Source organism: Mustelus asterias, chromosome 12, assembly GCF_964213995.1.
Source record: "Mustelus asterias chromosome 12, sMusAst1.hap1.1, whole genome shotgun sequence".
In the NCBI taxonomy this organism is placed as follows: domain Eukaryota; kingdom Metazoa; phylum Chordata; class Chondrichthyes; order Carcharhiniformes; family Triakidae; genus Mustelus; species Mustelus asterias.
In genome coordinates, this window is record NC_135812.1 from 10,482,227 (window position 1) to 10,770,584 (window position 288,358).

Consider the following 288,358-nt stretch of genomic DNA (forward strand, 5'->3'; position numbering starts at 1 on the left):
AGGTCCGATTTTTTCCCTGACAACCCTTTTGTTCCTAACGTATGAATAAAATGCCTTGGGATTCTCCTTAATCCTGTCTGCCAAGGACATTTCGTGACCCCTTTTTGCCCTTCTAATTCCTCGTTTGAGTTCTTTTCTACTTTCTTTGTATTCCTCCAGAGCTCCCTCCGTTTTTCGCTGCCTGGACCTAACGTACGCCTCTCTTTTCTTTTTGACCAATCCCTCAATTTCCCTGGTTATCCACGGTTCTCGAATCCTACCCTTCCTATCCTTTTTTACAGGCACATGCCTATCCTGCAGCCCTAACAACTGTTCCTTAAAAGACTCCCACATGCCAGATGTGGATTTACCCTCAAACAGCCTCTCCCAATCAACAGCTGCCAATTTCTGCCTAATCCCACTGAAGTTAGCCTTCCCCCAATCCAACACTTTACCCTTGGGACACCACTCATCCTTTTCCATCACTATCCTAAAGCTAACAGAATTGTGGTCACTATTTGCCACATGTTCCCCTACCGAAACTTTAAAGACCTGACCGGGCTCATTCCCCAGTACTAGGTCCAGTATAGCCCCCTCTCTAGTCGGGCTATCTACATATTGTTCCAAAGAACCCTCCTGTACGCATTTTACAAATTCCTCCCCATTCAGACTCCCAGCCCTATGCGATTTCCAGTCTATACCAGGGAAATTGAAGTCTCCCACTACAACAACCCTATTTTTCCTGCACCTATCCATTATCTCCTGACATATCCGTTCTTCCACTTCCCTTGGGCTGTTGGGGGGCCTGTAGTATACCCCCAACATATTGACTGCGCCCTTCCTGTTTCTGAGCTCCACCCACAGTGACTCGTTACACAACCTCCACACTATCCAAAACAATATACTTGTTTTGGAGGGGGACAACCACAGGTGACCCCTCCACGAATTGCTCACTCCCCTCCCCTCTCACACCTGTTGCCGAGCCCTTCCTATTACGAGAGACAGCCACTGGAATACTCTCTGGTACGTTACCCTTATGACCTTTACTCCTCCTAACTGTGACCCACGTGTCTTCCCCGAGGCCCCGGTGTAACTACTTGCCTATAACTCATGTCTATTTGTCTCTCATATTTGTTATCATATTTATTAGTTACAAGGAAGGCTTACATTAACACTGCGATGATGTTCCCCTTGTGAAATTCCCCTAGTCGCCACACTCCGGCGCCAGTTTGGGTCAATGCACCCTAACCAGCACGTCTTTCAGACTGTGGGAGGAAACCGGAGCACTGGGAGGAAACCCACGCAGACACGGGGAGAATGTGCAGACTCCACACAGACAGTGACCCAAGCCGGGAACTGAACCCAGGTTCCTGGCACTGAGGGGCAGCAGTGCTGACCACTGTGCCACCATGCCGCCCCTAGATCTGTAGAATGTATGAATTTTGACAATTACAACTTCTGTGACCACCTTCGGAAATAGAGTAAAGCAGTAAAAAAGAGAGAGGGCTGTTGCAAAAGAGGACATTTTAAAAATAGAATCAGATTGACTGTTCAATATCTCTGCCAACTTAACGCAGCTAAATGCGAAACAAAAAACGTGAAGAAACTAAATGGGCCAGTGTACGCATATGGAATTAATTAATTGGAGGTTCGCAGTGGGGTTGGGAAGTCTTTATTGTCATCTTCATTGCATTGTCCAGACAGTGCAGCGAGGCAATTAAAAAAATTAATGGAATGGTCGGATACAAGTGTTTCAGAACGAATTCAGAGAAAGGAGACAAGACTGATTCCAAAAATAGAGATGAGGTGTGCCATGAGGAAACATCTGAAAAATCTGAACTTTTCAACTTAAAGTGGTTAAGAGGAGATTGCAAATGATACAGGTAACTGGTTAAAGAGAGACAGCTGCAAAGTCAGAAGACACCCAATGGAAGCTGGTGACATAAAAAGAGGAAGCTCTCCTCTCACAAAAAGTCCAATAAACATTTACATGGCCAGTCAGGTGAATACAGGAAAAAAAGCATTGGTGTTTCCCCAACATACAACCAGACTGCGTGACAGGAGAGTTTCTGTACTAGGTAGGTATGAGGGGCGGCATGGGTAGCAGAGTGGTTAGCACTGCTGCCTCACAGCGCCAGGGACCCGGGTTCAATTCCGGCCTTGGGTCACTGCCCGAGCGGAATTTGCATGTTCTCCTTGTGTCTACGTGGGTTTCCTCCGGCTGCTCCGGTTTCCTCCCACTGTCCAAAGATGTGCAGATTAGGTGGATTGGCCATACTAAATTGCCCCAAGATGTGTAGGTTAAATGGGTTTGCCACGGTAAATGTGTGGGGTTATGGGGAATAGGGTCAGTGAGAGGGCCTGGGTGACATGCTCTATCAGAGAGTCGGTGCAGACTCAATGGGCTGAAGCTGCGCTGTAGGGATTCTATGATCCTGGATGGTCCAGATGACAATCTCAACTCTGGCTTTTCTTCCATGTCAGTCCAACGACCAACAGTAAATATTTGGACAACGCTTTGATATACATGATCAGCTGGTCAGGGGGAAACCAGTCAATTATTATTTGAATATTTTATCCATGATCCAGTTAACGGCAAGAGCTCTGACACTGACACTCTTATTTATTTGGCAAAAATAAGCATAACCGGAGACACCCCAAAGCACTTCAGTCAATCGCGGGTGGGATTCTCCAGGCTCACTTGCCCTGCCTCAGCTGCCAGCCAGAACAGAGAATTTGACCCTCAACCAAAATTCCATTCACCGCAGCAGCACCAGAGAATCCCGGACGTGGTTGGGAGTTTTCCAGCGTAAATATTTTTCCTTTCAAAATAAAAATGTAGTTGATGTTGTAGTAAACATAGTTTCTTCTGAGCTTTGCGAAATGAAAGTTTAAGATTGGGGAAAGAAGCCAAGAAAGACAAAAACAAAAGCAGCCAGAGAAAGCAAAGAAGAATTGGTTCAATTTGAGCAGTTTAGTGGTTTGGAGCAAATTGGCAAAGTAACTCAAGTCCAATATCAGCTACAGGAGAAGACAAAGCCAAGCGTTGAATGGAGCATTTTGCTTGAGGGAGGTGGAAGCAGTTCACTGCAGAGGATGATTTAACACTGACAAGGTAGTGTGAATAATCCTGGAGTCATGAGGTTGTAAGTCTTAATATTAATACCAAAATGTTAAGGATGGCATTTGACTACCAGTGATTCTGTTGCCACAAAGCTGAATGGTTAAAAAGAAAATAGAAAGACCTGTATTCACCACCACAGGATGTCTCAAAGCACTGGGGCTTTGATTCGTATGCTTAAGGCCTGGAATGGATTTTGAACCCACAACCTTTAGAACCAGAGGTGAGAATGCAACCAAGTGAGTCAGACCCGACTCAAATATTGGGCATTCCTCAGAGATATAAGTGCTGAATGAACCCATGATATATAAGCTGGACTCTGCTTGCTGAGTCTGTAATTTGAATTAGATCACGTAAGATCAACCTAGTTGCTGTTATGCTGTTGAAACGGCAAAACAAATGTTCTTTACTACGTAACTATTCGAAAAGGCTCTCATGTATACAAGAAAAAGGAAATTATCACAGGGTTTACGAGTACCAATATAAAAATTTAACCAGTATGGTGGCACAGTGTTTAGCACTGCTGCCTCACAGCGTCAGGGACCCGGATTCAATTCTGACCTTAGCTGACTGTGTGGAGTTTCCCCGTGTCTGCGTAGATTTTGTCAGGGTGCTCTGGTTTCCTCCCACAGTCCAAAGATGTGTGGGTTAGGTTGATTGGACGTGCTAGGGGAACTATGTGGGGTTATGGGGATAGGGCCTGGGTGGGATTATTGTCAAATGTAGGCTAGATGAACCAAATGGTCTCCTTTTGCACTGTACGGATTCTATGATCTGTGCCCACTCTCGGCTCCATTTTAAATTGCCGCAGTCTATTGCTTTACATCATTTTGTTAAAACTACATTAGATATGATTATGAAATGTCATTCATTCTCCCAGAGTCTCAGAATATTACATTATTAATGCATAAGTGAGGCAAACATTATTTATTTGTTTCTCGAAATATCACCTAACTTGCATAGTGTGTGATAGGATTGATGTTCAACTTGCATAGAAACTTATTCCACCAATTCTGCAACTTATATACAGTACACACTGATGCCAGAATGCATCAGTGGTGGAAGGAGTGAATGTTTCAGTTGGTGGCTTGGGTGGAAATCAAGCAGGTTGCTTTGCCTCGGATGGTGCCAAGATTCAAGTGTTGTTGGAGTTGCACAAGTGGACAGTTTTCATCACACTCCCGACTTGTGCCTTGTAGATGATGGACAGGCTTTGGAGAGTCAGGTGGCAACATATTGTCTGCATAATTCGCAGCCTCTGACCTGCTCTTGTAGCCACACAGCTGGTCCAGTTCAGTTTCTGGTCAATGATAACCATCAAGTTGTTGAGTGAGAGATTCAGTGATGGTACTGCCATTAAATGTCAAGGGATGATGGTCACCGCCTGGCACTTGTGTGTGGTGCAAACGTTACTTGCTATTTATCAGCCCAGGTCATGTTGTCCAGATATTGCTGCATAATGGCACCAAAAACTTCGGTATCTAAGGAGTTATGAATGGCGTTGAAGATTTCTGAGCAGTGAACATCCCCACTTGCAACCTTGTGATGCAGAGGTCATTGATAAAGTTGTTGAAAGCGGCTGGGGCGACGCTGCAGCAATGTCCTGGGACTGAGATGATTGGAGTTCAACAACCATAGCCAATTTCTTTCTGCCACTGACTTTTACCCACTGACTTCAATTTTCTTAGATTGTGGTTGAATATAATTCTGCTGCTTCTGAAGGCTCACAGCATCTCACGGATGCCCAGTTTTGAGTGCCTAGTCTGTTATTCTATCCCATTTATCATAGAATCCCTACAGTGCAGAAGGAGGCCATTCAACCCATCGAGTCTGCACCGACAACAATCCCACCCAGGCCCTACCCCCATCACCCCACATATTTGCCCTACGCATCCCAGGACACTAAGGGGCAATTTAGCATGGCCAATCAACCTACAGAATCATACCATACAAGCAATGTCCCAGACACCACCATCCCAGGCTATTAAGCAGTGGTAGTGCTTATGCTCAGTGTGAAGAGAGGGCTTTGCGGTGATCATTTCTACTTATTCCTTCAGGGAAAGATGTTTTGTGACAGGTAGATTGGTGAGGGGAAGCTCTGGAAGATTTCTCCCTCTTGCTGCTTCCTTCACCACCTGCTGGCAGATGTTCAGGACTCAGTCAGCTCGGTCAGTAATGGTGCTGCCATGTCACACTTGATGATAGATATTGAAGTCCCCTAACCACGTTCAGTGCTTTCTCCAAGTGGTGTTCAACATGGAAGAATACCAGTAGGTAGAAATCAGCAGGAGGCTTTCTTGCCTACGTGTGACCTAATGCTGTAAGACTTCATGGGGTCTGGAAACAATGGTAAAGACTCCTAGGGTAACTCCCTCCTGACTAAAAACCACTGCGCCGCAGCCTCTGCTGTGCCTGTGCTACCGGTGGCACAGGTCATAGCCTGGGATGGTGATGTCTGGGACATTGCTTGTATGGTATGATTCCGTAGGTATGACTATTTCAGGCTGCAGTTTGATTAGTCTGTGGGACAGATCTCCCAATATTGGTAACAAATCCCCAGATGGTCATTAGGCTGGCTTTGCTGGGTTGTCAGGACTATGCGCGCCATTGTTATCTATAGTACCAAAATCAATGCCAGGTCATCCATCTGGTTTTGTTCCTTTTGACTTCTTTTTAACAGTTTTGTACAACTGGGTTAACACATAAGAATCAACCACATTGCCGTGGATCTAGAATCACATGCAAGCCAGTTCCGGAAAGAAGAACAGATTTCTTTCTCGAAAGGAAATTAGTGAACCAGATGGGATTTTACAACAATCAATGATAGCTCCATGGCACCATTTTAGCATAAGTCTCACAACACCAGGTTAAAGTCCAACAGGTTTATTTGGTAGCAAAAGCCACTAGCTTTCGGAACGCTGCTCCTTCGTCAGGTAAGTGGGAGTTCTGTTCACAAACAAGGCATATAAAGACACAAACTCAATTTACAAAATAATGTAATTTACAAAATGTAACCCTGTGGGTTTCCTCCAGTTGCTCCGGTTTCCTCCCACAGTCTGAAAGACGTGGATTGAGCATGGTAAATTCTCCCTCAGTGTACCTGAACAGGCACCGGAATAGAACATAGAACAGTACAGTACAGGCCCTTCGGCCCACAATGTTGTGCCGAACGTTTTCCGAAACCAAGATCAAGCTATCCCACTCCCTATCATTCTAGTGTGCTCCATGTGCCTATCCAATAACCGCTTGAAAGTTCCTAAAGTGTCTGACTCCACTATCACAGCAGGCAGTCCATTCAACACCCCAACCACTCTCTGAGTAAAGAACTTACCTCGTACATCCCTCCTATATCTTCCACCACAAACCTTATAGTTATGCCCCCTAGTGACAGCTACATCTACCCGAGGAAATAGTCTCTGAACGTCCACTCTATCTATCCCCCTCATCATCTTATAAACCTCTATTAAGTCGCCTCTCAACCTCCTCCGCTCTAAAGAGAAAAGCCCTAACTCCCTCAACCTTTCCTCATAAGACCTACCCTCCAAACCAGGCAGAATCCTGGTAAATCTCCTTTGCACTCTTTCCAGAGCTTCCACATCCTTCTTATAGTGAGGTGACCAGAACTGCACACAATATTCCAAATGTGGTCTCACCAAGGTCCTGTACAGTTGCAGCATAACCCCACGGCTCTTAAACTCCAACCCCCTGTTAATAAAAGCTAACACACTATAGGCCTTCTTCACAGCTCTATCCACTTGAGCCTGTTAATAAAAGCTAACACACTATAGGCCTTCTTCACAGCTCTATCCACTTGAGTGGCAACCTTCAGAGATCTGTGGATATGAACCCCAAGATCTCTCTGTTCCTCCACATTCCTCAGAACCCTACCTTTGACCCTGTAATCCGCATTCAAATTTGTCCTACCAAAATGAATCACCTCGCACTTATCAGGGTTAAACTCCATCTGCCATTTTTCGGCCCAGCTCTGCTTCCTATCAATGTCTCTTTGCAGCCTACAACAGCCCTCCACCTCATCTACTACTCCACCAATCTTGGTGTCATCAGCAAATTTACTGATCCACCCTTCAGCCCTCTCCTCCAAGTCATTAATAAAAATCACAAATAGCAGAGGACCCAGCACTGATCCTTGTGGTACACCACTGGTAACTGGTCTCCAGTCTGAAAATTTTCCATCCACCACCACCCTCTGTCTTCTATGAGATATGATGTGGAGATGCCGGCGTTGGACTGGGGTAAACACAGTAAGAAGTTTAACAACACCAGGTTAAAGTCCAACAGGTTTATTTGGTAGCAAAAGCCACACAAGCTTTCGGAGCTCTAAGCCCCTTCTTCAGGTGAGTGGGAATTCTGTTCACAAACAGAGCATATAAAGACACAGACTCAATTTACATGAATAATGGTTGGAATGCGAATACTTACAACTAATCAAGTCTTTAAGAAACAAAACAATGTGAGTGGAGAGAGCATCAAGACAGGCTAAAAAGATGTGTATTGTCTCCAGACAAGACAGCCAGTGAAACTCTGCAGGTCTAGGCAACTGTGGGGGTTACAAATAGTGTGACATGAACCCAATATCCCAGTTGAGGCCGTCCTCGTGTGTGCGGAACTTGGCTATCAGTTTCTGCTCAGCGACTCTGCGCTGTCGCGAAGGCCGTCTTGGAGAACGCTTACCCGAATATCAGAGGCCGAATGCCCGTGACCGCTGAAGTGCTCCCCAACAGGAAGAGAACAGTCTTGCCTGGTGATTGTCGAGCGGTGTTCATTCATCCGTTGTCGCAGCGTCTGCATAGTTTCCCCAATGTACCATGCCTCGGGACATCCTTTTTTGCAGCGTATCAGGTAGACAACGTTGGCCGAATTGCAAGAGTATGTACCGTGTACCTGGTGGATGGTGTTCTCACGTGAGATTATGGCATCTGTGTCGATGATCCGGCACGTCTTGCAGAGGTTGCTGTGGCAGGGTTGTGTGGTGTCATGGTCACTGTTCTCCTGAAGGCTGGGTAGTTTGCTGCGGACAATGGTCTGTTTGAGGTTGTGCGGTTGTTTGAAGGCAAGAAGTGGGGGTGTGGTTATTCTATGAGATAGCCAGTTACTTATCCAATCGGCCAAATTTCCCTCTATCCCACACCTCCTTACTTTCTTCATGAGCCGACCATGGGGGACCTTATCAAACGCCTTACTAAAATCCATGTATATGACATCAACTGCTCTACCTTCATCGACACACTTAGTTACCTCCTCAAAAAATTCAATCAAATTCAATTCAATCAAAAAATTCAATCAAAAAGACTTACCCTTCACGAATCCGTGTTGACTATCCCGGATTAGGCTGCACCTTTCTAAATGGTCGTAAATCCCATCCCTCAGGTCCTTTTCCATTAACTTACCGACCACCCAAGAAAGACTAACCGGCCTATAATTACCAGGGTCATTCCTATTTCCTTTCTTGAACAAGGGATGTGGTGACTAGGTGAATTTCACAGTAATTTCATTGCAGTGTTAATGTAAGCCTACCTGTGACACTAATAAATGAACTTAAACCTTCCATGACAATATTAGGTGGACAGAATCACCGTAACCCTCTCTGCACTCACATTGTCTGTACCTTTAGGACTTGATTACCTGTAAAGACTCGCATTCCAATTATTATTTTGTAAGTTGAGTCTGTGTCTTTATATGCCCTGTTTGTGAACAGAACTCCCACTTATCTGACGAAAGAGCAGCGCTCCAAAAGCTAGTGGCTTTTGCTACCAAATAAATCTGTTGGACTTTAACCTGGTGTTGTGAGACTTCTTACTGTGTTCACCCCAGTCCAACGCCGGCATCTCCACATCATGACTACCATTTTAGAGTAAGAAGTTTAACAACACCAGGTTAAAGTCCAACAGGTTTATTTGGTAGCAAAAGCCACACAAGCTTTCGAGGCTCTGAGCCCCTTCTTCAGGTGAGTGGGAATTCTGTTCACAAACAGAACTTATAAGACACAGACTCAATTTACATGAATAATGGTTGGAATGCGAATACTTACAACTAATCCAGTCTTTAAGAAACAAAACAATGGGAGTGGAGAGAGCATCAAGACAGGCTAAAAAGATGTGTATTGTCTCCAGACAAGACAGCCAGTGAAACTCTGCAGGTCCACGCAACTGTGGGAGTTACAAATAGTGTGACATAAATTCTGATTCTAGGATCGCATGATAAAGACTCAGGAGGAAAAAAGCAGAAATATTTATGTGAAATAGTGTGACATAAACCCAATATCCCGGTTGAGGCCGTCCTTGTCCTCAACCGGGATATTGGGTTTATGTCACACTATTTCACATAAATATTTCTGCTTTTTTCCTCCTGAGTCTTTATCATGCGATCCTAGAATCAGAATTTATGTCACACTATTTGTAACTCCCACAGTTGCGTGGACCTGCAGAGTTTCACTGGCTGTCTTGTCTGGAGACAATACACATCTTTTTAGCCTGTCTTGATGCTCTCTCCACTCCCATTGTTTTGTTTCTTAAAGACTGGATTAGTTGTAAGTATTCGCATTCCAACCATTATTCATGTAAATTGAGTCTGTGTCTTATAAGTTCTGTTTGTGAACAGAATTCCCACTCACCTGAAGAAGGGGCTCAGAGCCTCGAAAGCTTGTGTGGCTTTTGCTACCAAATAAACCTGTTGGACTTTAACCTGGTGTTGTTAAACTTCTTACTGTGTTTACCCCAGTCCAACGCCGGCATCTCCACATCATGACTACCATTTTAGAGACCAGCTTCCAATTCAATTTTTAAAATCAATTAATGGAATTTAAATTCCACCAGTGGCTGCATTCCCAGATTATTAGTCTGGGCCTCTGGAATACCAGTCCAGTGACATTGCCGTTACGCCACCCACTGGTGCACGCTGGCACAGTGGTTAGCACTGCTGCCTCACAGCGCCCAGGACCCAGGTTCGATTCCCTGCTTGGGTCATCGTCTATGTGGAGTCAGCACCTTCTCCCAGTGTCTACGTGGGTTTCCTCCGGTTGCTCCGGTTTCCTCCCACAGTCTGAAAGACGTGCTGGTTAGGTGGATTGAGCATGGTAAATTCTCCCTCAGTGTACCTGAACAGGCGCCGGAGTGTGGCGACTAGGGGATTTTCACAGTAACTTCATTGCAGTGTTAATGTAAGCCTACCTGTGACACTAATAAATAAACTTAAACCTTCCATGACAATATTAGGCGGACAGACTCACTGCAGTCAACTCCCTCTGAGGATGAATACCATCATTCCATTACATACTTCAACTAAAAGAAGAAAATATTATTCACAGGAGTTCCTGTGTCCAAAATAGATCTCTGTGCCTTCAGTCATTGGGTTTTGATGAAGTTACAGCCAGAAACTGAAGTGAACAGGACACTGACTGTCACGTGTCGCACCACTTTTTGAACTTCCTCAAGAGATTTCCAAAGTTGGCCGTGTTTAATTAGCTGAACATTCAAAAGAATCAGAAGTAATTTCTGCACATCTGCATACCTGGTTCTTCTCACATACTGTCATGTGTTGTCAGACCCATTACCAATGCAGCCAAGCTTACCTTCTTAACATTTTAAGAGCTTTTATTCTGTCACATTAATCCTTGAGCCATTATTCAATTAAAATGCTGTTGTTCATGTGGAAATTCCTTGCCAATATATTAGTTGTTCATCAAAAAAAAAAAAATCACACAAATGAAGAATTCACAAGGAAAAAGAAAATTTACATCCTAATGAGGACGACTTGGGAGTTCCTGATGTCCGCACTCAAGATGAAGGTAGGTTGGGTTTCATAACAATGTCAATTTGCTGAATTCCTGCAAGCAAGTGTTGGACCTGTTTTTGGCTGGAACAGAAGTCACCTCTTACAAAAGCTTTGTACTGGATTGGACTATTAGGGCCAGAATGATCTGCTGCACGAGGCTCAATTGCCGACAGTGGAGTAGGAGAAGATTTCTCAGATATTTTCCCATTAAATCTTTTAATTTGATTTTCTGCCCCAACCAAAAGAGCACATGGGTTTTGGATGGAGTGGACAGTGTACATAGTGTGAAAAATAGTATGATACACAAAGCCAAGTTTGTTATGGATGGAGAGAGATGTTGGGATAACATTTCCCCTTATCCCTCATGTCTCTGCTCAGAACAAGATGTACATTTTAGGAGTGTTTTAAACCCTTTTGAGTGCTGTGACTTGAAAGAACAGACACAAAGCCTTCTCCCCATACCCCTGCGCATTGTTTCTATTCAAGCAATCATCCAATTGCTTCTTGAATGCCTCGATTGAACCTGCCTCCACCACACTTCCAGGCAGTGCATTTCAGACCTGAACCGCTGGCTGTGTGAAAACGTTTTTTCTCACATCACATTTGCTTCTTTGCAAATCAATTTAAATATGTGCCCTCTCGTTCTACATCCTTTTACGAGCAGGAACAGTTTCTCCCTCTGATCTCCGTCCAGCCCCCTCACGATTTTGAATATCTCCTCTTAGCCTTCTCCTCTCCAAGGAGAACATTCCCAACCTCTCCAATCTACTCTAATAACTGAAGCTTCTCATCCCTGGAACCGTTCTTGTAAACCTCTTCTAGACTTTCTCCAATGCATTCACATCCTTCCAATAATATGGCACCCAGATTTGTACACGATATTCCAGCTGAGGTCTAGCTCGTGTCTTGTATAAGTTCAGCATAGCCTCCTTGCCCTTGTAATCCAAGCCCCTATTAATAAAGCCCAGAATGCTATATGCTTTATTAACTGCTCTCTCCATCTTTCCTGCCACCTTCAATGATCTATGCACATATACACCCATGTCCCTCGGCATCTGCACCCTCTTTAAAAACTTGACCTCTTATTTAACGTTCTCTCCATGTTCTGCCGACCAAAATGCACCACCTCACGCTTCTCATTGACCTTCATCTGCCACCTGTGTGCCCACTCCATTAAACTATGAACTTTTGAAGTTCCACACTGTCTCTTCAGTTTACAATAATTCCAAGTTATTGCGTCATCCACAAACTTTGAAATTGTCCCTTGCCCACCAAGATCTAGATCGGTAATATACATCAGTAAAAGCAAGGGTCCCATTACCAATCCCTGGAGACCACTACTACAAATCTTCCGCCAGCCCAAAAAAAATTGATCTTTATTCACTGCTTCCTATTATTCAGCCAATTTAGTATCCACATTGCTACTGTCGCTTTTATTCCATGAGCTATTTTCTTAAGTCTGTGTGGCATTGTATACAATGCCTCTGAAAGTCAATATTAACCACAAGTCAGTTTTGTCCATGTGACCACATGAACACAGTGGTTAGCGCTGCTGCCTCGCAGCTCCAGGTTCAACTCTGGCCTTGGGTGACTGTGTGGAGTTTGCACATTCTCCGTGTCTGTGTGGGTTTTCTCCGGGTGCTCAGGTTTCCTCCCACAGTCCAAAGATGTGCAGATTAAGTGGATTGGCCATGCTAAATTGTTACTTAGTGTGTCTCAAGATGTGAGAACTAGATGGATTAGCCATGTTAAATGTGTGGGGTTACAGGGATAGGGCAGGGAAGAGGGCCTGAGTAAGATACTCGGTCAGAGAATCAGTGCAGACTCAATGGGCTGAAAGGCCTCTTCTGCACTGTCGGGATTATATGATCAATACTTTTATTATCCAGACAGAAGATGCTATGTTGGAAGTTATTGCCTACCTGATTGGCACCTGAACCACAAACAATCACCCCCTCCATCACTTACCCACAACGGTAGCAGGATGTACCACCTACAAGATGCACTGCAGGAACTTACCAAGGTTCCTTAGACAGCACCTTCCAAACCTATGACTGCTACAGGTTAGATGGACATGGGACGTAGACACATGGGCACACCACCATTTGCAAGTCCTGACTTAAAAATATATCGCCATCCCTTCACTTCACTGGGTCAAAATCCTGGAACTTCCTCCTTAACAGTACTGTGGGTGTACCTACACCACTTGGACCGCAGTGGTTCAAGAAGACAACTCACCACCACTTTCCCTAGGACAATTAGGGATGGGCAATAAATGCTGGCCTGGCTGGCAATGTACACATCCCATGAATTAATTTTTAAAATGGAGGTTGCATAAATGGTGGCCAGTCACACCTGCTTGTGATAAACTGGTTTTGTCATAGTTCTTTTTGTCAGATCTGAAGTTTGCAGACACTCAAGTCTGGGGATCATCATATTTGAGTTTGTGTAATTATCCAGTCAACGGGAGCTGTAGGTTGCAGAAGCAATCTCACCGTTTGAATATCTTTTCAAGGCAGGGTACTCCACCCATAGACATTTACAGTTCAATGACTTTCCAGAGATAGGAGTTCATTCTTGCCTGTGCAGAAATTAATTACAAAATTCATCTAACCCCCCCCCCCCCGGATTCCATCTTGGGCCAAGGTAAATTCATGTTGTTCTTTCTATGTTCATATGATGCAAGTGCGACAGGCTGGATGGAACAGAGGGACCTTTTCTGTCCATCATTGTTGATCTGCATGTATTTGCAAACTTGGGGCTATACTTCCCACAACAGATATTTTAACTTCCAGCTTTATCCTCGTCACAAACCTAACAAAATGCTAGACTAAAAACACACTATCCTTTAGGTAATGAAGCAGGAAAATACTCTTTGGATAAAATTCTGGATTTCACCCTCCCTATTCACTTTCCCAATACAATGGATCAAAATGGTCACAAAGAATGTCTTTATAAAGCAACATTCCAAAGCACTTAATAGTCAATGGGTGCAGTCTTGTAAGTTGTCATTGTGATAAACGCAGCAGCCAATTTGCACATAGCACAGTCCCACAAACAGCAGCAAGATAAAGGAACAGTTTGTCTGTTTCTGTGCTCTTGGTTGTGGGTAAATATTGGTCAGAACACCAAACTCTCCAGCTCTTCCAGTGATGAGGATTTTTTTACATTAAAATGGCACGTCAGCTGATAATGAGGGGCATGGACAGAGTGGATAGTCAGAAGCTCTTTCCCAGGGTGGAAGATTCAATTACTAGGAGACATAGTTTTTAAGATGCGAGGGGCAAGGTTTAGAGGAGATGGACGGGGCAAGTTTTTTTTTTCCACACAGAGGGTGGTGGGTGCCTGGAACTCGCTGCTGGGGAAGGTAGTGGAAGCAGATATGAGAGTGGCTTTTAAGGGGCACCTGGACAAATACATGAATAGGTTGGAGAGAGGGATATGGTTCCTGAGGGGTAGGGGGTTTTGGTTCAGACAGGCAGCATGGTCGGTGCAAGCTTGGAGGGCTGAAGGGCCTGTTCCTGTGCTGTAATTTTCTTTGCTCTTTGAAACCGTGACCTCAGCTCAGTCTTAGGTGGGGCTCGAACCCACAGTCTTCTAGTGGAAGGACCAACTTGCACGAGAAGTTGATACAGATGGTCAACTGCACCACTCCTTGCACAAACAGCGAGAAAAATACGTAATGTGAAGGCATTTAGACTTGAAAGTGCGATTTCCCAAAGCATTTTCTGAATTGGGAAACACATATTTCCTTTAATTGAACAGAACGAAGGTGCAGTAAATTTACGCAGAACAGAGGACATGCCAAACAGGTTCACTGAAGGGTAGCCTTAACACATTAAACCATGAAGCATGTTACAAGCAACTCAACAATCCAACAACAGGGATCAATTGGAACAGAATAGAAGTCAATGAATAATTTTGTTGCACATTTAGGGTAGTAAAACCTCTCTAAATGCTGTTAAACAACATTTGACACCAAGCTAAAATAAAAACAGAAAATGCCAGCAAAGGTCAGCAGGTCTGGCAGGATGAGTTAACATTTTGAGTCCGTATAATGAGAAATAGAGTGTTAATGCTTTGAGTCAGACGGACTTGAAGCGTTGCTTTTCTCTCCACAGATGCTGCCAGACCTGAGTTTTGCAGCATTTTCTGTTTTTATTTCAGGTTTCCAGCATCCGCAGTATTTTATTTTTATTTGACACTAAATTACCTATGGCGAGATTAGGACAGGTGAGTGAAAACTTGGACAAAGAGGTCATTTTTAATGAATGTCTTAAAAGGAGAGTTGGAGAGATGGAAAGGCTTAAGGAACAGATGAATGCCGGAGCCTGCGTCCCAGGCAGCTGAAAGTACAATAGTCGAGTGACGGGAATTGGAGATGTACAAGGAGGTCAGAATTGGAAGAACGCAAAGATCTTAGGAGGGTTTTATGGCTAGGGAGTGAAAAGGCCAGGGAGGCCAAGGAGAAATTTCTTCACCCAGAGGGTGGTGAATGTGTGGAATTCACTACCACCGAATGTAGTTGAGGCCAAAACGTTGTCTGATTTCAAGAAGAAATTAGATATAGCTCTTGGGGCTAAAGGGATCAAGGGATATGGGAGAAGGGCGGGGGGAGATCAGGATATTCAATATCCTGAATCTCCACCCCCCAGTAGGCTCAAAGGGCCGAATGGCCCACTCCTGCTTTTAGTTTCTATATTATCCAGTGATATTCCTTCGGCTTGCGCTAGCGTCTTGCAAGTAGATATTCTAGAATGCCATGGAGAAACTGGCAATGGACAACAGTACAAGAATCGGACTGTCACTTCCGTCGACGTCCTTCTTACTGGCAGGAAAAGCATGGCAAAGGGGGAGGAAACTGGGTGAAATGATAGCAATAGACAAACTAATCTGTTGCATGTAACTTCCAAATTCCTTCAGCAACCTTCACAGGGCAGAAAGTGCCAATGCATTTTCATTAGTGACACAACAGCCGTGGCTAAAGGTGACAAATCAAATTCTATTACCTGGGATTCTAGACTTTTCTTTCCAAACTATTTTTATCATATTTAATGGTCCCATCCAACCTTCCAAGAAAACTGCAAACCAGTGGTCTTAATTATATGGAAGTCTAACAGTCCCCTTCACAAAGCGTTCATGATATAATATATTTTTGAAGTGTTGCACAAACACTAGATGTGCACTACATAGTTGTCTGTCACTCATGTGGTGCTACTGAAGTAATAAATTAAATTTCTGTGCCATACCTACGCTAGGGAGGTGTAGAAATGAGGTCATATTGTCAATAACACGTAATTTAGATTATATTCAGAACAGGGCATGGTGCTTACACTCAAGATCCCTGCGTCGTTTCGGAGTGGGTATAAATAGCTCCTCTGTAAAGCAGCTATCTAGAATTTGAACATCTGCACCAAGAACACTTCAGCAGCAAAGATCCTCTTGTAAAGGGCTGCCTTGGTAAGTACACTGTATTTTCTATTGCATTTTGCTTTTTCTATTATTTGAAATATTTTTCTCAGTTGCACCATTTCCTGGAGACTGCAGAGGGGGGCAAATTTGTCGAGACCAGCTAAATTGGATTTTTATGCCGTGCTTGCGAATATAAAATCCAAGACAGCAGCTGTAATTCTGCAGTTAACGATAAGATAAAACAACATTGTGCAGGATTTTTCTTTTTCCGTAGAACTGAATGTTCACTGCTTTTTTTAGAAAATGGTTTGAAAGGGGAATATTAATCTAAACAGAACTGATGCCGGCACTTTAGTGAAGGGTGAATATTTAATTAAGTAGTCTTTCTCAATCAATGTCATGGCAAAGCTTTTTGATCATATAATTCAATTTTTTTTTTAAATCAGATTTTTTAATGCAACAATAAGTTACAATTAAAACTAACATTATATTTTAAATCAATAATTTATTCATCAGGAATGTCCTATAATGGATGGATTAGGAGTAAAAACATAATCATAACACAACATACCAATTTGGCACAAATCTTTTGCTGCAACACTCTCTGTTGATTTATTCATTCCAGAGCATTGTGCATCTAGTTGTTGTTTCAAGGCAATAATAATGGACCATTCAGACATCTGGGTTCTTAAACAAATCCAGGCAAGAGGCGCTCTCCAACACCAGCGTGGAACGGTGCCACGAGTATTAGAATGCAGGGCATGTGCTTGAGATTCTCTGTGCAATTATCCTCTCAGCCAAGACATTTCATTGAATGGCTGAGATCGGGTACTTCCAGAGAGTATTTTATTTTGTGAAGAAGTAGCGGGGTGAAGTAAACCTGTTGCTTTGGGCAGCTCATTTCCTATTCTGGGTGCTTTGGATTTATCCACCTGCTAATCCCAGGAAAGCTGCATAGTGTAGGGGAAACGGCAGAGGTGATTTTTTGCTGTTTTTGTGGAGGACAAACCAACCAACGTGCAATTATCTTCTTTTATAGGAAAACAATGGACTATTTCACATTATCCAGTTGCTTCTTGGCCCTGTTGTCCATCCTACCTTCAAACACAGCGACCTGTCCTTCAACGTGCTCATGCAAACAAAATGACAGGTATGTAGACTGCTCAGGCAAAGGCTTAACAGAACTCCCGGAGAACATCCAGGACAACATAATATCCCTAAACATTTCCCACAACAGCATTAAAGATCTCGGTGACGTGCTGAAAAATTTCAACAACATGAGGTTCCTCGACATGTCCCACAACCTGCTCACTCACATGCCAACTGAGTTTCCACGGGCACTTTGGGAAATCTACGCTGTCAATAACAGAATCAAAGTACTGAAGAAAGAAGATACTGTCAGTCAGTGGAACCTGAAAAAACTGGATCTGTCTAACAACTTGATTGAGAGGGCTTTTCTAATTAACAACACATTAAGTAGCCTCAAATTCCTCAACTTTAGTGGGAATAGATTCTGGACAGTCCCAACCAACATGCCTTACAACTTGGTGACTTTAGATTTATCTCACAACAATTTGCACAGTATACTCCCCGATACTTTCCATCAAGACAGACTCTCAGAATTGTACCTGAACAACAACCGTTTCACATTTATTCCAAATGGAACTTTTGATCAACTCCATAGCTTGCAGCTGATTACACTGTATGGAAATTTTTGGGAATGCAACTCTCAGGACAGTCTATTTTATCTATTAACATGGATAAAGATGGCGACAGCAAATGTTGTTGAAAAACCATGTACTGAAGAAGCTCAATTCGTTCAGAAAACAGCTTCCATCTCTTACCCAAGCACAATGACGTCACCAAGTCACACTTCAGCTTTTACAGGTCATCAGACTGAAACAAGAATACTAAGTACTAGGCCCAGAGAGAGTGAAGCAAATACTTTCCAATCTTTAGTTGGTCAAGAAACTGGAACGTCATCCTTCTTACAGCTAGTCACCAATGCTAGTTTGAATTCACTCGAACCAAGCTCCGTTCGTGAACCTGACTCACAAATTACAACCCAAAACAGTTCCATTCAAACATTGGGTAGCATTGAAAGTTCAAGCAGTACCCCTAGTGTTACTACTAATACAACTGATGGGCCTTCATTATCTACAATGTCCACGACAACTCCTGAATCCACCTCCAAAAGCACAGTTTTAACCGAATCCACTACAATGACCAACAAATTGAATGGAACAGTGAATAGCCAAACCAGTGGATCAATGTCACGGTCAACATTTGAGTCAATGCCCACTAAAGGTCAGGAGCCAATTGCATCCACTACATTCTCAACAGTCTCTGAGCCTAATATCGTCACTGCAACCACTTCGCATGCTGCAATGAGAAGTATTTCAAATACCATCAAGATTATTCCTACCAGTCTGACTGCTGTGCCAAAGATCAATGGAATCTCTGGAACAACAAGAAGTGTGAAGCAAAATGTGACAACACCACAAAACACAAACTCAAAAGCACATGTGTGCACAGGGATAACTCTCTACATCATGGTTCTCACCATGCTGGTACCACTGGTTGTTTAGCCATCTAAACAAGGTTAACACTTATGGACACTCAGTTAACACCACTTTTGGTCAGTGAATCAGGTAGTTTGTAATTTTTTTAAAAAAAACAAGTCAAGAACAAAGGCCTCCTCTGATGGCTCGGTGAGCCATAAAGGGCAAATCCGATCTCTGTGATGTGTCAGACTAATTTAGTCAGGACTGGTTTGCCCAACTGGAGGGAAAGAAGGGAGAGAAAAGGTACCTTGGGCTTCCCAGTCCCAACAGTGACTCTAACTCCTGCTGGAAGGTGTGCACTTGTGAATGTCCGATCTGGACAGGAATAGGTTCAGATGTGAGCCACCACTGACCACGTTACCCCAACCCCACCAGCATAGCCTTTTAAAGCATTTGGGTCAAAGCTCACACATGAAGAACAACCACATGGACAAGGTGATGGAAAGCAGAATGGGCTACCACTGCACAGTACCCCCAATAGGTCACCACCATCATGAGGAAAGGGGAGAGGAATAAAAAAGTAAACTTCCACTACAAACCAATCCACCAGCAAGTAGCAGAAAGCACCCTTACTAACAAAGGTTATCAAACAAACTACCTACCCATCATGTTTCGAACATTTATTTTTATTTCAACATAAAGCAGTTGTGATACACATTCAGAATTCAAACATTTTCTGTGAAATCAAACTCATATGAATAGTTTAATAATTTTACAACTAAACTAGTTCTGTATTACCTGAAATGTCTAACTGGATTCTCTATCTGTAACATGAAATTCTGAGCATCTTCCTCCTGGTCTATGTGGATGCATGCAACCATTAAATTATTTGTTAAATAACAAGTTAATTGCAATGTAAAATAACTAAACGAAATAAAATGTTGAATCTTGCAAACACATTGAAGGCAGCCATTAAGATATATATTTATTTGAACACTCATTGTGCGCCACCTGTGAAAGATTTCTAGTGGAAGACTGCTGAGGGAAACCCTGCCAAATGCCAAGTTTTAATTCAGAAACTTTTAGCCTGGCAATATTTTGTTTGTTTTGGCAAAGTCTTCATTTAATTTCACAACTTGGAGCAAACCAATGTGCGAGAAAGTTTTCAACGATCCCTTGGTCACCCCTGTCAATCTCTCCACTCTGCATTGGCATCCAGGCCAAATAGTCTCATTCTGAAGCAATTTCAGACTTTATTTTCATATATCTTACAGGCACAAAATAAATGGAGGTTGTCACGATGCCTCGCATTTCTTATAGAATCCTACAGGTGCAGAAGGAGGCCATTCGGCCCATCGCATCTGCATCGACCACAATCCGACCCAGGCCCTATTTCCGTAACCCCATGCATTTACCCCTGACACTAAGGGGCAATTTAGAGTGGCCAATCCACTTAACCCGCACGCACATCTTTCGTACTGTGGGAGGAAACCGGGGCACCCAGAGGAAACCCACGCAGACACAGGGAGAACATGTAAACTCCACACAGACAGTGACCAAAGCCAGGAATCAAACCCAGGTCCCTGGTACTGAGAGGCAGCAGTGCTAACCACAGTGCCACCACGCTGCCCCTTGCGCCAAATATTAAGCATCTGTCTCATTAGTTTATCAATACCCTGGGGGGGTTACCATTGACTGGAAAGTAAACCGGGCCTGCGTATAGTGTGATAACAAGAGCAGATAAGAGGCTAGGAATTCTGCGGCAAGTAACACACCTCCCGACTCCCCCAAAGCTTGTCCATCATCTATAAGGCACGTGAGGAGTGCGCTGGAATAATCTCCATTTGTTCTGAAGAGTGCAACTCCAACTTCCTCAAGAAATCTGATGCCATTCAAGGCAAAGCAGCCCAATTGATTGGCACTCCATCCACCATCTTAAACATCCATTCCCTCCACCATGGATGCACAGTGGCAGCAGTGTGTACCATCTACAAGATGCACTGCAGCAATTTAATAAGGCTCCCTCGCCAGCACCTTCCAAACCCATGACCTCTACCACAGGGGAAGCAAATACATGGGAACACCATTTACAAGTTCCGCTCCATGCCACATACCATGACTTGAAAGTATATCGCTGATACACAAAATCATGACCTTCCCTCCCCACCAGCGGCAAGGATATAGCTACACCACATGACTGCAGCAGTTCACAAAGGCGGTTCACAGCCACATTTCTTGAGGGCAATTAGGGATGAGCAATAAATGCTGGCCCAGCCAGCAACACCTACATCCATGGATGCATTTGTTTATAAATTGCAATCTCCATTGTCGGAGGCATCAAGACATCATGGCCTTATCTGGTAAACAACATAGTTGACAACCCTGTGATTTTATGAAGGAGATCATCCTTTTGTTTCACCTTGATTTTTATCATCACATTTGAAATACACCTAGTGATTCGGGAAGCAAATTTAGCAACAAGACAGAACTCTGTTTCAATGCAGATTAAACCCGTTTAGCAAAGCCTCCAGTAAGCAGAAAATAAAATTGAAGGGCTTGGAAACAAAGTGAAATTCTTCCAGGATTTGATCTCACACCCATCTTCAAACATTTCTACCTGTAATCCATTTAAAAAAAAAACTTGAGTTCATGTTCATATACATAGGAAAACAAGTGAGAGGCAGCCAGCTATAATTCTGAGGAACACATGCAGCTTATCTCACTATGGACTTTTCATTCACCCATTCAACATCCTGAGAGAAATGTGTACATTAAAATAAATATACAGTCCTTAAAAATGATTGCTCTATGAATAATGGAAAGGGAAAGGCACTGATTTTGAAAAGTCCTGGCTGAATTATCACATACAAGCCTTAATAGCAGCTTTCCTTCTCAGAATGGGAAATTCCATCAGTCTAAACTTGACGGCAACAATGAAGATCTCAAAAATAATCCCCTTCTGCAAGCAGTGAACATTAATGCTGCAATACTACACTCTGCAACAAAAGAGCACTTCACTAATGGCTCACTGAGGGTCTCCTGCGGCAGAGAAACTGTAGTACAGCAACACTGTGCACTTCCAATTATAATTGTATGGATTAAAGGACGGCGCAGATGAAGACAGTTTTTTGGACCATTTATCGCCCAAAAAAATGAAGCTCGGTATTTTCCCATCACACCAGCTAGATATCACATCGCAGTAACCTGCCCTCAACCCCCTTTTCTGGCAATCCATCCCAGATATTGTTGATCCCCAAACCCTCAACTTGCCTCTCAACCTTGAACAGATCCCAACAATTTTACAAATTTATTTTTGGATTTTCAATCACTGTCCTGTTCAGTGTCTTGTGTATATTTTAAAAAGCATTTCAAAGTATCTATTCTCAAAGTTGAAGGCCCCCAGTTTATCCAGTTACTCCTCATAATTCATTCTTCCAATACTGAAGAGCATCATTGTTCCCCTAAAGTAAAGTAAAGTTTATTTATTAGTCACAAGTAAGGCTTACATTAACACTGTAATGAAGTTACTGTGGAATTCCCCTAGTTGCCACAGTTGCCTGTTCGGGTCAATGCATCTAACCAGCACGTCTTTCAGAATGTGGGAGGAAACCAGAGCACCCGGTGGAAACCCAGGGAGAACGTGCAAGCCCCACACAGAGTGATCCAAGCTGGGAATCGAACCTGGGTCCCTGGCACTGTGAAGCAGCAGTGCTAACCACTGTGCCACCGTGCTGTACTCAGACTGCGAGTGTTCAAACTGTGTCTTGCAAGCCCAAAAACCTTCACTGCAAGGCTTTCAATATTGCCTCAGCACGATAGCAAATGAGGACTTGAATCTGAATTTTTAAACATGAAGCCTGCTTGGGTTGGCAGGAGGTGGTTTACTGACAAATTTAAACAAGTTGATTTAGCATTAAGTTATTGCCTTGTATTGTTTTACGCATTTGCGATCTGCAGGCATTTCCCAGCTGAGACACAATTCCTGAATGCCCCAATATGAGATGTAGCCAATCAGAATCACAGATTGAGTACTTTTCAACATTCAGTCCTCCTTGGTTAATTGTGCTGCTTACCTACCCCCACTAGAAGCTTCAATCCTAAAGTTTCAGAAGATGCAACACCAACTTAAATGAAGGCAACAATTCAGCAATAAGATACATAGAGGGCAGCACGGTAGCAGAGTGATTAACACTGCTGCCTCACATCGCCAGGGACCTGGGTTCAATTCCTGATTTGAGTCACTGTCTGTGCGGAGTCTGCACATTCTCCCCATATCTGTGTGGGTTTCCTCCGGGTGCTCCAGTTTCCTCCCACACTCCAACAAAAGACTTGCTGGTTAGGTGCATTGGCCATGCTAAATTCACCCCAAGCGTACCCCAACAGGCGCCGGAGTGTGACGACTAGGGGATTTTCACAGTAACTTCATTGCAGTGTTACGGTAAGCCTACTTGTGACACTAATAAATACAAAAGAAATACCAGTTAAGTGCACATGCCAAAACAAAATGCAAATTTGAAACCTTAGGAAACACTTTTAAAAACGGTCAGCTACTCTTCACCTACTGGCTTTTGGAAGCTTTGAAATAATTTGTGAAATATTTTAGTTAGCACTATTGGGTAAAGCCATATGCTGGGGGTAGGGAATAGAATGAAATGAAGGCAGAGTCAGCCTAGGAGCTGACAGAGTTGAAAGAGGTTGAACTGGAAATGACGCAAGAATCCAACGTTGCTGCAATATATCTGGTCTTACACAGGAAACCCTAAATGCGTACTGTGCAAGAAAGGTGACACAACAGCAGAGTACTGAGGGGGTGCTGCAATGTCAGAGTTTCCATCTTGCGGGTGAAATGTTAAATGGAGGACCTTGCATTCCCTCTCGGTGGACACAGAGATCCCATGACACTATTTTGAAGAGCGCCAGAAGAGTTCACCCTCATGTTCTGGGCAATGCTTTCCTCTCAATGCAACACTGCTCAGAACATTCTCTGATGATCAGATTGCTGTTTTGTGGGAGGTTGCCATGCAAAAATTGGGTATCATATTTTCTATGTTACGACAGTACTGTGTTGTCTACCACACGTGCTTTGAGATGTCCTGAGGTTGTGAACCGTGCTTCTGTTGGCAGCAGTCAGATTCTACAGCATAAAGATACACCGTACCCAAAGAAAAGTCTGTTCAAACCCTGAAAAGGATATTCCCTGGCCCCTGGTTACAGTGCTGGTGAGATAGGGCAACAATCCAAGATGGCGAATTGAAACAAATAATTCAAAACCAGGTAATCTATCCCACTTTTAAAACTATGAAGGAATCAACACGGCATATAGTTCTGAGGCGGTCTCTGAATGATCGGCATATTGTACAAAGACTTCTTCATACCGACATTTAAAGGCATAAAATGTTGGTGTGCCCAATTTACTAACTCGCTTTCAAAGACTATCCCACATAGGATGGCAGATTGAGAGATTACACGCACACGATCCCCAGCTGCATGAAAAAATGCTTTATTGATCAAAATATTGAATTTAAAAACTACTTTTCTGCATTACAGCAGTTCAAAAGCACTTCACTGGCTGTCAAGTATTTGGGACATCCTGAGTTCTATCATAGAATCCCTACAGTGCAGGAGGAGGCCATTTGGCCCATTGAGTCTGCACCGACCACAATCCCACCCAGGCCCCATTCCCGTAACCCCACATATTTACCCTGCTAATCCCCGAACATGAGGGTCAATTTAGCATCGCCATTCAACCTAACCCGCACATTTTTGGAGTGTGGGAGGAAACCGGAGCACCCGGAGGAAACCCACGCAGGCACGGGGAGAACGTGCAAACTCCACACAGACAGTGACCCGAGGTGGGAATTGAACGTGGATCCCTGGCGCTGTGAGGCAGCAGTGCTAACCACTCTGCCCTACCCTAGGTGCTATATAAATCCAAGGCTTTTTTTTTTCTAATCGCATTGGAAAAGCCACGGTCAACAAAATCAGATTCCCTATTGTGTGTCAGAACAAAAAGACACCAAACTCTTCAAACATCCAAATACCTGTGTCGATCTGAGGTGTGGCGATCACACCTGCACTCGGCCACCTCCCATGGACTCAAATTCCATCTCTATTGTGGAGCATGCAAGTACAAATGCCAAGTACATGTCCAAAACACAGCATCAATATTACAATCTTCAGTTTCAAAGCATTTACATCATGGGTTGTACTGTTCAGCCTAGTAGACAAACTTGAGATTGTTTGTTGATATACAGATGCATGTGTGCACTATATTAATGTATACACTCTCTTTAAACAGAAATTATAGAAAACCCTGTGTAACAGCAACCAGGTGACTGTGTAAAATCAATTAGCATGTTCCATTTGATCATGCCCGTGATAACCACAGAACCAATTTGGGGCTTATTTTTGCTTTGAGTAGTTACGTCATCCAATGTCAATGTGCTGAATCACGTTAATGCCTCCAACTAGTTCATTTCTAAACACTTCAAAAGGGGATCATATCTAGAAATGATACTCATCCAATGGAATTACACAACTACCGAGTCACAACTGCACAGGGCCGACTTGTCCATTGGGTAAGTACCATGTTTTAAAAAAAACAATTCTGCAAATGCTGGACATGTGAAAACAACAGAAACGGCAGCAAAGGCCTCAGGTCAGGCAACATCTGTCCAAAACAACAGCCAGTGCTTGAGCCAGGCACCCTTTTCTCAAGACTGCGAGAGACTACAGGCTGGCAGCATTTAAACTAAAAACAACGGAAAGTGGGGACAAACACCAGAGACAGACAGGAAATAAAACCGAATGTCCTGTAAAGTATTTGGGCGAAAGACAAGAGGCGATTGAATGACAGACATAATGTTAGCAAGTGGCAAAAGGAGGGCAAATGAGGGAAGCCAAAATAGTTTAAAAGACAGCCAAGAGACTAAATGTAAGAATAGCTAAAGGGGGACAGGTAGAAAGCCCAACAAGGCAGAGAATGTGCTGGCTAGCATGGCATCCAGAAGTACCTCACCATACATTTAAAGAGCCAGTTTTGCTACAGTGTGCTGACCAGCAGTTCCACTGGTTAGAGCAGTCACTGAGATTTTGAAGCAGTAATAAGAACCAGAAGTCTACAACTGGTAAGCAGGACAACACATTGCTGTCCAATACAAAGATTACGCACAAAAAGCTACATTAATCACGCAACATTAACGCGTTGAAGAATAACTTGTGGCAGCTGCCACTGTACAATAACATGTTTAAGGCCAAATACAACAAATGCTAGAAGTGAAAAATTTGAAATTGAGCCAAGGAAAGGTGCGAATTAAGTGACAATCAGAAAGTGTTGTAAGTTCTCAGCATGCCAGTCAATATCCAAACAGCAAGGGAAGGATAAGGCTTGGGGTAAAAATTACGTTGGAACTCTAATTTTTCTCCCCAAAACATTCATTGTTCTCATTTTAAGACGGAGTGGGCTTACTGTACACTTACATCTGCAATTTTAGTTTTAAACCTCCATTTTAATTTTTAGATTGTGGGCCCAGCTTCAAAATTTCTATAGTGTACTGAAGAGTCTCAGTCGATCAACGTCCAAATAGTCAAACTCACCAGAGGGCACCAGAATCGATGCAAGCCGATATTTAAGGATTCCAGTGGCAGAACATCGTTAGAATTTTCACAGGCAGCAACATTCAGAGTCACCAAACTGCAAAACCTCCAAAAACAAGTAGATAACTAATTTGGTAACTAATTTGTTAGATTTTTGTAAATCTACATGGCACTGTGGCACAGTGGTTAGCACTGCTGCCTCACAGCGCCAGGGACCCGGGCTCGATTCCCAGCTTGGGCCACTGTCTGTGTGGAATTTGCACACTCTCTCCATTTGTGTGTGGGTTTTCTCCGGGTGCTCCAGTTTCCTCCCACAGCTCAAAGATTGCTGGTTAGGTGGATTGTCCGTGTTAAATTGCCCCTTAGTGTCAGGAGGACGCGCTAGGGTAAATGCATGGGGTTATGGGGATAGGGCCTGGGTGGGATTGTGGTCGGTGCAGACTCGATGGGCCGAATGGCCTCCTCCTGCACTGTAGGATTCTATGATTCTAATTCTATAAATTGAATCGTTTTGATGCTGGGTTCTTTTCAGGTTAATGACATATTCCCAATGTCACGGAAGTTCTGAAGCTTTATTTAACTATTTCAGAAGAGGTAAGTAAACCCATAGGGAAATGTCATTCTGATTCACAAGCTAATCACAAAGGTTTTTACATGGCAGAGTCAAAAAATGCACATTTCCCATGAACTGGATATAATTCAGCAACTAAAATAAAATTAGTTTATCAATTGGAAAGATGAATCACAATCCAGCTCTACTGTGCTCGAAGAAACAAGTACAAAATAGCTCAAGTGAAATTATTCTTAGGGCAGCCTTCTGAAGTGACCTCCATTAGAACAGCAATGGTGTAAGGCTCAAAGCCAGGTAATGAACGTCAGGCCCAGCATTACAATGTAGGGTATTTATTTAATGGAATCATCTTCTCTCTCTGTCAAGAGTTATGTTGGTTCCTGGAAGTGCATCTCATCTGTAGCAATATAGAAAACTTTTCTCCTAGAGGTCTATAAAATAATGAGGGGCATAGATCAACTAGGTAGTCAACTTCTTTTCCCAAAGGTAGGGGCGTCTAAAACTAGAGGGCATAGGTTTAAGGTGAGAGGGGAGAGATACAAAAGGGTCGAGGGGGACAAGTTTTTCAGAGGATGGTGACTGCCTGGAACGAGCTGCCAGAGGTAGTAGAAGCGGGTACAATTTTGTCTTTTAAAAAGCGTTTAGACAGTTACATGGGCAAGATGGGTATAGAGGGATATGGGCCAAATTCAGGCAATTGGGACTAGCTTAGGGATTTAAAAAAAGGGACAGCATGGGCAAGTTGGGCTGAAGGGCAGGTTTCCATGATGTAAACCTCTAGGACTCCTGTAATCTGCCCTTAGAGTGTTGCCCGACTAACCATTAGCAACGGTTCTATTTTCAGCTACCTATTTGAGAGATTAAAATGTTGTCTCAGACTGCACTATCACTTTGAGCAGATATTAATCATTTTACAGTTTACAAAAATATGTCGTGAATATATTATCACTTCCCTCAAATTGAGTTGAGATTGAGTTTGTGGTCTGACGCAAGCTGAAGGTATAGCTTATTCACAATTTGCACTGACTCGAAGATACCAAGGGTTAGAAGCTGTTAAGACGAAACTATTCAACTTTTAAAAAATCTAAACAAGGGAATACTGTTTGAGAGCAATTTAAAAAATTAAACATCAAAGCCCATTGTGAATTTGTCAGGGAATCATTATAAACCGTAACTGAAAATTAACTTTAAATCTGGCCTTTATCTTTTAAAAACACATCACTTGTCTTATATTCACAGCAGAAAATTGTGCCGATACTTGGATGTTTATTGACACTTTGAAAACTTACTTTTGGAAATTACCAAAACATTCCAGGGGTTGTGGTGTACTAAGAATTTGACACAAACATCAGAAAGCACCCTGGCCATCACACCAGAGACAATAAACCTGAGGTCACTGATACACCCGGTGCTTGCTGTGATACTAAGCCACTGCCTGCCCCTTTCACACCTTCAGTTGTTGCACTGGCACTGAGTTAAGACGTACTTGCACTGCTGGGCATGGCAATATAAAGTTTAAATTTAAAATTTACATCTTGTAAAATTACACTTAGCACATCAGATATACAAGTTTCAAGTATCATTTCAAAAGGTATCCACTGTAGACTATTTTTTTATACAGTGTATTTACAAGCACAAAGTGGATGACTTACTCCATTGTTTCCATAACTTAGACATAAATGGCCATCAAATACTTATTTTCAGGCATTCATTTTTAAAGAAATGTGATAAATGCTGATAAAATAAGTCCTGTAAAAATAAGTCCCTTCTGTACTCGCTATGAAGCCAACTGGTCAGAACAAGAAGCAAAGCTGCTGAAATAATGCAGCAACATTTCAGTATGAAATTACAGAGAACAAATCCTATCTGTACATAACTTCAGATGCACTTATCGTTCTAACATAGCAATAATTAATTAAATGAATCTTAGATTATCATGTTGATATACCTACATGTATAAATATGTTTTGCTGATTGAAATGCTAACTTTTTTTAAAAAAGTAATCAAATGTTTAAATTGTTCAACTTAAAATATGTCTTTCAACTCCAAAACAATGGTTAGAAAAAAGTTTTCAGAGTCAAGATCTGTGTTTACTTTGTGAGCAAATTTTCTGGAATGAGAGTTAGCAATTGTGGATTCTTTTCCGACACTTGTACCTGTCAGCATCAAGCAGTCTTACTTTGGATGCTGGATACACCACCAATTTCAATTAAATGTAACCAAAATTGTACAAGATACCCCACTACTGCACCAGTTTGGGATTGACATTCTCTTCATATCATCTTCAATGATCAACAGGTTTCAAGCTTGGTGCTGATTATGGACAGCTCCATGTAACAGATTCACACACATCAGACATACGGTCATGCTCTCAACACATTTCACCGCCGATGATTACAAGAGATGTAAACCAGTTCGGACTAAACTATGCTGAAATACACCATACCCAGTGCCAAGCTGTAATGTCCTTTCAATGGTAACATGAAAATGGCACAGCCCTAAAGGGAACCAATTAGATTGTTAGTCTGTACTAGATTGGTTCACTTAAGCCTCCCATCCATTGACACATCCCGCTGCCTCGGCAAAGCAGCCAGCATAATTAAGGACCTCACGCATCCCGGACATTCTCTCTTCCACCTTCTTCCGTCAGGAAAAAGATATAAAAGTCTGAGGTCACGTACCAACCGACTCAAGAACAGCTTCTTCCCTGCTGCCATCAGACTTTTGAATGGGCCTACCTAGCATTAAGTTGACCTTCCTCTACACTCTAGCTATGACTGTAACACTACATTCTGCACTCTCTCCTTTCCTTCTCTATGAACTGTATGCTTTGTCTGTATAGCGTGCAAGAAACAATACTTTTCACTGTACACTAATACAGGTGACAATAATAAATCAAAATCAAATCAAGTCAAGGGTGGTGTTATGGGTGCTGCAATTTGTCTCAGCCAAGCCAAGGAAAGGAACAATAGTTCAGGTTTCCATCAAGGTTTGCAATTCTTTCACTACTTGACCACTATGAAGGACTTGGACAGTGTGCTGTGCCAAAGATGGTTAGCTTCTCAGAGCAGCTCACACCAGATTGTGAATGGGTAGATGATTGGCAATTAAAATGTGAGATGAGAAGCTATGCTGGGCAGAGATGAAACAATGGTCCGTTAATGTGACTGCTTATGCTTGTTTGCACTCCCAACATTTTTCCACACAGAAAACAAAATCTCACTTCAGGGAGGGATCCGAATAATAGATAGAATTCCAGTGTTTTATCAAAATATTAACTCTTATAGACAATCAACAAAACTGGTCAATGATCACTTCAGGTGAGCAAATCATTACAATTCTTTATATTAAAAATAATGCTAAACTTTTGTATTTGAAAGGCAAAATTCTTGCCACCAAGAAAGAGATGCTTTGTCAATCCAAGATATCTCCAGGCTACATTAATGACATGACATCTGGTGATGTTGGAGGATTGGAGCCACCAAAGGTTGCAAAACCTCCAGGAGTGGCCTGGTATCGTGAGGAATGGTAAATTGATCACCTAGTTTAATCTAGGTGAAAATGCACAGCCCTAAAAGGGAACCAATTAGATTGTTAGTCTGTACTAGATTGGTTCACTTAAGCCTCCCATCGATTGACTCTGTCCACACTTCCCACTACCTTGGCAAAGCAGCCAGCATAATTAAGGACCCCACGCACCCCGGACATTCTCTCTTCCACTTTCTTCCGTCAGGAAAAAGATACAAAGGTCTGAGGTCACGTACCAACCGACTCAAGAACAGCTTCTTCCCTGCTGCCATCAGACTTTTGAATAGACCTACCCTATATTAAGTTGATCTTCCTCTACACCCTTGCATTCGTGTGCAAGCAACGCAGAAGAAAAATCATAGGAGCTTTAAAAAATGTTTTAATTTTCAGTTTTTTCTATTTTTCATTGATTAGTTGAAAGAATATTGGAAATAGTTGGTGGTCAGAATCTTGGGATGTAACCTTCAGGAGTTATTCCAAGCAAATTTCCGAACATTAGACAAATCCCACGGTAGTTCATTCACTGAAAAGTAGGAGTTTAACAGAAAACAAACCAAAATGAATCCTACCTTCTCGCTATGTAGTAGAACACTGGATTCCCTGTTTTTGATGTTCCAGCCTGGTAAAAGATGTTGAGTGTTTTTAAAGCCTTGAACTCCTCTTTTTCATGTACTTGATGCCTGGAAAGTTAAGGTGCCAGTAGGTTCAAGATTCCTGAGTTGCAAACATTCATTGTGCAAGAATGAAAAAACGAATTTCCCGTTGTGTTTCTAATGCCTCAACCAAGTTCTTGCTGCTGCAACTTCTGGCCAAGTCACTCTATAACTTACTCACAGTAACGCTGCAGAAAGAAAACTTGGCAGATAAATGCACCATCCTGTTTTTGACTAAGGCACAGAGTGTAGGAAGCTGCCAAACCAGATTACCTTAACTGGAACAGCATAACTGACTGCAGTGCCCATGGATTGGAGGGAAAAGGTGGGGAGCACAAGAGACACCTAATCATGATTGCGGACGTTAGCTGAGGATGAGGTCAAGCTGGCCTGTGATGATAGCACCCAATTTTCGTATAAAAGCCCCAGGCACTGAGGGAAGTTTGGTGCATTTGTGAAACCAGATTTCAACATCAGAAAATTCCAGAGGAAGATCCAAGGAACCCAGCAACAGAGGTGATGTTAATGTTATTTCAGAGTTTTTGTGGATGCAGGCAAACTCAAGTTCCAGCACACTTTCACAAATGAGAGAAAATATGATTGTACTCAAAGAGTTGGTTTGAAAGCAGACTTTAAGTTAGTCAGTCTTTATGTTAGTCAGTAATTCCACTGGCATTGATGGAAAAATGACACACAAATGAACATGAAAAAGTACATCATAATTAGAACAAATCAACATGGTTTTATGAAAGGAAAATTCATTTTGACAAATGCATTATTTTTGAAGGAAATAACTAGTTGCGCGTTTTATTTCTGAAAGGCATTCCACAAGGTGCCACACAAAAGGTTAATACACAGGATAGGGGCTCGTAGGATTGAGGAGTGACAAATTAGCATGGATAGAGGATTGGTTAATGGACAGGAATAAATGCGGCATTTTCAAGTCAGCAGGCTTGACTTGTAAAGTGTCACAAGGCTCAATGCCGGAGCCTCAGTTTTGTATACTCTACACTGATGACTTGGATAAAGAGCAAGAATAATGTATCTCTGGCCGTTATGGTGTTGCTAATAGAATTCAGACTGTGTTAGGAAAAATTGTCAGGATCCCGGACCAGAATCCCAAATTACATCAGGAAGCTAGACTAGACCCCAACAATTTTTTTATTTTGGCATAAATGTGAGGATAGGATGCACCTCTCCAGGACTAATTCCACTGACAAATTAGGGATCTTTAATCGTAAAACAAACTTTATTTAATAGCACAGTTTAACTATAATTGTGACCAATGAAGCAGCTTAACTTTGAACAATATTTAAACATGAAAAGAAACAACTTTGATTTCTAACTCATCACTGTTTCAGTTCTAAATAAGCAACATTCTTCTTACAGACTCAAAAACCATTTTAAATACAGTCAGCAACCATAAATATACTTGCTATAAGGAGTGTACATAGTCTCAAAGCTTCCAGAGGTTTTGATTTTCAGAGCAGGCTGCAGACTATTCGGGTTACACTGAGGAAAAATTTAGCACAGCCAATGCACCTAACCAGCACGTCTTTCAGACTGTGGGAGGGAACCGGAGCACCCGGAGGAAACCCATGCAGACATGTGGAGAACGTGCAAACTGCGCACAGTGACCCAAGCCGGGAATTGAACCCGGGTATCTGGCGCTGTGAGGTAGCAGTGCTAACCACTATGCCACCATGCCAGTGGCGGTGCCACTCTCCATTCCACTGTTGGTTCTTTTCTCTGTCAAGCAATTTACTCAGCAATGCAGGCAGGTACTATCATCTCAATACAACACAGTCTTACGTCTTGACAGTTCTTGCACAATCTTGGTTTGTCACTGGTGAAGGAAATGGTCACCATACTCTATTTGCTGGTACTTGTCATGTAATAGAGTTTCTTCTCTTTTGAGCATTTATATTCAGCATGTTTCCCATCAACCATGTTATCATGTGGATTCTTGTGCATTTCTATTAATGTAGCCATTTCAGCAAGCTTGTTCTGGCATGTAACCTCAGTTTTCCTTTCTGCCTAGATTGCTGCTTTGTCTAGTTCCCTCGAGGACATCTCCTTCAGCTGAGTGGCTTCATTTTCCAATCTCTACCTTTCATCTGCTGTAGCAACCAATCTTCTGCTTACACCAGATTTGTTCCTTATTCTGATGCATCTGCTTTCATAATCCATTCAGTTTATCCATTTGAGTTTCTTCCAAAGTGCACCCACCATTCCCTTCTAACAATATTTAATGATTATCTCTCCATTCTCATGCTTTGCACGTTTTCAACAATTTGTCCTTCTTGTCTTTTTTTTTATTAGACAGTTCTCCTCAATTGCTAACTTGTTCAACAGTTGTGTTCCCTCTTTGGGTTTGTCCATTGCTATGTCCTCCAAAGCACCCTCAAAACACCAGACACTTTTTGCCTCTCTGCAGAACGCCAATTTCTCCAGCCCCCTTGTGTTTTCCACACAACTGGTACTTCGATCATTCAATTGGATCTCTTGTCTAACTTCTTCTTCAACAGCATGGTGACTTTTGCAGTAGATGATACAGGATGCACTGCATGAGTGCCATGGGTCAAATCTTTGATGCATTTCACTCAGAGACGAGCAGTTCTCTCGCCAATCACGAAACTGATTGCATCCATTACCTGGGATTTCCTTGGCTCGAGTTCCATACTATGGCCACAATTGTTGAGTTCCGCTTGTGCTTTTTCACTCAATCCTTTGTACCCTTTATTCACATTTTCATGCTCCAACTCCAGTTCCTTCACCACTTGCTGGTGAACGTTATACTATTTCTTACTGGCCCTAATAAATTTCCTTGACGCCATGACAGTACAACTCAGACTTGAACTCTTCATTGAACATTCACTTCGGTAAGCAAGGGCTGGCATTATCTACATAATCAGCCCAACTCAGTTGTGACTGTCTCAATATGGTATGGATGCTTGGCATGCCAACTCAGGTCAGCACTTGTGTCTGGTTTTTATTCTATTTCTGATCCTTAGAGATTTCCAAAGGCAACTTAAGTGAAACTGCTTGAGCCTCTTGGCATGATGCTAATTTAGTCCAAATCCCCCATGTTCTAGAACTTGCAAGTTTGGTGGACAGATTTACTCCTATTTGTTCCCTGACTGCTGTTCAAAGCATGTTGAACTTGCTTTGGCATGTATCAATATAGACAGCGCAAACGTGTGCTGCCAAGGTAAGTGAATTAATCCACTGCTGGACAGCTTCTGGTCCTGGGGCTTAAACCTTGGGCACGAGATAGGACTTTCTTGGAGCAGGCTGCTTAATTACTTCAGTTTTCCTCATGCTAATTGTAAGGCAGAAGTGATCACATGCACTGGAGAACAAGTCCATGCTACATTGCATGCCCAGTTGTGAAACTGCAGCTAGTGCAGACATTATCAAACAGGAAATTGGAAACAGGACATTGAAGTACTTAACAAATGAGTCTTGCTAAAATTGTACGGGCTTGGTGACCAGACCAGGCATGGAATACAGAGTGCCATTTTGGACTGTATTTAAGGATAACCTCACATTGAAGGCATTGCAGCGAAGGTTCACTAAGTTGGTTCCTGAAACAAGGAGGTTGTCCTATGATTAATTGGGTCTACATCCTCTGGAGTTCAGAAAAATCTCATTTATTAGAATCTTATTTGAGCTTGAGACATTGTTTCCCCAAGTTGGGGAATCGAAAACAAGGGGGCACAGATTCAGTATAAAAAAGCCAGTCATTTAGGAGTGAGAAGAAATGTCTTCATTCACAAGGTTAAACATCTTTGGAATTCTTTACCCCAGTGGGTCATGGATGCTCCATTGTTGAGTATATAGACAGTAGGTGAGGGGTTAACTTGAACAGCACTAACATCTCCTCTCAACACCCGTCTGTAAACAGAAAGGTGTTTTGATTTGTGTCTCTCTTTAGAAGCAGTGACACATTTCCCAACCCCTCTGTTTTGGTGCAATCCAATTTCTATTAATAACTCCACAGCAGACTTGAGATAGAATGAACTCAAAGGGTTAATATATTTGCACACAATGAAATCAGAGGATTCATAACACCCCCCTCACCTTCAGATAGTGAAGAAAGGGATAGAAAATAATAAAGTTTTACACTACAGAGACCACAGAGAAAATAAATATTTTTTCATGTGGGTTCCAGAGTCCAGAATCTAAGCCCAATGAGGTTTGCCTTTATGGAGGCCAGTGCATTGAAAGCCCATGCTGGATAATTCATTTTTCCACTGGGGTTGGTTTCACACCATGAGATAAGCATGCTGAGATGATTCAGTATTGAAGGTGATGGTACAAAATATCTAGTAGCAGTGCAGATGGGAGCCAGATATTCCACCTGGGCAGAGCTCCTAGTTTGTGAAACTCCAGGTTAGATCACAAACAGCAGCCTGGGCTCTGCAGTTTAGCAAGGCCGTATCACTTTTTCAAGAGTAAGAGGCTGATGTCACATGACTCTCCCCTCTCCTCCAGATCTTTGACAAAGGACATGTATCCATTATCTCTGGATTCCAAAGATTGTTAAACGTCTCCACCGTGAGGAACTAAAAGGAAGTTACGGGGCCTTTGTCTTAGCAGACGATCCATCTTCCGTTGGCCACCTGGATTATTAAATGCAGATGGGCCTTTGTACAGTTCTCTCTGAATTTGTGCTGTGAAGTCCACAGTGATTGTTAGTAGCACCTCGGAGATACGGCATGCTTGCCTTCATCGGCCAGGGCATTGAGTTTAAAAATTGGCAAGTCATGTTGCAGCTTTATAGAACCTTAGTTAAGCCACACTTGGAATATAGTGTTCAATTCTGGTTGCCACACTACCAGAAGGATGTGGAGGCTTTGGAGAGGGTACAGAAAAGATTTACCAGATGTTGCCTGGCATGGAGGGCATTAGTTAGGAGGAGGGGTTGGAGAAGCTTGTTTTTTTCTCATTGGAACGACGGAGGTTGAGGGGGCGACCTGATAGAAGTCTACAAGATTATGAGGGGCATGGACAGAGTGGATAGTCAGAAGCTTTTTCCCAGCGTGGAAGAATCAATTACTAGGGGGCATAGGTTTAAGGTGCGAGGGGCAAGGTTTAAAGGAGATGTACGAGGCAAATTTTTTTTTACACAGAGGGTGGTGGGTGCCTGGAACTTGCTGCCGGGGGAGGTAGTGGAAGCAGATACGATAGTGACATTTAAGGGGCGTCTAGACAAATACATGAATAGGATGGGAATAGAGGGAGATGGTCTCCGGAAAGGTTGGGGTTTTAGTTCAGTCAGATAGCATGGTCGGTTCAGGCTCGGAGGACCGAAGGGCCTGTTCCTGTGCTGTAATTTTCTTTGTTCTTTGTATAACAAGGTGCAAATGTTCCTGAAACTACCAGGTAACTTCTTTTGTGAGGGAATCACAGGCAGACAAACGTTTAACCATTTGAAAGGTCTTTAAAATGTTAGAAATAGCCATGATGATATTTATATCTTAAAAAAATCCAACCCAACAGCTGCCTGGTTCAACCTTCTAAAGAGAGAGTGGTCCATCCTCAACAGGTTTAGGACTGGCCACAGCCCTTCCATGACCAACCTTCAAAGATGGGGCATTAGTGCCAGCTCCTATGTACCTGTGTGAGAGAGCAAACTATGCACATCAGAAGAGTGTGTCTAATCCACAGACTCAGTGAAGGCCTATCTGCACTTAACACAGCAGGACTGGAAGAAATAGCTCGGCTTAGGGACTTTGCATTTGCTAAATAAATAATTGATAAGAATACAGAGTTCCTCACATTGAGATAGACAAATATTTGGACTCTCGTAGAATTAAAGGATAAGTGGAATTAAAGCCCGCGATCAGTCATGATCACACTGAATGACAGAGCAGGCTTGGGGAATCACGCTGTCTTCTCCAGATTGCACGATGTAATGTTTTTAAATGACAACACCGTTGAAATAGAAAACTTCCCTCTTACAGTCTGAAAAATGAGTACGTGATTGCTTACCTTGTCATGAATTCTTCAAACTTGGAGCTGGTGAGGTTGAGGCTGGACCAGTGAGTGTCAGCGACAGGTTTGTGCTCAGGAGGCCCCAGGTAGGCTAACAAAGTAGCCATCTTGTCGAACGGCCTTCTCCCTACAGCTTTATGGTCCCTGAGAACATTAGAAATTAAATGCAGCTTTTGATAAGTTTTACAGTTTAAACCAGAGCAAACTGGAATGCCGTTTATTAAGAATGCAAGGATTAGAAACAGCTCCTGCAATATCACATCTTACGATATAGCAAATCATCATGCACAATGATGATTATGCGATGCACAGTACTGTCATTTCAATGAAACATGCCTCATAGAAGTCATAGAATCCTTACGGTGCAGGAGGCGGCAAGTCGGCTCATCGAGTCTGCACCGACAACAATCCCACCCAGGCCCCAGCCCCACAACCCCCATGTATTTACCCCACGAATCCCCCTCACATGGCCAATCCACCTAACCTGCACATCCTTGGAGTGTGGGAGGAAACCGGAGCACCCTGAGGAAACACATGCAGACATGGGGAGAATGTGCAAAATCCACACAGTGAGTAACCCAAGGCCGGAATTGAACCTGGGTCGCTGGCTCAGGACATAATCAAAAGAAACTGTGACCATTTTGAGATTAATAACTATTCTTTAAATATAAAATGCTTACATTTGTACATATTCTTACCAACTGCTAAAGTTGTAAATTCCAATGCCCAATTGCATGGATAATTCATTTTTCTGGCAGCTCGGTGGCACAGTGGCTAGCACTGCTGCCTCACAGCGCCAGGGACCCGGGATCGATTCCAAGCTTGGGTCACTGTCTGTGTGGAGTTTGCACATTCTTCCCGTGTCTGTGTAGGCTTCCTCCGGATGCTTTGGTTTCCTCCCACATTCTGAAAGATGTGCTGGTTAGGTACATTGACCTAAACCGGCGCCGGACTGTGGCGACTAGGGGAATTTCACAGTAACTTCATTGCAGTGTGAATGCAAGCCTTACTTGTGACTAATAAATAAAAACTTTATAATTGCAAATGTAAACTCATTGCTGTAACTTCACCTTTCCCCCTGCACAGTAGAGGAACTGCAGTGCCCCAGTATGTGAAAGAATTAGTTACAACTTGACAAGCTTAGATAGCCTGCGTCACTGGCTGGGCAGTCAGACACTATGTCCAGAAAAAACCTTCCAATGGGTTGGAGTGAGACAACAGTTTGGGGTGGGGAAGGAAAGAAAAAAATATTAAAATGTGTTGATACATATCGATATATATCAGCACACAAAAAATAGATAAGTGTGGACAAGTGTAGATGTTTATGATAGAATTGATTTAAAAAAAGGAGACAACATATGACTTGGGATTCAGTAACATCTGCATTCGCTAATCCAATTATTTCCCCTTTTTGCTAACCCCACATCACAGAGATGACACTTGGCTGTGAAACACCACAGGATATTAGTCTTTCAAATCATCTTTTACAACATCCAAAGGGAAACAAACAATTTAGTTGACTGCTTTTGTCAAAGTTTTTTATCTTGCACTCATCAGGACAACACAAGGATACCAATGTCAAGGGAAACTGCAACTTTATACTGAAGAGAAGAGGGTGCTGATTGGTTGGCAAATGGACTCCGATTGATAGAGGCATTGCTTTGGACAATGAACCAGTTGATGGTGACTGAGTTAATTGCCAAGCATTGATTGAAATTTAAACCAGGCAGCTTGACTGGTTGGACAATGCATTGCATTATGGAATGAACCAGCAAATGGCTATCATTTATTTGAAACATGTTCTGTCTGCAAAGGACAGCACCTTGTGCATTAATCAGTATATGTAGCTTCCAGTACATGCAAATACGCCGCACTACAAGCCCAAATGACAATCCTAACTTGGTTTTCAGTGCATTTTTAGCACACAAAGGATTATTTAGCAAATGTTGTTCAATCGCGGAATCATACCTAATGTTGGACACTGTGCTTTGCAAGCATGGGCTGATTGGGGATAGTCTGTACTTTCCCCAATATGAAATGTGGAAGGGACATGCTTGGTCAAAGGGAACTTAGTTTAGCCAACACTTGCAAGTAAACTTTCCAATCATATTTGGCTCGGCGCACAAAAAATTCACAGAAAGCAAATGATTAACAAGAGAAAATATAGTCTCTCACATACCTGTTACTGGAGAGGTACTGCCCAATTTTCTCCTGATTGTTCCACAGTAATCTGTGCAAAGCGAGAACATTCCCATCACTGATGAACGAAAGGCTGTGATTGACTGTGTCACTGGCTGGGCAGTCAGACGCTATGTCCAGAAAAAACCTTCCAAGGGGTTGGGGTGAGATGACAGTTTGGGGTGGGGAAGGAAAGAAGAAAATATAAAAATGTGTTAATACATAGATATATATTGAAACAAACATTACACTAAAACACACCCAAATGTGAAGACCAACATCATTGCATAATGAGCTCCCAGTTTCAGTCTGTGGGTGAGCAAAGATGTCACGTCACGTAGCAGGAAAAAGACCCATCAAATTATACCAAAACTTTGCTTCACATGAGTTACCCAATTTATTATCACTGCTCTGTTTGCTCTCCATTTATCTTCAATGTTTTTCTTTCCCACAGCAAGTTAAGGGGTAGAGATGGCAACTGTGGGAAGACGTCAACTTTCCTGGTAATCTCTCTCAAATGTCATTCCATCCAATTACTGATCTTGCCCTGTGGCTCTCAACAAATTCCAACTAATTTCAGCACCTTGCAGTAGGGGTTCGAAGTTTGCGCCTCCTTATTCTCTTACAGCCTGATATACATGCTGTTCGAAAGCAATTGGCAGATCTGCTATGTTTGCTTTAGGCACATTCCACGTGTAACAAGTTCTAAAATTACTGTATAACAAAGTAAATTAATTGAAACCTCCAACTTCACCTAATTCTCTTGTTTAAATAACTGAAGGTTTAAGGAAACAATATATAACATTGATTATAGAAAGATAATCAACAAAAGTTTCTTAATATAGAATACCATCTCGAATAAACACTTGGTTAGAACAGCAAGAAAAAGCTTGTTTCCCATTTGCTAATCACAAAGCATTTCCAGCACAGGAACAGTCCATTCTGCCTAACAGGTCCCTGGTGTTTTACTGCAAATTGAGCCTCCTCCCTCTTCATCCCACCCTACCAAAAGATCCTTGTATTCCTTTCTCTCTCTTACACTTGTCTAGTTTACCATCGAATCCATCAATGCTACTCAGCTACTCCATGTGATAGCAAGGGGCAGCACGGTGCCATAGTGGTTAGCACTGCTGCCTGGCTGCGCCAGGGACCCGGGTTTGACTCCTGGCTTGTGTCACTGTCTGTGTGGAGTTTGCACATTCTCCCCGTGTCTGCGTGGGTTTTCTCCGGGTGCTTTCGTTTCCTCCTGCATTCTGAAAGACGTGCTGGTTAGGTGCATTGATCCAAACAGGCGCCGGAGTGTGGCGACTAGGGGAATTTCACAGTAACTCCATTGCAGTGTTAATGTAAGCCTTACTTGTGACTAATAAATAATCCTTACTTTTAAAATTCTACATTCGTACTACACTCTGGTTTTTGATAAGATCATGGCTGACTGGATAGTGGGGTCTCAACTCCCCCTTCCTGCCTATCCCCAATGACATTTGGCTCCATTGTCAATCAAGAATCTATTCAACTCAATGGCCCAGTGTCCACTGGTGTGTGTGTGTGTGGGTGGTGGGGGGGACGACAAATGCTGTTAGACCTGCTGAGTTTATCCAGCATTTGATGTTTTTATTTCAGATTACAAACATCTGTAGGATTTTGCTTTTATTTGCTGAGTTCAGATTTCTCCCACAAGGGGAAACATCCTCTCAGCGTCCACCGTTAAGTCCCCTCAGGATCTTGTATGTTTCAACAAGATCGCCTCTCATTCTAATAAACTTCAATGGATCTGTCCAATCTGTCCAACCTTTCCTCATGAGATATACCCTTCATCCCAGGAATCAGTCAAGTGAACCTTCTCTGAAATATTTCTAATTAAATTATGTCCTTTCTAAAGTATGAAGGCCAACCCTGTACACAGTACTCCAGATGTGGTTTGACTAAGGCTTTGTCACAACACTTTCCTACTTTAATATTCAATTCCCCTTGTAATAAATACCAACATTCCATTTGCCTTCTTAATCACTTGCTATACTTGCATACCAACTTTTCGTGATTCATTGCATCAGGACAAGGTGGACTAAAGGGCCTGTTCCTGTGCTGTACTGTTCTTTAACACCCAGATCCTCTGTACAGCAGAGTTTGTCAATTTCTTTCCATTTAAATAACATGCTATTTTTCTATTCTTCTTGCCAACGTGGACAAGGTCACATTTCTCCACATCATACTCCATCTACCAATTTTTTGCCTATTCACCCAGCCTATCGCTCTTTGCAGACTCTATGTCCTCTTCGCAAGTTGCTCTCCCAACCATCTGTGTCAGCAGCAAATTTAGCAGCCGTACATTCGATCCTTCCAAAGTCATTGATATAGATGGCAAAGAGTTATGGAACTAGCAATTACCCCTGTGGCACTCACTAGTAGCAGCTTGCCAACCCGAAAATGACCCATTTACTCCTACTCTCTGCTTTCCGCTCGCTAACCAAGTCTATATCCATGCTAACATTTACCCCCTGCACTTTTGTGTAGTAACCTTTCACGTGGCACCTTATCAAATCCAAGTAAACCACATCTCAAGGTTCCCTTCATCAACATGGCTTGTTATTTAAATAATTCTAATAAAGGAATCGAACACGATTTCCCTTTCACAAAATCACTGACTTTGCCGGATTGTATTAAGATTTTCTAAGTGTCCTGCTACAACTTCCTTAATAATAGATTCCAGCATTTTACCCATGATAGATGTTAGGCTAGAATGCTCATTGCTTTCATCTTGTGGCAAGAAAAATCAACAGTTCTGGCACAGACAATGGAACGGCAATGGAGTTCATTCCGAGGTCAAAACTAAGAGCACTTCCTAAAAGAAACCCTTGAGTTTCAGTGTAATCACTAGAGCTCTGAATAAAAGGCAGGCAGCTAGCAAACACAGGAGAAGACTTTGTGCAGAGAATAAGTTAAGCAAGGGAAAAATGCCAAGCTTTCAAACACAACTTTGTAGCTGAGATTCACGAGGTCGTTCAACAGAGTGATAGATTTCTGAAAACTAAACTATTACAATTGTGGCGACAGGGCACAAATAATAGAAAAAATTAATGTTACGGCATTCACCTGGACAAAACAATACAACCTTCATTAAGCATTCCGTTTGTTCATAATGTGATGTGCACAAAAGTAATGATTTGACCCAGTTCTATGTAGCATCATATTCTTAAGCAGAAAAAAAACTTTAAAATATTTATAAACAAACACTCTTTCAGCAAGCTCAGGGATCCATTAATTACCTGCGGGCTGCATCAAAGTTGTTTTTAACAAAGTCATTGAATGGCCTCATATGTTCTTCTTTTGTAAACAGCACATGATTTGCAATACTTTGTAGAATCTGGGAAAGCAAAATTTGTACACAATGATTTCGGTTTATAAATGAAGCGGACAAACTCATCCCAATTTACCTCAGGTAGATACATCTAGTCACATGCTGGGATGAAGTCTAGCCTTAGAGCGATCTTGTGTTTAACCTTACTAGTAACAGCCTGCACTCCCAAAATTTAGTGTGGTATGGGGTCCATACATCTTAGCAATGCAATATTAACAGATATAATCAGGATCCTCACATTTCTTCTCATTTCACATTCTTCCTTAACCACCTTAAGAGAAATTTGCCATTTTTGCTGTAAGCTGAATAAGTAGAGAATGGGACAACTGTTTGTACACCTGTGTTTATCACTTTTTTAACCACCAAATATTATCGACACATTTGGTGATTATACTGTGTCTCATTACAGTCTTTGGGATCACTGTTTACAAGAGTGAACACACACACACACACCTGTCCACAAGGTAATTTCTGTGATAAGTACCAAAAGTGACAAGTAACTGAATGAATTATAGGCAGGAGTGGAAATAAAGCCACAAGCAGAATAATGTAGACAAACGAAAGACCATTTTTCCATTCCATGTTGGATAGATAAGTTGACTCTGATGAGTGAAGCTCCATCACAGCCATCACAGCCACAACTGATGCAGGCTTGGAGGACCCAAGGGTCTGTTCTTGTGCTGTAATTTTCTATTCTTTGATGCTGTTCTCCACCCTGGTGCATTTGTCCTATGGATTGGGATCTGAGGACAGCCATCAGAAGTGGGAACCATGGCTGATTTTTCTAGAGTTCTGACGAAAGGTCACTAACCTGAAACATTAGTTCAGTTTCACTTGCCAGCATTTTCTCTTTTAAAAAAAAAAAATCGCAGAATTTTAATTCCCTAGCTCGGGGCATTATGAACAATTGCCGTACCTTGATCTTTGCCCCAACTGATTTTGAAGCATTCAGCACACAACAAGTTGGGTCAAGAACCTTTTTTTATTCGCATGGCTCAGTTACCCACTGGAAGAAATCGCTTAGTTCTCTTGTTGGGTCCAGAAATGTTCACTTGCATGTTAAAACTCTTACCTTGGACATCAACTTTAATCCCCGCTCAATTCTAGGTGGAGGCTTTTTATCGAGGATCCCTGCTTCATAGGGAGACACTATGGCGGGATTGATGAACCTTAGGAACATAGCACTTCCCACCGCACCTATACTGTTCTGCGGAAAACGCTGGCTGACAACCTGCAGGGGAAAGAGAAGCAGATACAAGAGCAGTACGTTACGCAAAACTGCAATTTAAAATAACTCAAAAAGCTTTCTGAAGAGCTGGAAATTACAGGTATGAAAGGTTAACGCTCAGCTTGTTGGCTTGTACAGGTTAAGCCTATCATTCTCAAACTACATATGTATGTTATATATTAAAAAGTATATGATTAGAAGCAGCACAGATAAAAATTTAGATGATTCACAGGCCCCTCCACAACATAATGGTGGCTCGGGTGAGTGAGGGGGGTGCAGAAAATGCAGAACACCACACAATCACTTTCACAAATAGTCTTTAGAATCCGTTCAAGTGTGAGATAATTCAGAGGTAAAATATCAGGAGCATGAAACACTTCTCTTAAGAGTCAGGCCGCATCTGCAAGTGATCACATTTTTGTTCGTAATCTTGTCTAATGTTGAGAAAGATAGACACTGCTCATGATCACTGGGTGCCAATGCACTGGCAACACCATTCAAGAGTCTGGTTAAATTTCAGAATTACTTTTCCAGAAGGTCCGGAGAAGAGAACAAGAGTTGGACGGAAGGGAGGTGGGGTTAGAGCAGGGTGAAAACAAGGGAAAGGTGAAGTTGATAAGCAAAGACAGATGTTCGTCTTTAAAGTTAGAAGCTAACAAGATGGAAACTAACCAAGAACCTAAGGAAAAAAATCAACTAATTTCATCTCACAGCTTACTTAGCATTTTACATTGCTAGTAACCCTGCCATCAAAAATCCAGAAGATTCTCCAATTTAGTGGTAATGTGTTTGAACAATGTGCCTTGCACTGACATCGAGGGTTAACTCAAACATCAGCCACCTGAAACATCAATACCACCGGAAACATTCCCAGTAGCTGTGGAGGCTACATTAAAAAGAAAATTCTCCGTGCGGGCAAGAGATTTTGTTAGCGTTTTTCCCTTTTTGGAAGAGTTGGGGGTAAGGAAAAGAGAAGTTAAAATATTTCACACTGACAGTGCTCTTTTTTATTCATCTATGGGAAGTGGGCATCACTGGTTAGGCCAGCATTTATTACCCAACCCGTTGCCCTTGTGAAGGTGGTGGTGAGTTGCCTTCTTGAAATACTGCTGGTGTAGGTGCACCCCACAGAGCTGTCAGAAAGGCAGCTCCGAGATTTTGACCCAGCGACAGCGAAGGAACGGCAATAGATTTCCAAGCCAGGATGGTGAGTGACTTGGAGGGCACCTCTAGGTGGTGCTGTTCCCATGCATCTATTGCCCTTGTCCTAGATCATAGTGATCATGGGTTTGAAAGGTGCTGCCTAAGGAACCTTAGCGAGTTCCTGCAGTGCATCTTGTAAATGGTACTCATGGCTGCCACTGTTCATCGCTGGTGGAATTTTTGTAGAAAGAGTAGCAATCAAGCGGGCTGCTTTGTGCTGGATAGTATTGAAGCCGCACTCATCCAGGCAAATGGGAGAGTATTCCATTACACTCCTTACTCGTGCCTTGTAGACGGTGGACAGGCTTTGGGGTGTCAGGAGATAAGTTACTCCTTGCAGGATTCCTAGCCTTTGAACTGCTCTGATAGCCACAGTATTTATATGGGAGGACCAGTTCAGTTTCTGGTCAATGGTAACACCAGGATGTTGATCGTGGTGGTTTCAGCGATGGTAATGCCATTGAATGGTTAAATCTTCTCTTGCTGCAGATGGTCATTGCCTGACACTTGTGTAGCGCATACGTTACTCCATGAATATATGCTCTCACTGTCATCTTTATAGTTACATTCTATACATGTATTAATCAATACTTCTGTTAATCAATACTGACAACTGATTTAGCAAACTCTTAGAACAGCAACACTTTGAAATAATTCATACTACATGGAGTTAAATGTTTTAAAACTACAGGGCATCACCAAGCACACTGGCAATGCTGAGATACAGTATCTGTACCCCAACTAAGTTCATATTTGCTATTCTGTATGAAAATATGCAGTCACCTTCCCCTAAATCAGGGGAGGGAAGAGACCACAGCTCACTACTTGTATTTTGCAGCACACATGCATCAGGAGGATACTGGAACTATATTCCCTATAGAATCCCAATTGAGAGTTCTTTGGTGGCGGCAAGTCAATTTGGTGCAAAAGATCACGTTGTGTGGCACTCACCACCGTGCTATTTGGACTAGTTTCAGTTAAGATCTAGCAGCTCAACATTGGACATCCACAGGGCACTGTGGGCTATCAGCAGCAGCAGAAAGGTATTCAACTTTAATGTGTAACCTCATGGCCTGGCATATTCCTCACTCTACCATTACCATCAAGCCAAGGGATCAACTCTGGTTTAATGAAGAGTGCAGGAAGGCATGTCTGGAGTAACACAAGGAACAGCTAAAAATGAGATGTCAACTACAACGCAGGACTATATACATGCCAAGTAGTGATAGCAACATACCTTGGAGAGAGTTTCGCAATCCTACAACCAACAGATCAGACCATTTAACTTGAGCAGAAATTGTACTGGACCAGCCATATAAATACTGTGGCTACAAGAGCAGGTCAGAGGCTGTGAATTCTGAGGCAAGCAATTCACCATTTGACTCCCTCAAGCCCGTCAGCCAACTCCAAGGCACAACTCAGGAATGTGATTATTTTGAAAAATTCTTTCATGGGATGTTTCTGTCAAGGCCAGTATTTGTTGCCCATTCTGAATTGAGTTTGAACAAAGTTGTTTGCTAGGACATTTCACATGGCAGTTAAAAGTCAATCACATTGCTGTGGGTCTGGAGTCACATGCAAGCCAGACCAAATAAGGATGGCAGATTTCCTTCCTGAAAGGACATTAGTGAACCAGATAGGTTTTTACGAAAATCAATTCTAGTTTCATAGTCACAATTACTGAGACTAGCTTTCAATTCCAGATTTTTAATTAAATTTAAATTCCACCAGCTGACATGGTGGGATTTGAACCCTCGTTTTCAAAGCCTTAGCACAAGCCTCCGGACTACTTGTCCAGTGACATTACCAACGGAATACTCTTCAGGGTGCAGCCCCAACAACACAAGAAATTCCTAACTATCCAGGACAAAGGAACCTGCTTGATTGGCACCCCATCCACCACCTTAAATATTCACTTTCTTCACCCCTGATGCATAGTAGCAACAGCATGTACCATCTACAAGATGCACAGCAGCAACTCACCAAGGCTCCTTTGATAACACCTTCCAAATCCTCTATCACCTGAAAGGACAAGGACAGTGGATACATGGGAACACCACAACCTGCAAGTTCCTGACCAGTTCACATTCCATCCTGACTTGGGACTATGCCACCTATATTGCATGAAACAATTTTTAAATATGTAGCTATATTGCCACTAAGGACGCTCTGTGCACCCTTTTAGGTTATTGCTGCGAGTACTTTTCCAACTTTAATAACTCAATTCAAACAGTTACTGCCAAGGAATGGTTTTACTATTTACGATGTGGGGTGACCACATCTGTGAATTCCGAGTAACATTTCATGAAAATGGGGCTTCCTTATAATTTAAGGCTGGGACAAAGGCATTGTTTTGTCTCAGGCATGTTTGAGGGTAAAGAAAGGATGAGAAGCCAAAAAAATCCCAACAGTGTTTAATTTGCTCAATTATTTGCAGGTTTTTTAAAATTCTGGAGCAGAGAAGACAAATTACTCCTCTTAGTTTCCAAGCACACTCCAGGCAGCTGTCCAATGTAAACCAGGGACCAATTTTTCCATTTCTGAATATTCTCGCCTGGCTGATTAAATGTCAGTTAACACTATCAGATGGAAAGGAAAAAAAATAATGGTTCAAACCTTCCTCAATGTTGAACGGGAACAAATATCTGAAGTTGTAATGAGAACTGCCACTCAACTTCAGATATAGTCTTAAGATATTTTATGTTTATTCTCCATAACAAACTCAGTTACAGGAATGCTTTAATGCATTGACAGTGACAGCCAAGGCCTTGCTTTGTAATCCTCATGAAAGAGAATTAAAACGCAGAAAGCAATATTTAAAAACAACCAGATTCGACAGAACATCAAAATTTACCAATGTCATCCACACATCAAGTTGTCCAAATAACACAGTGGATAGAATTGGGGATCAGAACTCCCAAACTAGTAAAAATCCCAGATTCCTTGAAATAAATATGAAACTGCTTACTCAGCCACCATAAAGTACTTGCACTATACAAAGAATTAGGAAAATCAATCTAAGGTTTGTGAGAAATTTGTCTTGACTGTGAGAAAATGCAAGAGGGCAAGGGTAGGTCTGTGATGGCAGGAAAAGACCATTAATACATCAGATGGAAACCAAAATCATGGAGTATGCTTCAAAAAAAAAATTCTTCAAATGTCTTTCTCTCTCTCACCATCCACCCTGTCACACAAATGCAGATTCTCATTATTCTTCTGACAATTTTACTCAAGAATCTGAATTGACTTGTTTCTCCTTTAAGGCACATTGTATTTGACCCCAAGGTGAAGGGGTAATGTTACTGGACTAACAATTCAGTGGCCTGGAACAACTCAAGTTCAAATCTCACCATGGCAGCTGGGGGAGTTAAATTTCAATTAAATAAATCTGTTATAAAAATTTAGTCTCAGTCATGGTGACAGTGCGACTAATGGGTTGTTGATCATCTGGTTTACTAAAGTCCTTTAGGAAGGAAATCTGCTATCCTTACACAGTCTGACCAACGTACGACTCCAGACCCACAGCAATGTGATTGGTTCTTAATTGCTCTCTAAAAAGACCTAGCAAGCCAATCAATTGTATCAATCCACGACATTAAAGTCGAACAAGGATAACCGTGGGTGTAATTACATCACAAGGATTGCAATGGTTCAAGGTGGCTCACCATCACCTTCCCAAGGGTAGTTAGGAATGGCATTAAATGTTTGCCTTGCCAGCAATGTCCATATCCCATGTAATAAGAAAAGCCATTTTGTTTTTATATAAGATCGCTAATTGCAGTCAATGCTGACATTTGATCAACTTGCAAGAGTTGCAATTGAAATGACAGACCTTTTCTGTCAGATTCATCTCTTCCTCCAGAGACCAGTCCAATAAGCAGCAGCCAAAAGGGACACCAATGAACACTCGGATTAAGATAGTCGTTTTCCATTAAAGACCATTTCTATTTAACAAATTGCAGTTTTTCAATTGCCCAAAAGCAGGGTTTCCTCTGTGATATGACTTTAACGTTTGTCCACATTACAAGTTCCATACACATACAACTTCTGATTCCCCCATTTTGTGCCATTTTAGGACACACCATTCCCCCTGACAAGAGGCTGTGAAGAATACAAGCTCCCAAGTTTCTGTCAACGGCAGACTGTAGTCAGATGCTAGGAAAATTGCAGGAATGACACAAACGGATTCTGAATCACTCAGCAATCCTCACTTCATCCAACTGCCCAAATTATACCAGTAAAACATTATGGGGAGGATCATAGGTGTACATTTACATCCTGCAGCACTCAATAATAGAATCTGCTTGTCTGAGGCAACAAGTAAATAGTTTATTTGTATATGTCACAATCATGCATTTGCTTTTACAGTAGAGCTGTATCCTTTAGAAAAGCAACAGTTCAAAAGCAGTTCTTCACTTCTTAAAGTGAAAGACTTGGATAGGTTGATCCCCATCTACTTGCATGCGAGTACAAAGTCAATTCTATGCTGTAAAGACACGATTGACTACCAAGCTGAACTGCTGAAATTTCCCCCAATAATAACTAGCTTTAGAAACATTGAAAAGTTACTGTGCAGAAAGAGGTCATTCAGCTCATCGTGTCTGCACCGGCCATAAAAAAAAAACCAGCCACTCATTTCAAACATTTTCTCACACCTGGTCCGTAGCCTTACAAGTTATAGCTCTTCAGAGGCCGATCCAGGTACCTCGAAATGAGTTGAATGTTTCCGCCTCAATCACCAACTTAGGCAGTGAATTCCAGACACCCACCATCCTCTGGGTGAAAATTTTTTTTTCTCATGTCTCCTCTAATCTTTCTACTCATCACTTTAAATCTACACCCTCTGGTAACCGACTCCTCAGTTAGGGGAAACTAGTCTTTTCTATCTACCCTGTCAAGGTTCCTCATAATTTTGTACGCCTCAAATAGGTCACCCCTTAGCCCCCTCTATTCCAAGGAAAACAACCCTAACCTATTCAATCTCTCCTCAGAGCTGCAATTTTCAAGTCTTGGCAACATTCTTGTAAATCTCTTCTGTACTCTCTCCACAGCAATTATGTCCTTCCTGTAACGTGGTGACCAGAACTGCACACAAAACTCCAGCCGTGGCCTAATCAGTGTTTTATACTGTTGCGTCATTACATCCCCTGCTTTTGTATTCAATACCTCGTCGAATAAAGGAAATAATTTCATATGTTTTCTTGACCACCTTGTCCACCTGACCTGCCATCTTCAAGGACCTGTGAGCTCGCGCACTCCAAGGTTTCTCTTTTCTTCAACTCCTCTCAATACCTTCCAGTTTGTCGAGTATTCCCGTATTTGTTTGCCGTCCTCAGTGCATTACCTCACACATTTCCAGACAAAATTCCATTTGCCACTTCTCTACCTACTTAAACCATTGCTATCATTCTGGAGTCTTGGGCTATACAATCATTAGTTATGTCATAGCTTTCTGGTGTCGTCCATAGATTTGAGGCTTTGTTAGGAACAGAAGGTATTTATTGATAAGAGAAGCTTCGGTACAGGAAGTTTGCAGCTCTGGACTGCCCTGGAGGAATGCTCCCGTCCCTACATGCTTACAAACAACATGGCTTCTAGATGATTCTGCCTGAGAGAGGATTCCACCCTCTGGTATGATCACTCACTCTCAAGTTTCCAGTGGTCCCTCAAGGCAGGTGACTCGCTTCTGGTGTACTCCCTTAAAGAGACAGACACCACATACACAACACCTCCCTTTAACTTTCTTATACAATCTACAAAATTGACTTACTCAACCCACATTCTAAATAAACACTACACACACAAGTTAAGAAATTTGTAAAATCGATGGAACGATTGTTCAATGGAAGGATCTTGAGGCTTACATTTAACATAACAGTTCTTCTAGAAAGCTTCAGTTTTGCACAGTTCCAAATATAGTCTTACATGGGATTCTTCCCTACAGCCTTGCTGCTTTCCGAGTTCTGTCCTAGACTGTGCACTGACCAAGGACTCCATACTTTTCTCTGTGGACGGTGTCACTCTCCAATCCTTCATTGATCCTTTTCTGTCAAGCACCTTACTCTATAATGCATGAAGGTATCAGCATCACAATACAACACAGTCTTACACCTTGACAGTTCTTGCACACACTCCCTTTTAGGAAGGAAATGGTCGTGGTATTCTATTTCTGGTACTTAGGTTGCGCGATCAATTTTCTTCTCTTCCTCGCATTTCCATTTGGCATCTTTGACCATGTTATCATATTAGTTCTTGTGCGTTTCTACTTGAGACCATTGCAACAATCTCATTCTGGCATGTAACCTCAAATTTCCTTCTCTGGCTGAATTGTTGCTTTCTCTAGTTCCCTCTAGCATCTCCTTCAGCTGACTGGCTTAATTTACTGATCGCTACCTTTTGTCTTCTGTATCAACCAATCTTCTGCTTAGACCAGAGTTGTTCTTTATTCCATGCATCTGCTTTTACAATCCATTCAGTTTATCCATTTCTTAGTTTATTTTTTCAAGGTGAGTCCATCATTTTCTTCTAACATATGGGGACGATCTCTCTCTCCTTGTTTTGCATATTTTCAGAGAACTGACATATTCCTTTTGTTGTAGTTGCAACAAACTCTACTTCTACCTTCATTTCTTCTTTCTTCTTGACTGTTTTTATTAGACTTTCTCCTGAATTTCTAACTTGTTCAACAGTTTGTTCTCTCTTTGGGTTTGTCCATTGCTAAGTCCTCCTCGGGCACCCTCAAACAATGGACAGTTTCTACCTCTCTGGGGAATGCTAATTTCTTAAGCCCATTTGTGTTTTCCCAATGACTGGTAGTTCAATCATTGAATTAGATCTCTTAAGAATTCCCATTATGGCTCTGGTGAATGATGGTTCTGCTTCAAACAGCACAGTGACTCTTGCAGTGGACGATATAGGATATGCTACATGAGCGCTATGGATCAAATCTTTGATGCGTTTCACTCTGAGATGAGCAGCTCTCTCGCCAATCAAGAAACAGAGCATTCAGTACCTGGGACTTCCTTCACTCTTCGAGTTCCATGCTATGACCTCTTGTTGCTGAGTTCCACTTGCGCATTTACTTTCAATCCTTTTTACCTTTTGTTCACATCTTCATGCTCTAACTCAAGTTCCTTCACCACTTGCTGGTGAATGTTATACTATTTCTTACTGGCCCTAACAGATTTCCTAGCTACTTCCACCTTTTCCATAGTGCTTGTTTTTTGCTTTCTAGCTTTGATGTAGCTGGGCTACTTCTCATTTAGATTATGGGTCACAAACTTTTACCTCATTTTCTATTTGCTGTAGTTCTCAGTTAAGTTTATCCAACTCTTTTTTTCAATCTTCTTCTGCTGTGACTTGTCTTTAGACTGATTAAAGTTTTGTTTGCCTGTAATTTATTGCAAAAACTTTCAAGGAACTTCTCATTGCAATACATTACAATACATTACAAAAGAATGAGACGCAACTGAGTCTTGCTTTCAGCTCTTTGTTTAGTTCTTTGGGATCTTTCGGGGTCCACTTCCTGCAGCCGTCCTCCTTTTGGGGTCTTTCGTTGCCCTCCTTCTGGCTCTCCCTCTCTCTGGGATTTTTCATTTCCCTCCTCTCAGGCGACTTTTACTGCCTACTGAGTCTGGCGTTCGTTCTCTCTTGCTTGAGGGCTTATTACCTCCTCTGAGCTCCAGCGTTACCTCTTTCTTGAGATCTTAATTTCCTCCTTTGAAATCTTGAATTGCTTACGGCTCCCTTTTTTTTTTAGAAAAGAGTTGTCCTCTATCTGGGGTCTTCTCTGATTTTTCTGTCCTTTGTCCCTTCTTGTGGTTGTTTCATTAAATGTTGTACAACTTTAAATGCATTACCACTTTCAGACTGTCAGCTTTTTTTTTTAAGTGCCATAGCTGCTGTTTCTCTGTGCTTTTCCCCCATTTTGCAGTTTTGACAGAAACTACAGCTCCTCCTCCTTGGACCCTTCGTAAACTGCGAAATTTCTCTTTTTAGCTGACGGAAGATTTCTACAGTTTTTATTTCTTTTTGGCTGGCTGGGGAGCCCATTTTTCTCTCCCCCTTTTTGTCAGTTTCACCCACAGTCAGAGCTGTCCATTTCAGGACCATTATCTTCTTTTAACTTTCTAAACTTATTTTCTTTTTACTTTTTTTTAAAGCAGCTAAAGGACTTCTCATCTGAAAAAATTTCAGACCTTCCCCAGTGCAGGGATCTCTACCCCGATCACCCTGCAGATTCTGTTCAGATCGCCAGATCTGCAAATATCAGCTGTTCACTTTCAGAACCAGCTTTGCAATTCCCTAAGACTTTTCTCTCTTTACTCCTGAACTTGTTTAACTGCACCCATACATCATCTTTTTTAAAAATACTTTTTTTTCCTTTTAAAATCCGAAACACAGCTTTCCTCCAGCTGGGCACATCTCCCTTTCATTTCAAACTTCTATCCTTTTTATTTTTACTCAAGTTTCACTTCCTTGCTAATCTCCCTGCATTTTAATTTTTCTAGTATCTTTCCAAACTCCTCTACTCGCTGGCCACACTAGGTGCCATATTTCGTCTGCCCCACAGGATCTGATACAAGCTCAACAACTCTTGCAGAGTCACTTCGCTGAGTCTCTTTGCTCAAGGGGTATTTATTCCTCTTTTCCAACTCCAATTAAACCGGATATTCTCAGGTAGGCTGTGCCATCCGTTCAATTTCACCGCGTTGACAATGTGTTATGCCGTGGCCCTCTAGTGTCATCAATAGATTTGAGGCTTTGTTTGGAATAAGAGGCATTTATTTTTTATTCAATTATGGGACATGGGCATTGCTGGCTGGGCCAGCATTTATTGCCCATCCCTAGTTCCCGAGGGCAGTTAAGAGTCAATCACATTGCTGTGACTCTGGAGTCATATGTAGACCAGACCAGGTAAGGACGGCAGATTTCCTTCCCTAAAGGACATTACTGAACCAGATGGGTTTTTCCGACAATCAACAATAGTTTCATCGGAAGATTGTTAATTCCGGATATTTTTTATTGAATTCAAATTCCACCAACTTCCGTGACGGGATTCGAATCCTGGTCCCCAGAACATTAGCTGCATTTCTGGATTAATACTCTAGCGATAATACCATTCGGCCATCACCTTCCTTGATGCGAGAAACTTGGGTACAAGAGGTCTACAGTGCTCCAGCCCATACATGCTTACAACATGGCTTCTAGATGATTCTGCTCGAGAGGACTCCACCCTCTGGTGTGATCACTCACTCAGTTCCCTTTAGTCACTCAAATCAGGTGACTCACTTCTGCTGCTGTCTTAAAGAGACAGACACCCCATACACAACATTAGTATTTTATTTAGACCCAGTCATGTGTCAAATCACAAACTACACAATTACACACAAACTACACGTGGAGGAGATTTGTTCCAAAACAAATCTGAAAATTCAAACTTATTTAAAAAAATATTCTCAAATCTCAAAGCATCCCAAGTTAGAGCAAACCAAAGTTGACAGCACTCAATTGAATCCAACATCAGCCTCATCATTTGGCGCAAAGCTGAAACTTTAATGAGATCTGAAGAAGCTGCAACTGAGGTTCAAAAATTACACTGTGGAAACAATTATTTCAGAACTGCAAATGCTATTAAATAGCAAATGCAGTTATTTTAATATGTGTGGCACTGAAGTACTCTGCAAGTGCAGAGGTCTCCATTACAATCTCAAATTAAGAATATACATGACAATGAAGATATTTAAATACCGCCCAAACTCAAATGAACTTTAATCTAATGATGCAAAAACAGAAAATGACAAAGGGTCATCCAGACTCGAAACAATGGCTCTATTCTCTCTCCACAGATGCTGTCAGACCTGCTGAGATTTTCCAGCATTTTCTGTTTTTGTTTCAGATTCCAGCATCTGCAGTATTTTGCCTTTATCTTAAGACCATAAGACATAGGAGCGGAAGTAAGGCCATTCGGCCCATCGAGTCCACTCCACCATTCAATCATGGTTGATTTCAACTCCATTTACCCGCTCTCTCCCCATAGCCCTTAATTCCTCGAGAAATCAAGAATTTATCAATTTCTGTCTTGAAGACGCTCAACGTCTCGGCCTCCACAGCCCTCTGTGGCAATGAATTCCACAGACCTACCACTCTCTGGCTGAAGAAATTTCTCCTCATCTCTGTTCTAAAGTGACTCCCTTTTATTCTAAGGCTGTGCCCCCGCGTCCTAGTCTCCCCTGCTAATGGAAACAACTTCCCTACGTCCATCCTATCTAAGCCGTTCATTATCTTGTAAGTTTCTATTAGATCTCCCCTCAACCTCCTAAACTCCAATGAATATAATCCCACGATCCTCAGACGTTCATCGTATGTCAGGCCTACCATTCCTGGGATCATCCGTGTGAATCTCCGCTGGACCCGCTCCAGTGCCAGTATGTCCTTCCTGAGGTGTGGGGCCCAAAATTGCTCACAGTACTCCAAATGGGGCCTAACCAGTGCTTTATAAAGCCTCAGAAGTACATCCCTGCTTTTGTATTCCAAGCCTCTTGAGATAAATGACAACATTACATTTGCTTTCTTAATTACGGACTCAACCTGCAAGTTTACCTTTAGAGAATCCTGGACTAGGACTCCCAAGTCCCTTTGCACTTTAGCATTATGAATTTTGTCACCGTTTAGAAAATAGTCCATGCCTCTATTCTTTTTTCCAAAGTGCAAGACCTCGCACTTGCCCACGTTGAATTTCATCAGCCACTTCTTGGACCACTCTCCTAAACTGTCTAAATCTTTCTGCAGCCTCCCCACCTCCTCAATACTACCTGCCCCTCCACCTATCTTTGTATCATCGGCAAACTTGGCCAGAATGCTCCCAGTCCCGTCATCTAGATCGTTAATATATAAAGAGAACAGCTGTGGCCCCAACACTGAACCCTGCGGGACACCACTTGTCACCGGTTGCCATTCTGAGAAAGAACCTTTTATCCCAACTCTCTGCCTTCTGTCTGACAGCCAATCTTAGTGTTTAATCTAATGATATTCGTTTAGAATAGACAGTTTACTGCAGCCTCTACTCATAGAATCCCTGCAGTGCAGACGTAGGCCAGCGCTGACAACAATCCCACCCAGGCCCTTTCCCCTTAATCCCACGTATTTACCCCGCTAGCAGCCCCCTGATACAAAGGGGTAATTTATCGTGGCCAATCCACCTAACCTGCACATCTTTGGACTGTGGGAGGAAACCAGAGCACCCGGAGGAAACCCACACAGACACGGAGAAAATGTGCAAACCCCACGCAGACAGTCATCCAAGACAAACTCTCTTAGCTTTCCAGCACCATTTCTCAAATCATTGTGATTAAGATTCAATTCCCTTTAAAAACAGAAGATGCATTTTCTTTCTAAAGGGACACTTTTGAACGGCATAAACTTGTGAAAGAATGAAAGCTCATCTCAAGTTCATGACTTTCCTTGAAATATTTACAACAATGAAAGATGAGGGCAAGAGTGACAAGGGTTGGACAGAGAGAGCAATTCATAGCTCACTAAGAGGAGAGATGGGGAAAATGGAATAAAACATTCTCCATCATTTATAATCAATGCAATTATACGGTTAGAAAGTAGATAACCTATAGAAATTGTGTCGAGAAAGCATCCTAGAACACAAGTTATCATTCTTTATAGACAGCTCAATCAACAAGATGGGTTTTTTCATTTTACTTGAAGCTGAACCATATGTAATAAACAAAATGCAGGATATTATCTAACTTCTTTCAAGATTAAAATAACACCCTACTGGTCAAACAAAAAGATCAAACACAAAGTTTAAACCTCAAGACTGTTTTCTTTGGTATCTAAAGATGAACCACTTTTACAAGGTCATCTATTCAAAAAAAGTGAAACAGAGTAAGGGCTTTGGTCAATAAAGTACCTCAACTTAACATCTCATCAAGAAGAAAGCACCTCTGACAATGCAGCAGTCCTTCACAGTAACATTCAAATGTCACCACAGATTATGAAGATAACTGACACATTGACACTGACAAGTCGCTGACATCCATGATCTCTGGAGATTGACAGCTTGGAAGTGCATTGGAGGAGACAAGCAGAAATAAAAAGCACAGCTGGTTAAGACCCAGAGAAAACAAAGGCCAGCAAATTGTGCACCTCCTCTGGTGACCCATTGTCTTGCTCGGCAGTAGATGCATAGACACTGCCTGGTTGGAGTGAGATATCGGAGCTACACCCAGCAATGCTTAACACAGTAGACTACCATGGCACAAACCATCTTTTTACAAGATACAAGGCTGCCATGTGGTATGCCATGTGGCATGAAACCACAACACGTTGCTTCAATGCAATGGTACTACTAATTCAGTCAACAAGTGGGTGGAAAACCAGTTCCTGGAAATAGATAACCAAGTTGCTAAGTAATTCACAGATTCTTTTTATGCCAAGGCAGAAGAGGGGAAACACCAACTGTTCAATGCTCTTCTATAGATGATTTGCAGTTTCTAAGTCACTGTTCGACAGATACATTCTACTGCTTAGTGAAAATAACATGTAGTGGCATGTGTTGTGGGATCTCAATTCAAACTCTGGGCCTCACAATTCCCTGCTTGAGAAGAACAAGGCATATCCTCGGTCGCTGGGGTTTAGGAAGACCTGCTTGGTTATATTGCTCATTAGAAGCTACCGATACTGAACCCCAGGAAGTATTGAAGCCTAAAGGAGTAACCAAGGTACCTGGAGTAGCAAGGCAACCATAAACTCTCAAAGCATTTTGGTGATGCACTCCAATCTTTCATTGGGAATTCACACATGGTGGTGAATGTGGGGAAAAAAAAGATTGGATGAACATCAAATGTACCAACTGAAGAGAGCTGCAGAGAGATTCATGTTGATCAGTGAGATGAATGATGGATGAGATCTAATGCTGAACTCCAGACTGGTAATCTTCAGCAAATATGGACTCTATTGCTGACGGTGCAATGGTTACATAACACTTTTTTTTTAGATGAATCTGCAAAGTAATTGTGGAGGAATATGCAAACTGGGGTTAAACATTTATGGACTGGGTGCAGCGGCCATCTTGCTGGAGCTGTAATCCAGGGGCCTGGACTAATTATCTTGCAGCCACTAATAGTTGAAATTTTTTGTTATTTCTGCTCTGCGTTGATTTTAAGCCTATGGTGAATATTTTAAGGTCATTTTGTATTTCTTTACTTGGTTAGACATGGATTTTAACCCAGCTATGATTGCACTTTGATTAATTAATTAATTAAAGTCAGTAGCAACCCATTTTCCTGGACCTTGTTTGCTTTTCATACTGGCCAATACAGCTGGTGTTTAGACTATATCCTTTATTTTTCCACTTTCTCAAGCCAGACTATTAAAATAAGTTCAAAAACAGAAAATGCTGGAAAATCCCAGCAAGTCTGACAGCATCTGTGGAGACAGAATAGAGCCAATGTTTGGAGTCTGGATGACTCTGTGTCAGAGCTGAAGACAATAGAAAATAGGACGAGATTTACACTGCTAGGGTTAAAGTAAGTTGCTTTCTTCCATCAGAGATACTGTTCTACAGCATTCTGTGACCCTTGAACTACAGACCAAGTTGCTGAGCAATCATATCCGGTGTTGTCACCTGAAGCAGAAGATAAGTTTAATTTATGGACATAACACCTGATTAATGGGCAGGTGAGAATGCACCATCAGAAACTATATAAACAAACTAGATATTCCAGAGACTGCTTAGACTTGTGGTCTCTGAGAAGAACTGATAAGAGCTGTGATTAATTTAGGAAAGACTGTCTAGCCGGCTTTGAGGGACTAGAGTGGAGCCAGATATTCAGTTTAAAGGGATGTCACTTTGGAGATTCAGGCTGGGTAGAATCGCCAAACCACAGACAGCAGGAGGAAGGGCCAGAAAGAGAGTGACTGACTGCCCACCCATTGGGGTTACTCAGCGACCTGGCAACGTATGTACCAAGGGGGACGTGTGTAGCAATTTGGGGGAGCTGCCACGGAACAGACCAAATTGGGGGTTATTGTTTGTGTTTAAACTAACATCTGTCGGTCTTTTCTTCAGATATTTAGAAAGTGCTTTCGCCTTTCAATAAAGTCAGCTTTCTTCCTTGTTTTTATATACGTATATGCACATTAATATACAACTTTTTTATATATTCTATGAATTATAATAGTCATATTAGCATTTTATAATCAATATTCAATAGTCATAGTCACTCATTCCTATTACTTCCAGGGTATGGTTTTGAACCTGTGAGATTCTGAAAGACTCAAATCCCACCATGGCAGCTGAATAATTTAAATTTAGTTAATTAAATAAATCTGCAATGAAAAAAACTTGTATCGCTAATTGTGACCAATGGTGATCAGTCCTACCAGCTACCACAAAAAGCTATCTGGTTTGCTAATGTCCTCAAATCTGCCATCCTTACCTGGTCTGTTCTATACGTAATCTCAGATCCACAGCTATGTGGTAGACTCTTAACTGCCTTCTGAATGGCTTGCCAAACCTCTCAGTTATATAGAAATGGGCAATAAACACTGGCCTTGCCAGGAACGACCACATCACATGAACGAATAAACTAAAATCAGCCTATAATCGGGTTGGCTAAAGTTTAATTTCAAAACGCAGATTTGTAAATGTTAACGCCCAGTATCAGTTGTGAATTTACAACTCGACTACACGTATTCTATATAAAAGATCCTATGCAAAACATTATCTTTACCTTTCTCTTCCACCCTCTTTCCCAGGGTGGAAGTGTCAATTACAAGGGGGCACAGGTTCAAGGTGACGGGGGATAGTTTAAGGGAGATGTGGGGGGGGGGGGGTTCTTCACGCAGAGAGTGGTGGGTGCCTGGAACGCGCTGCCAGAGGAGGTGGTGGAAGCAGGCACATCAGCAACATTTAAGAGGCATCTGGATGGGTACATGAATAGGGAGGAAATAGACGGGTTTTTTTTAAAGTTTACTTAGGGCATCAAGGTCGACACAAGCTTGGAGGGCCGAAGGGCCTGTTCCTGTATTTTTCTTGGTTTTTTGTTTGTTCTAGATGCTGAGACCACTTTACATTCAGAATTTTCTGTCTGTGTGACCGGAAGTTACTGTTTAACATATAGAACTTTAGCCTGTGTGCATATTCGAGCATTCTTGCATAGAATTAGCCAAAATATTTAATTAAAACTCATACTTGTCCTGCCTGTTTTTGTACCTCAGTAACTAAGACAATTATGGGCACTCCGTATAGCCACATTAATATTGGATAGGTCAAATCACCCAATAGCCTGAAGGTACATTAACCATACTGATCAGCTGTATTACAGCATCACCCAAGATCCAAAAGATAAAATACCTTGTTATTTACAACTCTGCGGCAATCAAATCCTTTGGTATGAAGAGACAGGCATGTTGTGACAATGATTCTTTGAATATTTTGGAGAAACATGTGATTATCTCACATAAAATAACTATTTCATTTGGTCGAATCAACCTTCACAGAACATTAATTTTCCTTCTCCAAGTTAACCGTCAAGAAGCTTGAGCAAAGAAAAGATTCAAGAATTGGATAAAATAAATATTAAAGAACTTGAGGTGAACAAAGTTTGAAGAATGGGATGAGAGAGAAATTGATAAGAGTGCAGCTGGCTGGGTTTGGATATGCGAATTAGCTCAGAAGCAGGGTAAACAGATACTTACTGAAGTGAGGAACAATAGAGTATAAAATTTTAGGTGTTAAAACTACAGAAGACATAAGAATACAGTTCGTATTTGTGTGCTAAAAGCCTGGCTTCTAATGCGAGTCAGTTAGATAGGGAGAGGTCAAAGGGAAATATGGCATATCTGTCGTTGGGTAGCTCTGCACTGATCGGGAGAGGGGAGAGTAGAAAGAGGAGAAATAGCTGGTAAGCCGTTATAACCATAACCACGCCCGACTGGAAAGAAAAAACGCTCCAAAAAAGCAGAATTCTAGGCTAGAAGCTGATTTGAAAACCTCAGAAAAAAACTATGCTGAACTGAAGAAAGGCTCCCTAAACTTAAAAGATAACTCGCGGGTGGTAACTATTTGTTGGATTTAGCTCTCAGTCATACCGAATGAGATGTTTTGGTACAAGGGACATTTCTCAGAGTTCAAGAACGTGAATAGATGGAATGAGGTTAATTTAGAATATAGTGTGTGGCTGTAGCAATTAATGTAGTTAAGTGTAGCTTTGTTTTGTATTGTGTCTTTGTTATGTGTTTTTACTTAAGAAATATTCTTTTATTTGAAAGGTTAGAAGAGGACTGGACCTTTTCTTCACTGGTTTGCATGCCTTTTCTCACATTATACCAAATGAATAATGGAAGGCAGAAAAGAAATTGCACTTGGGACCACAACCAGATCAGACATGATCTTATTCAATGATGAAGCAGGCTCGAACGGCCCACACCTGCTCCTAAGTCCTATGTTTCTATGTCTGGCCTGGGTGTGATTCCAGTCCCAGAACTGCACAATTGACTTATAACTGCTCTCTGAAGTGTCCTATCAAACTGCTCCATTGTCTTAAACTGTTACAAAGAACTGTCATACTCTGAGGATTGTGTCCACCAACCAACATCCTAGATTCCATTGCCATTCCCAAGGATGCCCCAGTGGCAGAACAAACCAACCAGAGGTGAAAGAATAGTGATGTACAGTCAGAGAACGCAAAAAGTGACCATGGGAGTCCAGAACATTGACTTAACCCCCCACAATGCCCTGTGGCTGATTTCCACCTACAATACTCCCTTACCAGATAAAAATCAACCTCCTCCATGTTGGGCGGCACGGTAGAACAGTGGTTAGCACTGCTGCTTCACAGCTCCAGGGACCTGGGTTCATTTCCTGGCTTGGGTCACTGTCTGTGTGGAGTTTGCACATTCTCCTCGTGTCTGCGTGAGTTTCCTCCGGGTGCTCCGGTTTCCTCCCACAGTCCAAAGATGTGCGGGTTAGGTTTATTGGCCATGCTCAAATTGCCCCTTAGTGTCCTGGGATGCGTAGATTAGAGGGATTAGCGGGTAAAATATGTAGGGATATGGGGGTAGGGCCTGGGTGGGATTGTGGTCGGTGCAGACTCGATGGGCCGAATGGCCTCTTTCTGTACTGTAGGGTTTCTATGATTAAACACTACTTGAAGGAAGCACCAAGAGAACAGTATGTATCTTGAGTGGGATGGTTAATCTCCATCACCAAGTGGTCTGGCAGAATCGCCACAGACCAAGCGAATCCAAGTTCGAAAGGACACAGCTGCAAATGATAGGTTAATTTCCACCACCTAAGGAAATAACCAATTTGACTCATCCTCACTAATCTAAGTTAGAGTTGCACCTGCCCATGGCAAGATTGGCAAAAGTGACCAATGCTCAAGTCACACTGAAGACACATTCTATTATGTCACATTGTATTACCATCATATTAATTGGAATAGAATCAGAGCAGATCTAGCAACTCAAATCTGGACATTCATGAGGCACTATGAGCTGCAGCAACACCAGAACTGCACACGAAACATAAATCTGAAACCTTACAGTCCCGTATATCCCTCAACATTTCAGCACAACTAACTGAGATGAACAATTCCAATTACAGCATTCAGGAAGACATGACATAGCTGAAAGCGAGGTGCCATGCTGGCGAAGATCATGGCATAACTCATTCTAACAGCTTGCAATAAACAGAGCCAAGGAATCCCGCAACAAACAGATCGGTCAAAATTCTGCAGCCCCGCCACATCCAGTCATGAATAGTGGTGGACAAGGAAGCAACCACTAAGATGAAGAGCCTTCATGAGCATCTGCCACATTAATGATGCAGAGCCAGCACGTTAAGCGCAAAAGACAACCAGCAACTGCAAGAAATGCTAATTGGATAAATGTATCTTGGCCCCCTCCCGAGGTCACCATTATCATAAATATAAATCTCGAGTCAATTCGACTCGCTCCACATGACATCAAGAAATGGCAGACAGCACTGGACACAGCAAAGACTACTGGACACAACCAACTGTTGTGCTCAGGACTAACCACTCCCTTAGCCAAGCCATCTGAATACAGTTACTACAACTGGAACATACAACAATTTTGTGCAAAACTACCCAGGCACATTCTGTTCACAAAAAGCAAGACATGTTGAATCTGGTCAATTTTAATCCTATCAGCTTCATAGAATCCTAGAATCCCTACAGTGCAGAAAGCAGCTATTCGGCCCATCGAGTCTGCACTGACCACAATCCCACTTACCATTCCCCCATATATTTACCTTGCTAATCCCCGACACTAGGGTCAATTTAGCATGGCCAATCAACCTAACCCGCACATCTTTGGACTGTGGAAGGAAACCGGAGCACCCGGAGGAAACCCACGCAAACACATGGGTAGAATGTGCAAACTCCACACAGACAGTGACCCGAGGCCAGAATTGAACCCGGGTCCCTGGCGCTGTGAGGCAGCAGTGCTAACCACTGAGCCACCATGCTGGCCAAAGGTTACTCCCAGTCATGTAAATAATGGAATGAGTCACCATCAGCACTAGCACACAGCACTTAAATCATCAATAACCTGATCACCAATGCTCTGCTTGAATTTTATCAGGACCAACTACCTTGGGCCAAGTACTGACACACAGACTCAGATTCTAGAGTTACTGTTCCCAACTTGAAGGTATCATTCAATCCAGTGCAGTATCAAGTAACTCGAATAAAAGCAAAATCAACAGGTATGGGGGGAAACTCTCCAGTGGATGGGAGTCATACTTATCACCAAGGAAGATGGCTGTGCTTGGAGGCCAAATCAGCTCAGCCTTGGGATGTCGCAGCTGCACTTCTTCAACAGTGGCCAAGGAGCTCTTCATCCCAAGGTCAAAAACGAGGCTGTTCGCAGATGATTGCATAGAATTCCACCAGATTTATAATTTGAAAAATTGCCAAACAGTCCATGCACACAAGCAAAAAGAACCCTGACAACATCCAGGTTTGGTTTGTTAGGAGGCAAACCTCATTTGTGTTACACAGTGCCAAGTAATGACCACCTCCAAGAAGTGAACTAACCGCCTTCCCATCATATTCAATGACATTACCAAATGCCACAACACCACCCTGGAGGTGACCATTGACTAGAAACTCAACTGAACCAACACATAAATGTGACACAGCAAGTCAGAAGCTGGGTATTCTATGTTGAGTAGCTTACTTTCCAATTCCCGAAATCCCCTCTACCATCCAAAAGCCACAAGGCAGGAATATGATTGGGGGGGGCAGCTGCAACAACACAGGATGATCAACACTTCAATACAAAGCTAAATGGGAATGTAGGCAGTGAGACAGATATGGGCTGCAAAGGGGTATAGGAAGGTTAAGTGAATCGGCAATGAGGTGGTGATGGAGTATAATATGGGGAACTGAGAGGTTATTCACTTTTGTAGCAAAATATAGAAACGCAGAATTTTCTTTTTAAAAAAGGATGAAACTTCTAACGGTGTTCAGAGAGACTTGAGTGCACTTGTGCAAGGAACAAAACGTTAGCAATTCAGAAGGCAAAGGCATGTTGGCCTCCATGACAAGAAGATTAGAATCCAAGAATAAGGAAGCCTTGCTACAATTATATGAAAGGCTTTGTGAGAGCATACCTGGATCACTGTGCACAGTTATGACCTCCTTATTTAGAACATAGAAAAACTACAGCACAAACAGGCCCTTCAGCCCACAAGTTGCACCTGTCATGTCCCTACCTACCTAGTCTTATATATAGGCTTACCTATAACCCTCAATCCTATTAAGTTCCATGTACTCATCCAGAAGTCTCTTAAAAGACTCCATCGAGTTTGTCTCCACCACCACTGACGGCAGCCGATTCCACTCACCCACCACCCTGAGTGAAAAACTTACCCCTGACATCTCCTCTGCACCTACTCCCCAGCACCTTAAACCTGTGTCCTCTCGTAGAAGCCATTTCAGCCCTGGGAAAAAGCCTCAGAGAATCCACCCGATCTATACCTCTCAATATCTTGTACACCTCTATCAGGTCACCTCTCATCCTTCGTCTCTCCAAGGAGAAAAGACCGAGCTCCCTCAACCTATCCTCATAAGGCATGCCAACCAATCCAGGCAACATCCTTGTAAATATACTCTGCACCCTTTCAATAATTTCCACATCCCTCCTGTAATGAGGCGACCTGAACTGAGCACAGTACTCCAAGTGGGGTCTGACGAGGGTCTTATAAAGCTGCATCATTATCTCCCAACTCCTAAACTCAATCCCTTAATTGATGAAGGCAGCACACCATACACCTTCTTAACCACCTCCTCTACCTGCAAGGCCGATTTAAGAGTCCTATGGACCCGGACCCCAAGCTCATTCTGATCCTCTACACTGCTAAGAGTCTTACCCTTGATATTATACTCCTTCATCCCATTTGACCTGCCAAAATGGACCACTACACATTTATCCGGGTTGAAGTCTATCTGCCACTTCTCCACCCAGTCTTGCATCCTATCTATGTCACGCTGCAGCTTCTGACATCCCTCCAAACTATCCACAACACCACCAACCTTCGTGTCGTCGGCAAACTTACCAACTTAAGGAAGGATATACTTATACTAGAGGCAGTACAGTGAAGGTCCACCCGATTTGTTCTTAGGAGAGATTGAGCAAACTAGACCTGTATTGTCTAGGCTTTATAATAATGAGAGATGACCTCATTGAAGCCCACAAGATTCTGAAGGGAGTTGACAGGGTAGACAAATATCGTTCCTACTGGCTGGAGAATCTAGAACAGAGGAACAGTCTTAGGATAAGGGCCGAGTTGCTTCGGACTGAGATAAGGGGAAACCACAACATTCAGAAGTTTCTCAAGTCTTTGGAATTCTCTACCACAGAGGGTTGTGGATGTTCCATCATTGAGTATATTTAACGCCAAGATAGGCAAATGTTTGGTCTTTTATGAGAGATGGGAAGCGTGCAGGAAAACAGAGTTGAGGCAGATGGTCAGCCATGATCGAAGAAAGATGGAGCATGGTCAAGGAGCAGTTATGACCTACTGCTCCTATGGATGTTATGTTCAAAACAGTCCACCCAATCAACAACTGATGCACCAGCTTTAACATCCACATCCTCAATGGCATGTGTACCACTGACATGGTATATATCATCTACATGGTGTACTGTAGCATCTACCACCATCTGGACAAGCACAGGTAGCAAGTATACAAGGCCACTATCACCTGCAGGTTCCTGACCAAGTTACACACCAGTTTTGACACAAATTCCTACAACGGTCATTTGGCCAAAATACTGAAGTTTCCTATTTAAGAACACTGTTGGAGCAGCTTCTAAACACGGGCTGCAACAAGTCATCACAAGGGCTTCTCAAGCAATTACGAATGCATGATAAATTTGGTGCTGCCAGTGATGTTCTCCTGGTTCAGCAAATCACATTGAAAAAACATCCAGCTACTGTAGGCCTATTAAGCAACATTCCAACCTCTCGTTTTAGGCAAGACTATTTCTTCGAAAAAGCGTCACACCAAATACTTGTAAATGATGAGCTGTCAATTTGTTCTAATTATCCAAAACATGCAACCCATCCCTAACATTTCTCCGCAAACATTTGACTACGTGCAACATTCAGTATCTATAGCTGGATTGTGTGTCACAGTTGACCCAGAGCTACTTTTCGTCTGGCTTAAAGAACTGAAACTTTGACAATATATTATGTCACAATCAAGCTTAGTGACAGAATCTCCAGCCATGCCCAGAGACCAATTCCCATTCCATCAAACCACAGATTAATTGTAGCTGAAACATCAGCATTAACTGGACAATTGTAATGGCGTTCTGCTGTTTGGTACATGATACTACCACAGCAGCACCTACATACTGGAATGCTGAATGAAAAGTGAACCTATTTCATATCAGATAATTGTACGGCCAGATGCCATTTGTGGAACTTGTATATTGATACACAGCAGTGGCGGCTGTCACTGAGAGCAGGTTTTTGGCAGATGGAGTATGTATTTTCACCCTCATTTCTTCAAAGCTGTACCAAGTAGAATGAAACTTCATAGCTTTTGAGAACAGCCAACCTAAAAGGCTTTCTGGATCCTTCAGATTCAATGCACAATGATTCACTTACACATTTTGACAAGTTAAACGAGAATTGTTACGCCAGCTAATAATTTGAAGGATAAAGGCAATATAGTTACTCGTTTGCTCATAAATCCATGCAAGTTGTGGATAACTTAGAATAGCAAAAAGATCATCAAAATCCATACGCAGCATGATTTAAAAACCTGTACCTCGATGTACCCATACAGGTGAAGTCATTCTGAAAAAGTATCCCTACCCCAGGCTAGAATTCTTCACCCAACTTTATCAGCGCTCTCACTCAGGCTGTGTTTTGCCCAGCAAGTTTAATATTGTGTACACCAGCTAGTTTTCAATTAGTTCAAAGCTGTAATTCAGTCAGAAGGATCGAATGATGTCCAATTGCCGGTTTAGCTGAGGCCACTTATAATCTGAATTAAAGCCTCACAATGCACTGACTGCAATCTAACATTAACCTTACATGTAACCATCCGGTTGATCAAAGTTCTAAGGATGTAATGAATCATGAAACGCTGTTCATGTTTCATGTGTTCAAGCCTTAAAACAATTTGAGTTTCAAAATATACCATTGTAAACACAGGAGACACAAATCTCAGGCAGCACATCTTTAAACCATAAAATCAATTCAACCCACCTCTGAAACCCAAGTTATACTGTACACAGATTTAGAATCCAAATTTTTAAAAAATAGGGTTAATTGGAAGAAAGCTATTTTTGCCAGAATTAGTAGAATGATTCCGAAGTGAAGGTCAAAAAGGCTGAAGGCAAAGTGGGTTTTAGGGGGGGGGGGAAAAAAAGCACAAGGTTTTAAGAATTTGCTTTGAAAGAAAGGTTGATACAAAATTGCAAAAAAGGTCTCTGAACTTACTGATTTTTTCATGTTTTCCTTTTTTTCTTTTACTGTAGATTTAGTCAGTAGAGAGTGGCAAGTAGCCTACAGAACAGAGATGAGCACAAACAAGTCACAGTACCAACTTCACACAACAAAAACACATTGCTGGCTTCTACATACAACTGCACAAAAAAAATACAATGAATATTGAACTGTCAATTATAATTTAAAAATGTAAATGGGCACAATAGCTTGTGTTTTCAGCCGAGAGTGTAATATGGCAATCATTCTTAAACCTTCACCTTTAAAAAAAGATATTTAACACTACTCAAAGGGAGGTGCGCAGTATTTCTTCCATAGCCACTTTTCCAAAAGTTATAAAACTTTGCTTTCTTTCAATCAGTCTACTATTTCTGGCTAGATATTCAACAATCAAAATAAATTAATGCTTCAGATAGCATATGGATTAATTTGACATGACCGACACAAAGTGCTTTTCCCTATAAACGGCCTATTGTAGGATTTTGATGCAAATTTAAGGTTGGAAAGGAAGCTTGGAGTTTGGCCGCAACGAGTATCTGTGAGTACAGACATTGCTCACTATTTTGTGAATGGAGATATCGCAAGGCTGTGACAGATCAATGCGGCAGGACGCACAATCATCTTCTTTCCTCCTCCTCTTCAGAAGGGCACACTTAAACTTGATCAACACAAAGATGAAATCTGACCAATAATGAAGGCTTTTTAAACCTTCATCCAGATTCTTCGGTTTTCCGAAAGGGCAAAGCCGCATTTGATTCAGATTATTCTCTGCATTCTCGAACAGATATGCGTAATATCAGACAAGTGTAAATCTTCTAAATCCACTGTGACAGTCCATTCAGCTGTCAATGTGTACTCTTCCACTCCCCCCCCAACCCCCATCTCCAGAACTACGTACACAAACAGTATTTTCTTTACATGAGACAGGAAGGAGCATCCCATTCTCCAAAATGCATTTGGTTTTGCCATCCCAACACCATAAACAGAAGCATGCATCAGCAACAATGCAAACAAAGTTTTAGAAGCTTTCTAGTTAGTAGCATGCAAGGATTACTGAACAAGACTCAACAGTAGCATTTACACAAAACCAAGGAGAACAGAGATCATCCTTCAACAATCTCAAAACAGAAAGATACATTTGATCAAGAAAAGCTATTAGTTCCAAAATATTTGAAGCACGTGGTTCTATATTTAACAAATAGTAGAGATTGAAGAAAACTTCCGTCCACGTCACCCAACAAAGCCAACAGAGTCTGCACAACATTTTTTTAAAATTGCATCTCTCTTCCATTCCAAGGCAACGTTTATCTATGCCACCGAGAAAGTTTTCTTCTCGTTCACAAACATACAACAACCTGAAGAGGTAGAAAAGCGAACCCACCAAAGTTTTCCTTTCTTCTGCCCTGTGGCAATTCCATGGTCTCCATTTGGCAGCTCCTCATGACAATTCAATGTCTTTAGAAGTTCATGATTTTAGAGAAAGGTTTGGGGAAGGGGTGGAATCATCTTTACATCAACTTAAGCTCTGTGGATCCAGGGGGTTTACGCAACAATTTCAATACTACCATAAAACAGTTTCTGCAGAGTCAGTTGCACCTTGAATCCAGATTTGTACTGTTTAACTGACCAGAGAGAATTCCCCCGCCACTACCCTGTTAACACGCCATATTAAGAGCAACTCCAGTGTAATCGCAAATCGGATTCAAAACGCACGTTTTGGGCCACCTACCTAGAGTTGATTTAAAATGTTTTAAAAGAGTGCAAAAGGGCTAACTGCGCTGGCTAACATTTTCACAGCTCTTTGAGCAGGAAACCAGCAGTTCTAGGCATGTCTTATAAACAGGATGCTCTTGAAAATGATTCTGTGGCTGTATTGATCTCAGAAGAATGACACAAGAAAAGCCGGTGTTCTGAGGAAACAAACTTCCAGAGAGAGGGAAAGAGGGAGGGAACCTGGATCAAAAAGGATGCCTACCTAACATCAAAACTATTCCTTTTTTAACTTAGAATGTGGCCTGAAAGTTTTGATCTGATTACCAAAAACATCAACAGACCAGGAGAATTTGCCATCAGCTGCACAGTTAGGACAGAGTCAAGTGAAAAGCAATCAAGAAATGATCATGATTGATGACAGAGGTGAAAGGTGCAAATTTGTGACTGAAGTCCACTTGAAATCTTCTCTTCTCTGGGATTTGAATTCAGTGATAACCGAACCGATTAAACATTTGCCCTCATGTCTGCAACACTGCTGCAGAAATTACTTGCAAAGTTATGAAGCTCCCTACCTTCAGTCTTCAACACTAACTCTATCTCTATCAAAATGAAAAGGTGCCTTGTTCTGTTGTCTTTTCTGGGCTGTTCCTACTTTTCTAGATTCTCCCTTTCTTCACCTTCTCTCTCAAAAACCCACCTTTCTATCGTGTCCCTCAGCACTTGTGAACTCATGTTTTAAGTTGTAAAGTTGTTACACTATTACTCGGGCATGCAGAAAAATCCCATTGTTCAACAAAACCACAAAAGAAATCTATGCAGGTAGCACCAATGTGAATCCACAAATACAAAGAATTAAACACAACAAAACTGAAAGCCTATAATGGAAGTGGAAGGAGGAGCAAAACTGAACAAGATCATCCCATCATTTTAAATCTTTTAGGCCAGTTTCCTGCAAGTAACCTCAGCAGTTAATCAGAACACAGCATCTTGCTGCGTTTCCTTCATTCTGCAAATCAAATGCAACTTCCACAAAATCAAATAAATTGATGGAAATGGGGATAATCGGATTAGTGGCACAGATATATAGATGCACATGGTCTCCTGCTTCACACCAGAAAACAGTTCAGGAATTGTACCACCATCCCAACTCATTCAAATTCAAAGGTTAACTGAAACCAAGCACCTCCCAAAACTATACCACTGCAGGAGGAAGATAGATGGCATCAGGGTTGAATCAAATACTTCGAATCTAAAGATGATCTCAAAAAGACAATACACTACAACAATTTAGCAAAATAGTACTGGCTTGGGGTTGGGAGAGAAGTAAAGAAGAAAGGGAAAAGGGGGCCATCATGTAACAACCATGACACCAAAGGTCAGGAATGTCCTGATAAACTGGCGAATGAAGTTTCTCACCAGTTAGGAAAGCAAGGAGGTAACACTGAGTTTTTACAAGACCTTCGGTTACTTCCAAGTTCCTTCAGAGCACCCTGCAAATGCGCAATCTTGGACCACATAGGACATTGGCAGTGAGACACACGGGAATACCATCTGCAAGTTCCCCAAGTCACACAGCAACCCTGACCTGGAGTTATATCCTGTTCCTTCACTGCTGTTGGGTGAAAAACTTGGAACTCCCTTCCTGACAGCACTGTAGTTGCAACTTCACCGAGACAGACTACAGCAGTTCAAGAAGCAACCACCTTCTCGAGAGTAATTAGGGACCAGCAACAATTGCTGATTTTACAACTCACATCCCAGGCACAAAAAATGTTACAATTTTAGACGCCCATTATAGGAAGAACATAGAAATAATGATCAAGGCAGAGCGCGGATTCTGGGATGCTTACATGTCTTAGCAGTTTGCTTTTGTTTGATCCTAGAAGGTCAACAGGTGAATTGAGAAAACTTTTCAACAATATGAAGGATTATGACAAGATAAATAGGGATTTTGACAAGTTAAGTAACAATGGACTGTCAATGGGCCAGCAGGACAGTAATAAGCATTATAAACTTGAGTTATGTACTTAATATGAAGAAAATATATAGTGTGTTCTGGTTTACTTTGCTCGCAAGTGTCCCCTTTCTTGTTTAGGAAACTTGCACTACCATTGCTGATCTGCAGCCATGAAGCTGTCAGATTGCCATTAGAAACCCAACTGATGCCCTTGTTGCAAGGAAACCTTCTGTCCTCATTCAGTCTAGCCTGTATGTTTCTGCAGTTGCACACTAATGTAGTTGACTCAAAACCTCTGAGTTGGCCTAGCAAACCGTGCAGATGTGTCAAACCATTATCTGCAGCAGGTCAAAAAGGTGGCCCACCACATTCTTCTCAAGGGCAACCATGGATAGGCGAAGAATGTCCGCCTCATCAGTGGTGCACACTTTGCAACAGTGAAATAAGTACTTAAGCAGAAAAATAACTTTCTATCAGCAAACATTTTAATCCATTTCTCTCCTGATTATAACAATTATTTGTCTGTGCTTCCCAGTTGAAACTATTGACTTTTCTTAGGTTCTGGTCCACACTGCATTACTAACGCTCCATTATTAGGTAAATTCGCTTTACCATTTCCCAGTTATTTCAACCTAGCGAGGTAATAGTTACTCTTGCACTGCTGAGCTGGGACAATTCCTCATTAAATGGACAGCTGAGTAGTTTCCTGGATAAGACAATAAGCAATGTGATTGTCATCTTGAGCTATGAACAACAAGCACAAGATATGTTGAATTACTAATTTACAAAATTACCATAGAATCATATAGTGCAGAAGAGGCCCTTCTGCACCGACAAGCAAAAAACACCTCAACTCCCACCTTATCCCATCTACCAGCATTTGGCCCACAGCCTTGAATGTTATGATATGCCAAGTGCTCATCCAGGTACTTTTTAAAGGATGTGAGGCAACCCACCTCCGTCAGTCTTTCTGTGGAAGAAAATCATTGGGTTTTTTTTCCAATTCATTCATGGAATGTGGGCATCGCTGGCTAGGTCAGCATTTATTGCCCATCCCTTATTGCCCTTGAACCGAGTGCTCTGCTAGGCCACTTGAAAGGGGATTTTAAGAGTCAACCACATTGCTGTGGGTCTGAAATCACATGTAGGCCAGACAGTGTAAGGATGGCAGATTTCTTTCCCTGGAGGATACTAGTGAATGAGATATTTTTTTTAATGACAATCGACAATGGTTTCACAGTCATCATTAGACCATTAATTCCAGATTTTTTATTAAAAATCTGCCATGCTGGGATTTGGATCCAGGTCCCCAGAGCATTATCTTAGATCTCCGGATTACTGGTCCAATGATAATACCACCACGTCACTGCCTCTCCACATAGTGTTCCACTGAAAACATTTGTGTCTGCTCAGTGTATTCAAGTAAAACTGCATTGGCGTGTTTATAGACGAGTGAAAAAAATGATACCTCTTTCCAGTATTGTGGCAAAGAATCAACGGTGATATTCCGTAGGAGGAAAATGCTCTTCATTGCAAACTAGGCAGTCAAAATTCTAGCTATAACACCCTTTCCCCAAAATGTTCACTGCTGGATTACAAACAGGTGACACTGTTGATTTCACAAAAACATTTAAACCTCTTTTAGGTTCTTTCTAGAGGAAAACTATTCAACTCAGCTTTTGCCTGATTTCTCACTAACATCCAGTATGGAGTAATCACTGAGTTTAACATCTGAATAAAGTAATTCACACAATATTCCATATGATCCGTTTCGTTAAACTATCACTCATGTTAATAAAAAGTAATTTAGAACTCCTTTTACTTTATTTCTTTTAAAAGAGAAATACCCAACCATGAGATAAAATCTCCAAGTCGGACTTTAGTCAACAACATGTTTGCTTTATGCAAAATACACAAAATCAAAAATCACTGATGGAAAATTCCTGGTATTTCATTTTCTGGTAATTCATTTTACTTCCAGTTGATCTCTATATTTAATATTGATGGATTTCTTTCCAATCTAAAAGATTAATGTTTAAAATGAAAGGAAAGGGGCATGAGAAACAGAATTAGGGATCAAAGAGATGATTACTGTGTTACTATGACCATTATTGTAGTTTCAGCAGTAATTAATATGCATCATAAAACGACCTCCACTAGGATTCGCGCTCATGCACACATTGGAGTAATTATAGCCATTCTTTTGAAAAGATGTATTTATTTTTCCTCCATTTCTATGCTGAATAACAAATTTTACTGAAGCGAGAGTTTCATTTCAGTTTCAGAACCAGCTACAACACTTGCTGAGCGCGAGCTCAAAAGTAAATGCTGGTTCCATGAAACACGAACCACATTGACTAAACAAACACCCAGAACACAGTCAGTTGCGCTTTTTTTTATACCAGATATCTTGATGTCCAGTCATTGGCCTTTTATGTTAGACACAATAATACAACCGAGGAAAGCATAATAATGGATGATGTGATTTGGCAAAGCAGAGAATTATTAGGTAAGCACCTTACTCATAAGTTTTGCACAAAGACATGCAATTCACGACCAGGTTACGATTTTCTAACCTTGCAATGTGCAAACATATAGCAGATGTGCAGGTAACAAAATCTGGACAACTATAGCAAGGTCACAGTGAATCCCTTAATAGACGCAGTATAGATGTATAAACATTCAGCACACCTTTCATCTCAAACATTTTAGTATTGACAGATATAGAAACCATTGCTTATTACTTCTATCTGAAAATTCCTGTATGATATCCAGAAGTCTCTAGTAAGTTATTTAAGTCAATGCAAGTGTGTTTATCCAAATTAAGCCAAACATATAAGAGGCATTAGCATTATCTAACGAAAGAAAATGGCTCTTCTATACGGTTAACAGAAATATGTGTCAGTATTCACCTGATCAAAAGAAACTAGAATCAGCTCCCCAACAGAAGCATGCAGAAGAAACTAAGGAAAAAGTGATCTTGTTTACAAGCAGAGGGCAAAGTTAATGGTACACCTCCCAGATCCTTGTTGCACTAGAAGAAATCATGCGTCATCTCCAAGGTTTAATGGAAGAGATACTCCTTCCTACTGCACTCACGAGTCTGCTAACCCAGGGTTTGCCCAGGTTTCCTCTTTGCAAGATATATTTACTCCAGATATTTTGCAGAAGCTGAGGAGAGGTTCAGAAACTGAGAAAAAATTAAGCCACTTCCAAACATGTACAGGTTGCTGTGGAACAAGAATTTCAACCAAGTTCCCTGAATTGAATTAAAACTTACAGAAAACATTAAAACCCCAATGAAGGCAATTTGATGGTGCATGCTTCTTTAATTATTGCAATTATTCCACAGACTATTTCCCTTCACTTGGCTAGGATGCTTCCTGCCCATTTTCTTGGATCTGCCCTACAGCCTCAAAAGAATTGCAAGCAGGGCATCTTCCATAGCTGAGCCACAGAGAGCAGGAGAATCAGTGATATACAAATTAACAATGTAAACTGTGGGAGCTTTGTAAATATCACATCTGACCCCAGGCTTCAATGGAGGGTAGCAATGTTCCATTCAATCATACTGCAATCTCAGTTTCAAAGTGGGCACAAGTAGATCTTAGATGAGGACAGTATGTGCTTTGCATCTGAATCCCTGAAGGATGAGCAGTCGGCACACAATGACACAAAAATGGCCTCTTGGGTGACACACTCAATAGCGATGCAAAGTACTCATTAAGGATCTCACCCACTTCCTTTGGTTCTATGCATAATTTCCCTCCTTTGTCCTCGAGTGGACCAACTCTTTCTCTAGTTATCCGCTTGTTCCTAATATATGTATAAAATGCCTTGGCATTCTCCTTAATCCTGCCTGCCAAGGACATTATGACTCCTAACTCCCTGTTTGAGTTTTTTTCAACGTTCCCCATTTTCTTCAAGGGCTTCATCTGTTTTTAGTTGCCTAGACCTTATGTATGCATCCTTTTTCTTTTTTACTGGACTCTCAATTTCCCTTGTTATCCACGGTTCCCGAATCCTGCCTTTCCTGTCCTTCCTTCACAGCCACATGCCTGTCCTGCACTCCGGTCAACTGCTCCTTAAAAGACTCTCACATGCCAGATGTGGATTTACCTTCAAATAGTCTCTCTCAAACAACGGCCTCCAAAATCCTGCCTAATCCGGTTGCCGTTAGCCTTCCCCCAGTTTAGCCTTGGTCCCATGCTCATCCCCAGTTTTTACACCCAAGAAGTGAACTATGGAAGAGGTCTTAACCAGATAGTTCACAAGCACATCTATTCAAGGGTTTTAACAAAACACAGAAGAGTACAGCATAGGAACAGGCCCTTCGGCCCACAATGTTGTGCCGAACATGGCACCAAATTAAACTAATCCCTTCTGCCTGCCCTTGGTCCATATACCTCTATTCCTTGCATATTCATATGCTAATCTAAGAGCCCCTTAAACGCCCCGATCCTATCTGCCTCCACCACCACCCTGGTAGGGCGTTCCAGACACCTACGAATCTGTGTAAAAAAACCTGCCCCTCACATCTCTTTTGAATTTTCCCCTCTCACCTTAAGTTCAAGCCCCCTTGTATTCGACACTTCAACCCTGGGAAAAAGATTCTGACTGTCAATTCTATCTATGCCTCATAATTTTATAGACTTCTATCAGGTCTCCCCTCAGCCTCCAGCACTCCAGAGGAAACAACCCTAGTTTGTCCAGCTGCTCCTTATAGCATATACCCTCTAACCCAGGCAGCATCCTGGTAACCTCTTCTGCACCTTCTCCAAAGCCTCCACATCCTTTTGCAATGTGGCGACCAGAATTGAACGCAATACTCCAAGAGCAGCCCAACTAAAACTTTATAAAGCTGCAACATGACATTCTGATTTTTGTACTCAATCCCCCGATCAATAAAGGATGCCATACGCCATCTTTAACATCCTATCTACTTGTGTGGCTACTTTCAGGGAGCTATGGACTTGAACCCCAAGATCCCTCTGTACATCAATGCTGCTCAGGGTCCTGCCATTAATTGTATACTTACCCATAACATTTGATCACCCAAAGTGCAGCACCTCACACTTGCCTGGATTAAACTCCAGCTGCCATTCCTTTGCCCATATCTGCAACTGATCTATATCCCACTGTATCCTTTGACAACCTTCTACACTATCCACAACTCCACCTATCTTTGTGTCTTCTGTAAACTTACTAACCCACCCACCCACGTTTTCATCCAAGTCATTTATATATATCACAAACAGCAGAGTAAGAAAGAAGAAACTGTTTCCAGTGTTAGAAAGATCAGTAACCAGAAGACAAAATGAAAAGCTCACTGGCAAAGGACCCAGAAACAAGATAATAATTTTTTTTATGCAGCAAGCTGCAAGTGATCTAAAATGCACTTCCTGAAAGGTGCTGGAAGAAAATTCAATAATAATTTTCAGAGTGAAATTGAACAAACACCAGGCGGTAATTTGCAGGGCAATGGTGAAAAGAGCAAGGGATTCAATGACCTGACATGGGTCAGATGGCCTTGTGCCATAGGATGAGCATGTTTTTTTTTAAAAAAAGAATGGTTTTCATTTACTCATCTTAAAGGTAGATGCAGATGTTCCTATTAACTGTGGCTTTAATATGTTGCAGGAATCAAACTTCACAACAGATCCTTAGAAAAATATGACCAGTGATTCTTTAGTTCAGCTTCCTGTTCTCCTTCTCCTCTCTTCCTCTCAGTCTGCATCTCCCACTTGGGTCCCTTCTCCTTCATTATAAAACTTGCATTGTGTCGTTGCGCTACTTTAATTTCTATTTGTCAGTGTCTTTTTACTCCAGCAATAAGTCAATTCCTACAGCAGTAGTTGACTCATATTATATATATAAAGTTTCTATATGATAAATCTTGCACAGGCACACACTTCACCCCCACAAGCCTTGCTTCCTCCTATTAGTTTTTAACTGGTGCAGGTGTTTTAATATTTTTAGGGAAATTATGAAAATCAGCATTTTCAATTCAATTTAGTTATGTCAATTGTCAGTACAGAGTTGCACCCTAGTCACCAGGTGGCTCAGACTAACAAGTGCTTCTTCAAGTCTTTCACCCAACTTGGTGACCAATTGCCGCATTCTTTTAATCATAGAAATCATAGAAACCCTACAGTGCAGGAGGCCGCCATTCAGCCCATTGAGTCTGCACCGACAACAATCCCACCCAGGCACTATCCCCGGAACCCAGCATATTTTCCCCGCCAATCACTCTAACATACACATCCCGGGGCACTAAGGGGCAATTTAGCATGGCCAATGCACCTAACCCTCACATCTTTGGGAAACTGGAGCACCCGGAGGAAACCCACGCAGACACGGGGAGAACGTGCAAACTCCACACAGACAGTGACCCAAGCCGGGAATCGAACCCAGGTCCCTGGAACTGTGAGGCAGCAGTGCTAACCCACTGTGCCGCCGTAATATAAAAACTGATCATGGAAAATGCCATAAGAGTTTCCTAGTATTGTAAGATATTTGAGGAAACAAACATATCTAGCATCATTTGTGAACATTTGAATCACTCAATATGATCTGTTCCTACTTTGAAATATAGCCTAGAATAATTTGACAAACAGGGAATTATTTGGCTTTTATGTCAATGTCCAGTAAAATAACTCAATGTTATCAAAAAATAGAAATATCAGGTTGAAGGGTGGCAATGCCACCAGAAGCTGCAGTGAGAACCTGTTTAATGGTAAGGAAAATTAAACACTTAACAATACAGCTCATACTGTGACAAAATGGGTGCATTCAAATTTGCTGCAATGACCAGTGTTAATGCTTAAAAATAAGCAGAAATAGAAAAAAAAAATCACATCCTACTCTCCCATGTAACATAATTTACCCCAGAACTCTATAGTTTCTGCTTCAATGTCCCACCATGTCCTCTATCTAATCTTCCAACACTGATTCCAGTCACCAGCATTATCTTTGTAAGCTCCCCTTGCAATTCCCATTACCCGCATGACGGCATACCTGATACAAGCAATGGCAGACGCTTCGCAGCTGTGGGGGAAACTCAGATGAGGAATTAATAATTGCATGGAAAAATCTCTCTGTCATTTGCAGTAGATTCCGCTGATTTTCATCCAAGCTTTCTGATGATTCTAACCTGTGGAGCAGTATTTACATTACCATTCTTATTTAGATGCCAAGAAAACCCCCCACAAAACACACAGAAAAATGTTTAAACTAATTTTTGCACGTTCATGCATTAAGCATGGAAATATAAAATTTAAATTATGACATTGGTGGGTCTCTGCGTTCCACACCACAATGTCAGCCAGTCTCCATGTCTGGTTTCATTTACTTGCCATGTGTTATATCTGCAGGTGCCAGTGTGACAGAGACTTCTAATGTTAAGTGATCTAAATTAGCCAACACATTATTGTATCACCTCCAATATAAATACAAATAAATTGGATCCTCTCCAATCTGGAGGATATTGAGAAAATGGTCACCATACAGGTAGAGCATACCTCATAACAAGTTCAAAAAACTGAACCTCTTCATTGGGGCCTCATCAAATTTGGAGTCTATAAAAGGCTCAAAGGTTCAGAGCCAGTACATCTGCCTCACCCCATGTGACATTTCCCCAAACTATTCTACACCTCCAATCCAAGTGGCTTTCTTGCTGTTTCCATTATCCTCCACCCAAAGTACTTTCCCCATTTCCTTCCTCCAACTTTGTCCAATTATCCTCCCCAACCTCCAACCCTGCATTTATCCAAAGACTTCACTTGACCTTGACCCTCCGTCTGCAAAAATTAACAAAAACCTTTCCGCTCTCTTTCTCTCCTCACAGCTCACCACTCAATGTGCGATCCTCCCTTGCCCGATTAATCTGATCAGAGCTGGAACAATAGCAGGCTGCAATTATTAGCCTGCTTGTCACTGGGCCAAGGAGGGAGGGCATGCATCTCTACAGCTGACCAATAATGCTGTCTTAGATTCATGGATGGTGAAGGGGGGGTGGTGCACATAGCAGGATAATACTTTCACACAACAGGGACATGCAATTCCTATGTCCCTGTTATGTGAAAGTATTGTACAATCAAAAGATCTGGATATATTTATTTGTGATAAAACAGACATAACATTCTGTTACTTGAACATCCTCACAGACCAAGTCACTGACAAAAATGGCAGAAAGACAATCCTAACCTGGTAGGATCAACCTCAAAGCTAAGGTGCTGTTTCTCAGGGTCCTTAAGTACCGTTTTTAACAATGGCTCAAGCAGCTTCTGCAGGTATGTAGCACCATAGACCTAAAAGCAGCAAGAGAGCAAATGGGTAGTTTGCAATGTAGAAGTAACCATAAATAGCACACCCTCAACATAAACCTTCAAGGATCCAATTAAATACTTGTCAATAAAGATTTGTCAGTAAAGATGTACGATGAAAACTATGGCTCTTATGCTGTGAGGAGCAGCACATCATGGGCGGGACATAGTCATACTTGGCATTTACACCAGAGAGGCCAGCACAAAAACAGAAAGAAGAATGAACCCCCCAACTTAAAACAGTCTATATGATTTAAAAAAAAGAGAACCAGATCGAGGCTGTAGCCTGATCTCTGGTTTAAAAACACTTGCAAAATTGATCTTCCAATTTAAAGTTACTGTCCCCTACATTAATGCCATCTAAAATGTTAAGATAACAATGGCTCTACTTAACCCCAAACCTCCAATTAAAAGTACATAAACTTAAATTTCCCTCAAAGTGTTGGCTTTCTGACTAACTATTGTAATTGTCCACTGGAGCATGCCAATTAAGCTTGGCGTCCAACTCACAAACAAAGCGCAGCACATTTTAAGTGGAAATCATTTAACAGGCACAAGGACCTTAGAGCGAATCTTGAAATACTAAGCAATATTGCTCACCCAATGACCAGGTAATGGATGGATTCCCTACTTCTGCATTTGCCAGTACATACTTTTCAATCAATTCATGTTGATGAATGAGAGAATGTTGGCTGGCAAGCATTAAAGCAGGAAAAACCAGGGTAATATGTTTCCAGATAAATGGAATAAAAGGGAACAGTATCAACATTAATATGAAATAGGCTGAGATCGAGCGATGCATTATAAGGCAAGTAGAGACTTGATTTTTCAGCTGCTGATTTTTGATGAGGAGTTTAGAAATGACAAGGAACTTAAAGGTTTTATAGGTAGGCAGGGGAAGCTATATTAAATTTTGTTGATCTGAAAGTAGAGACAAAATAGGAAAGCATGAAAGATTTTTATATTTTGGAGAAGTTGAGTTCAAAGAGGTGTTGAAGGACAATGGAATTTGAGATGAAAGGGAAAAATTATATTTAAAGACATTTAATTGAGTTGTGGTGGTTCTGTGGGGCAAAAAGGCCTGGAGACCTGATCTGCGTGGGGAGGTAGTGTGAAAATTGTGAATTTGAAGCAGCCATCCAGTTTCGAGCCAGAAAAGTCTTTGTTTTCAGAAAGAAGTTTGGTATCCACACCTGAATGGACATGTTTGAAAAGTCATGTTGTATACTTTTATTAAAGTAACAATACTTTGTTTTGGTTTATAGTTAAAATCTATAAGGGAATTGTTGCCAAGAAGGTAGTCCACTTGTATGCTTTGACCATGTAGGCTTTGTTTAGGGGTTTTCTGTAAGACTGTTTTAACTGGGCAACTTTAACCTCATGTACTCGTGTTTTTTTTTTCTTTTTAATATTTTTTAAATAAAATCCTAAAGGTGTTACTGGAGTTCTATGCTTTTGGGATCAGTAGCTTTTCCTGTGCACTTCCAAAATACAAAAGATCTATAATCAGTAAGACATGGGATCTGGCTTGTTCAGCAAATGACACCTGCTGTGGTCGTAACACTGCTGAGATAGGGCCTGTGCAACTTCCAACTCTTAAAGGCCTAAGATAAAAATGATACACCATATCTGGGGGTCAATTCAATCTGCTTGAGCAGATTCTGGGGTCAATAAGGATTTAGCTTTTGTTACTAGAGAAGCTCCTTTGTAGGTTTGCTTGCAAATCCCTGGTTCCTCTGAACAAGCCAGCAAAGACTGTGTACCCTCAATTCTTTTTTTTTTGCAGGAAAGCAAATATGACAATCAACTGTAATGGATACACATCAATACTTGTAGATAATTAGTTGCCCAATCAGGAAAATTAGTAAAGCTTCACATACAATTCATCTCAAAAGTCCTTAACATGCATAAGTATGGCACAGATTTACCTTAAAACAGAAAGTCATTATTTTACTTGCAAGGCTGTTGCCTCTAAAGAGGGTTTGCATGGAATCTGCTAGCTCAACCTCTTTAGAGAACATGTTCCAAAGCAATTGATAGAGAAGATGACGCGAATCAAATAACGTCACCAGGACACGAGCAAGCTCATCCTGCAGGGGGAGGAAGAGAGGAAGAAAAACAAACATATCAAATTAATTACAGGGCTGCAACAAATAACTGAAGGTGGTGAATAAACTACTAGAAAGAACAGCGCAGGGTTAATAATGCATGATGCCAGTGAGAAGCAGCAAAGAATTAGGTTCGCACAGGACTCTTTAAAAAGCATTTCCTGTCTGATATTTTCAACCCCCACCTGCCCCCACCCCCGCATTACTAAAGTTTTGTTTCAGTTCTACACAGAAAGGATGGTCACTAGAGTCACTTTCCCACAAAAACTATGACCTATCAAATACAAAAAATTTCAAGCACAAAGGGGGAAACAGTGATTAACTGTTATGGGAGAAGTCTCAAACTTAAGCCATCAATAATTAGGTCGAGTTACTGTGCTCAATAAATCATGGAATCATAGAATCTTTACAGTGCAGGAGGAGGCCATCTGGCCCATCGAGTCTGCACCGACCACAATCCCGCCCAGGCCCTATTCCCGTAACCCCATAAAAGAGCAGGCTAAATTACAGAACAGTACTGGTGCTCTGATTTGAACATGGTAGCAAGAGCAGCAATTTCTCTCTTCCAAGGATAGCTTGAGCAGGTGGTGAACTTTTGACTTGTATCCCAGGGATGTTTTTTGCATCCAGAAACAGGTCAAATGGCACTGCTCATTTAGATAAAAGAGTACTTGGCCATTGACAGACCTGTGGAACCGTCAATTCAGCTCCTTGCCCTACCTCAAAGGCGAGGGATTTTATATATTTATACAAGGTTTTATACATCTGTGGACATTACTGGCATTTATTGACAATCCCTAATGAAGCACCCCGAGTGACATGCTTTGCCACTTCAAGGAGCAGTTAAGGGTTTGTGTGGGACTGGACTCGCATATATAAACATACAAGACCCAGTGAGGATTCTCAGACTATTGTGAATGAACTTGAAATGAACTTCTACAGGTTGAAATCCTAACTCCTTTTGGGCATTAACTGAAGCAATGATTGAAGAAACTCGATAATGAGCATTTACATGAGGAAAGAGAATCTATCCAGACCAAGAGTAACAGGCCTCTGAAATCAGTCGATGGATAAAATCATGAGTCCAGGCCCAAGTGCCTAAACTTAATCTCCCCCCCACCAATTGTGCAGCTTATTTACAAAGCTATGCACTCTAATTACATAATGCTTGTTGTATCACTGTAGAGGCCATTCCTTTCTCAAAAAGTTCAATCAGACCCCAATGAGATCCCAGTTAAGATTTTTTTCCCCCCCCGCCAAACCCAACTTTCTGCTAGTTTCTACTGGCAAGAATGTGTAAGAGTCAAGATATAGGTCTAGTGCTTAGCTCCGACCAAGTCATGCTACCTTTTTAGAACTGCTACCCAAACCTTAGCTACGTTAAGCTGCCAAAAGCAAATCACCACCACGAAAGAAATGACTAAAGGACTACTTAAAAACCGTTCTCTGCTCAAAGCAGCTGCAGAATTACTGCAATTGGATCAAGAGTGCATTTTGCTCATGTGCACATTTTAAGCTTTCCTACCTGTTGGTTGAGATTTGTGACTGGCCCAATGGAAGTCTGTGGTAAAAATGAAGAATTGCATTTTTTTGAGCTATATCCATGCAGTACTTTTCAAGAAATTGCAATTTGTAAAACTCAACTGTGGGAACGGTTTAATAGACGGCGTGCAGTCCAATTCCAGTTGGGAGGAAGGACAGAATCAGAGAAAATTCAACATCCCATCACTCTCCATAAAGTCCCCACATAATTAATTGTAAGATCTGACTTTTATTTCTCTGCGGAGAAGTGTGCGACCTTTACTCCCGCCTTCCCTCTAATGATCTGGGTAATTTAAGAACTTGCCCTGATTTGGGGGCAATAATGATGTGGGTGAGGATGATTGGGGAAGGGGTGGTGAAGAAAAACAGAGAAGAAATCACTTTGCCAAAACACCACCCTGTCACTCCGTGGTATGCCATTTTGTAGCACCATAATTCTACCTAGACCACTTAAATGCATCCCACTTGGGACAATACATTGCCGTGAGCTGTAGATTTGACCTGGGTTTAGTGACATATCCGACTGACCTGCAAGTAGAATATATTGAATGGAGAATTGCAATTCATCATCTTTTAAAATGACATTTACATGATAACAGGTAATACATATGTACCTTCTATTCTAGAAAGAGCTTCTATTTTAAAAATGTCCAGTACAATAAAAAAATGCTTATGTAGGGGACAGGTAGAAGAGGGGACATGATCATACTGAAAGGCAGCAGAGAAGGAGAGAGGCGAAACGGGAAGGAAGTAACTCAACACACCGGGGAATGGGCCAATAATAAACATGGAGAAAAAACGAACAAGAACCCATAGACCCAACTCAGCTTTGACAAAGGGTCATCTGGACTCAAAACGTCAGCTCTTTTCTCTCCTTACAGACGCTGCCAGACCTGCTGAGATTTTCCAGCATTTTCTCTTTTGGTTTCAGATTCCAGCATCCGCAATAATTTGCTTTTAAACAAGAACCCATGTTTCCTCGGGCCCATGTGGAAACTTTTCATGTGAATTAACTGAAGGTCATACCTACCGCAGCAAGACCTCCTTGAATGAAATTAGAATTCATAGAGTCATAGAAATCACAGTGCAGGAGGCGGCCATTTGGCCTATCGAGGCTGCACTGACAACAATCCCACCCAGGTCCCATCCCCATTACCCCACATATTTACCCTCCTAACCCCCTTGATGCTAAGGGGCAATTTATCATGGCCAATCAACCTAACCCGCACATCTTTGGACAGTGGTAGGAAACTGGAGCACCCGGAGAAAACCCACGCAGACACGGAATTCTGGTTTTTAGACTAACACTTTACCTAATGGTGCTGTGAACTATTCTTGTCACCTACATGCAACTAAGTTGACTGGAAATATATAAAAATAGCCATAGACTAAAACTGAGGACCACAAAGTAATTGACCTTCATCTGCATCAGTTTATCCAACTGGACAATTTTAACTGTTCTCTCACTCTCCACGTCCCTTCACCACTTGGTAGCATTTATTGGATAATAACATACTACCAGAAGAACGTTCTCAACACAGTGCAATTCTAGAAATCATCAGCTATATAATGGAATAGTTAAGCATCAAAGCCAAAGAATTTTAAGCTTTGTTGCCACCTACAGACAAAGTCATACATTGCATTGACATCATTTCACCAGCATCTACCATCCTGGTAGTTACCGAATATGGGAGAAGGGTTTTCCACAAATTTTGGCAGTGTCTTATCATTTCATTTACCACAGACCCAGACAGGATGCAAGGAAAACCTGCCAATGGTGAACTTTAGGAATCAGGTGCCAGCAGGCCACACCCCCATCCCCCCAGGTATCTATTCCTCTCAAGCCAGCTACACTTACCACGTCATACAAACATCAAATTACTCCTACAGCTTCCCAAAATATTTCCGAAATAAACACATCTAGTTTTAGTTTGAATGAATCAACACTGTTTCTACTGTTCCCTTAGGTAGTCTGTTAGCACTCACACTGAAATAATTATTTAGTTTTGAGTTTGTCCCCTTCAAGGAACTGGCAGTGTCTGCCAATTTTATTTTTCTGGGTAAGGTGGACCAGCTTGCCTTGGTTATCTAGTTGCTTAAGGAGCCTAAAATCAGCACTCAGCCTTGCGTCTTTCAAAAAAATGCCCAATTTCCATAATCACTCTTCATAATTCAATCTCTCCATCTTCTCGAGATATTCTGGTGCTCTCTTCTGTACTCTTGCATCAGCTGTGATATCCTTCTGTACTACAGCTACCCAGACCTGCACATGCATTCTTATTGCTGGCGCACCAATTATTTAGAACATTGCAGATGCCTTACTATCTTGGCTCAATGTTGACTTTGTAAGTCATCCAAGACCTGATGAAGTTTACTCACTGGGATTGGGAATCACTGCGACTGCTTCAACTCGTCAATAAACTATAGAATCCTGCAGTGCAGAAGGAGGCCATTCGGCCCTTCAAGTCTGCACCAAAATATCCCCAAGTTCTTCCTCACTTTATTTTCCTAAACAGCAAAAATCCCTTGCTGGATTATTTTGTCCTCACATTCCTTAAATGTTGAATTTCATCTGCCTATCTGCCCAATTCCTCCTCATAATCAAATCACCATGCAGCTTACCCAGTTTGGTCTAACACCTTCATGAGCTTTTTTATTTTCTGCAAATTTTCCACCGCACTGCCATTATTTATGAAGATATTAAACAAGTTGTCCCAAAATTGACCCAATGGAATCCTATGGTTCTCACTCTGCCAGGTTTATGATAATGCTCATATCAATACTCTAATAATCATTAGAAATGGTTGAAGTAAGTATATTCAAAGTAATTCATAGCGCTGTGTCAAAAAAAATAAGTCCAACTGCAGGATTAAGTGATTGAAGAATATGAGTACAAATCTCTCTGTTTGAATCCTTTCTTGGTCTTCTCATCCATGAACTGAGCTAGGTAATTCGTGAAGATGCTACACAGAGTCTAACTACATACATTTAATATTTTTTCACAAATTAGATCAGGCTTGCATGAGCTTAGGGGGTGGGGGGGGGGGGGGGGGGAGAGAGAGAGAGAGAGAGAGAGAGAGAGTCGAGTGGTGTAGAAATGAGAATTATCTTGCATTTGTCACTTCACCCGTCATTCACAGTTTACTCGACCACCCACCATTCCCAGGCAAGAGGATATTAGCATGAGAATCATGCTTCTAAGGTAGTTTCACCTTGCACACTCTTTGGAATACAAACACTAAAAAGTCCTTCAAGTAACCAAGTATTTCAAACATTATGTGCACCTGCTTAACGCAGGTGACATTGCCAGAATAAGTCCACTTACCCACTGAGAACAAGGCACCACGTTAGCTAGAGCCATTGCAATGGGCAGCTCTCCCTGATCTCCCATCATGGTGACCAACTCCACAAGTCTTTCAAACCGGTCGGCCAGGACAGTTTCTGCAAGTGTGTCAAACTCTGTTCCCTGTTGAAGAATTTTAGTTAGCACTTCCATGAATGTAGCTCTTGTTTGAAGATCTTTATGGTACCCCAAGCCTAAACACAGTAAAATGAAACAAATCCAATTAGGGTTTTGTTATGGTTGGGTGGGAAAGACATTGTTCTTGCCAAAGAGCATTCATTGATAATGGATTTTCTAAAAACAAATCTTCTCAATAAAAATTAGCATGATTCATAAAACCTCAACAATGCTGAAATCCAGCATAAACCCAATATAAACAATGCTACCTGAACACATCTTGGAAAAGACACCAACATTTGTAAACACTAAATTTGTCAACTTTGGAATCATATTTTGAGATTGTTTACCTCAAATTTTCGATTTAATTTCTGATTGAGACAGCGTGCAGAGGAAAAGTTTATTTATTAGTCACAAGTATGCTTACATTCACATTGCAATGAAATTACTGTGAAAATCCCCTAGTCGCCACACTCTGGCACCTGTTCGAGTACACAGAGGGAGAATTTAGCACGGCTAATTCACCTAACCTGCACAACTATAGGGTTCGTGGTGGGAGATATAGGAAGGATATCAGAGGTAGGTTCTTTACGCAGAGAGTGGTTGGGGTGTGGAATGGACTGCCTGCAGTGATAGTGGAGTCAGACACTTTAGGAACATTCAAGCGGTTATTGGATAGGCACATGGAGCACGCCAGGATGATAAGGAGTGGGATAGCTTGATCTTGGTTTCAGATAAAGCTCGGCACAACATCGTGGGCCGAAGGGCCTGTTCTGTGCTGTACTGTTCTATGTTCTATCTTTAGAGTGTGGGAGGAAACCGGAGCACCCAGAGGAAACCCACACAGACACGGGGAGAACGTTCAAACTCCACACAGACAGTGACCCAAGCCGGGAATCGAACCCAGGGTGTGAGGCAGCAGTGCTAGCCATTGTGCCACCGTGCCGCCCCACAGAGATGGCCTTCATTCTAATGCAAGCAGGGCAGTCCAACACAAACTAGAGCCTTGTTTGTTGAATCTGCACTCTTTCAATGATAGTAATTTGAATCTTTATATTTGAAAAAGGTTTAATTTCTACCCTTTGAATTCAGTAGTGATAACACAGCTGGTTTGCTAAGGCATGAGCTTGTATCTGGAATGCTAAGAACTTGAATAAGTTACTGCACTAAAAACTAAAGCAAAATACAAACATCTTTCAATTCTGCAAATTGTAATGATATTTTTTGCAATTCAGCAGTCAGAAGATTTGACTTGATGTGTTTTACATTTGAAAAACCAAGATAAGGAAGAGCAAAAATCAAGATAAGTAAGGAAGAATGGACTCCAATAGCCTATTTAGTTAAAAACATAAGGTTGCTCAATGTGGAAATTCAAGTCTTGCAAATCAGTACTGCCCGAGTTTTGATCCAATTGGTGGTGAGGTACCTGATCGCAAGAAAGGATATAAAGTAACCCAATCGCTGCCCAGTGGTCCTTGTTCAGATGTGCCTGCATGCCTGTTGATCAAGGACAGTATCTGAGGTACTTAATGCTACGAGAGCCCATCAGATGCAGACTCAGCAATGAAGAACAGCCATTTCAAAAAAGGCTGATGGTTGACTGATGCAAACCTTAGTTTGAAGCAGCATCTCTGAGTGCAGGGGAATGGCATTTGATCTTTACGCGAGGATTGCTACATGTTTAAGTTTATTTATTAGTGTCACAAGTAGGCTTACATTAACACTGCAATGAAGTTACTGTGAAAATCCTCTAGTTGCCACACTCTGTTCGGGTACACTGAGGGAGAATTTAACATGGCCAATGCACCTAACCAGCACATCTTTCAGACTGTGGGAGGAAACCGGAGCACTCGGAGAAGACCCACACAGACATGGAGAGAACATGCAGACTCCGCACAGACAGTGACCCGAGGTTGGGAATCGAACCCGGGTCCCTGGAGCTGTGAGGCAGCAGTGCTAACCCACTGTGCCACCGTGTGTGTCACAGGACTCAATCTAAAGGAGCTTGATTTATACTTGATTCAAGTATTTCCGTTCAAACCTGAATTTCAAAGCAACTATGTTCTGATCAGCCGCCCTTGAGGAATGGTGAATTATTTTCAATGATTTGCTCTGCTCACCTATGGAGTGCATAAGGCCACTATCTACATTTGCGTTGAGGAGGTTGGACATGGCAAGCACTGTGCAGTGCCTGAGCGACGCAAGACGGCGTGACATCCCTCGTTTTCGTCCACCTGTTTGTGCTGTTTCCTCCTCCACTTCACTGCAGTCATTTAGCAAATTCATGAAGAGGGTAAAATACCTGAGAGAGAGAGAGAGAGTGATTCCCTGAACATCAACATTCTCGAAAACTGGTTTTTTTAAAATCATTTATGTGGCAGCTGTGGAATTTTTGGACAAAGTTCAAATCAATGTAATTTAGCTTTGTTGAAGTGGACTTACTTCAGGAAGAGCTGCGACTTAGCCTCCATTAGTTCAACACCATCCCCCTCTTCTGGCTGTAAAGGTAGCCCAGCAAGCAAAGATACCACTGCCTCCATGCTCGCCTGGTCAAGGTCTCTGTGGAAGACACCATAAAAAAACATGGACGCAAACTCATTCTTCTAAACTTCACACAGCTCTTTGTTCTTTTTGTACTGTCAAGGCAAGTTGTTTCTTTAATGCCAATGCAAGTCAAGTTTATAATTGAAATGGTGAGTAGATTTCTTTTCCATGCAAAGTGTCTGCATCAATAAATCTTAAAGCACGTTTAGGTGGCATTTGATGGTAAATTAAAACCAATCTTCTCCATACTTTTTGGGGCGGGGGGGGGAATACAACATGCAACATAATGATAAAGCTCTTCTTCATAAAGTGATTTAACGATTTTGTCTCTTGTTTCATGCAGTGAAAATCAACCCACATTTAACCTACACAATTTTGAAAACCTTATCTACGAAAGAATACATTAATGGGGGGAGATGAAGAATTTAACCATGGTTAACTCTGGCATTTAGAACTCTTAAAGCAGGGGAAAAGAGACTCAGTTGAACCCATCATTTGGAGGTAGGGATCGAAGCAAGAAAGAGGGTGCGAGAAACAGTGAAAATAGGAGACAGAAAGAGGGGCACAGAAAACTTAAGAAAATCATAATTAAAAAATGAATTTGGATCTTTGAAATTTTGCTCCTTAACATATCTATCGAATCACTGAACCTATTGCAATATTTTGTGACCATCTGATGACAGGCAAATGAAACAATTTGGTACTTGGGTTATAACATTTTTTTTTAAAACACACATTTGACTTAAATAGAAGTAGAAGACAGTAGTTTAAAATTATTGAGCCTCAAGTGAGGAGAGAGGTTAGTTTTTTTTTTAACCCTCAATATTGTATCTGTGAACCAAACAAGGCAATTAATGTTATATTGAATTGCTTAAAATGCAACTGCGGGTGTGCCTACACCTCGGACTGCAGCGGTTCAAGAAGGCAGCTCACCACCATCTTTCAAAGGGCAGCCAGGGATGGGCAATTAATGCTGGCCTAGCCATCGATGCCCACATCCCATAAACAATTTTTTAAAAATCTAAATACATAACTGCTTTATAACACAATTGAAGGTTGCAATGGACAATTAGCAGACACATGTACTCCTGTGCCACATTGAGTCCAGAATGGTGGGGTCTGGAAGAGGATAGTAATTTGGTTGAGGGGGCAGCCATCAGGATTGACTGGTGGAGATGAAGCGTTTGGGAATGGACAGATAAGCTGCGATGCTTGATTACTTTTGGAACTTGGAGAACAGAAATAGGAGAAGGCCATTCAGTTATCACGAGTCTATTCTGCCATTCTGATCTGTATTTAAACAAATCATTTCCTTCAAAGTTTAAGTTGGTGAGATTGATGGTGAAGTGAATAGGCTATAAAAGTTAGAAGGATTTTACCTTTTTCTAGTCTTTATTAGATACTCTCAATAAATACATAGGATCACCTCAGGAATAGAGGACAATCACTTAAGCATTCAGAAATCATGGCCTGGGAATATTTGATCAAAAATAAAACTGCTTTACCTCGTTAAACATTTCACATCATCTACTGCAGCCTGGTTTGATGTTCCCATAACCCAATCAGTCAGGTACTCCACCATCTTGTTCCTGGAAGAAAAGTCAACTAAATATTATATTGCAACATGGATTCACAGCATCAATCTCCCTCAATTTCATATGTTGATGTGGTTGACTCTTAACTGTCCTCTGAACAAGGGCAATTAGAGATGGGCAATAAATGCTGGACAGCCAGTGACACCCATGTCCCACAAATGAATTTTAAAAAAACATTTACTGAAGGAGGAATCTCAACAATTATGATGACAGCTCAAATCCAATATCCTTACTTATAGCCTATGCCTCTGGATGTTATCATTCTTGGTCATCTTTTTATATCCACATTACAAGAAAATTTGCACTGAAATTCTCACCTAAATTTCATCTCTTGACAGAAGGAGAGATCATCTCGTCTCTCCATCATTACTTCCACCAGTTGACAGAGTTTAGTTTTGATCTGGATTGCATGGACTGTATTCCCAAGGACACGCACATACCTGCATCGAACAACACAAAAGGATGAGCCAACGTTCTGCAATTTGGACCCTATTTGTTGAATTTATCTTTTGTATCTACTTGGTATGTGAAGTTAGTGGAAGCTAATAAAGGAATGCCAGGCAATCAAAAGATTAGTTGGTCTATCATTCGGTATTGCGTATGGAATTGGTTCTCAAATTAACAGCAAAACAGTCTGAATCCACTATTCTTTAAAATCTAAAGCACATTAAGGCTATTATAGGTATGATTGCACTGGACATTGTGGTCAGAGCTTTCACTCTCCACCTCTGCTTCTCAGAGCAACATAGATTCACTCTTCTGGCCCAGGCGACTCATTAACTGAGGAATGCCAAACTATTTAACGCTTTGTGTATCTAATTTTATCCTATCCAATATTTCTGTCCCCACCCCACCTCCCCCCTCCACAATTGTGACATTAACTTCACTTCAACTTGTAAAGAATGATGCAAAGTACTTATTCTGCACCTCAATCATAAAGATGACTTCCTTTCTAGTCCCTAATCAGCCACACCATTCCTTTCACTATTCTTTTATGTGTTTTATATATTTTTTGAAATGGATTCTATTTTATGCTGCCCACTATTCTTTTTCATATCCTCTTTGCGCCCTGCATTCAGCCTGGCTTTCAAGGATATTTGATATTTGTTGGAGCTTTTTTGTTTTCTTTTAATCTCCATTTCATTTGCCATCCAGGGAACTCTAATTTTGGAGATTGCACCATTGTCTCTTAATGGGAATAATGTTTATATCCCATTGCTCATTAACTATTTTACTGAGCAATCTTTGTTTGCAGTCTAACTTGGCCCAATCCCATCTCAAACCACTGAAGATGTCCCTCTTCCAGTTGGCTGTCTTCACCTTTGAGACAATCCAATTGGCTTCACTGCTCCTGGTGAAGGGAAATGGGAAGCGAAGATAGAAGAAAGGGAAAGATTTCTGATTCCATTTGCCACTGTAAAAAATGAACAGTCAGGATTGGACTTTATGATACCATTCCACCTCAATTGCCCAACACTGATAGATGTATAATGGTTATTCGGACAAAATGGTCAGAAAGGGAATCTCATACCTAACTAAATTTAGCATCATGGTCTCAATGCTGGCCTGTCCCAGGTGCTCCGAACTGCCATCCGTGTGATTATCGAGTAGGTTCTTCATAATTGCTATAGTCTGTTCCACAAACGGTGTGTTTGTATCATTCAATAAAACCTGAACGAAAATACAGTTACACTTTAGGGAGCACCGCTTTGTTTAAAAGACAATGTAGTTGGGACGCTTCAGCCAAAAGCGACTGCAGTTCCCTTGGTGTTATAACCCAAAACGTTACTGAAAAACACTATTATGGTCAAATACAGAAAATAGTCAGCATTTGGCATAAAATACAAGACAGTTGTATCAATATATACTGAAACTGCTCTGCTGGAAAGCAATGCAATCAGATACTGTCATAAGATACTTTCACCAGTACAATTACTTCAAGAACTGAATTTACATGCAATACATCGCAACGATTGCAAGTTTGGGCAACATAGCAGAAACAGCTTTGTACACATTTTACTTCAATTGCTATTAAATAAAAAGAACCAGCAAATTCATTTACTTGGGACGCTCACCTGGCCTTGCAAGTCAAAAAACCTGCTGATGCAATTTTTCAACTTGTTGAAGAGCATTGGGTAAAGTACAGGGCTCAGTTCCAGTCCAACCAAGTCTTTAATGTTAGTCCTAATCTGAAGCCCTACTTTCTCATGATTGCACACCATCAGTGCGAGCAGCCGTTCCAAAAATTTGCTGACTGGAGTCTCTGCATTTACTTCAGTTGAGACCATAGATATCATGGAACCCTTCCTTTCAGTAATTGGTCCCATGGGAGGGCTGTATGTAACTGAGCCTGGGTTAATGCGATGCTGGAGACAGACACCTCCTATTGCACACAAGAAGCCTGTCATGTTAATCCACTCCTGTAGAGAATCGGTGTCCGACAGGTCTATCGAGCCACCCCCACTTACGTGAGACATCCGGCGCTTAACAATCGTCTTATGAAGGCTTTCTGTCACCTAAATGTGGAAGCATTCATCAGTACATATTATAGTAAATGAATTATTCAAAAGGCAAACAATTCTATATGTACAACAAAACCAATACTTCATTAAAAAAGTCTTCACCAAAACATAATAAGTTATGCAAGTCGCACAAAAAAAGTAGACAGCAGAATTGGAGGCAACTTGATGGAATGGATGGTAAATTGGTTGAGGTGCAGACATTGAGGTGGAAGGGCCATTCTCAGATTGTGGGGTACTGGCAAGTGGCGTTCAGGAATCAATGCTGGGGCCTCAGCTTTTCACTCTATTTCCAGATTCACATTACTTTTGTCAAGAGAATTAATTATTAAGTTTCTATATGATATTAAACATTCAAACAATGGATTGTGTAGAGAAGAATTTCCAAAAGGGCAGATTAAACGCATTAATGAGCAAAAACAGTTACAGTCGTGTTTGAAAGTGCAAAATACAGTTTGAATGCAAAAATGGCAGAATAATGAGACACTAATTATGCAAAATTATCAATGAAAGGATTTTGGGGTCCTGGCTTGAACACTCTCTCAGGTGCAGAAAGCCACAAGACCAATAGGATCTTGAGCTTTGTCACAAGTGTTAGGAAAATGCACACACACGCACATGCATACTGCTACAGCTCTTTAAAGATGGCTGTGTTCAGATTTGGGCACCTCACCTTAGTGTTAAAACCTGGAATGAAGGAAATTAACCATGACAAAATTGGGTAAACATAGGTTGTTTTCCCTAGGAATCAGGAGACTGACACATGATCTTCACAAGGAGTGAAAATATTGCAGGATGTGACAGAGAAGATGGCGAAAGACTTTCTAACAGATGTGGAAATCCAAAACAAGAGGATATTTTAGAATTAAACCAGTTAAAAGCAAATCTAAAATGCTTACCCACAGGTCATTAAAACGTGATACACAACGTTTTAATGGGGCACAGGTTCAGAATTAACCCGCATATTTAGACCAAGATAATTACTTGAAAAGTGCAAGTTTTAAAGTCCAAGAAGAAATTGGGATCAGAAAACTGATTTGATCACAAAACAGGAAATATTGAAAATGGGGGAATCAGGAAACGGAGATTGAAGAGGTAGAATACAGCAAGCTTGTCTGTTCCTATGCGTAACACTTTCCAGATCATCAACAAGGCTGTCACAGGAAGTAATGGAGAGATTTTGAGTGGATGACTACTATGGGGAATCATAGAATTCCTACAGTGCAGAAGAAGCAATTTGGCCCATCAAGTCTGCACCGACTCAGCATCTTTCCCAGAGCTATACCCAGCCTCACCACCCCCCGCCCCCCCCCCCAACCATCACCATGCATTTACCCCGCTAATCCTCCCCCCATAACCTACACATTTTGGGACAATTTAGCATGGCCAATCCACCTAGCCTGCACATCTTTGGACTGAAAGAGGAAATCGGAACACCCGAAGGAGGTCCATGCAGGTACAGGGGGAACATGCAAACTCCACACAGACCGACGGGTGGAATCAAACCCAGGTCCCTGGCGCTGAGAGAGAACAATTTAAGTCTCTGGAATGGGCACACTTGAATTATTTTCTCAAGCAACCTCATGTGGCTCAAAACCATTAGTCTCTATGGCGATGATGCAAATCTTGGGGCAGAACCAAATGCTCCCACCCTCCTCCCAAAGTTATAATATATTATCTTTGATGAACTAATATCACCTCAATCAAAATGTGCTCTAACTTTACTATCAATAATACATATTCTGCCATAAGTGCATGATGAAGTTTATAACTGGATCAGCACCCACTAAAAATTAACTGGTGTTTTGGCCATCGTTAACTATGTACAACTCATGATAGGCAGGTGCCCTCATTGACACCAGTTATTTAGAATGAGTGTTCAGTAGGCTTCAATGAACTTTTCATTATGTTTGTTATTGAGTGAAAGCCTTCACCAGTTGGTTTGTTAATACCTTTACAGCTTAATGTTAATCAAAAAAAGTTTAAAGTTTATTGATTAGCCACAAGTAGGCTTACATTAACACTGCAATCAAGTTACTGTGAAAATCCACTAGTCGCCACACTCCGGCGCCTGTTCAGGTACACTGAGGGAGAATTTAGCACGGCCAATGCACCCTAACCAGCACGTCTTTCAGACTGTGGGAGGAACCCAGAGCACCCGGAGGAAACCCACGCAGACACGGAGAGAACGTGCAGACTCCGCACAGTTACCCGAGGCTGGAATTGAACCCGGGTCCCTGGCGCTGTGAGGCAGCAGTGCGAACCACTGTGCCGCAGCAAAAGGATGAGCAGTAAAAAGTAAAATTTTAAGGTCAAAAGTCATTGTTGAAAGTGGGGGGGATATGATATTAAATTGCAACATAAAGATTAATGAAAACAGAAAATGCTGGAAAACTCAGCAGATCGTGGACGACACAATGGTTAGCACTGCTGCCTCAGAGCGCCAGGGACCCAGGTTTGTTTCTCATCTTAGGTGACTGTCTGTGTGGAGCTTGCACATTCTCCCCATGTCTGTGTGGGTTTCCTTCGGGTGCTCCAGTTTCCTCCCACAGCCAAAGATGTGAGGGTTAGGTGGATTGGCCACGGTAAGTGCGCAGGGTTACAGGGACATTTTCGCGCAGAGTCGGTGCTGAATTGATGGGCCAAATGGCCTCTTCTGCACTAACTGGATCATATGGTTCTATGGTCTGGCAGCATCTGTGGAGAGAGAAAGAGTTCATGTTTCAACTCTTCTAAAGAGCCATATGGACTCCAAACACTAACTGTTCCTCTCCCCACAGACGCTGCCAGACCTGCTTGAGATTTTCCCGTATTTTCTGATTTTATTTCAGATTTCCAGCATCCACAGTATTCTGTAAAGATTAATGCCATTGCCATTCTTTCTGTAACATATGATTGAGGCACCGAAGGTTATTTGTGGTGGAAGAATTGATTAACCTTTTTGACAGGTTCTCAAAACTGGTGAATTACTTATTATTTCTTCAATGAAAATGTGGCCTTGCAAGTAGAATATTTAAGCATAAGCAATAGGCCAACATCATGCTTCTGCGCACGTTACACAACATGTCCCTCCAGTTAGGGCCACACATCTAGAGTATCCGGAAACAACAGCTATTTTCAGTTCTGGTGCATTTTCTTATTGACTTGGGGAGGAAATCTCTGCCAGGGAGGGAACTTGTTTTGGCTTTTGGCATCAGCATCACCATTAAATATGTAAATTGCTGCAGATGAGAAATCTGAAATACAAACAGAAAATGCTGAAAATACCCAGGTGGTCAAGCAGGTCATCTGGAGAACGGGAATACGTTCCCTCTCCATGGATATAGTCAGACTGGCTGATTATTTCCAGCGTTTTCTGATAATATTCAAGTATCCATGGTTCTCTTTTCCATGTGCCACCATGGCTTAAACTTCACCAGAATAAGAGTATCTCCTACTGCCCAAACATGTTTCCATGCCAAACATCCCTACACCTGCTATGACCGAGATTGTTGGCAAATCATTGCTGGTTCCAATAACTATCCACTTGTACAACACTCCAAACTTGGATAATTGCAAAATACTGCGGTATTGGAACCTGAAACAAAGATTCTGTTAGTATACGGTACTGTTAGTATAAATCAAAGATACTGTTAGTATAAATCTCTGTTGTCTTTCCTCTCAGCTCTGACGAAGAGTCATCCAGACTCAAAATGTCGGCTCTATTCTCTCTCCACAGATGCTGTCAGACCTGCTGAGATTTTCCAGCATTTTTCTGCTTTTGCTCCAAACTTAGACTTACTTGTCCGTCCTCAATCTTAGTTTTAGGATAATTGAGAATTAACTTGGTAGCATGTTCCCACTTGGTATATGTGTCTTCCCAGGCCTAAAAAGGAAATAGCAACAAGTCTACGTAAGGAAAATGAACTGGTGTAAATGTGAAACATATGGCCCAATTGTCAAAATCCAAATTTGGCTCTCTCAGATAGGATAAAAATCACCGCTTGCTTACAAAAGAGCTGCTTTTGAAGTTATATTTACCAATTACAACTGAAGGCAACTTCTTACAAAATGCGAACAAAGAAAATTACAGCACAGGAATAGGCCCTTCGGCCCTCCAAGCCTGCAGTGACCATGCTGCCCGACTTAACTAAAACCCCCTATCCTTCTGGAAAGAACATAACCAAGGTGTTGGCATGGAAGCCAGGTGCGTTGTTAAAATCCAAGTTAAAAAATGCATACAACCCAAGAGTCATAAGTAATTAGGGGAAAGGTATCTATTTTCATGAAAGCTAACCTGTCACAATTTAGGACTATGGCTGCACTATACTGTCTTTCCAAACCTTAATCTCTAGCCTATGAATAATTACTTACGTTAACTCTTCTAAACATTTTAGTAACTAGGTTTTGAAATGCACACCTCCATTCCATTACATAAAAATTATAATTACTACTTTGAAAAGGTCTCAAGCTTTTTTTTTTCGACTTCAAGATTTTCATTAGTACTGCTGGAACCATTATGAGAAGGAGATGGGAATGGCTGGATAATAACTGGCTCTTCAATTCCACACTCTTCTCCCTCCTCCTTGCTGCAAAATGCCAAACCGTCTAAGTGACAATCCCCCACGAAGCTGCTATTGAGATTTAGAACTCAGCTGAGCAACAGCTTGCAGGTATAAACCCAGAATTTATTCCAAGGCAAAACAGCTCCAACATGGCTCGCACGGCATGGTTTCCATTCATCTCTGATCACAACAATGCACCAAGTACCTCAGCTTCCACTGAGTGATTCAGTACGAACACCATGTTCCACCAGGAAGTTCCTTTCTCCCTCATGTTTATCTGACCTCCCTACAATGTATCTATGTTATTTATTTAAAAATAAATTTATTTGTGTGTCACAAGTGGGCTTACATTAACATTGCAATGAAGTTACTGTGAAAATCCCCTACTCGTCACACTCCAGCGCCTGTTCGGGTAATACTGAGGGAGAATTTAACAGAATGCACCTAACCAGCGCGTCTTTCGGACTGTGGAAGGAAACCGGAGCACCCAGAGGAGACCCCCGCAGATATGGGGAGAACGTGCAGACTCCGCACAGACAGTGACTCAAGCCGGGAATCGAACCCAGGTCCCTGAACTGTGCCACCATGCCGCCTTCTATTCCTATTCTAAATATTCCTTGTAGCAGCAAGTTTTACACTCCAACCAATCTTCAAGTTTCACCTGAATTTGATCTACCAATAACTAGCTTACCTTTATGGCCCCTGACTTTAGCTTCCCTCACGTTTCGAAATCTCTTGTACATCTTTAACTATTCTACCAAACTCCTTCAAAATCTTAAAGACCAGTATCAGGTCAGAGCCCTACACTGTTTGGTCTTTCCCGCTGGTACATTCTCTCAGTTCAAGTATCATCTTTGTGAATCTATTTCTTGAAAAGGGACCCAAGTTTTAGGACAAAAGTGCATTTACATCACCTTAAACACCGCACAAGGCAAAATGGCCACTTTTGCTGAAATATGCACAACAGAAACTGGCATCTTGTCACTCCAACACCATGGAAAACAATTGAAAATTTACCTCGGTGTTCCCTGCTGTTGGATGCTCTATCCTCCGCAGTAACGCCATCACCCGTTTCTGAAGAGCTGTCCGCCCTATAGTTTAAAATCAATATGAATCAAGTAAACACTCAACATGGAAGAACGTTAATCACTAGCACAAGTTGGATCTGATTTAATGAGGATTTATGAAGCTGATTATTGCTATTTGAATAGCTGCAAGTTGCAAGTAAAAGTTTATTTACTAGTCACAAGTAGGCTTACTGCGTACGATGAAGTTACTGTGAAAATCCCCTAGTTGCCACACTCCGGCGCCTGTTCGGATATACTGAGGGAGAATTTAGCATGGCCAATTCACTTAACCAGCACGTCTTTGGACTGTGGGAGGAAACCCATGCAGACAACGGGAGAACGTGCAAAGTCCACACACAGACAGTGACCCAAGCCAGGAATCGAACCCGGGTCCCTGGCACTGTGAGACAGCAGTGCGAACCACTGTGTCATCGTGCCGTCCCCTGACAGGGCTGTGATGAGCATTTTTATTTAGGTTTTCATTTACAGACCACTTGCATTGGAAAAAGCATTTAAAAGATGCAGTGCAGCCAGTGGGAATATTTTCAAAAGCAACCGAGTATCAGATATGAGAAAATAATTTCAGAAATTGAGAAAATTTGATCAAAGTAAAAATAAGTTTATGACATTTTGTTTTTATTTCAGATTTCTAGCACAGTGTTTTGCTTTTAGTTTAGTGTGTTCTTTGAAGTTTATTAAAATAGAGTCCACAGCACAAAAAAAAACATCATTTGACTCTTCTCTCACCCCATCTTCATCTACCCACATCAGAAAATCCTATTCTATTCTCCCTCACATGTTTATCTAGCCTCCCTATAATGTATCTATGTTACTTGCTCTAACTATGTCCTGTTGCAAGCTTGACATCCTAACCAGTCTTCAAGTTTTGCCTCAGTTTGATCTATCAGTAACTAGCTTACCTTTATGCCCCTGGCTTTAGTTTCCCTCACATTTGGAAATCTCTCATCTTTACCCATTCTACCAAACTCTACCAAAGTAGTTCAGGTTACTTGGATTAGCCATGGTGAACGTGCAGGGTTACAGGGATAGGGCGGATGGGAGGGTCTGGGTGGGATGCTCTTTCAGAGAGTCGGTGCAGACTCAACGGGCCGAATGGCCTCTTTCTGCACTGTAGGGATTTTAAAAGTTCGATGTCAGGTTACCCTTCAGCCATCTCATCTCCACGAGAAACAGCCCCAAGCTGTTCAGCCTTTCCTGCTGTTATGTTCTCTCAGTTCTAGTGTCATTGCGAATGTTTTTTTATTGCAGGTTTTCCAATGCCTCTGTATCCTTTCCAGAATACAAAGAACAGAACTGTGCGCAGTTTGTCAACTGTAGTCTAGGCAAGACTCGACGCAAGTTCAACATGACCTCTCTGCCCAAATCTGTTCCTCTAGAAATGAACCCTGTGCTTACTTTGCTTTTCTTAACAAAATGCTTTTTGGCGCTGTGTTGATCTTTTTACCTAGATCCAGTTGCTCCTCTATCCCAGTAATAAGTCTCACAACACCAGATTAAAGTCCAACAGGTTTATTTGGTATCATGAGCTTTCGGAGCGCTGCCCCTTCACTCACCTGATGAAGGAGCAGCGCTTCGAAAGCTCGTGGTACCAAATAAACCTAAATACCATCCCCATATCATCCTCTATCGCAGGTTAGATCATAGCAGGAGTATATGACTCTATTTGTTCTCGCAGTGTACCACTTCTCTCCAAGTTTACTAACACTGTCTTATATTCTGCACAGTCTTCCTCAGTGTTTACGATACGCCACAATTAGTTTTCACTAATTTTGAACTTGCAGTTCCAATTCCCAAATCCAAATTGTTTATGTAATTTGTGGATAATAATAATCCCAGCATCAATACTTGCGGAACACCACTTTCTGTCAAATTGAGTACCCATTTTGCTCCCCATTTTCCATTCACTAACCAATTTTCGAACCATTTGGATTCTTGCTCCCAATTCCACAAGTTCTGACTTTTGCCATGAGTCTACCGTGCAGGGCCTTATCAAAGGCCTTTTGAAAATCTAAATACGTTACATCTATTACATTATCCTTGTCTAGTGTTCCTTAAAGACGGTTGGTCCTTTACTTTTGAAATTTGAGTATCATATTTTTATGTGTAACTACATATTTTTAGTTTAGTTTATTTTATTATTGTCACAAGTAGGCTGACATTAACACTGCAATGAAGTTACGTTCCAGCACCTGTTCGGGTACACAGAGGGAGAATTTAGCATGGCCGATGCACCTAACCAGCACGTCTTTTGGACTGTGGGAGGAAACCGGAGCACCCGGAGGAAACCCACGCAGACACGGGGAGAACATGCAAACTCCACACAGAAAGTGACCTAAGCCGGGAATCGAACCCGGGTCCCTGGTGCTGTGAGGCAGCAGTGCTAACCACTGTGCCATCCTGGCAGTGAAGGATTATTGGGCAGTGTAGAAGCACTTCACAATGTCCAAATGATTCTACACGTCACAAAATGTCATCTTAATTCTGACTGCATGGAATTAATACAATGCAAAATACAGCTTGCCATATGATGGTACACATCCCTCCAAGCTTGACCACGTCAAAACTTAGTCAATACTTAGGACAAGCCAATAAGCTGAATGTTAAATCTTAAATTATCCTAAAGTACAGCAAGCTGCTTCCATTCTGAACTATTCAAGTTAAGTGTTGGCCAAAAATTCCCATTCTTGCCTCTCGGCCCAAAATGTACTTTAAAAGCATTATTTTTTTAAGCAATACCAATCCTTTTAGCACTTCATGAAATATCAGAAAATCCAAGACTAGGCCACCGAAAGTACAAGATCTCGCTAAATTTTACATAATGTGGTCTGGACAGTAAGAGCAAGTTGAGCTGTAGATTGAGGTTTATTGACCAACACAAGATACATGAGCAATCACCTGTTGACATCATGTTGCTAACTGACGCAAACTCCATGAACGTATTATAATTTGGCAGGATGCTCTGAACAGGCACGTCATCGACACCACACCTAATATCAGCTTCCTCACAGAGGTGCCGAAAACATGACATGGACACAAGGACAGCTTCGATGTCCGGACTCCACAGGAACATGTAAAGTGCCACTTCCAGCTTTGTCTGTGCTTGTCGACAGATGGGGATCCCGCTGCCAAGTGTGGCATTCTCCTGCATTCAGAAATTCAATTCACACAAATAAATCAGCTGTCGGACCTACAGGAGGGTTGTAAGCATTTTTGTTTTAAAATGCCACCATTTTCTTTGAAGCATTTCAAGGCATCTATTACAAAATACCATAATATTGTTCACATTCCAATTAAATCATGATACATCAGTTTGCATCCCATATTACAAGGCAGATTATGGCACGAACAGAGCTACACAAGTGTATCCTTAGCCTCCTCAAATTGCAGAGAACATAACCTTTTTAAAAAAGTTTATTTATTAGTGTCACAAGTAAGGCTTACATTCACACCGCAATGAAGTTACTGTGGAATTCCCCTAGTCGCCACACTTCGGTGCCTGTTCGGGTCAATGTACCTAACCTGCACGTCTTTGGACTGTGGGAGGAAACCGGAGCATCCAGAGGAAACCCACGCAGACACGGGGAGAATGTGCAAACTCCTCACAGACAGTGACCCAAGCCGGGAATTGAACCCGGGTCCCTGGCGCTGAGAGGCAGCAGTGCTAACCATGGTGCCCAAGCTATTCAAAATACCTTCTCCACGTACCATGCACTTCAATCTAAACACGATACATAGATTTTGCAGTGGAGTGAGAAGTGCCTAAGGATTCTATTCTCAAAATGAGTGAAGTGTTTTGGTTCTTTTGGATCATTTATGAATACAATTCTGTAAATCATAGTGCGAACTGCACCTATCAAAATTCAGAATTTGTAAAAACTTCCTACTAGTAAACTTGTACAGTCAGGGTCTTAAACAGCAACGCTATCACATAAATGCTCATCATGCACATACCAAATCCCCCTCTGCACCCACAATACATTAAGTCTAACAACACCAGGTTAAAGTCCAACAGGTTTATTGGACTTCTTACTGTGTTTACCCCAGTCCAACGCCGGCATCTCCACATCATGCCCACAATACATCGCAGGATAAAACTTGGTGCAAGTGCATTTATTATTCATATGATAATGGTGAAAAATCAGAACCAGCATCACAACAGTGCGAAACATATTTCACTTCACGTATGTGGAATGCCTAAATGTGTGTTACCCATTGACACACACAAAACTGAAGGACTTCATAAAACAGTAAGAAGTGGAAAGGAAAAAGCATAATATATATCATACGTTGTTAAATGATTCAATGTCTGAATGTTAATTAGTTTGTTGCTCAGTCTATCCTACTAAAAACAGAGTCACTTCACATGAACAACCAGGAGCATTTCCACAAGTTGTTTGCATTATGGACTTAATTAATTAACTACTACATCCTAGAACTTTTAATAGAAAATAAACCACCGCTCTGCAAGGATACACGAACATTTGAGCATAAAACGCATCAGTGACAACTTAATTTCATAACAGTTTTATATTTCAACATTTTAACAATAATTTTCACAAACATTTGCAGATGAAACGTCTTTAAATTGGTCACCCAACAGTACATTGTATGTTGGATTAAATGAGGATCCCAACGAGAGTGCATTTCCAATCTGAAACAATATCAGGAACCTTGTCGATGTATGCAAGGAAATTGGAATGGAGGATGGGAGAGTTACTGGGGGAAGGGAGGACAAACCTATCCAGTTCACTTTGACAAATTACTCAGCAGTATTAGCCTCCTCTGCTTAACCATTTAATAGGACTGACAATGCCCCCCACAGATGTCTGTTCATAGGGTTGGCACTGACTTCAGTGGAATACATGGTTACGGAAGGAGTTTAGGAAAAAAAAAGGAAAAAAGGAAATCAGGATAGCTTGCAGCAACACCACGGGGATGTGGTGGTGTAGTGGTATTGTCACTAGACTATTAATGCGGAGACCCAGAGTAAGAACAGGGGACCTGGGTTCAAATCCCACCAGATGGTGAAATTTGTGTTCAATAAAAATCTGAAATTAAATGTCTAATGAAACCATTTTGGATTGTCATAAATACAAACCTATCCAGTTCACTAATGGGAAAGAAATCTGCCATCCTTACCACAGCAATGTGGTTGACACTCAATTGCCCTCTGAATTGGAAGATAGTTCAAGATGGGCAATAAATGCTGGCCCAGCCAGCAATGTCCATTTCCCATAAATGAATAAAAAAAACTGCAGCACTTAGTCACAAATGATGCAAATCCATTAGAACAAAGAACGACACAGCACTGGAACAGGCCCTTCAGCCCAAGCCTGCACCGATACTGGTTTCTATCCCCGTTTGCCTCCCGTCCATGCGTCTATCAAGATGCTCCTTGAAAGTTGCTAACGTGCTTGCTTCCACCACCTTCACTGGCAGTGAGTTCCTGGCACCCACCGCCCTGTGTCTGAACAAATTTCCCTTCACATCCCCTAAACTTTCCACCTCTCACCTTAAACCTGTGCCCTCTTCTAGTTGACCCTTCCACCCTGGGAAAAAGCCTGATTATCCACCCTATCTATGCCCCTCATAATTTTGTAGACTTCTATCAGGTCGCCCATCAGTCTCTGTCTTTCCAGTGAAAACAATCCGAGTTTATCCAACCTCTCCTCATATCTAAAAGCCTCCAGACTAGGCAACATCTTGGTAAGCCTTCTTTGCCCCCTCTCCAAAGCATCCACATCTTTCTGGTGGTATGACAACCAGAACTGCATGCAATATGCAGCCCAACTAAAGTTTTATACAACTCTAACATAACTTGCCAACTTTTATACTCTATGCCCCAGCTGATGAAGGCAACCATGCTGTAAGCCTTCTTGACCACCTTATCCACCTGTGTTGCCACTTTCAGGGATCCATGGACCAATACACCGAGATTCCTCCATACGTCAATGCTCCCAAGGGTTATGCCATTTACTGTATATTTCGAACCTGAATTTGATCCTCCAAAATGCATCACCTCACATTTGTTTGGATTAAACTCCATCTGCTATTTGAAACCAAAAGAGAAAACGCTGGAAAATCTCAGCAGGTCTGGCAGCATCTGTAAGGAGAGAAAAGAGCTGACTTTGAGTCCAGATGACCCTTTGTCAAAGCTGACAAAGGGTTTGGCAACGGGTCACCTGGACTCGAAATGTCTTTTCTCTCCTTTCAGATGCTGCCAGACCTGCTAAGATTTTCCAGCGTTTTCTCTCTTGGTTTCAGATTCCAGCATCCGCAGTAATTTGCTTTTATCTATCTGCTATTTCTCTGCCCAAGTCTGCAATCTATCTATAACCTGTATCCTTTGACAATCCTCGTCACATCTGCATCGTCGCCAATTTTTGTGTCATCCGCAAACTTACTAATCAGACCACCTACACTTTCCTCCAGATCATTTATATTTATTACAAACAAAGGTCCCAGCACTGAACCCCGTGGAACACCACTCGTTACTGACCTCCATTCTAAAAAGCACCCTTCCACCCCTACTCTCCATGACCAAGCTATGCCCATCTAGCCAGCACACCACGAATCCCATGAAACCTTTCGTACCAGCCTGCCACAGGATATAGATTGACTGCAGAGAAAAAGCAGATGGAGTTTAATCCAAACAAATGTGAGGTGATGCATTTTGGAAGACGGACTTTGCCAACTGCCTTACTAAAGGCCATGTAGACAACATTCACTGCCTTTCCCTCATCAATCATTCTGGTCACCTCCTCAAAAAACTCAATCAAGTTGGTGAGACATGACCTTCCCTGCACAAAACCATGCTGCCTGTCCATTCACTTCCAAATGCGAATAAATCCTGTCTCTCAGAATCTTCTCCAACAGATTCCCCACCACTGACGTCAGGCTCACCGGCCTGTAATTACCTGCATTACCTCCATTTCCCTTCTTAAACAAAGGAACAACATTGGCCATTCTCCAGTCCTCTGGAATCTCGTCTGTGGCCAAAGAGGATGCAAAGATATCTGTTAAGGCCCCAGCTAATTCCTCCTTTGCCTCCCACAGTGTCTTGGAATAGATCCCATCCAGCCCTGGGGACTTGTCCACCTTAATGCATTTTAAGACACCCAGCACATCCTCCTTCATTATATTGAGCTGCCCGAGAGTATTCACACACTCTTCCCTAATCTCAACATTCTGTCCCTCTCTTTGATGAATACAGATGTAAAATACTCATTCAGGATCTCACCCACTTCCTCTGGCTCCACATATAACCTCTCCTTTATCCTCGAGTGGGCCTACTCTTTCCCAGCTACCTTCTTGCTCCTAATACATGTATAAAATGCCTTGGGATTCTCCTTAACCCTGCTGGCCAAGGACATTTCATGACTCCTTCTCGCTCTCCTAACTCCCCGTTTGAGCTCCTTCCTACTTTCTCTATATTCTTCAAGGGCTTTGTCTGTTCTGTGTTACCTAGTATGCTTCCTTTTTTTCTCTTGACTAAGCTGCCAATTTGCCATCATCCAAGGTTCTTGAATCTTGCCATTCATGTCCTTCATTTTCACAGGAACATGCCTGTCCTGCACTCTAATCAACTGATCTTTAAAAGAATTCCACATGTCAGATGTGGATGTACCTTCAAACATATTCCCATCCATATTCTCCAATTCTTGCCTAATCCGGTTATAGTTGGCCTTCACCCAATTTAACACTTTCACCCAAGGACCACTTGTCTTTATCCATAAGTATCCGAAAACTTACAGAATTATGGTCACTATTCCCAAAATGCTCCCCCGCTGAAACTCTGATCACCTGGCCAGACTCATTCCCCAATACCAGGTCCAATATGGTACCCTCCCTCATTGGATTATGCGCATACTGTTTAAAAAAACCCACCCTGGACACAGCTCACAAATTGCTCCCCATCCAAACCCCCTAGGTGTAGACATTTGAAACAAGTAATCAAACAATATATTATAGTATAAAAACTGCTAAGTACTGAAAATAAAATATGCGGACACTTCAAACATCTTGGTTTTTATCTCTATTGATACAACAGTGAGTGTATTACAAAGAAATCATTGATCAGAAAATGCATCAAGTAAATGCAAAATGGGGACAAACTGCTTATCTAAATTTCTACCCAATAAGTACCGCAACTTTGACTCAAGTTAAAATGACAGAAAAGGGCATATAGCTTTCTCCTTAAAACCTTTTCACAACACAGTAACATAAATGAGAATTACAGGACTATATACGACCATAAAAAATCTTTCTGCATTGCTACAATACTAGATCTTTGTGCTCAATGTTATTTAACTATGTCAAAATGAAATAGTCATCCCCTTAAACTCCTTTCTCTATTTATCCTGTTCCCCAAAATTAAATTGAAGTCAGTTTGTGGTTTACCCTGGAAAGAAGTAACCTCTACCTTTCTACTCTCAACAATACTATGTCATTGAAGAGCAGCTTTAATATAGACACAATTTCCACACAATGCATAGCCAACCTTCATTGGGAAGTTAGGAGTGATGACCAAATGGTTGGTCAAATGGATAGGCTTAAGGAACTACTTAAAACAAAACAAAGAACAATAGAGGGGCATTGGGACTTGGGCCAAGTCACAGATGTACGGAAACAGGCCCTTCAGCCCAACTCGTCCATGTCAACCAGGTTTGCTAAACTGAACTAGTCCCATTTGCCAGCATTTGGCCCATATCCCTCCAAACCTTTCCTATCCATGCGCCTGTCCAAATGTCTTTTAAATGTTGTAATTATAGCCACCTCACTGCCCTCGTTAACAATATTCATCATGTGGAATGAACAACTTGCTTTGGAGTGGATTGGGGAAAGAGTGAAAGAGGAAGGAGAGAAAAATTAGGGGTGAAGGATGGGCAAGAATAAATCCTGCTCTGAAGTACCACGTTAACAGTGTGAAGTAATACACTAAAGCTATGCAAAATTGTGTGGCTAATGACATCCTGTCCCTCCAGCAAAGGAAGGATGTGCTGATATTGGTTTTGTATGCTAGGAACAAAGATTGCATATAAAGTAACCATCTTTCCACGACTCATACCATTCTAAAGAGTATTTCACACAATATTTTGAAGCTATTCCGGTAATATTTACACTGGAGGGGGAAAAATCAGAAGGCAATTTTTTTTTTTTAAAATAACGTTTTTAATCTTTAAGAAGTTCCACAGGGTAACTCTGAAGTCTGCTACTACCTTATTCTTCAGTAGAAACTTATTCCGACAGATTAGAATTTCCCGCAGCCACTTGAGAATCTCTGTGCTGTTCAGCATCTGATGAGCGATCAATTTCTTACAGATGAAAAATAGAACCTGAGAGCTGTCGGCACAAATGAAAAATGATTAAGAAACAAGATAAATTTTCAGTTAGGTTCTTGGTGGTTGTGGATGGGAAAACGACAGCTGTGCTAGAAGAGTAACAAATTTATGGACCGCACGGGGGTTGCTTTACATTATAATTTGACTACTTGACTGTTCGTTGCCATGTGAGAACACACAGGATACAGCAAGCATGCCATCCTCAAATTACATTATCTCATTCGCTCATTGTTCAATCCTAAGGCAAAAGTCTGGAATTGAATTGTGTTGAATTACTACCGCTGCTTCCTAAGGTCTAAACCTGCCTAAACCTGGAAAGCACACGAGAAACACTGCTCATTCTCTTTAGCTGTGCTGGAGTCAATGCTTTCTAAGTCTGAGAAAAAGTCAGAGAAAAAGTCAGCAACAGGGGCAAATTTCTACACCTTGCAAGACATGCCATGAATGGCTTATATATAACAATCATTATTCCAAATGTAAAAGACCAGAATTGGGACACTAGAATGCACTCTAAACAGAGATTTACCATATCCTACTTGATACATCCGGATTTGAAGATGTTTAAATTTGGAGACGTCACTTTACATTCAGTAACCTATCTCCCTTCTCCATCGATCACATTATTATTGAATCATATCGAATCTACTGTGCAGAAGGTGGCCATTTGGCCCATCGAGTCTGCACCAACCACAATCCCACCCAGGGCCTATCCCCGCAACCCCACATATTTACCCACTTAATCCCCCTGACCTTAAGGGGCAATTTATCACGGCCAATCAACCTCACCCACACATCATGTGGTGAAGAGCTTGCGTGCTCTGACAATCCCTTAAGTGAGGCAGTTGGGACCTCCTTGCTCCTGGTAGGGCTGATCAGAGCAGCAAGGTGAGGAAGGTGTCAAGCAAAAAATAATCCAAAAAGTCCTCAATGGCACATCAGGCAAGGAACATTGTACACCACATTGCTGTGAAGGCAGAAGGTGGCTGGGAGTCTGGTCATTGTGATTTGACAGGTCACTGAAATCTGATCGCAAACCAGTGTGGACAATGACGGCACCCAAGGTCCCCGTATTATACAAAGTCATGCACAGGCATCTACCAGAATCCATTTGCTAAGGCCTGTGACAATGGAGAACTGGTGACATGGCCTAGGCTGTGAACCTGGTAGTGCCTGTTCATGAGTCTGTACATAGGCAACAGATGTGTGAAGATTATTGGACATCTGTACAGGGAAACTGTCGAACAAATGTTGGTGTCCTTCTTGAAGCCAACTCTATTAGCAACTTCAGGTGGATTGAACACTGTATCCAGGTGGCAGAACACATTTACCCCCATCAGGTCCTGTTTTTTCAACTCTCGAATGGCCAACATTCCAGGGGAAGGCAAAGAAAATGTTTCAAAGACACTCTGAAGCTCTCCTTGAAGCGTGGCAATGTTGACAATGACTGGGAGGAGCTTGCTACTAATCGCTCAGAATTACGATACCCTACCCCAACATGCTGCACACCGAGTCACAACGGCTTAATGATGAAGCAGAGCAGTGGCAGAGAAGAAAAGAATAGGAAGCAAATCCAGATCCCACTGCCTCATGGAACATCTTCCCCCAGGTACCCAAAGCTGTGTGTGTGAATTGTCGACTGCTCCGTAACATGAAGACCCATGGTACGAACTTACAATCCTAAACTTGCCAATTTTCAAACTGATAGAGGCAATGACTCCAACATCCTATCCTAACCCCATATTATAGTGTATTTGTCAAGTCCCCAACTTTGTAAGAAGGCAGATTTTTAAACCAGTGATTCCAACTCCACAACGATTTCTCACTTTAGGCCTCAAAACAGGCAGATGCACTTAGTCGCTGTTAATGAACAAGTTCCAGCAAAGTAAGGTGAACACCATCCTTAACTTTCTGTTCTTTAATGTGAGCATGTTGAGGCAGTAAACAGCTTTCCACTTTCAGGTCATCTACCCAGGACTGAACAAGATGTCAATCACTGCTGGATTCGGCAGAGATGCTAACTGATGGGACTCTGAGCACAGGCAACTTTTGGATTTTTTGCACATACCACGCTGTCCACAAAGCTACACAAACCAGTTTGAAATATGAACAGTTTAGAGATTTTAACAAGGATTCTCATGTCAGGAATGGGTTAACAGACCTTCAAATTAAGTCCTAATTTGATGTCAATTATTCAATAGATTTATAAAGGGGCCACAGGTGGCACTGGGGGTGGTGGAGAATTGTGCGTGGAGTTGGATCAAAGAAGTGAAGGTATTTTACAAAGAAGCAGAACTCATGTCTCCTTTACTCGATGGGCTGAATGGCCTCCTTCTTCACTGTGAGGATTCTATGATTACTGTATAGCAACCGGGAGGCTCAAATGGTCTGGAGAAAGAACACACAAAGTACTTCTTCCAATCACCTTTCCTCTAATATAACCGAAAAGGAGGGGGAGGGTGTGTGTGTGTGTGCAAACACAGCAAAATGACAACTGTGTGCTAAATATTTGGCCAATAGTTTGAATTAAGTGATATCAATAGACTAAATGTGCAAAAGCGATCATTGTGCAACATTCCATCTAATTTCCATCCCATTACAAAAATAGAACCAGCGTGCTGTCGGAAGACTAAACATTTTTGTTCTTCTTAAATAGGTTACTTAATTAACCAGCAGAGAAAGCTAAACCATTTGTTTAGAATCATAGAATCCCTACAGTGCAGAAGGAGGCCATTTGACCACAATCCCACCAAGGCCCGATCCCCATAACCACATGCATTTACCCTGCTAGTCCCCCTGACACTAAGGGGCAGTTTTAGCATGGCCAACCTGCACCTAATCTTTGGAGTTTACAACTGAAAATTCAATGGAATCTGAGCTGAATGGCTAAGATCATCAAGACGTTATGAGAAGAAGCCCAGAGCAAGCTGGTAACAGGCATCGATTTTCTGTTAGTGCAGTTTTCCAATTGTGTTTCTATATTGTGATTTTCCATTTGGAGGTACATATTGTAAAAAATAACATGAGTGCCCATCATTCCACATGCATATCAAACTACAAGACGCCTCACAAAGATAGGTGCTTGATGGCTGGTGCAGACACAATGGGCCAAAGGGCCTCTGTCATTGCCAGAGGTATTTCCAAATATGCAAAACATTTGTCCTGAAGGACTACTACATTATACATGCAATAACCATGTGGGTAAAGGATCAGCACATTTGAAACATGATTAACATTTTCTACAGAAGACCTTCCCCCACCCGCCCCCCTCAACACTCACCTTATATCCCAGAAGGTTTCTATTGGTGCATCTGGGTTCCACAACTCTATATTTTCTGGTTGGTGAAGAACTAACAAGGCCTTGAAAGAAGAATGGCAGGAAAAGTTTTAATGTAAGAGCAGCCTTGGCCCGACACCGCAAAGAACTTCAGATCAAATCTTTCAGAGTCTCCCAGCCAACCATGCACTGATATCTTCACCCAGCACCAAAACCATTCACCCGCTAACATCTTGAGCTATCGGTTTGGTTAATCTCAGGTAAGTGCTGAGGTACGTTTTATGTCGTCAATCTGAGTAGCTTTTTGTTCCTTAAAATAAAAACTGTTAAAAATGCCTATAACACACCAAGGAAGATATAAGATGATGCAAGTGCAAAGTGGATCAATTGGTATCTATGAAGAAAGAACAACATTCTTGGCGCTCGCCAGAAGGGAGAACAGCAATAAGCCCATAATTTAGCAGCGCTGAGGGAAAGAATGCAAGTGTAAACAGATGCCACACAGGTGCACACCTTCCCAATGTCCTTACCTCCATGGCTTCCTGCGCTATCTCAGGCATGCTCATCTGTGGAACCAGCTGAACTAGACCAGTTATCAACTCCGCAGTGCTACTCTGAATTTCATGTCCCAGTTTCCCTGGATTCTGTGAGACGAGAGAGAGACAATATTTTAGAAAGCAGAAAGTTAAAAACGAGCCCAGTTGAAAGATTGTGTGGATTCCAACCTTTTGCATTTTGGGAATTGAAAACTTCCTTTCTAAAACAGGATAATGGCCCCGATATATTCTCCATTCAGATTACTTGCCAAAAAAAAAGTTTAACGTTATAATACAAAATATCTCCGTTTAGAAAAAGGTATCATCTTCAGCCTTAATTAATATTTTTGCAGAAAAAGTCATTGCCACAGTAAAGAGTTGTTAAAGATGAATTCTAGGGAATGTGAACTACTGTTCTGTGTTGTTTTGTGCCCTACAGGTTCAGCACTTTAAATCACAAGTTTATGATGCAAGAAAGAATGTCATAGCAAGTTTCACATTCAGGCGGAGTTATACTGGACTCAGTGGTTAGTGATACGAAGCACTTCTAATTGCGATGTCCTTTTATTCTGGATGTACAGTGAATAAAATTGAATCTCACCAACAGTCTCAGCATATTCAAATGTCAGTAATCAGATGTTAGCCCAACAAAAGAGCAGTACAGCAAGACCCCTACTGATCAACTGGAGGAGCTTGCTCCTGGGCACAGCTTTAAAATTTAAAGTTTATTTATTAGCGTCACAAGTAGGCTTACCTTAACACTGCAATGAAGTTACTGTGAAAATTCCCCTAGTCTCCACACTCCGGCGCTTGTTCGGGTACACCGAGGGAGAATTTAGCACCTAACCAACACGTCTTTCGGACTGTGGGAGGAAACCGGAGCACCCGGAGGAAACCCACGCAGACACGGGGAGAACGTGCAGACTCCCCACAGACAGTGACCCAAGCCGGGAATCGAACCCGGGTCCCTGGCGCTGTGAGGCAGCAACGCTAACCACTGTGCTGCCCCAGCTTCTATTAATCTACGCAGAAAGCACAACTTGCATCTAAATGTGAGATCCCTGCCCTGGTGCTTCTGAATCGTTGTCATCCTCTTATCAGAATGGATCAAAATCTCAGATGCCTTCACTCGGCAGAGAGCAGCGATTCAACACACACCTAAAGTGATGTGGTGTTTTTCTAACAATCATGCATGTTCTGTAGCACCTCCACTGATATCACTTGTTACTACCGAAGTCTACTCATCACACACTGATTGGGTGCCTGGCAATTCAAAACTTTCACAGTGCATTATTGGCCACTTGGATGGTAAGATTATCTCAAAGAATTCAAAGCCAGACTCAAGAGCTACATCAGCATTTATGAGCATCCATTGGCTCTGTCTACACTTCCCGCTGCCTCGGCAAAGCAGCCAGCATAATTAAGGACCCCACGCACCCCGGGCATTCTCTCTTCCACCCTCTTCCGTCGGGAAAAAGATACAAAAGTCTGAGGTCACGTACCAACCGACTCAAGAACAGCTTCTTCCCTGCTGCTGTCAGACTTTTGAATGGACCTACCTCGCACTAAGTTGATCTTTCTCTACACCCTAGCTATGACTGTAACACTACATTCTTCACTCTCGCATTTTCCTCTCTATGAACGGTATGCTTTGTCTGTATCACGCACAAAAAACAATACTTTTCATTGTATGCTAATACATGTGACAATAATAAATCAAAAGATCTTTCTTGCTGCGAGGAATATGGACCGAGTAAGGGCAGGTGGGTTTTTTTGTTTAGTCAGGGCATTATGACTGGCACGGGCTTGGAGGGCTGAAGGGCCTGTTACTGTGCTTCCTTTTCTTTGTTCTTTGAATAAAAATACTATCAAACGAATCATTAACCTTGACACTTTTTGTTTGAAGTCTTAAATCTGTTGGTCACAAAACAAAACTGCATTGGGCTTGCAATGCAAATGTTCTTCCAAACCGGGAGCCCCACATCGCTGACCAATACTTACATGTAACATGAGCTTTGGGTCTCCATGAATTAATTTCACAATGGCCAGCAATAAAAATTTATAACTCCGGGTTTCTGAGTCTGTTGGCTTTTCTTTAAATTTAAGGCTCGTCATTTTTTCCTTGAATGTAAGACTCTGAAATAAATTTATAAAACAAAAGGTGGACAATCATGAAGATCAGCAAGTTGACCCATTTCTTACAAATCAGTTAATCAAACGCCTTAAAATATTTGCTCTGGCTTTGAATGTACTGAATATCTGATCCATATGTTACGAGACCTGTGCGCACATATATTTATGCTTATCAAAACCACTAATTCAAAAACAATTATAAAACAACGAACAAGAGTGTGAAACATTAGTAAATGCATGGCAGAAAAGGAGCTGTTTAAATTTAATCAGATCTTTTTCAACAGTTAAGGTTTTATTCGAGAAGGTGGATGCATGCTACATATTCAGACCTAGATGGATTATGTTGTGTTTACTAATGTAACTAAGCACAGAAAAGGGAGCGATCTAATTGCTTTTCTGTGATAGTTACTATGAATCATACTTACAGCAACAGAAGCCCACTGCCATGCAAAACAGTGACTGGTTGGCATCTGATCATGTGAGCGACAGCAGCCAATAAGCACAGAAAATAAAGCAGAAGACAAAGCACCACCAATCAATGTCAGAGTAGCCATGTTAAACAGCTGCTACCTATCCGAACAGGTGACACTAAATATAACATTAACAAATGAGTTGTGAAATGAAAGACTTTGCAACACGTTTTACAACTGCAATACTTTCTCCACCCCCTCCCCCACCCCCAAACCCCCAATAAGCCAATCAGTAGTTTTGGTCAATATACTCCAATTCACCAACATAGTCCACTTCTTTTAGTTTCTTCGGAAAAAAAACTATGCAACTACAATACTTGGTCCATTTGACGTGACCTACTGCAATAAAGCAATATTAGGGCCCCAAGTTAATAATTTTCAATAAAAGCGGCAAACTAAAAGCTCAGAACGCAAAGCTACATAAATTTAGCTCTGGGTTCCCAACCTGCAATATTCCTTAACACCTACTTATAGGAAATGAATCACCTTGTCTCTATGTAATCTACAAAGCATCATCCCCTACAGCAGAATTCAGCACTTAGGCCATTGGAAATCTAAAATACCAGCGATAGACAAGTACAAAAATTTACCTGGTCCGTCCAGTTGTGCAGTGTCAATTCAACACCAATGTGCAAAATAGACTACAGTGTAAAACAAACACACACACAGCAAGTATCCAGTGTGAAAAAGATTTAAATATCAAACGTCTGTACTATAGCTGCTACAGGAGAAAGCTAAAAGTTGGCTGCCCAATTGTTTCTTTTTGGACTATTTTTCCAGTTAAAGAATTAGGCTGACAAAGACCGATGGATGTTAGAGACAAGATAAATAAAATAACTGCACCGAAAACAAGACAGACTTCAGAAAATTAAATATCTGGTTTCCATTTTGTTGGTGCCTCCGGCCTAGTAGAAATGTTTTGCTTCTCAGCTCGGGAGGTCAACAGGTAAAATGTATTTTATAGCGCTTCATCAGTCGCCTTTCCCATCTGGTTAAGGCCATCAGCAATGAGAAGCGATAGAATTCTATCCACACACTGTACAACTCAGTGCAGGGAAACGCTCATGGACTTGTGGCCATTTGCTTGCACAACAGCTTGGTTTAGAAAGCACTTTAGAGGATGTTTGGGATTAGGGCGCCTGCCTTCTCAGATGGGAAGGGCATACAGCTCTGGGGAGGAATCACCCCCACTTGTATGCAAGGCTGATGCTCTTTCAGCATTGTGCACTTCATGGATTATGGCAGGTTACTAGAAATATTGTACCTTCTGTACATAATGAAACTCAGACCTCGGCTATTTCCATTAAAACATCTTGGGCTTCCAACTTTTTTTTTTAAAAGAGGTTATTGAATATTCACCACTCTAGCCACATTGTCACAAAATGCTTAACTCTTGACTCTTCATAAGAAAGGGGATGCAGTGCATAAAAAATATGAAATTACAGCTCGACAAGTTTGTTCACTTATCTTAAACTTTTTTCCCCAAACTTGATTTCTAGTTTATTTATTCACGAGCTTTCATACTAAAAAGAACAAAGAGACCAACAGAATAAATACCATCTGTGCCACTACAGGGCAAGTATTTGTCTACCCCTATTGAAAAGTACCCTGTGGAGCCTGAACTAAGAATATTCCAGCCTCGGGTATTGCCCCTTTCCGAACCAAAGAACTTGTAAAACAGCCACAAGTATCTATATTCTGTATCTACATTCACTGTACGTAAAATTTCATTATTTACCAAACCAGTAACTCCAATTTTAGCAGTCAAAAGAATTGCTCAACTAATAAAATGCTCTCCGTGGTAAAAGTAGAAATCCCAGTGGTGACTGAAATCCCCGAATTATTTGGATTCTATTTTATTCTACCTGTTGCAAATTAATAAATATATTTGTATTTAAGGATGTATGGTTCAAAATAAAAATAATTGTGCTAGAAACTATATTTCCCAGACAAACAGTTATGGAAAAACTGCAGGAATGGCATGATGGAAACATTCAGCTGACACAACATGAAACTGCTAAACAGGCATACCGATGTCATACGCAGTTGAGCGTGTGTGCTGCAGCTCTGCATCACCCGATTCAGAGTTTCCGCTAACATGCCTCTGAGTTCTCCTGAGTAACAGTACACCGCATCGATCTTAGGCCACCAATCCACTGCAGACTGAAAACGTAATGGTGTAGAGACAGTGGTGAGGAAACAAGAGAGCAAACGGAGACATTCATTTTAACACAATACAACTGAATGCTGACCTTGCACCAATTGCTACAGAAATCTTCACAGTTGAAAACACCATTCCTTTACCGTCCAGAAAAGGGTGCATTAAGAATTTTTACACATATATAAAGATCGAAAGCTATTGCTTCCCTCCAAGCCTCTGCTGTCTGCACAGGACCATTTCATCCTCCCATCCTCATGACCTTTACAGAACTATTAGTGCCAAATTGCATGCGATTCTGTGCTGTCAACCTGTCCCTGCAAGGAACTGGGATGCGACTATGACACAGAAAATGAAAAAGTCAATATTAAATCAGGCTCAGGTTCAAGCTCCGATCCCAGAGTAAAAGGCCAGCCTTCGAACTGCTTTGTACTTTCCTACAGTGCTGTTAATCAGGTCCAAAGAACATTAGCCTCAGGTCTCTGCTTTTTCAATAATCCTCCAACCTGAACGCGAGTCATTTAACAATTTTAGTCCCAATTTGATTCAGAAATTGGGTATGATTGCAGTTTATTTGCAAAGAAATTCCAATTTGAAATCAGTTTATTCTTAAACTGGTTACATAATTGGACTCCACTGATGTGCACCAATTGTTTCCTCATGAGTTTCCTACTGGTTAAGACAGTGCAATTGTTTTGTTGATATTTTGACTTTCCTGTCATATGATAGAGGTTTTCAAAGTGCTACAAAAAGGTTAACAATAGACCGTGCATTTGCCCAAATTAATACATCTCTTAACAGGATGCAAGGACAGTGAGTAATCCCGTAATCCTGTTTTGAGCGGAGGGGGTGGGTGAAGGAAATTAGCGGAGGAAATGTGGATTGACTATTTGTTTATTCGGCGTCAGGAAGTAATCAAGCTCTATTCAAGCAGTGCTGATAGATGAAAAGTGTTTCCAGGGCTTAAATTATCCGAACTCAGAAACCACAGGAGAACCAGAAAAGAAGCACAATGGATAAAATAAACCACCACGGGAAAAACTGCCATGATTTAAACATGTCCTCGAGGCTTTTAAGTTCGGGGTACTAATGGAAAAAATTACATTTATTTTTAAAAATTGGCTGCATAATTAGTTCTCAAGTTATGTTTCGGGCAGGAGTAAAATTTTGGACTGACTGACGTTAAAAACGCTGCTGCCACCACTTGCACAACAGACTCGCAATGGATCCTATGGTTAAAGCAAAATATATCGATTCATGTTGTTTGTTGCGTGCAAAGTGGCTTCCACAATTCTTGCTTAGTCATTTGCAGGTTTTACACTGCAAATATTTGTGTTTCCATTTCCCCCCACCCTCCTGTGCCTGAAAAGTTGCGTTTGAGAAATGGATTTGTAAATGCATTGACACTCTGTGCACTCAGAATCCCTACAGTGCAGAAGGAGGCCATTCGGCCCATCGAGTCTGCACCGACCACAATCCCACCCAGGCCCTACCCCCACATATTTACCCGCTAATCCCTCTAACCTACGCATCTCAGGACTCTAAGGGGCAATTTTTAACCTGGCCAATCAACCTAACCCGCACATCTTTGGACTGTGGGAGGAAACCCACGCAGACACGAGGAGAATGTGCAAACTCCACACAGACAGTGACCCGAGCCGGGAATTGAACCCGGGACCCTGGAGCTGTGAAGCAGCAGTGCTAACCACTGTGCTACCGTGCCGCCCCTGTTGCAGTCAAGTGAATTATAATTAAAAATACAAGAGGCTAAGTACTGAAAGATCAAACCAAGCGCTGGAAACCAAGCGCTGGAAAGAGTGCAGAGGAGATTTACCAGGATGCTGCCTGGTTTGGAGGGTAGGTCATATGAGGAAAGGTTGAGGGAGCTGGGGCTGTTCTCTCTGGAGCGGAGGAGGCTGAGGGGAGACTTAATAGAGGTTTATAAAATGATGAGGGGGATAGATAGAGTGAACGTTCAAAGACTATTTCCTCGGGTGGATGGAGCTATTACAAGGGGGCATAACTATAGGGTTCCTGGTGGGAGATATAGGAAGGATATCAGAGGTAGGTTCTTTACGCAGAGAGGGTTGGGTGTGGAATGGACTGCCTGCAGTGATAGTGGAGTCAGACGCTTCAGGAACATTTAAGCGGTTATTGGATAGGCACATAGAGCACACCGGGATGATAGGGAGTGGGATAGCTTGATCTTGGTTTCAGATAAAGCTCGGCACAACATCGTGGGCCGAAGGGCCTGTTCTGTGCTGTACTGTTCTATGTTCAAACAGTTGAAAACATAGATCAGAACCACAAGTGTCTAAAAAAGGACAAAAAAAAGGATACATACTTTGGGTAGAACCCCCATTTCAGGAGTAGATTAACTGCAGGAGCCATTAAGCTGATAATTAAAATTGGGTCCACAGTAGGCCCAGAAGATGGTATTATGTAATTTTGCCAATGTCATCTCCAAAAAAATTACAACTTTGCTGTTTAAAAAAAAGGTTCATTCTTTCTCCAGTCCTCTTTTTGTAACTGAGTTTGTTTAGCCTGCTATTCAAGTTCTGCCTTATGTTGAGTCAATGTCATACTTGAGCCAACCACAAGAGGGTGCAGGTACGTCACCGGTCAACTTTCCTTGCGATATTCTTGAAGAAAGCTCATCCGATTTCCTATTGATTCTCTGGTACAATCCAATTACACAACTGGAATTCATTCCCCGCTCCTCCTGGAGTCAACGGCCCCCACCTCGGCAAATGCACATCTGACCGATTTCTACTGCTGTTGAATATTTCAGCATGTGGAGATGCCGGCGTTGGACTGGGGTAAACACAGCAAGAGTTTTAACGACACCAGGTTAAGGTCCAACAGGTTTATTTGGTAGCAAATGCCATTAGCTTTCGGAGCCCTGCTCCTTCGTCAGATGGACTGTTTGAGAGCAGATATCCACTCCGTCTGACGAAGGAGCAGGGCTCCGAAAGCTAGTGGCATTTGCTACCAAATAAACCTGTTGGACTTCAACCTGGTGTTGTTAAAACTCTTACTGTGAACATTTCAGCAACACGAAGATCTTCGACCTGAAATGTTAACCCTTTCTCTCTCTCTCTCTCTCTCTCCACAGACGCTGCCTGACCTGCTGGGTACTTCCAGCATTTTCCTCTTGATTTCAGATTTTCAGCATCCGCGGTATTTTGCTTCTGTGCCAGGCCAGGCATTATTGTACAGATGCTGGAACTTGGGTGACAAGAAGCAGCCTTCAAGGACCATGAATTAAATATGCCAATTTCTTTACCATACAACGTGTTGCCAAATTCCAATGAAAATTAAGTTTTGGCAGTCTTGCATTTCCAGATTTCCTTCACAGCCTACACCTACCCTGATGGTCTGCATTTAAGCAGCGCCAGTTAATATAACTGGTTTTAAGTTAGAGTGGGCAAGGAAATAAAATTCACCTGGATGTTGCCTGGGCTGGAGCATTCCAGCTATGTGAGGCTGGTTAGGCTGCAGTTGTTTTGCTTAGAGCAGGCAATGCTGAGGGGGGAACCTGATTCAGGTGTACAGAATTATAAGGGACACAGATACGGGAGATAGGAAGAAGCTATTCCCCATGGCAGAGGGGTCAATAACCAGGGGGTAGAGATTTAAGGTCGGGGGGAGGGAGATTCAGAGGGAATTTGAGGCAAGGCCTTTTCACCCAAAGGGTGGTGGGAATCTGGAACTCACTGCCAGCAAGGGTGGGAGAAGCAGGGACCCCCTCAACACTCAAGCATTTAGTTGAGCACTTGAAACGTCCTAGCCTACAAGGCTACAGACCAAGTGCTGGAAAATGGGATTAAAATAGATAGGTGCTTGATGGCCAGTACAAATATGATGGGCCAAAGGGCCTCCTTCTGTGCTGTAAAGCTCTGACTCTACGACAATGAGGAGGATACAGTAACTACCTTTAGGTTTAAAAGCTGTAACAGACAGTCACCATGAATTTCACCTTCTGTCCATTGCTAAGATCAATATAAACCCTTGGCTTTCCTCACTCCAGCAGCCACAGAGGCACACTTTTCTACTGCCCTGGAGTTGGAAGACAGCAGCAGGTGAAAGAAAGCACTGTCATCGTAAAACTGGCTCTGCCGTGTCTGACATGTCGAGCACCTTCGATATTCTCTGAAAAAAGCTTGCCTCCAATAACAACCACACCCCCCCACTTTAAATCAGGCCTATGACCTATTCTTGACAATTTCAAGTTATAATCGAATTTAAATGAAGGACGACTGGAAATGTAGCAGTGCCTAAAACAAATATTTAAACTAAGGAACTTCTAATTAAGGTTAAACTGTACTCGCATCACGGAGGGAAAGTACACAAGTTAAAACACGGTTCTCTGATCAATTCTTTTCAAAAGTAGCAGAGAGAATCAGATTCACTCTTTCACGTACACTTTCTTTTCAATAAACCTCTCTTTTTGGCACAGGTCAAGTAAACAATCTTAGAAAGATCAGTGGAATTATTCAAGTTGCAATCATGCTCAAAAAGAATGAATGAATCCTTCAAAGCCGCTTCCTTACCATGAGGTCATTTGTTTATCTTTTTAAGGTCAGTGAACATTTCCTTGGCAACATCTGAATCTCATTTCTAATCACTTGGACCAGGGATACTTTTGGACTGATTAAGAGTTTCAAAAGAGGAACAGGATCCCCGCAGGCTTAACGTAAAATCTGGACACGTAGAACTCTCAAGCTGAGGTAAGCTGACTAACACCAGGCAATAGTTGGAGGATATTCACCTTACACCCTGAACATTGAGATGCAGTTCAGAAAAGGTTCAGTCGACTAATACCAGGAATGGACAGGTTTGCCTTACGAGGAAAGGCTGGACAAGTTAGGGTTGCATCCATTAGAGTTTAGAAAGAGTAAGAGGCGACTTGGTCGAAATGTTTAAGATCCTGAGGGGTATCGACAGAGAGAATGTGGAGTAATGTTTCCCCTTGTCAGAGGATCTAGAACTCAGGGCCATTGTTTAAAAATAAGGGGTCACTCATTTCAGACAGAGGTGAGAAAAAAGTTTTCTCTGAGGGTTATGAGTTTCTTTAACTCTCTTCCTCCAGAGGTACTGGAAGCAGAATCTTGGAATATTTTTAAGACAGTCACCTTAATGGACTGCACGTAAAGCAGGTCTTCCAGTTGAACACACGCAGAGAAGGTGCTTCGCTCCCATATGGTGCAAGGCCCAGAGGGTCATTAAAGCAGTTTCATGATGGAAATCACTGACATTTTGTCAGTTGCTGACATTACCACTGCATTAAAGCAACGCCAAGGCAACGAAACCTTCAACTACAAGAAATTTTTTATGATTTGCGGCCTATCTAAAAATATCTGCTGAAGACGTCAGAAAGGTTTTCCGAGCCATTGACGATGATGACTGTGGGTTCATCAAAGAGGACAAAGTAAAGATTTTCCTGCAAAGATTCTCTGCTGGGGCCAGAATCCTGAGTGACAATGAAACCTGGACATTCATGGACAAAGAAGACAAAGTCGGTGATGGGAAATTGGGTACTAATGAATTTGTCGACCTGGTACTCTCATAGGACAAGTGTTACCTCCATCTGCATTTGAGTGCAAGGGTAACACTAAAAACAGGGCTAGGTAGATTCTTGATTGACGGGGGGGGGCTCATCGGGGCAGGCAAGAATGTGGGGTTACAGTTACAATCAGATCAGCCGTGATCTTATTGAATGGGGGTGCAGACTTGAGGGGCCGAGTGGTCTACTGACGTTCCCAATTCCGGGGGGGGGGGGGGGGAGAGAGGGGGGGGGAGCGAGAGAGAGAGAGAGGGGGGGAGGGGAGGGGGGAGGCCGAGAGAGGTGGGAGGCAGAGAGCGAGGGAGGCCGAGAGAGGTGGGAGGCCGAGAGAGGACCTTTGCTCAGTTTATGTGCTAACACATCGAAGTACCCCAACCAATATTAAAACAAACTGCCTCAAAGTGCAACACCAGAAATCTTCAGAATATGTACATATTTAAACTAAATTGGATTTATGATGCTTTAATAAAAGGCACAATGTATATAACAATCATTATCATCACCTTTGGCACAAGGCATTGAGATAGCATTCAGAGGTTTGTGAATTACATCAACAAGAACCGACCAAATCTCATTATTTGGCAGAATGAGCACCTCTGCATCAAGGAATACTTACGTTTGTAATAATTCTGTGCAGTGAGTTAACCAAGACATAATGAAAGGTTGGAGGGGAGGCTGATGCCAAACAGACCTGCCACAAGATAAATAAAGAACTTGATGTCAGCAACAAAGTGAAATCTAATCAACACATGCCAGATTGTTGTAAAATCTCAAGTGATTCACAAACTAGCCTGCCCACCATGCAACCTAATCCGGTCTACTTGTGACTTGCACACCTCATGGCTGGTTCTTAATGTTATCTGACCTGAAATTTGTAAATGAAATCACCGCAAATGCCCCCCCCCCCCCCCCCCCCCCCCCCCACCCCCACCACCTTGCTGTTGTCGGAGTTCAGAACAAATATGTAGCCTTGCTGATATCAATCACGTCCCAAGAACTATTTCAAAAAAAGATCTTTGAAATCACATTTACATAGAACAAGGGTTACTTTTCTGTGTCCATATCAGTGAGATTGTTCCTGCTTACGGGCAGCTTGGATGCCTTTGCCAGTATAAAACTGAGCATTATCTTTTACAAAAACAACGTAGGAATAGAATGCATCATGCCTGAATCACTGTTCACCCTTTCAAATCCTTTTTGGAGAATGGAGGAGTGAAATTAGAACTCCACTTCCCCTCGCTGTATCACCCTTGGTTTAATCGTAGCACTCAAGCCCAAATGTCAAAAGGTCTCTGGTTTACACTCATCTCCAAAGACTTGACACTTCAGGACAGTAATAAGCAGAGGTGAGCATAAAAGATCCAAAAGCACCTGTCAAAGAACAGAAACTCTCTCCCATGCCATGGCCAATATTTATTACTCAACCTTCAAAGAAAAGTGAAGTTCTCCCAATGCCATGGCCAATATTTATCACTCAACCATCATTGAAATAGATTATCCAGTCATGTACCCTCATAGCTCCAGGATAGTCCTTAAAAAATCAACAGAATTCCTGGCTGGACCACTGTTATTCTTGTGTGAAATCATGCGTCTCCCGCTTGATTACACTGACCAATGGGGCTCCTTTGCAGTTATAAAGCTCCTCTACAGAAATTTGAAGTGAAAAGCTTTTACAAGGACGTTGTTGGTCTGCTACTGTTGACACTGAGGTCGCCAGTTCAAACTCCAGCATGGTAAATGATTGCCATCAATCTTGAAATCTACGAGCTAATAATGGCTGTGGAAACTGCTGCATGATGACGGTCAACTTAGGCCACGTGAGTGGCCCTCCTTCATCTCTGGGCCACAAGATCGAAATCGGGCTTGCTTACTAATCATGACCTCGTGAATAAGATTAAATACATTTAATACACGCCAAATATTTCATAAGTTATAGAAAATGTTTCATCATTTATATATGAATAGAACCATAAACATCAAATGATCAAAATAAATATTTACACTTTGAACGCGGAGGAGCACACGGTTCTTACCGTCAGTGTTGTGAGCTGTCAGCAAACACCTCACTTCCCTTGCCCTTGCTTCATGTGCAAATCACTTCAGTCATACCAGTCGTAAAAAAAAAACTACACGGACGGGAATCAGCGGAATGCAGCAACTCTGCACATGGGCTACGCTCAACAAAATGTCTTGTCGGCCGCACTCAGAACCCAGATGGGTCACGTGTGGTCCCTGGGCCACAGGTTGCCCACCACTGAGATGTATAGCTGAAAAGTCCATCTCGCTCATCCTTCTGGAGATTCTGACACTATTACTCAATAGGGTGTGGTCACAACACTAAGCACATGCACTAATTTTAGTGCAGGCATTCAGAAAAGTGTACTAAATTAAATAGTATTTAATAAACACCAACTACTGATATGCATCAAAGGATGCAAAACATTGATTAAAAACACTTGCACACACTGCTTTCCACATTATCATTTTACTAAAAAGTTTCAAGTGTGCGTGTATAAGCTGTGAAAATGTCAATCTTTGCCAAACAACGCCATCAATTTCTCATTTTTCTTAATTTAGTCAAATGCAATCTGAGTTTCCAATTGGCCACATACAGCTAATGGCTAATGCATTGGACAACACCTATGATAGCCCATGCTGTGGTTAACTCGTGCCTTCTGCAGTGGCCGTGCAAGCTGTCCAGTTGCATAGAATTCACAGTACAGTAATAGGCCGTTTCCAGCGTATGCACCGCACGAACAACTCCTCCCACCTTCCTTTATCTCACCTAATCAACATATCCTTTGATTCATATGCTCATCTCGCTTCCCACTTCATCCACATTAATAACCTCTGCCATTCCATGCAGTAGCGAGTTTCACATTCTCAGCAGCTGCACAAACAACCCTTAGAGAGGCTATCACCTTCTCACGGCAACAACAGGCAGACAGTAAACAAGGTTAGCAGCAGCTGCCACATTCTATACTTTCTTTTTAAAGGTCCGATCTCAGCTGCTTCTCTTTACCAAGCTACTGGCATTCGTACCATTTGTTCAGGCATTTGAGACAAATGCATTGTTATCTATTGCTCCTAAATCCGAGTGAAGGAGCATGAAGGGGCAGAATGGTCTACTCTTATTCCAATTGCTCCTATGCAGGCATAAATCATCCCTCCATAATCCCCCAGTTGTAACACACGGAAGCAGTTCAAAGCTACATGCACATATCCAAGCTGACAGCAGTGAGCACAATGTCTCCACCATTAATGTTATTTATTAGTGTCACAAGTAAGCTTACAATAACACTGCAATGAAGTCACTGTGAAAATCCCCCAGTCGCCACACTCCAGTGCCTGTTTGGGTACACACAGAGAATTTAGCACAGCCAATGCACCTAACCAGCACGTCTTTCGGACTGTGGGAGGAAACCGGAGCACCCGGAGGAAACCCACGCAGACACGGGGCGAACATGCAAACTCCACACAGACAGTGACCCAAGCTGGGAATCAAACCTGGGTCCCTGGTGCTGTGAGGCAGCAGTGCTAACCACTGTGCAAACCTGTTGGACTTTAACCTGGTGTTGTTAGACTTCTTACTGTGTCCACCCAATGTGGCCAGTGGATAGCAACATAAACAGTTTGTTCCCATCATTCATTAGCAAGACAAATGCAGCATACAGCAGATTCTTCATGTTAGCCCTTCCCTATTCTTAATGCTGATTCATCACCCTTGTGACGTAACATTTATCTTTTTCCCAGTAGGTATTTATACTAAATGTCAACTATTATAACTTTGAACTTTTTTGTGTCGACCAGTCCTGAAACATGCTCACCTCAGAAATCACAAGAATTAAAATTAAACCTTCTTGAAGCAGAACGAAAGCATATTTAGATACCTTGAAATGATTATTGTTATGAGGGTTGATGCGAAAACAGGAAACAAAACAGTCTATCATGAGATCCACATCTGCACTCTGGCTGCCAGCACCTCTGGAGAAAGGCTTGCTAGGATTAAACAACAGGGTCTGTGAAATAACAACAGATCAAAGCAATTACTGAGACAAAGAACTATAGATATAACAATGTAATTATCAGATGAAGCTTACCCAAAAAAAGGTCACTTTTTTGATCAGTTTGAAAGCCCCCAGTAAAGCCAGTAAATGAGAAAGGAAATGCAGTGCCAAATCTTCGTCCATTTCTGTGCCACACTTGCCCTTTAAACACTGCCCATCAGTGCATACGATTCTGAAGTTTTCTATGCTTTCTTAATTTGGGTCAAATCTAAAGTTCCCAAATATTTTTTGAGTTTAACCCAAGCAACGTTGGAAGGAACAGCAAATAGTTACATATTTAACTGTCCTCAAAGAACTGAAAGGCATCATAGCCTGTATCCCCAACACCTGACCCCCATCAGCTACCTTACCTTGCATCACACAGTCAATTTAGGTCATTCTTGGCTAAAGGTGGAGGGAGATGATGCGCCCAGTGTTATACAAGAGAAGTAGCTGCGTGCGTCACTTCAGAACTAGAGCAAGCAGGCAATGACGTCTTTCGGGTTTTATTAGTTAAACTCTAATTTTAGATTTTCATTTTGCGTTTCAGTTAAAAAATCTGAAATCTTGGTTATATCTATTTATCCTATTATTAAACATACTGTACAATTAAATAGGTAGGGCACTTGTCACAGAGAAATGGGATGTACGAAAGTAGGGCGGGGAGCAGGCAATCTTCTAGAATTGAGGAGGTAGTAAAATAGATGTCAGGTGCTTTTCATCGCAAAGTCGCACACGGGCTTGAAGGAAGTTTTAAAGTTTATTTATTAGTGTCACAAGTAGGCTTACATTAACACCGCAATGAAGTTACTGTGAAAATTCCCTAGTCACCACACTCCGGCGCCTGTTCGGGTACACTGAGGGGGAATTTAGCACGGCCAATGCACCTAACCAGCACATCTTTCAGACTGTGGGAGGAAGCCGGAGCACCCGGAAGAAACCCACGCAGACACGGGGAGAATGTGCAGACCCCCCACAGTGACCCAAGCCGGGAATTGAACCCAGGTCAGTGGCGCTGTGAGACAGCAGTGCTAACCACTCTGCCACCTTAGTCACTATTTGTCTAAAGACAGTTCGCAGTAACTAGAGTGCCATTCACAGAAGTCTGGAAACAAACTCCCTGTCCACTCTACCTGTGAATGGTGGACTTGGACTTTTAAAAAATTAAAATACATATTTTACTAATTTATCCACAGTGACCAACTTATCAAGTTTAAGAAAATCTTTGTAGCACTATATCAGAACATATTGGAAGCTCGGGGAGGATTTGTTATGTGGCCTTTCAAATATTGTTTGGGGAGGGCAGAATCAAGGAAATTTGCTCAATCTCAGGACATGTCCAAGCAAAGGCGTCGGACATGCTGTGAAATATTGTAACTTATCTGGTAAATCACTGCTAACTACACAAATCCAACATTCCATTGTGTTTAAACTATCACAACACTGCCAACCAGTAATCTGTACCCTAATGCCTTGGTGAACAGTGAATTGAGACATTACGTCATCACCTGTCTGCACACAGGTGACATGAGGCTCATACAGTGACACCTCTTGGCTTCTGGTTTTCAGATGCCAGAATGCTTGAGGAATGTCATGCAAGCTACGTCCACTCTCAACGGATGCCTCATCTGGTCTCAATCCATGCTAATGATAGAGAATTATCATGTTAAAATCTAAGTTATACTTTTCTCCTCCTCTTCAGAGCCACTTGTATCATGTACCAATGTCCAGTCAAGAGGTAGGGGTGAAAGCACCGTTAATGCTTTCCCTTATCTAGTTACTTGGAACCGCTAAAAGCAGAATATTAATCTTAGATTAGATTTTTAAAATTCTCTAAATAAGCAAACACTCAAAACTTGCGATTGAGAACCTGTCATTCACTTTCATGATGCAGCATATTTATGCAGAAATGAGGGACCTATAATCTTGGCAGAATCTTGTGTAACAAAGTTGCCTCCTTCAATTTTCCCTCCCCAAATACATCACAGCCTTTTAAACCCAAGGTAAGTATCATCTAATCCCCATTTCTCAATTGGCGCTTCTTCAACAAATTATCTAGCAGAAATTCCATACCTTTAGGTCTACAACCATGGACTGAACCTGAAAGCAGATGACAGAGTTGTCTTCCCAGCTGATGTACGTGGAGGCCTTGCAAAGTTTAACACAGGCAATTGCAGCACTTTCCGTTAGCTGCCGACTGCCACCGTGACCAGCAAGGGCTTTTTTCAGGTTGTCCAGAAACAACTTCTGTGCAAAGATTAGGAAGACAGCAGTGAGACAATACAAAATGTTGACATGCTATTAATTTAACAAACCAACCTTCTTTGGCCTCGATTCAGACCCAGAGCAAAATCCATTAGCTGAGAAAAGTCGAACTAGCAACAAAGAGGGAAAGGCCAAACTAAAGCCAAGACATGTTGAAGGAAATCTGTAGTGTGGTTCTTTGGCTCCAAACCCAAGATCAGCCAGGTAAATTGGGCCACAGAGAGCACTGGAGGGAAGAAATGCCAAGCCATGTGTTTGGTGTTGGGGGAAAGAGGGAAAAGAACTAGATTAACATTCTTCTTTCTCCCGAACTGATTTACGTTAAACTCCATTTGAGAGGCGCACAACGCCAGTTGTGTTTGAGAGATTGTTTTCTGTTGGGAGTCAATCAGAAAAATTACACCCCCAGCCTAAAACGACATCCCACCCATAGCTCCCTTTTTTTTAAAAAAAATTATCCTAGAGTCGTTTCCTCCCATTTTACAACAGGCCAAATGTCAATTGCAGAGGTGGGCATTCGCGAACAGGATCCTGTCAGAGTTTCACACCACTTCTGCTTCCAAAGCTGGGGAGAGAGAGATGAGGGAGGATACCTGGTTCCATTCCTTCGCAAGAGCCGGGGTGTGGTGGAGGTTGGCGGTGGTGTAGTTTAGTGGGAATGAGAGGATATTCAGAATCTGTGATATTGCTAAATATTCCAACAAACCACAATGGAAGATTATTCCTGAGCTCGAGTGTTTTCACAGGGGCTGGTGATCATGTTCGTCACCGTTATGTAAGAAACTGCCAATGACTCAGCAAGCAACTGCTCTCTAGGTGTTTAGTCATTCTGCTAACAGCAATGATACAGAATACCTTTGCTGGTTAAAGGTCCAGTTTAAAACATGAAGTAAAATGCATGCAAGTGGCATTTTTTTTAAACATCCAAATGGTGGTGTGAGGAAGCAAGTTCCCTCAAGTCCTCAGAGTGACCCAGGGTGAGTCACTGGACATGCATCCCTTGTTTTTTTTTTAATTCAGTTGCGCAGGAAGTAACTGCACGGAACACTGGGTTGGACCCTTGCTTTTTCACCTGAGACCTGACTGGATTTGAATGAAAAATTTTCAAACAGTTGACGGACTTGTTTAATTCTCAACGAGTATATAGGATTGCAGCAACAAAAAAAAAAATCACAAACCTAATTTGGCATCAATTGTACAATTGCATTCAGAGAAACAAAAAAGCTGGATGGTATAGCTGAACTGTCACAACTGCGAAGCTGTAAATATACATTACTGGGTATCATTTTAAGAGCTCTAATCTGCCTTCTTTAAAAAGCATGATTTACAGTTTTTAAAAAATTGCAGCCCTCAATTAGCTTTAAGACAACACTGCCAAAAATAAAACAAGATTTCCTCAGTCAGTCAGTCTTTATTTATTCTTTCCTTCCCCTCGAGTGTTTATCCACATCTGTGGAACAAACAACCCACAGGCGGAACTCTACAGCTTTCCAAATGGGCGCTTAATGATGAAGAGTAGCTGGGGATGACTCACCCTCCAACATTTCCTTCTTTTTTATGTGAAGTACAAGGCCTGTGCTCAGCGTCTCCACAGCAATACAGTTTCAAACAGGAAATGCTGTGCGGCTTGTACAGTCAATGCTGCACTCATGCTCCACAACAACATACAGTTGGTTGTGTTTAGAAAATGATACAGGGGTGGGGGCAAGCGTGTACCTCCTCCCCCTTCCCAAAAATCTAAGCCTCAGTCCTCTGGGAGCCAGGCTTCAATGGATCAATTTGCACCCTGGTGCTCAATGCACAAAATTTGCTCATGTGGATGTGGAAGCTATTGTTTTATCTTGGGTCTGTGGGATGTACTAAATAAATTGCTTACAAATCCAGGAAGAGCTCCGCAATGGGTTTCCCCCCATGGATCACCGAGTTTATATGATCCGTACTGACCAACTAAGTCACGACTTCATTTAGCAACAGAACACCAGACAAATCAGAGTTGACCATCTTCAGTCTGGCAATGGTGACAAGGGCACTACAATTCTTTTCAACTGGAAAGTTAACTGGAATGCTGTTCTGCTTCGCTATCCAATGGTGTCCACTACAAGTTGCCCACACGGATGTCAAATGACAACAGGATCTTGGGGAGGCGATGGCCTAGTGGTATTATTGCTAGACTATTAATCCAGAAGCTCAGCTAATGTTCTGGGGACCCAGGTTCGAATCCCACCATATCAGATGGTGGAATTTGAATTCAATTTAAAAAAAATCTGGAATTAAGAATCGACTGGTGATCATGAAACCATTGTTGATTGTCGGAAAAAACTCATCTGATTCACTAATGTCCTTGAGGGAAGGAAATCTGCCATCCTTACCAGGTCTGGCCTACATGTGACTCCAGAGCCACAGCAATGTGGTTGACTCTCAACTGGCCTCCCAAGACAACTAGGGATGGGCAATAAATGCTGGCCGGCCAGCGACACCCACGTGCCACGAATGAATAACAAAAGTTGGCTTCTTTAGTTAAAAAGCTTTCTGGCACACACCAAGGCTCACAGACACGGCAACAGAGCAAAATCCAAGGGACTGCAATTGACAAAACAGTGCCAAGGTCTCCCAAATGGGGAAAAAAAATCTAAATTACCTTGTTCATTTTGCTTTCCTCAACAACTTCCTTTGAGATGTCCTGCAGAATATCAGGAGAGAGGATAAGGAGGATGATCTGCAAAGGCCAGACCGCTGCTTTCCGTTTGGCACTTTCAGCGAAGCTATCCACAAGGTCAAACAGCTTCTCCGAACAATCTTTTATTGGGGGTGGGGTTTACGTAAAAGGAAAAAAAAACAGAAAAAGATGTAAATGCATCAAAATGATACTAACTGTGCTGGGAGCAAACCTAGCCAGCCAAAGTAAAATAGCTTTAGTCTTTTTTTTTTGAATACATGAGAAAATTAGTCAATCACATAAACCCAGCGATAACTTTGAATTTACTGAAGAATACAGTGATTGCTCGATACAGGCAAGTAGAAACTTTCAGAGCATTACAATTTATTTGATTAAAAGCCAGTTATTCCACCCTGCTCCACATCCCATGGATATGTAACACCTGTTTAGGTCATAAGTGGTAAATGCTTTGGATGTACTGAAACCACATGAGACTGCGGAGGAAAATTTATACTCAAGGAGAATTGTTTTGGATGTCCAAGTTATGCAAGAACAGGTTCAGTGCCTCGAATGCACTTCCACCTTTGGCAGTAATCAGTGATACAAAACTCAAATGTTTTATTGAAGCAGGCACGTGGGATTCTCTTTCCATAATGAAGTGAACGAATGCAACGGTCCCATTGGATATTGAGCAAATTAGAGATTCCAATTTTAACATTCCTTTTGTTTTAAAGTTTATCGGGCGGCACGGTAACACAGTGGTTAGCACTGCTGCTTCACAGCTCCAGGGACCTGGGTTCGATTCCCGGCTCACTGTCTGTGTGGAGTTTGCACATTCTCCTCGTGTCTGCGTGGGTTTCCTCCGGGTGCTCCGGTTTCCTCCCACAGTCCAAAGATGTGCGGGTTAGGTTGATTGGCCATGCTAAAATTGCCCCTTAGTGTCCTGAGATGCGTAGGTTGGAGGGATTAGTGGGTAAATATGTAGGGATATGGGGGTAGGGCCTGGGTGGGATTGTGGTCGGTGCAGACTCGATGGGCCGAATGGCCTCTTTCTGTACTGTATGGTTTCTATGATTTCTATGATTTATTATTGTCACAAGTAGGCTGACATTAACACTGCAATGAAATTACTGAAAATCTCCTAGTCGCCACACTCCGGCGCCTGTTCGGGTACACAGAAGGAAAATTTTAGCCTGGCCAACACACCTAACCAGCACGTCTTTCAGACTGTGGGAGGAAACTAGAGCACCCGGAGGAAACCCCACACAGACACAGGGAGAACGTGCAGACTCCACACAGACAGTGACCCAAGCCGGGAATCAAACCCGGGTCCCTGGCGCTGTGAGGCAGCAGTGCCAACCACTGTGCCGCCCACTGTTTTGAGAACCACTTTTGGCAAGAGACTAAGTAAATGTATTTTCCTTCATTTTTATTAACTGTTTGTCAGCTATTTCCAGCTGTGAACAAACGCCCTGTAATACCACATACTGGTACCAAAAGCATCAGCCAAACAAGCATCAATGCACCCACTTATAGCCCTGCGTCAATTAGTACATTCGAAATGTAACCCATTGTTTGAAGCACATCTTCAGCCACTCTAAAATCCTTTTCCCTTTTTAAATGTGTTCTCAGGATGTGGGAGATGCTGGAAAAACCGCGCTCATTGCCCTGCCCTGAGGTGATGGCAGTTAGCCTTCTCTTTCAACTGCTGCATTCTCCCTGCTGCTGAATGCACACATGTTGTATTTGTCCTTCAGTTACTTTGATTTCACCATTTGTTTACCAGATAATCACAAAAATGTGAATTGATAATTTCCCAAGCACCTCCTTCGCCTTCCAGATTTTACAGGAATGAAGTTGAAGTCTGCCCACACTAGCCTGACTGGAATCACAAATTTCCATTCTTCTGGTTCACAGGGAACAGGATGAGGTTGCAAAAAAAAACCAAGTAAACACAACCACTACAATATCCAAGGGAGTATAAGTTTGAACATCTGCACGGTGGCACAGCGGTTAGCACTGCTGCCTCACAGCGCCAGGGACCCGGATTCGATTCCTGGCTTGGGTAGCTGTCTGTGCGGAGTCTGCACGTTCTCCCCATATCTGCGTGGGTTTCCTCCGGGTGCTCCTGTTTCCTCCCACAGTCTGAAAGACGTGCTGGTTGGGTGCATTGACCCGAACAGACACCGGAATGTGGCGACTGGGGGAATTTCACAGTAACTTCACTGCAGTGTTAATGTAAGCCTTACTTGTGACACTAATAAATAAACTTCAAACAGTATCCACCTCCCATCCTCTGCAGTAGCACAAGCCATTCTGTTAGATCATTCCAGCACTCAGGTCATTTTTAAGCACTGCTTACCTGCCAGGTCAGGCTGGGGTCTCTGATACAGCATGGTAAACTCATCCGGATAATTTTCCACCCAATTCCAAAATGCCTACAGGTTTTTTAAAAAAGATCAAATTTTGTAAATATTTGAACTTGAAACAAAATGCCTGAATTAGAAATTGCATTGTAGCACTAGAATTGGCGGACAACTAGTTTGCAATTCTGAAACCTTCACTTGTGCTGTAAAGATTGCTCGAAGAAACCAAATGTGCAATATTCTATCTATATTTAAGGAATGCTGCCTTTTGATAAATATGCAAACCTTTCAGCCCATTTGGACCAATATGATTGCTCCCACTGGAGATAGAGCCCAACACTGTTGCTCTCATTGGTCACTCAACATCAATGGGACATTGCACATAAACTCATCATGATGTAGATATTGAGACCACATGGTTCAAATCCCAGCCCTGGCTGATAGTCGAACGCAACAGATGTATCATTGGCAAGTTTAAACAAGGTTCAGTCGCATTGATCGCTGAACACTTCATGCACAAAGAGCACACCAATTAGAGGATGGTAATGAAGGGAAAAGGACATCAGGCTGGTGCACATACAGGTTTCCCCAAGAGGTGTTAAGGAGCTGACACACGGACCAGGTTTCTGCTGCCTATTCCAGGAACTTTAACAGAAAGATGCATAATGTCCATAGATGTGTAGGTTAAGTGGGTTAGCCACGGTAGATGTACAGGGTTACAGAGATAGGGCGTAGGGGAGAGCCTGGCTGGGATGCTCTATCAGAGAACCGGTACAAACTCGACGGCCTCTTTCTACACTGTTGGGGTTCTATGATTCTATAATGCCATCCGCAATCTCAGGATTCTCCAAAGGGCTGATCCTTCAATGAAGTATTTTTTTACTACATGTAGACACTATTGTAAATGTAAGAAACAGCAGCATTTTGCAAGGTCCCACAAACAGCAATGTAATAATGATAACCTCATTTTGTGACATTGGTTGAGGGATAAATATTGGCCAGGACACTTCCTTCAAAGTAGGCATTCAGAATCCTTTACCAGGTAGATGCCAATGTTGTAGCTGTACTGGAACAGTGCAATTCCACTCGATCCATGCTCACCTCCTGCAACTTGTGTTTAAAATCTGATCATAAAGCTTCCACAAACCTCTTATCTAACCAGAGACCACTTGGTGTATACTTCCTTGCAACTGTTACGTGTATTCTCAAAGTTTAGGGATGATGTGGAGTTGCCGGCATTGGGCTTGGGTGGGCACAGTAAGAAGTCGCACAACACCAGGTTAATGTCCAACAGGTTTCTTTGGTAATACGAGCTTTCGGAGCGTTGCCCCTTCATCAAGTGAGTGAAGAGTTCAGTTCACAAACAGGGCATATATAGTCACAAACTCAATTCCAAGGTAACGGTTGGAATGCGATCATTATCTTGTAATTGAGTTTGTGTCTGTATATTTTTATTAACAGGGGGTTGGAGTTTAAGAGCCGTGGGGTTATGCTGCAACTGTACAGGACCTTGGTGAGACCACATTTGGAATATTATGTGCAGTTCTGGTCACCTCACTATAAGAAGGATGTGGAAGCGCTGGAAAGAGTGCAGAGGAGATTTACCAGGATGCTGCCTGGTTTGGAGGGTAGGTCTTATGAGGAAAGGTTGAGGGAGCTAGGGCTGTTCTCTCTGGAGCGGAGGAGGCTGAGGGGAGACTTAATAGAGGTTTATAAAGTGATGAAGGGGATGGATAGAGTGAACGTTCAAAGACTATTTCCTCGGGTGGATGGAGCTATTACAAGGGGGCATAACTATAGGGTTCCTGGTGGGAGATATAGGAAGGATATCAGAGGTAGGTTCTTTACGCAGAGAGTGGTTGGGGTGTGGAATGGACTGCCTGCAGTGATAGTGGAGTCAGACGCTTTAGGAACATTTAAGCGGTTATTGGATAGGCACATGGAGCACACCAGGATGATAGGGAGTGGGATAGCTTGATCTTGGTTTCAGATAAAGCTCGGCACAACATCGTGGGCCGAAGGGCCTGTTCTGTGCTGTACCGTTCTATGTTCTATATGCCCTGTTGGTGAACCAAACTCTTCACTCACCTGAAGGAGGAGCAACGTTCCAAAAGCTCGTGCTACCAAATAAACCTGTTGGGCTTTAACCTGGTGTTGTGAGACTACTTAAAGTTTAGGGAAGCAGATAAGATTTAGAGTGTGTGTGTGTGTGTGTGTGTGTGTGTGTGTGTGTGTGTGTGTGTGTGTGTGGGGGGGGGGGGGGGGTAATTGAAGTATACTGTCGAGATAACCATTATTGTAGTTTAATGTTCTTCTCTACTGTTCAGTAAACGTTTTGTTATTTGAATAATTTACAAAACTGACCCTTTCCTCACCGGGTTTCATCTCTTTTGTCACACGTTTTCCAAATCACACAAATGAACCATTAAGAACTGGTGTTCCAAGTTTCACTTCTGAGATTTGGGATGCCCTCTTCCTGAGCATTAGTGGGTTCATAGCACAAGCATTCGAAAGGAAGGTGGATAAGTTCCAGCGGTGGCTAAAATCACAATAGACAAAGGGGGTAGGTGGAATATTGGGTGACGTGACCCATGGTCACTGTGATCTCATATAGGGAAATTTAATCTGAGCAATTCCAACCAAAGGTGATTTATGGCCTATTAATTAATGATAGTATTAGCACAATAGAGAAGGATGACCTAAATTCAGGTTGCAGAATCGGTGCGAGTTGAGATGAGTATTTATAAAGGCAAGAAGTCATTTGTGGGAGTGGTGTACAGGCCCCCCTAACAGTAACTACATGATAGCACAGATATAAATGAGGAAATAATGAGAGCATTATAGAAAGGTACATGGATAATAATGGTGGATTTTAATTTACATATAGACTGGAAAATCATGGTGGGCAAAGGTAGCCTATATGAGGAGTTCACAGAATATTTTCAGGATAGTTTCTTAAAACAGTCCCAACAAGATAGCAGGCCATATTCGACCTGTTAGGACAAGATAGGCTTAATTGATTACTTCATAGTGAAGGCACCCATCAATGGCAGCGATCAAAATATAATTGAATTTCACATTCAATTTGAGGGAGAGAAAAGTGGGTCCAAAACTAGTATTTTAACCTTAAATTAGGGCAATTATGTGGGTATCAAAGGAGAGCTAGCTAACTGGCAAATTAGGTCAAGGAATAGATCAAAAGAGATGCAGCGGCAGACATTTAAGAGGATTTTCCTCTAGATACATTCCAACGAGAAAGAAAAATTCCAAGGAGAGGACTCACCATCCATGGTTAACTGAAAAAGTTAAAGGTAATATCAAACTTTAGCAGAGCAGGTAGAGGTAGATAAGCAAGATTGGCGGGAATGGGGAGCTAGGGTTACAATCAGATCAGCCATGACCTTATGGAGTGGCAGAGCAGGCTCAGGGGGCCAAATGGCCTCCTCCTGCTTCTAGTTCACATTGAAATAGACTTGTAATTCCATGGAATCAGTAGCAGAAGAATGCATCTTGGAACTCTTCAATTGCTGTCTGCAGAGCAACCAGTCAAATGGCCTCCCTGCATCCATCAGATTGTCCACAAAATGACTAGTATTAAAATAGCAAAGTCACACTTACCTTTTCAAGACTGCTTATGACTGCCAACTGAGCTGCCTTTTTCAAAGATTTGAATTTAAAGACCGTCTCTGTAGCAAATAAGAGTGTTTCATTAGTTTTTTTTCCCCTCCTTGATCATTTGGAACTCACGCAATAGATATTTGGCAATGCACAGGGTTAAGATCAGGGAAGGCATGCACTAGTTTTGTTTAGGTGGAAGGAGCGTTCTGCACTTCTAAGTTTAAAACTTAAAGTCTATTTATTAGTCATAAGGCAGGCTTACATTAACACTGCAATGAAGTTACTGTGAAATTCCCCGAGTCGCCACACTCCGGCACCTGTTCAGGTCCATGCGCCTAACCAGCACATCTTTCGGACTGTGGGAGGAAACCGGAGCACCCGGAGGAAAGCCACGCAGACATGGGGAAAACGTACAAACTCCACACAGACAGTGACCCGAGCCGGGAATCGAACCTGGGTCCCTGGCACTGTGAGGCAGCGGTGCTAACCACTGTGCCAGATTTCCTTGGGATGTTCTCCTTGCCCCATCATTTTTGGCCATATTTTAACCCCAATTGGTGCATCTGACAGGCAACCTGTTTTCAGTTCTCAGTCATATCTTTTCAAGGGCCTCAGTTCCAGGGAGGCATCTAAATTGATGAGTCTTCCCCTTTGCAAGTATCCTTCTTAATAACACAGCTAACAGCAGAGCAAGCTGAAGAACTCGGAGCGAGTGTGGGTTAATCTCCAACCATTGGAACAATACACTACTGCACCACCATGCCACTGTAATACAATCTTTTGTTTTATTGAAAGGCACTGAAGCGCAAAAGACAGACAGGTGACATATGAAGGAAGACAGGTGACATATGAAGGAGCGGAACGGAGAGATATCACACATGCGCACAGGGGTGGCATGGCGACACGGGGGCAGCACAGTGGTTAGGGACCTGGATTCAATTCTGGCCTCAGGTGACTGTGGAGTTTGCACATTCTTCCAATATCTGCGTAGATTTCCTCCAGGTGCTCCAGTTTCCCCCCCACATTCCAAAGGTGTGTAGGTTAGGTTGATTGGCCATGCTAAATTGCCCCTTAATGTCAGGGGGATTAGCAGGGTAAATTCTTGGGGTTACAGGGATAGCGCCTGGATGGGATTGTTGTCGGTGTAGGCTCGATGGGCCAAATGGCCTCCTTCTGCACTGTAGGGATTCTATTATATGTTAGGTTAGCAAATAACACTGCCAACAGCTCGCGTTAACTGCAAGTTAATATTGCCACTTTCCTCTGTTACACACAGCTCAACCACAATCACCAAATGTTCCTTCCTTGCTCCCACCCTTAATAGCAAGCATCCTGTTCACAATTCCCCAATACATGCTTAGGATTTTGTAAAATTACTTAAGTTGTTGTACATGAACTGATATAGGAACACATAAGTCACTCATTTTTAAAAAACTAACCCCAGCTTAAAATCACTAACATTGATATTCAAATTTGTGCATTCCCCAAATGTGTATTTTAAAAAAAACAAGCAATATTGAGGCAAAGGGAACAAATTGCTACATTACCAGATACCAAGCCTCAGCACTATTGCACAAAAAGCTACCACTCCGCACCACACACTGAAATAGATGCCCCCACAAAATACTCCATGAACATGACCCTTTATTTCCCATATTGTACATCAGTGTAGTCAATACCATTAGGACTGCCAAATTAAATTCAACTGTGACACTGCTGAGAAGCTTCAAACTTAAATTCAAACTACACAAACACATTTCGCTGTTGTCACAAGCATGATCTCATCTGCTTGCTCAGAATCAAGCAAGAGGCAGGAAACTACAACATTCTGATCTCTATCCCACGGCCAGACTTTTGCCACAATCTCCTTTTATCGGTAAAGAGTTGCCTTCAGCATTGCAGAAACCCCACACCAACCCAATTTCAGAAATGCTCTCACTAGCCTCCCCGCCTCCATCTTTCACAAAACCAGGTACTCCGAATCCTCTATCAGATCAATATGCGCACACCCTCGTCCATTCTCAGCTAACCCCCATGTCCCAGCAATATCAATTTTGGGATCTGGGTCTGCAAATCCCCACCTACATTTGGGACGCGTTCTCCAATCTGACATCAAGGGTGTGCACCCAGCATTTTTCAGAAGTCTGGGTGACTAGTTCCGCCCCCCCCCCCCCTCCCTTCTGTTATTTTTCAGTCATTACAGTAAAACTATCTTCTAAACCAAGTTCACCTCATTACCTCAAATCCTGAATTGAAAACAAAACACACCTCTTGCTCATACCTTTGGCTTCCTATCTCACCCAAATTTTATTTCCAGCATTTACATTCATGAAGGACAGAAGCCTTTAGGCTTCATTTTCAAAATTTAAGAACATTGAGGCAAGAGGGGGGGGAAGTTTCGCCTTTCACAATGCAAAATTATTAAAAGCCTGTTGAAGACATCTGAATCCACTTTACCTTGCAACAATCGCTTGAGTCTTGCACAATCCACATTAATGTGCTGTATCAATTCGATGTCATTGACGTCTGTACTATCTTCCGAGCACATTGCCAGCTCTTGCAACCTGCAAACAAATCCAATGAGCAAATGAAAGATGTCAACCATTAGGAAGCTAAATCAACGGCAAACCCAGGTTTGCTTAAACATAGCAGCTAAACGCTGACTACGATACACGTCCAGCTTCTATGAAGATCAGCAATAGTACAATAATTGCTACAGAAGGTTTATGAAAAAGGTGCTATTGCAGGTTTATTCTGAAAATATAAACAAAAACACAGAGGCAAATATTGCCTACTGACACAATCAGTGGAATGAATTAGCTGCAAGTACGTATTTTAACTTTGATGTGGAGATGCCAGCGCTGGTGGGCACAGTACGAAGTCTCACAACACCGGGTTAAAGCCCACTCACCTGATGAAGGAGCAGCGCTCCAAAAGCTCATGATATCAAATAAACCTGTTGGACTTTAACCTAGTGTTGAGACTTCTTATTTACTTATTTTAACTTCACAACACAACAGATAGATTTCTCTTCAGATTTGGGGAAATTTGAAGCCTGAAAACAGGTGGAATTGTATGGAATGCCAAACGGGAACAAATTCACATTCACCTGCAACAGGTAAGATAGAGGAAACTTCTCAAAGACAAGAGTTTCGCATCAATCAGATGCAGTCATCCTGAATTTTCTCACACCAACAGAAGCAACTCTGGATCTCAAATGAAGTTAAATTAATGAGATTCAACCTTGAAAAACAAACAAGTTCACGCTGATTTGTTATGGTGACGAGCCAATGACAGGAAGAACTACTTAGTCTTCTGTGAGCTTAAAATCTCAACCTCAGATAGTCTTTTTTTGGGGTTCTTTAAAAGCTTTTGTAACTGATGAATTGTGTGTATCAAGCTGAATCATGTCACTGACTGCGCAACAGGACTGACTCAGAAGTGTTTTAGATTTTAAGCTGTATGCACCACCTTGATCCAAATCAACATGCCATCTGTTGTGGGTGCAGCAATATATCTTATGATTCAAAGCTGTTCGGTGCATTTCCTACAAAAGGGGGCAGTGACAAAATGAGGTGGTTCACAGCACCAGAGAATGCTCAAAATGAGTTGAAATATAGTCCTTGGTGGCATTTATATACTGCATTCCATCACTTAAGATCATCGCAGCTGGGAACAACATTGGAGTTATATTGCAAAATCTCAAAAATTCAGTACATTTGCTAACATTGCCCATTGAAATAGATCCCAATTCCTTGCGATGACATTTACTGCATTTTGCTTTTAGTTGCAGGTTAGAAATCAGAATTGTAATGAGCTTCACACAAGAAACAGTAAGTCACCGTAGACTCATAATTCTCAACAGGAAAAAGCTGTCTTGTCCATCTTACATTTGTAAAAGCAGTGATGTGGAGCGCGGTGAGCAGGGAACGAAGCAGCAGTTCAAACAATCAGTGGGGAGAAGAATAAAGGATATGGTCACTTTTTTTTTAAAAGAAAAACCCCCTCCGAATAAACTCAAAGTACCAAACAGCTACACAGTGGGAGTTATATTTCATCCACAAAGAAACCTGAAGAGCCCTCATGCTTTCAGAACTTGGAATTGAGAGGAATTATGAAACAAGAATTAGGCAAAGAAAGGAGGAGTTTCAATCATAGCCCAAAGTCTCTCAAATGGGATTTGAACCCACAACCTTTGGATGCAGAGGAAGAGAGTGTAATCAATGGAACCATGAATCTAAAAACTGCTGCTTTACAGCACACTACAGAAATACAGCTCAGAATGTCACTATCACCTCATGCACAGATTTAGAAGGCAGCCACCTTTTCAAATTCTATGCATACGTGGAGCCAACAAAACAGAAAAAAGGGTCAGCAGAAAGGGGGTGGCACGGCGGCACAGTGGTTAGCACTGCTGCTTCACAGCACCAGGGACCCACGTTCAATTCCATCCTTGGGTGATTGTATGGAGTGCACGTCCTCCCCGTGTCTGCGTGGGTTTCCTCCGGGTGCTCCTGTTTCCTCCCACACTCCAAAGATGTGCTGGTTAGGTGAATTGGCCATGCTAAATTGTCCTTTAGTGTCACAAAGAGGTGTAGGTTAGATGGATTAGCCATGGTAAATGAGTGGGGTTGGGGGGGGGGGGCTCTTTCGGAGAGTTGGTGCAGACCTGACGCGCCAAGCGGCCTCCTCCGCCACAGTAGGCATTCTATGAATTCTAAGACGAAATGTGCCGAAATGAAAACTTCATTTAAGACTGAAAAAATAATTAAAATGTACAATTTTTAATTTGTATTTCCTCTACAAAAAAAAACCACTAATCACAATTACTCATTCATCACCACTTTGAAAATCATTCATAAACCAGCTGCACCATACCCTACCTTCTCAAAGATGGCCTGGCCTCTCATCAAAACTTACAGATGTGCACGCCATGAAACAGAGTACCCAGGATTACACACAAAATGGAACCTTCATCCACTCGTGGGAATGTGTTATGACATGCCAAGAATCCCACAGCTGCTGCAACAAGGCTTAAAATATGTCAAACAGGAAAATAGGAGGTTAAGAGGTCAGCAATGTTAGTGCCAGGAGCCTGACCAAACTTGGGAGACCCACATCATGAAAGGATGCAGGATTTACCCAATAATTACTCAACTCTGAAAATCAATAAGCTTACGTCCAGAACTTAGAAGTGAATCTATAGGGGCCTATTTAAATGACGGCATCAAATAGAGTAGAAATGCCTTTCAAGGAAGCTTCCCTCTAATTGCCACTAAATATTTTGACTCATTAAAAGGTACTCTAATGCCCGCACGTAGTTTGTTTTATCTATTGTTTCCCTTTTCTTTCTCTTACTCAACCCAGCGGCACGGTAGCACAGTGGGTAGCACTGCTGCTTCACAGCTCCAGGGACCTGGGTTCGATTCCCGGCTTGGGTCACTGTCTGTTTGGAGTTTGCACATTCTCCTCGTGTCTGCGTGGGTTTCCTCCGGGTGCTCCGGTTTCCTCCCACAGTCCAAAGATGTGCGGGTTAGGTTGATTGGCCATGCTAAAATTGCCCTTAGTGTCCTGGGATGCGTAGGTTAGAGGGATTAGTGGGTAAAATATGTAGGGATATGGGGGTAGGGTCTGGGTGGGATTGTGGTCGGTGCAGACTCGATGGGCCGAATGGCCTCTTTCTGTGCTGTAGGGTTTCTAAGATTTCTAAGGCTCCCATTCCAATGAAATATGCATTTAGCCGTTCTGAGGTGCCCTTGCAAGATAAAGACAGTGAAAAAGACAGAAATTATTATTTCAAAGTTCATGCTTTACTGCTGGTGCTCACTTCTGTGGAGTGAAACACCACTAGAGATTCAGTGATCATGTGAAAATTGTGCTTCCAAGTTGCAATGCAACAGCGTGGACAATAAACACACATCAGAGGTTTGCTGAACTGCTGTCAATGTGTAATGAATATTACAAATTTATTCCTCATTTAATAGCAAGTATTGTCACATCTAACTATTAGAATTAACTTATTAAAAGTTAAAGTTAATTGATTATGTCACAAGTAGACTTACATTAACACCGCAATGAAGTTACTGTGAAAATCCCCTAGTCGCCACACTCCGGCACCTGTTCGGGTACACCGAGGGGGAATTTAGCATGGCCAATGCACCTAACCAGCACGTCTTTCAGACCGCATGTATTACCTGCCTATCCCATTGAAACTATGCAAATAATGTCAAAAACCATCTGCCCAAATCATACAGTTTTGCTCAATAACGTAATGGGGAAAAGTGGCTATGTACGAAGCTGCTGTGTTCAGTAAATAAGACAGAGGATCCACTAAGTCTAGTAAAGTGAAAAATAAATGTCTCTCAGTGATGCCAACAGGATAATTTTGAACAAAAGTCACAAGCCAGTCTCACATGAGGGAGCCATTTATGATTTCATTTTGCTTCTCCAAGTATTTGTAAATGTTTGTGTTGAGTTTTCAATTGAAATTGCTTCCTCCGGGAAAAAAAATGCCATATTTATTTTAACAGTATGCCCACACAAGGGGTCTGTTGGCTGTTCCCATCTATTCAAAGTCTTTGTCCACCACAAGCCCAGTGATTAGGTGTTTGAAGTGGTTAACATTTTGCTTGGGCATTAGTGAAATTTCTTGAGCAGAGCAGCAGGCAACCCAAATTTACACAAACTTAAACTTCAATATTAGATTGTTTGAATATTACAGACCTAGCAGAGAGAGCAGGCGTAGCACTCAATGTTCCTACAGCAAAATAATTCTTGTAATGGATTGTAATTGCTGTCAGCAATTTTAGAAACATTTTTTTTTATAAACATGTTACACCAAGTCAGATTGCCTGCCTGGCTTCTCACACAAACCAGATACTTGGATGAACATTACACAAATCAATATTAAAACACAACCATAAACTTTGCAATAATTGCACTATATTAAAGGTAATGGCGTGAGGTCATTTGTGCAACAGGAAATTAAACAACTTTTGTTTCTACTTTTTCCCCTGGGACATGGACAACACTTGCATCATCGGGCAATAAAGTCAACTAGATAGTCTGGGAGTTAAGTCATTTTTAGGTTAGACCAGATAATGGGTGACAAGCTTCCTTCCCAGAAGCATCTTAAATGAACCAACAAAATTTTCACAATAATAATTCTGCAAAATGTGTTTTATTTTCTGACAGTTTATTAAAATCGACTTCACAACACCGCCTTCTGACTCAGAGGCAACAGTGCCACCCACTGAGCCCCAGCTGATGCCAAGGCTACCATTCTTAATACAAAATGAAGCACAATACAAAACAAATACTTCATGGTTTACCTACCAATGCATACCTTTTCATTTCTGTTAATAATATATCCAAAAACACACACACCAGAAGTCGATCGAGTAGTTAGTACAAAGAACCGCCAGCAGATTTTACTACTTGATAAGCCAGGGACCACGGGCTAAATTCCAGCAGCCCTATCACTGACGATCAACTAACCAGCAAAAAGAAAATCCAGGAATCCAAACAAGAGATCTTTCGGTTTAATGGCTCAGTATGTGGAGATGCCGGCGTTGGACTGGGGTAAACACAGTATGAAGTCTAACAACACAAAGTTAAAGTCCAACAAGTTTATTTGGTAGCAAAAGCCACTAGCTTTCGAAGCGCTGCTCCTTCATCAGGCGAGTGGGATTTCAGTTACACATCTCATTTAACTTGCGTTTAACCCTCCCTCCACTCACATTGTCCGTACCTTTAAGACTTGATTACCTGTAAAGACTCACATTCCAACCATTATTTTGTAAATTGAGTTTGTGTCTTTGTATGCTCTGTTTGTGAACTGAAATCCCACTCACCTGATGAAGGAGCAGCGCTTCGAAAGCTAGTGGCTTTTGCTACCAAATAAACCTGTTGGACTTCAACCTGGTGTTGTCAGACTTCTTACAATGGCTCAGTATACAGGGTGTTTTCTTTCCCAACCAAGCTATCAAGGGAGTTAACTCAATAAAAGACAGGAGGAACCTTTAACAATCTTTAAGCAAGATTGTTTCAAGTTTACACTTAACAGTTAATCATATCACCAATAGGACAAAAATTCAATTTCTGACAACAACGTGACAAGGATCTCAGGTTCAAACTAATGGCTACCAAAACATCAATAATTATTCTAAAGTCCATTAATTCAGCATAAAAGTGATTAATGATACACAAGTGAACTTTCATTGGGTACACAAGTTATTTGCTCATCAGGAACGAATTGCATCCAATCATTTAATCGCATTCTTCTGCTTTCATTACTAGGACCTGAAACCAAGTAAATCACACTGACCTGGTGGAGACTCGGCTGAAGACAGCATTGAAGTTGTTACAGCTCAGGGAGAAGAGAACCCCAGAAGCAGAGTTGCGGAGTTGTGCTACCAGCTGGTTTCCCTCACGGGACATGTGGATAAATTGGCAAATTTCTGGCAGTAGCTGTTTTACAAGCATCGTCTCATCAAGCCGCATCGTATCCTTAGGTTGCTACAAAGGTTGAAGGTTACAAGCGCATCAATATCACAAATTGTATACACTGGGTATGTACACACAAGAACAAACTTGGAACAATACAAGGTTCAGGGTTGGGGGGAAACCAACTTAACTTTTAACAGTGGTATTAAAGGTCCAGGGTTGGGGGGGGGGGTGGTAGAAGCGTTAAGAGTTGAAGACTGAAAGACGTAAATTAGGATCAGAAAATCAGAGGGCTGGTATTTCCATGCTGCTTTGGTACATATCTGTGCAACCAGGAAAGCTGCTGACTGCTCAGAAATGCAGTGCATGGTACACCTCAGCATTAGGTGAAAAAACTTGGAAAAGAGAAAGGAAAGGAGATTTAAAGAACAGCTTTACAGAGAACAAGTCAATTATTAAGCAGCAAGCCAAATTAAGTACCCAGAATTTAGGATTGTCCAAAATTAAGCAAGATCTGTGGCAGTAGTAACTGTGAATGAAAACATCTAGGAGTTAAAAATTATAGCCAGGTACATTCTAATTGTCCAGTTTAGCAGGCCAAACAATATTAGTCAGTGCCAGACAACGCAAAGATTTCCTGCACACACTCAGAAACTGGGTCAAGCAAAAAAAATTAACATACACAAAGAAAAGGTGCAGTTAAAGACAACACTTGGCTTTACATCAGAGCAACAGCAAGCAAATTTCTTTTTGTTTTCAGAAAATCCTCTGCATTACATCCCAGAGGTGAAAAGGAACAGCAGACTGTATGGGATGTGGAATTAGAAGAGCTAAAACGGACTATGAAATATCTTTGGCAAACAGGAGAATCCCACGGTTTTTCATGCATATGTTAGGAGCAAGAGGGTAACAAGAGAAAGAGTAAGGCCTACTCAAGGACAATGGAGGGAAGTTATGCGTGGAACCACAGGAAGTGGGTGAGATCCTTAATGAGCACTTTGTATCAGTATTCACAGAGGAGAAAGACATGATGGATGTTGAGGTCAGGGATAGGTGTGTGAATGCTCTAAAGAATGTCAATATATCAAAGGAGGAAATGTTGAGTATCCTAAATTGCATTAAGGTAGACAAATCCCCGAGGCCTGATGGGATCTATTCTAGGTTACTGCGGGGGGCAACAGGATAAATAGCTGGGGCCTTAACAGATACCTTCACATCCAATTTGACCACAGGCGAAGTTCCAGGGGACTGGAGAATAGGCAATGTTGTTCCCTTGTTTAAGAAAGGAAGCTGGGATTATCCAGGAAATTATAGGCCCGTGAGCCTGACATCAGTGGTAGGGAAGCTTTTGGAGAAGATACTGAGGGACCGGATATATGCACATTTGGAAGAAAATGGACTACTTAGTGACAGGCAGCAGGGGGGTTTTGTACAGGGAAGGTCATGTCTCACTAGCTTGACTGAGTTTTTTTGAAGAGGTGACAAAGAAAATTGATGAGGGAAGGGCTTTGGATGTAAATTATATGGACTAGGTGTGTGACAAGGGCCCACATAGCAGGCTGGTACAAAAACTAAAATCACATGGGATTCAGAGTGGGCTGGCTAGATGGATACAGAACTGGCTTGTTTATAGAAGACAGTAGTGGTGGAAGGGTGTTTTTCAGAATGGAGATCTGTAGCTAGTGGTGTTCCGCAGGGATCACTGCTGGGACCTCTTGTTTGTAGTTTATATAAATGATCTGGATGAAAATGTGGGTGGCCTGATTAGTAAGTTTGTGGATGATACGAAGATTGGTGGTTGCTGATAGTACCAAGGATTGTCAGAGGATACAACAGGATAGAGATAGATTGGAGACTTGGGCACAGAAATGGCAGATGGAGTTTAATCTGGAAAAATGCAACGCGATGCATTTTGGAGAATCAAATTTAGGTATGAAGTATACTGTAAATGGCAGAACCCTTAGGAACATTAACATAGAAGGACCTGAGCGTGTAGGTCCACAGTTCCCCAAAAGTGGCAACACAGGTGGCCAAGGTGATTAAGACACATGTCATGCTTGCCTTCATCAGCCGGGGCATTGAGTACAGGAGTTGGGAAATCATGTTGCAGCTACATAAAAAACCTTGGTTAGGCCTCAAATGGAGTATTGTGTGCAGTTCTGGTCACCACATATCAGAAGGATGTGGAAGCTTTGGAGAGTGTGTAAAGAAGGTTCACCAGGATGTTGCTTGGTCGAGGGTGTTGGCTAGGAGGAGAGGTTGAATAAACTAGGATTGTTTTCACTGCAAAGACTGAGGGGAGACCTGATAAAGGTCTACAAAGTTATGAAGGGCATAGACAGGGTGGATAGTCAGAGGCTTTTTCCAAGTGTGAAAGTGTCAATTACAAGGGGGCACAGGTTCAAGGTGAGAGGAGGAAAGTTTAAGGGAGATGTGCGGGGGGGAAGTTTTTCACGCAGAGTGTGGTGGGTGCCTGGAATGCGCTGCCAGAGGTGGTGGTGGAAGCAGGCACATTAGCAACATTTAAGAGGCATCTGGATGGGTCCAGAATAGGGAGGGAAGAGAGGGATACAGACCGAGTGAGGGGAGAAGGTTTTTTTTGTTGGGCACAGGCTTGGAGGGCCGAAGGGCCTGTTCCTGTGCTGTACTTTTCTTTGTATTAAAATTAAAGATATTGAGACCCCTTTAACTTTGGCCTTTATGTAATCCCAAAAGAAACTCCAACTAGACCAGAATAAGGAAACACCTGTTAAATTCATCTTTAGCTCGTGGTGACAAGCATTGCAAAATTAAATTGAGGAAAAAGTACTTGATACACAAAAAATGGGTCTGTATTTTTCACGTTACTTGTTTTATGCAAATACAAGAGATTCAGAAACTGATCTTCTCAATGAGAGAGAGGTTCAACACAATGAAATTGTCATGCCTTTTGAGATGCTACAGGATAAGAAACCTTAAATTAATGGTCCTTTTACACAAAGATTGCTATCCAATTTTTCAGTTGAGATTTTTATCCATGTTTTCTCTTCCAAAATTGAGTTGTGCTGGGTTCCATCACATGGGTACCTCCAGTACCACATTAATTGGTCAGTGTGTGTGTAAAAATTGAGTATTAACTGAGGTAGTTGGGTGTAGCAACACATGCAAGCCCAATCCTTTCCTCAAGGGGCAGCACGGTGGCACAGTGGTTAGCACTGCTGCCTCACAGCACCATGGATCCAGGTTCAATTCCAGCCTCGGGTCACTGTCTGTGTGGAGTTTGCACATTCTCCCCGTGTCTGTGTGGAGTTTGCACATTCTCCCCGTGTCTGCGTGGGCTTCCTCCAGGTGCCCTGGTTTCCTCTCAGTCCAACGATGTGCGGGTTAGGTTGACTGGCCATGCTAAATTGACCCTAGTGTCAGGGGATTAGTGGGGTAAATATGTGGGGTTATGGGGATAGGGCCTGGGTGGGATTGTGGTCGGTGCAGACTCGATGTGCCGAATGGCCTCCTTCTGCACTGTAGGGATTCTATGTCCAATTTTGGCTCGGCCGATCCCATCTCCTGATACGGAGGAAGTAATATGCTATTTAAAATGTGTTTTAAAAACACACAGCTTTCACGACAAGCACCTCAGATCATCCAGACTCGTTATCCAATTGCACTTGAGCCAACTTTGCCTCAGCAATTGGTCAATTTTGTGTTGAATTTGGTACCTAGTGGGATAGTTCGAGGAAGAAAATTAGGTGAGGTGGTGTAGAATAAGAAACTTGTTTAGAAGTGAAATATATTTCCTTTATCATTCTTAGAATATTCTGTGAAAATTCTGTTATTGTTCGTTCGGACGTATTGCATCAATGAGAGTCAACTCAAACAAGTCCTAGGCTAAGCACAGCAACAGAAACTGAAAATAAATCTCCTTGTTGCAGGTATCCAACTTTCCCACATTTTAATTTGCTATGAGGTATCTATTATTTACTAGATTAAATGCTCTATTTTTCATACAAAATCATCCTGCCCCTTGGCCTAACCATGATCTCTACATAGTCTCAACATGTGTCCATCTGCTGCTGAAACCCTCAACCCATGCCTTTTTCACCTCCAGCTTCAACTACCCCAAATGCTCTCCTGGCTGGTCTTTCAACCTACTCCCTCCACAAACCAAGCTTATCTAAACCTCTGCTACCCTTATCCTATCATTCACCAGGCTCAGCTCACTGACCCCCCCAGTCCTTGATGACCTACAATAGTTCTCCAATTCCAAAGTCCTGGTCCTGATGTTCAGAATCTCCTACTTCCTCCTCAGGGCGACACAGTGGTTAGCACTGCTGCCTCAATGCCACGACCCAGGTTTGATTCCCGGCTTGGGTGACTGTGTGGAGTTTGGACATTCTCCCCCTGTCCGTGTGGGTTTCCTCCGGATGCTCTGGCTTCCTCCCACAGTCCAAAGATTTGCGGGTTAGGTGGGTTGGAAGTGCTAAATTGCCCCTTAGTGTCTGGGGGACTAGCTAGGTTAAATGCATGGGGTTGTGGGGATAGGGCCTGGGTGGAATTGTGGTTGTGTAGCCTCGATGGGCTGAATGGCCTCCTTCTGCACTGTAGGATTCTATGATTCAGGTTCAATTCCAGCTTCGGGCCACTGTCTGTGCGGAGTTTGCACATTCTTCCCGTGTCTGCGTGAGTTTCCTCTGATGCTCCGGTTTCCTCCCATAAACCAAAGATGAGCGGGTTAGGCTAATTGACTGTGTTAATTTGCCCCTTAATGTCAAGGGGGACTATGAGGGCAAATATGTGGGGCTACAGGGATAGGGCCTGGGCGAGATTGTGGTCGAGGCAAACTCGATGGGCCAAATGGCCTCTTTCTGCACTGTAGGGATTCTATGTCGTATCACCTCCTCCAGCCTTAAAACTCTAACCCAAAAGCTCACCATTGCTGTTGAGCATCCGTTCCTTCTTTACACCAGGATTGACACATGTACCTATACACCATTCTGGAATTAACTGCTTAGCCCCCCTCTCCACCCCAGCTCTCTTCTGACTCCATGTCCATTCCTTAATTAAACCTCTGGTAAACACCTTAGAACATCACCGTGTTAAACTTGTAGCAGTAGTTTGGAGTTCTACTGAAAACCTTTTGCAAAGTGAAGCTAGTAATGTACATTATACGGAGCTGGGAAGGGGAGAAAGGCTTTAGGAACACAACACAGCCAAATAATGCCACTATTTGCTTTGTTTACATTCAACAGCTCTTAGAGGGCATCCAAGACACGATTAACACATCCAACAGAAAGCCAGTGAACTAGCTTTCATGCAAACCAGTCAGCTGTTCACACTTTACTCAGGCACAGAAGCAGTTGAAGTTATTAATAATTGCGCTATGGAATATTGCAGCCGCAAGTGCAGCATAGCAGTGAGGTGTCAATTCGCAATCCACAAATCTCCTTTTGGCAAACTCTATCCAGCTCTGCCAGTCATTTAGATGGGGCCTAAAAATAATTGACTGTAAATTTAAAACCGCACACAAAGTATTTATCCTTCAAACTGATATTAAAGCTTCATCCTAAAATGAACCTGGAGATTATTTTACCAGTATACAGCAAATAGCTCCAGCTAGCTCAGTTAAAACCCTTTGAAAAGCATCCATATTATCTAACCCAATCCCTTCCCTAAATAATTCCTGCAATAATCGTGGTCCACCCTGCTATGTCAAACTGTCCACCTTCGCATCAATAGAAATAGAATCCAAATTATTTTGAAATTTACCAACAAATTAGCAAGGTGTTTGGGAACCAACATAGTGTTTATTAATCTAAACCAAAGGAAATAACACTACAAGCACCTAGCCATTTACAAACAAGTACAGCACATGTAAAGCTCACAAACTGTAGATCATGGATTCTACCCCGCAATTCCTCCCACAGTAAGCTCTACTCTCAGCTGGAGCAAAATGGCAACAAAGAATTCCGCCAAGATGCATCAAGTCAATAGTAGAGATAGCTCAAAATCTTGTCCAACCATCCAGATAACCACAGAACAAGGCAGCCCTTGAAGCAAAACATCTACACTCCTTCTGGGTATGCAAAGGATTAGAAGTGCTACATTTAAGCTGATCATTTCAAAAGAAATTGGAGACACATTGTCAAGATGGATGGGTCAAAAATGGGCTTCATAATATTTGCAAGGAAACTAATACAAAACATCAAATGTCCAATACATCTTAAAACAGGCAAGTCAATAATTAACTGCTAATCAAAATTAAGTCAACACTGTCACTGTCATCCTTTTCTTGCTGTCTGGACATCCCAAAATTTAACCACGGCTGCAAGTAAACAACCTGGCCCTCATGGCATCGTCAATACCATTCTTTAGCTATTTCACCAGAAATACACAGGGTACATTCCATTGCCCTGACCAGTATTCTCACACTCACATTACCTATATCTTCCCGGGATCATCCAAAGACGACTGCAAACAAGAGAGAGTGTGTGCATTAACATAGCGATCACCACTATATTTCTAACAGGATCTTTTCTCTCTTTGCTGATGATGTCAAGAATATTTATTTTTACATATCAGGTATGATAACCAGTAATGCCATTTTTGGCATGAACACCAAGAACAATAACGATGGTTGCACTGTCCAAATTGGAGTAGATTTTGTAACAAAGCACCACCACAATTTGGAAATTATTAATACAATTCTATCCACAAAATAAAATTTTCCGTCATCTTAGATAGCCATGATTAAATCCAGGGTACTTGTTACTTACTCCTGCAAGACACTTCTCCAATGTATCCAATATGATTAGCTGTGAAAGGTACAAGTTCCTCTCAGCTTCTGCTCCAAATATTCGCTATGTGAACAAAGCACAATGTTAAACATTCCCCATACAGCATTCCCCAAGAATAAGAGGAGCCCCATAAGGATTCGGAAAAGCAGCCAAATCAATAAGCAATGTTTGTCCCACTAAGGAGCGGCATGTTCCCCAATTGCTGAAACTGCTTTTTGTACTTTGGATGGAAATGTTATAATGTTCAAAATTTATTACTCACCATCAACAGTGGCAATTATTAATGGCAACTCCTCACCATTACAAAGCATGTTTACAAGACACTGCGCTACAAAAATATCTTGGCACAGTCTCATCATAAGCATTACGAAAAACATCTTATAGAATCAGTGGTTTTCCATATCATCGACTAATGCTGTTCAACAATCACGGATTGCAATTTAATAATGATTTCAGTCAAATATGGGAAATTTAAAAAAAGACTTCACAACATTTGACACTAGAAGAATAACATGATATGATGGGCTGATACAGAAGAAAGATCACAAAATGAGGTTAATTGAGTCTAAAGCATCATGAAATAACTAAGTTCACTCCATGAAAACAATGCAACATTAAAACATTGCCTCACTGGTGAGCAGTTAATGGTCTTTATATCCTGTGCACCATAATAGCCTAAGCAGAACAGATAAAGGAAGGAACTGATTAAATGATTCTATTAGTCTGTAGGAGCCAAGCAACAGACTTCAATTGTAAAAACTGGAGAGCACAAGGAAGTAATTTTGGCATCATTTTCCCAGGAGCTAAAATGCACTGAGTTACAATGTAAAAATGCCTACTGGTAAGCTGCAGTGTAGGATGCAAGAGTTTACACTCTACCTTCAGCTAACATTATCAGGTTTTTCTTAATGACAAGCTGCCAATATGAACCATGGCCTCTTTCTGGCTCAGTCTCATCAAGTTGTCAAATGCAGACCGAGCAAGGGATATATTTCAGAATCCTAATTAATGTTTTTATCCTGAGAGAGAGAAACAAAGGGAGAGAAGCTGGAAAACTGAAATGGTCAAATCTTTTTCTCGATTCCTCAAGAGGCAAGAACGGTTGCGTTACCCCAAAGGTCCTGTTAACACTATTTGATCACATGTCCCCAGAAAGACTGCAGCAGCAACCCAAATATTTGACTTAACCCCAACGGACAAGTCCCTCATTTCAATTAGTCAACTGTCACAACAGCAAAGCTGAAAGCAAAAACTCAAAGCATCATACAATCAACCAAACCATCTCCAAACTCTGATACCATCTCATCCTCAACATCTTTCTTTTGATAGATCTAAGAAATTAACTGATTTTGGGTGGAGGTGTGGGAATGGAAAGTTATCAACTCTACAAATCCACATATCCACCCTAAATTGCTTCCAACTTTTGCTGAAATAATCCCCCCCCATGTTTCAACAGAAAACTTACCATGTTATTTACATTTTTCAAGATAGTGGTGAGACCACTTATGACCAAGGAAAACTTGTACTTGGAAATATTGATGAGACATTCCTTGTTGTGTTCGGTGCTAACTTTGGAGTGTGTGTTCTGCTGCCCGCCTTTAATTGGAAGCTGGGGAAGGAAAAAAGCAAAATGTCACTTCATTGTGTTGAAATAAGATGTCACACAGGAGATAAAGTAGGTTTAAAAGCTTTGCATGCTCTTGGTTCATACGGACATATGAGTGAGGAGGAGTCAACCACTTGGCCCCTCAAGCCATTCAATAAGATCATAGCTGGTCTGACAAACTCAACTCTATATTTTTGCCCATCCCCGATAACATTTCACCCCCTTGCTAATCAAGAATGTATCTACTTCCTCCTTAGATATTCAAAGACTCTGCTTCTACCACCATTGGAGAGAGTGAGTTCCAAAGACTCAACCCTCAGTGGAAAGTAAATGCCCTCACTGGTCTTAAATAGGAAATGCTTTATTTTAAACTGGTTCAGAGATGTTATTTTTGCATATACAAGTTTTCAAAACTGCTTCAATGTTACTTTATGCCCAAATAAAAAGCCACTTTTTTCTCCTGCATTTTTCAAAATTCAACATCCGCTGAGATATTCAGAAAACACTCTTTTAGCACCATCACCCATTGTAAAAATTACACCATGCAGAAAAGTCAAGATCAACAGCTCAACTTCTCATGACAATTCCTAAACCATGATTAATAAAACGGCCAGTTTCCAATCAAATTGGTTGATCCTAGCTTCAGTTAACAAATTGGCTCATTGTAATGAGGGTGGGGCTAAGTGGGGCAGATAAAGGAAATAAGTAGCCTTCCAATGACCCCTGCTTCACATGTGTGGACATTAGACAAGCAAGCGACATCCTCCTCATATCCACAATCAAATGGCACCTTGAACAGTGATCCCATAATAAAAGTAGTTTATTTATTAGTCACAAGTAGGCTTACATTAACACCGCAATGAAGTTACTGTGACAATCCCCTAGTCGCCACACCCTGTTCGGGTACACTGAGGGAGAATTTAGCACAACCAATGCATCTAACCAGCACATCTTTGGACTGTGGGAGGAAAGCAGAGCACCCGGAGGGGACCACGCAAACACGGGGAGAACGTGCAGACTCTGCACAGACAGTGACCCAAGCCGGGAATCAAACCTGGGTCCCTGGTGCTGTGAGGCAGCAATGCTAACCCCTGTGCCGCATGATAAAGTTACACATTTTAAATAAAACTCAGGCTCATTAGGTGTATTATCTTTTGACGAGAGAAAGTTAATGGATTGGTCTTTTCTCATTGGCCAGATCTGAATTTAACTAGCCAAAACCAAGCCTGACATCAATCACTCCACAGACAAGCATACTGGCTCCACTGATCTGCAATGCGAAACACACAGAAGCAGTTACTGGGCTCCAAATCCTTGACTACCAGCCAAGTATAGAATTATGATCCAGTGAGTTAGGATGCTTAAACAAAAAAAAGCAATAAATTAGGGGGAAGTCCGTCTCAGGAGGTGAATGTGTTGTTTCGATCAGTAATATTTTCTGTCCCTCATGGTAGAAATTTTGTTCTTCGCTTAGAAAAGACCTTAAATTTACTATAAACTTAAGTATTCAATGGCACATCATTGATCGTGAAACATGGCTATATTTTGGAGAGGAGATGGACGAGGGGGAAAAAAATGGATAGATGAAAATACTGTAAAATACTTTTACTATACGCTTCAAAATTGCTATTTCTTCAAAAACAATAAACAGCCAAAACGTGGGAAAATTTAGATCACAGCTACTTAAATCTAGTAGTCTAGTAAAAAGGTTCTCCATTCTGTTTTTATTGCCATTGGTGTTATTTTCCTCAATTTGCTGTTGTCAAAGCTTGTATGTTCATTTTCCCAAGACATGACCATGATGATTTTTCATCACAGTTCATGAAGAAAATCAAACTTTCTACTTTACTAAACAGTCAGAAAACATCTAGTTACCACTTGAGAATATTGAAAGCCAACTTGGCAGGTATCTGAAATGTTTGTCGCTGATATAAATTGTTATTTCACATCCATATAAAATGAAGTTCTGTATTCTGTAAATCTAGTAAGAGTTTTAACAACACCAGGTTAAAGTCCAACAGGTTTATGTGGTAGCAAATAAACCTGCTACCAAATAATTTGCTACCAGATAAACCTGTTGGACTTTAACCTGGTGTTGTTAAAACTCTTACTGTGTTCACCCCAGTCCAACGCCGGCATCTCCACATTCTGTAAATGTAGCCCTCAGACCTTTTGCCTATTTCATAACATGGAATTGTCAGGTATACAAAACCTTCACAAGGTACAAATACTGCCCCAAAGCATTTGTACTCGATTAATATATACACACTGCCAATTCAGATACACCATACACGACACATGCTTGCGCACAAACACCAACTACCCATATACACAGCAACATACACTCAACCCTCCACACTATAATTCCCTAAAGAACCCTCCACTATCCCCCCCCCACTGCACTCCTCTCCCGTACATTCTCAACTCCACTCAACTACTCCACCACTACACACACTCCAACCCAAGCACAGAAATCTGGTGTACCAAACATGGGGTGCTTCAAATGGCTGATCCAGTAAATACAGCTGATACAATGCTCCAGTAAGGAGGCAATGCATTAACACCACAAGTTCAATAAGCTTGAATGCTTAATGCAAAAGCTCTTGATTCTGAAACAGAGCATCAAAAGTTTAAAAATATTCCCATAAGCATCATTACTATCCTTTCTTTCATCACCACCGAATGTCCGAAAGAAATGCACAGCAAATAAAGTACTTTCTGAAGTGTAGACACTTGAAATTTGGGAAATGCAGCAGCAAAGATGCACACAGCAATGTCAGGCAATCTGTTTTCTTTTTGTTATGTTGACTGAGGATTGAATATTGGCCAGCACATCACAAAACACACCCAATACCTTATTTTCTTTATTAGTTTATGGGAACTGGACGTTGTTAGCAAGGCTGGCATTTATTGCCCATCTCTAATTGCCGTTGACCTGAGTGGCTCACAGCGTAAAATGTAGATCAGACTTGGTAAGGATGGCACATTTTCTTTTCTAAAGGACATTAGTGATGCAGCTGGGCTTTTGGTAAGGAATCGCACATCATCCCAACCAAGCACACGTCCCGACCTCATCCCCACGACCTCTGATGCTTTCCCCCCCGCCTTCGGCTAGGTCACCTTTATTGATACTAGCTTTAAATTTTTAAGGTTTATTTATTCGTGTCACAAGGCGGCTTACATTAACACTGCAATGAAGTTACTGTGAAAAATCCCCTTGTCACCACATTCCGGCGCCTGTTCGGGTAACACAGAGGGAGAATTTAATATGGCCAATGCACCTAACCTCAATCTTTCGGATTGGAGGGGAGAAACTGGAGCACCTTGAGGAAACCCACGCAGACACGAGGGGAACGTTCAAACTCAACACAGACAGTGACCAAAGCTGGGAATCGAACCCAAGTCCCTGGCGCTGTGAAGCAGTAGTGCTAACCACTGTGCCAACGTACCGCCCCACCTTTATATTCCAGATTGGTTGAATTTACATCCCACCAGTCGCCATGATGGTATTTGAATCCATGTACCCTTAGTAAAACCTGGGCCTTTGGATTACTAGTCCAGCGACAATTCCTTTACACTACCGTCCCCCCACTAAAAACTACAAAATAGTATGTGTCCCAAGAACCACTTTGTAACTCAGTTTTATTACAATTAAATTCAGACAAATTTTCTGGTTTGTTCCAAGAAAATATTATCGAGGAATATCTTAAAAAGATCAAACTAAAACACATTGTATTAAGTTTATTTGCAATCTACACATTTGACTCCAGAGTACAGAAGCAAATCAAATGCAACTTTGACCTCCAAATACAATTCATTCTTTTCCGCATCGTGACTCTCTTTGGTCATATTTCCAGGCCAGATTTCAACAAGCTATTCAGACGGATACAGGAAACTCGTACACACGGCATTCAACTTGTTGAAACTGATGTTAAAATGTACTGCCCACTGAACAGTGGACACATTGTTTGACTTGCATACAGTGAATTCTTTAGAGGTCATAGTCCAACCATTTCCCTTGTGTGCAGAAATCCAGAGCCAGTTGTGTATGATGCTAAGGATTGCACCACAGAAGACCATGAACTGAATCTTGCTCGGTGAATTTCATTTCAAAACTGGCATGGAAGGACAGAAAGATTAACCCTCTAATGATCAAGCCTCAAAAAGTCAAACACTCATGACAGTTAACGACTGACGGTCTGATCCATAGCAGAGGTATCAACTTTGTTTCCAACACTTTGACCCGTAACTTCCTCGGAGTAGCAATCTCCAGCCAATTGCCACTCTGGATGGATTTACCCACATTGAAATTCCAAAGCCCCAGCCTTGCCCAATCTTCCTCGCTCAGGCTGAGTGAGACAGAAACAGCGAAGCATGCCCTCAGCTGCACCAGCACAGAGAAGATACACACGCCCTCATATTACAGTGCCAGCCGAAGCTGGAGGGGATTGCGTTGGTGGGGATGAGGTCGGGGTGTGTGCTTGGTTGGGATGATGTGAGATTCTTTTGGTGGGGGTTTTGCAAATGTGAGGGCAGAATGCACCCGCCTCCCCCCCCCCCCCCCCCCCCCCCCAAGTAAATCCCGAACACCCCCCCCCCCGCAAGTAAATCCCGAACAACATACAAATCAGGAAGGTTCCAGATTTGTTGGTGGTCAGCGAGGTGTTTGCAGATTTGATCAAAATGAGACCCAATACTTCTGAATTACAGAGCAAAGGGAAAAAAAATCCAATGACCCCTGCAGGCATTATCTACACAAAGGAACAGAATCTGCACTGACGCTCTCACTGTAGAATTGTGTGCCAGCATTCACTAAGTGAATAATGGCCACTTGGGAGAGATACCAGAGTGCGAGAAATCAAGATCTTAGAGAGCAGAGTTGAAGAAAAGAGGGACAAGTTTAAATCTTTAATGAATCACTGGCATTGCGAAATACCAGAGTATTCCGATACTAGTGAACATACTTTTCCCCAAGATTGCCAAGAATTCCATCCCGAAACATCTGCGTCTTGATACTTTGCTCCAATCGACCGTTCCTTTGGTCATCCATCTCCATTACTGGTCAATGCCTGTTCTTTCTGCTAAATTGAATGGGATTTGCATTAAGTGCTAAATGTGGTTCTCAGCCAGAGTGCCTCATGGCATTTGTTATGCAGATGGCTGCACGAAGCCAGTGTTTCAGGATATGATAGTGCTGTAGCAGATCTGCCAATCTAACAAGCAGCACATGCTCAGAAAAATGACTCCTGCCACAAAAAGGTAATGCAAACAGTTAAATCCATTTAACTCATTACCTGCCTCTGAGCAGTCAACGGCCCGGAATGAACAAGGCTTTCACTCCACCCGCCTGTTCCCCTGCCCCCAAAAGAATAGTTTTTTTTTTAAATTGCTTCCAGATGTGAGGAAGAGCCTACACACAATACATTAACTCGTTTTCTTCTCTTTTTGGATCATGGACCAGTTGGGCACTTCTTGCAATATATTTTTACTATTTAAAGAGATGCAAAATGTTGTCTGTTGCCCAATGGCTCGCTTATCAAGAATAAACTAAGAATATAATCTTTTGATGTAAGGGACACTGAAGGCAGCGTTTGATTGCAGATATCCTCATCTTTACTTTGCTCACAGCTATGCCACTGCATGTGTTATGTAATATTGTTAAAGGCTACAGAGATTTAGCACTGCATCTTAGGTTAAGAGTCCATAGTAGCAAGTTAACATCCCTGGTCCACTGACATTCATAAATGGCCGAGTTTCACTCTTTATAGTTACAAGACGGCAACACCAAATGTCTGCGTGGGTTTCTTCTGCATGCTTAGGTTTCCTCCTACAGCCCAAAGATGTGCAGGTTGGGTGGACTGCCCATGCTAAACTGCCCCTTAGTTTCCCAGATGTACGTTAGATGAATTAGCCATGGTAGATGTGTGGGGTTGTGGGGCTGGAGCGGGGTGTGGGTCTGGGTGAGATACTCTGTCAGAGGGTCGGTGCAGACTCGATGGCATCCTCTGTACTGTAGGGATTCTATGATTCTTCTATGAAATGAAACATGCAACTAAATTATTCCCTTGTTCTGACTCACGCATACAAATGGCAAAGCACAATATCTTGATTGGGTATCCACCAGTATAGGTGAGAAGCAGCAATTAGTTAATGTTTGTTTTTATATCTCGCCAACAAAACAAAACCTGGTTCACTACCTTTCTGTAATAACTGAAAGTAGAAGAGCTGGGAGCTCCTGGACATGTCACAAAACAATACCTGAAGTGTAGATAAAGCAAAAAAGCAAAGACTGTTCGCCTTGGAGGAGAAGGCCAAGAGGAGATTTGATAACGGCATTCAAAATCTTGAGGGATCTGGACAGAGTAAATCAGGAGAAACTGTTCCCACTTGTGAAAGGATCGAGAACAAGGGGGCACAGATTTAATTTTTTTTTAATTTTTGATTTGACTTATTGTCACATGTATTGGGATAGAGTGAAAAGTACTGTTTCTTGCACGCTATACAGACAAAGCATACCATTCATAGAGAAGGAAAGGAGAGAGTGCAAAATGTAGTGTTGCAGTCATAGCTAGGGTGTAGAGAAAGATCAACTTAGTGTCTGATGGCAGCAGGGAAGAAGCTGTTCTTGAGTCGGTTGACAAGTGACTTCAGACTTTTATATCTTTTTCCTAACAGAAGGTGGAAGAGAGAATGTCCAGGGTGCGTGGGGTCCTTAATTATGCCGGCTGCTTTGCCGAGGCAGCGGGAAGCGTAGACAGAGTCAATGGGTGGGAGGCTGGTTTGTGTGATGGACTGGACTTGACTTCGCAGATTTAAGGAAATGACAAAAGCAGCAATGCAACACAAGGAAAGTTTCTTCACGCAGCACGTTAGAATCTGGAATGCACTGCCAGAGATTGTGGTGGAGGCCAGTTCAATTGAGGCATTCAAAATGAATTTGGATTATCTGAAAAGGAAGACTGTACAGGGTGACAAGGAGAAGGCAGGGAGACTGTGGGAGGAAACCAGAACACCCAGAGGAAACCCACGCAGACACGGGGAGAACGTCCAGACTCCACACAGACAGTGACCCAAGACCGCAATTGACTGACATCAGATGAAATGTTAATTCAGAGAGCTGGGCCAAATAGTCACCTTTCATGATGTAACAATTCTGAGATTCTTTTGTGATTTTGAGGCTCTAGGCGAGTTTGGGAGGGGTGAGGTGGGGTGGTGGATGAAATAGGAATACACTTCAAAGCATCACTATTTCAGTGGCAGATGCAAGCTGTACTTTCAGGTAGAGTCAGGCAGTAGATATTAGGAGAACAATGTCGAAAGGTTCACCCCAACAATCATCTCTCAAACTCTCCAATACAGGCCACTGGACACCTTAATGATTCATTCAGCTTATTTATCTATTACAGTTAGATTAGATCTGAAGCTTCATTTACAGTAATTGAGACAATCTTCCAAATTCAACCTTTATTTCAATAAGACTAAACTTGCAGTATTCACCCGCTAAAAGACAAAATGGAAAAATCATGATGCAAAATTGTTTAAAAGCCAATTATTTTTGGAGCAGCTGAAACACAAAAAATATTAAAGTTTCAGACAAAACTTTGATGACACCCACCACGCAGAGAAGTCAGAGAATAATCCAAGAGCATCTACTGACACGGTGTCAGCCAATAAGTTGGAGGTGGGACAGGACCTAGCAAAGTCTATGTATTCAGCAAATAGTTTGTTCAAACAGCACACTACAGTAATGACTGGAGTCTCTGAACTACAACAAATAGCACTCCTGGTCAGAACTGCAGCACAGTCATTTCACTGACAAAATGCTGGGCCCAGGCTAGTTACATCGTACCAGTCACTCTCAGCAGCAGAGTTTCCAGGTGCGATTGATAAGGGAATTACCAAATCCTGGCTGGGAATAGGAGTGTCACTATATGCAGCCATATTGTAATGGGGTCAGCCTTTTCAACTGGAATTTTGGTTACGCATTTAAATACGTGCCTCAGATTAAACCATGAGGTGGAGATGCCGGCGTTGGATTGGGGTGGGCACACTAACAAGTCTCACAACACCAGGTTAAAGTCCAACAAGTTTATTTGGAATCACGAGCTTTCGGAGCACTGCTCCTTCATCAGATTAAACCAATGTGGAATTTGAAGGCATGGTATCATTGCAAGCTTTTGCTGAAGAAGCGTTACATTCTCTCGGAAAGATTTAAGCACCAACTTGAAAATCATCGTATGAGGAACTGAAATTAGGTACAGCATTTGCTGCATCTTGGCCTGTGGTACTTGCAAACCTTGGCATTGTTCTTGCCTCAGATGCCTGTTATTCCAATCGTCGTTCAAGAATTTGAGTGTATAATTTAGAATCATAGAATCCTTATAGTTCAGAAAGAGGCCATCCCACAGAGTCTACACTGACTCTCCGAAAGAGCATCCCACCCAGGCCCTCCCTTCCGCTCTATCCCCATAATTCTGAGCATTTGCCTTGTTTAATCCAACTAACCTACATATTTTTGGACACTAAGGAGCAAATTAGTATGGCCAATCCATCTAACCTGCACATCTTTGGACTGTGGGAGGAAACCAGAGCATCCAGAAGAAACCCACACAGACACGGGGAGAACATGCAAACTCCACACAATCATCCAAGACTGCAATCGAACCTGGGGGCCCTGAGGCTGAGGCAGCAATGCTAACCATTCAGTTCGACTTTGATGCAGCATTGAAGGAGGCCTCATTCAGAGGTATCATCTTTCAGTTGTGGCATTCAACAGAGGGTCTTCCATGTGTTCAGATAACATAACAGATGCCTTGGCACCTTCCAAATAAGAACATGGACAAAAGAAAGGAATTCCAGAGGTGAGACCAAAGTGACTTCTCTTGACATCATGGCAGCATTTGACCCAAGTGCGGAATCAAAGAACCTTCACAAAATTGAAGTCAATTCGAATCAGGGGCAGGTTCTAGACTGGTTAGTCACAACAAGCACGTAAAAAGATGGTAGCAATTGTTGAAGGCCAGCCATTGCAGTCCCAAAACATCGTTGCAGGAGTTCCTCAGAGAAGTGGTTCCATTTATTTTTTCATGGAATGTAGACACTACTAGCAAGGTAGTGTCTACATTTTGTTGCCCCTCCCCAGTTGTCATCAAATTGAATGGTTTATTTAGCTTTTTCAGAGGTCAATCAAGCGTCAACCTCATTGCTGTGGATTTGGAGTCACATGTGGGCCAGACTAGGTAGGGATGGCAGATGTCCTTCACTAAAGAACACGAGTGCACCAAATGAGATTTTACAACAATTACACTGAGACTAGCTTTCAATTCTGGATGCTTTATTGACTGAACTTAAATTTCACCAGCTGTTATCAAATCTACAGTGCAGAAGGAGGCCATCTGCCCCATTGAGCCTGCACCGACAACAAACCCACCCAGGTCCTATCCTCGTAACCCCACATATTTATCCTCCTAATCTCCCTGCCACTAAGGGCAATTTACTCTGGCCAATCAACCTAACCAGCACATCTTTGGACTGTGGGAGAAAACTGGAGCTCCTGGAGGAAACCCATGCAGACACGGGGAGATGTGCAAACTCCACAGTCACCCGAGGGCTGAATTGAATCTGGGTTCCTGGCACTGTGAGGGAGTAGTGCTAACCACTGTGCCACCATGCCGCTCCACAGGATTTGATCCTGTGCCCCCCAGAGCATTAGCCTGGACCTGTACAATAATAGTCCAGTCACATCATCACTATAGCAGCACCTTCCCCTCGGACCTAACATTATCAGCTGCTTCGTCAACCATCTTCCATCATAAATGGGAACGTTCATTGGTGATTGCAGAGTAGCCAGTTCCATTCACAACATCTCAGATAATGACATAATCCATATGCACATGCTACAAGACCTGTACAACATTCAAGCATGGACTATTAAATGGCAAGTAATATTCATACCATTCACTGCCTCTTTCCTTGATTTCTATCGCTGAATGCCCATCAACATCCTGGGGGTCATCATTAATCAGAAGTTTAACTCGACAAGCCACTAAGATACTTTGGCTACAAGAGCTGTTCAAGGCTGGGTATTCTGCAGTGAGACCTAGAAGTGATCAATTAGTTTTGAGATTTTAATTGGACATATTAAAGTATCACATCTCTTGGCCCATATTGTCTTACTTTTCAAACAATAACTTAATCATATGGAGGTTGAACTTCTAATTAACTGATAAGCTTTTCAACACTTAAAATTTTAGCAAAGTTAGACCAACAAAAACCAAGAGGTATTATTAAATTCAATTACCTAGCGTGCGCATACATGACAGGATTTCCCCTAATCCTCCTTTGTTAGTTTACAACAACCCAAGGGTCTCAGTAACCGTATCGCACGTTGAGTCGCCATTATGATACAGCTATGTATAACGCACTCCGCCCTTCTCCTAAGCCTCTCCACAATCACTGCTGTGCAATGTGAAACTGAATACTTTAAGTAACTATTAAGTGTTGAAAAGTTCCTCAGGAAGTTTAAGAGAACTACTGCAAAAATACCTTGGTATTTCAAGGCTTCAATCAACAGGCACCATTTATAACTTTGCAATTTTAAAAACATATTCTTCCATGGGATACGAGTGTTGTTGGCAAGGCCAGTATTTGTGCTCATCCCTAATCATTCATGTCAAAACCTTGTTAACAAGCTTACAGTTGGAACCTTCACTCTGGTTTACCCTAACAGTTCAACTACATCAGAAGCTGATCAGAGAAGAGCGAGATGTTATCCAGAAACTGCCCAACATCAGCACAGTATGTGCCGGTAAAATGCTGTCATTGTCCAATCGGTTTGGCAGTTTCCCCAAAGTACATGTGACGGTCACTATTTTACTCTTGTTGTAAAAATTTATGAATCCAACAACCAGATGTAGTGCTATATCAGACTACTTCAGGTAGTTTGCAGTGCCGCAGATATGGTTCAAGCTTTACACTATTAGCATTAAGTCAACTTCATTGCCAGTCATTCTAAACTTTGAGCAATATTGAAGACATTCACTTTGTATAATTGCCAATCATGGGACAAGGAATGTAGTGTGGTGTGTGTACAACTTTCAACCCCCATTCCTTCCCAATTGTTTACTGGCTGAGGGAGTAAGCATTCTAGATTGGATGTGAAAAGTACCAAAATGGGAAAACAAGAGACCTCGAGTTAAAGTCTTCCCATTTACCGACAATTAGAAAAATTGAATGTATCATGGATGATGATTGCGGCTATTGCAAGTCAATCATCTCAGCCATCGGAGGTCCCCAGGACAGTGTTCTCGGTCCAACACCTCCCCTTCACCATAAGTCAGAAGTGGGATGTTCTCTGATGATTGTAGTGTTCAATACCATTTACAACTCCTTTGATACCGAAGCAGTCAACGCTCGCATACTGCAAAACCCGAGCAACATTCAGGTGTGGGTTGATCAGTGACATTTTACATTCACACCACACGTGCCAGGCGATGGCCATCTCCAACAAGAAAGAATCTAACCATCTCCCCTTTATGTTGAACAGCATCATCATCACTGAATCACCACCATCAACATCCTGGTGGTACCGTTGACCAGAAACTGAACTGGAACAACCACATAAATACTGTGGCTACAAGAGCAGGGAGGGAGCTGGGAATTCACAAAGCTTGGTCACCTGGTCACCTTTCTACAAGGCGCAACTCAGGATTGCGATGAAATAACTTCACTGGCCTGGATGAGTGCAGATCCAACAACACTCAAGAAGCTCAACACCATCCAGTACAAAGCAGCTCACTTCATTTGCTCCCCATCCACCAGCTTCAACATTCACTCTCTCTGCCACCAGCTCACAGTGAATGCAGTGTGTACCATCTACAAGCTGCACTGCAGCAATTCACCAAGCCTCCTTTAACAGCACCTTCCAAATCTGAAACTTCTACCACCTCAAAAGGCAAGGCCTCAGGATGCATGGGAATGCCACGACTTTCATGTATCCTCCAAGCCACATACCATCCTGACTTGGAACTATATCACCTTTTCCTTACTGTCGCTGGGTCAAAAACATGGCCCTCCCTCCCTGCACCTCATGGACTGCAGCAGTTCAAAAAGATGGCTCATCACAACCTTTGAGGACAATTAGGGATTAGCAATAAATGGTGACCTTTTCAGAGATGCTCTTGTTCCATGTATGAATACAAAATGTTTCACCAGCCATGCGGCAAGGGAGGGAGAAAAATATAAACAGGTAACATGCTTGCTCAACACCCAAGCCTCCAAATGATCAATTTAGTAAACTAGCCGTGCTGGTTTAAAAAAAAGAGGATTTAAAAAGGACATGTTGGTATTTAGCATGCTTGACTTTATGCACAGCTACTTCACAATCCAAGTCAGGACAGGGTGGGGAAAGATGAAATGGGAGGATAGCAGAAAAGAGAATGAAGAGTGTGTTGATTGCTGTATGAAAACAGGATTAAAGACTTTTCAAGTTTACAAAGTAAATCTTTAACTATCAATCTCATTCAATTAGAATGCAAATAAAAGGGCCAAAACCCTCAAATTGTAATTCATGTCTGAATCAAAATTGCAGGATTTTGGGGCTGTTTGACATCAGTAACTGTCAGTAACAACATATCTATGTGGCTTAACTAATTAGATGTGTTTCTGAAGACCAGTACATGCAAATTTCTAATACTTGAGATAAAGCTTGCCACACTTAAACAGCTAAATTTTAAAAAGTACATTTAACTCTGGGAATACCATCTTAAAAATATTGATTAGCCCCGATACTCAAGGTTGATAGAAGTCTTTAGCATACACAGGCATAAAATACGCAAGTAGAAGAGAAGACGTTACACACACATACACACACAGTGTAAAATGCATTAATTCCTGATTAAGGAAAAAGCCAAGGTGGCTACGACTCTCACTAATTTTTACAGGTACACCATAGAAAGCATCCTTTCTGCATGTATCACAGTTTGTATTGCTCCTGCTCTGACAAACACGGCAAGAAACTACAAAGGGTTGTAAACGTAGCCCAGTCCATCATGCAAACCAGCCTCCCATCCCATCTGTCTACACTTCCTGCTGCCTTGGAAAAGCAGCCAGGATAATTAAGGACACCATACACCCCGGACATTCTCTCCTCCACCTTCTTCCATCGGGATAAAGATAGAAAAGTATGAGGACACGTTTCAACTGACTCAAAAACAGCTTCTTCCCTGCTGCCATCAGGCTTTTGAATGGACCTACCTCATATTAAGCTGATCTTTCTCTGCACCCTAGCTATGCCTCCAACACTATATTCTACCGTCTCTTCTTTCCTGCTCCCCTATGTATTCTATGATCGGTATGTTTTGTCTGTATAGCACACAAGAAACAATACTTTTCACGGTATCCCAATATGTGGCAATAATAAATCAAAATTTAAACATTATTCCTTACTTAAAGCTCAAAAATAATTATTTTAGACTTAGTGTTGGATCTTGCACAGACACTTGTGCATGGGCCATCAATTCCTACCATTATATATTTCTATGTCCAAATTTATAATTGAAACCGTCTATGTAAACTTGTAACTATATAATTAGGCCTTCACTATGTGGAGCTTCTGCCACACCACACCACCTCTAGCAGGAGAGTATAATTATAATGTGATCAGTTTACATAGGCAGTTTCCATTCCAGTAGTAGACTTGGTAACTTTAAAACGCAAAATGAATGATCTCTGCCTTCCTGATCCAAATACCACCCTCCCCCGGCCTTTAGCGCTGCTTCATCTGAAAGCTACACTTGGTTTTGATGTGCAACACCACTGCCTAAAAATCAGGAAAAATTGGTAAATCTGTCCCAAACAAAATACATCTGACAGTTCAAAGTGCACTCTTTTACCATCCAACAGCAAAACTTAATTGGTGTACAAAAAGAGGCAGTGGTAACAAACTGTTCGACCACTGTTAGAGATTTTACCCATTTGGAACATCAGACATTGTTCATCTCCCCACTCTTCAGCATAACTACACAAAAGAGCAGAACCACTGCACTGAGCATTACTAATACCAGCTATCCACAATCTTGCCTTCAATAACTTACTGTCCCTCGCAGGAACAAGTGCAATTCCTTTTTGAAGGTCCACAGAGAAGCCATATAACAAATACCCCATCAATCTGCTCTAGAATCACTTGGTAAAAGTAAATACTTTCCAGCATCAAACCTAAAGTTCTATATTCATCATCGGCAATTCTCCGATGATGCTTAAATAACTTACCCACCCAGACAATCTATTATTGTCATTTCAAAAATCCTATTAATATCCTCAGAAACTCCTAGTGGAATAAAGTCCAAGTTTCTTCAGCCTATTCCAGTAGATCGAAAATGGGAGATAATTTTGATGTTTTCCTCAGGTCCTTCTACAAGGCCTCAAAACCGAACATAATATTTCAAATGTGGCTGCACCAGGACTTTACACACTCTTCTAATAGTATTCCTGGCTTTGTAAGATACTAACCTACCAATACACACTAACAGCATATCTGCTTACTCCTTGACCTTGCCACACTGCTCGGTGACATTCAACATTTTATGCATCATGACTTGAGCTCTCTCTCTCTCGTCTTGTATCCTTCAGCAGGTATCCTTGCACTGTGCACAGGGCTGGAATTACCTAGACTCCAATGCACCAGATTAGATTTATCGACACTGACGGGCTTCTCTAATTCATTCAGCATCATATTTTGTAATGACAGTTACAAGCATTTCAAGTATTTTATTTATTCCTTGAAGAATTATTTTGATGATACAACTTGAAATTTTCTGGAGATAAATATTTAATAAGAGTTTTAACAACACCAGGTTAAAGTCCAACAGGTTTATTTGGTAGCAAGTGCCATTAGCTTTCGGAGCCCTGCTCCTTCGTCAGATGCCACACCTTCTGACGAAGAAGGAGCAGCGCTCCGAAAGCTAATGGCATTTGCTACCAAATAAACCTGTTGGACTTTAACCTGGTGTTGTTAAAACTCTTACTGTGTTTACCCCAGTCCAACGCCGGCATCTCCACATGATAAATATTTAATGCAGAGTGAAAATAACACATATATTTGGTCACAGCAGGTCTTGCCAGACTTTTGGTCCCGAATTCAGCAAAAACAACATCCAAAAGAACTCAACAAAAGCTGCATCGACTACAATTTTACAGCCGAACGATCAATGGAAACATTTCAACCATTCTTCACATCACCAAATGGATTTCAAAGAACAAACAGACAGCAAGAAAGGAATACAAGGCTTGAGGTTCAGAGGATGTCATCCAAACCCCGAGGTTGGATTACAATCTTGAATCATTCCTTTCTATAATTATGCTGCAGATTTCCGCTTAGCTCATCGGATCAGTAAATCTTCTGGGTTTTTTTTTTGATCATAGCTCTGGAAGCTACAGGCAAATTGTAGGTCATTTTCTTTTACTTTGCTTTTAAGTAGCATTTTAGCAATTTAAAAATAAAGCAACAACTTCAGTCAGTAAGTAAGGAGCAACATCAACCACAGCAATTTTTTTTTAAATGCAGGAAATCAAGGTGAGCATCAGCATGTCCTTGAAGCATGGCGAGACATCACGGCTAAGCCAATCCTACTCTTATCCAGCAACCTGGAGTATATAATCTCCATTCAGGTCACAAGTAAAATCCTGGCTGATTTTTTACCCCTTCACAGAGGAGTCAAAGGTAACATAGCAGCTCTAAAGGATAACAATGAAACTATTCCCTCCATCACCCGAACTATTTTTAGAATAGAAAAAATATCTGCAACCACTGACAGCGATTTCCCCTCTTACTGACATGACAAAAGTAAACTGTTTAGATTACAATGATCCCAATTACTGTAATCCATATTGGTTCAGCGAGATGGTAATTAGTTGGGTGGAGATCAGCATCATGCCACAAAGCCACACATCTCTAATCCCCCACAATAAGACACGCTTGTTTCAAAGTGGTTTTAGACACACCATGTGGGTATTTCGACTCGATTGTGGATTTAGTTTCCAATGAAAGACAAAGTATTACTTTACCATTTGAAAGAACATAGCACTCCAGTTAGCGTCAATGGAGTTGCTTCCCCAATAGTTTGCAAAACCAACGCACAACTGTTTTGGGTGTCAGAGCACAGCAAGGAACCACTGTATAACCCACTGTTCCATGTATTAGTCCCAATGTAATGCGGCACGGTGGCACAGTGGGTAGCACTGCTGCCTCTCAGCACCAGGGACCCGGGTTCAATTCCGGCCTTGGGTGACTGTGTATCGAGTTTGCACATCCAGATGCTCCAGTTTCCTCCCACAGTCTGAAAGAGGTGCTGGTTAGGTGCATTGGCCATGCTAAATTCTCCCTCAGTGTACCCGAACAGGCGCTGGAGTGTGGCGACTATAGGATTTTCACAGTCACTTCATTGCAGTGTTATCGTAGGCTTACTTGTTTCACTAATAAATAAACAAGGTGAGCCTAAAAGATAAATCCCTCATGAGCAGCTGAAAGCACTGATCCCACACATTGTAGTAAGGGATGGGGAGAACAAGGAGAAGAGAGAAAATGAGAAGAAACCCATGCAAGAGCAGAAGGTGAAAAGAGGAGAAATGGAAGCAAGCATGAAGTTGGCTATGACAGTCCAATGACACTTTTGAGACATACGTTAAGAACAGAATCAAAGTTGATTGAGTTGAGTCCGCAATCAAGAGACAACCGTTCAGATAACAAGGCAGGTGTTGAGCTGATAAAGAAAAATCTCCTTGCCGCCTATCCAGAAATTCCTGATGGAAAGTATGAGTAGAATTTAAAGAACATAAGAACTAGGAGCAGGAGTAGGCCATCTGGCCCCTCGAGCCTGCTCCGCCATTCAATAAGATCATGGCTGATCTTTTCGTGGACTCAGCTCCACTTACCCGCCCGCTCACCATAACCCTTAATTCCTTTACTGTTCAAAAATGTATCTATTCTTGCCTTAAAAACTTTCAATGAGGTAGCCTCAACTGCTTCACTGGGCAGGGAATTCCACAGATTCACAACCCTTTGTGTGAAGAAGTTCCTCCTCAACTCAGTCCTAAATCTGCTCCCCCTTATTTTGAGGCCATGCCCCCGAGTTCTAGTTTCACCTGCCAGTGGAAACAACTTTCCTGCTTCTATCTTGTCTATTCCCTTCATAATCTTATATGTTTCTATAAGATCTCCCCTCATTCTTCTGAATTCCAATGAGTACAGCCCCAGTCTACTCAGTCTCTCCTCATCAGCCAACACTCCCAACTCCGGAATCAACCTAGTGAATCTCCTCTGCACCCCCTCCAGTGCCAATATATCCTTTCTCAAGCAAGACGACCAAAATTGTACACAGTACTCGAGGTGTGGCCTCACCAGCACCTTATACAGCTGCAACATAACCTTGCTGTTTTTAAACTCCATCCCTCTAGCAATGATGGACAAAATTCCATTTGCCTTCTTAATTACCTGCTGCACCTGCAAACCAACTTTGTGATTCATGCACAAGGACACCCAGGTCCCTCTGCCCAGCAGCATGCTGCAATTTTTTACTTTTTAAATAATAGTCCATTTTGCCGTTATTCCTACCAAAATGGATGACCTCACATTTACCAACATTGTACTCCATCTGCCAGATCCTCACCCACTCACTTAGACTATCTATATCCCTTTGCAGACTTTCAGCATCCTCTGTACACTTTCCTCTGCCACTCACCTTCGTGTCATCTGCAAATATTGACACATTACACTTAGTCTCTAACTCCAAATCATCTATGTAAATCGTAAATAATTGCAGTCCCAACTCTGATCCCTGAGGCACACCACTGGTCACTGACTGCCAACCAGAAAAACACCCATTTACCCCCACTCTGCTTTCTGTTGGTTAACCAATCCTCTATCCATGCTAATACATTATCCGTAACACCATGCACCTTTACTTTATGCAGCCGCCTTTGGTGCAGCACCTTGTCAAATGCCTTCTGGAAATCCAGATCCACAGGTTCCCCATGTCCACTGCGCATGTAATGTTCTCAAAGAATTACACCAAATTAGTCAAACATGACCTGCCCTTCATGAACCCATGGGACAATTTCTATCCAGATGTCTCGCTATTTCTTCCTTGATACTACAGAATTTAAGCTAACCGGCCTATAGTTACCCGCCTTTTGTCCAGCTCTTTTTAAACGGTGGCATCACATTTGCTGTTTTCCAATCTGTGGGAACCACCCCAGAGTCCAGCGAATTTTGGTAAATTACCAATAGTGCATTTGCTATTTCCTTTGCCATCTCTTTTAGTACCCTGGGATGCATTCCATCAGGGCCAGGAGACTTGTCTACCTTTAGCCCCATTAGTTTATCCAACACTACCTCTTTGGTGATAATGATCGTTTCTAGCTCCTCACTTGGCATAGTCTTCTTGTCATCAATTTTTGGCATGTTATTTGTGTCTTCCACTGTGAAGACCAACGCAAAATACCTGTTCAATGCCTCAGCCATTTCCAGTTATTACATCCCCCTTCCCACCCTGTAAAGGACCAATGTTTACTTTAGCCACTCTTTCGGTTTCTATATTTGTAGAAACTTTTGCTGTTTCTATATTCTGAGCTAGTTTACTCTCATAATCCATCTTATTTTTCTTCATAGCTTTTTCATGGCTTTCTGTTGACCTTTAAAGATGTCCCAATCCTCTAGGTTCCCACTAATCTTTGCCACTTTGTATGCATTTTCTTTCAATTTGATGTTCTCCTTTATTTTCTTAGATATCCATGGCTGATTATGTCTTTTTCTACAGTCCTTCCTTATCACTGGTATATACTTTTGCTGAGCATGTGAAAAATCACTTTGAAAGTCCTCCACTGTTCCTCAATTGTCTCACCATGAAGTTTTTGCTCCCAACCTACCTTAGCCAACTCCTCCCTCATCCCATTGTAGTCTCCTTTGATCAAGCACAAGACACTGGTATTGGATTTTACCTTCTCACACTCCACCTGTATTTTAAATTCAACCATACTGTGACCACTTCTTCCGAGAGGATCCCTAACTGTAAGATCATTAATTATCCCTGTCTCATTACACAGGACCAGATCTAGGTTGCTCCCTCGTAGGTTCTGCACTTGAACAGCTAGCCAACAATCCACTTTCACAAAGTCTGTCCATTTCTGGAAAGTACTAGATGACAAACGGTAAGGTGCTCTTTCAAAGAGTCAGTGCAGACTTGTGATAATGGTGGTTTCTAGGTCCTCACCTGCCATAGCCTTCTTGTCACCTTCTGCAATGTAGGGATTCTATGGATTCGATGAAAGGGCTTAGTTGGAGACAAATACATTTAACTAAATTTAAAGTGTGGTGCAGACCTTCAGAGGAAGCTGAAATGTTTGAAGTAATTTTAAGAAGCAGCTGGAAATTGGAAGTTAAAGCAATCATGGCCATTTGAACAACAGTCATGTCAAGGCAATGAAAACCTATAGGGTTGACACAGAATCCTAGAATGTATTCACTATTAAAAATGGAGCGGAAGCTGTGTTCAAATGTGTCATTTGGAAAATGTGCAACAGATTTCGGAATGCAAATGGCTAAGTGAACGTATTACCACGAAAGGGGATTTTAAAGCATATTTTGAGAGTGGAACTTGGAAACTCTCATACGACAATCATCTGGGGGGATTCTGGGGAGAAATCCGCAACGAATGAGTCCATTGTAGCTTCAAATGTATGTCATCTGTATTAATTTTAAAACCTGGTGTGTAATCGTTAAGCCAAGAGGAGTAAAGGAATATTGTATTATAATCCATTTTTTGGGTTTAATCAATGCTTTTTTTCTTGTTACAACTAATTAGCGGTCCTGTGACTCTGTTCCTCCACGTTTGATAAAGTAAACGTTACAGTATTTTGAGCAAGGGTTCCATTCTGGGATTTTCCCATCCAGTTATATCAACCAACATTGCAACACCAAGCAGTGAAGTGCTTCTTCAGAGGGGAAACAGAAAGTTCAGCAGTTTTTCTAATGATTACAAAGACCCAGCAGTGGACTATCCTCTTGGGCAGGCACAAATTATAGCACAGAAAGATCCAGGATAGGAGGAAAACGGATGAGACAGCACAAGATGGATTCCCATCCAGTTTCTAAGGAATCACTGGATAACTCCAGTTTTTTCCACAGTAATTTGAGCCAAAGGGTCAACCCCTACTGCTTCCCACAACTTATCAATTACATTGTTATGGGAAACAGGTGATGGATATTTGAACACATGAATTGGGGTAGCTGTAACACCGGGTGAATATGAGTGTTGACAACTCAGAAACAACATGACAGATGTATGTAGTTTGCAAAAAATTTTACTCTCTACCTATATTTCAAAATTTTCATTAATGTTCTCACTACTGAACTGAAGCACCTGAGGGTGCACCTTGATCTCTAGAGAAAATGTGAATTGCACTGTGAAATGTTTCGTAATGTGCCTTTTAGATTTTCTATGAATAAAGTATATTTTTGCAACAAACAAAATCCCACATCCAATCATAGAAATCATAGAAACCCTACAGTGCAGAAGGAGGCCATTCGGCCCATCGAGTCTGCACCGACCACAATCCCACCCCACATATTTACCCGCTAATCCCTCTAACCTACGCATCCCAGGACTCTAAGGGGCAATTTTTAACCTGGCCAATCAACCTAACCCGCACATCTTTGGACTGTGGGAGGAAACCGGAGCACCCGGAGGAAACCCACGCAGACACGAGGAGAATGTGCAAACTCCACACAGACAGTGACCCGAGCCGGGAATCGAACCCGGGACCCTGGAGCTGTGAAGCAGCAGTGCTAACCACTGTGCTACCGTGCCGCCCGCTTATCAATGAGATAAAGCTCTGCAGTCCTGCAACATACAGTATGAATGGTGGCAGATAATTAAACAACCCTCAGAAGGAGATGGCAGCATGTATCCCTACCCTGAATGATAGCAGGAGCCTAGCACAAGTGCAAAAAACAAGGCTGAAGCACTTGCAAACATCGTCAGACAGCAATGACAAATAGATGATACATCTCAGCCTCTTCCTGAAATCCTCACCACAGATGCCAGGCTTCAACCAATTTGATTCACCCGCTTCATAAAGAAATGGCTGAGCGCAGTGGATACAACATTCAGCACAGACACTGAAGACTTGTGCTCCAGAACTAGCTACAACTTCAATCAAACTGTCCAGTACACCTACAGTACGCCTAACGTGGACAATTACCCAGGTATGTCCTAACCACAAAAAGCAGGACAAATCCCACCTAACTAATGCCACTTCACATCCATCATCAGCATAATAATGAAAGGTATCATTGAGAGTGCTATCAAGCAGAACTTACTCATCTACAACCTGCTGACCAATAACAGTTCCGTTCTGCCAGGGCCATTTAGCCCAAGCCAATTCTGGACAAGAACTGAATTTCAGAGATGTGGAGAGAGTGAAGGCCGTTAATATCAAGGCAACATCATGTTGAGTGTGGCATCAAGGCATCACCAACAACCTGTCCTGGTCCCCCCATGCCAACACTATAGTTAAGAAAGCCCACCAATGCCTCTGCTTTCTCAGAAGACTAAGGAAATTTGGCATGTCAGCTACGACTCTCACCAACTTTTACAGGTGCACCATAGAAAGCATTCTTTCTGGTTGTGTCACAGCTTGGTATGGCTCCTGCTCCGCCCAAGAATGCAAGAAACTACAAAAGGTCGTGAATGTAGCCCAATCCATCACGCAAATCAGCCTCCCATCCATTGATTCTGTCTACACTTCCTGCTGCCTTGGAAAAGCAGCCAACATAACTAAGGACCCCACGCACCCCGGACACACTCTCTTCCACCTTCTTCCGTCGGGAAAAAGATACAAAAGTCTGACGTCACGTACCAACCGACTCAAGAACAGCTTCTTCCCTGCTGCTGTCAGACTTTTGAATGGACCTACCTTGCATTAAGTTGATCTTTCTCTACACCCTAGCTATGACTGTAATACTACAGTCTGCACTCTCTCGCTTCCTTCTCTCTGAATGGTATGCTTTGTCTGTATATGCTTTGTCTGAGTTTGTGGTGTGCACACACACAGTGGATCCAGAAACAGTCAGAGGTTGAGATTCACAAACAATCCCAGAATGCAAGAAACAATACTTTTCACTGTATCCCAATACATGTGACAATAATAAATTAAATCAAAAATCAAGGAGCTCAATAAAATTGAAGTCAATGGGAATCAGGGGTGAACAGATCAAACACTGAGTATTCTGCAGCTGCTGACTCCCAAAGCCTATCATCTATGAAACACAAGATTGAGGAGAGGGATACACAAAAGCCCCCTTAGGCAAACTTGCAATTTCCTCCTCCCAATAGAAAAAACACTCAGCTACAAAACTGTATTGAAATGGAAAGTTTGGTATTAACTTATAGACGTAAACTCAACTTACCATTCTAGGACGCAAGAGCTAACACCCCACAACACAATTGGTGTTACAATGTAAGCTGAAGTCAAATCACTGATTTGCAATGCACATGACAAAAGTGCAACCAGAAATAACCAAAATTGTAACGTGACTCAAAACCCCACCCTTCCCCATCCCAATATTTTAGGAGAGGCAGAGAAGAGCAGGACTCAACTAGATAGATGGTCTTTCCCAATTATCCAAACAGATCAGACAGCCAAGACCAAGAACATCAAGCCATTTTGTGTTACTTATCTGAGTGTGGTACAAGTTTCATTTTGTTGACAATGCTACATTTCAGAGAACTAACTGACCCCAGCACCTTTAGATTGGTAATCCATCTTAAAAACTGACATCTGTTGCATCCCCAGGCTCAATGATCATAAAATGCCTGGCACAAGTGACATGTTTTGAGTTTGTGGTGTGCACACACACAGTGGATCCAGAAACAGTCAGAGGCTGAGATTCACAAACAATTTATGCCTCTGGTAGAAAAATCATGCAAGTGGCAATCATGCTCATCAAGATGATAGAACTGCAATAAACAATGTTTTCAAGGGATAAAATTTTGTCATCGTTTCAGAGTTGGTTCAAATAAGCATGGAGCAAGCTTAGATCCAGCTGATCCAATTGCATGCTACCAGGACCAAGACAAGTTTAACAAATCAGACTTCTATTCAGCAGAGGTTGCAACAATGCTACAGTTAATGGTACTCAAAGCAAAAGATAAGTAATGCTCAAGCAAGATTTTGCTTGGATCTATCCTTGGCCCTCTTCCATTTCTCATCCACATGCTGTCCCTTGGCAACATCATCCAAAGACACATTAGGTCCTACGTACACACTGTATTGCCCAGCTGTACTGCACCACATCTCTCAAAGTCTCCATACCTACATTGCCAGATATCCAGTCCTGGACAAGTTGCAAATTTCACCAAATAAGCATTGCAAAAACTGAAATCACCATCTTCAGCACCTATCATAAACTGCGTTATCTCAATTGTGCTTCTGTCATCTCAGGCTCTACTATTCTGACAGACATTCTTCTGGCCAGTGTCTAACTTACCAATCTTCCATTAACATGACCTCATCTGAAACTTTGATGTCCATGGTCCAACTCACAACAAGTACCGGTCCACCAACTCTTCAATTATAAATTTCTCAACTTCATGTTCAAATCTCTCCACAGCTTCATCCCTCTCACTACATCACGGAGAACTGAATTCTTACATTCTTCATGCAGCACATTGCATGAAATCTGCCAAGAAATAAGCATTTTTCTGAAATTCTACTGTCTGGAAGTGGAGGACTCTCTAGAAGTTACTGCATGAGAATTTAAAGACAAGTGTCTATCTGGATCATTCTCCAGAAGTGCCAATATTTGATTTGATTTATTGTCACATGTATTAACAGTGAAAAATATTGTTTCTTGCGCGCTATAGAGACATAGAGAAGGAAATGAGGGAGTGTAGAATGTAGTGTTACAGTCATAGCTAGGGTGTAGAGAAAGATCAACTTAATGCAAGGTAAGTCCATTCAAAACTCTGACAGCAGCAGGGAAGAAGCTGTTCTTGAGTCGGTTGGTACGTGACCTCAGACTTTTGTATCTTTTTCCCGACGGAAGAAGGTGGAAGAGAGAATGTCCGGGGTGCGTGGGGTTCTTAATTATGCTGGCTGCTTTGCCGAGGCAGTGGGAAGTGTAAACATAGGCTAGAAATCTAGTACCTACATGAGGTTTCTGTGCTAACTGGTTCTAAAAAAGGGATTCATGTCTGTGGGGATACTGCTAAATTGAAAGATAGCTAGCTGTTAAGATTTATACTTCATCATGCTTAAGTATTTCAATTGGTAAAAGTTATGCTGATTCTTTATTATATTCTAACTGTGTTCTTAAATAAAGGTTGTTTTGATAAAAGCTTCCTAGTGGGTCATTTGAATCAAACCTGAAGTGAAACACCTTACGCTCACCCAAATGCCAAAATCAAAGTAAAAGTTAGTGTCTAGGCTAACTTCATAAAATGTTGGGGAGTTTCTGATCAGGACCTGAACACTGGACAGCAGCTGAAGATACTTCAGACTTTGCCTATGATTGTGTCTTTCCCTCTCCAAATCAATAATCTGTAAATGTGCAGCAAGTTTCACTGACAAAAGAAAAAAATTTAGAGCGCAACACCTTTCATAAACTCAGGACATTCCAAAGCATTGTACAGTCATTCTTCAGCAATCACTCGCTAATGAGTATGAACGTCCACCTAAGAAACTCCCGTGTTACTGATCATGGGTTCTGTGGGTCCTTGCGTGGCTGATGAACCCGGTGTCAGAACCGCATCTTCAACCACACTTGTCAGGTGTTTCCAGGAGTAGGGTTCGGTCCTTGGACTCTAGATCACTGGTATTCCTTTCCCATGCCTCCTCTTGTCTTCAGGTGTCCTCAAAGAATTGAGTCCTTTCAATCAGGAGGTTCCTCCAAGTCGGTCTTTTCTGAGCAAGTGTCTCCCAGGCACTGATGTCTATGTTGCATTTGTTGAGGTCAGCCTTCAGGGTGTCTTTGAAGCGCTTCCTTTGTCCTCATGTTCGGGAGCCTTCCTTGAGCTTGGCAAAGATTTGCTTTGGCATTCGGGACTCTGACATCCTAAACACCGGCTGGCCCAGTGGAATTGGTTTTGGATGATCATGGCCTCAATGCTTGTACTCCTGGCTCCTTCAAGGACGCTAACATTAGTATGCCTGCCCTCCCAGCTGATGTGGAGAATCCATCTCAGACAGCGTTGATGGTACCTCTCCAAGGCCTTGAGATGGCGTCTGTATGTAATCCAAGTTTCTGAGCCGTATAGAAGAGTTGGTCCACTGCCTTGCACATGGGGTTCTTGGCATCGGCACAAATATTGCGACTGTTGAAGACTCTTGTCCTTAAGCATCTGAAGGTAGTGCTCACAGATTGAAAATGATATTGGATCTCTGCATCAATGTCAGATTTAAATGAGAGGAAGCTCTCCAGACAGGGAAAAGGTCCCACATTTGGGACGGTTTCTCCATTATCTTGATGGAAGGAGAGACTTTGCCCTGGGGCAGGATAATAAAGTACTTCAGTCTTCCTGAAGTTGAAACCAATTTTTCAGTATGCTTCCACAAAGGTGTCAAGCATGGCTTGGAGTTTCTCGCGAGTGCAGAAATGGCGATGTCAGCTGCAGCTGAAGTTCCATGAATTATGTCATTCTTGTTTTCTTCCATCTATCCTGTAGACGATGTCCATGTTGGAAACACGGCATCACAAAGCTTTATCTCCCAAACAGCAATGTGGTAATGACCCACCAAATCTGTTTTAGCGATCCTCGTTCAGGAAAATGTTGCCCAAACACCACGCCTTTCTGCAAAATAGTGCCATAGTACCTTTTACATCCACCTCATGGAGCAGATGGAGCTTGTTTAATGCCTTGTTTAAAAGACACATCTGACTATTGCATTATCCCCTCAGTACTGCATTCAATTATCAGCTTAAGACTATAGGCTCCGGTCGCTGAAGTGGTACATCAACCCACATTCTGACTCATAGGAGATAGGAGACTAACATAAAAATTGACTACTTGGGTAAGCGAATGGGGCACAACTACAGTCAGCAGAACTATTCTTATGAAGCAATTCAGGGGGGAAAAAAAATTAACAAGGAGACATTTTCACACAAAACAGAATCCCAATGTACTCGTTATACTGTGAATAAATCACCTGATCTATGCACCTCTCAGTAAAAATATCTTCAACGCAAGATACTGGCATTGTTTAAAGAAATTGTACTGTATGGTCAGAAAATCAGAGCTGTCTGAAGAACTAATTACAAAAACTGAACTGCAAAACAACAATTAAAAAGGGTTGCAATAAAAAGCTGCCAACTGCCAGTTTTATTTGGATATTACAGAATTCTGGTCCAATATACACAATCTACAGCTAATTTGCCATTATAATAATGCTATTAATCATCAAAAAATTTTCACCGTTCTAAAAATGCGCATGTCTGTTACCTTTACTCGAAATCAACTTGCATTTAAACAGTGGATTTGACATTGCAAAATGTTCTTAGGCACTTTGTAGCAACGCTGATAAAATCTGACACTGAGCCACATAAGGAGATTTAGAAGAGGTGTCTAAATGCTTGGTCAAAGTAGTAGATTTAGCAGGCATCTTAACAGATGAAAGAGGGATAGAAAGGAGAGGGAAGTACAGAGGCAGAAAAGTTTATGTTGCGAGTTCCAGAATTTAGAACCTGGGCAGCTGAAAATATGGCCGCCAATGCTGGCGTGATAGAGATCGGAAGTGCATTGGAGACTGGAGGAGTTTATAGAGTTGGTGAGGGAGAGGCCATGGAGGAATTTGCAAATAAGGATGAGAATTTTAAAGGCAAGATGGCTGCATAAGCCATGTAGGTCAGTGGACAAGATGGAAGGCCAATGATGGAGCAGTCGAGTCAGGAAATGGCAAAGGCATGGAGAGTTTCTGCAATTGAGCTGAGGTCGGATAGAGTCAGGAAATGTTATGGAGATGGGAGTCAGTGGTCTTGGTGATAGGTCAGATGTAGTCACAAGCTCATTTCTGGGACAAACGCAACACCAGGATTGCAAGTGGTCTGATTCAGCTTCAGTCAGCGTCAGGGACAGCAACACTAACTAGGGAATAGAGTTTGTGGCAGAGAACAATGATAGTAACCTTGCTGATCGCAATATTTTGTTGGACAACTTATATGCTTATGTTAATCTTGTACTGGATGTCAGACAGGCAATATGACAATTTAGCTAAGGTGGAAGGGCCAAAGGTTTGTGGAGAGACAGAGGTGGGCACCAACAGCATACATATGAAACTTAGAGATATGCTTTCAGAAGATGTCACCAAGAGGCAGCACGTAGATGAGGAATAGGAAGGTCCAAGGATTGATCCTTGGGAAAATGCACCGTGTACCATAACTATTACTCAAATAATTAAATTAGGTATATCCGTACTACTTTCAGGGAACAATTTCATCAACAGCATTGCAGGCTTGTGCTCTAAATTCTCAACTAAATATGAGCTTTCAAAATGAACAACTTCCACAGATGAACAAAGAAAGTTCAAAATTCAATTCATCTTCCAATTTTGTCATTATAAAAATATTGCATCAATTGATTCAGGAACAGGGCAAAGTAAGATGATAGAGATGACCACAGTTCCAACATCACTTCTCTTGGAGGGGTGTACCTTGCTCCCATCCTCACCCTTGATAAAGTTAAGTTGATGAAATGTAGCATGGAACTTGCTCATACATAAAGGTTGACAAAAATATGCAAATACTACGCTGAATAATTAATGTTGAAATACCCAAATGCCACCCTGCAGTCTCACTTAACCATCTTTGTATGAAAGAACTCGAGTGATTAATCCACCACCGTTATGAAATTAATTTGAGCATGATCTTTGGCGATGCCCATTGTATGTCGGTGGATGCTTACTTTGATTCAGCTGATTACAACAATTCACAAACCACTGCCACTCAAGGTCCAGACTCGCATATAAAGAATGGTCACTTGGATTTGCACTTCAACAATCAAGAATTAGAGCAGAAGGATGAAGAATAGATGACTCCCTCAAAGCCTTGCAAGTTAATTGCACAGTTGAATAATAAGGTCTCAAGTTCAATTCCTGATCTTTGTGCACAAGAAAGATAGCGAGAGAGGCGGTACAACTGACCACAGCCCCACTGAGATTTGGAGAATGGACAAGCTTTCCATTCCTGCAAAGCCACTCGACATGCCCTGTTGGAAAGTGCAAAGAATGTGGATAGTGGCTTAAAGCAAGGCCAGGCTCAGCTGTGATACCCTCTGCATGTAAAGGCATGTTGGCTTTCAAATTTTACATAAATAATATACAAAAATGATATCCGTTCGGGTGAGATGGGGAAATAAATTGACGGTAGGAAAATAAATCAGAAATATCCTATCTTTTTGTCAGCACAGGCCATGTGGAAAGTTTAAAAATTAATGTTACCATACGTTTAGCATTTGCTTTTTGAAATTTATACCAAGTATCGAAGAACTATCCAATGAGTCTACAATATTAAAATTAACATACATCTAGGCCCATGAAATTCAAACAGTATCAGCCAATAAGTAACATTAACTCAAATAGATAAAAGTTGTCAAGGACTGGAGACGCTTGTAGGCCAACAATGGCCCAGATTGTGGCTTGGACATCTCTAATCTAATTAACAGATATCAAGCACAAGAAAGGAAATGCAGGAAATCAAATTCTTGAGTGCTGCTGCAAAAGAGACATGTCAAAGCTTTTCATCTTGCACTCATCAGAACACTTAATGCCAAATTTCAAAGGGAACAATTTATACTGTAAGAGAAAATGGGTGCTGATTGTTGGTAAGTTGGCTCTGATTGGTCAAGATGTTGCCATACTCCTTGTGGCCAAATAAAGATTTTCAAACATATTTACTACTTATTACCAGGCTTCAAAAGTCACGAGTTCCCAGAACTGCTAAGCACAAACTTTTTCTCATGTCCCCCCTTCAACATGACCATCTTTCCCTTTCTTTCAGGGTTATGATTCCTTGGAATCTGGGCCCCTTCTAATGCCAAGATACAGAAGCTTTGATTCATGGGCCTTATCAGCAAGTGTCAGTGCCGTGAGGAACGCAACAGCTGAGCTAATCCTGCCTTCATCCATTTATCTTTTGTATCCTTGGATAGAAACTACTTATTCACACTACGAAGCATTTTAACACCAGTGCTCGAACTTCTTTCTCAACTTCTGTGACAACACACTTCCAATATCAAGAAAGTCACGGTCCAACCTATTCCAAAGGCCCTGCTTAAGCCAATCTCTGGGACCAGAAGACTTGTTTCCTCAATGTTACTCCCTCCACAGAGGTGGCAGATTTTAATTGAATTTCTCCCGACAGCATAACCAAGGTCAGGAATTCAAGGTGGAGAAAATCGCAGGTGGAATCTCCTACACACTGCATTAGCCACCTGCATTTTCAGTTGAATACACGTCTGCATTTTTGTGCAACTTTAATTCTAACTAATTAAAATTTGAATCATTTGCAAATTAGAATTTTCACACGGTGGTGGTGGGATGAGAGGACGACAGTCGAGTGAGCATTGGAGCTTGTTAACTATACAGTTAAATTTTTCCTTACATATGGAACCCAAAAGGGAGGGGGGAGATGATGAGTGTGCAGTTCAGACTGCATTTGTGAACATAACCCAAGCAGGAAATGATTTGCTGTATGCTAATTGGTGATGAACACTTGTGGTAACTTCTGTACAGAATCTTAATAAAACATCTATCTACCGCAGTAAGATAACAGCAAAGCAACCAGAACGAATGACCTTTTCTTGCAATAAAGTTGAGAAATGGTGGAGGAGATGCGGAATTGTGCATTCATACAGAGGGTGATTTGAATGAAATATAGTGCAGCATGTCTACTTTATATTCAACTACTTCAGAACCAACCAGACTTGGTGGGTTGCGGAAACTCCCACTGGATTTGCCAGCTCTGCTCCTGCCTGGCATATCCTGGAGACCACAGGAGGGTGGTATTTTACTGCTCCAAAAACCATTCAGAGAAGGATAATTCTGACATTCTACCTCTTGCTGATTGTCACTTCATTTAGTTTGTGCATTCTTCTTGCTAACCATCTAAATTGTCCACGTGTTCTTAAAGTTACCATGACCTTCCTCATCGATGCGGACTTATACTAACATACAATTTCATAGATACCCACTGCCCTCCAGCACCCCCTCCCATGTGCCCCTTCCTTCTGGGTGATCAAACGAATCAGATACTGCGTTCAGCTGCAATTCACACATAGGATTTTTCAGTTATGGTCATCAGAGAGCCATCAGAACTAGGTACCCTGTTAATTCCTCCTCGTCTTTCTCCAGCCCATCCCATTCACACCATGCTCCACCTTCATTAATCTAGATTTACTGAGGTCAAAATATTGCACCCTCATTTCTGTCTCAAATCTGCAAACTCAACACAAACCGGGTCGCTTCCTAGTACATAGGCCTCCGTTTAAAATAAAACAGTGCAAACCATCTGAACCATTGGATAAGCGAATTGTTATTGATAACATATTACAAAAGAATCAGAGTTGGGCAACCCTAGTTTCAGTGTAACTGCAAAGAAATGCAACTCATTGAAATCACTAAATTCAGCAAAGCATCTTTAAGTGCATAGTCCATTATTAAGTGCAAAATCACACAACAAAAAATTTAAGTCACATTTTAACAGATAAATTTTTAAAAGGCAAGGAGCATGCTGTTAATATATTACAGAAATTTACTGATTCCTTGCAAGGGTACTGCTCCATTAGCACCAAGTACTTTCCAATCCCTAACCCATATGGCCATTCATGCAAGAGTCATAACATCTAATGTTGCCAGCTTGTCAATTTCAGGGACATCACAATCCTCCAACTGCAGCAAAAAAAATTCTACTGGCCATAAATACTTCCCTTTTGTACACAATGCCATCATAATTGGGGAAACTTTACCACTCAGCTGATTTATTTTGTTTCAATGCACATTATTTTCCCCAGATATTTTTAAAAACAAACATTGGGCTGTTTTGAAAGTTACAGATTAAATCCATTATTTTTAACAGACCTTTTACTGTTAAAATTGCACAAGAGCAAATGCAATTTCAGGCAGTTTCCTCGAAAAATAAATTATAATGGTATCACTAACACTGTAAGCCACATTGCCTTTCTTTGCAAAACAAGTGATACTTCTGTAAAGGTTAACCTGTGATGTAATTACCACAACGATACCAAATTCCCTCTCTGGTCCATAACGCACTTGTTGATATGGCAAATGTGGGAGGAAAGAATGAAAGAAAATAAAGGAAAGCAATGAAAATTGGCCCGCGCAATCTCAAACTGGACAGAAGGAATGAATCAGAGTTCCACACGTGATAACTGAAAACAACTATCAGCCTGAGATTGCCAGTTCTGATACCCTGCCACATCTACCCAGCCTTGATGACACTCACCTTCAAAAACAAATAAAAGAATGAAGTTGCATTTACAAAGTGTCCACCATGGTTTCAGGATCTCCCAAAACACTTCACGGACAGCTAAGTACTTTTTCAAGTTCAGTCAGCATTATGATGGAGAAAAAATGGCTGCCAATTTCTACATAGAAAGATCCCACAAATAGCAATAAATAAATTATCAGTTCATTTGTCTTTGATGGTGTTGCGTTGAGCTATATGTTGAGCATGTGGAGCTTCCCTAATGTTTTTCAAAATAATGTTATGGAATCCTTTGTATCCACCTGAGAGGGAAGACAAGGCCTTATTCTAATTCTACATCTGAAAGGCAGCAGCCTTCCCCAACCATGCCTTTGAAATGTCAGCTTAGATCATATGCTCATGATTCTGGAGTGCGACTTGAACCCATGCCTTTTTGACTCAAAACAAGAGCACCAACACTGAGCGTAGAACCATCTGTGAAAAACGTCAATCAGACAAGTATCAGCAGGGCCGCCAGTACTGCATATCAGTAAAGGTAATAAGAAGTTTAACAACACCAGGTTGAAGTCCAACAGGTTTATTTGGTAGCAAAAGCCACAAACCTTCGGAGCCTTAAGCCCCTTCTTCAGGTGAGTGGCCACTCACCTGAAGAAGGGGCTTAAGGCTCCGAAAGCTTGTGGCTTTTGCTACCAAATAAACCTGTTGGACTTTTAACGTGGTGTTGTTAAACTTCTTACTGTGTTTACCCCAGTCCAACGCCAGCATCTCCACATCATATCAGTAAAGGTAGCAGAGATTAAAATATATATGAATCAGTTTTCCAAAAATGGCAGGGTTGACTCTCTATATCGAAAGCAATTGCAGCATATAGGTTTTTAATTAGCAGTGTCACAGGGTAAAGTCTTTTCTCCACCTCTTGATTATATAACTTATTTCCATTCTTTTCTTAATTACAAAACAGGTTTGCAAATTATTCCCCAGATTATAAAAACATTCAATTACTCACAAAGACCTCAAAATTTTACACAACTGTATGATAACCATTTGACATACTTGTGAGCAACTATTACTCACGTGACTTTTTTGCTTTATCCCTCTTATACACAGATACCCAGCTATATCCTCGATTCCTTATGCTTAAAGCCGCAAACAAATAAGCAGCTCCCATATTATAACAATTTAAATGTATAACCGTATAATTTCCTGTAATGAAAACTAAAGTCTAAAATTTAAAATGCTGGAATTTTTGAAGTATTAGAGCTATTCCCAATTTGTGTCATCGGATGTACAGATATTAATTTCAACATCCTTGCGAGACAAGTGACTCTAAATATTAAAGATTACAACTGTAAAAAGGTTTTGCAGACAAGGATTTTTAAAAATTAGATTGCAAAGTATTCCAAAACAAACATCACCAGAAAAAACACAATCAAATTGCACATATGGTCCAATGGGGTAAATAATGCTGCTTGCAATAAAAAATATCTTTAAATGTATTTTCAGACATAGTTTGAGACCGACTTGCTGGAGAGATTTCAAACAAATGACAGATGAGCATATTGTCAGCCTTGGGAATGGTTTTGTGAGTTGCTGAGCTCGGCCGACTAAGAAGATTTCTAATTCAAGCTCTGGCCTGTGCCCAATAAGATGACCCTCATCCTGGACACTGTTTAAAAACTCTACAACTGACCTTGCTGTCCCCACTTCAAAAAGGAGGGAGTGGGATGGGGTTGGAAATGAACCCTCCTGACCACTATTCAATGAGCTTCTGCTGGAAAACTGCATCAAAGCAAAATTGGGCTTAACTGTGACACTTGCAGGTCAAATAAACTGTCCATGCTCACAGTCAAACATGAAGAATAACTGGTTGGACAAAACAATTTACGTTTGTTCAGTTTGCACCCCAAAAAGATTCAAGTCTTCAGATAGAACAGTTGCAAGAAAAACTTTTCAATTTCAATCCAAGAATAATCACTATCTTCTGCCCAATCTCTTTCTTTTGACAAATGAATCAAAAAAGATACTTTACCATGGTGCTATATAAATGGCCTCCATTCATAAAAAGCCTTAAAAGATAGCCTGCTCCCCATCACACCAAAAATACACCAGAATAATGATATTTGCTTTTCCTCCCAATTATATTTTATTACAGAAGCTGCATAATGATTGCAAGGCTTAAACATGCAAACTCAATATCCCTTTTATAAATTTCGATCTATAAAACATTTCATCTGCAGTTTTTTTAAATCTGAGTTAGCCTCTGACACAGCACTTTCCTGATGACAAAAAGTCCTGGCCTGGATTTTCCACTGGGTCGCACTATTTTTTTGGGCAATTCAATCAGCAGAATCATTACAAATCATTCAGCATAAAAACAGAGTGTAAACCAAGTTTTTGTGAGCTTTTGCATTGGTCTATAAACATTATCCTAGAAATTGGGCCTTCCCACAAACCTGGCCACTCCTCCTAATCAAATTAATCACAATTGACTTTCCCACTAATCACACAAATCCATGGCCTTTCATGGCAGCTCTACAGTTGTACTTTTTTGACACATGGACATCTATCAACATGTTTTAAAAGCTTGGAGATGTAACTGCTATTTCAGTTTACCAAGCTGACTAGTACACATGTACATACTGTACACACAAGTAAATAGAATTCAGTGGAAACTGGAGGGGAAAAACAAACTTCTCAAAACTAACATAATTTTGGTCACATTTACATCCAGGTCACCTCTTTCACAAAGTGGAAACTCTACTCCATTAGTTCGGATAAAATAACATTCAGATGCCCTTAGTCAATAGATTTCATGAAGTTATGAATGTCTAGCTCCACTATAAAATGTCAAATAACTTCAATATGTTTGAGCAAATTTACCCCCCAAAATTTCCATTGCCAACAAAATCAGCAAAACATACACTCCCCAAAAGGGTTCAACACTGATCGCAACATGATGGAACATCATATCTATATCAACAAATATCTAATACATCACCTCCAAAATGAACTACACTTAAAGCCCTCTATCATCACTTCTGCTGAAAGCAAAGTTGCATTAATAACTACATTGATCGGGGTGGAAAAGTGAAAACTGATCATTTTCAACAAGTTAAAATTTACTGAGGGGTGGACAGTTTTGTCCTCTTTGATAAAACCACAGGGAGTGTCACCCCCTCAGAAATAGGGTTGGGGGAAATACAGGTTGGTGAGGACCAGAAGGGGTGGGGGGGGGAGGGCGATCAGTTGTGTGTGGGAATTCTCTCGTATTAAAAACCGAGATAGATTAAAAACCTTAACAAATCACTGGGGGGGGGGGGGGGGGGGTGGGAGTGAATTCTCCTGCAGGCCCCAGCTCCCACTGTCTAGGAGGTTATGGGTTGCTGGACCTAGCCCTCGAGAGGATGGATAAACAGACACACATACAGATAGACAGATGCAGAAGACCTCCATGTCAGGCCAGGCCTTGACTGACTGAGGCTGACTCCGGGGGGAATAAAAATCCACCTCCCAAGAGAAAGCAGAAACAAAAACGGACGCCAATTTTTTTTTTACCTCAGGAAACCCAATTCAACCCGCGCTCGCTGTAAGGGAGAGAAAAATAACATTACAGTCATTTCCAGAGAGCTCATTCTTTGCAAAAACAAAAAACACCGTTAGGTTTTTCTTTTCTGTTTACCTGCTCGTCGAAACGCGTTATGACGGCTTGAACCCATTCCACCGGCTTATGAGCCGCCATGCTCGGCTTTCGCCCCCTCCCCCCTCAGCACCCCTACCCCCCGCCACCTCCCCCCTCCCCCACTCTCCTCAAAGGTAAAAAAAAACAGCGGTGCCCTTGTTTCTTTTAGATCCCTCTCTCTATACAAACAGATAGATAGATGTGAATCCCTCCCGGTTGGTGTTGCTGGGGTTTGTTTCCTCTCCCACCCCCCTCTCTCTCTCTCAGCGTCTCCACATTCACCAGGGTACGGCGGCCATGACACCAGCCGGAAGTTGGGTTTTTTTTTTCTCCCTCCCGGGTGTGTGTGTGTGTGTGTGTGTGAAAAAAACCGCGCATGCGTCCCCCGGCCCTGCCGTTCATTAAGAAAAGTACGGAGCGGTTACGTCATAGCCCGCCAGACCCCGCCCCCTTTCCTCCCTCCCCCCGGCTCCTCCCATAGACATATACCCACGCGCACGCGCACAAGCTCCCTGAAACTTTTTTTCTCAATGGAGAGAGAGATGCTGGAATGTCATGGCACCAAGGTGTGGAGATGCCGGCGCTGGACTGGGGCAAACACAGTAAGAAGTCTAACAACACCAGGTTAAAGTCCAGCAGGTTTATTTGGACTCTTCCCACCCACCTGACGAAGGAACAGCCTGTTCCGAAAGCTAGTGGCTTTTGCTACCTGGTGTTATTAGACTTCTTACTATGGCACCAAGACTCAGAGAGGAAGAAAATAAGCTGTCATGTTTAAGACCATTGTAAAATGCCTCAAACGTTTCCTTTACTGTATTGAATGTTACTGAGACACTTTTAGCACCTTTCTAAGCCTTCTTATCATTTATATGGGTGACAGGGTGGCACAGTGGGTTAGCACTGCTGCCGCCCAGCGCCAGGGACGCAGGTTCAAATTCTGGCTTGCGTCACTGTCTGTGCGGGGTCTGCACATTCTCACCATGTCTGCCTGGGTTTCCTCCGGTTGCTCCGGTTTCCTCCCACAGTCCAAAGATGTGGATGTTCGGTGCTAAATTCTCCCTCAGTGTACCCGAACAGGCGCCAGAGTGTGGCAACTAGGGGATTTTCACAGAAACTTCATTGCGGTGTTAATGTAAGTCTACTAATAAATAAACTTTAAAACATTTACATTCCCTTTGTCCTATTGCAGCCCCTCCCCCATAATATAAATCTCTTCTGATTTTCTTTGCTCTTAGCTCTGATGAAGGGTCATCCAGAGTCGAAATGTTGGCTCTATTCTCTCTTCACAGATGCTGTCAGACCTGCTGAGATTTCCCAGCATTTTCTGTTTTTTTTTCCACAATGTTACTTGATATATGTAAAGAGACTTGAATATCATTATTGCTTTTTGTGTGATGGTCATTTTGGAATGTTTGTAATGTTCTCAGATTTACGAATTAAGTACATTTTTTGGGGGGAAAAAAGAAACTAGGCTGTCAATTTACTTTTCAGCAATTGTGTTTTCAGTTTGCTGCGTGTGTTTTTTTGGGGGGGGCATGGGAGGATGTTTTTGATTCTGCAATGTAATGTAATGTTTTTTGTTTAAATCGTGTATGTTTGTAAATTATGAAGGAAATTGAAACATGGGGATAGAACAATGTTGCGAATGCGCAACGTGTCTCCCAACAGTTGTAAGAAAAAAAAAGATAAATTAGCATTTCGGATGTAGATCCCTTTGCCAGAATTGGATGCCCAGAGACAATACATTTATAGGACGGAATAGAACATTCGCACAGACCTCGTCCTGTTTCAATACAGGGGTTCGCTTAACTGCAAGATTCCAGTTCTTGCGAAGAGACCACATTCTCAAACGTTGATCTGCATCTTCTCCTTACCATTCTGACCGACCGACAACAATCTGTTTCTGTTTCACTCTGCAGCATTTCAATTCCTTTTGCCCCTAAATTATCAGGAATACAGCACGGGAAGAGAATCCCAAGCACAAATTCAAATCCCAGGTTTAATATATATATATATATGTAGTCGCTTTCTATGCTGCCAAATCCGAATAGGCATTCAATGGGAACAAATAGGCTGTGGGGGGGATAATGTTTAATTTTGGCCAGAGTAAAGGGGTTCCCATCATTTTCATCTTGTTAAACGATGGCACGACTAGATAGAAGGAGGACGGATAGCATCTGTGAGAGAGAAATAGAGTCTGCATGACCCTTCGTCAGAGCTCATCCAGACTCGAAACGTTGGCTCTATTCTCTCTCCCACTGATGCCAGACCTGCTGAGGTTTTCCAGCATTTTTCTGTTTTTGTTTCAAATTCCAGCATCCGCAGTGATTTGCTTTGATTGTAGATATAAGGGGGAGCTGCCTTCCCCCATTAATCTGACCAGCCAGCCTAATCCTGGTTATTGACACTCATTGTATATTTGCAACATGCAACACGATCTGAGAACGACCATGAGAGGGTCAGAGAGACATCACTTGGTGTCCAAGTATCTGTCGCTTAAAAAATCTTTACACTGCTGCAAGAGTTTAAAAAATACGACAGACGAGATAAGAATGAATGCGTTGATCTGTGACGTTTAAAAGGCTGCTTGTGCGTTTCTCTCTCATCACAAGAAACATTCGAGAGGACTTTGTTCTCAACTGATCTGTCACCAATTGACTGACCTCACACATAACCTGTGTCTGTAAGTACCCAAAAACTGGAGTCAGAATATAGTAAAATCATTGCTGAACGAAATTTGAGCGGGATGGGAAAATCATCCGGATGGTGTCCTTGGAGTGATGGTACCCCCGCCCCCCCCCCCCCCCCCCGCCCCCCGGACAGGGCGTCTGAAAAGCCACAAGAAAGAGGCCGGGGAGAATCAACTGTGCGGAATATGCACGCTATAAAACATCTCAACCTGAACTGCTCAAACCTGGAGACAACTGACACAACCCTGGAAACTGGAAGGGAAAGGAAAATCGATGGGCAAGTCATTAAGAGTCATAACCATTTGGGATTCTTCCTCTGAACTGCAGAACAGAGGTCTCAGACTGTGGGACCCCCTGGCCTCTGGCTCCCAGAGCAAGGTTGGCAGTGTAGAAGAGGGGACAGTGAAAGGGGGAGGGGGGGAGAGGGAGGACACATAAAATGAATACAAGAAAGAGGCAAAACGATATCCCTTCAGCAAAATGTACGGGCACAGTAGCCCACAGAAGGGTACGGGATCATTGTCTCACATTCCCGACAAAGTGAGCAATCAAACTTAGCCGTGCTTTGCAGAGGAGGCAATGAATATTAAAACTAGAGGGGGGGAATCAGAGAGCAATTCGAGCTGAATTGCCACGTGGATCTCCTGGTTCAAGGCAATGTTGCTAAAGGGCCTATAATTATATATCCTGCCTGCTAGAAGACAGGGATAATCAATATATGCTATATTTAAGAGGGAGAACATCCACTTTAAAACCGGATGTATTTCCAAGCACATGAGCTGTTTGAAATTGTCCTTTCTTGCCCTCGCTCCATCCCCAGGTTTGTTTAACTTAACCACTTCCTACTCTCGCCTCCAGCAACAGGGTAATGGACTCCCACTCAATAAGTGTCCTGTGTTCCGTCTCGAGTCAGAGCTGAAAGGCAATACAGCAGAGAGACCCATCAAACACTGCACGCTGTGTCCGTCCCATTGTGCTCGGCAGCAATAATTGTCGTCCTGACCTCCTAGCTGAAGGGGTACCGCAACGAAATGGAAATCAAATACAATAACGGCGAGATTGTGTGTGTGTGTTGGGTTGGGTTTGGGGGGGGGGGGGGGTGTTAAATCACAACTCAATAAATATTCCGTTCAGTAGGCCGGGTGAAAGTTAAATGTCAATCGGGATTAATACAATTCACCAATACAGTTACCCCATAATCTTCTTTTAAAATATTCTGCTTTTGTCAAAGTCTACTTAATAATAAGGGGGTTTACTTCATTCTCTAACCTTTTCTAAATATTGCTGTTAAAATTGTAAAGGGGGTTTATGACCCAAGTAGCAATTAAACCCCCACTGATTCTATGATTTCTTTCTATGATTTCTATGATTGAATCATAGAATTGTTACAGTACGGGATTGGGCCATTCGGCCCGTCCAACCTTCAATTTAACTGTTTAACTTTCAAAATGTTAACTATTTAACCTTCAAAATGTTTCCCTGTGCTTTGACAATCCGATGTTGCACAGTCATGGCATTTTCTATGTTTATGTAGATTTTTAGTCATTTCAGTGTAAAATTCTGCCCGGTGTGACCATCCATGATATTAACAAACCTGTAACAATGTTCTGATACATGTGAATTGTCACCAAGCTCGGCCTCGCTCCCTCCATTGCCAGTAACAGTCCTGGTAGCTGCATGCGCTTACAGACTGTATTCTCATGTGAGTGCATAGAAAGTAAAGCTACACGCTGTGCTCGGTTTGTGCTGGCTCTCCGAAGCAGCTACCTGCTTCTTTTACGAAAGCCTTTGAGATGATGCCTTACGAATGTGATAAGGTGGAAGTGGGTGAGGCAAAAAATAACTAACAGCCACTAATGAACTCAATGAGCCATTCACCGAGGGGAGGAAGTAACCAATGATGTATCATTCTCAATACAGATATAATGTACAAATAAAATTATATACTGGTGTTGTGACCACACATATAGCATAAATATACAGTGCTGGAAATATGCGGCAATATCTAAAAGCGGTTGATATTTCACGCGTACAATCTTCATCACAGCACTAGTATTTAATTCTGCACAGCAAATAAATCATTGTGTTATTTTTGCAAGGCATTCTCCCCCAAATAGACATGCCCCTAATGATGTCTTATTTTACTCTTGGCTCCTTCTCTGGGGAGGGCGAGAGGGGAATCATTGAGCTGCCCTCGGCTGCCAGATCTTCACCCCCTTCCCCCTTCACATCGAGTCAGCCCTTTGAAAGTCTTTCGCTTCCACTGTTACCGCCACCTTGGCCCACCCATTTCCTGCGCATAAAAATTTGTGATTTACGACGTTTTCACAAGACTGACTTTCATCCCGAAATGCTTGTCAAGCCTTTTTTTTTTTTGCTTTGCCAGTTGTGTGGAAACGTGTGGCTGAATTACTTGTGCGTGACATCATCAAAATGAAAAGAAAAAAGACGCTTCCAAATCCCCGAAGTAAAGAAATGACATCCTCATTGACTGGAACACCTTAGGTGATCTTTCAAACTCAAGCTCTCCAAGCGCCCAGCCTCATGAATTGCTTTTGGAATGCATTAAAGGCGTTCTTTTCTTCTATTTCTCCCCCTCCCTCTCTAAAAGAACAAAAGGTTTCCCCCACATTTTTTGTCTTTTGAAATAATCACAAGACTTGGTGAAATTGTTACGGAGTAAAGAGGGTGTACATTTTTTGCTATCTTGTTTCCCCCACATTTAAAAAAAAATATAGAATCCCTACAGTGCAGAAGGAGGTCGTTCGGCCCATCGAGCCTGCACCGACAACAATCCCACCCAGGCCCCATCCCCATATTTACCCTACTAATCCCCCCTGACACTAAGGGGCAATTTGGCGTGGCCAATCAACCTAACCCGCACATCTTTGAAGTCTGCTGAAGTACTTTGATTTAATTTGATTTTGTTATTGTCACATGTAGTTTCTATGTTTTCTGTGTATTAGTATACAGTGAAAAGTGTTGTTTCTTGCACGCTATACAGACAAAGCATATCGTTCACAGAGAAGGAAAGGAGAGGGTGCAGAATGTAAGTGTTACAGTCATAACTAGGGTGTAGAGAAAGATCTCATAGGAGTGAGGTTTCTATTTTAAAAAAATAATTTAAAATGTATTTGTTGTTGATCTTGCCCGCTTTCCCGGCACTGGATCAGAGACACACACACACATAGGCGGGACACACACACTATATACAGACCCCTGGCTATGTTGAACTCTCCCTCTCACAGGGGAGTGAGGTTTTTATTTTTATTTTTTAAAAATTAAATATATATTTGTTGTTGATCTTGCTCGCTTTCCTAGCACTGGGTCTGAGACACACACACAGACACGCACAAACACACTATACAGATCCCAGATCCCTGGCTGTGGTGAGCTCTCCCTCTCACATGGGGGTGAGGTTTTTATTTTTATTTTTTAATTAATTAAAGATATATTTGTTGTTGATCTTGCTCGCTTTCCTAGCATTGGGCCTGAGACACACACACAGACACACATAGAGACAGACACACACACACAGACACACATAGAGACAGACACACACAGACACACACACTATATGTACAGATTCCTGGCCGTGTTGAGCTCTGTGTTTGTGAAAGGAGCTGGCCGCGCCTGCGCACTCGGGCCGCCGCGCCGGCTTTCATTAATGAAAAACTGGCGGCTGACGTCACCGCGGGGCTGGGAGCTGGGAATCAGGAAACGTGAATGGGGCGAGTCACAGGCATCAATGGGAGCTGGCAGCAAGCCAGGCTGGCAGTGCAGGGAGGAGGAGGAGGAGGCGGCGGGGGAGGGAGGGGGCTCCTGCAATCCATCTACCCCCACCCAGCCAGCCAGCCAGCCAGCAGCTGTGAATGAATGGGACGCGTCCCTTCAGACACCATGATCACATTGCAATTCTAAAAAGGAACCATTTTGATTCACAGAATGCAGCCTCTGTTCACACTGCACATTCTATACATTCCATTTATTGTTGCATTCGATACTTCAATCATCCCCTTTTTTTTATTTATCTCCACCCTCCATCACATGTAGTCGCTTGCCAAAGGGCGTTTTGCAGCTATTTATAGTCAGCAATCTTCATGCACGTATTTTATTAACGCGGATCCGGTTTTCTTTGTCCACACGGCTATTAATCCATTCCTTTTATCCGGCTATTAATCTATTCGAACAACGTGAAATTTTTTTAAAAAGAATGCTTCAATAAAAGGGAAATTTTATTCGTCGGATTCTTGTATCATTTCAAAATTCAACTCACTCCTGAATTACTGAGTATCTACTTTTGTGAGATGAGTTATCGTGCGGTTATTTTCGGATAAGATATATATTTATTTCCGCTTGACCGACTTTCGTAATCGTCTCCCTCCTTTAAGAACACATCCAGTTCCCATTCGGCCATCTCCCTGCCACTGGCCCCAAGGGCAGCAGCAACATTTTTAAAATATGTCTTTGCATCGTCCTTAACCTGATCGATTTATCGAAAGGTGGCTTCAGAGGCCAGGGAACTCACCGTGACCTTGCAGACGGCGGATCATTCGTTCCTGAGTTAACAATTATCTGTTCACCAGCCTTTCATCTGAAGGCAATAAACAGCCACTGACAATTCGTTCTCCGGATCCCTTCACTCCGTCTGTAAAATAAGTGGGGACATCCGGATGCATTTAGAAGTTAACGATTCTACCTTAAGCCAAGGTGTTAGAAACATAGAAACTCGAAGCAGGAGGAGGCCATTCGGCCCTTCGAACCTGCTCCCCCATTCATTTTGATCATGGCTGATCATCGAATTCACTATCCTGATCTCCCCCTTCCCTCATATCCCTTGATCCCTTTAGCACCTGGAGCAATAGCCAATTTGACAACGTTTTGGTCTCAACTACATTCTGTGGCAGTGAATTCCACACATTCACCTCCCTCTGGGTGAAGAAATTTCTCAGTTCTAAAAGGTTTACCCCTTATCCTCAAACTATGACCTCTAGTTCTGGATTCCCCCCCACCATTGGGAACATTCTTTCTGAATCTACCCTGTCTAACCCTACATTGTATCTGTTATCAGATCCCTGATTTGGTCCACTCCAGGTATTAGAGTTTATTGCTGTCAATATAAGAATATGGGAGGAGAAAAACAAACAAACGAGATGTTGGGGGCAACACCGGTATATTCAATTTGGTGTAATTACCAATGCAGATATTCAATTTGCTTTTTCATTTTGGGGATGGGGGGAATTGGTTTATTAAGGAATGGATAGTGCTAGTTCAGTGCATCGCCAGATAACAAGGTGATCATTTATCTCGAGTGCTTCAAACGGCGAGCGGGATTATCTATGTAATGTACAGACCAGGCAGCGACAGAAGCGCGGTTGGTCCCTTCAGTTGACTCGATAGCCTGGGATCCTGATAGGGGTTAGCTGTCTTCAAGTGCAGTGCACCAATGGTGGGGGGAGTCCAGAACTCGGGGTCATAGTTTGAGGATAAGGGGTAAACATTTTAGAACTGAGGTGAGGAGAAATTTCTTCACCCAGAGGGAGGTGAATGTGTGGAATTCACTGCCACAGAATGTAGTTGAGACCAAAACGTTGTCAAATTGGCTATAGCTCCAGGGGCTAAAGAGATCAAGGGATATGGAGGGAAGGGGGAGATCAGGATAGTGAAATCGTTTGGACCTTTATGGTGGAGTGCAATAAACTGGAAGGTAGCGGCATGGAGTCGGATTACACTGCACCCACCCACACCAGCGGCTCAAGTTTCAGAGGCTGAATACTACTGTGGCTGCAAACAATATTCCAAGATGTTGACACCCATCTCTTCTCCCCCAAGATGCCGCACTGGAAAGTTTCCCCACCCCGTTAGGCGTTATGAAGTGTTTGATTTCAGAGGGGAGGTGCTGTTGGGGTGAATTGCCTTATGTGGCCCCCTCATGCCCACCCACAAACACACACGGAAGCAAGAAACACACACACACAAAACACAATGACAATAGCAGAAGACAGTAAGAGTTTTAACAACACCAGGTTAAAGTCCAACAGGAGACACAATGGTAAGCAGAAGACGCGGCCGCACATAGCGAGGTATGCATCACCTAGAGTAGGAGACATGTGAGAAAGACGGAGGCATCCGATTAATTGGCTCTTGCTACTGTTTTCACATTGCTTAGATGGATGTGCCCCGCAGCTGAGTCCAGCTCTGAGTCTGTCCTAAGAGAGCAAAGCCCATTTCAGTAACAAAACAGCATTAAAGTTTACCCTGTGGCGCTTGCCACAATCTTTGGAGGGGTGGTCTGTGGCAAATTTTAAGTTCCAGGCAAATCTCTCACTCCAGATGTGGCAAGCTCCTATCCAAAACAACTTGTACTCATGGGAAACCGGTGAGACGGAAACCAGCTGTTCATGGCATCATAGAATCTTGCAGCAAAGATCCAGTACATTTCCGACGTACTTGTGTCAGTTTTTTAAAAAATAGTTTTCCAAGAGCTCTCTGCGCCCCCAATCCTGCCTCCACCCAGCCCCCAAAGCCCTGCAAACTATCTCTCTTCAAGGACACATATACTTTTTGAAAATTTCAATGGAATCGAATCCCACCATCACTTCAGACGGTACTTTTCAGATGTAAACAAGTATTCACTCATCAAACAACCTAGAGCCTACAGGAAATTTTCCACAACCTTGCACACTGGAGATAATTAGTCACAATCTATCTTTTGCCTTGGTCAAGAATTTTCGCCTTTGAACTAGACATTTTTGATTCAGCACCACGCCAGGGATTTGAATATGCAATTAAAGTTCACACTCCAGTGCAGTACTAGGGGAGTGCTGCTCATTCATATGGGAGCTTAACCCAAGGCCTGGTCTACAGGATGGAGGAGGATATGGCACTGTTGAAAGAAGAGCAGAAAAGTTCTCTTGATGTTGCTTTGCCAATAGATCGGGAAAAAAATCTGGTCAACTATTTCATAGAGTCATAGAACAGTACAGCACAGAAGGAAGCCATTTGGACCATTGAGTTGATGCCAGTTCCTTTGGGCAACAATCCAGTTAGTCCCACTCCCTGGTTCATTCCTCATCTGCCCACAATGTTTCTCCTTCAAGTATCTAACCAATTCCCTTTGGAAAGCTACCTTCAAAGCTGTTGCCCCTACAGTGTCAGGCTGTACATTCCAATCCCTAATCCCTCATTCCATAAAAAATACTTTTCCTCATGCTGCTTCTCCTTCTTTAATCAATCACCTGCACCCTCCGGTTATCAGGTATTGGAAACAGCTTGTCTTTATTTACTCTGAAATTAATTTAAACCCTTCCATCAAATCTCTTCAGCCTTCTCTGCACTAAGGAGAACAGCTCTAGTTTCTAATTAGTGGGGTAAATTCATGGGGTTACAAGGATAGGGCCTGGGTAAGATGCTCTGTTAGAGAGTTGGTGCAGACTTGATGGGCCGAATGGCCTTCTTCTGCACTGTAGGATTCTATGATTCTATGATAATTCTAAAAATTCTCTGCTCTACTTCCCCCAGGCCTTTATATCCTTCCTGAAATGTGGGGATCAGAAATGGACGCAGCACTCCAGTTGGGCTGAATTAGTGTTTTATTGGAGTTCAGAATAACCTCCTGATTTTTCTTTACTCTGCCCTTATTTATAAAGCCTGGGAGCCCATGTGCTTTATGAATGGTTTTGTTAACCTGACTTGTCACTTTCAAACATTTATGACAAATGCTCTCAGATCTCTCTCTTTGTGCGCCCCTCTTTCAAATGCAATTTAACTTGCTTTGCCTCTCCTAAATGTTCTCACCAAAATGTGTTACCTCACACTTCCTTACATCTCACCCACCATTCGTTTGTCCATTCCACCAATCTGCTTATTTTCATTCGAAGTCTATTCCTATCTTCCCTGATGTTTACCACAAACAGAAACAGAAAATGCTGGAAAATCTCAGCAGGTCTTACAGCATTTATGGAGAGACAATAGAGCCAACATTTTGAGGTCATCCAGACTCAAAATGTTGGCCCTATTCTCTCTCCACAGATGCTGTCAGACCTGCTGAAATTTTTCAGCATTTTCTGTTTTTGTATCAGGTTCGAGTATCCATAGTATTTTGCTTTTATCTCATGTTGACCACATTTGCGCTTTGTGAAACTTTACTAACGGCCTTATTTGACTAGATTGCAAGAGTGAATACACATGCAAAGTGCTCCGATGTCCGTTAACTGCTTTGGGACATCTTAATGATGTGAAATATACTAAATAAATGCAATTCCCCCCTCCCCCCTCCTTTTTGTCAGATCAGCAACCATTCTCATGATCCTTTTTGTTCATTTTCTGAGTGTGAGCATTCATTGCAAGTCTAACATTATTGCCCATCTTGAATTGTCCAATGCTGTCCAGATGATGAACGTATTTACACTGTGCAGGTAGTGCCAGGCTTTTGATTTAGCAATGATGAAGGAATGAGTGGTGTGTGACTTGGAGAGCTTGGAGGGAATGGTGTTCCCATGTGCCTACTTTCCTTCACCCCCTAGGTTCAAAGCTGGGAGGGGGGGGGGGTGGGAGGGTTCAGGAGGTGCTGTTGAAGCCTTGGTGAGTTTCTGCAGTGCATAGTGTGGAGGGTACACATTGCAGTTATAGTGTGCCAATGGGAAAGGGAGTCAATATTTATGGTGATGGGTGAATTACCTAAATGTCCTGTTGTTCTGCTTTTAATTAGAACCAAATCCTGCACATTTCTGACAACAGAAACGCTTTCACTCGGGACAGATCTATATGGGTGGGGACTGGGAGATTGTGAGCTCAAGAGTTCACTCAATTTCTGTCAGCATTGCACTGGATGGACATTTCCTAATCCTGCCTGCTGACAGAACACTCACTGGCATAAAATATGAGAGTGTTTAATTTTAAATTCAGCACAAATCAAATGTTAATGGGGATGCCTACAAAAGTCCTGAATTTGAGCACTGTCTGCTCTCCGGGTAGCATCCTCAATTTTTCGATGATCACCAAACCACAGCTTACAGTGTGATCTTACTGTGGGGGAGGGCAGGAAGACACACCCAGAGTCTATCTCAGCTGGAACAGGGGTTGAACCTTGTTAAGGGTGCGGTTGATGTTAAATGTCGAGTTGCTCAAACCCCAGAAGGGAAACTTGAAACAACCACCCTCAACTGTGTTTGCAATTTGTATAGTATGAGGAGAAATGATGTCCAGAAATGATGTCCCCAACTCTTTGTGATGATTTTAATAAAGTAAATGTTTATCTAGAAGTAGAATTAAAAACAATAAAATAAACTAGAAGTACGCTTAACTAAGACAATGGATTTATACAGTATCACTACTTTGAATAGTTCTAAACAATTTTAACTTAACTATCTACAGAGCTGACTTGCCCCTGTCTGTTTCATAACACCTTATAGATTTTAAGATCTATTTTAAAAATCCAGTAACTTTTACACACAGTCCCTTCATGGTCTGTTGCATTTGCTTCTGAGGTTTAACCAGCTGTTTGCTTTTCAAAGCAGGCTTTCTTCACCCACTGCTTGCTGGGAGTTAAACAACTGAACTTACTACTGGCTGAGATCTAAAACAGTAAGAGTTTTAACAACACCAGGTTAAAGTCCAACACGTTTATTTGGCAGCAAATACCATTAGCTTTTGGAGCGCTGCCCCTTCGTCAGATGGAGTGGAAATGTGCTCTCAAACAGGGCACAGAGACACAGAGACACGTTTTTTGTGTCTCTGTGCCCTGTTTGAGAGCACATTTCCACTCCATCTGACGAAGGAGCAGCGCTCCGAAAGCTAATGGCATTTGCTACCAAATAAACCTGTTGGACTTTAACCTGGTGTTGTTAAAACTCTTACTGTGTTCACCCCAGTCCAACGCCGGCATCTCCACATCATGAGATCTAAAAAACAGGTTTCAATATCCCCTTCAATACATTTTTTCCATTTAATCTCTCCCTTATCTTACCTAATTTTTTTTCAGAACTGCATTCCCCCATACTTAATTACCTTCATCTGTTGACTTTAGTTTTTTTGGTTTGACTTTATTTGATTTATTATTGTCACATATACTGCGATACAGTGAAAAGTATTGTTTCTTTTGCACTATACAGGCAAAACATACCATTCATAGAGTACATAGGGGAGAAGGAAAGGAGAGGGTGCAGAATATAGTGTTGCAGTTACAGGTAGGGTGAAGGGAAAGATCAGCTCAATATATGATAGGACCATTCAAAAGTCTGATGACAGCAGGGAAGAAATTGTTCTTGAGTCTGTTGGTACGTGTTTTCAGACTTTTGTATCTTTTTCCTGAGGGAAGAAGGTGGAAGAGAGAATATCCGGGGTGGGAGGGGTCCTTGATTATGCTGGCTGCTTACCCTGCAGCAAGTGTAGACGGAGTCTACGCTTTTAGCATTTAAAAGAAAAGTAAACAACCTTCCATATGACTCTATTCCTTCACATTTTGCATGTCTTTCTTTGAATCCTTAACAACCCATTCAGAGATATTCATGTTTTGTTTGCATTCTCACTAAATAGCTTTAGGTAAACTTTTGTTTACAGTGTTGTTAGGCTCATTAACATCAAATACACGAGTCAGATTCACACAGTCACTCTGTCCTTGCTTTATTGCTCTTACTCATATATTCCCACAGTTTAAAATTTATGACAAGAATATAATCAACAGAAAATATTCCAAGTTCTTAGATTTCCCTATGTTTTCATGATACCCTGCACCATTGGCATCATTCTAAACACAGTAAGAAGTTTAACAACACCAGGTTAAAGTCCAACAGGTTTATTTGGTAGCAAAAGCCACACAAGCTTTCGGAGCTCCAAGCCCCTTCTTCAGGTGAGCACTCACCTGAAGAAGGGGCTTGGAGCTCCGAAAGCTTGTGTGGCTTTTGCTACCAAATAAACCTGTTGGACTTTAACCTGGTGTTGTTAAACTTCTTACTGTGTTTACCCCAGTCCAACGCCGGCATCTCCACATCATTATTCTAAACCACATGCTATTTGCCTATATAACTGTGCTAATTCCACCCCACCTGCCCCCATGCATATAAGTGGCAAAAGTGCCAGCCAGGTCCATGCCTGCCAGAAAGAGGCTGCATGGTTCACATCTCTTTGTTAATATTCAATTTATTCAATTGTAAGTTATGGTGATTGGGTTTCACACCCCCATCTCAATGGATTTATTGGTAAAGGATGAAAAGGAATAGAGAAGGCATGATAGGTCAATCAGATGGCTCTGGGGTTGTGTGCCTGTCCTTGTCATTTTACCACCAACTGCATGTACAGGAGCAGATCCAGTAACCTGGCAATGATAGAGGAGAATTATCTCTGCAGTAAACAGAGCTGTGACATCTGTTCAAAGAGACCTACAATGAACTGACACCATAGAGCTGCCACTGTCATTGGCAGTCAAAATGATTATAGGTCTCAAACTCTATGTCCGAGGTTCCCTCTTTTTTTTAATACTTTTCCAATTCAATCAAATCAAATCCAATTCAGAGTCTCAACAAGTTGAGACATTTCAGATCCAGGCTGACAAGACAGGGCGAGCGACCAAATCATCCTGTCCTGGGCCTGATCTACATGAGCCAAGTTGATTGGAGGAGCAAAGCAACACCTCCTCCAAGACTTGAGCTCATTTGCATCTTAGCCAAAAGGCCGGGATGCAGCTTTTAAAAATTGCTTCATATGAAACATATGAAGCTTCAATGCAACCCAATGACCTCAACCAAGTGCCGCATCCAATCCATACTACACTTGATCTTAGCCAAAAGGCCGAGAAGCGAGGTTCCCTCTTTGCTATCACAAGGAACAGCGGCAACATCAGCCAATTTTCCACCTGCAATTATACTAATACATCGTTCAATAGAAGCAATACTTTAAAAAACTCTTTTTATTGAAGCAGCATTAGATGGCTGCACAATTTCACCGGTCTGTTGGATTTCCCAAACTTATGTAGTCATTTGAGCTCCTAGAGACTGGTCTACGTGAGCTTTGCTCTCTCATGGTGGATATTGATCACTTCAAAAAGTCAAAATGCTTTCATTTAAAGAAATTCTATACTTCCACAAAGATTATTGTAGAAAGTAATATTAGCAATCTGGAAAAGTGTTGCAGATGCTTCAACAGACAGGAGATGCCTTGTATTATATTCCCACTCATGTCTCCATGGTCATTATTGTCTACTGGTTGAATGAAAGCACTTCCATCACTGGGTCAGAAGGATGTGGCTTCAAGTCACAATCCGAGCTGATACTTCAACGTGGTATTGCGTCCATCAACAATTATGTTTTTTAGCTAAGGTGTCACACCAAGTCCTTGACTGCCTCCTCACGTTAACACACCACCTCCCATGACTCTAGTTGTGAGGGAGCTGGGGAAATCCTAATCAACAATACTCAAACAATATTTCAAACAGAATAATTAGTCATTCAGTCCAACCATTCTTGTGAAGGTTCACAGTGCACAAATGATTTGCTGTGTTTGCCTAGCTAATACATTGGACACACTTCAAAAGGTATTAAAAGTAACTAAATACTGCGGTTGAGGAGTCTGAGTCTATACTTGGTGGAGTTTAGAAGGATGAGGGGGGGGATCTAATTGAAACTTACAGAATACTGAGAGGCCTGGATAGAGTGGATGTGGAGAGGATGTTTCCACTAGTGGGAGAAATTAGAACTCAAGGGCACAATCTCAGAGTGAGGGGATGCTGCTTTAAAACTGAGATGAGGAGGAATTTCTTCAGCCAGATAGTGGTGAATCTGTGGAATTTATTGCCACAGAAGGCTGCGGAGATCACTGATTGTCTTTAAGATAGATAGGTTCTTGATCAATAAGGGGATCAAGGGTTATGGGGAGAAGGCAGGAGAATGGGGATGAGAAAAATATCAGCCATGATTGAATGGTGGAGCAGACTCGATGAACCGAGTGGCCCAATTCTGCTCCTATGTCTCATGGTCTTATGATCTAAAGTGAAACAGGAACTCGCTGCACATGAGGGTGATGGGAAAAGAGATGATCAATTATCTCAAAGGAAATTGGATGGGCACTTGAAGGAAATAAACTTTCATGATTACACGGATACAGCAAGGGAATGGTACCGATTGGATTGCTCTGTGAAGAGCTGGCATAGATTTGATGGACCGAATGGTCTCCTTCTGTGCCCTAAATGACTCTACAACCCTGAAGTGCCTATTGAACATTCCAAGGCATGAAAAACACTAAAGAAATGCAAGATCTTTCTTTCTTTTCTGCATGCAATGCTTGCAAAGCAGAGAGTCCAAATCACAGAGAAAACCAACAAAGAACTAAGGCTGGAACAGGACACAAGCACTGACCAAGGGGCAGACAGCAGAAACACAATGCAGACAGGAAGACAGGTGAACTAGCCACTCATCCAAGTTTTAAAATTTATTTATTTATTAGTGTCACAAGTAGGCTTACATTAACACTGTAATGAAGTTACTGTGAAAAGCCCCTAGTCGCCACACTCCGGTGCCTGTTCGGGTACACTGAGGGAGAATTTAACATGGCCAATGCACTTAACCCACACATCTTTAAGACTGTGGGAGGGAACTGGAGCACCCGGAGGAAACCCACACAGACACGGAGAATGTGTACACCCAAGCCGGGAATCGAACCCAGGTCCCTGGCGGTGTGAGGCAGCAGTGCTAACCACTGTGCCACCATGCCGCCCTATAATAGTGATCATCCAAGAGACATCAGGCCCAACTACTGCTCAGTGAAACCCTGCCACATGCCTCAGTCGCTTTGAATGCTGAATTTCCTTGGCTTTTATTCTACTTTATAAGTTCTGTCTAGCATCTAATTACATAACCATGAGGATGAAGCTCTCAATGGGACAGTGATTCCTGACTTTGCAGATTGTCCATGTTAAAATTACATTTTCTCTTTTTTACAGACTAGAAAGAATTATTTGCTTTCAAGCTTTACTTTCCTAATGTCTGGCCTCCAACGTTATTTCTCTGACCATCTCCCCACCCCCCACCCCACCTATAATATCACCACGATTCCCCCCCCCATCTATAATATCACCACGATATACTTGCGATTGGGAGCTCAGTAGAAGTGGTATCAAAAGTTAAACATGCTGATATGTGTTAATAACCAGAGTTAATGTCGTGGCCCCTGGTCTCTACCTACTATCTTTCCTAAAATGTTTGAGGGAACTTTGGAAGCATTATCTACTCCATTTTGAATTTTGACAGCCTTAAAAAGTGGGTTTTATCAGCTCGCCCCTTTTAAGAGTCAAACGATTTAAGAGTTCCTCAAACTAGCCTCCGTGTTGTATGGTACCAAGTCAAATACCCAGAGATGTTCCACATTTTCTCCCTAGTCACTACATCATTCTCTTCACCAATGCAACAAAACAGAGACGTTGCATTCGGCCTATCGCTAGGCTGAGGAAGGAAAAGCAATCGGCCCGTGCTCTTGCTTCTTACACATCATTCTGTCCTTTCTGATGATACTGTGCCTTTAAGAAATGTATTTATATCATGTTTCTTGGGAGGGGTATGTTTAAAATTCAGCTCTGTTTTACATGGCGCCGGGTTGTCTATAAAACAGGCAGCTCACACACTGAGAATACCAGGCTATTGATTGATTTTAGCTGGGGATGTGTTTGTTTTAATCTGAATTAATGCATTTTTGTTTATTTGGATTTTGCCCTGGGTTTGGTTTTGATTAGGTTGATTCATAGAACCAGTCATGTGCTTGAGGGGAGGAGCTACACTTACAGGGAAAAGCAAGCAGTTTGTGCCTGGTTTTGAAAGGAGCAAGAGGTCTCTCGCTGTCTCTCTCTCTCTCTCTGGAGAACTGCTGTTTGGGACCTGCTAGGAGAAATAGGTCTCTCTCTGTGTGTTGACTTCAGCCAGGCTAATGAGGTTGGCTTGCTAGAGTATGAACTGTCTGCTGAGTCTTAATTGATGGTTAAATCAGGGAGCCTCATGCTCCCTATTTAAAGCAGGTACGTCAGACTCCCAGCCTGCATTCAGCAGGGAGCAACCGGAGAGCTGGCTGTGTACAGATGTATGGTGTAAATAAGGTAACTTGGTGAAGGGACTTTCGCCTCCGTGGAGTTATTACACTCTCTCTCTCTTTCTCTCTCCAAAGATGTTCTGGTGGCTTGAGGACCGGCAGCCCAAGTACAAACACGTGTGTTGCTAACTGATTTGGAAGAGGAATTTAAGTCTAAGGTGGGAAATGTGTTATCATAAAGGGATCAAGGGGTGTGGAGAGAGAGCAGGAGTGGGATACTGAAAGTGCATGATCAGCCATGATAATATTGAGTGGTGATGCAGGCTCGAAGGGCCGAATGGCCTCCTCCTGCAGCTATTTTCTATGTTTCTATGTTTGCAGAAACACCGCCATAAACCATAAGAAAAATCCAAGTAAAAGGAGTGATGGTTTTTAAAAATCTTTTGGTTCAAAGAACTGATCACTGCGCTGAGCAAGCTCATTGATCCCACCAGAGTGAGGGAGTTACATCTGCATACCGTTGATCCCTCTCTGGGTTAATAACTCATAATTTATTCCTGTATTTCAATGTTAAGCTTCCTCCCTCCCTCTCCCCAATCATCATGAATTTATCTGTATGCCCCATTTAAACAAATACCATCTGATTTTAGACTTTTAAAAGACGGTAAGTCACCCGGACTGAAAATCCAAGGGGCAATGATCTTGCCACTAATGTCAGGATTGTGTCCATTAGGAATCGAAGCCACTAACTTTACCCCACTTTACTGGGGTCAAGGAGACATTGCTTCATCACCATTCAAGTGGCATACACTCGTGCCCCTGGCGATGTAGCTGGGGTACCCACCATGCAGGAGAGGCCCGAAAGGCTGAAGGCTAGTGGCCTCTGGGGATTGAGGGGAGAAGTGCAAATGGTGGTCCACTCTCAGAAAGATCTGAGCAGTAACTGCAACCAACTGGGCTCCTCAACAATGACATACCTCTTAACAGTGCTAATTCAATGATGTGCATTCTACAATCAACTGCAAAAAAGGAAAATTCGTCAAGGTTCCCACTCCAGTACAATTACCCCTGGAGTCATGTATGAAGGGTGAATATATGGTCTTTGATTGAGCTTGGCGGTGATGCCTTGCAGAGTTGGATAGCTTGCTGGAACTTGTGCTCCAAGCTCACGTATGACAAATGGCAGTCTACCATTACAAACACAAGTGGTTCCGTGTGCAGTGACATGTCCTTCATTGTGCAGGACGTGCTGCACAGGAGGACGATGATTTGGGCAGAAGAATACACCAATCATCCTTTGAACACTACCTCCCAACCAATGCCCTACCAATCCCTGAAGCAAGCTTTGGAGGAGATAACCAAACGAGTGAGCACAATTTTCATCCATCCCGTTGAAAAAAAAGAGAGGATCCCACCAGAGTGAGGGAGTTACATCTGCATACCGTTGATCCTTTTGGGTCCTTTTCCACCAATGGTCCTTTTCCACCAATGATACGGGAATTAGAGTGGAAAACCCTTACGTAAGTAGTTATTGTATTGTGGTAGTTAGAGCTATGCCAGTAGGAGATTTGATTTGATTTGTTATTGTCACATGTATTAATATACAATAAAAAGTATTGTTTCTTGCGCGCTATACAGACAAAGCATACCGTTCATAGAGAAGGAAAGGAGAGGGTGCATAATGTAGTGTTACAGTCATTTAAAGTTTAAAAGTTTAAAGTTTATTTATTAGTGTCACAAGTAGGCTTACATTAACACTGCAATGAAGTTCCTGTGAAACCCCCCGAGCTAGGGTGTAGAGAAAGATCAACTTAATGCGGGATAGGTCTATTCAAAAATCTTTTTCTAAATGGGAAAATGCTTAGGAAATCAGAAAAACAGAGGGACTTGGGATTCATTGTTCAAGATTCTCTTAAGGTTAACATGCAGGTTCAGTCGGCAGTTAGGAAGGCAAATGCAATGTTAGCATTCATGTTGAGAGGGCTAGAAAACAAGAGCAAGGATGTACTTCTGAGGCTGTATAAGGCTCTGGTCAGACCCCATTTGGAGTATTGTGAGCAGTTTTGGGCCCCATATTTAAGGAAGGATGTGCTGGCCTTGGAAAGGGTCCAGAGGAGATTCACAAGAATGATCCCTGGAATGAAGAGCTTGTCGTATGAGAAATGGTTGAGGACTCTGGGTCTGTACTCGATGGAGTTTAGAAGGATGAGGGGGGACTTTATTGAAACTTACAGGGTATTGCGAGGCCTGGATAGAGTGGACGTGGAGAGGATGTTTCCACTAATAGGAAAAACTAAAACCAGAGGGCACATGTACCAGGGCGGCACGGTAGCACAGTGGTTAGCATTGCTGCTTCACAGCTCCAGGGTCCCAGGTTCGATTCCCGGCTTGGGTCACTGTCTGTGTGGAGTTTGCACGTTCTCCTCGTGTCTGCGTGGGTTTCCTCCGGGTGCTCCGGTTTCCTCCCACAGTCCAAAGATGTGCGGGTTAGGTTGATTGGCCAGGTTAAAAATTGCCCCTTAGAGTCCTGGGATGCGTAGGTTAGAGGGATTAGTGGGTAAATATGTGGGGGTAGGGCCTGGGTGGGATTGTGGTCGGTGCAGACTCGATAGGCCGAATGGCCTCCTTCTGCACTGTAGGGTTTCTATGATTCTATGATAATAACAACCTCAGGCTAAAGGGACGATCCTTTAAAACAGAGATAAGGAGGAATTTCTTCAGCCAGAGAGTGGTGAATCTGTGGAACTCTTTGCCACAGAAAGCTGTGGAGGCCAGGTCATTGAGTGTCTTTAAGACAGAGATAGATAGGTTCTTGATTAATGAGGGGATCAGGGGTTATGGGGAAAAGGCAGGAGAATGGGGACGAGAAAAATATCAGCCATGATTGAATGGCGGAGCAGACTCAATGGGCCGAGTGGCTTAATTCTGCTCCTATGTCTTATGGTTTTATGGCCTTATGGTCAAAAGTCTATTGGCAGCAGGGAAGAGTCTGTTCTTGAGTCGTTTGGTTCGTGACCTCAGACTTTTGTATCTTTTTCCTGACAGAGGAAGGTGGAAGAGAGATTGTCCAGGGTCCTTAATTATGCTGGCTGCTTTCCCGAGGCAGCCAGAAGTGTAGACCGAGTCAATGGATGGGAAGCTGGTTTGCGTGATGGATTGGGCCAGGTGGTGTTATGGAGTGAGTTTCTGAGGTTTGAACTCATGCTTTAATAATAAAAAACATATTCATACACTGACCATGGACAATTTACAAATGTAGATCATTTATTTTATCCTTCACTCATCACATTCAAAGGTATGCAAGGTCCAACTAGTGCATCAAAAGTAACCTGGTACTAGTGTATGAAAAGAGAAGAAAGAAAGACCAACATTAACACAGCACCTTTCATGACCAGCAGACACTTTACAGCTAATGACCTACTTTTGAAATGAAGTCACTGTTATGATGTAGGAAAAAGAAAGCTACTCATCTCAGTCTCTGAAATTGAAATGGGTGGCAATCATGTCGTCCCTCTCTCCTGTCTCAGTCTTCTGCCAACATTATCAATGAGCACTCATGTGGAAGTGGCCATTCTCCTGAGCAGGCAGGATATGCAGAATTTGGTAGGTCACAGTCTATGTTTACTGCCAGCTGCTCGGGTACCTGGCTGTATTGCTGATGGCTGCACATTAACTGCAGGATGATGAATCACATTTTTAGGCTGTGACCCAGATTTGCCAACAATCAACTTGACAGTGAGCCATTGCGTTTAAATGCAGCAGTCAGACCCGACTGCTTGAGGATGAAAATGATTCAAGGACACTGGCAGAGAGGTTTTAGCTACAAAGGACACCCTCAAGTCATCTACCAGTGAAAAACCCTGAAAAACCTCCACGTCATTTCACATTTGCGCTCGCTTGACGTAGATATGACCTTCTGGCGTCGTAGACCTGCTCCTTCAGATATTCAGGTCGGTTCTCCAATCAGAAACCTTCGGGAGAAATGGTCCCCATAGGTAAGGTTAAGTTGCCATAGTGCCAGATGACCATAATGATGGTACTGTGCCTTTGAGAAATGTATTTAATCATGTTTCTCTGCAGGATGTTTTGTCAGCACCGTGTTGTCTGGAAGACAGTGCCCTGTATTGTTACTGAAGCCATACTGAAGCTTGTCGTATGAGGAATGGTTGAGGATTCTGGGTCTGTACTCATTGGAGTTTAGAAGCTTGAAGGGGGGATCTTATTGAAACTTATGGGATACTGCAAGGCCTGGATAGAGTGGACGTGGAGAGGATGTTTCCACTAGTAGGAAAAACTAGAACCAGAGGGCACAACCACTGGCCAGAGGGACGATCCTTTAAAACAGAGATGAGGAGGAATTTCTTCAGCCAGAGAGTGGTGAATGTGTGGAACTCTTTGCCACAGAAGGCTGTGGAGGCCGGGTCATTGAGTGTCTTTAAGACAGAGATAGATAGGTTCTTGATTAATAAGGGGATCAGGGGTAATGGGGAAAAGGCAGGAGAATGGGGATGAGAAAAATATCAGCCATTATTGAATGGCAGAGCAGATTTGATGGGCCGAGTGGCCTAATTCTGCTCCTGTGTCTTATGGTCTTATGATCTTATATAATTGATATTATGTTGACTTTCATCTGAACTAATGCAGTGTTCTGTGGTTTTAATGTTTCCCCTGGGATTGCAGAGTAGAGCTTGATTTGGGATAATTGACAGGTCAGGTGATAGGCCTAGGGACAGCTATTTTTCACAGAGCATTCCCGACGGAAGAAGGTGAAAGAGAGAATGTCCGGGTTGCGCAGAGTCCTTGATTATACTGGCTGCTTTTCTGAGGCAGCGGGAAGTGTAGACAGAGTTGATGGATGGACTGGGCACGGTGGTGTTATGGAGTGAATTTTTGAGGTTTCAACTCATGCTTTAATCATAAAAACATATTCAAACACTGACCATGGGCAGCTTGACAGTGAGAGAAGCAACAATGTTTTCTTTTCTCTCTTTGGAGTTAGAGTTTTTGCTGTTGAAGTGTTGCTGTTCTGGAAGCTGCCTGAAACTGGATTTACCTCTTTGATGTTTGGCTGTTTTGAGGATATCTCCTTCTCTGCAAATGGTTGACTTGGATTTCTGTCCATAGGTGTTACAAAGCTGGAAATCCAGCATCACATGAGCAGATTTGTCTTTGTGCTAATTCTGAAGAAGGGGGAATGTCTATGGGATATTGCTGTACATTGAAACAACAAAGATAGCTAGCTGTTAAGAGTTATATTGTGTCATGTTTAAGTCTTGTAATTGGTAAAAGTTATACAAATTCTTTTTGTTGTATTCTAAATGTGTTCTTAAATAAACTTTGTTTGGTAAAAGCTTCCTAGTGGGTCACTTGAATCATACCTGGAGTGAAACACCTTATGCTCACCAATGCCAAAATCAAATGGAAAACTTATTGTCTCACTAACTTCATAAAACACCTTGGGGTCTTTGGCCTGGGTCTTAACAATAGGCTGCTCTTTGAGGGGGAGAGCTGATTTGTGGGGATTTAACCTGTGGATCACCATACCTCAGGTAAGGTTGAGAAGTAGTGAATAACCTTAGCCGGTCCAGGAATTGAACCCAAGCTGTTGGCATCACTCTTCATCAGGAACCAGCTATCCAGCCAACTGAGTGAATCGGCCCCCATAGGCACGCTGGTCAGAAAACCACAGGCCTGGATCCCAGATTTTCTGCCCTTGGACAAGCTCAACACATATTTTAACACAGCCAATATTCTGTTGGGAAGTCACTTATCTCTCATGATCAGGAAACAGGAAGTGCTGGAAGAGGGCGGATGATCAAAATTATAGTCAGAAGCACAGGTGGTCAGGCCTTGCGTGATGACTGGAAGACAAAAGAGGCATCAGGGGTTATTTTGTTGAAGACTACCGAGAATTCCCACTGATGTGGGGGGGACATGGAATGTGTTATAATGGCACTGCATTAGTTCAGATGAAAGTCAACATAATATCAATTATATAAGATCATAAGACCATAAGACATAGGAGCAGAATTAGGCCACTCGGCCCATCGAATCTGCTCCGCCATTCAATAATGGCTCCAGAAAGCCAGAGAAGTGGCAAAGAATAGAACTGGAGCCAAAGGGCGGCACGGTGGCACAGTGGTTAGCGCTGCTGCCTCCCAGCTCCAGGGACCTGGATTCGATTCCCAGCTTGGGTGACTGCTTGTGTGGAGGTTGCACGTTGTCCAAGTATCTGCATGGGTTTCCCCCGGGTGCTCTGGTTTCCTCCCTCAATCCAAAAATGTGCAGATTAGGTTAATTGGCCATGCTAAATTGCCCCTTAGTGTTCCGGGACGTGTAGGTTAGCGGGATTAGTAGGGCAAATGTGTAAGGTTGTAGGGATAGGGCCTGGGTTGGGACTGTTGTCAGTGCAGACTCAATGGGCTGAATGGCCTCCTTCTGCACTGTAGGAATTCTATGATTGATATACTTTTTGAAGCATTTATTGACAGAGATATACATTACAGGCATGCACCTTCTAACCCAACAACCACAGCTTTGGGTTGGTTTTATTGATAGGTCATGAATGAATCCCCAGCTCCTCTCCAGAAGGCTAACATCAGGGTGTAGTCCCATGAGCAAAAACCATTGGATGACACTTTCCCAATGCTTTATGTGTTAGGCCAGTCAGTCAATAGCAGTCGCTATCCAACTATGGTGTGTACTTGTCAAAATCACACATGCAGTCTCCAGCAGGGTTCAGTGGGCAGTGATTCAATGCCATTCTTGCTTCTTAGTCAGGTTGTGAGCTCAAATTCTATGCGCATGTGAAAGATCCTGTGGTGTTATTCAAAAAGGACTGGAGAATCCTCTCAGTGCCCTGGCTAATCTTTCTCCAATAACTCACACCACCAAAACAGATTACCCAGCCGTCCATCTAACTGTCTATACTGGAAATTGTGTTTTCTCAACACAATCGTAAGACAGAGGCCATTTGGTGAGAAGTAGGCCTTTTGGCCCATCAAGTCTGCTCTGCCATTCAATGAGATAATCCTCAACTCCACTTTCCTGCCTTATTCCCATAACCTTTGATTCCCTTACTGATTAAATATCTGTCTAGCTCAGCCTTGAACATATTTAACCCAGCCTCTACAGCCCTCTGCGATAAAGAGTTCCACAAATTCATTACCCTCTGAGAGAAGAAATTCCTCCACATTCTCTGCCTTAAAAGTTAACGTTTACTTATTAGTGTCACAAATAGGCTTACATTAAACACTGCGATGAAGTTGCAAGGGTGGCATGGGGGCACAATGGTTAGCACTGCTGCCTCACAGCACCAGGGACCCTGGTTCAATTCCAGCCTCGGGTCACTGTCTGTGCGGAGTCTGCACGTTCTCACCATGTCTGCATGGGTTTCCTCCGGGTGCTCTGGTTTCCTCCCATAGTCCTAAAGTGTTAGGTTGATTGGCCATGCTAAATTGACCCTGTCAGGGGGAATTAGCAGGGTAAATATGTGGGGTTACAGGGAATAGGGCCTGAGTGGGATTGTGGTTGGTGCAGAAACGATGGGCTGAATGGCCTTCTTCTGTACTGTAGGGATTCTATGATGAAGCTATTGTGAAAATCCCCTAGTTGCCACACTCTGGTGCCTGTTCGGATACACTGAGGGAGAATTAAGCAGAGAATAAGAGAAGGCAATAAAGCAACAAACTAATACAATACCAAGACCTAATAATACAATAACATACAATCCCTTTACAACAATACAGTCCTAACCAGCTCGTCTTAAATGGGCAACCCCTTACTATGGGTATGCCCTTTGGTCCTTGATTCTCCCATAAGCAAATTCATTGGCTCTGATGCCTTTTTGGAAGATGCGAAAGATGTTGGACAAACCCAGCTTCTTTCATCTGACCCTGTGTGGATTTTCCCTGCTGGCCTGGACCAGGATCAGCAGCTGCAGTGGCCCCTGCTGCAGGACATGCTGTGATCAGCTAACTCAGCACGGCCCAGTAATTGGATCAGCTTCTTTACTGAACAGCGTGGATTAGCTGCACACTGAATCATCGGGGAAGGCTAAACGCTCTGAAAACCGTACTTGTTGGAGACTTGTCGCTCTGCTTCTGTGTCCCTGTGCTTTTCACATTCGGAGTGAAAGATTGCAGAGCACGCTCTGGAGGTAAACGTCTCACTGTCCAATTCATTTGGCACTTTAGACTTTTGCTCAGACTGAATTGTCCAAGAATTCTGTCATTCTAGATGAGAAAGAGAAGTAAGAGACAAAGAAAATTTGAATGATTATGTATGTAGCACTTTTCACAAGCTCAGGACAACAACAACTTTCATTTATATAGCGGCGTTATCACAGCAACATGGTCCAAGGTGCTTTGGAGGAGCGATATCAAACATAATTTGACACTGAACCCATTAGGAGACATTAGGAGAGTGAAAGAGATAGGTTCCAAGGAGCGTCTTAGATAGGTTTAGGGAGAGACTTACAGAGATCGGTGCTCAAACAGCTAAAGTGGTGAGCACTGCTGCCTCACAGCGCCAGGGACCCGGGTTCGATTCCCGGCTTGGGGCCACTGTCTGTGTGGAGTTTGCACGTTCTTCCCGTGTCTGCGTGGGTTTCCTCCGGGTGCTCCGGTTTCCTCCCACACTCCAAAGATGTGCGGGTTAGCTGGATTGGCCGTGCTAAATTGCCCCTTAGTGTCAGGGGGACAAGCGAGGGTAAATGCATGGGGTTATGGGGATAGGGCCTGGGTGGGATTGTGGTTGGTGCAGACTCGATGGGCCGAATGGCCTCCTTCTGCACTGTAGGATTCTATAAATTCTCCCTCAGTGTACCCGAACAGGCGCTGGAGAGTTCCAACTCGGGGATTTTCACACTAACTTCATTGCAGTGTCAATGTAAAGGCACGGCAGTAAGTGGTGCAGAAATGGAAATAATTATGCAGAAGAGGTCACTATTAGCGGAGTGCAGATACCTCAGAGGGTTGTTGTGCTGAAGAATGTTCCAGAGATATAGAGGGGTGAGTCCTTAGAGGGATTGGAAAACAAGGATGAGAATTTTAAAATGGAGACTTTGTCAGACTGGGAGCCAATGTTGGTCAGCTAACCAAGTGTTGATGTGAATGGGTCTCGGTGCAAGCTGGGATATGGCCATAAGAGTTTTTTGTTGGCATTTCCCATCACTACAAGCAGGGGAATCCAGGTTTTCACTTTTTAGCTGGCATCTAACAACTGCTCACAAAATCCTGGCCTCAGGACCATTGACAGACAGAACCTCAGGCTCTTGGCCTTGACAGTGAAACCAAATTCGGCTGGAATGCTCCCTTGCTCAGTCAGCATCAGAAACAGTGAACTCCATGTAATAAGTCCTCGGAGGTGGAAGTCCCTTCAGCAAAATTCCTTTATTTACAAGATCCAACAACACTACACAGAGCGCCCTCAGTCTGCAGTCTCCATCCGGAGTGCCAGAGGGACTGACACTCCTGTTTAACCATAGAGCATGGGGCTCCCTGATTGGACCATTAATTTGGCCCTTAATCAGGGAGTTCATATTCAATTAGGCCAACCTCAATTGCCTGATTAAAACCATTACACTCCAGTGAATTATTTTCACAAGAGTTAAATTTGATGCCCCTGGATTGTGAATTGTTGCTCATACTTACATATAGTCCTTTACTTCCCCACTAAACCAGCCAAACTCATTCGTCTGTCTCTGGCCTTTTATGCATCCCTGTTCCCTACGACCCTCTTTAGAGGTCAGACCTTCAGCTATTGAGTGACCCTCAGCACTGGAATCCTCTCTCTAAGCCAACTTCCCCCCTCATCCCTTTAACAGCCACTTACCTGACAAAGCTATTGGTCTTCCATCTTCTGAAATCTCCTTGTTTGTCTTGGTGTCAATTTCCCTCTGGATCCATCTCTGCAATGCACCTTGAGATGCTTTTTCTACACTCAACGTGGTGATTGTATTGCGTTACGAAGCGTTCCACAAAGTTTCAGCTGGTTAACACCATGAAAAATTCAGCCAAGTAACAACATATGGAAGATTGAGGATGAGAAAAGGCCACTTGATCCATGCATGGCCCATTAAATCCTGCATCACATCACCTCATTTTATTTTGAATAACCACCCAGCCCCATCGAATCATTTGCAGCTTCCAGTCTTCAGAGACAGGAAAAGATACCTCCTTCTCTGCAGCTTCCAAAACAGCAACACTCAGACAGCAGAATCTCCAACTCCAGAGAGGGGAAATAAGAGACAGAGGCCCAGGCTATTGCTCGTGGGACATGGGTTCGATTCCCACCATGGCAGCTGGTGGAATTTAAATTCAGTTAATAAAATCTGGAATTGAAAGTTAGACTCAGTAATGAGCGACCATGAAGCTATCATTGATTGTTGTAAAAATCCATCTGGTTCACTGATGCCCTTTTAGGGAAGGAAATCTGCCCAATTTATCTGGTCTGGCCTACGTGTGACTCCAGAGCCACAGCAATGGTTGACTGTTAACTGCCCTCTGAAATGACCCAGCAGGACACTCAGTTCAAGGGCAATTAGGGATGGACAACTGTTGGCCTTTTCTCAACTACAGACAACATCTGAAAACAACATCTATCTTGAACATTGATATGGTTTCTGCCACAAACATTAACCCTGGCCTCGCAACTCTCTGTCAATAGATTTTGCCTGCTGTCTGATCTTAAATCTCTCCCGTTTATCTTATATCCACCGCTCCTGTCAACTACCACTCAGAAAAGGAACTTCTTCCCTCTAACCTGTCCCATCCTTCTAAGCATTTGCATCGCGGTGGTGGCATAGTGGCATTGTCACTGGACTAGTACTCCAGAAATGCAGAGTAACGCTCTTTGGGACCCGGGTTTGAATCCCACCACGACTGGCAAAACTCTGGAACTAAAAGTCTAAAGGTGACCACAAAACAATTGTTGTCAAAACCCATCTAATTCACTAATGTCCTTTGGGAAAGGAAACCTGACAAGACTGATCTTTGCAATGCTAATGGCCTATAGGATCTGCTATGGTCAGCATCATATTCTAGATTGCAATTTGAACAATTGCTTCCCCCGTGCTTTTTTTTATTATTTCATGGGATGTGGGGTATCGCTAACTGGGCCAGTTGTTGTCCATCCCTAATTGCCCTTGAACTGAGTGTCCTGCTGTGTCATTTCAGAGGGCGGTTAAGAGTCAACCATTGCTGTGGGTCTGGAGTCACATGTAGGCCAGACCAGATAGATAGGGCAGATTTCCTTCCCTAAAAGGCATCGGTGAACTAGATAGGTTTTTACGACAATCGATGATAGTTTCATGGTCACCCATGATTGAGTCTAACTTTCAATTCCAGATTTTATTAACTGAATTTAAATTCCATCAGCTGCCATGGTCGGAATTGAACACATGTCCCACGAGCAATAGCCTGGGCCTCTGGATTACTAGTCCAGCGATAATGTCCTTTCGGGAAGGAAATCTGCCGTTCTTACCCAGTCTGGCCTACATGTGACTCCAGAGCCACAGCAATGTGGTTGACTCTCAACTGCCCTCAGGGATGGGCAGTACATGCTGGGCCAGCCAGCGACGCCCATGTCCCATGATTGAATTCTAATCTGCTTTAGTGGATCGATTGGGTTTTTTTTCCTGATAATTGGATTAAGTTTTTCGCTCAGCATTACAACTTGCAATTTTCAATTTGCTGCTTGCAAAATGTACTGAATTCAATTTCATAACTTGCCACAGAAACAGGTTATTTATTTATTTGGGTCACAAGTAGGCTTACATTAACACTGCAATGAAGTTACTGTAAAAATCCCCTAGTCGCCACATTCTGTTCGGATACACTGAGGGAGAATTTAGCATGGCCAATGCACCTAACCAACATGTCTTTCGGACTGAGGGAGGAAACCAGAGCACTCAGAGGAAACCCATGCAGACACAGGGAGAATGTGCAGACTCCGCACGGACAGTGACCCGAGGCCGGAATTGAACCCAGGTCCCTGGCGCTATGAGGTAGCAGTGCTAAGTGCCACCATGTGTCCAGTGACATAACAACTACACTATCATTATTCTCAATAGCTTGTTCCAAATATTTATTACAAAGAACAAAGAACAGTACAGCACAGGAACATGCCCTTCAGCCCATCAAGTCTGTGCTGACACAGATGCCTCTCTAATCCAATATTTTCTTGCCTCTGCCTTGAGTTAAGAAGTTGTTCCTCTGAGATCGAATTTGACTTTTCATTCTTTTTCTTTACTTTCTTGCTATGATATTTTAGCTTTAGCTGAACCATGCTAGTTAATCTTTACATGTTCTGAAGACGTTCCCACTTAATAGGTCAGATCAGAGCCAGCTTTGACCTCAGCGTACACCCTGAGTACCCCAGGATCAGCGATTGGGAAATCATCCGGGAATCCCACCCCAGTCAGTGACTCCTGCTGGAAAGTGCATGTGTGGGCATTGAGTGGGGTTGAGAAAGAACACTTGGCTGTGATGCCTCAGCAGTTGAATGACCAGCCTACCCTCACCTATCTGAACCGCACAGAGTAAATACCCTCAGTTGGGGTTGGAGGATTGCAGGAGCCACGAGTTTGGAATCCGCATGAAGAGCAGTTTCACTCTGTGGCCACAAGATGTCCCCAGAGCCCTGGTATTCTGCATTACTTTGGCACTCTACTTCCATCATCCAGTAGCTATGGGAGAAAAATATAATAACTGGGGCGATGTTTTGTTAAATACCAAGGAATACTAATTTTCCAGAAGCTCAAGTCACACAGCTGTAATTTCTGTGACCTGGAGGAGTCCATGTGGCACAGTGGTTAGCACTGCGGCCTCACAGCGCCAGGGACCCGGGTTCAATGCCAGCCTCGGGTGACTGTCTGTGCAGAGTCTGCACATTCTCCCCGTGTCTACGCAGGTTTCCTCTGGGTGCTCGGGTTTCCTCCCACAGTCCAAAGATGTGCGGGTTAGGATGATTGGCCATGCTAAATTGACCCTAGTGTCGAGGGAAATGGCAAGGTAAATGTGTGGGGTTATGGGGATAGAGTCTGGGTGGGATTGTGGTCGGCGCAGACTCGATGGGCTGAATGGCCTCCTTCTGCACTGTAGGGATTCTATGTTTCATATTTATACAGAGTGTGAGATCCATGACCTGAAGGGGCCACTTCTGAATTTCTGGTTTGCACTTCAGCCCCACTCTCCTGATCATTGGGGGGCATTGGAGAGGGGGAGGGGGGAGCTGTGGGTGGGGGGGGGGGGGGGTGGGAGAGGTGGGGGGGGGGGGGAGAGGTGGAGGGGGGGTAGTCAGGCCGATCAGAGGATCTCCTCATTTTACTGCTCATAGGCTGGGCCACGTTGGCCATTATCAGGTCAGCTGGCAGTCGAGGGTGTTGCCCAGAGTGAGCTGCCTGTCTCTGTTGTGTGGTGCGGGGGGCTTATGGAGTTAACTGGCGCACTCGAGGCCCTCCTGTGACTGGGCATTGCTGGAGTGCATCGTCAACCCGGGAATCACATTGTAACTGAAGCTAATGCTTCCCTTCAAAGGGCGGGATTTTCCCGCCGCGTTCGCCCAAAAACCGGAAAATCCCGCCTGAGGAACTTTGCCTGGCACGAGAATTTGGAAGTGCGCCCACCGACAATCACGCAGTCTTTAGCTGATGCTCCCCCTCCACAGCCCAGAATCGCCGTGGACAGTAGCTGCCGGAGGAAGTTGCTGCCGGCGGAAGGTGTTGAGGCAGGGACACTGACAACATTTAAAAGGCATTTGGACAGATACATGGATAGGAAAGGTTTAGAGGGATACGGGCCAAATGCAGAGAAACGGGGTTAGCTTAGATGGGCTTTTCATAGAATCATAGAATCCCTACAGTGCAGAAGGTGGCCATTCGGCCCATCGAGTCTCTACTGACCACAATCCCACCCAGGTCCTATCCCCGTAACCCCACGCCTTCATCATAGCTACTCCCCCTGACACTAGGGGGCAATTTAACCTGGCCAATCCACCCAACCGGCACATCTTTGGACTGTGGGAGGAAACCGGAGCACCCGGAGGAAACCCACGCAGACACGGGGAGAATGTGCAGACTCCACACAGACAGTGACCCGAGGCCGGAATTGAACTTGGGACCTCAGCGCTGTCAGCATGGACCAGTTTGGGCTGAAGGGCCTGTCTCTGTGCCGTAGATTCTATGATTCTATGATAACGTCAGCCGGATTCACTAACACAATGGAGACACATTCAGGTCAGGCAATTCAGGTCAATATTTCTCATGCAAAGCCTCAGAGAGGGCTGGGTATTTAAATTCAGCCTGTTTTTAAGTGACACTTTATGCATTGTAGGCAAATTGACCACGGGAACGATTGCATCACATTTTCCTCCTCAAGCAAGCCGATGAACAAGTTGACATTGAATAAACCACCCAACCCCAGCTAAACATTAGCCTCTTTTATCATAAGTTGCCCCGAGGTTATGTGCAATGCTGCATTAGTTGTCCATGCTTAAGCTTTCTCCTTGATATTCGTCACTTCACTTCAGTGGGTATTAATAGTCACTTTTAGAATCCATTGAATCCCTACACTGCAGAAGGAGGCCATTCAGCCCATCGAGCCTGCACTGATTTTCACAACCAACATCCACCCTGGTTCAAAAGGGTTCTTTGTCCATTTCTGGCCTCAGCTTTCTGAGCAACAGGTACAATAATTCACTGGTAAACTCATATGGCCACTGGAATTCTGAAACAAGGTGAAAATTCTGGAATACACAACAGGTCAGGTAGCATACCATTATCTCTAAAAGATAATCTTACCCTGGTCCGGCCCTATCCATATAACCCCACGCATTTTACCATGGCTAATCCACCTGACCTACACATCCCTGGATGCTAAGGGACAATTTATCATGGCCAATCCACCTAATCTGAATATCTTCGGACTGTGGGAGGAAACCGGAGCACCCGGAGGAAACCCACGCAGACACGGGGAGAATGTGCAAACTCCACACAGTCACCCGAGGCTGGAATCGAACCCAGGTTCCTGGCGCTGTGAGGCAGCAGTGCTAACCACTGTGCCACCGTGCCAACCCATATAACCAGACCAACTGCGGCAAAAAAATCTAAATGGACGATTTGTCAATGTCTGTATCCTCTGATGTACCGTCCAACAAACTGTTAGATGGAGGAAGGTGGGAGAAGCGAGCTGAAATCTGGAGCATAAATGCTAGCATAGACTAGTTGGGCCAAATGGCCTGTTTTGGTCCTGTGAATTCTATGTGCGGTAGTTTTATGTGGTCCGTCAGGGGTCTGGAGAGGGCAACAAATTCCACTGCGGAGATAAACAGAGATGGTACAACATGGAATCAGGCTGATTTGACCCAACTGGTCCATTTCAGAGGACATCCGAACAAATAGTCCCAATCACTTTAACAAAGGCTGGGCGGAACTTTCCGGACCTGGCTGGAGCAGGAAGAAAGAGGGAGCTTCATTGCACAGGAGGCCAAAACTCATATTCCCGACGGCAGAATAAACTTTTGTCATCGAGATAGAAGAATGTTGCAGGTGGGTTGACATTCCGAATGCTGATAGTCACAAAGCTCTTTTGCATTTATTGGCATGATACGCATAGTCATTATTGAGATTTGATTTGATTTGATTTTGATTTAGACTCATAGAGTCATAGATTTTTACAGCATGGAAACAGGCCCTTCGACCCAACTTGTCCATGCCGCCCTTTTTTTTTAACCCCTAAGCTAGTCCCAATTGCCCGCATTTGGCCCATATCCCTCTATACCCATCTTACCCATGTAATTGTCTAAACACCTTTTGAAAGACAAAATTGTACCCGCCTCTACTACTACCTCTGGCAGCTTGTTCCAGATACTCACCACCCTCTATGTGGAAGAATTGCCCCTCTGGACCCTTTTGTATCTCTCCCCTCTCACCTTAAACCTATGCCCTCTAGTTTTAGACTCCCCTACCTTTGGGAAAAGATATTGACTATCTAGCTGATCTATGCCCCTCATTATTTTATAGACCTCTATAAGATCACCCCTCAGCCTTCTACACTCCAGAGAAAAAAGTCCCAGTCTATCCAGCCTTTCCTTATAACTCAAACCATCAAGTCCCGGTAGCATCCCAGTAAATCTTTTCTGCACTCTTTCTAGTTTAATAATATCCTTTCTATAATAGGGTGACCAGAACTGTACACAGTATTCCAAATGTAGCCTTACCAATGTCTTGTACAACTTGATTTGATTCATTATTGTCACATGCATTAACATACAGTGAAAAGTATTGTTTCTTGTGCTCTGAACAGACAAAGCATACCGTTCATAGAGAAGGAAAGGAGAGAGTGCAGAATGTAGTGTTACAGTCATAGCTCGGGTGTAGAGAAAGATCAACTTAATGCGAGGTAGGTCCATTCAAAAGTCTGACAGCAGCAGGGAAGAAGCTGTTCCTGAGACGGTTGACACGTGACCTCAGACTTTTGTATCTTTTTCCCGACGGAAGAAGATGGAAGAGAGAATGTCCGGGCTGCGTGGGGTCCTTAATTATGCTGCAGCCGTTATGACATAAGTTTTCATATGTGTAGAATGGTGAGAATGAATAGTTGGTATTGCATTATTCTTCCTTTTCACATAAAATAAATCTGTAATTATAAATACAGAATCTCTCTTCGGACAAATGCACAATATTTATTTTTGCAAGTTGATAGTTGGGGGGGGAGGGGGGGGAGGTGGGGGGGAGGGGGGGAGCGGGGGCGGGGGGGGGCGGAATGCCAGGCTGAATGTTTGTCTAACAGTCTTGCACGCGGAGCATCATTCTTATGATTCCAATATCTGTGCCCAGTGTTGTGGCTCTCTGCTGGCTTGGTCCTTCCTGTAGTTTGAACCAGGTTGTCCGGTAGCTGACCTTTGAGTGCTCGGCTGTGACACTGTGTAGGTAGGATGTAGCAAGTACAGTTGGCTATCTAATGAATACATTGTGCCAGTTGTGTCTTTTCCTTGTTGCAGATGAACTTACAAAGCAACATTCTTTTTGGCCGACACAACTTGACATATTTAGTTTGACTTACTCTGAAGTAATTCAGCCAAACGCCAGTTTCCTATCACCAACACCCTTTATTGTGCACCAAAGGAAAGGGCCAAGCCAGCAGCTTACGGTCAGGTAGTCTTCTTCACCTCAGGACGTACAACTCCAGCTCAGGTAAAGTAACAGGCTTAAAAACCCCTGCTGACTGCTTCTCACTGGGTGACCCTCCGCTTGCTCAATAAGGCAGCTCGTATTCCACAAAGCCCACTGATCATCCCCCGCCTCCTTCGTGGTCATCATAACATTAGGTTTGTTTATTTATTAGTGTCGCAAGTAGGCTTACATTCACACTAGAATCATAGTGCAGAAGGAGGCCATTCAGCCCATTGAGTCTGCACTGACCACAATCCCACCCAGGCTCTAACGCCGTGACTTCATACGTTTGCCCGAACTCGTCCCCCTGACACTAAGGGGCAATTCAGCATGGCCAATCCCCCTAACCGACACATCTTTGGAGTGTGGGAGGAAACCGGAGCACCCGGAGGAAACCCACGCAGACACGGGGAAGGCTGCAAACTCCACACAGCCAGTGATCCAAGCCGGGAATCGAACCCGGGTCTCTGGCGCTGTGAGGCAGCAGTGCTAACCCACTGTGCCACCATGCCCCTGCAATGAAGTTACTGTGAAAACCTCCTAGTTGCTACGCCCCGGCGCCTGTTCGGGTTACACTGAGGGAGAATTTGGCATGGTCAACGTACCTAACCAGCACGCCTTTCAGACTGTGGGAGAAACCGGAGCACCCGGAGGGAACCCACGCAGACACGGGGAGAATGTGCAAACTCCAAATTTGGTGGAGTTTTTTGAGGAAGTGACAAAAACGGTTGATGAAGGAAGGGCCGTGGATGTCGTCTATATGGATTTCAGTAAGGCATTTGACAAAGTCCCACATGGCAGGTTGGTTAAGAAGGTTAAGGCTCATGGGATACAAGGAGAAGTGGCTAGATGGGTGGAGAACTGGCTTGGCCATAGGAGACAGAGGGTAGTGGTCGAAGGGTCTTTTTCCGACTGGAGGTCTGTGACCAGTGGTGTTCCGCAGGGCTCTGTACTGGGACCTCTGCTATTTGTGATATATATAAATGATTTGGAAGAAGGTGTAACTGGTGTAATCAGCAAGTTTGCGGATGACACGAAGATGGCTGGACTTGCGGATAGCGAAGAGCATTGTCGGGCAATACAGCAGGATATAGATAGGCTGGAAAATTGGGCGGAGAGGTGGCAGATGGAGTTTAATCCGGATAAATGCGAAGTGATGCATTTTGGAAGAAATAATGTAGGGAGGAGTTATATAATAAATGGCAGAGTCATCAGGAGTATAGAAACACAGAGGGACCTAGGTGTGCAAGTCCACAAATCCTTGAAGGTGGCAACACAGGTGGAGAAGGTGGTGAAGAAGGCATATAGTATGCTTGCCTTTATAGGACGGGGTATAGAGTATAAAAAGCTGGAGTCTGATGATGCAGCTGTATAGAACGCTGGTTAGGCCACATTTGGAGTACTGCGTCCAGTTCTGGTCGCCGCACTACCAGAAGGACGTGGAGGCGTTAGAGAGAGTGCAGAGAAGGTTTACCAGGATGTTGTCTGGTATGGAGGGTCTTAGCTATGAGGAGAGATTGGGTAGACTGGGGTTGTTCTCCCTGGAAAGACGGAGAATGAGGGGAGAGCTAATAGAGGTGTACAAGATTATGAAGGGGATAGATAGGGTGAACGGTGGGAAGCTTTTTCCCAGATCAGAAGTGACGTTCACGAGGGGTCACGGGCTCAAGGTGAGAGGGGCGAAGTATAACTCAGATATTAGAGGGATGTTTTTTACACAGAGGGTGGTGGGGGCCTGGAATGCGCTGCCAAGTAGGGTGGTGGAGGCAGGCACGCGGACATCGTTTAAGATGGCCCTTCGAGCCTGCTCCGCCATTCATCACGATCATGGCTAATCATCCAACTCAATAGCCTAATCCTGCTTTTTCCCCATAACCTTTGATCCCATTCGCCCCAAGTGCTATATCCAGCCGCCTCTTGAATACATTCAATGTTTTGGCATCAATTACTTCCTGTGGCCACTCTTTGGGATTCATTACCACAGGAAGTAGTTGATGAAGAAAGGACGCACGTGGCTTTTTGTCTTTGGGGGAAAAAGAACATTCAGAGGTGTCAATGACAACAACAGCTATTCAGCAGGCAACTTTAACAAAGAAAACCACTCCAAATCAGACCATAATGGATACTGAGCCCAGGGACTATTGGAGAATTGACCAAAGCTTTGGTCAGTCTGCTTTAGTGATGAATACAGAACATTGGAGAAGAATCCCCTTCTTTTCTTTAAATCAGTGCTTCACTTCCTTCTTAGAAGATTCGTTCCATCGCCCAATGCCTCAAAATAATAAATCCCTTCCTGTGTTTCAATCACTTCCAAAGTCTCACTCCTGCCTATTGCTAGCATCCTGTAGGGGAATTTCACAGTAACTTCATTCCAGTATTAATGTAAGCCTTACTTGTGATGAATAAATTAACTTACTGACTTACAACATCCACCCGCTCCCCCCCACACAACACCCCAGTTCCTCGGATCAGCATTTGGACCAATCTCTGAACTGATGGTTAAATATTTAATTGTAATAGGTGAAGAGGGAAACCTCACCCACGACGAGCTCGAGAAACTTTAGTTTTAAGTTTATTTATTAGTGTCACAGGTAGGCTCACATTAACACTGCAATGAAGTTACTGTGAAAATCCCCTAGTCGCCACACTCCAGCACCTGTTCGGTACACTGAGGGAGAATTTAGCATGGCCAGTGCACCTAACCAGCACGTCTTTCAGACTGTGGGAGGAAACCGGAGCACCTGGAAGAAACCCACGCAGATATGGGGAGAGTGTGCAAACTCCACACAGACAGTGACCCGAAGCTGGGAATTGAACCCGGGTCCCTGGCGCTGTGAGGCAGCAGTGCTAACCACTGTGCTACCATGAAAGTATATTGCACAAAGGGGCTCAAGGAGAGACCAGTATTGGGGTGAACCAACTTCATCATTTTGTTGGCGTTGACCGATTGAACTCTCCTTCCTTCTGTGCTTCTTGATGCCCTTTGATATGACAGGCTGGCACGGTGGCACAGTGGCACAAGGGTGGTACGGTGGCACAAGGGCAGCACAGTGGTTAGCACTGCTGCCTCACAGCGCCAGGGACCCAGGTTCAATCCCCGGCTTGGGTCACTGTCTGTGCGGAGTCTGCACGTTCTCCCCGTGTCTGCGTGGGTTTCCTCCGGGTGCTCCAGTTTCCTCTCACAGTCTGAAAGGCGTGCTGGTTAGGGTGCATTGGCCGTGCTAAATTCTCCCTCAGTGGATCCGAACAGGCACCGGAGTGTGGCGACTGGGGGATCTTCACAGTAACTTCATTGCAGTGTTAATGTAAGCCTACTTGTGACACTAATAAATAAGTTTTAATCTTTAGTGCTCTCAGTTTTACTGGGTGCTGCTTTCTTCTCCCCGCTGATTGTCACTGGCATTATCAGACACAAACCCTGTTTGATTTTTTGATTGACTGTCCTCTCCTGTTTCCCGCCTGAGGATTGGCTACATCTGTGCGGGTATTGAACCCAATTTGTATGGTACGGCTCCTGGCTGAATAAACCCACTCAGCCACTGAAAGGAGCCTCTTTCACTTCTGTTCCTATCTCTTTTATCCACCCCGCATACTTCTGTTTGTTGTCATGGCGCCGTGTTGGCAACGCATTGAGAATGCAATCCAGTGATAATCCAACGTGAAGACATGTTTCAGGAGCGTAAAATGTAAAGGTTTTTGCCCATTGGATCATTTGAGCAATGCAAATTTGTAACGAATATGCATAAAAACAGAACCAGTCGACGACATGACCTGGATTATCTCCAGGCCCTGGGGAAATTGGATCAACTTTTAGCAGCTCTGTACAGCCACTGAGTCCTTGATCGGCATCGCGTTATTATGTACGGAATTAATTACTCCCACTGCCATCGCTGTCCTTCTGTGGTTCACAGAACACTGTGCAGACCCTGTTGAGTGTATCTCCATTATCCAATGAGATCTGTCTGGAGACAAGCAATAGCAATCACTTGCTTTGACGTAGAATGAACCATAGAATCATAGAATGGTTCGAGCACCCAATCGCATTGTGTCAGTTCTCTGTAAGAACAATTTAGCTAGTTAATCCCCCCCTCCGCCCTTTCCCTCTAGCCCCCTGAAAATTCTTCATCGCTATAGCTGCTCTCTGAAGATGCCACGATAGAAACTTCCACCACCGTCCTCTAAGGCAGTGCCTTCCCGATCCAAATCTACTCACTGTGCTAAAATAGTTTTTCCTCATGTCTCTTCGTAGAATCCTACAGCGCAGAAGGAGGCCGTTCGGCCCATTGAGTCTGCACCGATAACAATCCCACCCAGGCCCTATTAACTCCACATATTTGCCCTGCTAATCCCCCCTGACACTAAGGGGCAATTTACATAGAAACATAGAAAAAATACAGCACAATACAGGCCCTTCAGCCCAGAAAGTTGTGCCGAACATGTCCCTACCTTAGTGATTACTCGCCTTACCTATAACCCTCTATCTTACATGTACTTATCTAAAAGTCTCTTAAAAGACCCTATCGAATCCGCCTCGACCACCATTGCTGGCAGCCCATTCCACGCACCCACCACCCTCTGAGTGAAAAACTTACCCCTGACATCTCCTCTGTACCTACTCCCCAGCACCTTAAACCTGTGCCCTCTTGTGCATGGCCAATCAACTTAACCCGCACATCCTTTGACTGTGGGAGGAAACCGGAATAGAGGAAACCCACGCAGAAACGGGGAGAACGTGCAGACTCCACACAGACAGTGACCCAAGTCGGGAATTGAACCCGGGTCCCTGGCACTGAGAGGCAGCGGTGCTAACCACTGTGCCACCATGCTGCCCTTGTGTCCTTCCATTCGTTATCAGGCAAATGATGTATAATTTTTATTTTAAATTGGTTAACATCTGGAATGTACTGCCTGTGGGTGTGGTCGAGGCAGATTCTATAGTGGCACTCAAAAAGGAATGTGACTTTATTTGAAGAGGAAGACTGTGCGGGGTTATGGGGAAAAGGTGGGGGAATTGTACTCGGGGAGTTTCTCTTTCGGAGAGCTGGTGCAGTTATGATGGGCTGAATGGCCTCCTTCTGCGCCATAACAATTGGGTGTGTGTGTGTGTGTGTGTGAGAGGGTATGTGTGTGTGAGTGAGTGTGTGATAGTGTGTGTGTGTGTGAGTGTGTGATAGTGTATGTGTGGGTGTGTGTGAGTGTGTGATAGTGTATGTGTGTGTGAGTGTGTGATAGTGTATGTGCGTGTGTGAGAGTGTGTGATAGTGTGTGTGTGTGTGTGTGAATGTGTGTGTGTGTGATTGTGTGTGTGTGTGTGAAAGTGTGTGTATGTGTGTGTGTGTGTGTGTGAAAATGTGTGATAGTGTGTGTGTGATTGTGTGTGAGTGTATTTGTGTGTGTGTGAGTGTATGTGTGTGTGTGAGAATGTGTGATAGTGTGTGTGTGATAGTGTATGTGTGTGTGTGTGAGAGAGTGTGTGTGTGTGAATGTGTGTGTGAGTGTGTGATAGTGTATGTGTGTGATAGTGTGTGTGTGAGTGTATGTGTGTTTGTAAGAGTGTGTGATAGTGTGTGTGTGATAGTGTGTGTGAATGTGTGTGATTGTGTGTGTGTGTGATAGTGTGTGTGTGTGAGAGTGTGTGTGATAGTGTGGTAATGTGTGTGTGTGATAGCATGTGTGATAGAGTGTGTGTGATAGTGTGTGACAGCATGTGTGAGTGTGTGTGTGTCTATGTATCCTCACTCAGGCCGACATCCCCAGAATCGAAGCATTGACCGCACTCCATCAGCTCTGCTGGACGGAGCCACATCGTCCGCATGCCGGACACGAGATTCCCTAAAGCAAACGCTCTACTTGGAGCTTCGACACGGCAAGCGAGCCCCAGGAGGGCAGAGGAAACGCCTCAAGGATACCCTCAAATTCCCCTTGAAAAAGTGCAGCATCCCCATCCTGGGAATCCCTGGGCCAAAACTGCCTGAAAGAAGATAAGCATCTGGGAAGAAGCTGAATACCTCGAGTTTCATCGCTGAGAGCAGGCTGAAGCCCAGCAGAGACAGTGAAAGGAGCGCCTGGCAACCTGGGCACCCCACCCACCCAGCAACCTGGGCACCCCACCCACCCACTCCCCCAACCACCGTCTGCTCCACCTTGTGACAGAGACAGTAGGTCACCCATTCGACTCCTCAGTCACCTGAGAACTCGTTCTCAGTGTGGAAGCGAGTCATCCTGGACTCGGAGGGATTGCCTAAAAAGAATTTGATTTGATTTGATTTATTAGTATCACATGTCTGAGTGAAAAGTATTGTTTCTTGCGCGCTATACAGACAAATCCATGGTTTATTGTGGGACAGTGCGAGGAAAGGCCATTCTCGAGGAATGGAATGCAATGCAGTGGGGAGACCGGGGCTCTTGTTATGTTAAGTTATCTCAATTCCTTAAAATCCAGGAATTGTTCCGCAGTTGTTTATGATCATTTTTATGATCAGGAATAATAGAATTAAGCAGCTTGTTTCACGATGATAGCTGACTGGAATCTCCCCTTTCGAGAACAAGGTTGTCAATTATATAGCGGGGATGGGGGGGAGGGGGGGGGTAATTTAATGAGGCCAAACTCCATTGTGGTGCGGGGGAGAATGACTCTGTGTATGATCGAATCAAGTAAAGTTAAAGTTTATTTATTAGTGTCACAAGTAAGGCTTGCATTTACACTGCAATGAAGTTACTGTGAAATTCCCCTCGTCGCCACACTCCGGCGCCTGTTCGGGTCAATGCACCCTAACCAGCACGTCTTTCAGAGTGTGGGAGGAAACCGGAGCACCCGGAGGAAACCCATACAGACACAGGGAGAATGGACAAACTCCACACAGTGACCCAAGCCGGGAATCGAACCCGGGTCCTTGGCGTTGTGAGGCAGCCATTCATTGTGAATCTGTCCAGGCTGACTTCAATGCAATTGAAAAATTCAAGAGAGAGCTATAAAGATTTTGATATTAGCCATATCCCACCCCCCACCGCCGCCGCCCCCCCCACCCCTCCCCTCCCCCTCCCCCCCTCCCCTCCCCCTCCCCCCCTCCCCCCCTCCCCCCCAACCACCACCACCACCAAAAAAAAAATCTTCATTTTAGCTTCTCTGCCATTTGGCCATTCACACGCTTTATTCTCTCTGTGGACAGTTATTAGCTGTTTCCCTGGTTTCTGTGGCTATGACTCATCTTTCATTTCCTCGCCCTGCAGTATAAATATCTCCCACTTTCTGTCCATTTTAGCTTTGACAAAGGGTCATCTGGACTCGAAACATCAGCTCTTTTCTCTCCTTGCAGATGCTGCCAGACCTGCTGAGATTTTCTGCTTTTATCCATTCAAGTCTGACGGCAGCAGGGAAGAAGCTGTTCTTGAGTCGGTTGGTATGTGACCTCAGACTTTGTAAAGTAAAGTTTATTTATTAGTCACAAGGAAGGCTTACATTAACACTGCAATGAAGTTACTGTGAAATTCCCCTAGCCGCCACAGTCCGGGTCAATGCACCTAACCAGCACGTCTTGTGGGAGGAAACCGGAGCACCCGGAGGAAATCCACGCAGACACGGGGAGAATGTGCAAACTCCACACAGACAGTAACCCAAGCCGGGAATTGAACCCGGGTCCCTGGCGCGGTGAGGCACTGTGCTACCATGTTGCCCGTATATTTTTCCCGATGGAAGAAGATGGAAGAGAGTATATCCAGGGTGCATGGGGTCTTTGATTATGCTTTTTCGAGGCAGCGGGAAGTGTAGACACTGTCAATGTGTGGGAGGTTGGTTTGCATGATAGACTGGGCTTCATTCACGACCCATTGTAGCAGCAAGGGGCTGGGATGTACATTGTGGCAGCATTGTGAAAGCTATGAATGGCCCTGGAAAAGGTTGAGGACAAGGTGCAGGAAGTCATGGAGAGATTTCTAAAAGAAGGGAATGATAGTCAGATCAATACAGTGACAGATGTAAATGCAACGACATTCAGCAAGGTCACAACACCTCATGTGACAATCTGGATGAGGTAGGATTACATAGGACACTCGGTACACCCACAGTCCGTTCCATCCAACTAGTTCATGCCACTCCAGCCTCCTCCACCTGTCCTCATCCAAATCTATCACTATAACCCTCTATTTGGGTGGCTACAGTGGTGGCACGTGGCACAGTGATCAGCACTGCTGCCTCACAGCGCCAAGGATCTGGGCTCGATTCCCAGCTTGGGTCACTGTCTGTGTGGAGTCTGCACATTCTCCCCATGTCTGTGTGGGTTTCCTCCGGGTGCTCCGGTTTCCTCCCACAGTCCGAAAGACATGCTGGTTAGGTGCATCGGCCATGCTAAATTCTCCCTCAGTGTACCCGAACAGGTGCCGGAGTGTGGTGACTAGGGGAATTTCACAGTAACTTCATTGCAGTGTGAATGTAAGCCTGCTTGTGACACTAATAAATAAACTTTAAACTCTATTGCCGGAATTTTACTGGCACGCCCACTCCGGAATCGGGGCGGGCGAGGCTGGCAGAACGGCATTCTCTGTTAGCCTCGGGCAGGATCTTACGGACCTAGGGAGGGCAAGGCGATAAAATTCCGACATTTTTATTTTTCCCTCATGTATTTGTCCAGCTTCCCTCTGAAACATAACTGTGCTTTTCACTTCAACCCATCGCTATGGTATCGGGTTCCATCTCCTCATCACTCTTTGGGTAAAGAAGTTTCCTCTCAATTCCCTACTGATTTTTTGCTGACTATCTGATATTGAGTCCTCTAGTTACGCTCTTTCCCACAAGAAGAAGCATTGTCTATGTATCCATTCGATCAAAATTCTGTTCATTAAGTTTCATCTCATTGACGCAGGGTTTTGGATTGAGATGTCTTTTGATACTTCCAAAGCCCATTTGCTGCCCATTTGTGACATACCCCTTCAACTCCCCCCCCCCCCATTTACTTTTGCTTGTTGTAGTTTTCTGTTTTTCGCCATTGTGATCTGCTGGCAGAATCCCAAACCTGCATCAGAAGTTGTTACCAAGCAATGTTCAAGAGCTGACTTGGAAAACTGACAGTAGCTAGATTACACTTCTGAATGTGTATTGCATCCACATTAGAGAATCCAGGCTGGCACGTATAGGGACCAGCATAAACTTTCCAATTGTCATTATGTTAACAGTCCTTCTTTAGTTCTCTACGCAAGTCCAACCAACAGCACCACAATCTCCCTCATGGACAGGGAAAGGAGACAGGGTGGCACTGCTGCCTCACAATGCCAGGGACCTGGGTTCGATTCCTGGCTTGGACGGCTGTCTGTTTGGAGATTGCACTTTCTCCCCATGTCTGCGTGGGTTTCCTCCAGGTGCTCCGGTTTCCTCCCACAGTCCAAAAATTTGCGGTTTAGGTTGATTGGCCATGCTAAATTGCCCCTTCGTGTCAGGGGGTTCGCAGTATAAATAAATGGGGTTGTGGGGATAGGGCCTGAGTGGGATTGTGATTGGTGCAGACTCGATGGGCCAAATGGCCTCATTCAGTGCTGTAGGGATTCTATTCTATGATGATCCAAAACCATCCCAGCCGGAACGGGGGATTGAACCCCTGCTCTTGGCAACAATCTGATTCACACCGCTTGTCCAGCCAACTGAGCCAGCCAACCAGGTCAATATTTGCATGCATGTTGTAGTCTGGAGCCATGGATAGTGATGGTAGAGGTTCCAAAGTTCTTTCCAGGAATCTCTCCCGCTCTTACCACCTGCCATTGGCATTGGAAGGATTTACAAGTTGATACTCAACCTGTTTGACCGTGTTATGAACCTTTCTTGGTCATTATATATTGGAGTGGAAACGTGAACCCAGAGATCCCGCCTTAGAGACAAGGACACTACCCACTGTGCCACAAGATGTCTAGTTTATTTTAACGTTATTCTCAATCTATTTTAACAATCACCGGCTTAAAACCAACTGGAAAATGAAAGCACAGTGTCATTTTTATGAAGTCAAGTGATAATTCAGTCGAACGTACTTTTTATTCCTCTGCTGTATATTATTATGAACCTAAGACAGGAGACTGTATATTAAAATGGTTCCTGCCCGGCCTCCAGCAGTTCCTATATGCATCTTACTGTCTGTAACATAAACCTCCATGCATATTGTTTACAGAGTGTGACTGTGCCACTGTTAGTGCTGTAGTGAAAGGAAGTAAAACGTTATTTTGATGAAAGCCTGTGGTGTCAGATGCCCTGATGAATTGTCCGCTGGAAGTACAGATCAATGTTGGATCTTAGAAAGATCTTTTTGTATTGTTAATGGTGAAGAGGATAATTGTCCTGGGATAGAAGCTACACAGTCCCACTTGGTCATCCCAATCCTGAAGGATATCAGTATGTAGAGAGTGGAATTTTATAATGAGGGAAAGGAAAACTTTACTTTTTCTCAGTTGGTGGCACCCTGTCCTTGAGTCAAAAGGTTGTGGATTCAAGCCCACCAAGGAACTGAACCCATAACTGAGGCTGACACTTCAGTGCAGTGTAGGAAGCTGCATGAACAGACTGGGAATAGAGGGATACAAAAGAATGGTCTCGTGGGCACATGAGCGGCGCAGGCTTGAAGGGCCGAAGGGCCTATTCCTGTGCTGTATTGTTCTTTGTTCTTTTGTTCTTTATGTAGAGAGTGCTGACTTTCGGGTCAGGTGTTTAACTGAAGCTCCAATTTTTAGCTTGGTGGATGTAAATGTTCCCATTGTTACTACTCAAGAAAGAATCTTTCTCTCACTCACTTAATAATTTGCTCTTAGTCGGACTCTTGTCTGCAGTTCAGAGACGATTCACCAGATTCATTCCAGAGATGAGGGGTTTGTCGTATGAAGAGAGATTGAACAATTTAGGTCGATACTCTCTGGAATTTAGAAGAATGAGGGGAGATCAAATTGAGGCATACAAGATGATAAAAGATATGGCTAAAGTAGACGTGGAGCGGATGCTTCCTCTTGTGGGGCATTCTAGGACGAGAGGTCATAGTCTTAGGATAAGGGGCAGCAAATTTAAAACAGAGTTGAGGAGAAACTACTTCTCCCGAAGGGTTGTGAATCTGTGGAATTTGCTACCCCAAAGTGCGGTGGATGCTGGGTCAATGGGGACGAGGAGCACATCAGCCATGATCGAATGGCGGAGTGGACTCGATGGGCCGAATGGCCTAATTCTGCTCCTGTATCTTATAAACTTATAAATTGACAGCTGTGCATTTGCCCGCAGGCTAACTGTGATGCATTGGTTATGAAGTGCTTTGGGCTGTCCAGGTGATATAATAACTACTTATATTTACATAGCCCCTTTAATGTAATAAAATGTGCCAAGGTGCTTTTCACAGAAGCATTAGAAAGCAAAATGTGAATCCAGCAAAGAAGCAGCTATCAGGTCAGATGACCAAAAGCACAGTCAAAGTGGTGGCTTTTAAGGAGATTCTTTAAGGAGGGAAGTGGAGTTCAGAGGCGGAGAGGTGTAGGGAGGTTAATCCAGAGCTTGAGGACAAGGTGACTGAAGGCCACCAATGGTCAGAATTGGTAATGCTCAAGGACAGTAAGAAGTTTAACAACACCAGGTTAAAGTCCAACAGGTTTATTTGGTTGCAAAAGCCACAAGCTTTCGGAGCCTTACGCCCCTTCTTAAGGTGCTCAAGGAGCCAGAATTAGAGAAACACAGAGACTTCAGAGGGTTGTGAGAATGTAACCAGTGACAACTTTGTATTGGATGTAATGTGACCAATGGGAACGAGATGTAAGTGTCAGCTGACCCAGTAAACCATGGAACCAATTACAGAGTGATGTAATAGTCAGCTGACCAGCTGATTCACTATAAATAAGGAACTATGCACCATAGCCTCAAAATAAGGGGGAGCAGATTTAGGACTGAGTTGAGGAGGAACTTCTTCACCCAAAGGGTTGTGAATCTGTGGGATTCCCTGCCCAGTGAAGCAGTTGAGGCTACCTCATTGAATGTTTTTAAGGCAAGGATAGATACATTTTTGAACAGTAAAGGAATTAAGGGTTATGGTGAGCGGGTGGGTAAGTGGAGCTGTGTCCACAAAAAGATCAGCTGTGATCTTATTGAATGGTGGAGCAGGCTCGAGGGGCCAGATGGCCTACTCCTGCTCCTAGTTCTTATGTACTTATTGTGAGTAGCTTGGAGTGGCCCAGGGTGAGGCCCCAAGTTTGGAGTAATGATATTTCTTTATTAAACCCTTTCTTTGATTTTATAAATTGGAATAAGTTTTGTTGTATTTTCATTAGCTGCATTTTGAAGAGTTCCTTCTGGAGAAACAAGGGTTGCAGCAATGGAGGGGATTAGAGTTTAAAGTTTATTTATTAGCGTCACAAGTAGGCTTGCGTTAACACCGCAATGAAGTTACTGTGAAAATCCCCTAGTCACCACACTCTCGGCACCTGTTGGGGTACACTGAGGGACAACTTAGCATAGCCAATGCACCTAACCAGCATGTCTCTCGGACTGTGGGAGGAAACTGGAGCACCTGGAGGAAACCCATGCAGACATGGGGAGAACGTGCAGACTCCACACAGACAGTGACACAAGCCAGGAATTGAACCCGGGTCCCTGGTGCTGTGAGGCAGTGGTGCTAACCACTGTGCCACCCATAGGGAGATGGGGAGGAGGAAATGGATGGATTTGAAAATGAGGATGAGAATTTTAAAACTGAGATGTCACTCGAGTGGGAGGCATTTTATAAATGCCAGTTCTTTCTTCTCATTGCCTGACTTTAGGATGGATAAGATGAGTGATTATATCGGCAACCCAGCTTCTCACAGGAACCACGAGTGAGCTATGATCAAGAAAACTTGTGTTGTCAAAGATTTATTTATTCCCACTGTCTGGGCTTGATGCAGAGATATATCCAGTAGAATAATCATTAGCAGTTAAATAACTCCTTCAACTTTTGAAATGTCCCAGGAGAAGAAATGAATGCTATGGTACGATTGTTTTGAAGAATTCTTTATTTTCGACCATTTATCGTCCTCTCCTGTAGGTGGTAGCTTCTTATTGGGGTACAATTCCTTTTGTACCAAACCTGTGAGTGAGAGGGGGAGCGTGTGTGTGAGAGGGAGTGGCCACCTTCACATGTGTCCTTGGGCTACTGGGGCCATCACATGTGGTGTCACACCTGTCCCTTCCTGACATCCCAAACATATGCAAATCTTACATATGACTCCTCCTCACAGTTGAATAGTCTGTCAACACTTGCTGTCAAGACATGAATAATGGTTTTAGATCCGGTACCGGCAACGGAGGGAAACTTGGATCAACTAAAACAAGTTAAGTCAGTATGAACCAGTTTGCCTGAATAAAAAATGTTGAAACAATGGCACAAACCTGTTGCTCTGACAAAGGGTCATCTAGACTCGAAATGTTGGCTCTATTCTTTCCCCACAGATGCTGTCAGACTGCTGAGATTTTCCAGCGTTTTCTGTTTTGTTTTCAGATTCCAGAATCCGTAGCAATTTGCTTTTGTTGCACAAACCTGTTGTTTTAATCTCGAGGCTGGCTGTTCAGGCCAGCCACAATGTCATAAATTCCTTCTATTGACAAATAATTGGGAGTGGTTGGTTTGGCCTGCCTCAAAGAATGGGAACCTGGGAACAGGAGTAAGCCATTTAGCCCCATGAGTGCGGTCAGTGTGGGCTTTGACCAGAAAAGAAACGGCCTCTAGGTAATTAAATTCGAGTTTTCCTTTGTTTTTTTTTCCTTTTGAGGTAACACGAACCTCTGTCAAATCTGCACAAACTAAGATGCCATCCACCTCGATATGACAGGTATTGTCTTCACCGAGCTAATCACTCTGTCTATTGTGCTTATGATGAGAACCATTGATGCACAAAGTTTACACACGTCTTTCATTGTTAAACTTGCTGAACTGGTGCAGCGACAATAATCTCTCCCTCAGTGTCAACAAAACTAAGGAGATTGTCATCGACTTCAGGAAGCGTAAAGGAGAACATGCCCCTGTCTACATCAACGGGGACGAAGTAGAAAGGATCGAGAGCTTCAAGTTTTTAGGTGCTCAGATCACAAACAATCTGTCCTGGTCCCCCCATGCCGACATATAGTTAAGAAAGCCCACCAATGCCTCTACTTTCTCAGAAGACTAAGGAAACCTGGCATGTCAGCTACAACTTTCACCAACTTTTACAGATGCACAATAGAAAGCATTCTTTCTGGTTGTATCACAGCTTGGTATGGGGCTCCTGCTCTGCCCAAGACTGCAAGGAACTACAAAAGGTTGTGAATGTAGCCCAGTCCATCACGCAAACCAGCCTCCCATCCATTGACTCTATCTACACTTCCTGCTGCCTTGGAAAAGCAGCCAGCATAATAAAGCACCCTACGCACCCCGGACATTCTCTTTTCCACCTTCTTCCATCGGGGAAAAGATACAAAAGTCACGTACCAACCGACTCAAGAACAGCTTCTTCCCTGCTGCCATCAAACTTTTGAATGGACCCACCTTGCATTAAGATCAACTTGATCTTTCTCTACACCCTAGCTATGACTGTAACACTACATTCTGCACTCTCTCGTTTCCTTCTCTATGAACGGTATGCTTTGTCTGTATAGCACTCAAGAAACAATACTTTTCACTGTTAATACATGTGGCAATAATAAATCAAATAAAAGAAAACCTCAATCAGTAAGTTGCAAAACCAGTTAAAGGTTAAAACATCACTTGGCTACAGGAACATCCGCATATTTTGCTCTCGGCAATTTTCTCCTCTTTTGTCTCCTCATCTTCTGATGATTTTCCTATGCGCTGTGAGGAAAGGGCCTTCCAGGCGATGATTGCCTTCTGCTACGCTGTCCGAGTGGCTATAGATCCTTGGTGAGAAGGCCAAGGCCAACACTGGGCTGATCCACACTCATACACTTCCTGTCAACTTTACCCTGCCCAAATGTAACATCCAACCTCAGTCAACTCCATTCGGATGAGAGAATCCAATTCTTGGCCTTGATGGTTCATTGTTGTACTGGCCAATTAATTTCAAGATTGGATCATTAGGCAGCTCACCACCACCTTCTCAAGGGCAATTAGGGGTGGTGCAATGGTTAGCACTGCTGCCTCACAGCGCCAGGGACCTGGGTTCGATTCCCGGCTTGGGTCACTGTTTGTGTGGAGTTTGCACGTTCTCCTGGTGTCTGCGTGGGTTTCCTCTGGGTGCTTCAGTTTCCTCCCACAGTCTGAAAGACGTGCTGGTTAGGTGCATTGGCCATGCTGAATTCTCCCTCAGTGTACCCGACAGACGGAGTGTGGCGACTAGGGGATTTTCACAGTAACTTCATTGCAGTGTTAATGTAAGCCTACTTGTGATGCTATTAAAAAAAAATCTAAAAAGGATTCCTCCCTATGTGGAGGCTTGGAATACAAAAGCAGGGATGTACTTCTGAGGCTTTATAAAGCACTGGTTAGGCCCCATTTGGAGTACTGTGAGCAATTTTGGGCCCCACACCTCAGGAAGGACATACTGGCACTGGAGCGGGTCCAGCGGAGATTCACACGGATGATCCCAGGAATGGTAGGCCTGACATACGATGAACGTCTGAGGATCGTGGGATTATATTCATTGGAGTTTAGGAGGTTGAGGGGAGATCTGATAGAAACTTACAAGATAATGAACGGCTTAGATAGGATGGACGTAGGGAAGTTGTTTCCATTAACAGGGGAGACTAGGACGCGGGGGCACAGCCTTAGAATAAAAGGGAGTCACTTTAGAACAGAGATGAGGAGAAATTTCTTCAGCCAGAGAGTGGTGGGTCTGTGGAATTCATTGCCACAGAGGGCTGTGGAGGCCGAGACGTTGAGCGTCTTCAAGACAGAAATTGATAAATTCTTGATTTCTCGAGGAATTAAGGGCTATGGGGAGAGAGCGGGTAAATGGAGTTGAAATCAACCATGATTGAATGGTGGAGTGGACTCGATGGGCCGAATGGCCTTACTTCCGCTCCTATGTCTTATGGTCTTATGGATACCTTTGCCCAGTCCCAATGCTTACACTTAAAAAGGAGCAAATTTAACCAGGCTTTCTTGAGTTAAATGTAGAGAGAGTTTATTAATTACTGAAGGCAAGAAAATGATAAACACACACGCATATCCATTCGTTAAAATTCGAAATGAGAATTGGGTCCTCGGTAAATCAAGAAACATTATACAAAGCAGTCTTTGTTTTATGAGGAGTAGGTGAGTGAGTGTTGCAGCTGTCGCGATTCCTGATTCCAGTAGCGCTGACTTCAGCAGGCGAATAGTCAGTTTCAGGATTCCAGTGTTCTGAGAAGCTGTTTTATTTTTAGCTGTGGTCTTTGCGGGCTTGGCTTACTTCCACAATCAGAGAGAGAGATACTTGCAAAAGTCTTTTGTTGGGGTGCTGCTGAATGGCTGGTTTTTAACTTTTGTGGCACACACATTCTGACACTTCCAGCACTGGTACGCACACACACATACAGACGCACACACACATACAGACACACACACATAGACACACACACATACAGACGCACACACACATACAGACGCACACACATAGACGCACACACATAGACACACACACATGCATACAGACACACACACACATACAGACAGACACACACACGCATACAGACACATACATACACCCACCTTAACTCCTTTTCTGTGCCATTTCCCCATAACCCTCTATTCCTCAATTTATCAACTGTGTGGAGTTTGCACGTTCTCCTGGTGTCTGCGTGGGTTTCCTCCGGGTGCTCCGGTTTCCTCCCACATTCTGAAAGACACGCTGGTTAGGTTCATTGACCTGAACAGGCGCTGGACTGTGGTGACTAGGGGAATTTCACAGTAACTTCATTGCTGTGTTAATGTAAGCCTTACTTGTGACGAATAAATAGACTTTTATTTTATTTTTACTTATTGGATGTCACGTTTGACCATAAGACATAGGAGCAGAATTAGGCCACTCGGCCCATCGAGTCTGCTCCGCCATTCAATCGTGGCTGATATTTTTCTCATCCCCATTCTCCTGCCTTTTCCCCATAACCCCTGATCCCCTTATTAATCAAGAACCTATTTATCTCTGTCTTAAAGACACTCAATGACCTGGCCTCCACAGCCCTCTGCGCAAAGAGTTCCACAGATTCACCACCCTCTGGCTGAAGAAATTCCTCCTCATCTCTGTTTTAAAGGATCGTCCCTTTAGCCTGAGGTTGTGCCCTCTGGTTCTAGTTTTTCCTACTAGTGGAAACATCCTCTCCACGTCCACTCTATCCAGGCCTCGCAGTATCCTGTAAGTAATGTGACCTTAGTCACAAAGAGTGGACTTTAGCAAGACCAGTTCCGGGACAGAATGGATTGAGACACAGGCCAGATGCCCCAGCTCAGCACCAGGCCAGGTGCCCCAGCTCAGCACCAGGCCAGGTACCCCAGCTCAGCACCAGGCCAGGTACCCCAGCTCAGCACCAGGCCAGGTACCCCAGCTCAGCACCAGGCCAGGTGCCCCAGCTCAGCACCAGTCCAGGTACCCAGCTCAGCACCGGGCCAGGTGCCCCAGCTCAGCACCAGGCCAGGTACCCAGCTCAGCACCAGGCCATGTGTCCCAGCTCAGCACCAGGCCAGGTGTCCCAGCTCAGCACCAGGCCAGGTACCCAGCTCAGCACCAGGCCATGTGTCCCAGCTCAGCACCAGGCCAGGTGTCCCAGCTCAGCACCAGGCCAGGTGTCCCAGCTCAGCACCAGGCCATGTGTCCCAGCTCAGCACCAGTTTGAGCCGCGCGTGCTGCAGCGCACGTACTCACCTGGGGAGGACAGGGGGCGGGGCCAATGGCGACGTGATGACGTTAGACGCGGCGGCCCCGCCCCCTCTGCTGGCGGCCATTTTGAGGCTTGTTGATATTTAGCGGAGCGGCGGGCGGCTCAGTGTGAGTGTGAGGCCCCGCCGGCAGAGAGACGCTGACTGAAATCAACCCCACCCACCCCAGTCTGTTGTCAGCTCCAGGTGCGGAGGGAACCATCTCAATAGAACACCGTCATATCTTAGAGCAGATTTTTATTCAAGGCTCCCCATCCGCCGCCGCCATCTCCGGCTGAGGCGCTCGCCGCGCTGCCCCGGGATTCTCTTTGTGAAGGGCGGCAGGGAGGGAGCAGCCGCGCTGCAGATTCCACCGCAAGAACCGTGTCTCCTTAGATGGCCAGCTTCCCAGAATCTGCCAACCAGAATGAAATAGGTAAGGGAGAGGGGGTGTGGGGAGAGGGGGTGTGGGTGAGGGAGAGGGGGTGTGGGTGAGGGAGAGGGGGTGTGGGTGAGGGAGAGGGGGTGTGGGTGAGGGAGAGGGGGTGTGGGAGAGGGGGTGTGGGTGAGGGGGTGTGGAGGGAGTAGGGTTATGGGGGACGGGAGGGTACGTTGGGGAGTAAGGGGTGTGTGAGGAGAGGTTTGGGGGTGTGTTGGGGTTATGGGGCAAGGTTTGGGGTGGTGTGAGGGAGGAGATGGGCGTGTTGGGGGAGGGAGCTGGCGAGGTTTGGGGGGTACAGTGTGGTGTGTGAGGTGGAGAGGGTGTATTGGGCGAGTAAGAGGGTGTGTGAGGGGAGGTTGGGGGGAGGGAAGCTGAGGAGGTTTGGGGAGTTGTAGGCGGGAATGGGTGGAGAGATGAAGAGGGTGTGAGGGAGTCGGTGGTTTGTGGGGAATGGTGTGGGTCTGGGGTGTGTGTGTGGGGAGTAGGGGTGAACTGGGTGGGGGGGGGGGGGTGATGGGCAATTTGAGGGGGAGGGGTGCCGCTGGTTGGGTGGGGATGGGGAGGAGCCATCGGGGCTGTCCCCGGCTCCCAAACAGGGGCTGGAGCCCCACGTTATACTGGAACACACCCCCAACCAAAATAAAATAACGAGGGGTGGGGCTGTCATTCTGGAGCCCCTCAGTACAAACCCCCACCCAAATTAAATATAGCTCCAAAAAATAGATCTTCCCTTGGGAAAACTCCCACTGAACGGCATGGATTCACATGTTGTATTTTAGACATTGCAGTTTGAGTGGCGGCGTGAGGAACAAACGCATTTTCGCTCTCGGAAAGTGAAACTATTTCTTAAGCAACTGCAGCTATGGGTGTTGCAGCGAGTTTTTTTTCGATAAGCTCTGCCCTTTGTTTGATATCACCGCATGCCCAAGTTATTGTTTCTGTGCCGTGTGCCTGGCTTCTTCATCCTCTCTCTCCTGATGCATCTTACAGTAATTTTCCCACACCCGTTAAACACTACTCGATATCAAATTCTAGCGTGAAGCCCTTTTTGCAGCCAGAGTTGCAGCTATTTCGAATTGGCATTCTTCGTATTTCACTTAATTTTCTACTTTTAAAGCACCAATAGGCTCACTGTTTAAATTTCATTAAATGTCGTTTGCTCGATTCTTCCAAGTGGAGCTGTTTAGTACAGAAATCATTGCTAATGGATTATTAGTAGAAACTCTTGCCAAGAGGTGCAAGATTTAGTTTAAAATTTTTTAAATACTGCTACACATTGTTGCTTAGATTTGAATTGCTGTTGAACAACCAGGATGATGCAAGATTCTTGGCAACAGCAACTATAAGGTCAATTAAGAAATATTTACTTCCCTTTTTTTCACTGAGGCCTCTTACTGGGGGCAGGCAAACCATTAATGAGGTGACCTGAAAGTGTAATTCATTTTTTTCCCCCATTTGCTTCGTCATTGGTGGCTTTGCTTTTAAGTCCACTCTTTGGAATTCCCATCCCACAGCCTTTCATTTTTTTTTTGTCCATCAGTTTGATCATTCCTTTGGTGCTGCGCCTTCAGTAGGTTGTTGGGTCAGTATTCCAGTGTCTCTAAGGAGCCCCAGAGACACTTTCTTTTTTTCCTTTTAAAAGTACATTATAATTTCCTAGAGTTTCTGCACATTTTTGTTCTGGGCTGTTTGAGTCACGGCTTTACATTTTGTCCAGCTTGGTATGCCCTTGTCATAGACGTAACGTCGGCTATGTCATTGTGTAGCAGAAATTCGTCGTGTAATCCTAACACACACTTTTCAAAGATTTGTGCTCATCTCTGTTGCTGGTTCCTGACTTAATCTGAGTTTGTTTATTTGGTTTGACCTAAAAAAAAGAGGGCAACAGCATCCACTCAATCCATGACTCGAAAGTTTCCTTGGTTTTTCATTCTGAAGTGCCAGTAATGTTCTCTGCTGTAATTAGCATATAGCTTTTTGCTTCAGCTTGGCAACACTGCCCTCGTGAATGGAGTTGGCCACTTGGACGGGAATAGCAAAGAACTTTGCTGCTGTCAGCAGTCCCAGCATGACCCTGATTTAACAGAAAAACAATGAAACTTCCAGACCCAGTTATTGGTTACCAGGCTATTTTACACCTTGTGATAGTTTAATACTGTTGGAAGTTAACAGTCAAAATGTAACCATGTTGCAGCACCTTCCATTGTTCTAAAATAAGGTTTGGGTGTTGTGAATAATTGACAACAGCCCACATAAGCAGCAAAAATGTTTGCGCTCAAATATTTCTATATTTGTTACTGTATTTCATATCACAGGAAGTAGTTGATGCCAAAACATTGAATGTATTCAAGAAACACTTGAGGCAAATGGGATCAAAGGTTATGGGGAGAAAGCAGGATTAGGCAGGTTCGAAGGGCCGAATGGCCTCCTCCTATCTTCTATGTTTCTATGTAAGAGATTGTGATATCACTGTTTATAAAATTCTTACAGGGTAGATTCAGAAAGAATGTTCCCAATTGTGCGAGAGTCTAGAACTAAGGATCATAATTTGAAGATAAAGGTTAAACTTTAGAATGGAGGCAAGGAGGAATTTCTTCACCCAGAGTGTGGCGAATGTGTGGAATTCACTGCAACAAAGTAGTTGAGGCCAAAACGTTGTGATTTCTAGAAGAAATTAGATAAAGCTCTTGGGACTAAAGGGATATGGGTGGCACCAGGATAGTGAACTCGATCAAACGTGATCATAATGAATGGAGCAGACTCGAAAGGCTGAATGGCCTACTGCTTCTGGTTTCTATGTTTGGCTCCATGCCAAAGTGCTAAAATTGGCTCTTTGATATTACCAGCTAGAGCAGTCATTTCATTAGATATGTTGATGCTGGGAGCCAGTATGTGAATGGCACCTACCTGGACCTGAACTGTAAAAGTACCAAGTGTAAAACAGTTCTGGTGTTTGAATTTACAGTATTATAGAACAATAGATGCTATATTTAATTTCCTATACTAAACTATAGAAAAACATCTAATATTCCTAATTCAAATTCTTTGTCCTTCCAAATACGGAGTGGAAGAATAGTTTTACTGGGGCAGTGGGTGTTGGAAGAGCAAGGAAGAAGGTAAAACAGTCGTAATTTCAGAGGTAGTTTGAAATTATAAATCTTTTTTTTGAAAGCTGCTTGAAGTTTGCAGATTGAGGACCAAGGAGGTTGTCATGGTTCGTGTGCATAATTATGGGGGTTTGGGAGAATGGGACTCTTGACTGAGAGGAGGGAGTAATTTGATTGTACCTGCATTGTGGCATCATTTACCAATGTTACAATCGCTGAGAGTTGATAATGAGTGCAAAAATGTTTGGGTTTAGTAACATAGAATCCTACAATGCAGAAGAAGGCCATTCAGCCAATCAAGTGTGCACCAATCACAATCCCACCCAGGCCTGTCCCTGTAACAAGTGCTGGAAATACTGATTTGGCACCATCTGTAGCGAGTTAGTGTATCAAATCGAATATGACTTCAAAACATACTTGAACTTTATGGACACAGTTCTATGTCCAAATATTGCTATACTTACTACTGACTCCAGAGCAATATTACACACTGGCTTGTGTAAGATAAATTTAGCTACCTCCAAATCCAGAAGGGAGTTCGGAAGAAGTCTTTACCCATGAGTGGTCGGGACCTGGGGCTTACTACCACAAGAATGTTTTGATTGAAGTGAAAAGTGTAAATGCATTTAAGGGGACACTGGATAAGCATTTGAGGGAGAAGAGAATAGAGGATTCCAGTATAGACTGGCTGAGTCAAATGGATTGCTTATTTCTGTTTCTACATCCTGTGTAATTCTTTCCTAAGTAAAGTATCTTGGCTTTGTTGGGTCCTGCAAATGTGGTTATTATTTTAATGGAAAATGTGTGTGCATGCACGATCTCCATGTCCTTGCAAGCAATGACCAAATATTTATGACTGCCAGATTTTCTCTTTGCTTGGCTCCCTTTTCTCTGTTGCAGAAGATTCAGAGGTGCCATTTGCTGTTCAGTTACTTCTCCAAAGTGGGCATTTTTCATGTTAACCTCGGCAATGTGAGAGCAGTATCCATAGGTCTTTGTTTGATGTCCACATGTACTTCTCTGATGGTGTCACTGCAGAGCGCTGAGCAGTGGTGAAATTTGACTCATTCTCTGTCTCCCTTCCTCTCCCACTGTAAAAGGTGCACCAGAGGGTTTGCACTTGTCTTCGCTCTTTTTGTTCCCCGCGTGTCTTGCTACAGTACATAGCTTTTCCTTTAGTTATGAGTAGTTTGCTGAATAAAATCTGAGGAGGGTTTAATATTCCATTGTTTGTATTTGCAGCACAGGCCCGGCTAATTGCTGATCTTTGGGCACCTGTTGCTCCGTTTGAACAAAAGTCTGGCCGTGAAACCTGGACTGTGGCTTTTGCGCCTGATGGCTCGTATTTCGCTTGGTCTCAGGGTCATCGTGTAGTGAAGTTGGTTCCTTGGTCTCTGCACGCAAATAAGTGAGTACTTTTTCAGAAGATGTTCTTGAAGTTTATTTCTCAAAGCATCTAGCTTTCAAAAGAGAAATTTACCCCAAATGCAGGAAATCATCTTCCTTCATTGCCGCCCTTCCACCAAGGACAGAATTTGGTTTGAATTTGGCCGTCGTTGGTCAAATGTCAGTCTTGCCACCTAGACCTTATTGTGAAGAGTGACCATTAAATGGAACCTTCATGGTTGTATCATAGCTGGACATGAGCAGTCAGCCTCAGCAGTGAAGTATTAGGTGGAAGAAGAGAGAATGTTAGCAATTTACATTGGTGTGGTTTGTAATTAGAAGCAGTCAGCTAGTGACTAAATGATTGTAACACTGAAGAAATGCTAACTCATTCTATTTGACTGCTGTATAGTCTGTGCCCTCTGGACACATGGCAGTTGCTTGTCTGAAGGTGGATTCTTAACCAGCAGCTGCTAAATTCATAACAGGGTGGCTTTATATCAAGTAATAACAAGTTGGATCTTGTTTTACATTGGATTTGAACAGAAATAGCTGTTTCACTATATTGTCTTGGCTCCCTTGTAACTTCAGCTTTCATGCAACTGAGATCTTTGTTGGGTTCACAAAGTGGCTTTTTGTTTTCTGGTCAGACACGAAGGGCAGTTAGATTATCAATCACTGAGTTGCAATGTGTAACAGGCTTGTGCATCAGTTTACAACAATGATAAGACGGCAGCAATATGTTTGATTTACATGGGTGCTGATACAGCTGGTTTCTATTAATGGAGGACGTAGATAATCGTAAAAGGTTTACATAGGACATTTATTTAGTAAACCATTAGTGAAAAATGGACCGTGTGATTGGAGAGCTTTAAAAACAACCCGTGATGTCTGAACACAAACTTGTTTTTATGCCTAGAAAATTATTAACATTTGAATCTGGTGAAAACAACTGCCTTAACTCTTAGTGTGCTGTTTCCTTACTGTGACTTTAGCACTTGCAGGTCATATAGTACTGTTCTGAGCTCTGTGCTTACCTAGATGCATTTTATAGTTTGAACAATATAAATCCTTGCATTGTCTGATTTAAGATGTTCTTGTACTAATTTTGAACTTTATTGTTTCCAGAAGATTATGTAGCGATGAGCTTGATAATACGGTCAATAAGAATCCCAGGAAGCCAAGTGGTGACGATCAAAAAAACCATCCAGAAGAGCATACTATCGACTGTGGTGATATTGTGTGGGCTCTTGCTTTTGGTTCCTCTGTACCTGAGAAGCAGAGTCGCTGCGTGAACGTTGAATGGCACAGATTCAAGTTTGGGCAGGACCAGTTGCTGCTGGCAACTGGCTTGAGCAATGGACGTATCAAAATTTGGGACGTGTACACAGGTAACAAGATTCTGTAGACTTTATAAAGTTTCTGACAGATGATTAAAAACACAGGTGATAACACTTAGAATTACAGACATACAATTGCAAATAAGCATGCATATGTTAGCCACTTTACAGGTGCCAATAAAATCAAGTTGAACCCCTCAATTTTTGTGGTGTCTTCCATTTAGTTGGACTGCGATCCATTTCCTGAGGGTTACAGGCTTAGTCTGGGTATTGTTCTCTTGGTACCAGTATGATTGTCCAGTTGAGCCTGACCAGTGAAGACTGGACTACTTTTAAAGTGTAATTCTGTTCACTTTTTTTTCATTGTTGGATTTTTGCCCTCCCCTAACTGAATGCACCTAATCCTTAAATGCTGCCCAATAATAGTTAGCTGTGTCAGGGTGGAATCAATCTTCATACATTCTGACCCCTTATGGTTTAGTATTAAACAAATGTCAATGCAATCAGAAAAGTATAATCTTAATGGTGTTTTGATTCACTCAATTACTTAAATGTTGCCTGGAGTGCCTTGTGTTTTTGACAAGTACAGAATTTCTTTGTTTCATAATATTTGCTCTTTGTAACTTGCCTGTACTATAACTGCAAATTAGCTAGCATCTAACTACTCTGGTTTCTTATCTGGGTCCGAAAAATATATATCCCTTTTGAGAAAATAGCTTTTAATGTTTTTTTGTGGGATTTTAAACTGATGTTCTTTGGACTTTCTAACCATTCCTATTTGGAAGCAATATTGCGGTTAAACCTCAGCCCATCCACACCTTTGTATTTCCAGCTTGAACGTTCCTCAGATTTTAGCTTCTGAGATAAATACATAATTGTAAGCTTACCCAAGTGAACAGGCGCAGATGGTCTAATCCTCCAAGTACAATGATCTGTTGACTTAACCTTTCTGTCAGTATGCATTAGCAAGTATTCCATTTTTTGCTTATTTTTCTTCTTTCCTGGTTCAACTAAACCCATTATTTTCCATTTTCTTGTCCATAAGTAACACTCCTACGTGTTGGAGCAATGCCTTGGTGCATGTAATGAAGGATGGCATTAATTACTTGAAGCATGTGTGTGTTTCTTTTCATAAAGCAACAGCCTCTGTAGAACTGTTTTCAACAGTCCCTGATGCATAACCCAAAATGGCTGTCAGTTCTTGTATTTTCTGCTGCAGTCTTGTATCAATAAAATATGCACTCACTAGTCATTTAGTTCAATAAAAGGCAGTGTAATAGATGCATTAACTTTAGGTGGACAGGTATCATGGAAACCCTACAGTACAGAAAGAGGCCATTCGGCCCATCGAGTCTGCACCGACCACAATCCCACCCAGGCCCTGGCCCCATATTCCTACATATTTACCCACTAATCCCTCTAACCTACGCATCTCAGGACACTAAGGGCAATTTTTTTTAGCATGGCCAATCAACCTAACCCGCACATCTTTGGACTGTAGGAGGAAACCGGAGCACCTGGAGGAAACCCACGTGGACACGAGGAGAATGTGCAAACTCAACACAGAAGTGACCCAAGCCGGGAATCGAACCCAAGTCCCTGGTGCTGTGAAGCAGCAGTGCTAACCACTGTGCTACCGTGCCACCCTTTGGAGTGTTGAGAACTGCATGGTGCTAATTCTTAGAATGATTAAATAGCCATGTCCTAATTGGGCATGTTTTTTCTATTGGTCTTCGCGCCAAACTCATTGCACCCTGACTGTTATAAATCCACTCTTTCAATAGTGCATTTCTGTTTCTCAATTACTCAAATGTTGCTGTCAACATTTACATGGCTTAGTGGTTTAGACAACCATATGATTTCTTATTTTTAAAAGAGCTATGTTCAGTAGAAATTTGCTGATAAATGTAACTTTGATATTACCACTAAAAGGATAGTCTTGCCATAGTCTTAAACTGGCCAATCATCATGAACTCAGTTTGCAATCTTTCATGTACTTGAAATTCAATACAGCCTTCATGTTTCAGGTAAATTTCTCCTTAATTTGATGGATCACAATGAGGTTGTTCGTGATTTGACCTTTGCACCTGATGGCAGCCTTATCTTGGTATCTGCATCGAGAGATAAGACTCTGAGGGTCTGGGATCTTAAGGATGATGGTATGTTTCTTTTTCAATTTACTCTTGTATCAATTCTGAGAGAGCTTAAAAGTTAACTGCAGATGGCTGGAAGTTTGTATTGGTCATGCCTGTTCCAATCAAGGGATTGGAATTCCATTGTGCGGACACCATCTGCAGTCCTGTATTTGGGCTTGGGCATGCTCCTCAGAAGATTGCTTGGCAACAGAGGAGGACAATGCAGATGCGATAGACCAATTGTAAAGGGTTAAATTCTGAGCAACAGTTTTATGAACTTTGTATTCTTCCGTTTAAAGGTATACTAATTGAGGTTTTGAAAATAAGAAAGGGTCCCCCCCCCCAAAAAAAACTGGAGGAAACCCAGGATGAGGGGTCCATTGTAAAATCAGACTCAACTTTTTCAAAAATGAAATCAGAAGCACTTTTTCCACAGGAAGGCTAGTAGAAATATGATGTACACTCCCTCAAAAGGATGTACGTTCTGGGCTAATTTAAATTTTGAAGACTTCAATCGAAGTGAGGGTACTAAGGGAAATGTGAGGTACAGATCATCCATAATGAAATGGTAGGAAAGACTCAAAACCTAATCTGTTCCTATATTCCCTTGTTTTGATAACCAAATATTTTCCATTCTAAATATGCAGGATACTGTGAGCTCCCTCAGCTAAGATGATTAACTAGGTGTTTTCTTATTGTATTACTATCAAGTGAAAGTATGTGTGTGTGTGTAAAAAGTATTAAGAAACATGTTAACTTATCAATTTTCTTGATGTGTTCCATTCATTGTCATAATTTGGCAAAACTCTTCCTGTTATAATATTCCCTAAGAAGGGAATGTTTCTCCTTGCCCATGAAGCTTCTCGAGCTGGGTTGCTAACCAGAAATGTTTTGATCAGCACCAGACTACAATGTGATCAGGGTTTGGAGATCCAGTGGTGGTGGGGTACATTTTAGTTCTGACCTGCTGTCTCCACATTCTCAAACTGCACTTGCCTTGAAACCTTTGTCAGGCCACAATACTTGTCTAATGATGCAGGAGCAATGCAGCCACCAGTTCTATTAGGCCTATCTAGTTCACCTGTGCGAGCCATGATGCACCAGTCAGCATAACTTTTCAGATTTGGATTGCAAATTGCTAAAGTTTAGGATTTCTTGATCATTACCTCATTTCTGCTTGGGGGCAATGGTCAAATTAAATTGAAAGGTCGATCTGTCCTTTTGGGGGATATTTTTGAATGCTTCTGCTTTAGTTTCATACTGAGAAACATGTATGGAGCCTTGGTTTGTTGGGCTGGATCATCCTAGACTTCAGATTCCATTATCTCTTTTACAGGCAATATGGTGACTGTAATGAGGGGACATCACAACTGGGTTTACTGCTGTGCCTTCTCCCCAGATTCAACTATTCTGTGCTCTGTTGGAGCTGGGAAAGCGGTATGTGTGGAAGTTCCTCTTTTTTTAAAACTGGAAATTGTTGTTTGATGCATTTAGTTGGTGCTTATAATCTAGCATGTGGCTGTTTGATTTTATACATCATAGAATCTCAATCAACTTGATACATAATTTGCTCGGTGTCATCAAAATTTAGTTACGCAAGTATTGTGTGCACCGTAGTATTGCAATGTGCAGGAATCCTTCAAAATGTGTAACTCAAATGTTAGAATCAAGCTTTAATGATGGTATTAGCATTCTGCTAATCCAACCCTCAGGCTGTATTATTACATATTAGCATAGTGCCTATAATTGAGAAGTTATTAAAGCTACTTTTTAAAATGAGTTTTTGGCGCCTTGCTGCAGCTGACATTTGCAGAATATATTTGAACTGGTTTGACTATTGGATGTGACTTCTTGTCCGTGCATTGATTTTGATAACTTTCTGGCATTGTTCTGGACCAATATTCTAATAGATTGTAATTTTAGATACAGTATGTAGAAGCGCTAGCTTTTCATGCTTTTGAAATTACCATTAAAAAAATTTGGGTAGTGGCAAAGAATAGTCTTGCTTTTTATTTACTACTTCAAAGAGAATTTTGAAACATCTACTCTGGAGTTTCCTCTTGTGTTTTTCCCCCAAAAAACTAAATGCTGCCTTATCTTTTGGCTGGTTTATTCTTTGTGTTTGAATAAGAGGATAGATGAGGAACCTACTCCAAGGCTTCTGCCAGATGAAATTGTGAGATATAGGGAGGGGATGGGCAGGCTTATTATGTAAGAATGCCCCTGGGTAATTATCTTGGGGCCCTCAACCCATGTAGGCAAACATAAAGAATCCTTAGGACATCTTCTGAGAACGGCTGGTTCTCATTGGGAACTTCTGTGCTCAACCAGCCTAAAGAACACTGGAGTTGTCCAAGTGCTGCATTTCCCAGGTCCGTTCTTTAATTTTTGATGCAGAGTAATAAGTAAGGTGTCCATAACCTCCCCCCTGATTCTGCACACTGCTGTAAAGTTCAATAACCGAATCATTTTGCGAAAGAAACATGGATCAAATCGGGTGCATTTAATTCCCTCTAATTCTTGCACAATTTCTTTTAGAAACCTAGAAGAATCAGAGCAGGAGGAGGCCATTCGGCCCTTCAAGTCTGCTCCACCATTCATTATGATCATGGCTGATCATCCAACTTGATAGCCTGATTTCTCCTCCTCCCATAATATCCATTGATCCCCTTCACCGTAACGTAAACTGTTTCAGCCTCAACTACTTCCTTTGGCAGTGAATTCCATAGGCTGACCACTCTCTGGGTGAACATAGAACATAGAACAGTACAGCACAGAACAGGCCCTTCGGCCCACGATGTTGTGCCGAGCTTTATCTGAAACCAAGATCAAGCTATCCCACTCCCTATCATCCTGGTGTGCTCCATGTGCCTATCCAATAACCGCTTAAATGTTTCTAAAGTGTCTGACTCCACTATCACTGCAGGCAGTCCATTCCACACCCCAACCACTCTCTGCGTAAAGAACCTACCTCTGATATCCGTCCTGTATCTCCCACCACGAACCCTATAGTTATGCCCCCTTGTAATAGCTCCATCCACCCGAGGAAATAGTCTTTGAACGTTCACTCTATCTATCCCCTTCATCATTTTATACACCTCTATTAAGTCTCCCCTCAGCCTCCTCCGCTCCAGAGAGAACAGCCCCAGCTCCCTCAACCTTTCCTCATATGACCTACCCTCCAAACCAGGCAGCATCCTGGTAAATCTCCTCTGCACTCCCTCCAGCGCTTCCACATCCTTCCTATAGTGAGGTGACCAGAACTGCACACAATATTCCAAATGTGGTCTCACCAAGGTCCTGTACAGTTGCAGCATAACCCCACGGCTCTTAAACTCCAACCCCCTGTTAATAAAAGCTAACACACTATAGGCCTTCTTCACAGCTCTATCCACTTGACTGGCAACCTTTAGAGATCTGTGGATATGGACCCCAAGATCTCTCTGTTCCTCCACAGTCTTCAGAACCCTACCGTTGACCCTGTAATCCACATTTAAATTTGTCCTACCAAAATGAATCACCTCACATTTATCAGGGTTAAACTCCATTTGCCATTTTTCAGCCCAGCTTTGCATCCTATCTATGTCTCTTTGCAGCCTACAACAGCCCTCCACCTCATCCACTACTCCACCAATCTTGGTGTCATCAGCAAATTTACTGATCCACCCTTCAGCCCCCTCCTCTAAGTCATTAATAAAAATCACAAAGAGCAGAGGACCAAGCACTGATCCCTGCGGCACACCCCTAGCAACCTGCCTCCAATCCGAAGAAATTTCTCCTCCCTGCTTTAGCAAGCTGGGGAAAATGCTTGTGCAGACGGTCTAAAATTGGGTTCATGTCTGCTTGATTTATTGGAAACAGGCGTTTGAAAGTGAGATGAGAATTATAAAGGATGCCCCTTTTTAATTTTTTAAATTGCAGTTTAGCTGTTTCATTTTATTTTATTTTAAAATGATTTGACATGTTTGATTTCTGATCTACAAGAATGTTCACCAAAACATTTCCACCTGTTCTACTCTGCAGTCGTGTATTTATATTTTTAAATAATTATGTGCACCTGAGGTACTATATGACCAAATCTGAGAAAAGCTGCTTCATTTTGAAAAGTATCTAAAATCCAATAGTCAAACTTGAAGTTGTAAATGATGCAGGCTGTACATTAGTTCATGTATTTGTAAGCTGTGGAACTTCAGTTTATGTTTCAGGATTATTTGATGAAAGGGGAAAGCTAACCTCAAATTAAATTGACTCTATTTTAAAACCTGGAATCCTGTCTTCAAACGCTTTCTAGATGCTAATACGGTAAAGCATAACATTTCCCGCCGTCTTATTCTCTGCAGCTTTAAGTGCTGCCAATCATTTGGACTGAGCAGGAAAAGTACTGTTTTTAAAACACTCCCTGTTGCATCTTTTTTGGGTGTCTATTCCTGAAGTGTAAACTTTTGCTTCTGCATCTTTGGTAATGGCTCATTTTAAAGACAGATTGAGTGTAGCTTAACAGGTCCATTAGAATTGTTGAAATGTAGATGTACAGTCTTGGCTAGAAATAGCTCATTAGTTTTCATTTCACTGTAAACCTCGTTCCTTAAAATGAATTTGAGCACAGATAGTGTTCTGATCAAGTAAATGCATTTGAAATTTAATGTTTACTTGTCATTGAAGTTCCCAGCTGAGTAGAGCAATCCTCTCAAATTGGTGAAATTCCTGTTAGTGTTACCAAGCTAATCGTCTCTTCACCCTCACCAAAAATGGTTAAGACTCACGTTTGGGTAAATATCCAAAAACACTCATTTTGAAGGGCAACACAGTGGTTAGCACTGTTGCCTCACAGCGCCAGGGACCCGGGTTCAATTCCTAGGTGGGGGTCACCCTATGAGGAGTTTGTATGCTCTCCCCATGTCTGTGTGGGTTTCCACTGGGTGCTCCGGTTTCCTCCCACACTCCAAAGATGTGCGGGTTAGGCTGATTGGCCATGCTAAGTTGCCCCTTAGTGTCAGGGGGGTTAACAGAACATGGGGTTACAGGGATAGGGCCTGGGTGGGATTGTTGTCAGTGCAGGCTTAATGGGCCAACTAGCCTCCTTTCGTAGGGATTCTGTGATTCTACAGCGTACCTTGTCCAAGTAACCATCAATGGGAGCCTAAGCTGTGGGTATTTTGGCATAGGGTGATATTCTAGCCAAATTTAGTTTCTTATGGCCCAACTTTCTACTTAGAAGGAATCACTGCTAGGATTAGCAGTCTCACTGTTCAAAGACCTGTCCATGTAAGAGCCAAATGGGTTCTTTCTGTGCTCTAAGCTACTTTGGTTCTTGAGATCAATTATAGTATTGTGCCTCTCCCAACAACAGTCAGCTTATAGACAAGTAGTGAACCTAGACTTTTGGTCAAATGGCTCAGCTTCTCAATAAGAGGTGTACTCCACTCGGCTGTCAGGGGAGCCGATTGCATATTTAAGTCTGGATACATTTAATCCCCTTTTAGTTGCTTTACTTTTTACAGTTGTGGCTTTCCTTTGTTTTGTCTGCCCCAGGTAGTGGCAGTTGTGTTGGTATTGAAGTAGTGTGCTCCCCGGTCCAGTCACGCTGCACAGGGAAGGGCATTGGCAGGAGTAATAGCTGTGTAAAAGGGGAGTGTCTCTGACGAGGCTCGTCAATATTCACCGAGGATGGGAGGGTAAGGCATGAATGGGTGCTGGTTGATGCCCACTGTGTTCTGTTTTTGGCAAAGATTTTATGCATCCAATGCCTCCTAGTTTGGCAGATTGTAGCGCACTTGATTTTTATTTAAAACTACCTGGCTATGGGTTTGGCCTCCGCATTTGGCAACTCCGATTTTCCCCACCAATTTAACCTGAATGAGGAGAAACTGTGGGCTGGCAAGCACATGGGCAGCAAACCCTAGACTGTTTCCAATGACTCTTGTAAACTTTTGCAGGACATGTAATTTTCACAATACTCTGTTGTGACCTGGACTGAAGTGATCGTTCAAAACCAGTAATGTGAATTGGCCAGTTTCTCCGTGTCTAATATTAATTTATGGATAACGACGTACTGCTGAACATTTTAACAGAAATATTTAACCTTTTTTCCCCCCATTTTACTAAGTATTTTTTTCCTCTTTAGATCTCCCGCAGCATGTACCATTCCTGGCAAAGGGTGGGCAGGCGACCTGCTCCCTGGCCTCTGACAATGTTACCAGAAGGTGTGTGTGAGCAGCCCAGGATAACTTCCTTGTTTTTTTGGCTTTTTTTCCACCCTCTTCCTCCTTTTTAATGGGAGGGACTTGACTTCAGCTTGGTTCTTCCCCCCCCCCCCCCCCCCCCAGACAGCCTGGGTAAGATCGGGAATGCTGCGTGGGCAACCACAAGTGTGAACCTATGTTGTAAAACTCCCACTGGAGCACCTGCCAACTGCACCACTGGGTTGCCTACTGTGAATACTGTTTTAAACACGCAGTGTGTATGGTAGAGCTTGCTTTTATTTCTATTTCCAAAGAATGTAGAAATGTGCAATGTTGTAAAGTGACCATCTGTGAATTGTAGTTGGAGGTTAAATCAGTACCAAGCTAATTATCGTGATACATTCTTTTGGAGTAGATTAGTGAACCTAGACTCCCGGTCAGTGAATTTGTCCACTGAGTAGCTGGGACACACCAAGGAGATTGTAAGTTCAATCCTCTGTCTGTGTTGTGTTAGCTGATTTCAGCCAAGGCAGTGTTAAGGCTGCTGTGTTTGGTCTTGCCATCCCTGAGATGAGTGGGGGAAATTGGTTGGGATTCCTGCCTTTTGATCCCAGCTCTCACAATAAGTGTGCATGTGTGGAGTTCAGGTGAGGATAGGACTGTGCTCTGCTGTGATGTACTCCAGCTTGTTGGCACTTGCTGTCTAGATTAGCACTTGAGCGGTTACTTTGGTGTGGAACTGGAGGGTAGCCAGTGCCTGAGAAACTGTCTCCCAGTTGTAGAGTGGCAGGAATACAGCCTTTAGCCTGTGACCACGACATCAATAAATTATTGCAATTTTTGAGGACATGATATCAGTTTGCTACCTCATTTTGTATACCAGAAGAAACGCACAATAACCATTCTTAAAATCCGTTGCAATTGTGACCAAGTATTTGCTTCCCTTTGTAAGCATTTTGTATAAAATATATCTCACATTTTAATCAACTTAGAACTTTTTTTTTTTGCAATGTCCGTTCTTAAAGTAAGTACTTTTGGCAGATTATTTTGAATACCCAGTGGGGAAAATTTGATTTTTGAGCCACTGGAGCTGCGCCTATCTGATCTTTTAATTTCTCCCACTTACGACTGTAACTCCAAAGATGTGTGGGTTATGTGGATTGGCCATGCTAAATTGCCCCTTAATGTCCCGGGGTGTTTAGGTTAAAGGGATTAGCAGGGTAAATGCGGGGATAGGGCCTGGGTGGGATTGCTGTCGGTGCAGACTTGATGGGCTGAATGGCCTCCTGCTGCACTGTAGGGATTCTATGAATTCACACCCCACTTGAGCAAGTAGACTGCCCAGACTTTGCCGTTACGGCGTGCACTGCCACTTTTCTCTGAGGTGGAGAAGGCACAGTTGTAGTTCTCAAAATAACTGTTACATGGCTGCAGGAGGTACCAGGCAAAGGCCAACTGGCTCCATCCTGAAGGAGGGGAGTCCAAACTGTAACTGGATCACTGTTCTTGAGTGGAATTAGAGGCCCTGGGAGCAGGTCACCTATCCCCCCTCTCTCTCCTCTGGAGGGTACAATGGCCCACTCGGTCCGCAGGAAGGGTGGAGAAATTGAGAATTCCTATAACTTGCCTGAAATCCTATCTTGATCGTGCAACATAATGTCGTCATAGTATTTTGTACTCTGTACAGTTTGTCTGTAACTGAATCGTCTGGTTAATGTACTGTTGTAACTCTAATACTGTAACTCTAAATGTAATGTTGTAGCCTCAGTTTTGTTGTTTGCCAAAGGATTGTTCCTTTAGGCCGTCAAACATGTTCTTTTCTCTTGCAGTATCTGCTGTTTCATAGGCTCTCGCTCCTGATGAAAACGTTTTGTAAACACACGTGAACTTTAACTCTGAATGGAGGTTCCGTTGGAGTAACAAAATGTTATGCTTAAGTTACCTGTACTGTATTTTTTCTAATTATATATAAATTATATAATACTGAAGAGTTAACTTTCAATTGGGAGATGTAATTAAAGTAAACTTGTAAAATTGTTTAAAATATAGAGGCATCCTTTGAGGATGTTAAAATGTTGGATTTGTTATTTAGAATAAATAGTTTGAGTTATAGCTGGCATGTTTGCAATTATCGCTTTTTAAAATTTTTATTTGCGGTTATGACACTGAGCATATCGATTGGAAGTACTGTATAATTCAAACTGCTTGATCGTGTGAAAACTTGTACTAAACCTGTTGTAAGTTATAAATTAACTAACTAGATCGTGTTTGGGAAGATTAACCATGAACTGGAGCTGTAAACCACGACTCTCTCATTGCAGGTTTTTCTTTGGAACATGGAAAAGTACACCATGATTCGTAAACTAGAAGGTCACCTTAATGATGTGGTATCATGTGAATTCTCTCCTGACGGAGCATTATTGGCTACAGCCTCATATGATACACGAGTTATTGTCTGGGATCCACACAGAGGCAGTATTTTGTTGGAGTTGGGGTAAGTGACCATGGCACCCTTTCCCAGTGTGGGATAATGCAGCCGGGAATGTCATTGTGAATGAGCACTGAATCTTCTTTCCCATCCTCTCCTGGAGGTGTGGATTTCATTTTGGGCTTTGTACAAGCTTGTATTTGGACATTATGCTCACCATTACTTTAATGCATTTCATCTGGAGTTTCCAAGATGTGTCAGCAATACTGAAGAACTAGCTTTCCTATGTTTAAAATGTCAACAAACTTCATCTAAGCCAGCTGGATATGTGCAGTATAATATAACATCCAAACAGCTGTGTATTCCACCCCTCCCCACTAAATTGAGCTGTGTGGGTGGTTATTGGCAAAGCGGGTATGGGAAATATCTCGGATTATATGATTTATATTATATTATATGATTCTATGATTTCTATGATTCTATGATTATTGACCCAGTGAAAGAATGTTCATGAGTTCATACAATCCCTATAGTGCCGAAGCAGCCTGTTTAGCCCATTGAGCCTGCGCTGACTCTCCAACAGAGCATCCCACCCAGACCCTAACCCAGTGATCCCATGTATTTGCTCCACTAATCCCCCTAACCGTCACATCTTGGGACACTAAGGGGCAATTTAGCGTGGCCTGTCCACCTAATCTGCACACCGTTGAACTGTGGGACGAAACCAGAGCACCCGGAGGAAACCCACACAGACACGATGAAAACATGCAAACTCCACACTGACAGTGACCAAGGACAGGAATTGAACCTGGGACCTTGGTGCTGAGATGCAACAGTGCGAACCGCTGTGCACAAAAGTCAATGTTTTTGTTTTTGCTAAACAACCAATCTGATCAAATCACTTATTGAATTTTCTATCTGACCAGAAGAATCAATAAGATGCACTAAATCTACTGGCTCTACAAGTTTTACTGTTAAACTAATGAAGCTTTGTACATGCTAATTAAAGTTTATGTCATCAAAACATTCAGCTTTGTCATTTGAGAACCTGAGTATGGGGGGAGTTGGTTTCATAATGAGAATTCAAACTCGCTGAACTTTTGGGATCTGGCTTTTCCCTAATGATTGTGGCAAATAAATGTGCTTTTTGAGTATTTGACCTAAAAAGTTTGTTTGGGCATGTGCTGTATTGCATTTGCGCTTTCTATTAGTTGGTAAGTGGGAAGCAATTAGGATATCTAATGGATTGGACTGTTTCTGCTCTGCCTTTTCAGACATCTGTTTCCACCTCCAACTCCAATATTTGCTGGTGGAGCGAATGATCGCTGGGTGCGTTCTGTTGCCTTTTGCCACGATGGTTTGCACATCGCTAGCATTGCTGATGACAAGTAAGTGGACAATTAAGTACCTTGAATTCCTGCTCTGGGACCAGAAAGTACTACTTTGGGGTGGGGGGGGGGGGAGAAAGTACAACTTTGGGGTTGGGGGGGAGAGAGGTGTGTGTGCGTGCGTAAATGGAAACGTATTTTAGAGGTAATCCCTTTGTATTTGAGGAGGAAGGTGTCCATCAGTTCCATCGGGCAGCACGGCCCTAGAGATCTTGAAATTCAATGCATTAATTCAGTTAGCTGTAACATATAGTGGAAAACTTTGGGGCAAAATACTGCGGATCCTGGAATCTGAAACTAGAACACAAAATCTCAGCAGTCTGGTGGCATCTGTGGAGAGAGAATTGAGCCAATGTTTCAAATCTAGGTGACCCTTTGTTAGAGCTCTGATGTAGAAAAGTGAAAACGTGGCCATTCAGATAGTTGGTCAGTTGACTCCAGTTCGATCCCATCCACATCCTTGCCCTCTTAGGTTGTGAATGGAGGGTCAGGGAAGCATTGGAAATTGATTTGTAGAGTATTGTAGAGTTGATAATGGTTAGCTGTCACTCTTGGTGTTACGGGCACATGTTTCAATCTCTGCCTCAAAGATACCTGTGTTCATTATGTTTCTCGGTTTGTGAATTGCTGCCTGGCTCTGGGGATAAAATCGCTGAAGCACGGTCATTTGGATAATATTTGAGTTGGAGCTGGATTTGGGCCAGAAGTAGTTTGACTGCTGAAAGCTGCTGGCAACGTTTTAGTTTGAGAATTGGAAAGGCAGGCTGAACTGTTCTTGTTCAGAAAATAAAAATATTGAAGGGACTTCCAAGATTCTATTCTCTCCCAAGTCATTTTCTAAACCCAGTAGCTGTTTGCCCTGTGTTCAGCTGTACAGATGAATATTGTCAGCCTGCAGATCCAACTTGCTGCCTCACTGCGCCAGGGACCCGGGTTCAATTCCCAGCTTGGGTCACTCTTGGGTCTCCCCGTGTCTGCGTGGGTTTTCTCCGGGTGCTCTGGTTTCCTTCCACAGTCCAAAAGGCATGCAGGGTAGGTGCATTGGCCATGCTAAATTCTCCCTCCGTGTACCTGGAACAGGTGCTGGAGTGTGGCGACTAGGGGATTTTCAATGACTTCATTGCAGTGTTAATGTAAGCCTACTTGTGACACTAATAAACTTTAAACTCCTGCAGTTGAAAACAGGAGTGCTTTTCAAATGCTTTAGTAGCAGGTTTTTTGTAACAGCTGGAAATTTTAAATATTTTCATTTAATCGGATTAAACGGACTTTTTATCCCGTTGATAACCTATTATACTCGTGTTTGTTGAGTGATTTGTTTTCTTGTGTTAACTAAAGTTGACTCTGAAATACCTTCTGTGTAAATATTTTTATTGGATTAATTCTAATCGTGAATTGAACACAGCTAGCCTTGGTGAGTTTACACATGCAACAACATAATATCTCCGTAAAACCAATTTAGTTTTTCATTCCTTAAATTCCAAGGCTTTATCTTAACATTGTCTACTGTTGCTCTGATTGGAAGATTAGATGTCAACACAGTTCTCTGAAGTTTGCATGTTAGAATTGTGAAGATTCATCAAACATGCAGTGCCTATGAAGAGCTGTTGCCCCCCCCCCCTGCAAAATGCTTGTTATTGCAGTCCCACAATATAAACCCCACAGTCTCTCCAATCGGACAAGTGACATTATCCTTTGGATTTGTTATGATGGAAAATTTGGTGGATTTGTCAGCTGCCATTACTCCAAGATACATGTCCTACTTGTAAAGTTTTGTACTAGTTACTATCTGTGTAAAGCTGACACGTTTTGTTTGTTTCAGAATGGTGAGATTCTGGGGGATTGGTGGCGATTGCCCTGCAGAGGTTGCTCCTCTAAGTAATGGACTGTGTTGTGCCTTTTCTCCAGATGGTAGTGTTCTTGCTACAGGGTAGGTATATTAATATCCTGACCTTCAGCAGTGATTCATATCAGAAAAATATTTACCATCCTGTTTTTCCCCCTGCTCTTGGTGAAAAGGTGAGTGATGCCATTGTGTCGATGCTTTAGGGTAATTTTGTGTAGAGCTGAGGAACATTGTAAAGAGCAGTCCAGATACTAGGAACTCCCAGGTTAAAATCGAGGTGCTAGAAAACCAAATTATTGGATGCAAACTTTTTATCTTCTGAACCAGATTTACTTTTATTTGTCCTGAACACTACTGAAGTTATATGGTTTGTTTTGAGATTTGGCAATTTTTATTTTCCAAAGTTCGATTTGATATATTTCTACACTTTTTCAACCACTAAGTGAAAATTAACTTGGTATCCAATGCCATTTTAATGATGAATAGTACCTGTATCTCTTTACTGAAAACAAGCTTTGTTTTGCTGTCCACACTGTTGCTGTTCTGTTAAGGTGGCAAGGTGCTTGCTCCCAGGTCTTGCTGTGCTCATGAATGTCCTGTTTAATCCAGTATTCCCTTTATGATCAACATTGAACTCATGGTCTGCTTTTTGAATGTTTTAAGGATTATGACAATCGTGGAATATTGGGCTCCTCGCTTGTATGGCTGTTGGAAAGTCTTTACTTGGCAATGACTAGTGTGCAATGGTTTATGCTTAAGATTTAATTAATATACTTGGTGGTCATTCTTTCCAAGTCACCCCTTATCCTCCTTGTTTAAATTGAACCCTGGGTCGGGCTATATAATTTTCACATCTGTGAGCTCTTTCAAAAGTACACAAGTGTTGTAGTTGATGATTGCTTTTACTTTCCTCCCCCAGGACCCAAGATGGTAGTGTTCACTTCTGGGCCACTCCCAAGCATGTCCCTAGTCTTCAGCATCTCTGTCGCATGGCTCTACGAAGAGTGATGGTCACCAGCTCTGTTGAGAGCCTGCCTATACCACCAAAGATAGTTGACTACCTAACATATCTCACAATCTGACCATTTGGAGCTGCGTAACTTCCAAAAGGCTATGGTGCATGTTGCTTTTATTGTATAGATGTAGACAAGCAGGTACATTTTGCTGCCTTGTAAACGATGAAGTTTTCAGCTATTTGCAGTGAGGTCAGTTCGTACAGATCCCTTTTTCTACAAACTGTACATATTCTGTAAACTTGTACCATTATATATAAATATCAGCATGTATCCTGGTTATTTTCTATTGTTGTTGTTGATGGTCCAATCTACTTTGTAAATAAATGTTTTGTGGTAGGTTTTGTAAATGTAGTGTTGTGGAGATGAGAGGGGTTTGGTAGATCTTTCATAGTCTGCAACTGAGGAAAAAATTGTCATGTCAACTGCCAAAGACTTGAACCTTTGCTTTTATAAACCATCAATTACAGACAAGCTGTACTACATTTCAAATGTGAATTTATATATTTTTGTTCTTTGAGTATTAAAGAAAGGGTTGAGTTTTATCTGTTGGTGTTTTATTTAATCTGTTTTTTTCTTCTGTCGTGTACCTGCGGGTTTCCAGTCACTTTTTTTTCTGTTTCATTCTCGTGAGGTGACCACCACCTTTTTAAGCTGCTCTCCTGTGGGGCTGAGGAACATGGTGGCTCACAAATGGCTGAGTGCTAATCTTTCAAATCTTCAGAACTCTAATGTTAAGCAAACTGAAGTCTAAGCTAATTTACATTTTGCAGGAGGACAATTAAATAACCGGAGGCTAATCACCCTGACAAAAAGTAACTAATTTGAGGTACATCCTCGCCCAGCCTGCCCAATTAGTTTCTAGAACAAGTCTCGACACTCTTCGCCTTTGTAAACATTCTTGATCTTTGAGGTACTCTATATTCAACTTGTGTGTTGCTTGTGCACAGATCTCTTGCATGTAGCATCTGTCAAGTATTCTGTTTGATTCCATCCAGCTTGCAGGCTCAGTTGAAGACTGAATGGTAGGTATTCTCAATGCACCTTTTGTAGAACTTTTAAAATGCTTTGAAGGTTTAAAATGCACCATGTACATATCCAAAAGAGAAAATGCTGGAAGATCTCAGCAGGTCTGACAGCATCTGTAAGGAGAGGAAAGAGCTGATGTTTCAAGTCCAGATGACTGTTTGTCAAAGCTAAAAGACATGGAAAGTGGAATATATACATATCCATTGGCTGCCCTGAAGATCAGACCAATGGATCTCATCTAAGCTCTGCAGTCCTGCCTATCCAGTCGTGAATCGTGGTGGACAATTAAACAACTCACTGGAGGAGGAGCCACAAACATCCCAATCCTCAATAAGCCCAGCTCAATGTTTAAATCAACAGCTGGAAGTTCAGAGTGAATGATCCTCCTCCAGTGGCCCCTAGCATCTCCGATGCCAGTCTCCGGCCAATTCACTCCACGTGATATCAAGAAACGAACATGGTAGTTTTATCAATAACAAACATGGGGAGGTGATGGCATAGTGACATTATCACTGAACTGTTAATCCAGCAACTCGGCTAATGTTCTGGGAACTTGGGTTCAAAGCCTGCCATGACTGATGGTGGAATTTGAATGTAATTTTTTTTAAAATCTGGAATTAAGGATCCACTGCTGACCATGAAACCATTGTCGGAAAAACCCGTCTGGTTTACAAATGTCCTTTAGGGAAGGGAATCTGCTGTCCTTGCCTAGTCTGGTCGACACGTGACTCCAGAGCCACAGCCATGTTGACTCAAGTGCCCTCTGAACAAGGACAACTGGAATGGGCAATAAATGCTGGCCAGGCAGCGATGAAGACAGGGTAAATGGCAGAGCAAAGGTAAGCAGCGTGTCAAAGGACAACCTGAGACATGTAACAGATGCTTCTCGGGCAGACTAGGGAGTAGAAAAAGATGGAAAGAGATTTTAAAAAGGTGGCATGATGAAAGAAATGAAAATCAATTTTTAAATTAAGATGGAAATGGGGTCAAGGTGAAGGAGAGTTCATGCTGTGAAGTTGAACTCCATGTTAAGTAAAATTGAACACTAATTTTCTGTGCTTTTTGAATTCTGATGACTAAATTGATTATTTCGGTGGCACAGTGGTTAGCACTGCTGTCTCACAGCACCAGGGACCCGGGTTCAATTCTGGCCTCGGGTCACTGTATGGAGTTTGTGCGTTCTCCCCGTGTCTGCGTGGGTTTCCTCCAGGTGCTCCAGTTTCCTCCCACAGTCCAATGATGTGCGGGTTAGGTTGATTGGCCATGCTAAATTGACCCTAGTGTCTGGGGATTAGCAGGGTAAGTATGTGGGGTTTACGGGGATAAGGCCTGGGTGGGATTGTGGTCGATGCAGACTCGGTGGGCCAAATGGCCTCCTGTACTGTAGAGGTTCTATGGGATTCTATTTTATGTGGGATTCCCTCAATTTACAGCAATTAGGTTTTGTCGGCTCCAATGTGTGCACTTCCACTTCAGCCGTAGAATAATTTTGTTATACCCAGTATGATGACTGATACTTACAAAAATGATTATAAGGCACAACAATTCCAATGAGAGATTGGCTAATGTGACTGGGAAAGTTCTGGGTTGAGTGTGGATTGATTACCTCCTAGTTTATGTAGTTAAAAGAGTCAACTTTTACCTGTCTCGTGAAGTGACCTTTTTCATATCCTGTTCTCCCCTAGAGAATGTTACAGTTAACTAACAATTCGATTCGAGCTGCATGAACTCTCCTTCCATGGCCACCATGCCTGGAGTGGAACTTAAACACAGGGCATTCGGTTCAGAAGCATGAACGCACGGGCACTGGGCGGTAGCCTGAATTTGGAAACAATTACAACTGTGCTCTGACTTTATAAGTAGGTAGTTAACTGGATTTCTGCTTGTCAAGGCACTGCTTAAACATTTCTGTTGAAGGATCTCTTTTCAAAAGGCATAATCTGGGACGCCCAATTTAAAATTATAATGCAAGAATGTGAAACATAGCAAGGATATTTTAATGTTTTAAAACTTTAATGTTTTTAACAGCAAGTATTTACTTGCAGGTGGTTATACCTGCTTTGCAATGCTGAGTCTATCTGCCTCTGGCAGGATCATGGAGAGATCCAGGGACAGTAGTGCATGGTGAAAGTGCTAGGAGTTAGGTTGCAGATCAGTCATAGTCCAACTGAATGTTGGAATAGGCTTGAGGGAATAAATGGATTCCTGTTCTTCCTATTTGAACAGAAGCAAAGGACAGTAGAGCAGGAGCATAGGGAGGGCAGAGCGTTCCACGTGCAGGAGACTGGAGCGAACAGTAATGTAGAGGGAGGAGCGAGCAGGGACACAGGAGAAAAGCATTCATCCCTGTTCAGTCACCTGTTTCACTACCTCATATGGTCAACCTTGCATTGCACACCTGGGAGATATCTGCAGTTTGACACGCCGTGTGCTTCTCTGGGCTTCCTCCAGAGAGCTCACCAAGGTACGCAACAGCAACTCCAGACCTCACTTTCACTGAACCGCTTACTCAAATTCAGTGTCGCAGAGAGTTGGAGCCGATCCCCACAGACACTGGGCACTAAGCAGGGTCCACCCAGGGCAGGATCTCAGGACACACCCACACAAACTGAGGGGCAATGGCCAGTCTACTTAACCTGCACATGTTGGAGTGTGGGAGGAAACCGGAGCACCCGGAGGAAACACACACACACGGGGAGAATGTGCAGACTCTGCACAGACCTGAGGCCAGAATCACAATTGAACCCAGATCCCTGCAGCTGTGAGGCAGCAGCGCTAACCACTGTGCCACCCTGAAACTCCAAACTGTCTTGTACTATCCCTCAGGGTGCCTGCTGGGGGCTAATCTTGCCAATATCCCAACTCACCCTCCTCAGTGTTGACCCTGTGCAATCCATCATTTAACAGCCAGCATCGCCTCTCTCAGAATGTCTGTTCTCTTGTGAGCAAGACCCTTGCCAGGTATGAATGCATTGTGGACGATTGCACCAAAGTCACAGCCTTGTGAAACCTGGCAAAAGACTCATGACACTTCATAGAATCCCTATGGCAGAATGAGGCCATTCAGCCCATCAAACCTGCACCAACAATTCCACGCAGGTCCTATCCCCATAACTGCACGTATTTACCCTGCTAATCCCCCTGTCACTAAGGGGCAATTGAACCTTAACCTGAGCACGCGGAGGAAACCCACGCAGACACGGGGAGAGTGTGCAACTCCACACAGACAATGACCTGAGGCCGGAATTGAACCTGGGTCCCTAGTGCTCTGAGGCAGAAGTGCTAACCACTGTGCCACCGTGCTGCCCAACCTTCCCTCATCAACATACACACCTTCAAAATAAAGCTCCACTGGAAATACAGGCCTTGTCCTTAACAGAGGTTCACTAATACTATAGATTGGTTTAGAAGCTTCACATACAAATACCTAACTAACTTAAAATCCATATTTTTCTTCCCTAATGAGTACATGAAAACTTGATAAATCATAGAATCCCTTCAGTGCTGAAGGAGGCCATTCAGCCCATCGAGTCTGTACCAACCACAATCCCACGCAAGCCCTATTCCCATGACCCCACACATTTACCCTACTAATCCCCCTGACACTAATGTGGCAATTCAGCATAGCCAATCCACCTAACCAGCACACCTTTGGACTGTGGGAGGAAATCGGAGCACCCGGAGGAAACCCACGCAGACAACGTGCAAACTCCACACAGACAGTGACCCCAGCCAGGAGTCGAACCTCAGTCCCTGGCGCTGTGAGGCAGCAGTGCTAACCACTGTGCCACCGTGCCGCTCCTTCACCTGAGATAGTACCAACAAATCCTGACTGGTAGGTGCTTAGACCAGATCCTAGTTAATATTCTCCCTTAATGGATTCTGCGGTTCTGAAGTAGATGAACAATGTGCATGCAGTGTGCAAGTTTGATCCTTAATGTGTGTTGTGTTAGCATTATTGAAACTGGAAAAGCAGTCAAAGTATTCGGGCCAAAGGGAGGAGTTTCCTGCTCCTGATTAATATGCAATGTTTTTTTCTGTGGAGATCGACACACGGCAATGTGTGTTGCAACGATGGCCCTTTGTGGTCAACAGCTTCTGACATTGCACAGACACACACAGGAGGACTGGCAACCTGGGCAAGCATTGGAATAGAGTGCAGGATGGACCGAAGGGCCTTTTCTATGCTGTATGACTCTATGGAAACATGTGGATGATTGCCAGAGAGAGAGAGTTCGGGGAAAAGACTAGAATAACTTCCCAATCTGGAGAGGAAACATTAGTAAGACAATCTTATAGAGATGTAGAACACAACTGAAGGAATGAGAAAAGTGAAACTAAAATGTTGCTATAAAGTAAGGACAAAGAAAGTTATAGAACAGGAACAGGCCCTTCGGCCCTCCAAGCCTGCACTGACCATGCTGCCCGTCTAAACTAAAACCCCCTATCCTCCTGGGGACCATATCCCTCTATTCCCATCCTACTCATGTATTTGTCCAGACGCCCCTTAAAAGTCACTATCGTATCCGCTTCCACTACCTCCCCCAGCAGCGAGTTCCAGGCACCCACCACCCTCTGTGTAAAAAACTTACCTCGTACATCTCCTTTAAACCTTGCCCCTCGCACCTTAAACCTATGTCCCCTAGTAATTGACTCTTCCACCCTGGGAAAAAGCTTCTGACTGTCCAAATAATTAAATGGCAAGAATAGGTTCCAAGGAGCAGGTTCGCAATAGGGTAAGGTAAATATAAAACCGATTAACAGAATAACCAACACATTGGTTAGACTTCCAGATATGATGTGGAGATGCTGGCGTTGGACTGGGGTGGGCACAGTAAGAAGTCTCACAATACCAGGTTAAAGTCCAACAGGTTTATTTGGTATCACGAGCTTTCGGAGCGCTGCTCCTTCAGCAGGTTTAGTGATGAAGGAGTAGCCACTCACCTGATGATGGAGCAGTGCTCTGAAAGCTCGTGATACCAAATAAACCTGTTGGACTTTAACCTGGTGTTGGGAGGCTTCCAGATATAGTAGTGGAGTCAAAAAGTGGAACAATTCAAGAAACAATGACATTTCAAAATGCCAGGAGAGGGAGTGAGGGGGGCGGGTGGGAGGGTCTGCTTAAGGGTCATTTGGAATGGGTTAAATAAGATGGGCCTTGCTCATTTGTCATTGTCTTGTAAAAGAAATCAAATTACTTTTAAGAAGAAAGATGAACAGAGCATGGCAGTGATCATAGCAGTTAACATTTACATTAACACTGCAATGAAGTTACTGTGAAAAGCCCCTCGCCGCCACACTCCAGTGCCTGTTCGGGTACACTGAGGGAGAATTTAGCATGGCCAATACACCCTAACCAGCACCTCTTTTGGACTGTGGAAAGAAACCGGAGCACCCGGAAGAAACCCACGCAGACACGGGGGGAATGTACAGACTCCACACAGACAGTGACCCAAGCCGGGAATCGAACCCGGGTCCCTGCATTCAACAAAGGGCAACCTTCCGGAGAATTCTGTCAGTGAAGTGCTTCAATGTTGATTCTGTCTCTTTAAAACTAAACCGTGGATCAACAAAAGTGATAGGCAAAAAAAATATATATCTTTTTCCTAATGAAGAAAGATGCATAAGCTGTAGTTTTCCTTTAAGACTGTTAAAACTCGATCCACATGTTTGAGAACCTTTCCTGTGCCTTTCCAAATGGAGCCTTTATCAAGTACAACTGGTGTTTAGTCGCTGTGAAGGTTGCCAAGCAGTCGCTGCATGATGCAACCAACAGGAACAGGCTGGAACTGGATTGCTCCAGTCACCGACAACATAAACAAGGTTTCTCTGTAGCCCTTTAGGCCCAAGCTTCTGTTATCTGTAATACACACAGTGCTTGGGCAACGCTGAGATTTGCAGTGAGTTTGTCCTCCAGGTTGCTAATGGCCTGAAACAGAAGGTCACGGCCTCATACTGCTGATTCCCCAAGCGGCACGGTAGCACAGTGGGTTAGCACTGCTGCCTCACAGCGCCAGGGACCTGGGTTCAATTCCTGGCTCGGGTCACTGTCTGTGTGGAGTCTGCACGTTCTCCCTGTGTCTGCGTGGGTTTCCTCCGGGTGCTCCGGTTTCGTCCCACAGTGCAAAGATGTGCTGGTTAGGGTGCATTGGCCGTGCTAAATTTCCCCTCAGTGTGTACCCGAACAGGCACTGGAGTGTGGCGACTAGGGGAATTTCACAGTAACTTCATTGCAGTGTTAATGTAAGCCTATTTGTGACTAATAAATAAACTTTATAAAATAAACCAATTTTTGACACAGAGATCTCCATCTGGCAGTCAAGGAGACACCTCGGCCTCCACTCTGGAATGTTTTCGAGGACCCAGCGTCAGAATAGTTTTGCCACAGAGAGCGAGACAAAGGGGCAAGTCACCAACTGAGACTTTAGAGATTAGTCATTGGACAGGCAGGGAGAATAATTTATAAAAGGGAAATTAAATTTAAACTTATCCACTTCATGATGCAATGCACCATGTGCCTCAGCAAATCAGCTTCAGACAAGCAGTTATTAAACAAAACTAAAAGTTAAAAGTAAAGTAAGGCTTACATTAACACTGCAATGAAGTTACTGTGAAAATCCCCTAGTTGCCACACTCCGACGCCTGTTTGGGTAACACTGAGGGAGAATTTAGCACGGCCAATGCACCCTAACCAGAACGCCTTTTGGACTGTGGGAGGGAACCGGAGCACCCGGAGGAAACCCACACAGACACGGGGAGAACGTGCCAACTCCGCACAGTGACCCAAGCCGGGAATCAAACCCGAGTCCCTAACCACTGTGCTGCCGTGCTGCCCTAACCAGCCTCCACCACCAATTCGGACAGTGATGCCCACCACCCTCTGGGTGAAAAGGTCTTTCCTCATGTCCCCCTCTCATTCTTCTGCCAATCACCTTAAACCTGTGCCCCCTGATAATTGACCACTCAGCTAAGGGGAAACAAGTCTTTCCACTCCACCCTGTCCACTCCACCCTGTCCACTCCACCCTGTACACCTCAATGAGATCATCCCTTAACATCCTCTGCTCTAAGGAATGCTATGAACAGGGTAATCTAATGCTCAACTGAACTCAATTGGCCTGCAGTCCCTCCCAACCACTCCCACACCCTCCATGATGGTGAAAACCAAAATGCCATTTACAGTAAATAGCTGCCTCACTACATCAGTGAGGAGTTTGCTGAAAGTTGGGGCGGCATAGTGGTACAGTGGTTAGCACTGCTGCCTCACAGCGCCAGGGACCCGGGTTCAATCCCAGCCTCGGGTCACCGTCTGTGTGGAGTTTGCACGTTCTCTCTGTGTCAACATGGGTTTCCTCCGGGTGCTCCGGTTTCCTCCCACAGTCCAAAGATGTGCAGGTTGGGTGGATTGGCCATGATAAATTGACCCTTAGTGTCAGGGGGACTAGTTAGGGTAAATGGATGGGGGTAGGGCCTGGGTGGGACTGTGGTTGGTGCAGACTCGATGGGCTGAATGGCCTCCTTCTGTACTGTAGGGATTCTATTCTATGATTCTATGAATAAGGGAGGAAGGATAAAATCAATGTGGAATTAACAGATGGGCTTGCAGCCAACATTCTATTCTCTGTTATCTTATTATCCACAGCTTTAATGAGCCATTCGGAGTTTTATATGGCACTGTCTTTGCCTCTTTGCAGTTTTTTAATGTCTTTTTTTGTGATAATCTGAACCACATGATGTTTCTTCTTGGGTTGGCTAGATTTCTTCCCAGGATGGCAGGACTGTCCTATGAGGGGAAATGTGAAAAGGTGGAATCTGGTTCTGGAATCTACAACGTTTCGAAGAACGAGAGGTGGTCTCACTGAAACCTACAAAATACTTAAAGGGATAGACAGGGTGGATGCCGGGGAGATGTTTCCTCTGGTTAGGGTGGTTGGGCAGTGCCTATCAGGCAATGCCCACCTGGCAGTGCCCACCTGGCACCCTGGCAGTGCCCACCTGACACCCTGGTAGTGCCCATAAGTGTGCCAGGGCAGTGCCAAAGAGTGGGGCTGGGGGATTGTGTCTGTGTGGGGTTGGGACTATGACGGGGGGATATGTGTAATGATAGGGGCCTATGCAAAAGGGGCACGCAGGGGTGGGGGATGTTCAAAGGAGGGATTGTGCAGGGGTGGTTCGTGGAGGGGCTCATGATGGGGGAGGGGCATGTCAGGGATCTGTCAGGGGATTCATTGGGAGGGTTGTGATGCTCCGATGCCAGTGACCCATGTTGGTGTGTGCGTGGAAGGGTGGTGACAAGGTCGTCAGTGATGTTGGGGGGGCCTAATATCCGAGCGCTCTGTCCTTCCGACACTCAATGTGTATGACCACCCACGACGAATGGGCAACAGTTCATTTATTTATTAGTCACAAGTAGGCTTACATTAACACTGCAATGAAATGATTGTGAAAATCCCCTAGTCGCCACACTCCGGTGTCTGTTTGGGTACACTGAGGGAGAATTTAACATGGCTGATGTACTTAACCAGCACGCCTTTTGGACTGTGGGAGGAAACCAGAGCACCCGGAGGAAACCCACGCAGACACGGGGAGAACGTGCAGACTCCGCACAGACAGTGACCCAAGCTGGGAATTGAACCCGGGTCCCTGGCGCTGTGAGGCAGCAGTGCTAACCACTGTGCCATCTTACCGCCTGCAAGGAGGGCCGCTGATACCCAGGGAACTGCCCCTGCAGAGAAACAGAGGAAAACACGGGAGTGGGTGAAGGGGAGAAAACAGGAAAATAACAAAAATTAGAGGTTGAAAAATCTTGAATACTTCACTGTCTCCAAAACGTTATATGAGCTCCCTAAACCTTGTGACTTAATTGAATTTGCAGAAGTCAGCCTTGTGCTGAAGGCCAGAATAAAGAATCTTTGTGTCGCTTTGAGGCCTTCAGAATTTTCAGAATCAGCAAACAAGGGAAGTATCAACGTTTCAGAGATAACCCACGAGAAAGTATGTTCCAGAGGAACAAGACAAGATAGAGTAAGCATTTACGAGCCATTTCTGATAATATTCCAAGAAGAAATCATTGGGTTGGCTTCAATAACAAAATGTAACTCAGTTTATCACTGGGAGGAAATCTGATTTATATTAGAGGGGGAGGTCTATCAGTTTCCAATTCTCTTCCTGAACTTAGTGGTGCACTAAGACAGACTTTTGTCTGTTTCCATAGCTAGTAATCCCCTGGGAAAGGTCGCTAGTCTGTCGCCAGGGGCTTATAGCTTGAGGGGCGTCACTCCACATCAAGTGTGGCTGAACAGGGCTCTCTCCCGCTCTTACTGCCAACCTTTGGCATGTTTGGAAGGATTTACAGGTTGACTCACTCAACCTGTTTGACCACATTGTGAACGCACCTTCCTTGGCCATCATGCGCTGGGGTGGGACTCGTACCCAAAGCCTCTGACTCAGAGGCAGGGAAACCACCCACAAGACCTCCTGTCTATCTGTACCTATGTAAAGTTTACATTTTGAAGGAGCGAAGGGGCGTTCTCACCCGGTGTTTTGGCCAATATCTATCCCTCCATCAACCTCAGTAAAACAGGTCGCCTGCTCAACATCTGATTGCTGTTTGCGGGATCTTGCTGTGCACAAACTGGCTGCTCTGTTTCTTAACTGCAAGTTCCCATCCAGCCCACTCATTTGGAAATATATCGCCATTGCTTCACTGTCGCTGGGTAAAAATCCTGGAACTCCCTCCCTAACAGCACTGTGGGTGTACCTACACCACATGAACTGCAACGATTCAAGAAGGCAACTCATTACCACCTTCTGAGGGGCAGTTAGGGATGGGCAATAAATGTTGGTCTGATCAACAACACCCACATCCCATGAGCAAAAGAAAAAAACACTACAATAGTGACAACACTTCCAAAGTTCAGCTTTGACTAAGGGTCATCTGGACTCAAAGTCAGCTCTTTTCTCTCCTTTACAGATGCTGCCAGACCTGCTGAGATTTTCCAGCATTTTCTCTTTTGGTTTCAGATTCCAGCATCCGCAGTAATTTGCTTTCTTCCAAAGTTCTTAATTAGTTGTTAAATATTTCGGGATATTCCAAGGTCATGATGAAGCACTAGGGCCGGAATTATCCGGTCCCATGCGTTCTGCTACCACTGCCGGCGAGAAAGGAGAATTTGGCGCTCGGCCAAATCTCCGTTCACAGCAGCAGGACTGGAAAATCCCAGCCACGGGCGAGGGCGGAGAATCCCAGCCGCTGGTGAGGTCGGAGAATCCCAGCTGCGGGTGAGGTCGGAGAATCCTAGCCGCGGGTGAGGTCGGAGAATCCTAGCCGCTGGTGAGGTCGGAGAATCCCAGCTGCGGGTGAGGTCGGAGAATCCCAGCTGTGGGTGAGGTCGGAGAATCCTAGCCGCTGGTGAGGTCGGAGAATCCCAGCTGTGGGTGAGGTCGGAGAATCCTAGCCACTGGTGAGGTCGGAGAATCCCAGCTGCGGGTGAGGTCGGAGAATCCCAGCTGTGGGTGAGGTCGGAGAATCCTAGCCGCTGGTGAGGTCGGAGAATCCCAGCTGTGGGTGAGGTCGGAGAATCCTAGCCACTGGTGAGGTCGGAGAATCCCAACCGCGGGTGAGGTCGGAGAATCCCAGCCGCGGGTGAGGTCGGAGAATCCCAGCCGCGGATGAGGTCGGAGAATCCCAGCCGCGGGTGAGGTCGGAGAATCCCAGCCGCGGGTGAGGTCGGAGAATCCCAGCCGCGGGTGAGGTCGGAGAATTCCGGCCGATATAAACGCAAATCCATCTTTTCTATTTAGAATGCAAATATGCTGTCCTGAGAATCTGAAAATAAACCCAGCAAAACGGGATGCTGTTATTGGTAGCTGCTATCAATGGGAATTTATTTGATATTATTGGTCTTTTTAGGGCTTGTCTTCATAGGTGCTGGGAGTCACCCCAACTCCGTGGTAGCATGTTCATCTCAGAGTCAAGAGGTCAGTGGGTTTAAGCCTCTGCAAGATTCAAGTACTTGACTTTATCTGACACTCACACCAACACAAGGAAATATTTACTCCTCTTTCTGATAAGATAGTAAACTCAGTCTGCCTGTGACAATGCTCACGATAGGAATTCTAGGAATGGCAAGGCAGTCTCCAGCTGTTTCAACAAATGGTAATCTCCCATTCAATATTCCCAGAAGTCATTGACTGGTAGATCCAAAGACCTGGAATTCCTTTGCCGTCACTTTTCCGTTCTAAGATGCAAGTGTTTGCATGCCTGTCCTAGTGATCCCTTCTGTGGCTAGGGTCGGCGGGGGAGAGGGGGGGAATGGGGGGAGGGGTCACATTTGTTCACTCATTGGTCCAGTGAAGAAATGTAGCCACCAATGGTCCAGTCTTTGAAACTGGATCTCGCTTTTGGCTTTCGAAAGACACGTTTCCTCCGGGTGCTCCGGTTTCCTCCCACACTCCAAAGATGTGCAGGTTGGGTGGATTGGCCATGCTAAATTGCCCCTTAGTGTCAGCGGGGTTAGTGGGGTAAATATATGAAGTTACAGGGATAGGGCCTGGATGGGATTGTTGTCAGTGCAGACTCGATGGGCCGAATGGCCTCCTTCTGCACTGTAGGGATTCTATGATTGTCTTAGGGTCTGAGAGGTGTTGTGGATTATCACGCATTCACTTTCCTGAGTTGTTGGGGAGGGGTGCGGTTGGAGCCTATGCTCCTGTCTGTGGGGAGGGGGGGGCAGAGAGATCAGGACGGGAAGGAGGGGAGGTGTGGTGGGGGGGGGGGGGCGGTTGGGGAGGGGGATAGTGCAGTAACCGTACCCAGTCACTGAAGATGCAACTCGTGCGAGTCCATTCCGTAGAAATGTAACAGGAGGAGGCCATGTTCCAGTCCTTGAAACTGGATCTCGCTTTCGGGTGGCACTGTGCTCTCAGTGTGTGATGCTGACCTCTCTGTCAGTAATGGTTCCTCTTTGCAAATGTGACGGGTTTATTTAGCTACTCAATCTAATCCACATTGAAATCTCATTAACTGTGTGTCATTCGAAAGCCAAAAGCGAGATCCAGTTTCAAGGACTGGAACATGGCCTCGTCCTGTTACATTTCTACGGAACGTACTCACACGAGTTGCATCTTCAGTGACTGGGCACGGTTACTGCACTATCCCCCCCACCCCCCCGCCCCCCCCCCCCTCCCCCCCGTCCCCGACACGTCCCCCCGTCCCCGTCCTGGTCTCTCCATCTCCTCCCACAGACAGGAACACAGACTCCAACCTCACCTCTCCCAACAACTAGGGATTTGATTTGATTTGATTTATTGTTGTCACATGTATTAACATACAGCGAAAAGTATTGTTTCTTGCGCGCTATACAGACAAAGCATACCGTTCATAGAGCAGGAAACTAGAGAGTGCAGAATGTAGTGTTACAGTCATAGCTAGGGTGCAGAGAAAGATCAACTTAATGCAAGGTAAGTCCATTCAAAAGTCTGATGGCAGCAGGGAAGAAGCTGTTCTTGAGTCGGTTGGTAGGTGACCTCAGACTTTTGTATCTTTTTCCCGACGGAAGAAGGTGGAAGAGAGAATGTCCGGGGTGTGTGGGGTCCTTAATTATGCTGGCCACTTTTCCAAGGTAGCGGGAAGTGTAGACGGAGTCAATGGATGGGAGGCTGGTTTGTGTGATGGACTGGGCATCATTCACAAACTTTTGCAGTTCCTTGCGGTCTTGGGCAGAGCAGGAGCCCATACCAAGCTGTGATACAACCAGAAAGAATGCTTTCTATGGTGCAACTGGGAAAGCGAATGCGTGATAACCCACAACACCTCTCAGCCCCTAAGACAATGGAAAATGTTTTTATCACCAAGAAATTATTTTGGAGTGCAGTTACATCATATTTACCCCACTAACCCCCCTGACACTGAGAGACAATTTAGCATGGCCAATCCACCTAACCCATTCATTTTAGGTGTCTGGGAGGAAACCGGAGCACCCGGAGGAGACCCACGCAGACACGGGGAGAATGTGCAAACGCCACATAGACAGTGACCCGAGGCCAGAATTGAACCCGGGTCCCTGGCGCTGTGAGGCAGCAGTGCTAACCACTGTGCCATCGTGCCGTCCAATGGAAAATCTTTTACAGCCAAGAAATTATTTTTGAGCGCAGTTACATCATCTGTGATCACACACTGTCACCCATTTGCCAACTTAAAGAGCAAAGAAATATAACCACCAATGTTCCAGTCCTTGAAACTGGATCTCGCTTTTGGCTTTCGAATGTCGCACAGTTAATGTGATCTCAACATGGACTCGATTGAGAGGCTAAATAAACCAGTCACATTTGCAAAGAGGAACCATTACTGACAGAAGGATCAGCAACCTGAGGACACGGATTGAAAGTAATCGGTTGAAGAGCCATAGATGAGGTGGGGAATGTTTAGTTTGGGGTTGTTGCGATCTGGAATGTGCTGCCTGAAAGGGCGGCGGAAGCAGATTCAACAGTAACTTCCAAAAAAGAATCAAAGGGGCTCGGGGCACGAGACGGGGATTGTAAATATCTGGATCGCTCTTTCAAAGAGCTGCCACGGGGACGGTGGGCCAAATAGCCTCCCTGCAGCACCGTAGGATTTTACAGAAGGGTTGGGGGGTGGCGGGGGGAAGGAAAGGTTTCCTTTTATCAGCACTCCCCGTGTCAGAGATGTGAAGCTCTTCCCAACACATCCTTCCTCTCTCAGTAGCTGAGGACGAACCGCCTCACATTTCCAGAACTTTCCACCTTTACTTCAGATTTGCAGTTTTTTTAAAGAATGTTTTTATTAGAATTTTTCCGTTTTACAATTGCCACAAAACCACAAGATCTAGTACAGTACAGAGTAATCATTATTCCACATAAACATACAGAAAAGACCAGTGAATATTATAGAATCTTAGAATCCCTACAGTGCGGAAGGAGGCCATTCGGCCCATCGAGTCTGCATCGACCACAATCCCACCCAGGCCCTATCCCCGAAACCCCACATATTTACCCTGCTAATCCCCCTAACATTAGGGTCCATTCAGCATGGCCAATCCACCTAACCCGCACATCTTTGGATTCTGGAAGGAAACCGGAGCACCCGGTGGAAACCCACGCAGACACGGGGAGAACGTGCAGACTCCACACAGACAGTAACCCAAACTGGGAATTGAACCTGGGTCCCTGGCGCTGTGAGGCAGCAGTGCTAACCACTGTGCCACCGTGACGCCCTGACATAGGAATTATTCCAATTATCAAGCATTGTAATCGTGGTCGAAGTCTCCTCTCGGATGGATAAGGAAAGGATACCAGAAAGAGTGAGGAATCTCAGGATAAAACCACGAGCGCATGGCCCCATGGTGCACACCCTCCTCCACAGGATAACAGGGACAGAGCTACACAATATACGGGATTCCGTGTGGGATAATATACAACCAGGGTCTAATTCAACATCCCAGGACCTCCAAGCAATAAAAGGATAACCCTGAAAAAGGGGAACCTCAGGATACTGCCATCGGTACACGATGTGGTGTGGCAGTGTTCACTCTCATGTATAGGAAGCAGTAATCCAAGGATTCATACACCTCGCCTCACCTCACAACGTAACACACCTCCCTCCTCATCAGCCATATCAGAAGCACCGATTAGAGTCCCCATCACTGGAAAACCCATTGTCAACAAGATTCAACCCATTTCCCCCATCGGAGAAACCCCAACAACCGGGTAATAGGTCCACCAACCCTTCCATGAGTCAAGCAATCAATCACTGCCACTCGCCACCCAGCCCAAACCAGATAGAAGACCAACCTAAACAAAGCCGGATGTCCAAGGATAAGTCAGATATTCCCAGGCATGCACCAGAACATAATGTCCTCACTCCAATACCAGAGACACCAGCAACAACAAAGAAGGCCCCAGTTTTTTCTGGGATACATAGAATCATAGAATCCCTACAGCGCAGAGTGAGACTATTCGGCCCATCAAGTCTGCACCAACTCTCCGGGGGAGAATCTCACCCAGGTGACACTTCACCGAGGGAACTGGCCGCTCAGCTGACAGGATTCTCCCCTCGGCTTCATCCTTTCTCTTTACAATCTCTGACAGTCTGTCAAAATCAGCACCAGTAATCTGTGCCAGGGAGCGGAGACCATTGACCACCACTCATAATGGCGGCCTTCACCTCAACGCCAACGGCATCACTGAAGTGTAGACCCGCTCACCAGTGGAACAGACACTGTGCAGTGAGTCCAAGCATGGCCATCTCCAACTGCCTCAGCAAAAGAAAGATTTTCTTGACTTAATTCAGCTCTCCTTCACCAAACCTTAGCCAGGAATTTCCAGGATCGTAGCACAGATCATAGGGCGGCACGACGGCACAGTGGTTAGCACTGCTGCCCCATAGCGCCAGGGACCCGGGTTCAATTCCTGGTTCGGGTCACTGTCTATGTGGAACAATCTCATTAGTGACAGACAGCATGGTTTTGTAAGAGGGAGGTCATGCCTTACAAATTTGGTGGAGTTTTTTGAGGAAGTGACAAAAACGGTTGACGAAGGAAGGGCCGTGGATGTTGTCTATATGGATTTCAGTAAGGCATTTGACAAAGTCCCACATGGCAGGTTGGTTAAGAAGGTTAAGGCTCATGGGATACAAGGAGAAGTGGCTAGATGGGTGGAGAACTGGCTTGGCCATAGGAGACAGAGGGTAGTGGTCGAAGGGTCTTTTTCCGGCTGGAGGTCTGTGACCAGTGGTGTCATGACAACTGATAGCCAAGTTCCGCACACACAAGGACGGCCTCAACCGGGATATTGGGTTTATGTCACACTATTTGTAACTCCCACAGTTGCGTGGACCTGCAGAGTTTCACTGGCTGTCCTGTCTGGAGACAATACACATCTTTTTAGCCTGTCTTGATGCTCTCTCCACTCCCATTGTTTTGTTTCTTAAAGACTGGATTAGTTGTAAGTATTCGCATTCCAACCATTATTCATGTAAATTGAGTCTGTGTCTTTATAAGTTCTGTTTGTGAACAGAATTCCCACTCACCTGAAGAAGGGGCTTAGAGCCTCGAAAGCTTGTGTGGCTTTTGCTACCAAATAAACCTGTTGGACTTTAACCTGGTGTTGTTAAACTTCTTCCAGTGGTGTTCCACAGGGCTCTGTACTGGGACCTCTGCTATTTGTGATATATATAAACGATTTGGAAGAAGGTGTAACTGGTGTAATCAGCAAGTTTGCGGATGACACGAAGATGGCTGGACTTGCGGATAGCGAAGAACATTGTCGGGCAATACAGCAGGATATAGATAGGCTGGAAAATTGGGCGGAGAGGTGGCAGATGGAGTTTAATCCGGATAAATGCGAAGTGATGCATTTTGGAAGAAATAATGTAGGGAGGAGTTATACAATAAATGGCAGAGTCATCAGGAGTATAGAAACACAGAGGGACCTAGGTGTGCAAGTCCACACATCCTTGAAGGTGGCAACACAGGTGGAGAAGGTGGTGAAGAAGGCATATGGTATGCTTGCCTTTATAGGATGGGGTATAGAGTATAAAAGCTGGAGTCTGATGATGCAGCTGTATAGAACGCTGGTTAGGCCACATTTGGAGTACTGCGTCCAGTTCTGGTCGCCGCACTACCAGAAGGACGTGGAGGCTGTAGAGAGAGTGCAGAGAAGGTTTACCAGGATGTTGCCTGGTATGGAGGGTCTTAGCTATGAGGAGAGATTGGGTAAACTGGGGTTGTTCTCCCTGGAAAGACGGAGAATGAGGGGAGATCTAATAGAGGTGTACAAGATTATGAAGGGGATAGACAGGGTGAACGGTGGGAAGCTTTTTCCCAGATCAGAAGTGATGTTCACGAGGGGTCACGGGCTCAAGGTGAGAGGGGCGAAGTATAACTCAGATATTAGAGGGATGTTTTTTACACAGAGAGTGGTGGGGGCCTGGAATGCGCTGCCAAGTAGGGTGGTGGAGGCAGGCACGCTGACATCGTTTAAGACTTACCTGGATAGTCACATGAGCAGCCTGGGAATGGAGGGATACAAACGATTGGTCTAGTTGGACCAAGGAGCGGCACAGGTTTGGAGGGCCGAAGGGCCTGTTTCCTGTGCTGTACTGTTCTTTGATCTTGTTCTTTGAGTTTGCACGTTCTCCCCGTGCCTGCGTGGGTTTCCTCCGGGTGCTCCGGTTTCTTCCCACAGTCCGAAAGACGTGCTGATTAGGTGCATTGGCCATGCTAAATTCTCCCTCAGTGCACCCGAACAGGCGCCGGAGTGTGGCGTCTGGGGGATTTTCACAGTAACTTCATTGCAGTGTTAATGTAAGCCTACTTGTGACACTAATAAATAAACTTTAAAAAATTATACAGGTCAGGATCGGATAATTATGGGATGTGCATCAGGATAAAAAGCAGGTGAATAACGAGCAGTGCTCGAGCTTGTGAAAACATAGACAATTCTGCGCTTATCTCACGTGACACCCAGATTTGCAGTTTATGTTTTTTTATTTGCGATGTCTTTGAGTTTAGATATTACTGCTGGATGTAAGCAGGAAGTTGCAGTTTTATAGCACCTTTCATAAACGATGGAGCAATTAATTGCATTTGACATTTAGTCGTAAGAAATGCAGCAGCCAATTAGTGGCCAGCGTGCTCTCAGACAGAGCATTAAGATCATGCCCAGATTGCCTGGTTTCTTAGTGATGTTGTTCGAAGGATAAATATTGGCCAAGATACTGGGTGGACCCCTCTGCCCTTCTGTGTAAAGCGGAACTCATATGTTTACCATGGCTAATCCAGCTAACCTGCACATTTGGATGACACAGTGGCACAGTGGTTAGCACCCCTGCCTCACAACACCAGGGACCCGGGTTCGATTCCCGGCTTGGGTCACTGTCTGTGTTGGAGTCTGCACGTTCTCCCCGTGTCTGCGTGGGTTTCCTCCCACAGTCCAAAAATGTGCGGGTTAAGTAGATTGGCCAGGTGGATTGGGGCGGGCACATATCCCATGGGGCTAGATGTCTGGGGCAGCTGTGCACAAATCAGCTGCCCCATTTTCTGCATTATAACAATGACTGCACTTCAGAATGAGTCCTTTGGCTGTAGAACCCTCTGGGGTGTTTGGTGGGACTGTATAATTGTAAGATTTTTCTTACTATCTCCCGTTAAATGCATCAATGCTGTTTGTTGCAACTGTCTCACATTCTCACCACTCTCTCCATAAAAACGTTTCTCCTCAATCCCTTATTGCGTTTATTTGTGACTATCAGACTTGTGGCCTCTCTCCAAACTGCTCAATCAAACCCTTTTGTTATTTTAAAGACCTCCATTGGGTCATCCCCTCAGTCTTCTCTTTTCTAGAAAAGTGCCCCAGCCTGCTCGGAATTTCCTGATAGTTTTAACCTCAGTTCTTGGAAGTTCCTTCTCAGTTTTCTTTGCATTTTGTGCAGTGCTTCTAAATTTGTTTGTCATCAGCCCGGGCACGTTGTGGGCATCAGTTTATCAAGAAGACCCATAACCACCATCTCAGAGCAACTGAGGGTAAGTAGTGATGCAGCTTTGCCACATTGCAAGAGTGAACAAACAAAGAACAAAGAACAGTACAGCACAGGAACAGGCCCTTCGGCCCTCCAAGCCTGTGCTGATCATGATGTCTGCCTAAACTAAAACCGTACGCACTTACGGAGTCCGTATCCTTCCATTCCCATCCTATTCATGTATTCGTCTCGTTGCCCCTTAAATGCCGCTATCGTACCTGCTCCCACCACCTCCCCGGGCAGTGCGTTCCAGGCATTGTGGTGAACCATAGTTGGTTACCACTATGAGTGCTGAGCCATGGATGGTCAGCACTATGGGGGTTTGTAGATGTGTTACTGTAGTTACTGTTGGTGTTAGGGTTGGGCTGTTCTACCTGTTGATATTGTTCTGTGGTACACTCCAGTTGGCTCCGCCTACCAGGGGAAGTATAAAGGCCACTGCACTGCCTGGTGACCCTTTAGTCTGGGATTGTATTGTATATAGTGTGCTCCATTCTTGTCAGTAATAAAAGCCTTTATTTCCCGGGTACAATCTAGCCTCCCGATTTAATCGCGCATCAGACATTCACCATCCTCTGTGTAAAATACTTACCTCACACATCTCTGCTAAACTTTTCCTCACGCACCTTAAACCTATGTCCCCTAGTACTTGACTTTTCTACCCTAGAAAAGAACATCTGACTATCCACTCTGTCCATGCCTCTCATAATCTTGTAAACCTCTATCAGGTCACCCCTCAACCTCCATCGTTCCAGTGAGAACAAACCGAGTTTATCCAACCTCTCCTCATAGTTAATACCCTCCAGACCAGGCAACATCCTGGTAAACCTCTTCTGTACCCTCTCCAAAGCATCCACATCCTTCTGGTAGCGTGGCGACCAGAATTGTACACAATATTCTAAATGAGGCCTAACTAAAGTTCTGTAAAGCTGCAGCCAATTTTTATACTCAATGCCCCGACCGATGAAGGCAAGCATGCCGTTTGCTTTCTTGACCACCTTCTCCCCCTGCGTTGCCACTTTCAGTGATCGGTGGACATGTACGCCCAGACCTCTCTGCCTGTCAATACTCCTAATGTTCTAATCAGGTATCATGGACTGCCCCATTGTCTGTTACAGATATTTAAATAGTGTTTTTGGGAAGAAGGAAATGCCCTGAGGCCCAACAAGCCTTGCTCTGTTCAATTGCCCAACCCCAGTTAACAACGCTCTCACTATAGTCCGCTCCGAGCTTGCAGCCGGCTCAATTAGATTACTGGATAATTGAATGTTTTTCGCTTCTCGGCCTTTTGGCTAAGATCAAGCGTCAAATCAAACCCAAGACGGGGGCAATGCCTCATCCTGTCAGCTTGGATCTTGTTTGTCTCTCTTGCGGGGGACCATGAATTAGATTCAACTGGAATTTAAATTTGGTGTTTGGAGCAAGTAAGGAATGGATTTGAATTTGCCCGCTCCATTCTGATCATCGGCTTGTAACTTTAAGGATGGAGTAAAAAAAATTTTAAAGATGAGGAGCAATAGCCAGAATATTCTGGAATCACTTCTGTTCAGAAATCCATCTCACTGCATTTTCAACCCGAGGGGAACTGCCCTGTGAGGAGAGAGTCTTTCGACAGGCCCTGAATTCACTAGAGTTTAGAAAGTAGAGGAGACCTGATCGATTCGATTTGGTTTGATTTATTATTGTCACATGTATTAACATACAGTGAAAAGTATTGTTTCTCTTGCGTGCTATACAGACAAAGCATACCGTTCATAGAGAAGGAAAGGAGAGAGTGCAGAATGTAGTGTTACAGTCATAGCTAGGGTGTAGAGAAAGGTCAACTTAATGTGAGGTAGGTCCATTCAAACGTCTGACAGCAGCAGGGAAGAAGCTGTTCTTGAGTCGGTTGGTACGTGACCTCAGACTTTTGTACCTTCTTCTTGATGGAAGAAGGTGGAAGAGAGAATGTCCGGGGTGCGTGGGGTCCTTAATTATGCTGGCTGCTTTGCCGAGGCAGCGGGAAGTGTAGACAGAGTCAATGGATGGGAGGTTGGTTTGCGTGATGGATTGGACTACATTCACGACCTTTTGTAGTTCCTTGCGGTATACCCCCAGTATACCAATTCTCCCAGCTAGGGCAGCGCAGCGGGCCGGGAGACTCAAGTAGAGGCCGTTTAGTGGGTTCCCCACTGGGTGCCACAACCTCCGCAATCTCCAGCCACCGGATTTCCAGCATCATCAGCCCCACTCCAGAAATCGCCGCGAAACCGAATAAATTATGGTAATGGTCATTTAAATCCGGTTCGCAGACACGGGGCTGAAGTCTCCAGGCCGGCTAGCGTCTCCCATCCACCCCTCCGCCCCCCCACCCCCCCTGCCACCCCTGCCCCGACCAGGAGTGTAAAGTAAAGTTTATTTATTAGTGCCACAAGTAGGCTTACATTCACACTGCAATGAAGTTACTGTGAAAATCCCATGTTTCACTCCAGCAGGGTTTACAACAGCTCACCACTCGCGGGGAGCTGGCGGCCCAACCCCGCTGGAGTGAAGAGGGGCTATGGAGGTCCCTCAGGATGTTGGGGGTAAGAGGGGGTGCCCCCTGGGCATTGTCAGCGTGTGGAGATGCCGGCATTGGACTGGGGTAAACACAGTACGAAGTTTAACAACACCAGGTTAAAGTCCAACAGGTTTATTTGGTAGCAAAAGCCACACAAGCTTTCGGAGCCCTGCTCCTTCTTCAGGTGAGTGGGAATTCCCACTCACCTGAAGAAGGAACAGGGCTCCGAAAGCTAGTGGCTTTTGCTACCAAATAAACCTGTTGGACTTTAACCTGGTGTTGTTAAACTTCTTACATTGTCAGCTTGGCCTAAAGGGGCACCTTGGGCACTGCCAGAGGGGACGGGGGCAGAGGGGTGTGATCGGTGGGGGTGCGGGGTCCCGCTGCCACTCTGCACTCAGCGGTGACAGAGGGAGGGAGACCAGTGACCGGGGGCGGGAGGGGGGGGGTGCGATCGAGGCTAGCCGGTGGGGAGGGTCGAGGCTGGCTCGGGCACGTCTGGGAGCCCAGCGGTCGGTGGGTGAGGGTGGGGGGGTGTCGCACGGCCAGTGATGTGGGGTCACGGGGCTGGCCAGTGATCGGGAGGCTGGCAGTGCGGGGCTACTGCGCATGTGCTGATCGCGGCGCTGACAGATTGGCGCGTGCGCAATGGCTCACTCAGCGCTATGCTGCCGGCCTCTCCAGCAGGAATAGACCCCACCCATTGATTTTCAGCGTGACTCATGCTAGGGCACAGTGTGTGAGAGATTCATTTTGAAACTCCCACTAAAACTGGATTTACTCCAGTTTTTACACAAATTCAACACTTAGAAATTTTTTGGGAGAATCCCACCCATTAAATCCTAACGGGATGGGACAGACTAGACGCAGGGAGGATGCTTTCCCAGGTTGGGGAATCTAGAGCCGGGGACACGGTCGCAGGATACGGGGTAGATCGTTTAGAACTGAGATGAGGAGAGATTTCTTCACCCAGAGGGTAGTGAATCTGTGGAGTTCTCGACCACGGGAGGCTGTGAAGCCAAGTCATTGAATGTATTCATAGAATCATAGAATCCCTACAGTGCAGAAGGAGGCCATTCGGCCCATCAAGTCTGTACTGACCACAATCCCACCCAGGTCCTATCCCCGTAACTCCACATATTTACCCTGCTAATCCCCTGACACTAAGGGTCAATTTATCATGGCCAATCCACCTAACCTGCATGTTTTTGGACTGTGGGAGGAAACTCATGCAGATACGGGGAGAACGTGTAGACTCCGCACAGACAGTGACCCAAGGCCGGGAATCGAACCCGGGTCCCTGGCGCTGTGAGGCAGCAGCGCCAACCACTGTGCCACCCTGCCGTCCCCTCAGGAAAGAGATAGATTTTTCTTAGATTTTAATGGCATCAAGAGGTGCCGGGAGAAAGCAGGACTATGGCATTGAGATAGAGGATCAGCCATGATCATAGTGAATGGCAGAGCAGGGTTGAGGGGCCGAATGGCCTCCTCCTAGTTCCTATGTTTCTTCATCCCCTTTTACTATCCACACTCGATTACTCCTTATGTGAGGCAGCCCCTTTGCGTGTCAAATTTCATCATCACCAATCTTCCTGATTCACTCCAGCTCCTGAACAGCACCTGCAGGAACAATAGGCCAATTGGCTTCCGCTGTGCTGTACCATCCCATCCATCATCACTGCGGAACTGGGGGGGTGGGGGGTGTGGTGTGGGGAATGCTTGCGAGCTGGAGCTGGTGTTTGGGGCTCTCACTGTTTATCAGGTCCAAGGTGAACATAAGAGCTAGGAGCAGGAGTAGGCCATCTGGCCCCTCGAGCCTGCTCCGCCATTCAATAAGATCATGGCTGACCTTTTCGTGGACACAGCTCCACTCACCCGGCCGCTCACCATAACCCTTAATTCCTTCAGGTGAAAGTCTCCCTGCAAATCTCACGGGAATATCACTCCTCACACACTTCCTGTGATGCGGCTCGGCGGCACAGTGGTTAGCACTGCTGCCTCACAGCGCCAGGGACCTGGGTTCGATTCCCAGCTTGGGTCACTGCCTGTGTGGAGTTTGTACATTCTCCCTGTGTCTGCGTGGGTTTCCTCCGGGTGCTCCGGTTTCCTTCCAAAGATAAAGTAAACTTTATTTATTTATTAGTCACAAGTAAGGCTTACACTAACACTGGCCATGCTAAATGTGTGGGGTTACGGGGCCTGGGTGGGATGCTTTGTCAGGGAGTCGGTACAGGCTTGATGGGCCGAATGGCCTCCTTCTGCACTGTCGGAATCCTATGATTAAAGGCTGGAGTTTAATGGTCATGGATAAATTCTCATCTTCCTGCAATCCAGTGTAATTCAATCATTCCAAGAGGCCAAGATATC

At 43.1% G+C, this 288,358-nt stretch overlaps 3 protein-coding genes and 1 pseudogene across 12 annotated transcripts; 2 read left to right on the top strand and 2 right to left on the bottom strand.

The window, feature by feature from the left end:
• Nucleotides 1–17,349: 17,349 nt before the first annotated feature.
• omg (oligodendrocyte myelin glycoprotein) lies at nt 17,350–18,891 on the top strand. Its single transcript, XM_078225913.1, has one exon. The coding sequence runs from the start codon at nt 17,350–17,352 to the stop codon at nt 18,889–18,891; it is 1,542 nt and encodes a 513-aa protein (XP_078082039.1).
• A 12,020-nt stretch (nt 18,892–30,911) lies between these two features.
• nf1a (neurofibromin 1a) lies at nt 30,912–190,023 on the bottom strand. 9 transcript variants are annotated; one of them, XM_078224704.1, is made up of 36 exons: nt 189,944–190,023; nt 154,635–154,778; nt 153,149–153,232; nt 146,281–146,471; nt 140,412–140,518; nt 137,955–138,022; nt 134,333–134,408; nt 131,953–132,110; nt 129,123–129,296; nt 126,894–127,022; nt 123,620–123,694; nt 117,311–117,442; nt 114,678–114,812; nt 112,671–112,784; nt 112,144–112,223; nt 108,744–108,867; nt 102,421–102,667; nt 99,455–99,528; nt 97,675–97,758; nt 93,450–93,890; nt 92,906–93,045; nt 91,692–91,814; nt 91,285–91,368; nt 89,678–89,794; nt 89,356–89,537; nt 87,101–87,312; nt 83,759–83,794; nt 82,054–82,215; nt 80,007–80,110; nt 78,819–78,954; nt 68,126–68,191; nt 43,765–43,923; nt 42,601–42,698; nt 39,336–39,482; nt 37,154–37,300; nt 30,912–31,183 (listed from the first exon to the last, which is right to left on the bottom strand). In XM_078224704.1, the coding sequence occupies exons 1-36, from the start codon at nt 190,001–190,003 to the stop codon at nt 31,069–31,071; spliced, it is 4,725 nt and encodes a 1,574-aa protein (XP_078080830.1). In that variant the 5' UTR covers nt 190,004–190,023; the 3' UTR covers nt 30,912–31,068. The 9 variants fall into 9 exon arrangements, 7 of the variants coding, with proteins under 7 accessions (XP_078080830.1, XP_078080831.1, XP_078080832.1 ...); XM_078224705.1 differs by having other exon boundaries at nt 129,123–129,293; nt 189,944–190,008; XM_078224706.1 differs by lacking the exon at nt 83,759–83,794 and having other exon boundaries at nt 189,944–190,008.
• Nucleotides 190,024–204,229: 14,206 nt separating this feature from the next.
• Nucleotides 204,230–204,432, bottom strand: LOC144502108 (U2 spliceosomal RNA; annotated as a pseudogene).
• A 38,262-nt stretch (nt 204,433–242,694) lies between these two features.
• wsb1 (WD repeat and SOCS box containing 1) lies at nt 242,695–264,431 on the top strand. Of its 2 annotated transcripts, none has more exons than XM_078224715.1 (9): nt 242,695–243,055; nt 247,411–247,576; nt 248,683–248,945; nt 250,922–251,053; nt 252,366–252,466; nt 259,533–259,705; nt 260,914–261,027; nt 262,850–262,957; nt 263,793–264,431. In XM_078224715.1, the coding sequence occupies exons 1-9, from the start codon at nt 243,016–243,018 to the stop codon at nt 263,953–263,955; spliced, it is 1,260 nt and encodes a 419-aa protein (XP_078080841.1). In that variant the 5' UTR covers nt 242,695–243,015; the 3' UTR covers nt 263,956–264,431. The 2 variants fall into 2 exon arrangements, with proteins under 2 accessions (XP_078080841.1, XP_078080842.1); XM_078224716.1 differs by having other exon boundaries at nt 242,818–243,055; nt 248,686–248,945.
• The last annotated feature ends 23,927 nt before the right edge of the window (nt 264,432–288,358 follow it).

What these genes read in the sequence shown, in the direction of transcription:
- omg (XM_078225913.1), top strand. Translation starts at nt 17,350, where the DNA reads ATGGACTATTTCACATTATCCAGTTGCTTCTTGGCCCTGTTGTCCATC.
- nf1a (XM_078224704.1), bottom strand. Translation starts at nt 190,003, where the DNA reads ATGGCGGCTCATAAGCCGGTGGAATGGGTTCAAGCCGTCATAACGCGT. An exon ending in TAGCGCAGGAAGCCATGGAG is followed by an intron (nt 112,224 to 112,670) that starts GTAAGGACATTG and finishes TCTTCTTTCAAG; the next exon opens with GCCTTGTTAGTTCTTCACCA. An exon ending in CAACAGCAGGGAACACCGAG is followed by an intron (nt 97,759 to 99,454) that starts GTAAATTTTCAA and finishes TTTCCTTTTTAG; the next exon opens with GCCTGGGAAGACACATATAC.
- wsb1 (XM_078224715.1), top strand. Translation starts at nt 243,016, where the DNA reads ATGGCCAGCTTCCCAGAATCTGCCAACCAGAATGAAATAG. An exon ending in TGCCAACCAGAATGAAATAG is followed by an intron (nt 243,056 to 247,410) that starts GTAAGGGAGAGG and finishes TTGTATTTGCAG; the next exon opens with CACAGGCCCGGCTAATTGCT. An exon ending in AATTTGGGACGTGTACACAG is followed by an intron (nt 248,946 to 250,921) that starts GTAACAAGATTC and finishes TTCATGTTTCAG; the next exon opens with GTAAATTTCTCCTTAATTTG.